The following is a 240,121-nucleotide window of genomic DNA, read 5'->3' as shown; positions in this document are numbered from 1 at the left end:
AAGAGTGCAGAGTTGGCCGTGGCTGGGGACACTCTGCCTCCACCTGTCCCCTTGGGGCCACTCCCACACAATTTCAGCACCCCTTGCCAGGGTCTCTCCACGGACGCCTCCTCCAGGCTGAGATGTGTGCAGGCCTCGCCGGCCCCACATCCAGGGGGCAGCAACCCTGGGCTTGTCCCCAAAGGCAGTGAGTGTGAGTCTGCGCCCTCTGCAGGGACATCGTCAGGGCTCTGGGAGCACAGCTGCTCTGTCCCTGGCACCAAGATGTGCTGGGTGCTCGCTGCCCCTGCTCATCATGGCACAGGCTTTCATGGGGGTTCATGGGTGCGGTTGGGCATGTGGTTTCTCTTTGCCTTAGTCTCCCCATCTGTAAAATGAGGGAAGCGGAAACCAGGGACTGCACCTCCCTTTTCGCAGATGGGGAAACAGAGGCACAGAGAGATAGCAGGTGACTGCTGGCCCTCATTGCTCTTTCTTGCCCTGTCCTGTGCAAGGGGGACCTCGATGTCCCCAGCGTCTATGAGCCAACACCAGCTGGGTTGGGACTCTCACGTGCCAGGGCCCAGCTTGAGGAGGTGAAGGAGAGGCATGCTGAGTCCACCATCCCGAGGACCATTTGGGGCTTTGGGTTGGGGGTTCCTGGCTCCCACAGGTTCAGACTGGAGCCCAGGGGCCCCTTCGGAGTCCAGCTGTGCCCCCTGTGGCCTCCACTTACGCCCTGCCAGAGACGACCTGCTCCATCATGGATCTGCCCCCGTGTTTCCACACCCCTCCTGGGACCTTGTGGGGCAGAGCCCACAGCCCGGCCTTGAACCCCCAGCCAGGGCTGTCCTGGGCCAGCCCCTTGTACCGTAAAGGGGACATAGCCATGCTGGATAGAACCCAGGACTTCTTTCCAGAGATCGGAGTTGCTGGGTTTATTGAGCGTAATCCTCAGGAAGAATTGTGAATCCGCAGCACCTGAGTTATGGTTTCGTGGCCGAGGAGAGGGTGTGGGAGGGGTGAGAGGCACAGGAGCCGCCGCTGCCCCCAGCCGCCCCCCGGGGCAGGCCGGCACGGGCATGAAGGCCCCTGCCGCTGGCTGTGCAGATTTGGGGTGGGAGACAATACATTAACTCAGGTTTTTCCTCCCGGTTCAAATGTGCTTCCTTGACCGGCTTCAGCCAAACCCCAGGGTGGACGCTGGTGTCCCAAAGCCAAGATGCCCACACAGCCACCGGCCAGCAAACGCCAGCCACAGGTTTGGATTTCAGGAATAGTATTTTCAAAAATCAATCTCTCCTGCTTTTGCTGTGTCAGCTTGTGAGAACAAGGGTGTTTTCCTTGGGTATGTGGCGGGGTAGTCCTGTGGGAGAGCCGTGCCCGGGGCCCCGCAGGCTCAGCCCGGCAGAGGCTCGCCGGGCTGCAGCTACAGACGTAACAAGCCCCAGAAATGAGATGAGAGGAGGCTTGCTCACTGCCTCTCTGGCATCAAAATGCCTATGAGTTTTATTTCAGTAATTCTGGATTCCGACGCCATATCAAATGCGTAATGCTCTGCTCGCGGCCGGCACCAGCTCACCTGCACAAACTGCCGCCTCGGGGGTTCATTAGAGTCTGCCAGTTTTTCTGTTTGCGTTGGGACCAAGTTCTCTTTTATTTAGCAGCCTTTGGCATTCACACAAACCTCGCAAGAAACAACATACGCCACTCTCAAATGTGCGTGGTTCTGTGCTGGGCAGAGACACGGGGCTCACTACTTTCAGGAAGCACGGGGGGCCATCGGGCTCCGGACTTAGGACTTGGCCAGCTCCGTCCGTGAGTGAATATGCCCATTGTTCTGCTCCCCACTTCCCTATTTGGAAATCGGGTATTAAATACACAGAAAAATAACAATGGGTCTGGCTGCAGCCCACCCCCTGCCCTCGTCCCCACACTGCTTTCATTTGATACCCATGGGAACCCCATGCGCAGATTGGCCTGACGTCCACCAACTACACCTCCTAATCCCTAATCCCATTTTAAAGCAAAGAAGCTGAAGCCTTCCGCGACTCCCCACAAATCACAGGCCTGCAGAGCCAGGGCCCCCTCTGCAGCCCCGCACACGGATGTTCTCCCTCAGAGGCAGCTCGTGTGGAGAGAGAGCCTGGGGGAGGCCTGCCCTTACCACTGGCCGGCTGTGTGGCCTCTGGGGGCTTCCTGAACCTCTCTGTGCCTCATCTGTCAGACACAGTGACGGCACTCAGCCTGCTGGCTGCATGTGAGTGTCCAGCGTCCAGGATGAGTGAATGTGCAGATGCGGGCGACTGTCCGTCTGGACAGAGGCCGCTGCGACGGTCCCGGTGAAGCCACTGCCCGGCGGCGGTGAGGTGAGAGCAGAGCTTGGCCACAGTGAATTTCCCCGCACTGAATGCTCAGCTGGTTGGCAGCCGAGGGTGGCTGGTTTAGTCCAAGGAGAGTGACGGTGCCAACAGTATCCTGGCTGGCTAGCTTGCCCAGACGGCCCTGGTAGTGGGCGTTCTGCAAGCGGGCGGCATGCACCACCTCACCCCTTCTCTGGGGCACCACGCCTGCAGGCCCCAACTCAACAGCACTGCTGCACCAGGGGCGTCCTCGTTTCCAAAACCTGGAGCCCCGATGGGAGAAGCAAAGGCCTAAGAGGGCTGGCTTGGGGAGGCAGCAGTGGGGGGCCCAAGAACCCCAAAGGGTCCCTGACCAGCAGCTAGAGCCCATCACGCAGCAGGTTTCTGGAGACAGAGAACAAGAGCCGGACGATGCTCAGCCTTACCCTTGCCCCTGTCTGTGGACGGTTAGCTCTGGATGCCCCAGGACTCCCATGGCACAGAGTGCCCCAAGCTCCCTCCCCCTGCTCCTAGAGGTGCGTGGGTAGGGGATTGGCTTCACTGGGGGAGAGGGCCTCCTGACTTGGTACCAACGGTGGGCTGGCCACCTTATTATTTACATGTCTGTTGACATCAACAGTTGCTTTTTGTGGATGCCATGATGTCCCAGAGGTGCAGTCTGACGCGGGTGATGGTTCTGCTTGGCTAGAAAATGCGCACTTGCAGGTTTTCTCCTGGGGTCTTTCTCCAGGGCTTTCCTCACACCCAGCTCCCACCACCCCCACCGCCCCCATGCCAGGCCCCAAACGTGCCTGCAGAGTCTGTGCTCTCCACCTGCTGGAGCCCAAGAGACAAAGGCAGGCAGGGTGGGGGACCGACTCACTAAGCACATTTGTCTGGAAAACTGTCCTTGCGACTGGGACCAGATGTCTGAAACAAAGCTGGTGCATCTGTGCGCCCCGAGCCTGGGGACGTGGAGCTCTGTGCCTCTGCGTCTTTGGGCAGGGCCCTTGGCTGGGGCTTCAGCCGTGGAGTAGTCCACACGAACTGCTCTCTGATAGACTTGTGTGTTCACAGGTCACTTTCCACCTTTCCTTCCTGTATCAGCTCATCTGCGGGGGGCTGGGCCCAGAGGCTTGCGAGAGCTCCGCCTGCCGCCAGGAGGGACGAGGGTGGAGCTGTGGCCTTGAGGCAGCAGAGGACTCCTGGCTTTGGCTCAGAGTGACTGTGCGATGGAGTGACAGAGGGGGAGGGCGGGGCTGGGGAGAGAGGCCCCTGAATGATTCCTCTCCCACTTACTTGGAAGGCTGGGGCCCCACCTGCCATGCCCTACCCCACCCTGGCCGAATGATTCTGGGGAAGAGCAGGTATCAGCACTGAGTCACCACCCCTGCTTCCCGCTGACAGCCAGGCCCATAAACGGGAAGCATGCCACATTCCCCGAACTTGGGACAGGCTGGGAGGTAAGCCCTCTTTATGACACATCCTATTGTCTCCTCAAACCCCAAATGCTTGTGCCATGTTAACCTGTTTGCAGGAAGGGAATCTTCTGTACCCACTCACTCACTCCCTGACCTTGCCTCCCAGGATGGCTGTCTGTGAGCCCAGAGGGAAAAGCACACGGAGATGGGAAAGCCTGGGCTCCTGTGGTCACCTGTGTGGACAAGGCCCTCCTCAAGGCTGCAGCCTGCGGTAGATGCAAATACAAAATAGTACGAAAAAATCACCCCCGAAACTGTCAATAGGGCCGTGTGCTGAGATGGTGTCCCAGGGAGCCGGACAAGGGGGGGTGCTGGCATGAGAGGAGCCCCAGGGCCTGGGCAGCACTGGGGGGGCTCCCACCCTGACCCTGACACCGTTCACAATGAGAGAGGCTCTTACCAGTGTTTCCCTCCTGCTTCTAGTTAAATCCTTATCAAACAATAGCCCTGGTGCTGGTGAGATCCCCACGGGGTGCAGAATTACGTATGAACCTCTGCTAATTCTGTGGCAGTTTAGGGCAGAGGGTGCCTTGGACCACCCTTCCCAGCCGCTGTGGCAACTTCTGTGCAGAGGCAGCCGCGAGGCATGCCAGACTCAGGCCCCAGGGCTGGACCGGCCAGGGCAGCCTCAACCCCTGGGCCCGCGGGCTGGCTGCGCCCTCCGCTCCGCTGCCCATCTGAGCCCCCACCCCCCCGTTAGACATTTGTTCCAGACACTTCTTGGGCCTCCCTTCTGAGAGCAGCAGGGGCAGTTGGGGAGCCCTCTGTGGACCTGTCTTTGCTCGCTGCCCCAAAGGTCCATCTCCCCTCCAGCCCATGTCTGGGCTCTGGGTCCTCCCTCTGTGTCCCTCCCTTCCTCCTTCCATGCAGGGTCTCCAGAGCCCAGCCCTGGCTTCTGTGTTTCCCAAAGTCTCCTTGGCCTTCTGCTCCTGAACCAACTTTGCCAGGGCCCCCTCCTCTCTCCTGCCTCCCTCATTATTTTGAAGTCATCCCAGACACGCTGTCATTTCATCCACGGTAATGACAATTATCCTAACAACAGCGGTGACCAGACAGGGGTGGTGAGCAGTGGGCCGAAGCGTCCCAAGAGCATCTCATCCGGAAAAGAGTTGACCCTCGGCCTCTGCAGGGGCGCCAGCCTCGCTGTGGGGAGGGTCCGCTCAGAGGAGCACTCTGTTCCTAGATGGCTGTCCCAAGCGGTGTCGAGGCCAGGGGCACCCCGAGCTTGGGGAACGTGCCCACTGCGGAACGGACGGCTCTGGAGGCTGTGTGGGGAGCCTGGGAGGACCTGAGGAGTAAGGGACATTGTGCGGAACAAAAGCAGGGCAAAGGCACCCAGCGGTGACCCAGAACCTGGCGTGCCTCCTGCGTCAGCAGAAACCTTCTGTGTGGTGGGGCTTGCGGGGCTTGCAGGAGGAGGTCAGGTAAGGAGGCTTGCTGGGGCTGGAGGGCCATAGAGGAAGGGGTAGGGTGCTGGGGAGGGGGCGGCGGTGAGGGGGCCTCTAGGGGTTAGGGTAGGAGCAAATGGGGGATTGGCAGTTAGGGGAGGGGAGCTGGGGAGGGAACGGCAGGAAAGGTGGGGGCTGGAGGAGGGTCTGGTTGGAGGGTGTCCCTGACTGGGAATCATCTCAAGTCTGAGACAGGAGAGCATCTGGAGCACCCCTATCACAAGCAGGGTGTCCAGGGTGGGTTTCAGGGCTGGCAGGTTGGGGTGCACAGACGCCCTTAAACTGTGCCAGGCACTGACTCGCACGCCCCATCCAGCTTCTGACCCCAGCAGGACATTTCACTGCCTCTTGGCCCTTTGTCCTTCATCCTTCTGTCCAGCCAGAACAGGTTTCCAGGCCTCTCTCCAGGTCTTAGCGCCCTGCTCCCCCTCCAACTCCTCCTCTCCATTAGAGCCCACAGCGGGGCGGGGTGGGGGTGGGGCGAGAGCCCATGAGGGTGGAGCCTGTGAAGACCTTGGGGCGGAGCTTGTGAGGGCCAGTGAGGGCGGGGCCTGTGAGGGCCTTGGGGATGGGGCTAGGGAAAATGAGGCCTTGGGGGCGGGGCCAGGGGTTAGGTGGCTTTGGGGGCTTTGGGGGCGGAGTCTGGGCCAAGCCTGTCAGGCACAGGATCGGAGACATTGGGGTAAATTGCACGTGATCATGATGCATTCTTCTGTCTCACTGCATGGGCGGAGTCCATGCGGCCACGTTTTATTTGAGGTTCCCAGTGAAAGGGGCAGCAGGGGCTTCAGTGTGGGTCTAGGACACCAGCCCTGGTATCACTCGGGTTGCGGGAGGTGCGCGGCCAAGACTGACCCCAAGATTCCAAGAGGAGGCGGGTTGCTAGTGCATGTCACCTCCGGGAAACTTAAATCTGTCCATCCTTCTCCAGACTGGATGCCCCAGGCCAGGTCCCCGAAGACAGGTCCCAGCAGGTGCAGCGCAGGCTAGGTCGGCGCCCACCGGGCTGTGATCTCCCACAACAACTAAGCGGAGGCTGTCCTTGAAATGTCAATATTAGTCTCACCATGGACAGGCCTCTTGGGTCCCCGCCTAGGAGCACCACCTCCCTCCAGCAGGCCTGCACTCCTGCCTCAGTGACCCTCCTGCCTGCCGCAGGTTCTCCTGGGAGGTGGGGCCAGGTGGTGTGGGCTCCAGCCAGGGTCCTATTGAGGTTTGCTGTGGCTGGTGGACCTGAGACCTGGGTCACCTTCCCTGGGGATAGTAACGGGCTTTCCAATAAGGAAGTTAGAAACCTGGTGGTCTCAGGCCTAAGGCTGGAGTGCCTCCAGACCCCCCAAGGCACATTCAGCTCCTCAGGACGCTGCAGCTAGGGTAGGCCAGAGGGAATGGCTGTGCCCAAGAGCCCTGCCCGCAACGCTGCTGCAGATGCTATTGGGGAGACTGACCCTTGTTCCAGACACAGGCCCCACTCCAGCCCAAGACCTCCCCCTGCAGTGTCGGGCTCATCTGCTGACCCTGTGCAGGGCAGGAGGATCCAAGGCATGTTTGACCTCAAAGCAGAATTTGTATTCATTCCCTGAGAAATCCCTGCTAGGAATGTTCAGATGGATTCGATTTCCTGAGTCCACGCTCTGCAGGGGAGTGGCAAGTGTGCTGCAGGCCTGGGCGGGGGGGTGGGGGGCATAGGTATTAACGCCCAAGTGTGCAATCTATTTATGGGTTGGGGTAAACTAATTCTAAAGTTTATATGGAGAGGCAAAAGACCCAGAACAGCCAACACAGCATCGAAGGAGAACCAAGTCCAGGACTCACATTTCCCGACCTCAAGACTTGTGATCGAGTCAGCGTGGTGTTGGTGACAGAACAGACGAATAGAGGAGTGCGACAGAACAGAGTGTGCAGAAACAGACCCACAGAAGTACAGTCACTGATCTTCGACAAAGGAGCGAAGACCCTCTCTTCCACAAGGGGCGCTGGAACAGCTGCGCGTGCACATGCAGAAAATGGATCTAGACACAGACCATACAGCCTTCACGATAACGCACTCAACATGCATCACAGACCTCATCGTAAAATGCAAAGCTAGAAATCTCCTAGAAGATAGAGTAAGGGGAAACCTGGGTGACCCGGGTTTGGTGGTGACGTGTTAGATGCTCCACCAAAGGCACGATCCGTGAAAGAAGGAACAGAGAAATGGACCTCGCTAAACATGAAACCTTCTGCTCTCTGAAAGACAGTGACAGGAGAACGAGAAGACAAGCCACAAACTGAGAGAAAATATTTGCACAAGACACGTATGATGAAAGACTATTATCAAAACATGTAAAGAACTCTTAAGACTCAACAATAAGAACACAACACTATTAAAAAATGGACCAAAGACCTTAGCAGACGCTTCACCAAGAAGATGTACAGATGGCAGATAATCATACGAGAAGATGCAGCAGTCGTGTTTCCTGTATTTCCCCCAACGGAGTCCACACAAAAACCCGCACACAGGTGTTTGCAGCAGCTTTATTTATAGTTGCCCAAACTTGGAAGCAACCAAGATGCCCTTCAGTAGGTGAAAGTTCAAGAGAACTGGGGTCCATCCGGACGATGCGATGTCACCCGGCACTAAACTGAAGAGAGCTATCACCCCATGAAGACATGGAGGACTTAGATGCATGTTACCAGCAGAAGCCCGTCTCAACAGGCTACCTACGGAGGATTCCAAGGCTATGACATTCTGGAAAAGGCAAAACTATGGAGATGGTCGCAAGACCCGTGGTTGCCGGGTTGGGGCAGATGAACAGGAGGAGCAGGAAGGCCTTTAGGGCAGGGGAAGGACTCTGATACCCTAACGGCAGACACATGTCACTGTACGTCTGCCCAAACCCACAGAATGCCCACCAGCAAGAGTGAGCCTAATGTAACTACGGACTCTGGGTGATTATGATGCGTTCATGCAGGCTCATCAATGACAACTAAGGCACCACTCTGGCGGGGGATGTTGACAATGGGGATGGCTGTGCATTTTAGGGGCACAGGAGGTATATGGGAAATCCTTGTACCTTCCTCGAAATTTTGGGTGAAACTAAAACTGCTCTAGAAAAATTAAGTCTTGAAAAAAATAGGAAAGGACAAGAAAAAGTGTGTCTGGATGGGATAATAGAGTTTAGTTGATCCCCAAGGAGGAGTAGAACTTGGCTATGGGTGTTAGGCCATCCGAGAGCGTGGCCATCGGAAGAAGACAGGCAGGAACATGATACTCAGTTGTCCCTGCTTCCGGGCCACCTCCCTGGCCCGGTCCAGGCTCTTTGTGCCCTTGGGAGGCCGAGTGGCCCTCTTAAAGGTGGCTGGGCACCAGCCTCCTGTTGCTGACCCCCTGGAGACCTGGCCCTGCACCCCTGCCTCTGACTCCACTCTGGCCTCTGGGGGAGCCAGCCTCCCTCCAAGCCTGTCCCAGTGACCTCCACCCATGGAGATGGCGCCCCCCAACCACACCTGCCTCACGGGTGTGACACCTGTTCTCCTTCTGTTTGTGTACCTTCTGTCTCCCTGCTCACTGGGGGCTCTGTGGGACAGGGTTTCTCTGTGTGGTTCAGTGCTGATCCCCTGGTGCCTGGAAGGGTCCCTGCATGCTGCGGGACAACAAGCAAGGAAGAAAGAATGGTGCACAGGGGTCCCCAGTAGACCGGGGCGCCAGGGCCGCAGTGTGCCAGGAAGGCGTAGCTCCAGGCCCCACACTGCTAATCAGTCTGCACTGTGGTTCTCCTTTGCCATAAAGTTATGGAAGTAATATTTAGGGATGCTTCAGTTTTTGTTTATTAGGAAGACTCAACACTAGCCACTCAGATAACACAGGGTGGAGACGGTCTTTGTGGTTTCTGGAGGCTCAGTCTTGACAGGGTGCTGGGTGCAAGGTGGAGGCAGGGGCCCCAGGGGGGACAGAGAAGCCAGGTGGGCCCTCCGCGGGAGCAGAGAATCCAGGGCTTCTCTAGGACTGTCTGGGCCACCTTCTTGGGGCCGGTCATTCACCGCCAACCCAGCCCCCCATCCCATCCTCCAGGGGCCCCACACGCCCCACAGGCAGGGCCGTGCTCAGGTCCTCGGCTCACCCGGACCGCTGACCACACTCAGCCTGCCATCTGATGGTAGCAAGGACCAGTGCACGCCCACAGAGAAGGGCACAAGGCCTGGGGAGCAAAGCCCCCCACCCAGGACCCAGAGCAGGTCCAGTAGTGGGCCTCCTGTGGCTTACCCCATCCTAATCAGCAAAGGAAAGGAATGTGTCAAGAACAATTAACGGAACTGTGGTGACATTTGAACAAAAAAAAGCGGCCATGGCGGGAACTCGTCGACGAGCAGGACTGTCTCACCATCAGGGCTCCTGCCACGGACCCCAGGACCCAAAATCACTTTCTGATCACATCACCTTCAGCCAGCCTGGCTCTTGGGAAGGCAAAGGGCTGGTGTGGGGAAGGAAGCACAGAGAGCCGAGCCGGGGCCGGGCCTCCGTGACTTGCGCTTCCCTACCGGCTTAGTTTTATGTGCTAAGTGTGTGAGTGGAGCATCGGGGGCAGGTGGCGCCAGCCCGGCCATGATCAGATACTGGGGCTCCAGAATGCAGAGTCTGGCGCACCCACCCCCTGGAAAGTGAGCAAACAGTGGCCCTTTCCCTGCGGACAGGAGCCGTGGGCAGCACGTGGGCCGCCCCTCAGGAAGACTGGGGCTAGCTGTGGCCACCCAAGGGTGCCTCCCCGGTGCTCGCAGGGCCCGTCCGGCCTGGCGTGAGCCTGGGGAGTGCAGCACCCCAGCAGGCTTGATCAGCCCGGGCGGGGGCATCCCTCAGGGGCCACCACTGGAGGGCCCCGAGCTGGAGGCAGACAGCGGTGCTCGCCACCTGGCGCCCTTCTCTTGCCCCTGCTCCGGAGCAAAGAGATTCCCCGCACACTTCCCCGAGCTTCTCTGCTGGCCAAATTCTCCAAACCCATTAGCAAGGAATGCATAGGGCTTGTCTTTGTAAGAGCAGCCTCCGCCCCTGGTAGCCCGCCTTATAGTCAGTCACAACCACAGAAGGAGGTCTTGCTAGGTTCTGAGTGTGAGCAGGTGATCTGCTGAGGACTAGTGGGGAGTACTAACTAGTACTTGGACTTTCCCACCCAAACCTCATTGTTAGAAACCCCTTCCCACTGGGTGCTGCTGGACCGCCGTGTGACTGGACACGTGGGTGGACAGAGCCTGGGGGTCATACACTGCAGGCTGTGGGCAACCTCAGGCGGTGTGGGTGCCCCAGGCCCACTGGTGAGAGCCCGGTGTGTGACCGCTGGGGCGTGCAGGCCACCCTGGGTGTGGGTGGTTGCTGTGGCCACAGACCCAGCTCTGTGCACTACGCCCAGGCAGGGGCAGAGGTTAGCTTTTTGCTGAAACAGCTCTCTCTCCTCCTTGCCTCCCTAGCAGGGAGGGGCTCCCAGGAGCCAGGAGCCAGGCATCTGGACGTGTGTGCAAGCGAGCTGCACCTGGGGTGCTTCTCGAGAACCTGCTGCCTGGGGGCGCTTGGGTGGCTCCGTCAGTGAAGCGTCTGCCTTCGACTCAGGCCATGATCTCAGGGTCCTGGGATCGAGTCCTGCGTCAGCTCCTTGCTCAGTGGGGAGCCTGCCTCTCCCTCTGCCGCTCCCCCTGCTTGTGCTCATTCTCTCTCTCTGTATCAAATAAATAAATAAAATCTTTAAAAGAAAAAAAAAAGAACCTGTTGTCTCCAGCAGACCCTGTTCAAGATGTGTCGGTGATCCTCTGCAAGGTGCTCTTGCATCCCCTCTTCCCAGCACTGGGACTGGCCTGTCTGCCTCGTTCTAGCGTATTACTGCCCACCCTTCACCTTGTCTCGGTCCTGAAGAGCCCAAGGCTCCACGGGGACGGGGGGCCCTCGGGTGCTGCTGCCTCCCCACCCCTCTCGAGCCTGTGAGAATACCTGTCCAGCAGAATTGGGCCTGGACCCTGAGAATGCAAGGTCAGGACGTTTCCACAACCCCGTAGTTTACTCCTCTGGTTCCCAGCAGGCTCAGCCTCCACTCAGCTTCGGGAAGGTACCTGGAAAGAGGTGGAGGAAAGTGACTTTGTCTGTCCTGGCCAAGACCTGCAGCAGTTGCCAGGGGCTTATCAGGAGGAAATTGCACCTCTTGGTTGAGCCCTGTCATTGTGTGACCTCAAAACACTGACACTGGGGTTTTGTGTGGCCATGGGGCTACCCAGCAATGAGCTAGCCTTCCCAGGCTGTGGCCCCAGCACCAGCAGCCCCTGCCTCTCGGGGCCTGGCCTCCTTCCACTGTCCTCCGGAGGCCGAGCTTGGGGGTCTCGTGCCCCGAACTGCCTTGCTCTGGGCTGAGACACCACTTACTTGGTGCCCAAACCGCCTTTAGAATAGGGGGAAGCGGGACAGGGAGATGACTCCTCCTGCCAATAAAGTTCACAGAGTTACAGGCTTGGACTTTGTGACATCTGATTATTGCTGCCGCTCAGACCTGCCGAGCTGACTTCCTTCTTCCTGATAACCAAAGCAAGAGAGGTGTCTCCATAGCTCAGCACTGGCCTTGGGGGCTCCCACCCACGGCCTCCTGCCCACTCAGGTTGAAAGCTCATGGGCCCATCCTGGAGGGGCAAGGGGCCCCTGAAGGCCCAGGAACCCCAGGCAGAGGGAGAATTAAGGGCAGGGCCTCCAAGGAGCCATGAGAACCTCACCAGATGAGGGGTCTCCCTCCAGCCGGCTCAGGTCCTGGAAGAGTGGGCAGCCTGGAGATGGAGTGCGGTTAGTACCATGGGCCACTGCTCCCTGGGGCCCACCCCATCCCAGGCCCCCAGGACCTGCCAAGCCAGGGGAGAGGAAGCTGCACCTTTAAATGGAGTTTTGAATGTCTCACGGGTCAGACATTAGAACTACTGGAGAGGGACCCTCTGTATGGAAAACAGCAGAAGCAGGAACCCCTCTTTCTCATCAGTACCCTTTGTGGCCTTGGTGGTCACGGGGTGCTGGCCAGACCATCCAGTCCAGCATCTCACACAGCTGTTGGTCTGGAAAGGGATCAGGCTCTTACTCTGGGTGCAGTCAGGGGTTCAGGGCCAAGGCTGCTCAAACCTGGCATCATCGGCAAAGGCGGCAACACTGGGCTGCTGGGCGTCCAGCCAAGTGGTCCTGAGTGTCAGACCTACCTCGAAACAGCCGCTGCAGCCCCGAGGCCAAGTGCAGCCCACAGGGGTCTGAATCCAGAAACACTGGTGGTCAGTGGCTTGTGGAAGGGGCCTGGCTAGGAGAAGGGCTGGCGAGGCAGGCAAGGGCAGCCCTGGGCCCGCCCTGCCTCCAGACCTCCGCGGGAGCCTGCGGGCTGTGGGTTGTCCCGGGACGCCTGGGGCGCCCGCAGTGCTGTACCCCTGCTGTGAGGCGGGCTTGGCAGCGTCCCCACGGCCCCTCCCACAGGCAGCTTGGCCCAGGGCAGCCTGGCTCGCAGTGCGGTCAGGCTGGTGCTTGCCCGGCCGGCCTGCCTCTGCCCTCGGGACCACCTGCCTGCACGGCGCTGCTGGCGCAGGAGAAACCGTTCTTTCTTTGCTCGCCTGAGGCTCAGCCAGCAGGTGGAGGAAGCCCCTAGCTCTGCCCATACCTGCTCTGGGGGCCAGGCACTGGCCCCTCAGCCGCTGTGCTCGGTAGATCTGGGCCAGGTCTGCCCAGGCAGGCAGGTGAGCCCAGCTCTCTGCCCCAACGGGCCTCATGTCACCGGGCCTGCTGTGCATGGTGGCCTCTCCTGATTCTGTGCCAACTCACAGGGGCCTTAACAGCAAGTGCACGTGAATCGTTTTGCATTTCCCCGAAGAATTAATATCCCTTTTATGCCAACTTTAGTGCCGCTACAGGATAACCTTGTCTTTGGGGCATAGTTTCTACGAGACAGTGTTAGAGTTAGGACTCCCTCTAACAGTTCTAGTGAGCTCAGATCTGGCTACCCGGACCCAGCAAACAGCCTTGAATCACTAATGCCACTTTGAGCAGCCCTGGGAACTACGGGACCCGTCACTTTGTCTAGAGGTGGTCCATCCACTATCTGCGTTCGGGAGACAACGTGGGGCTCCTGCACCCTGACCGTCACGACGTGGGATTGCACATGTGCACACACTTTTCTTTTTATGTGAAGCCTTGTGCTCCTTTAATCCAGGCATGTCACTTTTAGGGACAGGCCCAGAGGAAACTATGAATTGTGAAGACTAACTTCGGTCCTTAAAATGCATTTTACAAGCAAAATCATGGAAATTACGTGAACAAAGGGACTCATTACATAAATTACTGTGTATTCACATAATGGGTGCTGTGTTTTCTCTAAAATGTCAAAGAACTCTAACGACGTGAGAAAATGTTCACTATGTGACGTTAGGAGAAAAAGATTGGGACCCACGTGTGTTCACTGCGCTTGTAATTACCAAAGAGGGGACTGTCACACACGGACATGCACAGAGGAAGTACCGGCAGGGTGGGGGGGACATAGGTCTTAACAGTGCTCCAGTGAGTGGGATTCAGGATGGGTTTTAGTTTATTAACTTACTTTTCTATAACTTTCAATGTTTTCTGTAGTGAACATGCAAGGCTTACAAATGTTATTTTTAAAAGTGGGTTGACTTCCCTACCAGTGAAGGTGGGATAACTGGGACCAGATTTACCACCTGCCTAAAACAAACAAAAACACAGAAATAATATATGAAACAAAGATTTTCAAGACACTGGACATCAGACAACATAAAAGAGTGATCTCTGAGATATGGGAAACAAATTAACAATGTATCACAGGATTTATAACGCGTTGAACTAAATGTATCTTAGAAGTAGCACATAGAAGTATGCTGTTGTAAGGTCTTACTTGACATAATATCACTTGAAGACAGGGTGTGATAAAGATGTATATCATAAACCCTAAAGCAACCATGGAACACAACAATGAACAACAGCCAAAAACCCTACAAAGGACATTAAATGCAAACAAACAAACAAACAAACAATAACACAATCTTAAAGAAAACAGGAAAAAAGGAACAAAAAATAGAGGGGACAAGTAGAAAAATGGTAAATGTACCAAGCTTTATCACTAATCACATTAAATATAAATGGTCTAAATACCCCAATTAAAAAGCAAACATGGTCAGAGTGGAAAAAAAGAAAAAAAAGAAAAACCGAGACCTCACTAACTATATGCTCCCTATAGGAAAGCCATTTTATTTTTTTAATAAAGATTTTATTTATTTATTTGAGAGAGAGAGAGAGTGCACAAATGGGGGGGGAGGGAGAGGAAAAATCAGACTCCCCACAAGCAGGGAGCCCGATGCAGGGCTTGATCCCAGGACCCTGAGATCATGACCTGAGCTGAAGGCAGACGCTTCACTGACTGAGCCACCCGGGCGCCCCAGGAAACCCACTTTAAATGTAAAGACAAGTATGCTAAAAATTAAAGACTAGAAAGCTTCCAGAATGCCGACCCTAACCAAAGAAGGCTGGAGTGACTAAATTAATACCGAAGTAGAAATAATTCAGATGTGCATGGACGGTAGTGGATACAGCTTTGTGGTAAATCCCTACAGAGGGACACTCCCCAACTGTGAAAGGAAGTGAAATCTTGCCACACATAAACATAGGTGAATCTCAACATAACTATTCGGAGTGAAATAAGCCAGACCGAAAAAGTAAATACTGTATTAGTATATTTCTATGAAAGTTGTAGAAAATGCCTACTTATCAGTGTGAAAGAAAGCAAGTCGGAGGCTGCCTGGAGCCCGAGGGGATGCGGATAGGGAGGTGTGGGAGAGAGAGAACACAAAGGGGCACGAGGAATCTTTGGGGTGACAGAGGCGTTCCTTATCTTGTTTGTGGTGGTGGTATCACGAGTGTAGACACATGCCAAATGCATCAAGTGGACACTGTACAGTTTATTCCATGTCAGTTGTACCTCAAGAAAGCTGCTAAATAAAGAGTGGATGAGTGAGAAATTGTACTTTGTTCTTATAAAAATTACCTCTAAATTCAGGTGATGCTCAGTTCTGGGTGGTCTCCAGCCAGTTGCCTCAGCATAGTACATGATTGTTCCTGGTCTGGAGCAAAGTGCAGACATCTTTAATCTTCCTCATGACAAGTGGCAGCGGGACCCAGGTGTGAGCATGGGGCGAGGGCTGCCGGGGTGGGGTGTGGGGAGGTGCTGGGCTCCCCCAGAAAGCAGTGCAGGGGCCCTACCTTCAGGGGCAGAGAAACTTGGAGGGTGTGTGAGAAATGCTTCTGATCACAGGTGCCTGAGAACAGGGAAAGCTCCGTGTGCAGCCCCATCTTTCCCAACAGGCATCTTTTTCTGGTGAGAGCTTCCTTGCTCAACCCCTTTACCAGGCACTGCTTTACAGACTGAGCTCTGCCTACCGGCCACACACATCCAAATGGGGGAGTGACGTCTAGTTCTGTTATTTCTAGCAGTTCCTTCCCTAGCGCGGAGTCTTGTGTGCAAATCGCTCAGCATTCCCTTGCAGGAACGCCCTGAAGTCAGTGCGGAGAACCCAGCAGGCGCCTCAGCGCAAAGCCGCCCCTCGTCAAGTTCGCACTCAGCACTCTCACGGGACGTTTATGGCGACGGAAATAAACCAGCCATTACCTTTCACCAAACCACTCCGACTTATTTATTTAGGGTATACACCCCTATCTGCTTCCCAAAGGAATTTCGGGCAGCTTATAAGATTATGCTGAACACGGAATAAGACTACCATAAATAGAAAACAAACACAGAGCGCGAGCCTGAGGTTGCGGGCGCCTGGGACGGTCCTGCAGATAAGCGCGGACTGGAGCTCAGAGGTTACACAGCTTCCTCCTCGTGTGGCCGGGCGGCCCGGCGGGGGTTGCTGAGCTTGCGTGAAGTTCAGCTTTCTCCCACAGCTGCCGGAGGGCTGCCTTCCTCACGAGGCTGTCCTGTGAAGAGCCCGTGTGAGCTCTAGTGCCGGTGGGTGCTGCACGGAGGGGCGGCTGCCCACATGCCCTCCCCAGAAGCACCACAGCCCCCACTCCCCAGCTGACCCTTCCCAGATGAGGCCCCCGAGGAAGCGCCCCTGCCTTGAGGAGAGCAACCTGCATCCTCTGACCTCGGTGGTGGGGCGGCGGGCCCTGTGCCTCCGCGGAGCCACGTGGGGACCTTCAGGGCTCCCCTAGCCTGGTGCCCTCCCCGGTGTCCCCGCTGGCTCCCAGGGGCCACCCTCTCTCGGGTGTTCTCTCAGCTCTGCTCCCTGGATTAGAGTACCCCTAATTCTGATTAAGTAAAAAAAAGAAGAGACGCTTTGAGAATAAACAAAATGAGTGTACACATTTCCAAGATAAACAAAAGTGATCAGGTCAGCAAGGTCCTTTCAGTGCTGTGGAGCTGAAAATGAGCAGAGAAGGAGCAGGCAAAGGAGGGGCCTCTGCGGCTGGTGGCCCCGCGAGGGAACGGCTGGCCTGCCACCTGCTGGAGAACCACAGCTTCCCTGAGCCTCAGCTGGCCATGGTCAAGGCGGGCAGGAGGAGCGGTGGGTTTCTGGGTGATTCCCAGTGCTTATGGCCTGGCTGAGATGCTAAGGTATTGAGACCATGCTCCACTGAACACCAGAGGAAAGGGACATTGATGTCTCTATGGTCAGCTTCACCTTGGCCCCACTGCCGGTACCATCCACCCTGCCAGGCCACCCCCCTGCATGGACCTCCCACACTGGAAGACCTCCCTCCCTGCACAGATCTCCCTCCCTGCACAGACCTCCCTCCCTGCAAGATCTCCCTCCCTGCACAGACCTCCATCCCTGCACAGATCTCCCTCCCTGCACAGATCTCCCTCCCTGCACAGACCTCCCTCCCTGCACAGACCTCCCTCCCTGCACAGACCTCCCTCCCTGCAAGATCTCCCTCCCTGCACAGACCTCCCTGCCGGCAAAGATCTCCCTCCCTGCACAGACCTCCCTCCCTGCACAGACCACCCTCCCTGCACAGACCACCCTCCCTGCACAGACCTCCCTCCCTGCACAGATCTCCCTCCCTGCACAGACCTCCCTCCCTGCACAGATCTCCCTCCCTGCACAGACCTCCCTCCCTGCACAGACCTCCCTCCCTGCACAGATCTCCCTCCCTGCACAGACCTCCCTCCATGCAGAGACCACCCTCACTGCACAGATCTCCCTCACTGCACAGACCTCCCTCCCTGCACAGACCACCCTCACTGCACAGACCTCCCTCCCTGCACAGACCACCCTCACTGCACAGACCTCCCTCCCTGCACAGACCACCCTCCCTGCACAGACCTCCCTCCCTTCACTGACCTCCCTCCCTGCACAGACCTCCCTCCCTGCACAGACCACCCTCCCTGCACAGACCTCCTTCCCTGCATAGACCTCCCTCCCTGCACAGACCTCCCTCCCTGCACAGACCACCCTCACTGCACAGACCACCCTCATTGCAAAGACCTCCCTTCCTGCACAGACCTCCCTCCCTGCACAGATCTCCCTCACTGCACAGACCTCCCTCCCTGCACAGACCACCCTCACTGAACAGACCTCCCTCCCTGCACAGATCTCCCTCCCTGCACAGATCTCCCTCCCTGCACAGACCTCCCTCCCTGCACAGATCTCCCTCACTGCACAGACCTCCCTCCCTGCACAGACCTCCCTCCCTGCACAGATCTCCCTCCCTGCACAGACCTCCCTCCCTGCACAGATCTCCCTCACTGCACAGACCTCCCTCCCTGCACAGACCACCCTCACTGCACAGACCTCCCTCCCTGCACAGACCACCCTCACTGCACAGACCACCCTCACTGCACAGACCTCCCTCACTGCACAGACCTCCCTCCCTGCACAGACCTCCCTCACTGCACAGACCTCCCTCCCTGCACAGACCACCCTCACTGCACAGACCTCCCTCCCTTCACTGACCTCCCTCCCTGCACAGACTTCCCTCCCTGCACAGACCACCCTCCCTGCACAGACCTCCTTCCCTGCACAGACCTCCCTCCCTGCACAGACCACCCTCACTGCACAGACCACCCTCACTGCAAAGACCTCCCTCCCTGCACAGACCTCCCTCCCTGCACAGATCTCCCTCACTGCACAGACCTCCCTCCCTGCACAGACCACCCTCCCTGCACAGACCTCCCTCCCTGCACAGACCTCCCTCCCTGCACAGATCTCCCTCCCTGCACAGATCTCCCTCACTGCACAGACCTCCCTCCCTGCACAGACCACCCTCACTGCACAGACCTCCCTCCCTGCACAGACCTCCCTCCCTGCACAGATCTCCCTCCCTGCACAGACCTCCCTCCCTGCACAGAGCACCCTCACTGCACAGACCTCCCTCCCTGCACAGATCTCCCTCCCTGCACAGACCACCTTCACTGCAAAGACCACCCTCACTGCAAAGACCTCCCTCCCTGCACAGACCTCCCTCCCTGCACAGATCTCCCTCACTGCACAGACCTCCCTCCCTGCACAGACCTCCCTCCCTGCACAAACACCCTCCCTGCACAGACCTCCCTCCCTGCACAGAGCACCCTCACTGCACAGACCTCCCTCCCTGCACAGATCTCCCTCACTGCACAGTCCTCCCTCCCTGCACAGACCTCCCTCCCTGCACAGACCACCCTCACTGCACAGACCACCCTCACTGCAAAGACCTCCCTCCCTGCACAGACCTCCCTCCCTGCACAGATCTCCCTCACTGCACAGACCTCCCTCCCTGCACAGACCTCCCTCCCTGCACAAACACCCTCCCTGCACAAACCTCCCACACTGCACAAACCACACACATTGCTCAGGGTGTCCCTGCATCTTCCTCTTAGGGAAATAACAATGACAGCCAACACTGTAGGGAGGGTATCGCATGCCAGGCATGGTTCTAAGCAGGGTATATGTGCTCATCTTCATCACACCCAATGAAGTAGGTGATATTATCATGCTGTTTTATAGGCAGGGAATCAGCACTGTGCCACCTGTCTGACGGAGCAGGTTTTCCCGAATGGGTGGACGTGGTGTGATACTGGGAGCATCTTCTCTGTCCCTGATACAATTAAGGAGAGACAAGGCACAAAGCTCCTGCTGTGTAGACACCCCCTGAGTCTGGGGCAGAGCTGGGCCAGGGGCATCCTAAGTAACGAGATGACCCCACCTCAAGATGAGAGCATTGCTTGCAACCCACAATTTTGAGGGTTGCAAATGATACTACACTGAGCTAGCACCCAACTGGCTCCCGCCTGGGGCTCCCAAGGCACGGGGCTTGCGAAGAAGGTGGCTGGTCTGGCCAGCCAGGGGTCCCGCCACCCATGTGCTTCCCAGAAGAGGTGGAGGGCCCCTGGGGACTCAAGCTGCCCTGACGCCTGCTGCACCAGGGCCTGAGCTCGTGCCCTCCGTTGGCGCAGTGTGTGCCCTGAGCCTGCATGCTGCCGGGGCTGTGGTCGGCGGGCGGAAGCTCCTGGAGGTGGGAAGCCCTTGTGAAGATTCCTGGGTGTCACCCCTGCACCCCAGCCCTGTCCCTGGAACGACAGGCTCGCTGCCTTCCCCGCCTGCCCTCGGGGCCTCACCTCCTCCGTGCCTGGACTTCCAGGACCAGCCCTGGCCGTGCTTGAGTTCCGTCTGTGCCCAGCCGCCCTCACTTCACACCCTGCATGCCCCTGCTCGGCTCGCCTCCTCCCCTCTGGAGTCCTGTTCTCTTCTGCTGCCCCTGGACCCTTCTTGCCTGCCCATCATACAGCATCTTCCTTTGCCAGGCCACACCCGCTTTGCTGGGATTTTAGCTCCTGGCTCCAATCTCCATTAGACCCCTGCCTGGATTTTGTTGGCTCCTTCTTGACCTCTTCCCCATGGGGGTCCTGTCCTCCGCCCACCTCCCTCCCATGCTGACCCCAGACCTTGTCCTACCCACCCCTGCACAAGCCCCACTGCTGGCTTCCCCCTCCCTTACTGCCTCGAGCAGGGCCTCTAGGCCACTGACCCTTGGCCCTCACTGTCCCCGATGCCCTCATCTCTCTGTACCAGGCCCACCTGTGCTTCCTCCCATTTCTCTGCATCATCAACTCAGTCCCCCTTGGCAAACGACTGCTGTGCGTAAACGGACCCTGTGCCCTGGTGCTGCCTACTTCCTTCTTCCTGCCACCCATGGGCTGCACCTGCCTGCACAGCGTCACCCAGCTCGGGCCCTGGGCCAACGCCCTTCCTCCTCTGTGCTTGATGATCCCTATCAGCACACAGACGGGCTCTGTATCCCTCCTACCCTAGAAGGAAAACTTCCCTTTGGCCAGACCCCACACCAGGCACATCCCGTGCCCCCTCCAAGGCCTGCCTTGTGGTTCCCCCACAGCACACGGAAGGCGAGTGCCCTGGCTGGCCTGTGTCGCTGAGTCAGGGCAGCTTCCCAGGCCTGTCCCCCTCAGCCGTCCCGGAAGACCCCCAGCCTGGCCTCTGCTGGGTCACAGTGCCCTGCCTGGAGTCCACTCTCCCGTCAGCTGCTGACAGTTCCCACCAGGGCCTCGGGCTGGTGGCAGTGCCTCTCCCGTCTGGTCTGCTCCCGTGTGTAGGTCCACGCTGGTGGCCACGCCTCAGCACCGGCCCGCCCAGGCTGAGCCACGGGCAGCCGGGGCCGGAGCCCCAGCCCCATTGCTCCCCTAGCAGCTGTGGGGAGCCTGGTTGTCTAGACTTCCTAGGCCCCCTGCCTCCATGGGCCTCCTCATCCCCTTTGATGTCCCCCAGCCTGTTTCATGGGCTTCTCTGAGCTCCCGGGAGTTTGCCGGTTCACACCGCAAGAGGAGGAAAAATCTGCCCCACCCAAATATATCCTCAGATGTCAAAACCTGAGTTTTGCTACCTTAGGGAATTCTGGGGAGCCCACCGTGGAGAGCTCCAGAGCTCAGGCATAGCCTCGTGCTTCTCTAAAACCCCAGAGCCACCCATGAAACTGCATTTGCATTTAAGTGGTTAAACTCCTCAACTACAAGGGGGAGTTCCCTCTGCTGCTCAACCACTGAATCTTTCTGAAGGATGCTGAGAAACCCCATTAATTCAGAGTTCACTGCTTCGGAACACGAAACCATATGCACTCTTCCTTGTGTGACGCCCTTGGGGCAGATGGTTTTGGGATGCAGACCTCTTCAGGTCTTAGAAATTGAGTATGGTGCAAATACTGCCCATATGTTAGCTGATACCCCAGTGGGCTCTGGACAGCACCCCAAAATCAAACACACTGGTGGATGCTCACAGTAAGTGAGAAACAAAGACTAGATATAGTTCAAGCCAGATTTTGCACCAAACTTGAGAAAAACTTGGGGTATTCAAGGCTGTCTGGATTTCATAAAGGCTGGTAAGGGGCTGTGGATGAAATGACCCCATGCGCATGAGCACACGGCCAGCGTTGGACGGAGATGCCGGGTGTCCTGGGCTGCGCCCCCTGCTGAGTCTGCATTCAGCACGTAAACCTAGGCTCCCCCAGTCCCTGGCCTCACAACTCTTGACCTTTCCAGGCTTTCACTGAAATCCCAGGGATCAGGCTACTTCTGCCACAGCAGAGGGATGTTGCTCATGTGCATGCTTACATGGGGGTTTTCTGTCACCGGGGAACTGGCTGCACCCCAAGCCAGGTGGGGATGACCTTTGGTCTGTCGACAGACCCTGTGAGCTTGGAACCTTCATTTTCTGGCTGGCCCGTGCATTCGGGGGGACACTACCTGAGGGGCAGCCAGTTCTACCGCTTAGGAAGGAGACGTGGTCGTCAGTGGCCGGGCAGGGCTGGGACCAGAGCCTCGCACACGGCACACGCTTGTGGCCTGCCAGTCCTAAGTGCAGACAGAGGTGTCCTTGGGAATTTTCTGGCCAAATCAATTTTCTTTGTAAAGAGGTCATTGGAATCAGGCATAACTGAATACACTCTATGTCTTTCTTAATCCGATCACATGCTGGATGGTCAGTTTTTAATTTAATTTGATACCATATTCCCAAAATTCAATTTGCCATTAGAGCTGAATTATTTGCTCCGTGCAATTTTACCGAGAGGCTACATGCTTTCTAAGCAATAAACACTCACAAATTCAGACTCTGCCAATTTGAAATGTGTGAAAACATGGGGCATTTGATGTTAATCTTTTCATACTCAATATGAAACAAGCAAAATGAATGTACCAAGAGTTGCAAGGGGACAGCTGAGCCACAACCCTCTCTGCACATTTGTGCACAAACACACAGGGCCAGCCATGTGGGCATCAGCACAAGGGGCTCCCTCAGGCAGAGAGCCCTGACCAGCATAGTGTCTCTGTGTGCTCAGATGGGCCATTTCACCACAAGCGGGCCTTTAAAAGCCCAGCAGACTCCAGGCCTTGGCCTCCCTCCTCCTTGTCCCACGGGCCAGGTACGGGGTGAGAGGGCATCAGTCTCGGAGCACGTGGCGGGGGACGCTGAGTGACCAGTGCTTAGCAGCAGTTCACCAGGGGTCTTGGAGGCTGTTTGCTATTCTCGAAGAAGAGTGCCCTCTCGAGAAAATTTCCAAGGCTCGAAGAATCACAAAACAAAGCCAGAAAAACTCTGTTGATGGAACCAGAGCACATGCTTCTGGAGGCTGGTTTTAAGAACCCTCCACCGACACGGCGTGCTTGCCCAGGAGGGATGAAGAGGCCACGAGGGTCCACAGGGTGCCGAGGACGGGACCCCAGCTGGCCGCGGGAATCCCAGGGCTGTTCCGGGGGGCAGGGGGCTCCGGTCCCCGGCCCCAGCTGATGCGTGTCCAAGAATGGACGGTGCCCATGAGCCAGGCCACCAGTACAAAGGCACATGGGCCAGACCCCTGTGCCCACATGCCGGGTGTGGGATGCCAGGCACCTAACAGGCTCCGATTATCCACTGTGGGTTTCCCAACCTGCGGTGACCTTGTCAATGCAGCGAACCGCCCCTCTGGTCTCAGGTGCTGCTGGCCCCACCTCCCTCCGGCTGCCTTGTCCCAAAGCTGAGCCTGCTCTGCCCACAACCTCCCCACTGCCTTCCCTTTGCTGATCACAAGCCCAGCCTTGTCCTGGGCAGCCCGTGACCCCTGTCATCCATCTCCAGATAAGCTGCGAGTTCCTTCCTTCCTTTGATTCTGGCCAGCAGGCCTTCCTTGCAGCTGACTCTCTCCCCGCCAGAGTTCAAAGTCTTTGCTGGGAAGGGGTTGTCCATTTCTCTGTGCTGGGAAGGTAAGGGGCCTTCCTGTCCCTTCATGAGATTAGGTTCTGCTTGTCACATAAAATAAAAGCAGATGAAGAAACACAGTTTAATTGGTTCTTTATCAGGTGTTTCGGTCTTTGTTTGGAATGCGGCCATGGGATGGGGAAAGCACACCCAGTAATGTTACCTGCAAATCCCAGCATCAGCAAAGTTTCCATTGCGGGGTCTGCAACAGGATGTGCACCTCACAGAGCCCCCTCCACCTCCTTGGGCGTCAGAGTGGCCCCTGGGCCTCTGCCCTTGCCAGATCCCTTTTCTTCCCACTTACCTGTGTCCCAGGTGTTCTTGCCCCTGCAGGTGAAGACCCCTTAACCTCAGATTGGAGGCTGAGGTGTAGGGGTGAGGTGTCCCTGATGGGGGTGGAGACAATGGGCTTCCTGGCCCAAGCAGGGTGAGAGGCATCCACACGGGGTGACCTGTCAGAGCCCAAGCAAGACGAAGAGAGTGTCCTGGGGGTGAGGGGCAGGGGAGGCGGTAAATAGGACACCAGTTACCTAAGACGGGATGGATCAAATATGTAAGTCTATTGAGGATGACAGAAGCTGAGTTTCTTAATGTCAAAAAAAGGGAGTTACAGATTTTGGACAGAGAGAAAACCAGATCCAAGTCAGGATTGGAACTGACCATGTCTATGTGAACGGATCATTTTCAGGATACATTGTACAGATGTGAATGAGTGTGTGTGGCCTGGACGGGACGGGATGGGGTGGGGAGCGGCATCACCCTCACAGCAGGGATCCCACCCAGCGCCAGGCCTGGGTTTCCAAGTCTGTTCTCCCCCAGGGGGAAGCTGGAGTCCTTGGGAAGCTGAGCCAGGAACCGTGTCAGAGAGCGTCAGAAAGGAAGAACTATGTCGAGAACGACGAGGCCGTGTGAAGGGAGCACAAACCAGCTGAAGCGGGACAATCTGGTCATGGAAACAGTAATAGTGCTGGATTACAACCCAGTGAATAAAGCTGGGGCCCAGGGGTCCGTACTTACACAAGTTAATACATGGAAAACTAAGGGGGGATGTGATGTTTACATTCTCAAGAACCTGTCCACAAAACGCTCATTAACGACATGATGGAGAAAGTAACTTTACAGCGAAGATGTCGGAAAACATGGCCTCCACCAAAGGTCAGAGTGAACACACTGACGGCTTGTTCCGGTTGCTGGGTAAAAATACTTCCAACATCTTAGTCAAGCAGAAGTCAAATGTATATTCTTATATAAACTTTATTTGTAGATTTTTTAAAGTAATATATTTTTAAATTTTTAATTTTGACAGAATTATTGCAAGAATAGTATGAGAACCTTTTTTTGCATTTGAGCACTGGAGAATAGCTGCCAAGGAGAGGCATCCCCCCGCGGAGCTATAAATTCATCGTTTGTGAGAACCGTCAGCACTAAGGAGCAAGGGGCCCCTCGTGGGGGCAAGGGGGCCGATCTTGTCCAGCACAGTGGGGGTGCGGTGGGAAGGGCAGGACGATCGTCACAGGACCGAAAGCCCTTGTAAATGGAGCCCCAACTCAGGAGAGGATAAGGAATTGGCAGGAGAGAGACTCGAGAAATTGAAGCCCACGAATCTCTCAAAATCAACAAATGATGTGAAGCCCGTGAATGCCGGTGAGGCCCTAGCAGGAGGCATCCATAAGGACCCTCACACCCAGCGAGCTCACAGCCAAGTCCTGAAAACCAATGTCAAGAGAAAAATCTCAAAAGCAACCAAAGAAAAAAGATGCATTATCCTGGGGAGTAATGACTGGACCGCTAGCCACCTTTGCAAAGGAGCAGGGCCTTCCACGGAGCTGGCCACAAAACCCACAAGCAAAGAAACGAAACCTGCAAGCCCAGAATTTTATACATAGCAGAAACATCCTCAACAAACGGAGGGCATATAAAAATGGCAACAAGACGGGACCGACTCTGCCATATTAAGACAGGTTGTAAAGCTGAGACGCCCAAGCAAGTTCCTTACGTGAACCAGCCAAGCGCGGAGCAGGGAGTGCAGCTCACGGCCCCCCCGGGAGGAAGCGGGTTGCGACAGCAGCATCTTTCTCGCCGGGGGAGTACCTGCACGCTCCCTGAAGGAGGCCAGGGGGGACGGATGGGGCAGCATGGAGACGTCTGGGGGCAGAGCAGCCAACCCAGCCATTGTTCTGGAGCGAGGGCCGGCAGGCTGGGGCCTCGCGCTTCCAGGAACCCTTTTTGTCCATTTTGAATTTTCCATCACATACATGTGTTTCCTGTTAAAAAAAAAAATACAATTTCAAAATGTGCTATGGTGCCCATGGCCTCACCCCTTGGAAGGGATGGAGGGAGAGTGGGACCCAGACCCTTGGTGGCACCACTGACAGCAGAGCTGGCCCCACAGAGAGCCCCGTCCGCTGGGATGGCGCTGGGCCGCGGCTGATCCACTCTGTCTCCGGCTCTCCGGGACCTGCCTATTCCGATGCTGCCTGGAAAGCAAGCCACGCGTCTGTGGTCCTCCGTGGTGGGCTGTCCCATGGAACAGTGTGTCGCCGGGGATCCTCCACACTCCGGGGGTGCCAGGGTGCCGTCTGTCTTTACTGCCAAGCCGTGCTCCTCTGTGTGGATCCCCGCGGTTCCCACACCGCCTGTCAGTTTGTGGTCATTGGGGTGTTCCTACTTTTTGGCTAGTAAAATAATTTTGGTGTGAACACTTACGCATCTTGTATGGATATGTGCTTTGATTTCTCATGGGTATATACCTAGGAGTGGACAGTACAAGGTCTGTTTGTACTTTTATTCCTCCAAACTAGATTTATTCTCCTTAACCACTCTTCGTTACAATTTTTCTCTTGTGGTAAAATGCATAACATAAAGTTTTCCATCTAAACCATTTTTAAGTGTGCGGTTCCGTGTACTGAGCTCATTCACACACTCGTGCAGCCGCCACCACCATCCCCTCGCTGGACCTCTGTCCCATGAAATACCCCGTTCCCGCCCCCCAGCTCCCGGCCCCCACCGTCCCACGTCCCGTCTCTGTGAGTTTGATGGCTCCAGGTACCCCGTATCAGTGGAATCATGCAGTATTTGCCTTTTTGTAACGGCTGATTTCACTCAGCATAACGTTTGCCAGGTGCATCGATGCTGTAGCAGGTTTCGTAATTCCTTTCCTTTTTATTGATATATTTACTTACTTTTAAGATTTTACTTATTTATTTGAGAGAGAGAGCATGTGAGAGAGCACACACACAGGCAGGGGGAGTGGCAGAGAGAGAGAAGCAGACTCCCCGCAGGGCAGGGAGCCTGATGCGGGGCTCAATCCCAGGACCCTGGGATCATGACCTGAGCCGAAGGCAGACGCTTAATGACTGAGCCACACAGGCGCCCCATTTCCTTTTTAAAGCTGACTAATTTCCCACCGTATGTTGTTTTGTGTTGGTGCTATGGACTAAAATGCCGGGGGCGCTCACCTGGGCTCATACTCCCTATGGCGGATCTCCACGACCGTTTCCCTGACCAGAGCCAGTGTTGGGGCTGGACTCGCCCTGGCGGTTCTTTTTTTTTTTTTTTTTTTAAGATTTTATTTATTTATTTGAGAGAGAGAATGAGAGACAGAGAGCATGAGAGGGAGGACGGTCAGAGGGAGAAGCAGGCTCCCTGCCGAGCAGGGAGCCCGAGGCGGGACTCGATCCCGGGACTCCAGGATCATGACCTGAGCCGAAGGCAGTCGCTTAACCAACTGAGCCACCCAGGCGCCCCTGCCCTGGCGGTTCTTACTATGACTGCGAGACGCACCTCGGCCACAACCACCAAGAAGTGTTGAGGAAACCGGCTTGTGACTCACATGGCCTGGGGGTATACGGCGCATCTGGGGCCATACAGCGAGGCCGAGGTGGGAGAGAGAGACACACAGAGAAAGCACAGGCCTGGGGTTCTGCCTTTACTGGGGTCCAGGGTGGACTGCCTAGGGTTTTGTGGGTTCACTGTTTGTTGGCGAATTTAAAATATAAGAGTGGGAATTAAAGTGAGGTCACTCACACAGTCAACTCCCTAGGTCATCCAGAGCTTTCTGGAAAGGGAACTTCAGGGTGGGGCAGCCTGGCTCTTTATCTAGTAGTGTAGTCAGAACTTTGTGTTTATTTGAGATGGATGTCTTTGAAGAGAATGCTTCGGCCGCCAAAAGCTCAATGCCAGGCACTTACCTAACAGTGTAGAGAGCACATTGTGTTCATCTGTTCATCTGTCGATGGACACTGGTTCGTGGTGTGCAATCCTTTTAATAGGATGCTAAATTACGTTTGCTACTGTCTTGCTGAGGGACTTTGCATTGTGTGCATAAGGGAGATGAGCATGCAGTGTTCTGATCTTCTCTTGTCTTTGGCTTGGTATCAGGTAAATGCTGTCCTCAGAGTGAGTTAGGAATATGCCCAGCTTTTTAATTTGGGGGGAAAGTTTGAGAAAGATTGTTATTCGTTCTTCTTTAAATGTTTGGTAGAATTCACCAGGGAAGCTATCAGGTCCTGGACTTCGCTTTGCCAGGTTTTGCTCACCGATTCCTTCTCCTTACAAGTTATAGGTCTATTCAGATTATCTACTTTTCATAATTTAGTAGGTTTTGTGTTTTTAGAAATTTGCTACTTCATCTAGGTCATCCAATTTATTGGTGTACAATTGTTCATAGTATTCTCATGATCTGTTTTATTTCTGTAGAATCAGTAGTATTTTACCCACTTTCATTTCTGATTTTCATATTTGAGTCTTCCCTTTTTTCTTAGTTCCTTTAGCTAAAATTTTGTCAATTTTGTTGATCCTTTTGAAGAACCAACTTTTCGTTTCATTGGTTCTCTCCATTTTCTATTCTCTATTTTATATATCTCTGCTCTGATCTTTATTATTTCCTGTCTTCTGCTAGCTTTGGGTTTAGTTTGTTCTTCTTCTAGTTCCTTTTTTTAAATTTAAATTCAATTAATTAAAATATAGTGTATTATTAGTTTCAGAGGTAGAATTCAGTGATTTATCAGTTGCATATAACACGCAGTGCTCATCATCACATTATGTGCCCTCCTTCATGCCCATTCCCCAGTTACCCCATCCCCCCACCCCCCTCCCTTCTGTAAGCCTCAGTTTGTTTCCTGGAATCCAGAGTCTCTCATGGTTTGTCTCCCTCTCTGATGTCTTCCCATTCGGTTTTCCTTCCCTTCCTCTATGGTCCTCCATGCTATGCCTTATGTTCCACATATGAGTGAAACCATATGATAATTGTCTTTCTCTGCTTGACTTATTTCACTTAAGCATAATACCCTCCGTTCCACCCATGTCAATGCAAATGGCAGATATTCATCCTTTCTGATGGCTGAGTAATATTCCATTGTATATATATACCACCTCTTCTTTCTCCATTCATCTGTTGAAGGGCATCTCAGCTCCTTCCACAGTTTGGCTATTGCAGACATTGCTGCTAATGAACATTGGGGTGCAGGTGTCCCTTCAGATCACTACATTTGTATCCTTGGGGTAAATACTTAGTAGTGCAATTGCTGGGTCATAGGGTAGCTCTATTTTTAACTTTTTGAGGAACCTCCATACTGTTTTCCAGAGTGGCTGTACCAACTTGCATTCCCACCAGCAGTGTAGGAGAGTTCCCCTTTCTCCGTGTCCTTACCAGTTCCTTAAGTTGTAAAGTTAGGTTGTTGATTTTGAGATCTTTTTTAATGTAAGCATTTATAGTTATAAATTTCCCCCTTAGCACCACTCTGTGTCCCATAAGTTTTGGTGTGTTGTGTTTTTGTTTTCATTTGTCTTGAAATATTTTACCCATTGATTTCTTCTTTGATCTATTGGTTGTTTAGACATGTGTTGTTTAATTTCCACAATTTTGAAAATTTTCCAATTTTTTTCTGTTACAAATTTCTAACTTCATCCCATCCTCGTTGGAGAAGATACTTTGTATAATATTTATCTTTCAGAATCTATTAAGATTTAATTTTTGGTCTAACATAAGGTCTATCCTGGAAAATGTGCTCTTGGGAAGAACATATGTGTGGCTGCTGGGTGGAGTGTTCTGTATGTGTCTGTTAGATGTAGTTGGTTGTGTTGTTTAGGTCCTCTACGTCTTTCCTTATCTCCTGACTGGTTGTCCTGTCCACTACCGTGAGTGACATCGAAGTCTCCCAGTTATTACTAGAGAACTGTCTATTTTCCAGTTTTGTGAATTTCTGCTTTGTATATTCTGATGGTCTCTCATTAGGTGTGTAATTGTTTATAATTTTATCTTCTCACTGTAGAGAGCCTTTTATTAACATATAATGCCTTCTTTATCTCTTGTAAACTTGATTTCAAGTCTATTTTGTCTGGTATTAGTAGGACCACCTGCTCTATTTGGGTCACTATTTACATGGAATGTCTTCTCCTACCCTTTCATTTCAACCTGTCTGTGTCTTTGGATCACAAGTGGGTCTCTTATGGGTAGCATATGGCTGGATCTTGTGTTTTTATCCTTTCTACCAGTCTCTGTCTTTTAATTGGAGAGTTTAATCCATTTACATTTAAAGAAATTACTGAAAATGGGTGACTTATTTCAGTCATTTTGCTATTTGATTTCTATGTGCCTTACAGCCTTTTTATCCCTCATTTCCTGCATTCCTGTCTTCTTTTGGGTTTAGTTGATTTTTTTGTGGTGAAATGTTTTAATTCCTTTTTCATTTCCTTTTTGTGTATATACCACACCTATGAAGGGGAGGAAGGACCCTAGCCCTTTAAATCTGTTAAGTCCCTTCAACTGCAGGGGAAGGATCTTGTTACAGTGGGGTGGGGGTGAGGGGAAGGTGCAACAATACTCCCCTCTGTGTCTACACTATGGTGCTCAGAAGCTGCAATTAGTCATTAAAGCACAGATCCCCAGTGTTTGGGGGGCATGGTCCTCTTTGCTCACCCAGGTTCCCTCAAGCTGTGTGCAGGCTGCTTCGGGAATGCGTGGCGGGCCAGGCTGGGGCTGGTGCTGGGAAGGTGCTCCTGTGCTAAGAGCTGAAATTGACCAGAATTAACCACAGTTTACTGCCAGGCCATCTCCTGGAATTTGCCAGCCTTCTGCAGACTCCACAGTTCCAAAATAGTTATTCAGACGGATTCTGCCAGTGCAGTTGCTGTCTGGTGTGGAGACAGATTCCTGGTAATCTCTCTGCCATCTTCCCAGGGTCCTCTCACAACCATTTTTAAAAGAAAAGTTCCCTCTTTTCATAACATTTTCTTCATTCTAAAGGGTGGTAGTAGTACCAGGGCACCTGGGTGGCTCAGTCGGTGAAGTATCTGCCTTCCTCTCAGGTCATGGTCCCAGGGTCCAGGGATTGAGCCCCGCACCGGGCTTCCTGCTCCGTGGGGAACCTGCTTCTCCCTCTCCCACTGCCCCTCCCCCCCACTCATGCTCTCTCTATCACTCTCTCTCTCTGAAATAAATAAATAACATCCTTAAAAAATAAAAATAAAAAACTAAAGGGTTCTAGTACTAACCCAGCCTTAGATTTCCTTTGTTTCCCCTTCAAGATGAGCAGTTGCTCCATTTCAGTTGGAAAATGGTGACCAGAAATATTAGGGTGACTGTATTTTACATAAGATATTTTTGGTCTTATGAAGAGGTAGGGCATGTCCCTAACCGACCTCATTCATTTGCTTATGGCACTGGAAAAGGGAGACCAAACCCCAGGGTCTCCCGGGTTTGTATGGCCTGGATTTGGGGGAATCTGTATGACTTAGCTTCATGGGCCCAGAAAGGCACCACCTGTCTCCTTCGCTGTCTAATAGCACCTTTACCACTTATATTTCAAAGGAAAACAAGAAAAACCAGCTCTTCAGTGTCGCAAGTGAAGAAAGAGAGCGATACCTGGATGCCCCAAGGTCCCTAAAGGAAGATGATGAGAGTGGCTGGAACACTTTTCCCAGTTGTTGCCCTAGGGCTTGACTCCAGGCTGTGGGAATACTCCTCTGTGCCTATCCACCCCCTGCTGGCGGGCCACCTCACTCAGGACCAGAACTGTTCAGTCCATTAAGATCTGACCCTTGACAGAAGCAGGAGAATGGGTGGGAGCTTGTGAACATTGCTCAGCATTGTCTTGGACAGAGTTTTAGGGACAATGAGCTTTTGTTGTCTCTCTCAGGGCCTGACACTTCTGTCTCATCCCCCTGAAAGTACTCCAAAATAGATCTAATGTAGGTTGAAATGACATCCTTCATTGTGCCATGCCCCAGAACACTGCAATCTGTTTTCTTTGATTTTTTTTTTTTTTTTTATAACTTAGAAGGTATAATCTTCTTTACTGCCAGGAGTATATACGTGAGTAACTCTTTCCAGGATGTGTGATATGGATGCATCTCAGATACCTGGGTATTTAAGAATGGCAAAGGCTGAGGTGAAGCACGTAGTTCAGGTCCAGAAGGCAGGTGGGGCTGAAAGAATTTGGAGGTATGTAGCATGTGTCCAACATGCCCACAAAGGGAAGGCAATCAGACTGACCACGGCATCCCATCCGCAGCAATAAATGCCGGGAAACAATGGAACAATAGCTTTATTGTGTGAAGGGTAAGTAACTATCAGCACTAAATTATCAGTTAAGCTATCTCTCCAGCATGAGGATAAAATAAGGCACCTTGGACCTTTAAAGACCAGAAAGAGCATGTAAAACTTAGAAACTTTTCTAAGTATAGTTTGTCAGGAAGTAATCACTAAGTATAGTTTGTCAGGAAGGAAGGAGTGGGTTGAAAGAAGCAAAAGCAAAGACATTGGTAAATCCTATTACTAAAGGTAAATGGTGTCAGTTATTTTAAAATTAAAACTTGAGAAAAAAATTCAGTTAAATTAAAACTTGAGGGAGATATAAAAACTATGTAGGAGTTTCGCTTTGTAAATGGCAGAGTAGCTTGTGTCAGAGTAATTTTAGATAATAATTACATGTTCCGTAAAAAACTAAAAGCACTAGAGATATTGGAGAGCAACTAAAGAAGGTACAAACTTGAATACCGACAGCCCTGGAAGGAACAGAACTGCAGCAGGTGACTCGCAGGGAAACGGCATTTGGCTGAGGACACAGCTGGCAGAGGTAGAAGTGGTGGGTAAAGCCCCCACGAGGAAGCTACCATGAGGCCAGTAAATCTGTGTATAAACTCCATGCAAATCCTGGTCGGGCTCCCAAGCTGCATGCATGGGGGAGACGCCAAAGGCCTCGGAGAAGAAACGCAACAGCTGAAGCCTGAAAGGCCTGAGCAGACACAGCAGCGGCTTCCATCAGAGGGAAGCCAGATGTGCTGTTTGCAGCCAAGCAACCTGCTAGGACAGAAATGAACACTCTTCCAAGGAACATAATACAATCCAGAGTTGCTACAACATCCTGACAACAATGGTGGGGACACAATAGTTTACAATAAAAAGTTACTAGACATGTAAAGACACAGGAAAATGTGACCTATCAAGAAAAAGCGGTCAGTAGAAACCTACCTCAAGATAATGAAAGATGGTGAAATTAGAAGACAAGGGCTTTAATATATTCAGGAAATCCAAGGAAAATATGGTCATAAAGAATAAACAGATGGGGGGGCGCCTGGGTGGCTCAGTTGGTTAAGCAACTGCCTTTGGCTCAGGTCATGGTCCTGGAGTCCCTGGATCGAGTCCTGCATTGGGCTCCCTGCTCAGCGGGGAGTCTGCTTCTCCCTCTGACCCTCCTCCCTCTCATGCTCTCTGTCTCTCATTCTCTCTCTCTCAAATAAATAAATAAAATCTTAAAAAAAAAAAAAAAGAATAAATGGATGGGGACTCTCAGAGAATTAGAAATTATTTTTTTAGAGAACCAAATGGAAATTCTGGAACTCAACATTACTATAGATCATATGCTGGGTCATAAAGTAAGTCTCAGATATTTCCAATAATTGAAATCTGGGAAAGAATATTCTTTGATTACAATGGAGTTGAATTAGAAATTAATAATAATTATACATCTGGGGAAACACAAATCTTTGCAAATTAAAGAACACACTTTTAGATAATCAAGGGGTCAAAATCACAAAGGAAATTAGAAAATATTTCAAACTGAGTGACAATGAATATATAACAAATAAAATCTGAAAGATAAGGTGAAAGTGAGCTTAGAGGGAAAATTATAACTAAAAATTATATAAATGTTGGGGTGCCTGGGTGGCTTATTCAGTTAAGTGTCTGCCTTTGGCTCAGATCGTGATCTCGGGGTCCTGGGATCCAGCCCTGTGTTGGGCTCCCTACTCAGCGGGGAGTCTGCTTTTCCCTCTGCCTCACTCTCCCCTCCTGTGCTCTCTCTCTCTCTCTCTCTCAAATAAGTAAATAAAATCTTTTAAAAAATTATATAAGTGCACATTAAAAAAATTCAAACAAATGATCTAACATTCCACCTTAAGAAGTTTGAAAAATGAGCAAAATAAATCCAAATTAAGTAGCAGGAAGTAGAAGAAAAAGTTATAAAGGTGAGAAATTAATAACAATTAACTGACAGAGAAATTGACAGAGAAGTCAATAAAGGCAAAAGTTGTTTTTTGAAAAGATTAATAAAAGTGATAAAGCCCTAGCAAGACTGATCAAAGGAAAAACAATCATAAGTTACCAATACCAGAAATGTATGAGAAGATATCACTACAAACTCTACATATTTTAATAGCATAATATTACAACATTATGAATAATTTTATACTGATAAATTTGACTTGTGTAATACATGCTTTTAACACAACTTACTAAAATTGACACAAGGTAAAATAGAAAATTTGAATAGCCCTATTTTTTTAGGAGAGAACTTTAATGGACTAAACACTATTATTGACAGCCCTATGTCTAGTAAAGAAATTAAATTTGTTATCAAAGGCCTTCCCATAAAGACCACACCTGAGCTAGAGCACTTCAAAGGTAAATTCTATCAAATAGTTAATGAAGATATGATGCCAATATTTCACAAAATACTTCAAAAACTAGGGAGAAGAGAACTCTTCCCCACTTGTTTTATGAGGCCAGCTTAATTCTGATGTCAAAACCTGGCAAAGACATTATAAGGTATGAAAAATTACAGAGAAACATCCTTCATGAAAACAGATGCAAAAAATGTGAACAAAATACTAGCAAGTTGAACCTAGTAATATATAAAAAAAAAAGTAATACATCATGACAAAATAGGGTTTTTCTGGGAATGCAGGGTTAGGTTAGTATCTGAAAGTCAAATCAATGGAATTCACCATATTGACAAAATAAAGGAGAGAACTACGCGAATATCGCAATAGGAACAGAAAGAGCATTCACCAAAATTCCAACTCCATGCAAGAGAAAGGCTCTCAGCAATCAAGATCATCAGATTAAAACCTACAACCATCTCAGGTCCAAAGAACAAGGAACACAAGAGTCAACTGAGCGTATGAGCAAATACTTTGACCTTTTGTTGTAATCCTTATGTTGGTGGGCAGTTTCTTCCTTTGATAAACTCTGCCCTGTTTTGAATTTCAGCCAGTCTCATTATGTGTTTAAAGGTTTCTTTACATTTGCTCTGCCTTGTTAGGGCGTTCATGTGACACCACACGTATAGTGCTCCCTTCTTTGCTCTTAATTCTTTCATTTCTGCTGAGACTTAATATTTCCAATTCCTGAACCTTCACACGGGTATTATGCTCTTGTTTGCTACAGAATTAAAAAGCAGGAAGAGGATAAATACAGCGATGTCTTTCATGAGGTAAGCTCTAGTGCACAAGGTGTGAAACCTCTGGGCATTTTGGAAAACATGGTGGAGGAGCTGAGTGAACAGGTGAACGGTTGGGATTTGAGGAAAGTCATATATGTACGCCATTTATAATTGTACTTTTTTAGCAGATTGTCAACCCAAGGTCTCTGTGTGACTTAATAACATTGTGTATTACCTCTTGGAATGATGTGTTCATTTTTTAAAATTTTTTAAAAGTATTTTAAATTTTTTAAAAAATATTTATTTATTTATTTGAGAAAGAGAGAGACAGAGAGAGTGCTAGGGTGGGGAGAGGGAGAGAAAATCTCAGGCAGACTTGGGCTTGATCTCATGACCCCGAGATCATGACCTGAGCCGAAACCAAAGAGTCGACGCTTAACTGACGGCCACCCAGGCACCCTGATGTGTTTGTTTTTTTTAAGGTAAATTTTCAAGCTGCTGACAGAACTTACTTTGACACTCTGTTGTGGAAGCCATGGGTGGAAACCCAGGACTGCTTCCTCTGCCACTTTGGTTTGCGAGGAAAGCCAGCTGCAGAGGTAAGTGTGGTGCTGTTTGGTGTGGAAGGAGGAGAAAACACACACACAGATGTGTGAGTCTTGCACACATGCATTCTGGAGGGCGGATGACAAGATCTGCTCTGTGGGGCTGGCCTTGCAAGAGGGCTGGTGCGCGCCAGAGAGTGTCATGTCACTCCTCCGTGGTTTGATCTCCTCATCTAACACACTGATCACTTTTATTACTTTCCAAAAATAAAAATAGGAGTTTCTGGACAGGGAGATCATGGTCTGCTCTTATTTTCTTCTTGTGTTTCTCTGGATAAAAGTAAATGAACCACCATCTCCACAAATGGCAAATGCACTACATGCCTGATAGTAGAAGCCACGCCTTGATTGGATAGTAGATAATAGTTCCTGGGACAACTGGCAGATGTGGACATGGACTAGATGCTGGATGACCTGAGGGATTGTATTTATTTGGTTGAGTATGACCACGGTGCTGGGTTCCACGGGGAGCTCTGTGGTGGAGGTTGACCGCGGTGCTGGGTTCCACAGGAAACTGGCTTAATTCTTTAGAAATGCCTGTTGAAGTACTGAGGGGTAAAATGCCAAGATCTCTGTCAGTTGACTAAAATCCTTTGACCAAAATAGTAAATGAAGCAAAAATAACAAAATGTTAAATTGTTAAATTAAGGTGTTAAGTGTCTGGGTATCTGTGATACTCTTCTCTCTACCTTTGTGTATGTTAAAAACTTTCATAATTAAACTTGTTTATTTTAGAAAGTGTTCCAGGCACACTGCCCCTTCCAGGGTTCAGGGGCGTGACCTGGACAGAAAGGTTGTCCTTGGTGGTGCTGCTCAGTGGTGGCGAGGCCCTGAGGGGATTGCACAGAACTCTTTCCGCTTCTCCAGGTCATCTTGGAAGAGCGTCATTCCAGGAAGTGACATCTGTCTTAACCATTGGACTCAATCTCACAGTTCCCAATTTCCCCCCAGGGGGTAAAGAGTGGGGAGACCCCCCACGGGAGAGAACCTGACACTCCCCACTTCCTGGCCACTGCCAGCCCACCCACCCCTTGGCCACTTTTCACCCTCAGGCTTATCCCCTGGTTCTTTCTAGTATTTTCCTTTCACCTTCATCTCCTCTCAGATTTCTCTTTCAATCTTATAATTCTCTGATGACTAAGGTATTTTCCCAAGTCTGTGCAGGAGCGTTTGCTGCCCAGTGATGGCAGGGATGCTGTTTCTGTAGAGACCCGGGCCCATGAAGGTGCTTGGGCATCACCCAGACGAGGTGGTGAAACATGGGGTGGGCTCCGCCCGCCATTCTGAGGAGGAACGCCAGCTCAAGAAGGGGAGGAAGCGTTATCTTACAGCAAACAGGCCAGTGATGATCTCACGTACCCTCAGGTCTTTAGAGAGTGGGCTTACACGGTGTGTGGACATTATATGTTTGGGTAATTTGCCCATGATCAGAGTTGGGGTGCAGCCAGGCTCAAGTCCTGGTGTTAGGGCTCCCCCACTACCTCCTAGAAAATGCCTCTTGTGGACTCATTGTTTTGTCAGCCCCTAAAATTGCTATGTTTTCGTGGGAGCATGACTCACATGAGTCTCCAGGCGTGTCATCACACAGAAAACCTTCAGGGACATGGCACTGCGCTCTGCAAGGTATCAGAGCGCTATGGCAGGATACCCTCCATCACCGCGGCGCTGAGCACAGTTCAGCCCCGCACGCGCCCACAGACACAGGGTGCTCCACATCTGTCCAGGGCCCGGACACAGGTGCTCAGGAATTCTGGCCCTAACAGAAAGTAGGATGGCTGCATGTGACACAGGGAGGCCTTGGGTGTGGTGGGCGGTGTCTGCAAGTGCGTTTCAGAGTTTGTATTTGGGTATTCTATGTTAAATATCAGACATTTTCTATTCTCAAAGCACAAACACCTGCACACACAGATACACGTGTGTGTGTGGCGACCTTGTCCTGCTTGCAAGTCTGTTCCTGTCTGGGACAGACCTGCTCTGATACCTTTTCCTGTCCTTCTTTTTTTTTTTTTTTTTTTTAAAGATTTTATTTATTTGAGAGAGAGAATGAGAAAGAGAGAGCACATGAGAGGGGGGAGGGTCAGAAGGAGAAGCAGACTCCCTGCTGAGCAGGGAGCCCGATGCGGGACTCGATCCTGAGACTCCAGGATCATGACCTGAGCCGAAGGCAGTCACTTAACCAACTGAGCCACCCAGGCGCCCTTCCTGTCCTTCTTTAACGTGCTTTCTGGAGATCGTCCTCAGGTTCACGGTGCTGTTGTTTGGTGTGTGGTGACCACCAGCTGCTTCGGTCAGTTGCACAGTGAATAGGTAAAGAAGGAAGGTGTGATTTCCGGGGGGAACCAAGGGCACACCTTGCTATGCCCTGGAGGTGCATGTCACCCCATGGACATGAATGTGGGACATGCATAGCCATGCTTGCACCCTGGCACGAGGCTGTGCTAACCTCTGTGTTGTCTCAATTCTAGTGTGTGTGTGCTTAATTATCATTTTTGGAAAGGAGGTAAATTGGAGAAAAGTTTAAAGAAATACACACGATAGCTAACATATTGCTAAGGCACTGTTTCAAGAGCTGGACACGTGTTAGCTCAATTACTCCTCACAAAACTCCACAAAGTACAAAGTCACATGAGACACGCTACTGCGGGGCAGATAGCCCAGCTGTGGTGTGGGACACCGAAGCCGTCCTCCCTGAGGGTGCCACCAGAGCTGACCAGCGGGTCTGCCTCTACCCCAAAGCCTTGGACCTTGCAACTCACCCAGGATGGTAACTGGGAGCTGAAACCTTCTGCATAACCTGAGGTCCCAACAAGCCTTGATGTCCTCTGCTCTCCAAGAGTAAAAGTTGAAAGAAAATGACAAAGTTGAGATGACCCCTCGTCAGCTGCCTGAAACCCAGACTCTTCTTCCTGTTGGGGAAGAAGACTTCCCTATCTCTGCTTTTATTTTTTTCCCACCAACGGAAACTATTTCAAGCTTCTCTCTCTACCTTAGTTAGATGTCAGGAAAAACATGGGCACAGAATCATTTCCATGGCAACCATTCCACATAGTAATTGTTCTCAATTATTTCTTCTCTGGAGTGAGTGGTCTTGGGCATTAGCTATGTGTGGACTGAGCAGGGTGAGGCAAGTCTCTGCTGCAGAGCTCCCTGGGTGTGTGCGGTGCATCTTTCCAGAAGGAGCCTTGTTTCCCAAACTCCACTGACCACAGACCCTCCCCACCTGCCTCTTGTCCTGCAGGACCCCCACTGTCATCCTTATTGTACTGCTGCTCTGTGACCTATTTACTTCAGAAATGCTGCAAAATGTTTGTAGAGAGTCGATTTAAAAATAATGATACTTTCAGCCGTACCCTGCAGTGAAAGTGAGACACCACACCCATTCCAGGCCCCCCCTACCCCCACCCCAGTGCACAAAACATCACCTGCAACTTGCCCAGGGGGAGCTGGGCTGAGCAACCTGTGACTCACTCTGCAGCCAATGCCCATGGGAACAGCAGGGACCCACATCCCTCCTGGTCGGAACGCCAAGGGAATGCGTTGGTCTTGGCGCCCACCTCCCCACAGCAGTCAACATGCTGGGGTTTATCTTGTGATTCACCAGTGTGAAGATTTCCACCTTCAGGAGGAGAGAGTATGGTTCCATGGTGTCTGGTCCAAGCCTTCGGGAAGCATCTTCAGAAACGTCAGGCTCAGCAGGATTTTACTCTCTGTGCCCCTCCTTGAGATGCCGGGGTCTTACATCCTCGTCATGCAGTCATGCCATTGCTCTGCTGAGTCATGAATAATGCAGTTAGGAACAGTGTTTTGGTTCTGAAGAAAGACAACTCCTAAGTCATCACTCACACCCAAGACAGGACAAGAGCTACTGTTCACAGAACTCAAACCACTGTCTCAGCTCCACCCACATCATCCTGCCCAGAAGAGTAGTGCTAGTCTGTTGCTGCATAACCAGTCAGCCTAAAACCTAGCAGCCTGAAACAGCAAACATCTCACAGTGTCTGTGGTTGAGAATGGGGGCAGTCCAGCTGGGTGGTCTGGATGCTCAGGGCTCCTGTGGGGTGGCCACCCAGCTCTTGGTTGCAACTGTGACCTCATCTCCGCTGGGGGCTGGGAGGTCCACTTCCAAGCTCACTTGCTTGAATTTGACAGGAGGCACCAGCTCCTTTCCAGATGCCACTGGAGCATCTCCCAGAGTCCGAGAGAGGGCACCGGGGGTGGAAACATGGTCTCATCAACCCTGCTCAGAGGTGACACCCCTTCACGGCTGCTGGCCACACGGTCGGACCCGTGTGATGAAAACGCAGCCACATGGGGCAAGAAACCAGGAGTGGGACCATGTGGGGCCATCAGGAGGCGGCCACCAGCAAAGGAGGCACAGTGAGGTGAATTTTCTTCACTGTCAATAAACATTTACTTGCCGCCTGCTGTGTTTCTTAGGTTGTAGCAAGAAGTCATATACTGGGCAAGTCATCTATCTAAGCAAGACCTTAATAATTACCCTGCTTAATTTCCATCTTTTGCCTCACAAGGAACTGGCCTTCCAGAGAGGGGCAGAAGCTTGTCCAGATATAAAGACACAATGATGGCGATAGGGCTGGGATCAGAATGTGTGTCTCCAATTCATGTCTGACCTGCATAGTTTCCAAGAAAAAAGCACAACCTTTGTCTGTAAGGAGAAACTGAAAAATTTCTTGGGAAGATAAATGCTGTCTTAAAGAATGAATGAAGAATCATGGTCTCAGTATTTTCCATAAACTGTAGAGGAGGTTTTTGTCCCACAGTGAAGGTAAGAGAAGAGCAGTGGCAATCTTAGCATATGAGCAAAACGTTTGCAATAATCAATAAAGGAAGCCTATCCAGAAGCAGGAGAGATTTCCAAGCATCTATTGCATGTCTGCCTCAGCCTGGATGGAGCTCTGCTTCCCGCCGTGTCCAGGAGGTGACAGGTGGCAGGGGTTCAATAGAACGTTTGTGAGAGAAGAGAGTTTATTTAAATTACTTAATTTAACTAATTAAATGACACATCCCCATGGGGAACGATAATTCAAACAAGGTGGATTTCTCATCAGACAGCATGGAGACTAGAACATATGGAAGAACATGTTTAAAACATGAAACCAGGAGAGCCACCAAGTCAGAGTTGTATGTCCAGCAGGAGCATCCTTCAGAAATTAGGGAAAGACAGACACTCTCAGGAGGAGAAGCACTCTTAGCACGTGTTGCAACATGCTTGCTCTGAAGGACGTAGGAGGGGCCCTTCAGGCAGAAAGAGACGGTGCCGGAGGGAAAGTCAAACGTCCAGGAGGAAGAACAAGAGAAGCAGTAGATCTCTGAATGAGTGCAGTGGGCTATTTCTCCTCTTCACGCCTGCTGATTTTCGCGGCTCTGATGTCTGTTCTAACGTTAGTAGGGTTTTCAATGCATATGGGTGTAATACACACGGCGACCACACATGAAGAGTAAATTTAGAGGGATCCATGTGGTGATGAGACTTCATGTCATCTGAAAATAGTGACAGTTTTACTTCTTCCTCACCAATTTGGGTGTCTTTTATTCATTTTTCTTGTCTGATTGCTGTGGCTAGGACTTCCAGTACTATGTTGAATAACAGTGGTGAGACTGCACATCCCTGTCTTGTTCCTGACTTTAGGGGAAAAGCTCTCAGTTTTTCTCCATTGAGGATGATGTTTGCTGTGGGTTTTTCAAAGATGGCCTTTATTATGTTGAGGTATGTTCCCTCTAAACCTACTTTTTTGAGGGTTTTTTTTATCATGACTGGATGTTGTACTTTGTCAAATTCTTTTTCTACATCTACTGAAAGGATCATATGATTTTTATCTTTTCTCTTGATGTGATGTAGCACATCGATTGATTTGTGAATATTGAACCACCCTTGCATCCCACAAATAAATCCCACTTGATCATGATAAGTTAATTTTTTGATGTATTGTTGGATTCAGTTTGCTAGTACTTTGTTGAGAATTTTTGCATCCATGTTCATCAGGGATATTGGCCTGCAGTTCTCTTTTTTAGTGGTATCTTTATCTGATTTTGGTATCAGGGTAATGCTGGCCTCACAGAATGGATTTGGAAGCTTTCCTTCCTCTTCTATTTTTGGGAATAGTTTGAGAAAAATAGGTATGAACTCTTCTTAAAATGCCTGGTACAATTCACCTCTGAGACCATCTGGTCCTGGATTTTTGTTTGTTGGGAGATTTTTTATTACTGATTTAATGTCTTTGCTGGTTATCAGTCTGTTCAGATTTTCTATTTCTTCCTGTGGTGATGGGGTCTAACATCCCACTTGAGGTGGTAAAATATTAATTCTAAGTAGATTGAATAGTGGAGTGAGAAGTTAATATCTATATTGTAATTGCTAGAGTAACCACTAAAGAAGCTCTGCAAAGACATAGAGTAAAACAAAAAAAAATAGGTAAATCAAAACAAAATACTAAAAAATATTCTAGTAATGCAAAAGAAGGCAAGAAAGGGAAGAAAAGGAGAAAAACAAAGGATATAAATAGAGAACATACAATGGAACGCATAAGTGGTAGATCTAAATTCAAATGTATCAATAATTAAGATAGGTGTAAATCATCTAAGCATACCAATTAAAACAGAAATTGTTAGACTGGATAAAAGCAACACAGCCTACCTACATGCATGTACAACAAATATAAAAATATAGGTAGATGAAAAATAAAAGAATAAAAAAAGATATGCCAAGCAAGCAGCCATTTAAAAAACTGAAGTTACAAAGTGGACTTTAGAGTAATAAGGAGAAACATCACCTAGTGATAATGCGGTCAGTTCACCAAGACACAGTGGCCCTAAACTGGTATGCCCTACTAACAGAGCAGTAAAATACAGGAAACAGGCTGATAGGCTGGGAAGGGGAAGCAGGCAAGACCCTGCCCCAACTTGTCCACTCAGGAAGCTGCACCGGAGACCACAGGCCAGGAGGCTTGCACGATGTTTTCTCTCTCACGGTCCTGGAGGCTGGAAGTCTGAGGTCAAGGTAAGAGTGCCGTCCTTGGCTTGCAGTCAGCCTCCTTCTCACTGTGTCCTCTCAGGGGCCCTTCCTCTGGGCTTGCGTGGAGATATAGGGATGCAGAGAGGTATCTGATGTCTGTTCCTTCAGTTATAAACACATCAGTCCCTCAGGTTAGGACCCTACCTCCTGACCTATTTTAACCTTAATTACCTCCTCGGAGGCCCATCTCTTAATACAGCCACACTGGAGGCTCGGATTTCAACATATAAATTCGGGGGGGCGGTAGGGAGACACAATTCAGGACTAACAAGACCTTTCTCAGTAACTGATAAGAAAGTTGACAGAAAACAAGTAAGGCCGTGGAAGGACTGACAATACCAGGAGCAAAGAGGGCCCAGCTGACATTTGTAGAACGCTATACTGAACCACATCAAAGTGCACGTCCTTCTTGAGCGCTAATGGGCACTCACTGAGGCAGACCAGACCTTGGGTCATAAAACACACCTTAACAAATTTAAAACAAAAACAAAAAACTCACAATGGAATTAAACTAGAAAACAATAACAAAAATATTCCCAAATATGTGGAAACTAAGCAGGACACATCTAGATAACCCACACATCCTGGATGATATCTTGGAAAAATTAGAAACTATTTAAACTGAATGAAAATAGAAATACAACATATCAAAACTTAGTAGTGTTCAGAGGAAAACATATTATGTTGGCATTTAATTAGAAAGAAGAAATAAATGCTTATATTTGAAACAGAGGAAAGTTAGAGATCAACAATCTAAGCTTCCACCTTAAGAAATTAGAAAAAGAAGAGCAATGTAAACTGAGAGCAAGCAGAAGGAAAGAAATAATAAACATAAGAGAAATCCATGGAATTAAAACCAGAAAGACCATAAAGAAAAAAATCCGTGAAACTAAAAACTGTTTTTGAAAAGACCAATAAAATTGATAGACCTTTAACCAGACTGATGAGAGAGAGAGAAGGTTAAGTGACCAATTCTGGTAATGGAGGAAGGAGACATCATGACTGTCCCCACAGACACTAAAAAGACAGTAGGAGATGTTACAGACCGCTCTGTGTGCATGCACTCGACAACTTAGATGAAACAGACCAATTATTTGAAAGCCACAAGCTACCAAAATTCATCCAAGAAGAAACAGAGAACCTGAACAATCCTTGTTGTCTTAAAGTAATTGGCTTCATGGTGAAAATCCTGAGAATGAGAATTCCAGATAAGACAGTTTCCTTGGTGAATTTTGTGAATATTTAAAGAAGAAATACTACCAATGCTACACAATCTTTTTCAGAAAATAGAGGAGGAGAAATGCTTCCCAACTGACATCATGATGCAGCTTTACCCTGACAGCAAAACCAGGCACCTAACAACATAAAAAATAAAACAACATACAAATATCCCTCACAAACCCAGATGCAAAAACACTCAACAATATACTAGCAAATCAAGTAAACAACGCATACAAGCAATAATGCATCGTGATGAAGTGGGGTGCAAAGCTGGTTAAACATTTGAAATTCAGTCAACTCAATCCACCATATTAATATATGAAAGAGGAAAAACTCCATGATCATTTCAAATAATACCAAAAAAGTGACAAAATTCAAGATTCATTCCTGACAAGAACTCTCAGCAAACCAGAAGAAGGGAACTTCCTTAGTTTGATAAAGGACATCTATTCAAAGACCTATATAGCTAGGTCTTTAATCATCATACTTAATGGCAAAGAACTGAACATTTCCTCCCTAAGATCTGGAATAAGAAGAGGACTCTGCTTTTCCCACTCCTTTCTTTTTTTTTTTTTTTAAGAGTTTATTTATTTGAGAGAAAGAGAGAGAGAGCACATGAGAGGGGGAAGGGTCAGAGGGAGAAGCAGACTCCCCGCTGAGCAGGGAGCCCAACGTGGGACTCGATCCTGGGACTCCAGGATCATGACCTGAGCCGAAGGCTGTTGCTTAACCAACTGAGCCACCCAGGCGCCCTTCCCACTCCTTTCTAACATCATGCTGGAAGTCCTAGCTAGTGTGCAAAAGCAAGATAAGACATAAAGGCATACAGATGGGGAAGGAAGGAATAAGACCATCTCTATTTGCAAATGTTACAACTGTTTGGGTAGAAAACCCAAGGAATTTACAAAACAAAACAAGACACCCAGAGCTAGTAAACAAATTCAGCAAGGTCACAGAATACAAGATCAACACTCGGAAATCACACTTTTGTACACTAACAGTGGGCATGTGGAGACCAAGATTTACAACTCAGTGCCATCCACAACCGCTCCACAGAAAATGAAATACATATACACTTAACAAAACATGAACAGGATCTTTATGCTGAAAATACAATATGCTGATGAAAGCAATCAACAAAGACTTAAACAAATGAAGAGCTATAACATGCTCATTGATTGGAAAACTTAACACAGTAAAAAGGTCAGTTATCCCCCAAATTGATCTATAGGTATAATGCAATTCCAATAAAAATCACAGAAAGGGTTAATAGATAAAAAGGAGCATGTCCTAAAACTTATATGGAAAGACAAAAGACTAGATCTAAATCATTTTGAAAAAGAAGAGCAAGTTTGGAAGACTCACATTATCTGATTTTAAGACTTACTGTGAAGGTAATAAAGACAGTGTGGTATTGACAAAAAGACAGACACATAAATCACTGGGAAGAAATAGAGGTTCAAGAAACAGACCCACACAAATATGGCCCATTGTTTTTTACAGTGGATGCAAAGGGAATTCAGTGGAGGAGGGATCGTCTTTTCAACAAATGGTGTTGAAACAACTGGACATCCACATGTAAGAAGATAAACATTGATACACACATTTGCACTGATCAAGAAAAATTAACTCAAAATGGATCACGAATCTAAATGCAAAATATAAAACTATAAAAGTTTTAGGAGAAAACATTTTTTACTTTGGGTTAGAAATTGAATTCTTAGACATGACACCAAAAGCACACATCATCAAAGAGAAAATGGATAAATTGGACTTCATGAGAATCAAACCTTTTGCTTTGCAAAATACACTATTAAGAGGGTGAAAAGACAAGATACAGGCTAAAGGGAAATATCTGTGAGCCAGCATCTGACAAAGGATTTGTATCTGGAATATATAAAGAACTCCCAAACACCTAATAAACAAAAGCAAAAGATTTGAACAGATACCTCACTAGAGAATTTTGGACGGCAAATAATCACACACAAAGTTGCACAACATTGTTAGTCAAGGGCAATGTAAATGAACAACACAATGTGGTTTCTCTCTGTGTCCATCAGAATAGCACAACAGGAAAAAGAAAAGAAAGGGAGGGAAGAAAAGGAAACGCTGGACAATATCAAGCTCAGGTGAGAGTGCTGAGCATCTGGAACTCTCTTCCATTGTTGTGGGAACAGAAAGATGGTACAGCTACTTGGGAAAAGTGGGTTTCTTTGAAAGGTAAACATTCACTTACCATATGATTCAGCAATCCAGTCCCTAGACATTTACCCTAGAGAAATGAAAACTTATCTCAAGGAAAATCTATATGCAACTATTTATAACAGCTTTATTTATAATCACCCAAAAATGGAAACAACTGAATATCTCTCAACAGGTGAACGGACAAAGCTGCACATCCACACAATGGGATACTACTGAGTAACAAAAGGAACTAACTATCCATACGGGTAAAAACTTGGATGAAGCCAAAGACACTGCACACCCGCTGAGCGAAAGGGGCCAGTCCAGAAAGGTTCGTTGTATGTGACATTTCACGAAAGACAGAACTTTAGAGACAGAGGAGTTTGGGGTGGCAGACGGGTTTGACCCCACAAGGGAAGCCCGAAGGAAGTTTCTGGAGTGATGAAACTGTTTTGTGTCCTGATCGTTTCTTTTTATTAGGAAAAAAGTAAACTTTATGGTATGTATGTAAAAAGGAAAGAGTATAACTTAGAAGTTTCAGAAATGTTGCTAATACTGGCAACTAACAGCTCATCCTATACTTTTTTTTTTTTTTTAAGATTTTATTCATTTATTTTTGACAGAGTGAAAGAGAACACAAGTGGGGGGAGGGACAGAGGGAGAGAAGCAGACTCCTCGCTGAGCAGGGAGCCTGATGAGGGGCTCGATCCCAGGACCCCGGGATCATGACCTGAGCCAAAGGCAGACACTTAACCAACTGAGCCACCCAGGTGTCCCCAGTTTTTATATTTTAAATGGTTAAGTAAGCATTTTATAATATCTTCAATGTGCCTCTTGACCCATAGAGCTTAAGATAGTTACATCTTGCCCTTAAGGCAACATTGGCTGACCACCTGCAGGGAGTCCCTGAGTTCTGAGGGGTTTGGTGTGGACCTTAGTTCAGTTTGGCGGGATAGAAAGTCCCTGGCCTATAATGCTCTTTCCTTGATTATCTTAAATATGTCACTCCACTATCTTCCGGCAAAAAAAAGAGGATACTCTGATTTTATTTCCTTTAAAAGTGACTTGGTCTTTTTGTCTTATGACCAAATCACTTCTCTTTTTCTGTGAAGTTCACCTGTTTTGTTAAATGCCTCAGTGCCAGTCACTCTGGGTTGTGTTTCCAGTGCTTGATGCCCTCTTTCAATGTGGACCTTCAAGTGAAGTCTCTTCTCCAGGAGAGTCTTCTGGAAGTGCACTTTGTGCTCTGGCTCGCTGGTCGAGCTGCCGCGGCTCTGCCAGGGTTGGGTGTGCGCAAGGTCCTGCTGGCCCTGACGTGTGGCGGCTCCATCAGGGACGGGTGTGCACGGGTCGGGTGTGCATGGGGTCAGGTGTGTGTGAGGTCCTGCTTGCCCCACTGTTCTACCACTGCCTTCCCCACATTTTCAATCATGTCTCCGAAGGAAGCATCTGCTGTGACTTCTCCTGTTTGTGCTTCTTCCTTGTCAGGTTCTCTAAAGTGGAAGAATATTTTAAATTCTTTCCTGAGTTCAGTCATCTGACTTCCCAAATATTCATCTTCTGCATGCCTTCCCTTCTCATTGTTCTGATTCTAAACTGTGTTGTTCTTTCATAGCTTCTACCATTTTGTTTCTTTTTGGCTCCTTTTGAAATATTAGACTGTGGTTTCATCTGTTTTCTGGCATGGTCTTCTGATGTGCTAACTGAATTTAATGACACACACCCTTCAGTGTAGGTTAGAAATTACCCCATGAACCAGTTCCAATTTTACTTCAAGAATTAGAAAGTGAACCAGTTGGATCCAATTAATATTAACAAAGATAATGGATCAACCGATGAATGTGCAAACAACTAAATAGAGAGCTACTAAACTGTCTGCTTACATATTGGGGTTCGACTCAGATCTTTATTTATTCTTCCAATACCTACAGTTATTTCTATGCAAGGGTATTAAACTTACCAGTTGACTATTTAAATAACTTATATGAGGGGCACCTGGGTGGCTCAGTTGGTTGAGCGACTGCCTTCGGCTCAGGTCATGATCCTGGAGTCCCAGGATCGAGTCCCGCATCGGGCTCCCTGCTCGGCGGGGAGTCTGCTTCTCCCTCTGACCCTCCTCCCTCTCATGCTCTCTGTCTCTCATTCTCTCTCTCTCAAATAAATGAATAAAAAATCTTAAAAAAAATAAAAAATAAAATTCTTAAAAAAATAAATAACTGATGTGACATTTATTTAAGAAAACTAAATTAAATACATTCTTGTGTAAAACCCACCATTGGTTTGGTATCCTGTGGGTCCACACAAAAATGAAGAAAGACCAAATGTACCAGAAGATTAAGTGGGGAAGTGGATTTAATGGAGGTCAGCAGAAGAATAATTCCAGGTAAGAAGTCAGTGGTAGAAAGGATAAGGATGAATTCTCATCTGGTGCTTTGGTTCCAGGAGGTGCTGATGCTGGTCAACAGGGGCCGGGTCCGTGAGGGAGAGACTGCATGCACCAGCCCCGTCTGGCTGGCCCACGTGCCACCCAACTGACCCTGGAGCACCTGCATCAGGACCTCACCCAGCTCTTCCCTATGCTTGGACCCTGTTCTGCAGAGCCTCCGTGTGCACAGCTAACCCTGGTGTGGATGGGTCTTTGCACAAACACTGCCTTCTGGATCAAGTCTATTCTGCGTATTGAAAACCGCAACATGCCCAGCACCCATGTTCCCATCCTGTTCCCCTCTCTTGTTTCCATAGCGAGGTCCACCTTGCGGCATACTGCAGCATTCCTGATGCCCAGCACCTAGAACAGGACGTGGAGTAAGGAGGCACTCAACAAACATCTGTCGAATGGGTGAACGAAGGCTTCGTCCACAGAAGGAAGTCTTGGCCTCGCTCAGCTCTCTTCCATGGGTCCCAGCAGCCATGGAATAAAGAGAGGTGTCACGAAGCAAGGTGAGTCCGGGCTGGCTGGAACAGGCTGGGACTGCCAGGAAGGGTTCCAGGGCAGACCTTTCCTGGGGCTCCTGTCCACTCATTTCCCCGTCGGGCACTTTCCCCGGCAGGGCACATCGCGCTGCATAGCTGTCCTTGGTGTTCCAAGAAGAGGCTTGTGCCAGCAGATCACAAGCCAATTTCCAAACAACCGAGAAATGGGTGAGAATTCAGGTGTGTCTCTGTGGGACGGGCCAGGCCCCACCCGTGGGCCAGGTGTAGCAGCCTCACGGCGACTTCAAAGTTCCAGGGAGGAAAGGGGCTACAGAGCTGCAAACAGGTGACTCAACCTCATTGTTCTGTGTATCTGAAAAATCAATCGGGTCCAAAGTAAAAATATTTATTTAATGAGCAAAAATGTGTGCCTAATTGGTTTTTAAAAGCATATTGCTTCCTGCTTCTTGAGACTGAAAAGGGACCTTTGAAAAAATCTTTACAGGGATTGAGTTCTGAAACTGGTTTTTGGAGGTTAAATGAGTACAGAAAACGGTGTATAAGCCATGGGAGACGACTCAGCCTTTTCCCTGGGGGTCCTGAGGAAGGTGGACGCCCTTGGAGTGAGGCAGCTCCAACAGGACCCTTGCCGCCCTCCAGGGGTCTCTCCGTGCATTGCAGACTTGTGCCTCTGGGAGGTAGTCTCCATTAGCAGCGAAGAGCTGAGGTCTGGAGGCAGAAATGGGTGTGGGTCTTGGCAAGTTTCACGGCTGCTTTGAGACTCGGTTCATTCACCTGTAAAATGGGTGTGGGAGAGCGGGCTCTTCTGCCCTATGGGATCCTCGTGGCTACTGACCAAGACAACACATACAACCGCCTGACGTGGCCCAGCACCGTGGAATCTGGCCCCTGACAGGGCCTGCTTCTCAGCGATGTGGATGAGGCCCTCTTCTGAGGATGGCACTGCCCCGTCCCAAGGTTGGCCCTGCTGCCCCGTGTCCTGGGATGCCCGTCCGAGTGTGTGGTGTCCCCATCCTGCCCAGGCTCTCCTGACGTGCGAGGGAATGCAGCACCCTGGGGAAGCGTCTTAGCAACTCGCCTGGACAAGAGCTCCGCAGAGCAGTGTCCTCGAAAGTAAAGACAACTGGCCCTCTGGGGAACCTGGGTAAATATTTCATGTCTGTGAACGTCAATTTTCTGCGTAGGAGGGGGCTGATCCAGGTGATTTCTAAGGTCGTTTTGTGTTTCGACTTGCTACTGAGTTTAGAACGTGTGTCTGAGTTTCCTGTGGCCGCTGTGAAGGATCAGCACCCACTGAGTGGCTTAAAACAACACACATCTCTCACGCTCTGGGCCTGAAGTCTGAGGGCAAGTCACTGGCAGGGCTGAGCCCCTCTGAAGGCGCCGGGAGCGTCCTTCCTGCCTCTCCCAGCTGCTGGGGCTCCAGGCGTCCCTCCGACCTCTGCCTCCCTCATCATGTGGGGTCCAGAGAGTGTGGGTGTGGGTCTCTCTGTGTGTCTTCTCTTCTGTCTTTTGTGTGATTGCATTTAGGGCCCCCTGGATAATCCAGGAGAAATTCCTCTCAAGAGCCTTAAATTAATCTCATCATTTGCCATAGAAGGCATTGAGGTTCCAGGGATGTTACATGGATTTTGTCGGGGGCAGGGAGAGAGGAGTACTTCTAGTTCCATCAAAGTTTTCCCCCAAATAGCCCTTTCAGGTGCACACTATGAGGTAAACGGTAAGCTTTTTGAAGGCAAGGGCTTGCACTTCTGTTGTATTTTCTGGACAGTACTTATCACAGTAAGTGTAGGCTTTGTCCTTGATGTTTACCTTTACTATTGATTACTACGCATGAGGAAGGGCAGGAGGCCTGGCTGTTGGAATCTCACTCATTTTGTAGCTGGGAAACCAGTCAATCAAGTTCCAGGTTTCTGTTTGTACTTCACCCTCATCTGCTCCATCATCTACACAAACTGCCCGGATGTGGCCAGGCTGGACCTGCGCTCGACCCGCGCTGGACCCACCGGCGGAGGGAGGGACTGCCCAGCCATCAGGCCCTTCCTCTCTGACTGAGCCTTGGGACTCAGGAGGTCTTCCCACTCCCCACTCCTCTGCTGGCAATGCCCACCTCCACACCCCCTCCGCCCTGCCCTGGGACCCTGTCCCTCCCCCAGGCAGGAAGGGAGCACCAGGCGGCATTCCTGACTGCGCACTTCCGTGCTCCCAGCGGCACAGCCTGCGCCCCACCCGGGTCCTCTGCGGCACCGGGTGGGCATGCACTGGGCGGCAGCAAGTCACTGTGCACCAGGTTTCTCCTTAGCCAGGAGGCTAGAGCCTAGGCTGGACATCTCTGCAATGCCATTTTCCCCCCTCATTGTCCCAAAATAACTTCTGCCAACTCCAGGCATCACAACTGTGTTCAAGGCAAGGAGAAGGGAACATGGCATGTGCCACCCACATTTACTCTTTTTTCCAGAAAAATCAAAACTTTACCTCAAAATGCCACCACAGCCTCATGCTTACTTCTCGGCAGCCGGAGGGGTCCTGCCAAAGCTGTAAGAGGTGAAGAGAGCCTCTCTGTCATCTGTGATGGAAATAGGCAAAATTGAAGAGGCAGGGAACCACTCAAAACCCTGCTGATTATTTTAGAGCTGGGGATATCTGGGGTTCAGAGAGCAGCTTGCCCTGGCCACACAAGCTCGTGGGCCTGCCACGGCACCTGCTGGTTCACAGGCTGGCTGGCTGGCTGCTCAGCAAGGGAGACAGTCCCTGCCCCCAGCCCTACTCAGCAAGAACGCCTGTCTCTCACACCAGTGTTCCTGTTCTCCATGCTGCCCACGCCACAGCGGACGTGATCCACGAGCCACAAAAGGTGGCAGCACCTGACCTTTCTCCTTGTGCTTGCCAAGCTCTGCCGTGTGATGGCTCTGAACCCAACAGGGAACTGCGCCCTGCAGTGGGCAGGGTGATGCAGGGATCTGTGGGGCCAGTGCAGGCTGGGGGGCCGCTCTCTGGAGCAGTTAGGGCCTACTGACCTCGGCTCCTGGGCAAAGGACCAGGATGGGGGAGCTGCTCTGTGTGGCCAACACTCCGCCTGGTCCAAAGGGACCCTGAGCCCCGTGCTCACTAGAGCCTCGGGGCGGGGAGCAGGCTGCAGGTCCCCAGACCTGATGGAGGCAGGGTTACACCTGAGGTCCGTCCCTCACTCGGCCCTGCGTGTCTTCCTGGTGGTTAAGCAGGTGAGTAGGTAGTGGGAGGGGAGGCAGGGGCTGGGCACAGGGGCAGCTCCCACTTGGAAGATGCTGGGGTGCGGCAAGACAAAGGCATGGTGGTTACGGGGTGCAGCGTGCTGGGAGTGGACCTGGCTGTCCCAGATGGGGGGTAAGGCCCCTGACCTCCGGGTGAAGGTCATGGCTCAGAGGCCTCAGGGGTTGGCGGGTCTTCCCTGTGGGGTGACCGCTGCTTTGCCCCCACACTCCTGCCCTGCACGTAGGCCTACTTCCCCAAGGAACTGGAAGTGCCCCTCTTCCTGAGAAATCTTGGTTTTTAGGTGTTGGGAACTGCAGGAAACGGAGGCCCCTATCCTCTCTCCACGGCTGCAGCCTTGACTGGTGCAGGGCTGGCTCAGGGACATGGGGCGCCCACCCCATGGACAGAGATGCTTGGGCTGGGGGATGCTCCCTGGGCTCCGTGGGTGGGGAGTGGAAGCAGGGGTCTCCAGCTGGACACGGACAGGAACGAATCCTGCCCAGACTCGTGGGAGCTGAGCTGCAGCCGAGCGTCAGGACAGAGGTTTGGTTGCTGACCAGTGATGCTGAGCTCGCCGGGCCTCAGGGGTTCTGGTTGGGTTTCCTTCGGCCTTGCATCTTATCTGACACTGAACTAGATAAAGTGTTCACCGACACTCACGCACTCACGGGTGAAATGAAGCCCTGCCCCCACGCTCCCCAGGGTGGGCCCCTTACCCCTTCTGGCTTCCTTTACCTTTCGTACAGACGCTGGTGCCCTGGCCCCAGGGTCTGGAGATTCCCACTGTACTGATAACCCACGAGGGGCGGTCCCCAGGCTGAGTGCCATCGGAGACTCCTGCCACAGGGACCAGGACCCCGCGCCCCCAGGAGACGTCCCCTAGAGCTGCAGATCCCGCCAGCAGAGGCCTGGCACCACCCATTCTGAAATCTCACCCTCCCAGAAATGAGGGGCAGAATCACATGCAGTGAGGGCTTACCAAAGACACGCGGAGTCCACACAGCGGGACTTGCTCCTGGCCTGACCTGCTAGCCTGCCTGGAGAACCCCCACCTCCTCGTCCACACCACCGGCTACACTGCACCGGACGGAGAAGACACAGCACCACCCCACTCTCTGTGTGGACATTTGCCAGGGACGAGGTTAGGATGCTCCCATGAGCTCCCCAAAACCACCCTTGGCAACCACGACTGTTTACCTTAAAGCAGTGCAGACGGGCCTCAGGCCCCATCTCATTTCACACCGAGGGCACCGTCGTGGCTGGTGGGTGTGCCGACGACCCGCAGATGGCAGTGCCACCCCTCTGCTGGAAGCTGCCCAGGGCTCGGGCTCTTGGTTCACCGCTGAGGATGCACCAGCGGTGGCCCTCCACCAGGTGCTTCTCCAGGAGGAAGAGCTGGCGGGAGGTGCGGAGGGCCCTGCCCCACCGGGCTGTGTGCCCCTCCCTCCCTCCGTCCTAACGGGGCCCTAAACAAGCACCTGGAACAACAGGAGCCTGCAGGCCTGCTCTGCAAAGTCTTTGAATGAGATGTGCTTGTGGGGCATCCGCTTCACCGGGGGGGCTCCCCAACCCAGCTGGGGAAGGCTGTGTGTGGGAGGGTGTGTGACTGTGAGCATTTGCACACGTGCGAGCGTGGGGGGAGCTGTCGTGGACTTGGCAGAGACTGGCACGTGGGCTCATCTTCCTTCCACAAGAGCCCCTGCGTGTGGTGGGCCTGGTGCAGAAGCGTGAGTGTGAGTCTGTGCTCTAGTCTGGCTTTGATTTCCAGTCACACTGCACCCAGTTGGTCACGCCATCTGTTTCCTCGCCAGTGAAGTTACGTGGCGCTGGCTCACATCACAGGATGGAGAGGGAATACCCCATAAGAGCTTACAGAACACCCCAGGAGCACACAGTGAGCACCCCTCAGCCACTCCGGTTCCCAGGGCTGGGGTGAGCTCCCCTCTCAGGAAAAATGGGAAAATGCCCTATTTTCCTTTTGAGCACATTGCAGGTCTTCTTAGGTCCCCGCCCCTTCCCCGGCAAGGACCATCATAGTTTAGGAAAAGTCCAGACGTCTAAGGTTACCAGCACCCTATAGGACCCCTCAAGTTGCCCAGCCCACTGGACATGGGCCCATCCTAAGTTTACTCTGTCTCCTTCTCTGGCCTCGTCTCTAGGGATGAATGACCCTGCGGTTGCTGTGAACAGTTTGGGGATTGAGGCTGAGAGGCCTGGAAGCTTCTCTGGAATGTTCTAGAAAGCTGTGGAGGGCTGCATGCAGTGGGGAGCTCGGTGCACAGGGGGCCCTCTACTGCTGTGTCCAGTGCATGGCCACCTGGGTTCCCCCAAAGCTTCTCCATGCAACCCCCTGCCCTAGCCACAAGCACCTCTCCAGGTTTTAAGCTCCCTGGGTGGTTGGGACCACATGAGGAGTTGGATAAAGGCACCCCCAGGGTTGAAAGGCAGTACCCTGGGGTCATCTGGATGGGCAGGTGCTGAGCTGGGACGGGGTGTGTTCCCTCAGTGGGTCTCACATACCCGTCGAAGACCCAGTCCAATGCAGTCAGGTGTGGCAGGACCCAGGAGAGGATGCCATGGAGCTTCAGGCTGTCCTGTCGGGGGTGGGGGGGTGGGGGCCACCTGAGCCAGGGGTTGAGGCCCTGCCCTGATCCCTGCTCCCCTTCACAGCATGCTTCCTGCTCAGTGGTTGCATGGTGGCCGCTCCCGGCTCCAGCACTCCAGCACTCCGGCTCCTCCGAAGCACTTCAAAAGGAACTTAAGATAATACCCCCCAGGGGTGCCTGGGTGGCTCAGTCGTTAAGCGTCTGCCTTCCGCTCAGGTCATGATCCCAGGGTCCTGGGATCGAGTCCCGCATGGGGGTCCCTCCTCGGCGGGAAGCCTGCTCTCCCTCTCCCACTCCCGCTGCTTGTGTTCCTGCTCTCGCTATCTCTGTCTCTGTCAAATAAATAAATAAAATCTTCAAAAAAAAAAAAAAAAGATAATACCCCCCAGATTTATCGCCATGAACAAGTGAAGGCAGGTGGAAGGTTTCCAGAAGATGGGTCAAATAAACCTGGGCTTAATTCATGATCTAATGTGACCATTAACAATGATGTTCAATAAATGATGTTGAAGAATAGTGACATAAAGAGTTCATACAGAGTAAAAACTACATATATATCTGTATATGAGAGTGGTCAGCACAATCTCATTATCGTTAAATATATACAGGCTTGGAAAACACACTTGAGGGAAACATGTTAAAATGTTAACATTGGTCATCTCAGTGTGGTGGAATATTTAGCCTTTGTTCTCCGGTATTTTGCATCTTTTCTGCAATGAATATGCAATACGTTAGGAAGCAGAAAACACGATTTTTGAGGTTTTATTGGTACTTCCATTGCAACGTAAACACTGACTCTGTGTGGCGCTGTCCCACAGGACAAGGGCAGAGCTTCCCCGTCCCCCTCCCCACCCCCCCCCCTCCCCGAAGTGACCACCGGCGCAGGAGGAAGCAGGGGGTGTTTGGAGGGTGGGCTGTGCCTACCAGCTACCTCCCTCTGGTGGGGGCCAACAGAAGCCTTTTGTTTGCCTTTGTTTGCTTCTGAAGCCAGGCTATTTGTTCAGTTTCTAAGTCTCTGGCCTGCACAAACTTCCACTCAGCAGACCTGGTGCGGTGACCAGGCGTGGGGCCTGGGACGTGCCTGAATCCGTAGAAAGGGAAACACAAGCAGGGACAATCTTAAAGCATGTCTGCCAGTCTCGATAAGTGACTCAGCAGCACAAGGGCCCAGGGAGGCCAGGTTTGAAGCTCCACACTGCTTAGCGGACACGGGGTACCCTGCACCCCGTCATGCTGTGTGCACCCCCATATCCCCCCACCTCCTGCCTCTAACCCCCTAAGTATGCCTCCTGTCCCTACACACCCCCTCCATACTTGCTTCCCCTAAACCCCCATACCTCCGCCCCTACACCCCCTATGCTACCACCCAGACAGCGACATGCCAGGTGACTTTGCCAACAGGCTGGTCACATCTGGGGTGAGGGGTAGCAGGGGCGTCCCCAGACACCAGGAGATGGGGGAGACAGGGGGTGACTCCACGGTTCTGGCTGGTTGGGGCACATTCGGACATGGAACAGGGTCTTCCCTGAACCCTGCAGATCTCAAGTGCTCCTCACAACGCTCCATAAAGGTTCTAGAGGGACGGACACGCCACTAACCTCTCGGTCACCGGACGAGCCACGAGCTCGGACCCCAGACGTCACTGGCCGCCTCCGAGTGACCCCGGGTGGGGCAGGGACCCCATGGGCTGCCGGGCTTTCCCGAGGAGGGCACCGTTCCCGCCGAGAGCAGGAGACCGCCTGAGCCCGGCTGGTCCTCGCGGAGGCAGGCGCGGGCTTCGACCCGCCCCGCCCACCGGCCCGGGCCCCGCCCCTTGGCCCCGGGCCCCGCCCCTCGAGGCCCCGCCCCTCGAGGCTCCGCCGCGGCCCCACTACGCAGGCGCAGGCGCAGGTGCGTGTCGTTTGAAAGTATGGCGCCTGCGGGCCCGCGGCTGGTGCTGTGTGAGGAGAAGATCCGGGAGAAGAGCGGCCTGGCGCCTCACCAGGATCTGGGTGCGCGGCGGTGGCGGCGGGTCGGCTGAGGGTGCGAGCTTCCCGCCGCGGCGTCCACAGCCGGGGTCGGACCGGAGGCGCGCTATCCTGACCGCGCTCTTCCCGAACCGTCGAAGGCGGGGGGGAAAGGAAGGGGGGGGACGCGGGGCGGGGTCCGGGGCCCGAGTGGTGGGGGGGCCGCGTGGGGGCAGGGTACCCGAGTGGGGCCGGGGACGCGGGGGACAGGAGGTCTGAGTAGGGCCGGGGTCGCGGGGGGGCGGGCAGGGGGCCCGAGGGGGGCGGGGGCAGGAGGTCTGAGTAGGGCCGGGGTCGCGGGAGGGTGGGCAGGGGGTGAGTGTGGCGGGGGATGCGGGGGACAGGAGGTCTGAGTAGGGCCGGGGTCGCGGGAGGGTGGGCAGGGGGCCCGAGGGGGGCGGGGGCAGGAGGTCTGAGTAGGGCCGGGGTCGCGGGAGGGTGGGCAGGGGGCCCGAGGGGGGCGGGGGCAGGAGGTCTGAGTAGGGCCGGGGTCGCGGGAGGGTGGGCAGGGGGTGAGTGTGGCGGGGGATGCGGGGGACAGGAGGTCTGAGTAGGGCCGGGGTCGCGGGGGGGCGGGCAGGGGGTGAGTGTGGCGGGGGATGCGGGGGACAGGAGGTCTGAGTAGGGCCGGGGTCGCGGGAGGGTGGGCAGGGGGCCCGAGGGGGGCGGGGGCAGGAGGTCTGAGTAGGGCCGGGGTCGCGGGAGGGTGGGCAGGGGGCCCGAGGGGGGCGGGGGCAGGAGGTCTGAGTAGGGCCGGGGTCGCGGGAGGGCGGGCAGGGGGTGAGTGTGGCGGGGGATGCGGGGGACAGGAGATCTGAGTAGGGCCGGGGTCGCGGGAGGGCGGGCAGGGGGTGAGTGTGGCGGGGGATGCGGGGGACAGGAGGTCTGAGTAGGGCCGGGGTCGCGGGAGGGCGGGCAGGGGGCCCGAGGGGGGCGGGGGCAGGAGGTCTGAGTAGGGCCGGGGTCGCGGGAGGGTGGGCAGGGGGCCCGAGGGGGGCGGGGGCAGGAGGTCTGAGTAGGGCCGGGGTCGCGGGAGGGCGGGCAGGGGGTGAGTGTGGCGGGGGATGCGGGGGACAGGAGGTCTGAGTAGGGCCGGGGTCGCGGGAGGGTGGGCAGGGGGCCCGAGGGGGGCGGGGGCAGGAGGTCTGAGTAGGGCCGGGGTCGCGGGAGGGCGGGCAGGGGGTGAGTGTGGCGGGGGATGCGGGGGACAGGAGATCTGAGTAGGGCCGGGGTCGCGGGAGGGCGGGCAGGGGGTGAGTGTGGCGGGGGATGCGGGGGACAGGAGGTCTGAGTAGGGCCGGGGTCGCGGGAGGGCGGGCAGGGGGCCCGAGGGGGGCGGGGGCAGGAGGTCTGAGTAGGGGCGGGGTCGCGGGGGGGGGCGGGCAGGGGGCCTGAGGGGGGCGGGGGATGCGGGGGCAGGAGGTCTGAGTAGGGCCGGGGGCGGGGGGGCGGGCAGGGGGTGAGTGTGGCGGGGGATGCGGGGGACAGGAGGTCTGAGTAGGGCCGGGGTCGCGGGAGGGCGGGCAGGGGGCCCGAGGGGGGCGGGGGCAGGAGGTCTGAGTAGGGCCGGGGTCGCGGGAGGGCGGGCAGGGGGCCCGAGGGGGGCGGGGGCAGGAGGTCTGAGTAGGGCCGGGGTCGCGGGAGGGCGGGCAGGGGGTGAGTGTGGCGGGGGATGCGGGGGACAGGAGATCTGAGTAGGGCCGGGGTCGCGGGGGGGGGCGGGCAGGGGGCCCTAGTGGTGGGGGGACGCGGGGGCGGGGCCCGGAGTGGGGCCGGGGTCGCGAGGGGGGGCGGGGGCTCCTAGTCGTGGTGGGGCGCTGGGGCGGGCCGAGCGGGTCAATGGTTTTCTTTAAACAAAAAAATTTTTTAAAGATTTTTTTATTTATTTGAGAGAGCTTTAGTGGGGGAGAGGCAGAGGGAGAGGGGGTGTGCTCACTGAGCCGTTGGGGGTGTGTGCCCTAATTGCGATCATGACCTGAGCAGAAATCGAGAACCCTGCACTGAACTGGCTTAGCCAGTTTTCTTTTACCTCTAAATAAGGTGGTATAGGTTGGCTTTTTCTTTTTTAAGATTATTTATTTCTTTGACAGAGAGAGACACAGCGAGAGAGGGAACACAAGCAGGGGGAGTGGGAGAGGGAGAAGCAGGCTTCCCGCCGAGCAGGGAGCCCGATGCGGGGCTGGATCCCAGGACCCTGGGACCGTGACCTGAGCCGAAGGCAGGCGCCGAACGACTGAGCCACCCAGCGCCCCTAGGTTGGCTTTTTAAAAAGAATCTTGACCCAGCAGCCTTCGTTCCTGGCAAAGCGGGCCCTCCCCTCCTGTTGCACAGTTGCTCTGGACTCTGCTCTTTCTGTGCTGGGGAATTTGTTCATGGAGGATATTGGTCGCTAGTTTTCTTTTTGTCCTGTTTTTCTCTGGTTTTGGCATCAGGGTAAAGCTGAGTCCCTGAAATAAGTTGGGAAGTGTTTCCTCTTCTGTTTTCTAGAAGAGGTTGTGTGGAATTGGGGCTGATTCTTCCTTGATGGAATTTTCACTGAAACCATATGGGCCTGGAAAGTTCTGTATTTGAAGCTTTTAAATTACAAATTTAGTTTATCTAAGACTATTCTTAGTGTCAATTTCTTCTTGGATGAGTGAGTTATGGTTGGGGTTTGTAAAATGGATTCTTTGCATATAAGTTGTTGAATGTATGTGTACAGAGTTGTTTATAGTACTCCCTTATTAGCCCGTTCATGTCCTGGGGTCCGTCCAGATACCCTTCTTCCATTCTCAGTATTGGTCATTTCTGTCTTTTTTAGACTTGGTAGAGCTTTGTGAACTGTTACTAGTTTTTTCAGTGAGTCACCTTTTGGTTTAATGGGGTTTTCTCCATTGTGTTCTTAGATTCAAATTTTATTGATTCTGTTCTTTAATGTTTTCTTCTTTCTGCTCACTTTGCATTTATTTTACTCTTCTTTTGTAGGTTTTTTTTTTTTTTTTTTTTTTTTTTTTTTTTTTTGAGAGAGAGGGAGAGAGAGAGACACACACACAGAGAGAGGCAGGGAGGGGGACCAGAAAGAATCTTAAGCAGGCTACATGCCCAGTGCAGAGCCTGACTTGGGGCTCGATCCCGCCATCCTGAGATCATGACCTGAGCCGAAACCAAGAGTCTGATGCTCAACGGACTGAGCCACCCAGGTGCTCCTTTTGTAGATTCTTGAGGTGAGAGTTTAGATTATTGATTTGAGACTTTTTAATTTTCTATTATATTTAGTGCCATAAATTTTCCTCTAAGCACAACTTTAGCTGCATTCACAAATTTTTTTATATTTTCATTAAGTTCAATGTCTTTTTAGATTTTTCCTTGAGACTTCCTCTTTGACCTATGGATTACTTGGGAGTGTGTTTTCTCATTGTGTGTTTGGAGATTTTCTTTTTTCTTTTTTTTCTTGTTAACTGATTCTAGTGTGATTCTGTTATGGTCAGAGTCCATACTCTGTATGGTTTTAGTTCTTTTACATTTGTTAAGGTTTGTTTTTGGTTCAAGATCTGGTCTGTATTGGTGAATGTTCCAGGTGCAATTAAAAAGAATGTGTACTCCGTTGTTGCGTGGAGTTTTATGTAAATATCAATTAGATCCTATTGGCTGATAACGATGTTCAATTCTTCTGTGTCCTTGTTGATTTTCTGCCTAGCGATTGTATTAATTACTGGGAGGGGAGTGTTGAAACCCCTAACCCGAATTGTGAATTTGTTTCTCTTCTCACTACTTCATATATTTTGAAGCTGTGCATATATACTTAGGATTTGGAGTGACCCTTGTAACACGTGGTGTTCCTCTTTGTCCCTGGTAATTTTCTTTTTGGGAACATCTCCTAGTGTAGCTACTCCAGCTTTCTTTTGATTCATGTTTTCAGGGCACATCTTTCCCCATCTATTTACTATTTAATCTAAACTTAATCCATATCATTGTATTTAAAATGAGGTTCTTGTAGACAGTGTGTAGTTGGTTCATTTTTATTTACTCTGCCAATCTCAGTTTTTTATAGTGTATTTATACCATTTACATTAAATGTAATTGTTAATATGGGAGAGCTGAAGCATGCCATTGTATTATTTGTTTTCTATTCATTATCTTTTTCTTCTTTTGTTTCCCATTTTTGCCTTCCTGTGGTTTGGGTATTTTCTTGGTGTTCCATTTTGAGTTATCTCTTTTTGAGCATATCTCTTTGTATAGTGTTTTTAGTGTTGCCTCATAAATTACAGTGTATTTATATAATTTAAAACAGTCTACTTGTGTGGACATTTTACCCCTTGAAGCAAAATGTAGAAACCTTATAACCAATGTTTCCTTTGTTTTTTTATCCTTTATAATTTAGTTGTCTTAAATATTTTCTCTGTATACCTTGAGAACCTCATTAATCATTTTTTTTCCTTTACAGTCATCCAAAATTTTAAATAACTCAGGAGGAAACATTTTTACCTACATGTTTACCTGTTCCATTATTCTTTCTTCATTTCTGATGCTCCAGGTTTTCTTCTTTTATCCTTCCTTTATGTTTGAAGGGTTTTCTGTAGCAGTTGCCTTAGGGCAGGTGTGCTGCTGAAACATTCTCTCGGTGTTTCTTCATTTGAAAATACCTTATTTCACCTCAGTCCCTAAGACTGTTTGGTGGACAGAGTTCTGGGTTGAAAGTTCTTTTCTTTCAGCACTTAGGAAATGTGGTGCTCCTCCTTCAGGCCTCCTTGGTTCTGAAGGGTAATCCCCTGCCCTGTGAGTTGTTTTTTCTCCCTGGGTAACGTCTTTTTAAGATTCTTTCACTGTTCTTAGTTTTTAGAAGTTTATTTCTGATATATCTGGGCATGGCATTTCTTTTTTTTTTTTTTGTCTTTATCCTGTTTGGGGTTTTCTCAACTTCTTGAATATGTAGCTGTATGTCTTTTGCCAAATTTGATAAGCTTTCAGCCATTATTTCTTTAATTGTTAAAAGTTTTTCTTCTTAGTCATACTGTCTTTCTCTTCTTGGAACTCTAATTGGAACTGCGTTGGGACCCGTGACAGGAACGTTAGATCTTTTTCCATGGACCCTTGAGGCTCTGCTCTTTTAATTTTTTTAAGTCTGTTTTCTCTCTGCTGCTCAAATAGGACAATTTTGGTCAATATGTTTTTGCATTTACTCTGAATTTTTTCTTCTGTCATCTCCATTCTGTTACTGAGCAGCTTCTGTGGGGGTATTTTTGATTCAGTTATTGCATTTTACATTTCTGAAATTCCTGTTTGTTTCTTCTTTATGTCTTCTGTTTTTTGGCCAAGACGTTCTATTTATCATTTGTTTCAAGAGTGTTGATAATTGTTCATTGAACTATTGCTTTAAAATTCTTGTTAAGTAATTCTGACTTCTGTCATCTCCGTGTTGGTGTCTGTTCATTGTTTATCCTCGTTCAAAGTAAGATTTTTTTTTTCAGTTTTTGGTCATTTTTTGTTGTGTCATAGACAGTTTGGATATCAAGAGGCTATTTCTTATTTAAATCTCATTACACAGTATTGGCACTGAGTGGGTGCTGCCTCATTGCTGAGGTGGTGGCCAGCCTCCTTCACACACACAATCTGTAGATGTCGTGGGCCACCTCCTGGCAGCCCGGCGGGGTAGGAGTCAGGGTCTGCTCACGCAGTCTCAGTGCCGTCCACGGTGCAAGGCAGGTGTATGGGGCATTGTTTTTACTGGGTGTTGAGCTGGTGTGGGGCTGGTGTCGGGAGCATGTGCTGTAAGGCGCCCAGGCCCCAGTCCTTCTACCATGGCCCACAGGCTTACCCTTCTGTGTTAGAGTCCACTGGTGGTTCTGGGTTGCCAGCTTCATTGGCACTCAGATTGGGATGTATGGAAGACAAAATAGGTGGCCCTGAGACCAACGCAGGGCCCTCTCTGCTTGACGGTTTTTTTGAGGTCCCTAGACAGTTGGCCTCCCGTTCCCCACCCTCCAGAGTTGTCTGGTGCTTGTTTCATACCTTGCTTTCCAGGGAGTTAGGCATAATACATGAGTAGGAGTAGGGTAAAATGGGTCTATTCTATCTTGTCTGGAACTGGAGGCCACAAACCAATTTTAAATTTAATTGAGATGTGTTTTAAAACATAAATATTCCTGGGAAAGTACTGGTGTGCCCATACCCAAACTGTTTTTTTGGTTACAGAAACTTAATTTTGTAGCAACGTTTACTTAATGGCCCATTGTTGAGTATGCCACACAGTGGCATGTGGTACATGGAGGATGACTGTGCCCTCGAGTGTAACTGGCATGGGCTAGGCAGGTTAACTAGCCAGTGGGCTTACAGTTGTGATCCCTGAGTGGAGGCTCTGCAGGCGATGGAGTTGAGCAGCCAGGAGTCAAAGTAAGAGCCCAGAGAGGAGGGTATTGCTGGTGGGAGAGGGTTTGAGGGGAGAAGCAGAGGAGGTGGGGAGCAGGGCAAGGGCTCGGAGACATTTTGGAGGTAAACAAACTTGAAACCTTAAATGCAATTCTTCTTTAATGCCACTATTCAAACTTTGAATGAGTTGCATTATTTTTGTGAGTTTTTCAGATTCTGAGGTTGCTACAGCTCATTTTTATTACAATACTTTATTTCCAGTAAAAAATAAGGTTGAAGTCTCATAATTTTCTATTCTTAGCTGAACTTCAGTCATTATCTATTCATGGAACTTACCAAGAAAAGATTACTCACCTGGGAACTTCTTTGATGAATTTAACAGGTCTAAAATCTTTAGACCTCTCACGCAACTCCTTGGTGAGTCTAGAGGTAAGTTTTAAGTTTGTTTCTTAAAAGAAAATTTATTGCTCTCAGTGGCAATGGGAAGTACATTTATAGTAAAAAATGCCATCTGTTTTATACCTATGCTTACATGTAGGCTGTACACTTGACCCTGGTTACAAGTGTTGTATTGTTTTTCTTGCGCATCTCATTACATCTTTAAACTGCTTTGACAACCAAAAGTCCTGTCTCTGATGAAGACGGTTATATCTTTAAGGGAACTGAAATAAGGCCCCGAAGACTAGTGTGTGTCCTGGTCACTGTCCATCCCTGTCTCAGCTGTGTTTTTCTTCATCCACATTCTGTACTTCACATCTGTTTGTAGTCTGAGTCCTGGTGGCCTCAGGCCCTTGAGTAGCAGAGCCACGAGTGCAGGGCTTCCTGCAGCGCTCCTGACGTGGCGGGTGCTTGGTCCTGGTAAGCAAGGAAGAAATCACCCAGGTGATGGCAGCTGGGAAAGTTGTGTAAACGCTGCTCATGACTTCATGGAGAAGAGGTTCCTGCCTCCCTTTATTGAGAGAGCCCCTGGCACGGGCCTGGGAGCCTGCTCAGAGTCCCCTGCAAGTCTCAGTCCAACCTCCACCCAGTGCCGGCTGACCTCTCGGCCTCTGTACAGGGGAGCAGTAACAGCTCTACTGTCGGGTTGTGTGCAGACTGAATGAAATGGTGAGAACTCGGTAGATACGGGCTGTCCTCAGTGATGTTAGGACTGCTGCAAACGTGACATTTCACACCTGCACGGCCATCTGTGTGCGAGACACGGATCCTCCTACCTAGAACACATCTATCCTTGTGCTCTTCCTGTGGCTGTTGCAAGTGCATTTGTGAAGTTGGTGTTGGTTCGTACTGACGGCCCGTTTCACTGTTTGTAGAGGTGTGAACTAATCCTGCCTTTGGTCCTGTTGACAGGGCATTCAGTACCTGACCGCACTGGAAAGTCTCAATCTCTACTACAACAGCATCTCCTCCTTAGCGGAAGTGCTTCGGCTCCACTGCTTGACGGAACTCACGGATGTGGACTTCCGGCTGAACCCTGTGGTGAAGAATGAATCTGATTACCGCCTTTTTGTTGTGCACATGCTCCCGAAGCTCAGGCAGCTGGGTAAGCGCCACAGCTGTGCTCACATCCTTGCTCACAGGAGCACTAGTTGGTGTTTTGTGCTCTCTACTCCTCTGGTTGAATCCCTGTGTCTCATAGGAGGAGACTGCTGGGGAGGAGGGCAGGGAGCTGTGGCCATAGACAACTGCCGAGGAAGGCCACGAGCACAGGTATGGGCCAGGCTGCTCTGTCCCTTTCTGGCCCTCCACTTTCTAGCTGATTGGCTTGGACACCTTGCTGCACGAGTATGTGCTGGCTTACCTCCCCGTGCCCCCTCCCACCTCTGCACTGGTGGACCGTAGGCTCTGGGAAGCCTGGCTGCTCTGCTGGGCCCCACCTGCCTGGGCCTGGGGATAGGGGTGGGCTGTGGGTATCAGTGACCAACCCCCCATTGCTACACTGATTAGTTTCAAGCCTACTTAGAATTTCCGTGTTTAATTTTAGATGTTTAGGAGGGGTAAGGACTGGTGTTCTTACTTGACTGTTTAAGTTATCAACACTTGAATTGGGCTCTTTTTCAGAAGCATTATAGTCCATATGGGAAAATTTTGCCATCTTCAGTCTTAAATCATTACTTTCCCTTTATTATAAAACTTTTAGATTCAGAATCTTATAGTGTGGAGAAGGGACATAAGAAAGAGGAGCAGAGGGAGAGGGAGAAGCAGGCTCCCTACTGAGCGGAGAGCCCAATGCGGGGCTTTATCCCACTACCCCAGGATGATGACCTGAGCCAAAGGCAGACACTTAACCAGCTGAGCCACCCAGGTGCCTCCAAAGCATTGACTTTTGATGTTGAGAACCATCTTAACCCTCAGATATTCTGAGGGAAGACCCAGAAATGAGAACTGATTACAGGCCTTCTGGGGCCCCAGGCACACATGTGGGGACAGTTGAAACTTCAGATCTGAGGGTACAAACCCTAAGCCCAAACACACGGCCACGACATCCTCTCTTTAGCATGTTCAGGGTTCTTATCCACAGAGACATCTCAGATGTGCTCAATGTGGTTCAAGAACCTCATGGGGCGCCCAGAATGTGCATTAAAAGAGGGCAGTGCTGAGAAGGAAGTGCCCGTGTGTGAATTGCATGTGTATTTCTTTTCCCAGGGGCAGCAGGGTGCCCCAAAGTAGCATCTGAAGAGTAGCTTTCTGTGACCCGGCCAGCCCTCTTGCAATCCATACTTGGCATCTCTGGGAAACCCAAGTGTAGCCACCATGGCCCAGCACTCCTTTCCTGGGTCTGCCCTGTGCTTACGGGGGACTCCTGTGGCAGTGCCAGTCCTGGGGGATCTAGAAGGTCCCTGAAAAGTGGTGGCAGTCCTGGTCATGTGCAGTTGGCTGCAGGGTGGGTGATGGGGGCACTTTCATTCCCATGGGGAAGGTGCTATGCTTCAAGGGTGCTAGGAGGTGCCCCTGTGGGGCTTGGTCACTGGGGGCCTGTCACCTGTTTCATGATGGCATTTGCTAATTTCTCTGGCATTTTCTCCCTAGATGACCGTCCTGTGAGAGAGAGCGAGCGGAAAGCATCCCGGCTGCATTTTGCATCAGAGGAATCACTCGCCTCAAAGCAGAGCTTCCCAGCTGTTTTCAGAGTCGGAAGGTATGAGCAGAAGTGGTCTTTGAACATTGAGAGGAGCTGTTCAGACTTGCCTGTTGATAGAAGGTTTACCTAAAAGATACACACTTCTCTGTGTGCTGATGGCCACTTGGAGGGGAGCCGTGCAGAAGAGGAAAAGGGATGCTCAGATGCCAGTGGGGGCTCTCCCCCTGTTGTCCATGTTCTCCATAGTTATTTTTTAATATTAAAATGTTTATTAAAGTAACACATGTAAAATCAAATAGCGTGAGAGGCTTGTGATGAGAAATCACAGCCCCTTATCTCCTCCTCAGCCCAGTCCTCAGAGGCAGCCCCCCTCACTTCTGTAGTTGTCCCTGTCTTCAGGTTCTGTTTGAGTTCCTTCCTCATCTCCAGACAAGACAAACATCACCTTTAGTGGGTGTGAGCACTTTCAGCAGTAGCTGACTGCTGCCACAGGCCCTTCCTCCCCGACCCCAGTAGGACAGTCCATGGAATATGATCCTTCCTGTGTTCTCTGCTCAGTGTCCTGTGGCCGGTGCTGCCTATGTAATTGGGCTGTGGCAGTGGGATCTTTTGCCTGCCTGTATCCCACTTCCATGCTACCTCCCAGCTCTTGTCAGCTGCGTTGTTATATTTGACTGTGCACTGTGAAGGTTGATAGTATTTAAATGTGTTCTGAAACCATAAAGTGTATTCAAGGTTTGCAGGTTGATTTTAAACGGCAATGTTTACATTGCTTGTACTGTGCTAGGACTCTATATTTTGGTACACCATTTTGTTTTGTCTGAAGCCTTTACTGGTTTTCTTCTTGCATTATATGCCTTAGCTCATCTTTAAATTCCTCTAATGTAGGGGTTGACCAATTCTTTTTTGAAGAGGGCTGGAGAGTGAATATTTTTGGTTCTGTGGACCATATGATCTCTTTCTCAACTTTTGAACTCTGCCTTTGTAGCGTGAAAGCAACCATAGGTGATACTTAAACAAATGACTGTGTTCCGATAAAACTTTATTTACAAAAATAGGCAGTGGGCTAGATTTGACCTTTGGCCATACTTTGCCAGTTTCTGTTCTGATATCTCAGGATCAATTCCAAATCCTTGGGGTCTCCTGTTCCCTCAGATCCCCTTTAGCTCCCCTTCCCTTTACTTCCCCATTTCAGACTAGTTTAATTACTGTGTAGACAGCTATTCCCAGTATCCTGTGCAATGGTCTGGATGTTTGTGGCCCCCCAAATTCATATGTTGAATCCTAACTCCCTAGGTGATGGTGTTAGGAGGTGGGGCCTCTGGGAGGTGATTAAGTCATAAAGGTGGAGCCTCATGAATGGGCTTGGTGGCTCTTAGAAAGACAAACCCCACAGAGTTTCCTAGCCCCTTCCTCCATGTGAGATGAGTCGGGTAGTGTCAGACCTCTGACTTTGTTCTTCTTCAGTATTTTGTTGGCTCTTCTGGGTTTTTTGCCTCTCTATATAAACTATCAGTTTGTTGATATCTGTAAAATACCTTGCTGGGATTTTGACTGGGATTGCAACGAATCTTACAGATCGAGTTGGGAAGAACTGACACCTTGACAATATTGAGTCTTTGTCTCTATGAGCATAGAATATCTGTCCATTTATTTAGTTCTTCTTTGATTTCACTTATCAGAGGTTTATACTTTTCCTCAAACAGATCTTGTACATGTGTTGTTAGATTATACCTAATATGTCATTTTTTGGATGCTAGTGTAAAGGGTACTGTCCTATTTCATTTCAAATGCCATACATTATTGGTATGTAGGAAGAGGTTGACTTTTGTATATTAACCTTGTGTATTTGTTTCCTAGAGCTGATGTAACAAAGTACCACAGACTGGGTGGCTTAAAATAACAGAAATTTGTTGTCTCACAGTTGTTAAGGGTAGAAGTCTGAAATCAAGATGTTGGGGAGTTATTCTTTGTGGAGGCTGTGAGGGAGAATCCATTCCATGACTCTTCTGGTGGTTTGCTGGAGATCTTTGGTGTTCTTGGCTTGCAGATGTATCTCACCAGTGCTCTGTCTTCTCGTGGCTGTCTTCTTTCTCCCCGTGTCTTTTCACAGAATCTCTCTTTTTGCATGCTTGTTTCTGTATCCCAGTTTCCCAGAAAAATAGCAGTCAGGTTGAATTAGGGGCCCAGCCTAATCTCATATTAACTTGATTACCTCTGTGAAGACCCCATTTCCAAATAAGGTCATGTTCTGAGGTACAGGGTGTTGGGACTTCATATCTTTTGGGGGGGACACAATGCGACTCGTAACTCCTTGTATTTTGCAGCCCTATTTTGCAGGAGTTTGGGTTTTTTTTGCCTTGTCTTTGGTTGATTCTTGGGGATTTTCTACATAGATAATCATGTATCTGTGACAAAGGCAACTTTATTTCTTCCTTCCCAGTCTGTATACCTTTTATTTCCTTTTCTTGTCTTATTGAATTAGCTGGGACTTCCAGTATGATGTTTAGAAGAAGGAATGAGAGAGGACACAAGATCAGCCTTGTCCTGATCTTAGCAAGGAAGTGGCTAGTTTCCCACCACTAAGTGGGATGTTAGTTACAGGTTTTCATAGATGTTCTAGTTGAGGAGTTGCCCTCTATTCCTAGTTTGCTGATCATTGTTATCATGAATAGATGTTGGATTTTGTCAAATGCTTTTTCTGTCCATTGATATGAGCATATGAATTTTCTTCTTTAGTCTTTTGATGTGATGATTGTATTGATTGATTTTCAAATGTTGAGTCAGCCTTGCATACCTGGAATAAATCCCACTTGGTTGTGGTTTGTAATTCTTTTTATACATGGTTGGATACAATTTGCTAATATTTTGTTGAGGATTTTTGCATCTGTGTTCATGAGAGCTATTGGTCTGTAGTTTTCTTGCGTGTTAAAATAAGGCTGGCCACATAGAATGAGTTAGGAAGTACTCTCTCTGCTTCTATCTTCTGGAAGAGATTATAGAGAATTGGTATAATTTTTTTCTTTAAATGTTTGCTGGAATTCACCAGTGAACCTATCTGGACTTGGTATTTTAGAGGGTTATTAATTACTGTTTCAGTGTCTTTAATGTATATAAGTCTGTTCAGATTATCCATATCTCCTTGTGTGAATTTTGATAGAATGTGTGTTTCCAGGAACGGGTCTGTTTCATTAGATTATCAAATTTGTGGGCATAGTGTTATTCATAGTATTTCTTTATTATCCTTTTAATGTTCATGGATCTGTCATCACAATCCCTCTTTCACTTCTGATACTAGTAATATGTGTCTTTCTTTTCTTAATTAACCTGGCATAGAGGTTTTTCCATTTTATTTTTAAAGAACTAGCTTTTGGTTTTGTTCATTTTTCTCTGTTGATTTCCTGTTTTCGTTTCATTGATTGCTGCTCCAGTTTTTATTATTTCTTTTCTTCTGCTTACTTTGGATTTAATTTGCTCTTCTTTTTCTAATTTCCTAAGGTGGAAGCTTGGATTATTGATTGTAGATATTACTATTTTCCTAATATACGCATTCAGTGCTATGAATTACATTTTAAGTAGTGATTTCACTGCATCCCACAAATGTTGATAAGGTGGGTTTTCATTTTCATTTAATTCAAAATATTTTTAAATTTCTCTGGAGATTTCTTTGACTCATGCCATGTGTTATCTAGGAATTTGCTCTTTAATCTCCAAGTATTTGGGCTTTTCCAGTTCTCTTTCTGTTATTGATTAGTAGTTTAATTCCACTGTGGTCTGAGAGCAGATATTCTATGAATTCTCCTCTTTTAAGTTTGTTAAGATGTGTTTTATGGCTCACAGTGTGACTTGTAAGCTCAAGAAGAATGTGTAATCTGCTACTGTTGGATGAAGTGATCTACAGATGTCAGTACATCCATTTGATTGATGATGCTCTTGAGTTCAGCGGTTCTTACTGATCTTCTGGCAGCTGGGTCTGTCCATTTCTGGTATAGAGGTGCTGAGTCTCCAGTGCACTCACCTGTTTCTCCTTGTAGTTCTGTCAGTTTTTGCCTCGTGTATCTTGGTGCTCTGCTGTTGAGTGCATACAGGTTAAGGATGTTACTGTCTTCTGGGAGAATTGATCCCCTATCTTTATGTAATGCTTCTCTTGTTCCTGGTAACTTTCCTTGCCTTGAAGTCTGCTCCACCTGAAATTAATGTAGCTGTTCCTGCTTTCTTTTGAACAGTGTCAGCATGATACATACATATTTTTTACTTATTTTTTTTTAAAGATTTTCTTTATTTGAGAGAGAGAGCATGAGTGAGAGAGCACAAGCAGGGGGAGCAGCAGAGGGAGAGGAAGAAGCAAGCAGACTTCCATCTGAGCAGGGAGCCCGATGTGGGGCTTGATCTCAGGACCCCAAGATCATGACCTGAGTGGAAGGCAGCCGCTTAACTGGCTGAGCCACCCAGGTGCCCCTAACCCTTTACTTTTTATCCATTATATGTCTTTATATTTAAAATGGGTTTCTTATAGACAGCATGTAGGTGGATCTTGTTTTTTGATCCATGTTGAATCTCTTTTAATTGGAACGGTTAGCCCACTGATGTTCAAAGTGGTTATTGATAGGGTTGGATTTATATCTACCATGTTCGTTTCTGTTTTCTTTGTTCCTATTCTTGTCTTCTGCTCTGTTTCTTCCTTTTGTGGTTCTAAATGAGCGTGTTACACCATTCCATTTTCTCTCCTTTGTTAGCATATGTTATATTTTTACCTTTTTTAATGGTTGTCCTAGAGTATGAAGCAGACCTTTACAACTAATCCAAGTCCACTTTCTTTTTTTTTTTTTTTTTTAAGATTTTATTTATTTGAGAGAGAGAGAATGAGAGACAGAGAGCATGAGAGGGAGGAGGGTCAGAGGGAGAAGCAGACTCCCTGCTGAGCAGGGAGCCCGATGCGGGACTCGATCCCGGGACCCTGGGATCATGACCTGAACCGAAGGCAGACGCTTAACGACTGAGCCACCCAGGCGCCCCTAAGATTTTATTTTATTTTTATTTTATTTTTTTATTTTTTTTAAGATTTTTATTTATTTGAGAGAGAGAGAATGAGAGACAGAGAGCATGAGAGGGAGGAGGGTCAGAGGGAGAAGCAGACACCCCGCCTAGCAGGGAGCCCGATGCGGGACTCGATCCCGGGACTCCAGGATCACGACCTGAGCTGAAGGCAGTCGCTCAACCGACTGAGTCCCCCAGGCGCCCCCAAGTCCACTTTCAAATACCATTGCACTGTCTCCCGAGTAGTGGCAATACCTCCTACTACAAAACATTCCTAACTCCACCCTCCTGTCCCTGAATTACAGGTGCTTCGTTCATTTCACTGACGCATAAGTTATAATCATGCAGGTAATATGTGGGTACCCATAATCAAATACATTGTTGCTGTCATCTGTTAGGTCAATTAAGAATAAGATAAAATAAAAATTTTTATTTTATTCCTTCTCCAATGCTCTTCCTTTCTATATAGATTTGAGTTTCTGACCTATATCATTGTTCTCTCTAAAGGACTTCTTTTAACATTTCTTACAAGGCAGGTCTACTGGCAACACATTCTAATTTCTGTTTATCTGAGAAAGTCTTTATTTTTCCACTTTTTCTTTTTTTTTTTTTTTAAGATTTTACTTATGTATTTGACAGAGGGAATGAGAGAGCAAGCACAAGCAGGGGGAGCAGCAGAGGGAGAGGGAGAAGCAGACTAACCCCCCACCCCGCCCCTGATCAGGGAGCCTGACTCGGGGCTCGATCCCAGGACCCCAGGATCATGACCTGAGCTGAAGGCAGACACTTAACTGACTGAGCCACCCAGGTGCCCTCTCCACTTTTGAAGGATAATCTTGCAGGATACCAAATTCTAGGGTGGTAGTTTTTTCTCTCAGCAATTTAAATACTTTCCTCTTGTGTTGCTTGCATGGTTTCTGAGGGGGAGTCAGATGTAATTCTTGTATTTGTTCCTCTACACATAAAGTATTTTTTCCCTTTGGCTTATTTCAGCATTTCTTTTCTTTTTCTTTGGTTTTCTCCGGTTTGATTATGAAATTCCTTGATGTAAATTTGGGGTGTTTATTCTGCCGGTGTTCTCTGAGCCTCCTGGATCTGTGATTTGGTGTCTGACGATGAGGAAATTTTCAGACTTTAAATATTTTTTATGTTTCTTTTTCTCTTTCTGATGTTCTCATTAAGCATGTGTTATACTGTGTGGTTGTCCCTCAATTCTTGGGTATTCTGCTGTGGGTTTTTTCAGTCTTTTTCTCTGTTTTTCAGTTTTGGAGGATCATATTGAGCTCTCCTCGGGCTCAGAGATTCTTCCTTCGGCTGTGTCCAGGCTACTGATGAGCCCATCAGAGACTTGCTTCATTTCTCTTACAGTGCATTTGATCCCTGGCATTTCTTTTTAAGTCTTTCTTAGAATTTCCATCTCTCTGCTTAAATTTCCCATGTGTTCTTTTTTTTTTTTTTAAAGATTTTATTTATTTGACAGAGAGAGACAGTGAGAGAGGGAACACAAGCAGGGGGAGTGGGAGAGAGAGAAGCAGGCTTCCCCGCGGAGCAGGGAGCCCGATGCGGGGCTTGATCCCAGGACCCTGGGATCATGACCTGAGCCGAAGGCAGACGCTTAACGACTGAGCCACCCAGGTGCCCCTCCCATGTGTTCTTATATGTTGTTGCTTTTTCATTAGATCTGTTGGCATTATTACTTAGAGTTGTTTTAAATCGTAGTTTGATAATGCCAGCATTTCTGCCATATCTGAGTTCTAATACTTGCTCTTCTTTTTCAAGATTGTTTGGCTATTTGGAGTCCCTTGAGATGCATTTTAGGATGTGTTTTTCTATTTCTGCAAAAGATGTCATTGAGATTTTGATAGGTATTGCACTGATTCTGTAGGTTGCTTTAGGGAGTACTGACATTTTGACAGTGTTAAGTCTTCCAGTCCATGAAGATGGGATGTGTTTCTATTTATTTATTTCTGTTTATTTAGTTTACTTGTCCTTAACAGTCTCAAGACTGAACTGTCACAGAGTTTAGAACTCAGAGAGCCCACTCATAACCTGGTGCAGCCTCATGATCCAGAGGTGACTTGGAGACCCATGAGACAGAAACGTGTCAGGTGTCAGGTTTCTGTGGGCAGACCTAGAAAGAGAACCCAAGTCCCCTTCCCTCTGCGGTGAGTTGGAAAACTGTTAGAAGTAGAAAATGATGAATAGTATCCATTTCTTAGAGTATGATCAGATATCGTAAAACCAGCACTCATAGTATGTGATTGAGTATTATCTTGAAGAGATTCCAGGGGCGCCTGGGTGGCTCAGTCATCAAGTGTCTGCCTTCGGCTCAGGTCATGATCCCAGGGTCCTGGGATCGAGCCCCGCATCGGGCTCCCTGCTCAGCAGGAAGCCTGCTTCTCCCTCTCCCACTCCCCCTGCTTGTGTTCCCTCTCTCGCTGTCAAATAAATAAATAAAATCTTTAAAAAAAAGAAAGAGATTTTGTAAGCTGCCTGTGTTGGAAATGAACTCCCCTTTGTGTGTGTTCACCTTCCTATGGAGGGTCGCCATTGGTAGGGATGTTGTATCGTAAAACACCTCATATTCAGTCAATATGGAGAGATTTTCACTTAATGTAAAGATAGAAACTTGGAACACCATGTCCTTTAACTTTCTTGACACCCGTCACGTTGTGGATATGCTAGGAAGAGAACTCGCTAGGGGATGTCAGAACAGGAGCTTTCTGGAACTTTCTTTCTTGAATGGACCCTACTGGGGTTTTGGACCCTGTTCGGATGGCATGGTGACATCACATGACCTTCTTTTCATCAGCACTTGTCCTGGGGATGTCCTGCATCGACTTCTTTAGTAAAGGCACTGGGAGCCATTTTCTGCCGTGCACCACCTTCTCCTCCCTGGAGACCGTGTGGCCGTGCCGGCAGGGCCCTCGTCTTCCTTCACGGGGTCTGCGTGAGCTGGTGCGGGATGCTGGCTTAAGCGACAGCACTGAGTTTGCTTTTCCTTGCAGACCATGCCACTCTAGGGCCCTGTGCACTGACCCCTCGGCCAAGAAGTGCTTGGTCATGGATGCAGATGATGAGGCGGTCCTGAACCTCATTGCTGAGTGCGAGTGGGACTTGAGCAACCCTCCTGGGAGCGCAAGTTCCAGCCAGAGGGAGCGAGAGGCCGACCTCCACAGTTCCCAAGGTAGGCTGCTACCTGGCCACAAAGGCCCAGTGGGCCCAGCCTGTGCTGGGGTGCTGGTAATCTCTGGCCTCCTGACACACAGCGCTTTCCAGAAAACTCACCTTTACCTACAGAATCCTCGTGACGTCTCTGTGAAATTGTAAATACTAGTAGTTTGGATTATAGAATTGTGACAGATAGTGTTAGCGTAATTGAGTATATAGTTCTGCATGGTTGTTCAAACTGTGTCCTTCCTCAGATCAACTGCAGTTTTACTTACAGGGGAGATCCAAAAGGTCAGAGTAGACAGGTAAAGTGTCCCTTGGCTGGTGACACTGGTTTCCGTCCGCCACGGGGGGATATTCACTTAGCTTAGGAGACGCTAAGCGCTCAGCCTGCCAGGTTTGAACTTTAGACCGGATGCGGACGTTGGGAAGTCTTTGCAGCGCGTGGATTTCTTCACGGGCTTTGCTCGGGGCCTCTGTGTTCCACCAGGACTTGTGTATGTGCTACAGCTCCATTTCTTCTTCTGTTTTGAGTTTCTGAGACATTTTCCTGAAGACAACAACAGGTTGAGGCATACATTTGGGCTGAAATCCCAGGATTCACCTGCTGGCACGAGGACATCTGCCCTGTGGGTGTCCTTGCCAGCTCAGCGTGGTCAGTCTTTTCAGGTCTGGCTCCTCTGGGAGCGCGGTAGGAGTTGCTCCTGGTTCTCGTGCACACTTCCCTGAGGACCAGTGATGAGACATTTCTGTTCAGGTCTGTTCCCCTCCTATTTTTCTCTCCTTGGTACTGGGTCACAAGAGTTCTTTCTCTGCGGTTTTCTTCATACAAGCCCTTTCTCAGATGTAAGTGCTGCAGACTCTCCCATTCTCTGGCTTGCCTTTTGTGTGCTAACCGTGCTTCGAGGAGCAAAGGCTCTCGATGAAGTCCCAGGTCGTCAGTTCTACTCTTTATATGGTTTGTGCTTTCTGGTGTTTTAACGGATAGATGTGCCACAGTTCTCTTTGTTTACAAGAAATCTTTGCCCCACGCTTGTGAAGAGACTGTCTTCTCATTCGGTAGCTGTGGCACATCTGTCTGTTACTGCAGTTGACTTGAATCTCTCTCTGGATTCCGGATGGTGTTTTGTCGCTTGTCGGGTCTATGCCAGCCCCATGCCGTCCTCCTTCTGCGCAGTCAGTGTGAAGCCGGTGGGGCTGGGCCTGCGCGCAGCGCCGTCTGCAGCCGTGGCTGGTGTGAGTCAGCCTGCACAGTCACCTTTTTCTTACTTAGTCATGTCCTTGATAGCTGTCATTCACTATCAGAAGGTTAAGATGGAATTTCTGATGAAATAAAACTTTCTAAAATATTTTTTAATAAAACAGAATCCAGACATCTGTTGAGTCCTCAGTCAGTGCAGCACCAGTGTGGGGATTCCATAAGGAAGGGCCATGAGAAGAGGAAAGGCAGCTCTCGAGGGTGCGGTCCAGAAAAGAGGCTTCAGAACCAGTACTGTGGGGAGCTGCCCCCACAGTGTGGACAGCACGTGCGCTTTACCCCACACCCAGGTAAGCAGTCTCATGCTTACAGTCCCTTACAATCTCCTATAATCCTTTGTAATTCCCAAATTCTCGGTTTTTACTCACTTCTCTTTGTTGTACGTGATTTTGTCAAGGATACGGGAATTGGTTGATTCGTTTGTGAAGGGTATTAGCTCAGTTTTACCGCTTCGGGGTGGATTTTCCGTGTGTGTGCGCACGTATGCATGCACACACTTGGGCACACACGCGCGTGCGTGCACACCTTTTTAAATGCCAGTATTGGTCACTGCGGCCGAAGAACTTGGTCTGCTGAGGGCTGTGTTCCGCCCTCCCTTACAGATTCCACAGACATTGAGGACTCGGCCCTTTCTCAGAAGTCAAGCTTGTCAGCACAAAGGGTGTTAAATCCATTGCCTGCTCCTGAAAAGTACAGGAAGCGAAGAATGCCTGGCGGGAGATTCCAGGCACCTGCAGACCAGGAGTGTCTGAGACGCCTGGAGAGGCCCAACGTATCCTTGAGCCCCGAGGAGACTCTGAGCAGGGAGAGTGGCTCGGAGGGCAGGAGCGAAAGGACCCTGTCTCGCTCCGAGGCGTCGGAGCCTGAGGAGGAGGGGCCCCACAGCAGGAGTGGCACCGGAGAGGTGAGTGGGAGAGCCGAGCAGGACTGGGTGGTGAGGCAGGGCGCTGCTGAGTGCTGCTGAGCTCCCTCTCCCACCCCTGTGCTCGCCGGCCCCCAGCTGGAGAAGCTTCTACCCGGGTTCCTCCGCAGCACTCGCACCCTTTTGTCTGTCGGAAGTGTGCTCCCGGGCTCCACGCCCCTTCCTGCCACGCTCCGCGCTTTGAGGCAAGAGTGTAGGCACAGGCACAGCCGTGCCATGCTTGTCTCGGAGCTGGAACCCATCACCTTGGCCGGGGAGCCATCAGGGGTCCTGTTGTGAGGGTGTCCTGCACACACATCCTGTGGTTTTCCAAAGGCCTCATCTTGGGTAGGGACTGAGAGTCCTCCCATCCTCTGAGTGACCCAGAGCCACATGGGTGATGACTCTGTTGCCTTTGTCTCTGGCTTTGTTGGAGGTGGAGGCACAGTGGTGGGAATTGGGGCAGAGCTCGGGTGGGCACAGGCAGAGCAGGCTGTGGCAAGGGGCCCCGCCCCATCGCTGGTTTGGCAGACATGAGGCACTGGCCTCCCATGTGGTTGGTTAGGGGAGTGATTTTGCTTCCTGTGGTCGGTCCTGAGTTGCAAACAGGGAGAAAAATTAGGGCAGCTGTCACTTAACTGATCAAGTTCTGGCTACGGGACCAATTGTTACAGGGGTCATGGTTTGACCTCCTGGCTGGTTGCTGTGGGTTGTGGGTCAGAAGGCTGCTTTTATAGAGGGTCTGGTCATTGTCTGTTTGTATGGTCAATCTCTCACTGTCTGGATTGAGGGAAAGAAGAAAAATGAGGATATGTTTGAGATAGGAACGTGCCCGGGCCTTTCCTGTGCCCTGGAGGCCTGGCTTCCCTCACCAAGGATGGACATCGCTGGGTGCAGAGCCTCGCCCGGAGAACTCGTATCCTCGCTGTGGGGCTGGGACTTGGCAGGAGGGGAGGCTGCCTCAGCTTGGGGCTGTGGCCTCATGGTGATCATCCTCTTGCAGTGGGCACTGCCCTTTGCTCCTCAGGGGGGAGGCAGAAGCTGGAGTGAGCACACTGAGGACCCTGGCTCTGTCACCTGTGCCTGAGGACAAGTGTCCAGATACAGCTTCTGATGGAGGTGTTGGTACCAGGTGCTCACTCGGATGCCCTCAGCCTTAGCTTGTTGGGGCGAGCAGCCAGGCCTTAGTGTTTTCATGCTGCCCCACGCACACTGTGACCTTGGGCAGAGTGGTGCTCGCTTGCTGGGCCTGCTCCTGGGGAGCCTGGGGTGGGCGGTGGTGACAGGAGGTGAGGAGCTGTCCCCGCTGAAGTGGCTTCACCTGCCTTGCCTCGTTCCAGGGTCTCTGGCTCTTCAGAAGTTCCTTAGTAGAAAAGTCCTCTGGAGGTTAGCTAACTGCAGAGCACTAGGCGGGGCTCTCCCCCGCCTCCTGCTTGGAGCTGCTTCCTGGGGACCTGGGACTAGCCCATGTCCCAGCTCTGCTGATCGGCCCGGAGACAGGTGTGGGCTTCTGCGCCCTCCCTCGCCAAATCCCGACGCTTGGAAAGTGGGCAGGAGAGCAGAGGCCATCCCCCTTTCTTTGATAGTTTTTTAAAACTGGGAATTTCTGAAAGGAGGGAAAGAGCACGACGCTGATGTGCATGCTGACGTAGCTCTGGTGTGGCGGGCCCTCGGTAGGGCCCCGGGTAGGGCCCTGCTGGTCTGCCTGGCAGCCCTTTGGCCCATGTCGTCCTGGCCCGTCCACCACCTGGTCCAGCGTGTGACTTCATTACGTTCAGGGCTTTCTGGGTACCAGTGACCATTCAGGCCAAGACTGGCTCTGACGGGTCTCCAGCCTCCAGGAGTCCTTGTGGACTGGCTCAGGAGGGCCCAGGATGGGCCACTGTGGGAGGTGCCACAGCCTTAGAGCTGAAACTGTGATGCGAGTTTCATGACTGTCCCACTTGGTGTGACGCCTTCTCGTGCATCCTTCAGCTGTTCCCCCGGGTACAGGGATGTCACCCATGCTTGTGCCACCCCTGAGCCTTGTGGAATCTGGATGGACAAGGGCATCAGCATGATGCGCAGAGGGTGCCACGTAGGCCTGTGTCAGAGGCTCCGCATCAGGCAGTGACTCCCAGTCTCCGTGTCACCGCCTGTCTCCATTGCAGGTAGCTCCCACGCTGTACGCGGCTGTGTCGCCTGTGAGGAAGGCTGAGCTGCAGGTGGCGCTTCTGGAGGCGCTCCTCGACCTGGTGGACCGGTACTGGAGCGGCTGCAAGTCCCTGCACGGCAACGAGGTGTTCTGCGGTGAGTCAGGAAGGATGGCCACTTAGACCCGCACTGGGGCCACCCTCCAGGCAGCATTCCATTTGCACATGCTGTTCTGCTGCTGAGTTCTGTCTGGGTCCTGCACTTCGCTGGCTCCGCCCCATTGGCCGTCACCGTCCCCACTGCACTGCATGGAGCATCCTGGTGGCCTTCCGCAAAGCAGCTGGTGTGAGGTGGGGTGTGAGACATGAGGGGCGTCATGCAGGCCTGTGGCTGTTGGTTTTCCCACCTGCTGGCACTCTGGCGTTATGGAGATGCCTGGTCACCTGGTTTTGGTGGAGATGCTGTTGACAGATGTTTGATTCCTGTTGCTCTGTTTTATGGGAAGGTCTGGAAAGATGGCAGAGCTGCCACGATCTCCTTCACACCCTCTGAACATGTGATCATGTCCAGGGCCCTGGATTTGCTGAGTTTTCACTGGGAATGAGGCCCAGGAGGGTGGTCCCTCCCCAGGGAGGATGTGGCTTTGCTTCTGCCCGAGCCTGGGTGCAGGAGCACACCGTGTATCCTTCCAGGGGTCAGCCTTCAGTGTCCCAGTGGGAGCAGGAGCTCGCTGGTCCTTCCTTCCTGCAGACCGTGGGCTGCCCAGAGCTGAGCTGTTTGCTCAGTGTTGTGGCCCTGCAGCTGTAGCCCCTGGATCCTGATCCCGTAAATCTTAGCCTCCTGCTCCCAGTTGCGGAGCTACCAGACTGTGTTTGGGGTCCAGGCCAAGAGCAGGAGCTGGCAGTGCCGTGGAAGAGAGCGCGGCCGGCCACTAGGTCATCCAGCCAAACTGTCCCGTCATGGCCTTCTCTTCAGAGACACCTTTGCTCTAGAATAAAACGATTTTCCTGTCTGTCCACCTTCTATCCTTGGTTGGATGGATGTACAGAAACCTGAGTGAGGTGATTTCAGTGCTGTGCCTGTCCCTTTGCCAGTCTCCGTGCTGGTCAGTGTTTTTTGAGGCATGTAGTTTGTGTACTCAAAATATATGAACAAATTTTGTTTGTACTTCATCCTTTTAACATAAATGCCGTAATAATATTTGGTTTTGACTCCTAGCTCAGGCAAGACATATTTTGTCCTCTGTGCAAGAATTTACAGCAACTCAGGATAGTTCAACAAGTGTGAGTGAAGAAATTAGCTACCTTACTCTGGAAAATAAATCTCTGCAGAAGCACCTTGCTGAACAGCAGCAGCAGTACCGTGTGAAGATGAGTGAGGCGGTGTCGGAACTCAGCGATGTGCGGAAGGAGATGGTGAGCATGCCTTCGTGTTATTTCTGTTTGTGCACACATGGGATAGGGGCGTGGTTTTGACTTCACAGAGAAGGGGAATGCTGTTGTCTCTTCTGTGAGAGGCTGAGTGGGGGAGAGAGCACAGATGAAGTTCGGCTTGAGGTGGACTTTTTGTGGCCCCAGTGCTCGCTGGCCCAGGCTGCCTAGACCACTGGTGAGAGAGGCTCCAGTCAGCTGGGTGATCCTGGGGTCCCTGCTGCTGTCCTGCCTGCACCAGCCAGCAGAGGCCCATGATGTGCTATTGGCCCGGAGGGACTTCCTCCACCAGGTGGTGCCCAAGGGCAGCCAGAACCAGCACAGCTTGGACCCGGCCCCTGAGCCAAGACTCCTGGCTGGGCAAGGCTGTCCTCCTCCTTCCTAACCTCACGATAAAACCATTACATGTAAATGCCTATGTTAAAAAAACAGAACGATCTCAAACAACTAATTTTACACCTCAGGGAACTAGAAAAAGAAGAGCCAGCCAAATCCAAAGTTAGCAGGAGGTAGGAAGGAAGTTGTAAACATCAGAGCAGACATAAATCAAATAGAGAATTAGAAAAATAATGGGGAAAAAAAAAACCCAAAACTGAGTTGGGTTTTTGAAAAAAATATACAAAATCCACAAACCCTTAGTTAGACTAAGAAAAAAAGAGAAGACTCAAAATCACAAATGAAAGAGGAGACATCGCAGTGGATGCCTCAGAAATGAAAAAGATCATAAGGGAGTGTTACGAATGCTTATAAGTGACCACACTGGACAACCTTGAAGAAATGGGTAAATTCCTAGAAGCATACATCCTGCCAAGACCGTATCAAGAAGAAATAAAGGGCACACTTGGGTGGCTCAGTTGGTTAAGTGTCCAACTCTTGATTTCAGCTCAGGTCATGACCTCAGGGTCATGAGATCAAGCCCCATGTTGGGCTCCATTCTGGGCATGGAGTCTGCTTGGGATTCTCCCTCTCCCTCTGCTCCTTCCCACTGCTCATGTGTGTGCACCCCGCCCCCCCTTTCTCCCTCTCTCTCAGAAATAAAGCCTGAACAGACCAATAACTAATAAGGAAATTGAGCAATAATCAAAAACCTCCCAACAAAGAAAAGCCCAGAACCAGGTGGCTTCATGGCTTAATGCTACTGCACATTCAAGGAAGATTTAGTACTCCTAAACTCTTCCGGAAAATAGACGTAGAGGGAACACTTCCATACCATTTATGAAGCCAGCATCACCCTGATAGCAGAAAAGCAAAAACACCACAAGAAAACTAGAGGCTTATTTCTCTGGTGAACATAATTTAAAAATTCACAATAAAATACTAGGAAATCAAATTTAAGAACACATCCAAAAAAGTATACACTATCACCAAGTGGGATTTCCCCCTGGAATGCAAGGTCGGTTCAACAAATGCTAATTAATACACCACATAAACAGACTGAAAGATCAAACCCACACAATCATCTCAATAGATGGAGAAAAGCATTTGACAAAACTCAACACTCTATCCATCATAAAAAGTCAACAAAATAGGTAAATAGGAAAGTTTCCTCAACACCCTAAAGTTTAGCCACTTAGGACAAGGCCACAGCTGACATGTGATCGGTGGAAGAAAACCAAACCTTGCTTTCTGAGCCAGGAGCCACGAGCAGACACAGACATGCAGTCCTGTGAGGTCTGCTCAGCGCAGCACTGGGAATGGTAGCAAGAGCACGCAGGAAAAGGAGACATCCAGGTCGGGAAGGAAGAAATAAGATCATCTGTTTGCAGAGGACAGCATTGCATGTGTGAAACAATCTTAAAGACTCACAACAACAACAACAACAACAACAAAAATGCATTAGAACTGATAAATTCAGTGAAGTTGCAGGACACAAATCACCATAATAGAAATCAGTTGTGTTTTTTTACACCAACAGTTTATCTGGAGAGGAAACAATCCCATTTATGATAGCATCAGAAAGAATAAAATACTTAGTAATACATTTAACTAAAGAGGTTAAAGATTTGAACACTGAGAACTGTAAGATGTGGGTGAAAGAAATCAGAGATATGAATGGAAGGGTATCCCATGTTCATGGATTGGAAAATTAATGGTGTTCAAAGGCCACACTCCTGAAGGCAGTCTACAGATTCAGTGCAATCCCTGTAAAGATTCCAATGGCATTTTTCACAGAAATTTTAAAAAATTGTAAAATTTGTATAACTATTTTTCTTAAAATTTATATTCTCCTTTTTCTGGTTTCACGAAAGATCCCCAATAGCCAAACCTGTCTTGGAAAAAAAACAAAGTTGGAGGCATCACACTCCCTGATTTCAAATTCTATTATGAAGGAAGCTATAGTAATCAAACAGTATGGTATTGACATAAAAACAGATATATAGATCAATGGAACAGAATAGAGACCCCAGAAATAACCCCACACATAAATGGCCATTGTGTACCAAGAATGCACAATGAGGAAAGGACAGTCTCTTTGATAAAGATGCTGGGAAGACCGGACCCTTAACACCATACATAGAAGTCAACTCAAAATGGATTAAAGATTTTTGAATGTTAAGACTTGAAACTGTAGAACTTCTAGAAAAAAAACAGAAAATCCTCCTTGATAGAGTCTTGGTGATGATTTTTTTAATTTGACACCAAAAGTGCAGGTAACAAAAGCAAAAATGTTTGAACCAAGTGGGACGACATCAAACTAAGAAGTTTCTGCACAGCAGTGGAAGCCGCAACCTAAATGAAAAGGCAGCCTGTGGGTTGGGAGAAAGTGGTTGCCAGGGGCGGGGAGGTGTTGGTAAGGGGGCCATGCCGTGGCTGTGGAGGACGGACTAGGTCCAGGAACCATAGCTGCCCATGCTGTAGTGGGTCTGCGAGTTTGCTGTGAAAGTAGCTTCGTTCTCCTCACCAAGAGAGAACTCTCGCTCTGTGCGAGAAGGGACGTCCATCCGCTTGACTGTGCTGAGGTTCACTGTGTCTGCACGCCATCCGGCGCTCACCTCATCCATAACCGCTTTCCTTTACGGTGTCTGTCGTGCCTTCAGCCAGTGGAAGTTTTGTTTACCTTGCTGATCATCATGGTTGAGTTTTAGTGTGTGGAATCTGTTCAGGGGCTCCTCTTTTAAAAAGTCAGTACTGACTGCTGTGTCCCATGGGCTGGGACATCGCATTCGGCTCGGTCTGAGCAAGCCATGTAAGCCTCGGGGTGCATGTGCGTGTGCTGTCCAGCACGTTACCCCGGAGTGCAGCCCCTTCACCAGCAGCACGTATACCCACAGCTTGTGTGGGTCGGGAGTCCCAGTGCAGCTGAGCTGTGCATCTGACTCAGGGTCTTGCTGTCATGTTGCCGAGGGGGCCCTGGTCCCCTTTGGAGGCTTGATGGAGGTGGGCATCCCCTCGCACGCAGGCAGGCTTGGCTCTGCGCATGTGGGCCTCTCTTTAGGCTGCCAGCTGCTGGTCAGAGCCAGAGAGTGCCCGAGTAGAAGGCCGTCCTTCGTTCCCTGCTCTTGAGAGGGACGTGTCATTGCTTGTGCATGGTATGTTAGGATCCAGTCAGCAGGCCCACCCACGTGAGGGGAGGACACCACGTGACGGCAGGAGCACCCTTGGGCCATCTCGGGAGCTGCCTGCCCCAGCCTCTCTATCGGCCGTGTTATTTGTAAGGTGGGAATGCGAGTAGCCACAGGATTGCTGCAAGACGGATCTCTGGACCATCTGAGATCGTATTTTATGAGAACCTGCCATCTCAGAGATGCCCTGCAAAGCTTTGCTTTTACAGAAAAAGATGAAAAATAAAAATAATGAAATGATATTGGCAGCCTCTTCTGGTCTTGAGATACACCATAGACATGCATGCACACAAGTGGTGGGTACATCCGGAAAGAGTTGGAGCCCCGTGAGCCTGCACCATAATCACTGTGCAGAACGTCATTTTTGTGGGACAGTGTTGACCCCATGGGACACAGCATGGCCTGTTAACCATGAAAACAGAGGACCACGGCTTTGGGGTTTGGTGCAGATGTGTGGGTTACCCCCCGTTTCCCTACGCTGCTGAGTTTGGGACCAGTGGAATCCAGGCAGACAGGCCCCAGGTGTCTCTGAGTGATGCAGTCTGACATGGAAGGCGTGCGCAGAGGTGTCGCTCCTTCGCCTCTGACGACGGGCTGACTGACCCTGTCCTACAGGCCCTGCCTGGATGAGTGATCCAGAACCCTTGGGCTGCCCCAGAGCCCTGCTCAGTGCCCTTCTGAGATCCACTCCAGTGACGCCGTCAGGAGCTACTTCTCACAGAAGGAGTCCCTTGTTTCTGAAGGGTCCATTGCCGATCCTGCTTTCCTCCCCGTTGTGAAGACGCCGGTTCTACGGTCGTGTCTCCTCAGGTCCTGATGCCCAGGAAACTGGCCTTAGCAGAGGCCCTGCTCCCAAGCCTTTGCAGCGTGGCTCCCAGCAGCGGTGCCGTGCACGTTGGCGCGTGATCGGTCCACTGCTCCTGCTCCAGCCTCCGCTGAGACCTTCATCAGGACCGGGGCCCAGCCCCTGCCCTCTCGGAACTCACCACGTTTTGGGGAGACAGACCGTCAGGCTCAGCTCGCCATGCAGCAGTTTCTGCACTGCCTAGAGTGTGTGTGCACACAGAGGGGTCGGTGCACTGGGTGGGCTGTCAGCAGGGAGAATGAACTAGCAGTTTCCTGAAAGCAAGGGCCCCTGTCACCTTGAGACTGAGATGCTCACTCCCCTAGTGGGGATGCGCCTGCTGGTTTCTATGCAGGCAGGGAGGCCCCCTGCTCTGGGCAGCCGTGGCTTTTTTTTTTTTTTTTTTAAGATTTTATTTATTTATTTGAGAGAGAGAATGAGAGACAGAGAGCACGAGAGGGAGGAGGGTCAGAGGGAGAAGCAGACTCCCCGCTGAGCAGGGAGCCCGATGCGGGACTCGATCCAGGGACTCCAGGATCATGACCTGAGCCGAAGGCAGTCGCTTAACCAACTGAGCCACCCAGGCGCCCCAGCCGTGGCTTTAATGGCCCAGGTGCCACCAGCTTTCACAGTGGTCTCCGTGCCCTTCCCTCCCCTTCAATGTCTCATGGCGTGCTGGGTTTTGCCGCCATCTTGGAGGGTGGAACAGGAGCCTACTTTGTCTGCAGCTCCCGCCTGTGATGGGGATGGCAGGTATAAGCCCATGTGCTTACACACTGAGGACAAGAACAGGATGGGGCTCCTGCAGGGAGGGGCCTGCCTCGGGGAGCACAAAGCCCTGGGATCTGCCTGTGCTTTTGCCCAAGAAGTGAGCCTAGAAGGACCACGTGGGGCTGGCATGCTGCCCGGCTCTTGTTCCTGCTCCTTGAGAAGGGATGGGCAGCCAGGCTGTGGTGACCACGGGGCCTTCCTGTAGGAGGCAGGTCTCCAGCAGCCAGCACATCTCCCTCAACAGGGACGCTGGGCACACAGTGTGACCCCATGTGACCTGTGCCGCCCCTTTGTCTGTCAGGACACTGTGCTACTCAGCCGGGGGCAACTGATTTCTCTTGTTCACGTTGTGATTTCTCGGTTATGATACATAAAGGAGAACTGATGTCTGGTGATCTCGAGAGATTTCGCTTAATTTTGTATATACATTTTACTGAATTTGACTCATCTGTTTTAAGTGTGTTGTTCTGTGTCTGTAGGATGACTTGAGGCAACATTTAGACAAATCTTTGGAGGAGAATAGTAGCTTAAAGGCTCTTTTGTTCAGCATGAAAAAAGAAGCAAAAAATGCAGACACTGCAGCTACGTTAAATGTGCAGATCACTGGTGAGTTATTTGGTGACGTGTGAGTTTTCAAACCCTTGTTTGTAGACTTCATTCTAAGTTACAGGATTCAGAATTCAGGTCCAGTACACACTGTAAAGGGCTGTGACGTCATCGTGGCTCATGAGAGCCGCTCCCGCAGGCTCCCAGCAGAGGTTCCCCAGAGCCTCTGGGGTCGGCCATGCTGGTGGTGGCACGGCGGACGTGGGGCACCCCACCTGCCTCTCGGAGCATGCAGATGGCCACATCTCTGCTGCGTCGGCTCTCCGGAGCAGGGCAGTGCTTTGTCTCTGTTGTCACTGTTTCTTCCAGGTCCGGCTCGCTTTCATCTCCCTCTCTTCACTGTCTTTACTTCTGTTTTGACGTTTTTACCAGGGTGCACTTGGTATCTCAGATTCCAGGGTTTTGAGTGAGGAGCTGGTGGTGGTGTATGTCTTCTGTGAGCTTCGTCTGGGTGTGAACTGCAAGGTCCCTTGGAGGCTTTAACTCCCCTGAGGACTGGCCCGCCGAGTGTCGTGTGGGTCTTACCTCCCAGGGGTCTGAAAACTGTTCATAAAGGGCCTCAGAGCAGGTCTCTCCACGCACTCCCGGTGGGCTTGGCCGCGGGAGCACAGCCACAGAGACCGTCACCCTGGTCGGTCGTCTTTGTGACACGACCTGCTCAGGTCTCTTCCGTTGTGTTTTTTGGGTTGTTTTGTTAAGCACTGAGTTCTTGGTAGTCTTTTCTTTAACTTCCATGTAAAAAACTTTTCCCCTTTTCACCTGCGTCTTGAGATGTCATCATCCTCTTCACTTGCTTTTGGGCTCCTTCTTGCTCAGCCTTCATTTCCCGTGAAGCTTTCCTCTGCTGCGAGCTCGGGCCTGAGTTTGGCCACCTCCTCTCTGACATTCTCAGGTCTGACTCGTTCCTCCATTTCTTGTATCATTTCTTTTTGATCTTTAGCTCATTCTGAAATATTTGGTCCTGGTTTTGATGTCCTGGGTGTGGCTTCTGATGTCCGAGGGCAGCACCTTTGTGTGGGGTCTGCCCTCAGCACTCCTGTGCTGTTCACCTGCACGTGGAATTCGTCCTCCACATTTCCGGGGCGGGTCAGGCAGTGCTCCAAACTTCCCACCCAGGCCCTGTTCACTCCCCCACTTCTCTCTGGTGTCCTGTCCTGCCCGAGCGGGGCCCTCACAAACAGGCCTCTGTAGTACAACCCTCTTCTGGGGGCGGGGGCTGGACAGGTCAGCCTCAAGGGGCCAGGGTTGCTGCAGTCCCTTCAGACCTCCCAGGGGCCCCCTGGTCTGACCTCATGGAGGAGGCTGAGCCTCTCTTGTGTCAGCCGTGGGTCCTTAGTTGCCCAGCAGGGGCTTCCTGTGAAAATGGGGGACACCTAGTGGCTGCCCGGCTGCTGACCACTGCTTCCCTCCCACAGAGGTGGCTACCACGCAGGGCTTGTGGCTCTCTCGTGTCTGGGTCTCGAGGCTTCCACACCCCTAGGGGCTGTAATGTTGTCTGCGGGGCTCTGGTTTTGTCATCTAGTCACTCTTGCTGTTGGACTGGGGGGGTTCTGGGGGATGCCGAAACCATGCCATCACTGCCCTCTTCACAGAATCCCCTTCGCCAGCCCTGCAGTGGCGGCATAGGGGGTACAGATGCTGAGTAGTGTGGCCTCATCGTAGCACTTTTAGGGCCCTCTGCCTCTGCTCTTGGAGCCTGCTGTCCGTGTCCTTGCCGTCCCTCTGCCCGCACCTCCCACTCTGGCTCTCCTGTTGTCTCTCGTATTGTGTAGTTTTATGTGGATTTATTTGGGTCCTGGTTTTGGGTTTCAGAGCCAATAAATGATGTATTTCTTTCCCTGTCGAGTTGGAAACCCAGAGACAGGAGTCGTGTGGATGGAATCCAGACACGCTGTGTCACTGATGGACATGGGACCAGAGGACACAGCAGAGACATGTCTTGTCGCTTGTCCCCAAAGCTGCAGGCCCTCCCCTCAGGCAGAGCCCACTGCCTGGTGGAAGAGAGGCGTTGAACGCCCTTCCCTGCCAGCAGCAGGTCCAGTGAGTGGCAGGAGCCTCCGGCTGGTGCCACACCCACCTCTGTCCCTACTCTGCCCTCCATGTGGAGACTTGTTCCTCAGGTATCTGGAGGGCAGAGGCCCGAGGCTATCTTTGGCTAACACAAATGGACCTTTTCCAAACTATATTGTTTTTCTCGTATCCCTGATCCAGCTTAAACTCTTGAACTGTTGTAGTTTTTAAAACCTGTGGGTGAATTTCACTCAATGATGTTATGGTTTTTCTCTTTCAGGACTTCAAACCAGTGTGAAGAGGCTCTCTGGTGAGATTGTGGAATTAAAGCAGCATCTGGAGCACTATGACAAGATCCAGGAGCTCACCCAGATGCTGCAGGAGAGCCACAGGTGCTTGCTCGGGAGGCGTGGGTGGAGCAGGGCCAGCCCTGGTCACATCATGGGGCACAGAGGGGCCCGGTAGTGTCATGGCAGGTGGGGTTCTGGGCCGCGTGTGTCTCTGCATTGACTTGGAACTTCCCTGAGCTTCCCTTTCTTAAGGAAAAGCAAGTCCCTTCTTGCTGCAGGATTCTGTGAGGTGTGACCTGAGGGTGTGACTGTGAGGTGTGGCCGGGAGAGGTGAGGGGCACATGAGAGATGTCAGTGAGATGGTGAGGGCAGTTTGCAGACGGCCGAGTGGACGAGCACAGCAGCGATTCCTTCCTAAGGTGCTTGTCGCGGTAGAAGTAGCCGACAGCATCACGAGACCAAGACTCTGAATTACACTGTCACTACGTCAGCATCAGTAAGGGGCCCCTTTGCATTTGACCAGGAGCTAGAAACACGCCAGACTGGGGATCGTCTCTGGAGTTAGGACGTAGTTTGCTGGCTTTCCGGACCAGGACGGTTTTCTGACAAACAGCCGTGGCTGGAGTGGCGGGGCGGCTGAGGGCCCGGGTCAGGCCCGGCACTGCCCCGGCGGGAGGCGAGGGCCGGACGGCAGGAGCCCATGGGAGGCAGGAGGGCGCTGGCTGTGGGGACCGGGCCTGGCCAGGTGAGGGAGGACGCTGCTGGACAGGAGGCGGCAGCCTGGACCTGGGAGGGGCTCAGGTGTCGCCCTCCTGTGCTCTCCTCCAGCTCCCTGGTGAGCACCAACGAGCATCTCCTGCAGGAGCTGAGCCAGGTGCGGGCGCAGCACAAGGCCGAGGTGGAGCAGCTAAACTGGAGCTATAAGGAGCTCAAGAAGACGCTGGCCCTGTTCCCGCACAGCAGCGCCAGCCTCGGCGGCTGCTAGTCCCCCCCCCCCACCTGTGCACCCACACCTGGCCTCCAGGTGCCGTGGCTGGAGCATTTGTATTTGTTTTGCCAAGCCTAGTAAAACGTGGGAGTTCTTTTCTACCTAGCGTGTTTGTTGGCAAGAGCTGGGTCTTCTGTCCGTAACTATCCTAAGTGTTTTGCAATGTATTCAGGGCCTGTAGCTTGGTTTTCTAAAACGTCCTAAGAAAGACAGGATTGATCTGTCTCTGAGTGAGTCTGGGAGTAAGGATGTGCATGGTGTGGTATTTGCAGAGAGCGGGCAACCAGGATTATTATTCTTTCGGACTCCGGCATGCTGCTCATGTTTCCTGAAATACAACTGAGATTTTACCCAAAAAAAGGATTAATCTAAGCCCTTCACGTGTTTTGAGACAAGAAACATTGATATATTTTGAGACCAACATTATTAATTTTTCGTAAAATACCTTGAGATAAAGAAAATGCAGTATTTTTTTCCTTGATGTAAAAGAGAATGGTGTCTGATCACTAAGTGATTTTGTGTGACACTCAGTCCTTGTTTAATAAACTAACAGATTGTTTTAAAAAGTGGCTTTTTATAAATTATAACTGAATTTTTCTCATTAAATTCTTTTATAAAACAAGCTATGCACCAAGTGAGCAGGGACAAATATGTTCCTAGACTGAATAACAGTAACACTTAGAGTTTGGGGAAACATTACAAATACTGTTTCACGATACTAACACCCCACACTGAGAGTATCTGTATCCACTCCCCCCCACCCCCCGCTGCTCTCTTGCTTGCAGTGCATTTCTGAAAATTAGAGCATAACAGGGCAAAATATTAGATTTTTAGTTTGGAAGCTTCATATCTTATGCAAATACTTGCTTTCTTTGGTAAAGCAAAGTAATTTTTTAAAACAGTACTTAGTTGATTTAGGAAGAAGAGCGGGCAGGCCTAGAAGTACATGCTCGGTGGTGGCGGCGTGTGCGTCAGGCTCTGCGGCTGGGGGTCAGGGATCCCCGCCTGTCCCTCGGGAGGTGGTTTCCCCAGTCCCCTCCCTGTATGGTCGTCGCTGTGTCCTTCAGCGCTGGTTTCTGTAACTCAGCAGGAAAACATGGCACACCAAATGTGCTTTGTGTGTGGGTGGGGTTTCTTTCATCGTCAGATCATTTTTTTATTTATTTAAAAGATTTTAGCAGTAATCCATTTTAAGCTTATTAGAAAGGATCACCATGCTATTACTTTATGTTTCTCTTGCCTGGGTTTCATTGAGCTTAGACCTGGGAGTTTATCATTTTCTTCAAATATGGAGAAGTTTTGGCCACCATTTCTCCAAAATTGTTACTTGACCCGGCCTCCCTCCCTCCTGGGACTCCAGTGACACTCAGCCAGACCACTTGTGGAGTCCCCACACATCCCCAAACTCGGGTCTTTTCCCCCATCTTTTGTTCGTGGCTTCAGTTTGGGTCGTTCCTACTGCCCTGATCTGCCTCTATGTATAGTGGATTTCTAATTTCAGAGATTACGTATGTTTTTAGTTCTAAAATTCCATTTGGTTCTTTCTTATTAACTTTCTGTGTCCTGTTATATTCACGTCTCATGTAAGTCCTGAGCCATGTTCTTCCTGCCCTCACTGTAGGTGACCTCAGATTGCCCCCGAGGTGGTTACACTGATGCTCCGCGCCGTTAGAAGCGTGTTATGTCTGTTGGTCTGTGTTCTCAGCACCTTCGTGTCCTCGTTCTCGAGGGTGTGTGATCTGTCGTGCTTTTGTACATGGCCTTTACCAGGTGAAAGCAGCTCCTTCTATTGCTAATCTAAGATGTTTTTATCGTGAATGGATGAATTTTATCAGACACTTTTTTCTGCAGCCATTAGGATGACTGGGTGATTTTTCTCCTTTATTCTGCTGGTGTGGTTAACTACTGTAATTTGCAAACGTAAAAAGAACCTTACACGTCTGGGTTAAGCGCAACGTAGTAATGATGAGTTTTCCCTTGCAAACCTACTGTTGGATTTGGTTAATATTTTGTGTAGGATTTTATGTTGTGGGTACACCACTCAGGGTCTAACTTTTCCATTATTTAAAATCTCTGGGTCTCCACTTCCTCATTTGTAGAGCCTGTGCTCAGGGTGTTGTGAGGAGTACAGGGTGATTGCAGTCAGGTCCGAGGACTGGCCTGGCACAGTGAGCACAGTGCGGCTGTGGGCCCTAGCAGCAGTAACTAGTTCTGCCTCCCTGCGGATTTCCCTTTCTGCTGCCGTCGTCCTGCGGGTCTGAGCCACTACACTGTCCCCAGGAGAAGAGTTCGGTTGTGCATCCTTCCCTGCTGTCTAGGAGAATCTAGGACAGGTTGTAATTATCTCTTCCCTGAGTGTTTAGTGGAACTTGCTAAGGAAGTCAGCTGTGCCTGAAATTTTCTTTGTGGGAGATCCTTGACCATTGGTTCGATTTGATTTATGATTAAAGGGTGCAGCAGAGCCTGTTCTCCCAGAGCACCCATCCGCTCCCTCTGTTGGCCAGCGCCCCGCCCCCCAAGCTGGTCTGGGGCCATGTGACTCATCTGAATGGGACAGAGAAGAGCTGCCGGGCCACTGGGGGGGCCTCCCTCCCCTCGGTGGCCTTGCCGGCGGCATCACAAACCAGCAGGTCTGTTTCTCTCTTGTTGGAGGAGATCCCTCCTTGACCCTGGCCAGACTCCATCTGAGTAAGAAAGAAATCTCACTGTGTCCAGCCACCGAGGTTTTGGGGGTTTTCTACTTAGTAGTCGCTCACCTAAGTCATAGGACAGTGCAGGCTTTCCATTTCTTCTTGAGTTTTCATAAGATCTCTATCTCTAGGATTTTGTTCTTATTGCCTAACTTTCAAATTTTTGGTATAACAGTCTTTCCATGGCATTTTAATGGCTTCGGCATTTGGGACTGTGTCCTTGCGGGGCAGTTGTCCATTAGGCAAGACCTTGCCATTCAAGGGAAAGGGATGCAGGCGACAGACGGCTCTGCCTCAGCTCTTGAGCCAGGGACACACCAGGGCGGCCCTAGCCGGGGACAGCACAGGTGGGACACGAGGGCCACTGTAGGGTTCCTGTGGCGCGGGTGAGGCTCGGTGTGCGTCCTGCTCCAGCATCCTCCCCACTTCCTAGAGGCTGCCCTGTCCCCCTGGCCAGTGTCCCTGTTGCTCATTCTCGTGTTCTCCTCACTCCCTTTCCTGCACTGCAGCTTCTGTCCCTTTGCATCTTCAGCTGAAATTGTGGACACATTTGGCTTTAAAACATTGCTTTTTTTCCACCATGCTCACCTCCGTGGATCTGGAAGCCATGCGCTCTTTCTGGTGCATTATCACAGCGTGCGGGTGCCCATCGGGTCAGGACCTCTGCTCTCCCCCAGTGGCGCCCAGGAGCACGTAGCTCCCTGGGCACCCCTTCTGGCTTACATGGGGTGGTCTTCCAGTGTTCCAATGAAATCTTTATTCCACAGAAAGCACTTACTTACACTGTTTATCTGTATTTACTGTTTATTCTTTGTGCCACTTCCCTCCAGACATTCCATCTGTAGTCATGTTCCTTCTGCACTTAGAATTTCTTTTAACGTCTACTGGTGGAAATTCCCGTTATGGTCTTAGAATGCCTTTATCTTCCTTTTTGAGAACTATTTCACTGGCCTAGGGTTTCAGGTCGGAACTCATGGAGGACCTCATTCCTACCTACCTCTGTGGCTGCTGCAGGTGTGCGTAATTACTCTGCGTCCAGCCTCCTGGGCCCGGGCCCCTCCCTGGGGCTGCAGCGGTGCTGGAGTAGACCCCTCCCCGGGCCTGTGTTAAATGGCAGGGCCCCGTGGGTGACTGCACCTTGAGGGCAACAGAGATCCACATTTCAACACCTTTATTTATCACTTTACCAATTTGACACACAATGTTAACAACAGCGAACAAAGGAGGAGAGATATGCAGACAGACATGAGCTGTTTCACTAAAGGTTTGCAAGCCAGGCCTTGACAGCAGCTCTGACAGGTCTGGGGAGGGCCACCCCGATCCCATAGACGTTCCTGGTGAGTGCGGCTCTTCGATGCCTGCAGATGTGCCTTTCTGAGTCAGAACACCCAAGACGCCGACACGACTTTACCAATACGCTGATAAAGTGATACACTCAGAACTCCCTAATGGTAACAAAACAGTGTAAAAATATATTGCATATATATATAAATTTATTTCCCTTTCCTGAAAAAAACTTAGTACAAACTAGTAGTATACGATCCCTTTCAAGTTTCTTTTAAGTTGTGCGGGTTTCCTTTGTTGTTTGGCTTGGTTTGGTTTTTCAAGAGTCTAAAGGGAGAAAGCATCTCAAAGGTCAGGGTGCCCACTGCCCAGCCCCACCTGGGGCCATGCACTCCCACACGCCCGGACAAGGGCCGCACCCTGAACCGCCCAGTTCCACCAAGTGTTCAGTAGTAAATCAGTGGTGGGGAGCTACTCGGGGTCAGTGTTTTAAGGACATTCTAGCCTATTGGTAACTTCACAGTACAGCTGAATTGTCAACCTGGCCTGCACGGGACAGGTGACAACAGGGGGTCGTGTGGCTTGGGCCGCAGGACAGGGCCAGCACACGCCTTCCCCACCAAGGGCCAGACGGTGAAAATGTTGGGCTTCCTCCCCACCACTTGATGGGGTGCAGAAGCAGCCACAGTCGGTGCCTGAGCACAGCGGGGTGGCTGGGGGCTATGAAACCATTCCCAGAAGCCGCCTGGGCTGGGGGCACGAGCCTCTGCCCACTGCCACAGCCCCTGTCCACCGCGCAGTCAGAGGGACGCCCGTGGCCTGTGCTGAGCTCCGACCGTGGGGACGCGGAGACGGAGCAGTACAGACGGGACGTGGTGTCAGCGAGCTGGCTCTGCGTCCCTGTCACCCGGCTTCTTGCACCTGATGCGATTTCCATCTGCCTCAAACTTAGGACTGAGGATATTAGAGGTGTAAAAATACTCCAGTATAAATATATACCTTTTGCTACAACGTTCTAAACTTACGTGATTTGAACTTCATTTTGGTAAAGCTAACTGTGTTACTGACCACTGCCTCGTTGCCTGTCCTATCCTGTTAAATAGAAATAAATAAGTATTCTGCTGTGATCAGCGTTGAACACCCTCCTCCAGTTGCCTCCTGATGCTCAGACGCCGTCAGCCCTGCCCTCCCTGACGGAACGTGTCCTGTCTCCTGCATGCTGTGCAGTTTCGTTTATTCACAGATAGACGTTGGGTTTCTAGTGAACCGTGGTTAGTAGAAGCATAAAAACATGCGGCAACGACACACACCCTGCCTGTGTGTTCTCACTACCCAGACCCTGGCGGAGGAGCATGCGTGTGTGCGCGTCTACGCGTGTGTGCGCAGCGCGGCCCAAGCACGTGTTCTGTGTGCAAGGACGGACTGAGCAGATGATTTCAAGCCGGCAGAATGGCGACCGCTGAAGCCTCGTGACTTTGCTACCTCTCCCTCCTTCCTGATAGAGGGGAGGCTCTGACGGGGCGGATGCCGTCTGAGGAGGCCTCAGGGTCAGGACGGGCAGGGGGACGGGTGGAGACCACAGCGCCTGTGTGGCCAACCAGACCTCTGTGCTGTGGGATGGGGTGGCCACCAAGGGGGGCCAGCTCTGTGCGCTTGGTTCTCACTCAAGCCCAAAGGGAAGGTGCAGTTAGAAGAGTCAGGAACGCATTTGGGAACGTTCGTCAGAAGTGAGCCGTTGGTTTCCTGTCGAGACGCTGGGCTCCGTAGGCCATGGTGCTGGTTTCTTGTGTAAAACGGGGGCTCCCGCTGTGGGGAGGGTGCTGTGGCAGGGTCCCAGGGTGGGGGCAGCTGTGTGGTTTCCCATGTTTTAGACCCCAGTCTCCCAGGGTGTTGTGCCTGGAGACCCCGCTCTGGGACAGGAGACAGACTCCTGGGGGTGAGGGGGGCTGAGAAGGGCCAGGGGGACATTCATTCCGTCTACAGGCAGTGGCATGGGGACCCCCATCCCTTTGCTCACCGCCAGGCCTGCGTACTGTGGGGGCCGAGGTCCTGCTGGATTCCAGCATCCATACTTCGTCATCAGCCGTGACAGTGGGGACCCAGCTGTTAATGGGCAGGAGGAGTAGCCCCGCGCCTCTGGTGGTTGGTGCTCCCCAGCACGGTGCCTCACAGGGTCCGGCGGGGAGGCCTGTTCTGTGACCACTAAGGAAAAACTCTTTGGCTTTGGACACAGAGTTTTCTGGTTTGTGATCTGCTTGTTGTCGAGAAACACACGTTGCGTTCAGAGTCGCCTTCAGACGCATTTCCCACGCTCTCCTCTTGCCTCTGGGTCGTCACAAGGGTCCAGCCTGGGGGAGGGCGGGGGTCCGTGTCCTGCCTGCTTCTCCCTCCCCCAGCACTCAGTCCTCTATTTTCCTGCCTTCGCCGCCTGGGGTGAAGGCCCGGCCAGGCAGCTCAGGATCCCCAAGGTAGAAAGTGGGGACAGCGGTGAGACTGTGTCCTACAAGTGACTCAAAGCCTGCAGTCCATCATTTCCCCCACTTGAATGCACCGGCAAGTCCCAGATCCTCGGAAGCAAACTGCTGGCGAGGCCACCGCCAGCCACGCGGGTGGGTTGTGAGGGGAAGCCCATGAGTGAGGAGCCTGGTGGAGACACTGTCCCTTCACAGGGGCCGTGCTGGATGGGAGCGAGGGTCCCAAATTCCTCTGCATGGGGGGCATCCCCAGCTCCAGCGGTGACCATCGTGCCCTTTGGGTTCAGGAAGGCAGGTGTCTGTGCTGCCACGGTGCTCGTCTTGATTTCAGCCAGCTGCGCTGGACACACGGCGGCGGCCGGGTGGACGGGCTCTAGGAGGCGTCTTCCTGAGGCTGCCGCGGGCTTTTCCCAGGACCAGTGCCAGGACCGCATAGCCCCACCAGTCACTCGCCAGGCTTGGCTGCACTTACGCAAAGGGACATGTCCCCGTGGGGCCCCCGTGACAGGAGCCCCGGGCCTCTGCCCCGTCCAGCCTCACGGAGAAACCAAATGCCGGCAAATGCTACGGGCCTCACGGCCCTCCACTGGCCTGGCTGTTGTGTGGTTTTCTGCACTCACAGGGATTGGCAGAGGTTGGGGAGAACTCACTGTGGAGACTGAACCACCAAGGTTTGCGCCGTGTGCTAGCGAAGAGGGAGCAGCCACGTGGACCCACAGCCCTGAGGCCCCAAGGGCGGGGCAAAGCCCCCGGGGAGAAGACGCCCGGTCCTGCCAGCAAAGCACCTGCATGGGAAGCCTCAGCCAGCAGGGTGTCCTGACCCGGAGACACGGACGGCAGGAGAGAAAGGGGCAGAAACAGGGTATTCTCAATCTTCCCTGACCCATTCTAAGAATAAACACGTTTCTTATTTCTTCTTAGGAAAGCACAGTGAAATGAACTGTCCTGTTTCCATTTTGACACTCTTGGGCTTCGCACTTCAAACCATGTTCCTTTGGTCCACGGAGGAGCCTTTCACTGGCTCACCTTCCTCCCTTGCTCGCCAGCCTCTGGTTCCGCAACATGTGTACGTGTGTGTGTGTGTGTGAGCATGTGTGTGCAAGCATGTGCGTGAGCGTTTGCAAGCGTGTGTGCGTGTGCGCACGTGTCCCGCCTCCCCACACCTGCACGGTGTCCTGTTCAGGGCTCACTTCGTTTTCGTGGTGCTGCTGTTAGTGAGTTAGCGCTCGTTGCCTTCGAGGCTCCTGGGAGGGGTCTGTAGGTCAGGAGGTCGGCACACCTCTGACGGGGTCTGTCCCACTCGCCCCCGTGGCCCACCGGCTCCTGTACAATGGCCCTTTGGCCTGTAAGCCAGGTGGCTAGTGTGGTCTGGTCCCGGGAGACACTTTGGAAAAGGCCATTTGTTGACGGCCAGCACTGGACGAGGCAGGTGTGTTACAAAAGGTCAGTGAGTTCAGGGGCCCCACCTGGGGGTCAGAGAGAAGCGCGCTGGCCCCGGGGCAGGAGGAGGCCTGGGTGTCACCCCCACAGCCACCCGGGCCCCAGAGTCTTGAGTTCTGACCGGGGAGCACAGGAATGTAATGAAGTGTGAGGTGGACAGGCCTTGGCAGGGCTGGCTACTTGCCCCCCTGCACCTTCTGGTCGTAGGTGCCTGCGTGTTTGTAGCCTGGCACGTAGCCCGACTCGTCCACCAGGTCCACACGGCCTGCCTTCCCCTTGCCCCGGCCTGATGGGTCGAAGCGTTCCTTGTGGGAGCCCGTGAACTTGGTCGTGTCCGTGAGCCGAGATACGGTGGGCGACGAGATGGCTTTCTGCAAGGGGAGAGAGCGGGGCGTGCCCGTGTGAACCCCAGGGGCCAAGGCCGTGGGCAGCTGCATCAGCCCGCCCCTGGGGATGAACACCTCTGCCGTCGGACCCCAGACCCCGTGGGCTGTGCTCCCCCAGGGAGTCCCTCCCAGCCATGCTCACCGTAACCCCCGAGATGATGGGGGCCTTGCCCTCGATGAGCCTGTGCACCTCGCGGACAGCCTCCTCGCTGCTCTTGTCTCTGAATCTTTTCTTGGAGAGTTCTTCAAGTGCCTCCTTGAACTGCTCGAATGTGATGGTCCGGCAGGACTTCCCTCTGAGGGAGAGAGCACTCAGGGCCGGCCAGGGCCGCTCCCCTCCACGGGGCACAGCCCTGCCGAGCAGTGCCCCGGGAACCTGCTGACCTCAGGGGACCCCTGCCCCTGCCCAGGGACCCAGTGACATCGGGGGACCCCCTATCCATGGATCCGGTGACATCGGGGGACCCCCTATCCAGGGACCCGGTGACATCAGGGGACCCCCCATTCAGGGACCCGGTGATATTGGGGGACCCCCATCCAGGGACCCAGTGACATCGGGGGACCCCCAGGGACACACTGACATGGGGGGACCCTGCCTCTCTCCCACGGTGGAAATCGAGTGTAACGTTAAAATACAGAATGTGCCCCTCCCCCGCCCTGGTGTGCACTGTTTATGCCCAACAGTCGGTCGCCATGGGCAACAGCAGCAAATATAAATTGCCTTGGAAAAAAGCTTAAAGGAACCACATCCTTTATGAACAACTGGACATTGTAACAAAGCTGTTGTCTGGCTCTAAAATGGGTTGTGTGTGTGGCGTCCACTTGGAGCATGAGGGAAAGTCAGGGCAAGAAGCGAGTTTCGGCTGAACCCCAGGGAGGCCGAGTCCTGCCTGGAAGCGCCACAGCCCGACGTCCCCCTTATCACGCAGGGACGGGGGCCGCCTCCCCAGCACGCCCAGCAGCGTGGGCCCAGGGCCTGCCCCCCGCCTCCTGGGACCCCCACTGCCGCTGCCTGGAAGCCACTTGGGGCCAGGCCAGGGCCGCCCACCTGAGGGGCACCGGGGGCCGGGTGCAGCCCTGTTCATTCCCCGCCGCGGGCCATTCACAAGATTTCAGAAGGGTTCTGGACTGGCTCTGCATCTTGTATAGTCTTAGCTCAAATCCATTTTTGCCACTCTGACTGGCTCTGCCCTGCTCATCCATCCAGCAAGCTGTCAGTGTGTTTCACAACAAGAGGTCCTGTGGAGGCGGCTGCCTGCGGCTAGGAGCGCGGGATCCTGAGTGGGGCGGCCCCACGTTACCCGGCAGGTGGCTCTGTAGACGTCCGTCCACAAGCAGAGGGCCTGGAACGGCCAAGAACGGGCTGAGGGGCTGAGAGCCGCAGGGACACAGGGACACACCCACACAAGGACTTCCTCAAAGGAGCAAAGGGGTCCAGCAGAGAGAGATCGCTGACCACCCAGCTCCGAGCCGTGCCTTGCAGCGTGCACACAAACTCCTAGTCCTGGGCTCATCATAAATCCTAAAACTGTACACTTCTGGAAGAATACCTAAGAGAAAATCTTTGTGACCTTGGGTGAGGCAAAGATTTCTTAGAAATACCACCATAATAGTCCATAAAAGAAAAAAATAAGGCATTGGAATTCACCCAAATTTTAAAAACTCACGTCTTTCATTCCAAGACAAGCCAGAGACTGGGAGGAAACACATACATACCTGAAAAGGACAACCCTTCAAACTCAGCAACAGAGAAAACCCAGGATGAAGCCCGTGAGCAAAAGCTCTGACCCAGACACTTCGTCCAGGGAGACTGTGGGCGGCAAACACCGAGCCCGCGAAGAGCCACCTCACGTCGTGGGCCAGACGCAGATGAGACCCCTGTGAGGCCTGCGGTGACTGACGGGGCGACCGCATCAGCATTGGGAGGATGTGGGCAGCTGGGCGCTCAGACGCCGCTGCTGGGCCTGCGACGGGGCGTCCACCCTGGCAGTTTGGCACTTCCAGCTCCCACCCCCCACGCCTGGGCTCCACGCGGGACAAACCAGCCGGAGCCCCACGTGAACTGCGGAGCCAGGTGTCCTTCAGCAGCGCAGGCCCGGACAGCACGCACGGGGGCTCGCGGGCACTTGACACGGGACACGCTGCCCACGGTCAGGAAGGGCACGGCCCCGCGTCCGTCCTGAGGCATTGGTCCCAGCCATGACCGCGCAGCAGGGGCTGGGGACCTGGCCGACACAGGGCTTCCTCAGGTCCAGCGGTGGGCACTGGGTTCTGCTCCCGAAGCAGTCAGCCTCCGAGCAAACCAGGCTGGACGGCAAGGTCCCCACAGCAGCTGCCCCGCACGGAGGACCCCGTGTGCCCTGCCACCCGGCCGAGGCCCTGTTTGTTTGTCCTGGGCCATCCAAGGCCCTCCTGTCTCCTAGTCACGCCCTGCCCGGGTAGCATGTGGGTGCCAGGCCTGACGGCCAGCCCGGTGACTGGCACCAGGCGCCACCAGTGTGAGTCACTGGGGCTGGGGGTGGGGGGATGGCCTACAGGGGCTCCGGTCAGAGGCCACATTCAGATCTGGTGGACGTGCAGGCCTATGGCTGACTTGCCCGCTCCACCTGGCTGGGCTGGGTGTCCCCAACTGTCCCCACCATGACTGCCCAGCAGGGAGTTCTCCCCAGGGGACCCGGCGCCCTGCTACAGAGAGCTGTCCCCAGCAAGTTCTAGAATGACAATGCCTGTCTCTTCCCCAGAGACACTGATCATATTACATGGCTCTCTGGACACAGAGTGAGCCTGTTCTCCAGAGTTCACAGAACTAGAGGGTGTCCCCACAATGAACCCCCCTCTGCTCCCGGCTCCAGCCCTGCTGGAAAGCCAGCCCAGTCATAGTGGGGTCACTGGTCACACACAAGGCCCTGTGAGCTGGGGCTTCACTTTGCTTCCCAAGCCCTGTGTCGCCCAGGCCTCCAGACCTAACTCTGGGCGAGCAGGGGGCTGGACCCTGTCAGTGCCAGAGGTCACCCAGGGACATCAGGGGCATCTGGGGGACCAGTGCAGCCCTCCAAAGACAGATGTATGTGTGTGCCACCCGGGCCAACACCAGGAAGGCTCCCGAGCTCTGGGTTGAAATGCTGTAGGATCGAGCATGGGGCCACCACCTCCTCCCCAGCACCTCCGTGAACCAGGATCGAGGGCACGCCCAGGGGCACCTCTCTGAGTGGTGGCAGCCAGCGTGCTGGGTCATCACAGATAACTTGCCATCTGGGGGTGGGAGAAAGCTGCTGGCTCTCCTTGCTGCCCCTGACCAGCAAAGCCAGGGCCCTGGATGACCTGTCCAGGCAGCCGCCTCGCTGCCAGGATACCAGTGGGAATCCACCTAAGGCCCTGAGGAGGCTCAGTGGGAAGGGGCCTCTGGGATATTCCCAGCAGGGGTGGGGGGGGCCCCTGGGGGAGCTTCGCCGTGCATTTGACCTGGAGCAGCTCCCGGGCCAGGTGCTCGAGGAGGACCACCGATTGCCGTCAGACCCTCCTGGCGCACAGTGGGCCCCCCCGCTCCTGCCCAGGGCTCCCCACTGCCTCTGACCACCGTGATGCTGGTGGTCTGTAGGGGTGTGTGCAGGCCCTGACCTGCCTGGAGGGGCAGCTGCGGCCCGAACTCTGAGTTACTTCCCCCCAATAGGAAAAAGCCACCCTAGTGTCCCCCTAACTTCGTGCATACTTTGTGCAGGGCTGGGGGGCCCCCCCACCCCGTCCACTCCTAATTGCCCTCCTGGTGGTGGCGGCGGGGGCTGGGCTGTGGGGACAGATGCACTGAGGTCACTGAAACCATTTCTGGGTGTTTGGGGAAGGTCCTCCTCTTTTTTTTTTTTTTTTTTTTTTAAGATTTTATTTATTTGAGAGAGAGAATGAGATAGAGAGCATGAGAGGGGAGAGGGTCAGAGGGAGAAGCAGACGCCCTGCCGAGCAGGGAGCCCGACGCGGGACTCGATCCCGGGACTCCAGGATCATGACCTGAGCCGAAGGCAGTCGCTTAACCAACTGAGCCACCCAGGCGCCCCTAGGGAAAGTCCTCCTCTTAAAAGGCCGTCGTGCACCGGGACCCCGCGCCCACATCAACCTGGTGAGGAGCCATCGGGCCAGGAACTCCCCGATTCCTATTCTGTGCGGCCTTGACCCCTGGCCGAAGAGGCGCCAGGCTGCCCACTGCAGGCGCTCCATGAGAGCCCCACAGAGAAGGACTGGGCCACATCGCCACTGTGACACCCCTCTGACCCTGGATGCCCCCCAGCGTGGGGGGAGGAGCCCGGGGCAGACCCGGCTGGCCGGCACCTCTGGGACGTCCCAGCTCCCCCCGCCCCTCCTGTGGGCACCCCCACCCCACCATCGTGCTGTCCTGGGGGATCTCTCCTGCGGGTGCTGGGCGGCGGGGGAGTGTCTATGCTCAGGCTGAAGGCCCAGGTCTGCTATTCCAGCTCCCTGCCCGAGACCGTTCCCACGTGTCCTGGCCGGGGCCGGGGCGGGTGCGGCAAGAAGGGAGAGGTGGGTGGGTGGCCCTCAGGCCCCAGGGAGCCCCGCCAGCATGCTGCTTCCTAACCTGTTCAGACGCCGGCAGCGGGCTGCAGGAAACGTGGCCCGTCTGCGGACACGCAGCACCCAGAAAACAGGTGTGTGGGGGGCCGAAGACCCCGCCGCGCTCTGCCCCCTCGGGCCTGGCCCCGAGCACACAGGCAGGCTGGAAGGGGACGTGGCCGTGGGGACACGTCTGTCAGGGTGGCATTCCTGCCATGCACACCGAGTCTGGATTGACTGATCGTTGAGACCGACCCTGTCTGCTCCCCGGGGGGGGGCAGAAGCCTTGGTCTGGGTAACAATAGCGTTCGGTCAAGGCCTGGTGTGGAGCTGCAAGAAATTTGTTTGAAATTTAACACATAGTAACATCAAAACAAACAAGCGCTGCCGTGGCAACAGGCCCTAAACAAAGCCCGCAGATACCCCGGCAGGCGCCGCCGCCCGCGCAGCCATGGCAACCGCCCGCAAACACAGAGCGGGCGCCTCTCCACCGGGCGGCCACTTGACGGGCCCACGTCCGCGGCTCCCACGCCGCGAAGGCGCTTCTGCCGCGGCTGCCGAGAAACTGTCCGGAGACCCCATGGACCCGGACGTGCACATCCCCGCCCCGCACCACCCTCCTCACAGGGCCAAACCATAACGCTTCCCACAGCTCCTTGGGCCTCCTGGCCTCCAGCCCATCCCTGGGGACCCCACGGTCTCCCCTTCAGGGACGAGGGCATGGGCCCCCCGCCGCACCCTCCAGGGTGGCCAGCAAGCCTGTCCGGGCCAGGGCCCTGCACCCGCTCCCCGGCAGGGGCCCCTGTGGCCGCCGCAGCTCGGTGACCCCTTGCTGGGCTGGGGCCACCACTGCCCACTCTCCAGACAGCTCCCCCCTACATGAGCTGAGGCAGAGACGCCGGGGGTCCCACACAGCCCTGCGCCCCGCAGGAGGGAGCCCGCCGCGCCCAGGAGCCAGGGGCCAAGGCTCAGCCCCCAGTGTCTGAGCAGCTGATGCCCTGCCTCCCCGGACAGGGGCAGCAACCAGATGGGGCTCCCTTCCTGGTGCTCCCACGAGCGGCGCCAGCGCCCTGCGGGTGGGCAGAAGGCCCCTGGCCCTCTGCCTGGGTGGTGGGCTGCCCGCACACAGGGTCTTGGGGCCTGTCCAGGGCACCCGTCCTCAGAACGAGCCACCTCCCCACCACCAAGGGCGTGGAGAGCCTGAGTTCTACCTGTGAGTGCGTGTGCACGCAGCAGTGCACACGTGTGTGGGCTCTGAGCGCGTGTGTGCATACGTGTGCAAATGCCTGCCCTCAGCAGCCTGGAGGAAGGAGTGAAAGCCACCACCTGTCCCCGGCAGTTCGACGTGCAGGCCAGTGCCAAGGGTGGGGTGACCCCACCCCTGGACGTGCCACTTCCTGCCTCCTTCCCAACCCTTCTGGAACCTTCCCTGATGGACACGGCTCGCTCCTGGGCCTGTCCGTGTCTCCTGGATGCACGGGATTTCCCAAGGCCAGCGCTCAAGGCCTGGAGGACACGCCCAGGAAGGGGAGTGGGGAGACCCTGCGGGGCGTCTTCGGAGCTCCTGCTGCCCCCCGCCCCCGCCCCGGAGTGTGAGCCCCTCTGCCCCACCCGCCGATGCCCTCCTCCCCTGTCCTGGCTGCTGTGCGAGACCCCTCCCAGCGCAGCCCCAGGCCCTGGTCAGGCCCTCGGGGTCGGCCAGCAGCAGCACCACCAGGGGCTGCCGGACCGTCCACGGGGAAGCCCACACAGAGCCGGCTCTCATTTTTTAGCAAGGACAGCAGGCCAGCTGCCCCGGCAAGCCTCTGAAGCCGCTCGGCTGAGGACTCGGGCCGGACGGAGCCCGGTCCCTGCCGCCGAGAGCAGCTCCACAGATACCAGACCCCTTGGTCACAAGCCCAGGGCCACAGGGACAGCAAATGTGGAGACCCCCAGGTGGGGCCACAGAGAGCTGGTCCCTGCAGCCTGCCAGACCGGCCCCCTGTGGGGGATGGGGAGAGGCAGGCTCCGTGGGGCTCCCTGGTCCCCAAAGATCCCGAAGCCCCCCACTCGGAGACACGGGGAAGGACAAGATGCAGCCTCCACCTGGCCCCCGCCCCTCCTGGGAATGTCCTTGACCACGAGGCCACACCCCACCAGGGACTCCCAGGGTCTGGACCCTCAGCTCCCATGTCCAGTGGCCCCTGCTCTGTGGGGGTGACCCTGGGGGTCAGGCTGACCCAGCTGAGCGGTACACAGCTCTTCATCTCCAGGGGCAGCCTGTAGCTGAGGAGGGACTAGCAGGGGCCCCAGAGGCGTGGCAAGAGAGGTTAGGAACCCATGTCCCCGGTGTGTGGGTTCCAGGTGGGCTGGGCATCTGTGAGAAGGGGGGACAGCATAAATCAGGGTCCAGCAGGGCTGTGAGCAGGGCTGGGACGGGCAGGGGTCAGCCCAGAGGCGAAGCTCCACACAGCTGAACCCCACATGGAAACTGAAGCCCAGGACACACGGAGGAGGGTGAGACGTGAGTGCCCCGCCGGGGACAGATGGGGGCTGATTTGTCCACACTCACCCCTCCATGGCTGTGTCCTCAGCCTCCACAGGTGGGCGTGGGGGGGGGACACACTGACTGGACACTCGGGCCCAGACAACATCATGTGAACGCCTAATCAGAGGAGTGGTCCCTCCGTTGGAGAGCCGTCTAGATTCGGGGACCGCTTCCCCTCTGCACAGACCAGGTTGCTGAAGAGGGACCCCAGAGGTCTGGAGAGCCCACCTGCCCTTTGCATGGGCCCTGCCCCGTGGACACGGCACAAGTCAGCAGACGGAGGGGCAGGGACAGCCAGGGCGGCACTGTCGGCCGAACACCTTCCCCTGGGCTCCCGGGGCCTCAGCCTGGCCCCCCTCAGTGATGAAGCCTCTACCTCGGGCCCCATACCCGAGGCTGGCTGACCACAGAGCTTCTCCTCCCCCCAACTGTCACCCGCCTTTACCTCCTTCTCCCCGCACCTGCACCCCACCTTCACCTCCTCCCCAACCTGCACCCAACCTTCATTTCCTCCCAAAGCTGCACCCCAATTCACCTCTTCCCCCACCTGTACCCCACCTTCACCTCCTCTTCCCCCTACCTGCACCCCACCTTTCCCTTCTCCTGCCCATCTGCACCCCGCCTTCACCACCCCCCCACCTACACCCCACCTTTCCCTTCCCCTCTGACCCTGGGTCTCAGGAATGGAGGGTTCACTAGAATCCCCAATCCACAGCTATGGTGTCCTTGGGGACCCTGCTTGGACTGTAAATTCTGACTGGTTCTACCTCTTCCCCTGGGGCCAGAAAGACCAAGTCCCCTCTGCCTGGTGAGTGCCCTGCACTGCTGGGTTCTAAGAGTTGACTTTTCGGAGCTGCCCATGGGGCTACTCCACCCCAGCTCTGAGGGAGAGCCGACGTGCGGCTGGTTCCACAGTGCCCCATGGTGACGGCTGTCCCCTCAGCCTCGGGTCGGCCTGGGAAGTCAGGGACACCTCCCTGGGATGGAGACACACTGGTGTCCGGTGACATGGAGTCACAGCCGCTGGGGACGCAGAGGGAGGAAGCCATCCACCGCTGAGTGCACGGAGGAGCCCAGCCGTTAACGGGGAGGGCAGGGGCGTCACGTGGTGACCGCGACACAGGACCAAGATGGACACGCGCCAGAAATATGCTGACAGCTATTTTCTGCGACAGGTGACGGAAAGCAGCAGACGCCAAGTAGCCTGGGGGGCACTGTTCCTTTTTTCAGGTGGGGTCATGAAGTTTGCAGGGCTGGAGGTGCCCAGCGAGATGGGGGGGATAACGAAGCCTGATGTGCTCCCCAGTGTCCAGGACGAAGGACGTGCACACACGCACACTGCTCACAGTCACCGAGGCCACGGCTGGAGACACTGACCCCGACGCTCTGTCCTCCACGCTCAAGCGTGACCGTCCCCCAGAGCCCAGGGCGAGGTGCCCGCCCCTCCCTGCCTCACACTCAGCCCCCGAGCAGCCCCCGCGGGTGGGAGCTCTGTGGCCAGTGCAGTGCCCCCGACCTGGGCACCCCGGCAAGCTCTGTGGCCAGTGCAGTGCCCCCGACCTGGGCACCCCGGCATCTTACATCTTATCCTGAGAAGGGAGGGGTCTCGAGCACCTACCTCCTCATTGCCCGCTTGCCACAAAGCCCACGTGGCGGCGGCGGGGGGGGGTCTTGAGCACGAGGCCTGGGCGGCACTTACTTGATTTTGCTGAAGACGATGTCCACGTCTGTGACGGTCACGTTCTTCCCATCGATGACCTGGCAATCCTTACACAGCTTCGACCAGTTCTTGCCGTGCATCTCCTTCCCAGTGGCCCTGGTGTCTCCGTGCACCGCGAACCGCCGGAAGGCCTCCTCCAGGGCGCTGAGCTCCGGGGCCGCGGCAGCCGCCCCCTCAGCAGCCCCTTCTGTCTCTAGCGACAGCCTCTTGGCTGCCCGGTCCTTTGCAGGGTCCCCCGGGGACTTGGGGGGTGTCTTGTTGGCAGCCTTGGCAGACTTGGCCTTGCTGTCAGCCATGTTGCTAGAGGAGGAGGAAGGGGAGAAAGGAGTTACCACGCGTCTGCCCGGCCGCACACAGGGCAGGATGGGCACCCAGGACGTGGCAGGGGCCCTCCTGAGGGGGCGGAGCCACAGCCAGGAGGCCTCTACAGGGCTCTGGACACAGCATTGCCCCTGCCGGCTGCCCCGTTGTTGGGTCAAGGGCTGTCCCCAAATAGTCCAGGCCCTCCATGACAGCCCGGCCCCCTGTGGGGCTTAGGCCCCCTCCTGTCACTCCCCTGCCAGCCACCATGACACTGAGTCATCCCTGGAATGACATGCTTCCTAGGGCACCCACCGCAGGATGGGGAGGGGGACCCAGAACCGGTCGCCGCCACCTCAGTGCTGACCTAGTGCCCGGGATGCCCAGGGTGGGGACTGCACAAACAAGGGAGGCCACCCGAGAGACCCCCCCCACCACCGGGACCTTAGTGGAGCCTGCCCTGACCTGTCTATGAGTCTCTGCCTTCATGGGGCACCTGATCCCCCAAGCCGGGTGGGTCCCTGTGGACCACACGGGCTGTGCTGCCCCTTCCCTGTGTCACAGCTGGTGGCCCGGACAGCAGCCTGTGATGCCCAAGCCCCGCAAGGGTGTGCAGCTGAGTCCCCAGAAGCCGCTTCCCAGAGGAGCTGTGGGTGGCCGTCCATGCTTCAGGGGCCTCAGCAAGAGGGGACAAGCCCCTGGGCACATGCAGAATCCAGGACGGACAGCAGCGCCCAGGACAGCAAGCATGTGCCCGAGTCCGCAGTTCACGGGGGCCACCCCGCCCAGCCCCTCACCGCTCCAAACCTGAGTTCTAAGCACCAGCTTGCCCAGAGGGACTGGGACTGGCACCAAGGGCTGGGGGTGGCCATGCGGACGGTGATCACACAGACTCCCACCGTCAGCAAAGCCCATGCAGCTACTGGACCGAATATTCTCAAGGGCCCCCCGCGGCCCCATCTGCCCCCACTCCTCCATGGTAGCGCAAAAGTCCAACCCCCGGTGAGAAAACCAGGACCCGTGTGGACAGGGCACGGCCAGCGTGAGGAGACTGGCTCCCACACACATGCCCGTCCGCTGGGACCCTCCCAGGGACCTGGGACAAAGGCCGGGTGACGCCAGCCCTCTCCAGTGTTGTCACTGACACCATTTCTTTGTCTGAAACAGGAGCTTCTTGGGGCTGAGGTGGGAGGGCTCCCATCCTGTGAGTTCTTTTCTATCCTTTGATAAATCCGTGTGCTATTTCTAAAATGAGGTAATAATGATAAAATTAGTTTTAAAAAACCTGAGGGCTCCAGCTCCTGGACAGGAATACGGAGCTGTCCAGGGAGGCCCTCCTGAACCCGGGACAGCAGTCTGTACCCAGGAAGGCCTTCCCCGCAGGAACGGGCCTCCCTGTCACCCCTATACCCCCTGCCTGACTTTCCCTTGCCCTGCACCCCAGGAGAGCCAAATCAGCATACAGTGGGAGTGGAGGCCCATCAGGTGGGACCAGGTGCGACCAGGTGTGACCAGGGATCATTCTGGCTGGCCACAGACCGGGCAGTCCGAATGCCCTGCCCTCTCCCTCAATGGGAGGATTTCCAGCAGCTCGGGGAAAACCCCAGGAGTTCCTACGCCCACAACCCCCACTCCCTGTGAATCCCTGGAGTCTCTCTCCTTGGTCTCACCCACCTGCTTTCCTGGGATGTGTATGAATTTGGGGGGATGGAGAGGGAGGAGGATGTGAGCACAGAGCTGGGATCCGTGGTGTGTAGATGCAGCCAGATGCCAAGGGAGGCACCTGTAAAGTGCCCCTCACATCGTCGGCATCAGGCCCACAAGAGGCCAGCTCAGGGGTCCCAGGCAGCAGGGTGGGGGTAGCAGTAAGGGGAGGGGGGGCCTGGAGAAGAGCAGGAGAAGGGCAGGAGGGGAAGGGAACCAGGGCAGGCGCACTGTGGGGCTTGTATGAGCCCTCCGCCCTCAGCCAGAGGGGTCAGGAGCAGAACTAGGTGTGGGGACAGACTGTGTTACTGCATTTGCATTTTCAAAGAAGGGCTTGGAGAGGCCCTGCCAGGCTGGAATTACAGAGCAGTGGGAGGAGGAGCCAGAGGGGCCCCTGCGGACTGGAGAGGCCTGACACCGCCCCGCCCCCCCCCGCCCCCGCGTGTCCCCCAGACTTAGGGACTATTCCCCACCCCCACCCCCCACCCCCCGCCAGGCAAACCTATTTCTCAGACACCATGGGCTCTCCCTGGCCCTAAAATCCTCCAGAGCCATCTATGCTCCAAAGAAGCACTAAGCCACGGACTCTATTTCCAAAATGAATTGGGTTCCATTTCAGAATGATTTTCCCTGGCAACCTCCTTAAACCTTGACCACCACCTGACGCTAAACTTACAGAAAAGGTGACACAGGACAGACCATGACAAACCACTATCAGCCACCATGTGGACATCAGCACACAGGGCCCTGACCAGGAGCATTGGAAATCCCTGTTAGTGATGTGCCTGCAGAAGGACCCGGTGTGTGTGTGAGCAGGGCCAGGTCTGTGTGTGTGAGCAGGGCCTGGTGTGTGTGTGGGCAGGACCTGGTGTGTGTGTGAGCAGGGCCAGGTGTGTATATGAGCAGGATCAGGTGTGTATGTGAGCAAGGCCAGGTGTGTATGTGAGCAGGGCCTGGTGTGTGTGTGAGCAAGACCTGGTGTGTATGCGAGCAGGGCCAGGTGTGTATATGAGCAGGATCAGGTGTGTATGTGAGCAAGGCCAGGTGTGTATGTGAGCAAGGCCAGGTGTGTGTGTGAGCAGGGCCAGGTGTGTGTGTGAGCAGGACCTGGTGTGTGTGTGAGCAGGGCCAGGTGTGTGTGTGAGCAGGGCCTGGTGTGTGTGGGGGCAGGACCTGGTGTGTGTGTGAGCAGGACCAGGTGTGTGTGTGAGCAGGGCCAGGTGTGTGTGTGAGCAGGGCCTGGTGTGTGTGTGGGCAGGACCTGGTGTGTGTGTGAGCAGGGCCAGGTGTGTGTGTGAGCAGAGCCTGGTGTGTGTGACCAAGACCTGGTGTGTATGTAAGCAGGGCCAGGTGTGTATATGAGCAGGATCAGGTGTTATGTGAGCAGGGCCAGGTGTGCATGTGAGCAAGGCCAGGTGTGTGTATGAGCAGGGCCAGGTGTGTGTATGAGCAAGGCCTGGTGTGTGTGTGAGCAAGACCTGGTGTGTATGCGAGCAGGACCAGGTGCGTGTGTGAGCAAGACCTGGTGTGTGTGTGAGCAGGGCCTGGTGTGTGTTGTTGCAGGGCCTGGTGTGTGTGTGAGCAGGGCCAGGTGTGTGTGTGAGCAGGGCCTGGTGTGTGTGTGGGCAGGGCCTGGTGTGTGTGTGAGCAGGGCCAGGTGTGTGTGTGAGCAGGACCTGGTGTGTGTGTGAGCAGGGCCAGGTGTGTATATGAGCAGGATCAGGTATTATGTGAGCAGGGCCAGGTGTGTGTGTGAGCAGGGCCTGGTGTGTGTGTGAGCAGGACCTGGTGTGTGTGTGAGCAAGACCTGGTGTGTGTGTGAGCAGGGCCTGGTGTGTGTGTGGGCAGGACCTGGTGTGTGTGTGAGCAGGGCCAGGTGTGTGTGTGAGCAGGACCTGGTGTGTGTGTGAGCAGGGCCAGGTGTGTATATGAGCAGGATCAGGTGTTATGTGAGCAGGGCCAGGTGTGCATGTGAGCAAGGCCAGGTGTGTGTATGAGCAGGGCCAGGTGTGTGTATGAGCAAGGCCTGGTGTGTGTGTGAGCAAGACCTGGTGTGTGTGTGAGCAGGGCCTGGTGTGTGTTGTTGCAGGGCCTGGTGTGTGTGTGAGCAGGGCCAGGTGTGTGTGTGAGCAGGGCCTGGTGTGTGTGTGGGCAGGGCCTGGTGTGTGTGTGAGCAGGGCCAGGTGTGTGTGTGAGCAGGACCTGGTGTGTGTGTGAGCAGGGCCAGGTGTGTGTGTGAGCAGGATCAGGTGTTATGTGAGCAGGGCCAGGTGTGTGTGTGAGCAGGGCCTGGTGTGTGTTGTTGCAGGGCCTGGTGTGTGTGTGAGCAGGGCCAGGTGTGTGTGTGAGCAGGGCCTGGTGTGTGTGTGGGCAGGACCTGGTGTGTGTGTGAGCAGGGCCAGGTGTGTGTGTGAGCAGGACCTGGTGTGTGTGTGAGCAGGGCCAGGTGTGTATATGAGCAGGATCAGGTGTTATGTGAGCAGGGCCAGGTGTGCATGTGAGCAAGGCCAGGTGTGTGTATGAGCAGGGCCAGGTGTGTGTATGAGCAAGGCCTGGTGTGTGTGTGAGCAAGGCCTGGTATGTGTGTGAGCAAGACCTGGTGTGTATGCGAGCAGGGCCAGGTGTGTATATGAGCAGGATCAGGTGTGTATGTGAGCAAGGCCAGGTGTGTGTGTGAGCAAGGCCAGGTGTGTGTGTGAGCAGGGCCAGGTGTGTGTGTGGGCAGGACCAGGTGCGTGTGTGAGCAAGACCTGGTGTGTGTGTGAGCAGGGCCAGGTGTGTGTGTGAGCAGGGCCTGGTGTGTGTGAGCAGGGCCAGGTGTGTGTGTGGGCAAGCCTGGTGTGTGTTTGAGCAGGGCCAGGTGTGTGTGTGAGCAGGGCCAGGTGTGTGTGTGGGCAAGCCTGGTGTGTGTTTGAGCAGGGCCAGGTGTGTGTGTGAGCAGGGCCTGGTGTGTGTGAGCAGGGCCAGGTGTGTGTGTGGGCAAGCCTGGTGTGTGTTTGAGCAGGGCCTGGTGTGTGTGAGCAGGGCCAGGTGTGTGTGTGGGCAAGCCTGGTGTGTGTTTGAGCAGGGCCAGGTGTGTGTGTGAGCAGGGCCTGGTGTGTGTGTGAGCAGGACCTGGTGTGTGTGTGAGCAAGGCCTGGTGTGTGTGTGAGCAGGGTCAGGTGTGTATATGAGCAGGATCAGGTGTTATGTGAGCAGGGCCAGGTATGCATGTGAGCAAGGCCAGGTGGGTGTGTGAGCACGGCCAGGTATGTGTGTGGGCAGGGCCTGGTGTGTGTGTGAGCAAGACCTGGTGTGTTTGTGAGCAGGACCTGGTGTGTGTGTGCAGGACCAGGTGTGTGTATGAGCAGGGCCTGGTGTGTGTGTGAGCAGGGCCAGATGTGTGTGTGAGCAGGGCCAGGTGTGTGTGTGAGCAGGGCCAGGTGTGTGTGTGGGCAAGCCTGGTGTGTGTTTGAGCAGGGCCAGGTGTGTGTGTGAGCAAGGCCAGGTGCGTGTGTGAGCTGGGCCAGGTGTGTATGTGAGCAAGGCCAGGTGTGTGTGTGAGCAGGACCAGGTGTGTGTGTGGGCAGAGCCTGGTGTGTGTGTGAGCAGGGCCAGGTGTGTGTATGAGCAGGGCCTGGTGTGTGTGTGCAGGACCAGGTGTGTATGTCAGCAAGACCTGGTGTGTATGTGAGCAGGGCCAGGTGTGTATATGAGCAGGATCAGGTGTTATGTGAGCAGGGCCAGGTGTGTATGTGAGCAAGGCCAGGTGTGTGTGTGAGCAGGGCCTGGTGTGTGTGTGAGCAAGACCTGATGTGTATGTGAGCAGGGCCAGGTGTGTATATGAGCAGGATCAGGTGTTATGTGAGCAGGGCCAGGTGTGTATGTGAGCAAGACCTGGTGTGTGTGTGAGCAGGGCCTGGTGTGTGTGTGTGAGCAAGGCCTTGTGTGTGTGTGAGCAGGGCCTGGTGTGTGTGTGGGCAGAGCCTGGTGTGTGTGTGAGCAGGGCCAGGTGTGTGTATGAGCAGGGCCTGGTGTGTGTGTGCAGGACCAGGTGTGTATGTCAGCAAGACCTGGTGTGTATGTGAGCAGGGCCAGGTGTGTATATGAGCAGGATCAGGTGTTATGTGAGCAGGTCCAGGTGTGTGTGTGAGCAGGGCCTGGTGTGTGTGTGAGCAGGACCTGGTGTGTGTGTGCAGGACCAGGTGTGTATGTGAGCAAGACCTAGTGTGTGTGTGAGCAGGGCCTGGTGTGTGTGTGAGCAGGACCTGGTGTGTGTGTGCAGGACCAGGTGTGTATGTCAGCAAGACCTGGTGTGTATGTGAGCAGGGCCAGGTGTGTATATGAGCAGGATCAGGTGTTATGTGAGCAGGGCCAGGTGTGTGTGTGAGCAGGGCCTGGTGTGTGTGTGAGCAGGACCTGGTGTGTGTGTGCAGGACCAGGTGTGTATGTGAGCAAGACCTGGTGTGTGTGTGAGCAGGGCCTGGTATGTGTGAGCAGGACCTGGTGTGTGTGTGAGCAGGTTGCGGATACCCGGCACTTACACCGGGATGGGGGCCCAGGGATGGTGGCCGACTGGGGCCGGGTCGGGGCCAGCAGGATGCATGTGTCTGGGAACCCGGACAGGCCACAGGGAAACACAGAACTCCCCTAGGACCCCCTTGGCCCGCGCCCGCCATACACCGCTGGCTCTCATCACCCTCCCTGGGCGCTGCATGAGCCCTCCTCTGCCCCCCTCCCTGGGAACCTCTGATGTGGCGGTGGGCGCAGCAGTCGACCAGCCTCCCAGGGACCCTCTGGGGAAATGCGGGGCCCTCCTCCCTGCCTACCTGCCCCTGGCCCTGCTTCGAGGCCCCCGAGGCCACGGGCACATTCCCGGGCTCCATCCTGGCTCTGCAACTCTAGGCCTCCGGAAACTCAGTGCCCGCATCCTTGAAGCGGGCCAGCCCTGCCCCCGTCACACCGCAGCGGCTCGTGCTGTCGGCAGGCGGGACGAGCCCAGGCCGTGGAGACAGTGGGCGCGGAAGAGAGCCAGTCTCCCCAGGAAACATCCTGCAACCATAGCACCTGGATTCCGCCAGGAACCCCGAAGAGGCCAAACATTCTTTCTACCCAGGCTGGGGGTCCTTGGAGCAGTTCCCCGGAGAATTCCCGATGCGACCAGGGGACGGCGATTCAGAGGCCTGTGGGCCTGGGTGGGAGCCCCCTCCGAGCTCTGCTGCTCTGCGCTCCCTGGCAGCCCCCCAGCCCCAGCAGCTGGAAGGTTAACCTCGTCCGCTACAGGCAAAGTGCCACCCCTCTGGGTGTGCGGGACCCTGTGCATGGGACACACTGTGTTGCGAGCTGCATTAAGAAACAGGCTCCGGGCTCCAATGGACACCACAGGCCCCGCAGGGGGAAAGGGCTCCTGGGGGTGGGAGCATCAGAGGGAAGCTTCTGGATGTCACTCGGGCTCTCCCTGGGCTACTGCTCAGCGTCCCTGGTCTTCACTCCCATGGGGACCCCCCCACATCCCCCGAATCTTTACGCCGGGGCCTGGTCCAGGGGAAGTGGTGGGTGCTGAAGCCCCCAGACTATCCCTGGGCCCACTGACGGGACCGGGGAGGCCCGGGGTCCTGGCTGAGATCCCATGTACAAGAAACCTCGAGGGCCCCGGAAACACAAGCATTCCTGCGGATCTGATAAAGCTGGCTCGGCTCAGAGCTCACGGGCACAGAAGCGTGCCTGGTGACCGGCTGAGCACAGGGCACCCGAGAGGAGGCCCTGGCTGCGGGCGGCCCCTTACTGGGTGCCGCCAGGCTCTCCGTGAGCACCCAGAGGCTGTGAACAGTGTGCAGAAGGAAGAGAAAGAGAACCGACGGGGAGGAGTGTGTCCCTCCCTGCCCCCTGAGGCTTCCCTGGCAGGCTGTGTGGGAGGCAGGACGCCAGGCTCCTGGGACGGCCCTCTCCAGAAGGCTCCCCGTGGCTCGCCTCCCTGCTCCACGGCCTCCGCCAGCGCCCAGGCCCCGGCGACAGGGTCCAGAGCTGCTTCACCCTCGGGCTGCCCCGGAGGGGAACGAAGGCCACCGGGAGCCCGCAGACCCCGCGGGGCGCCCGGGACCATCCCCACGCCTGCGTCCTCAGCTCTCTCTCTCTCAGTGCACTTGAGCACAACACGGCCCTTTGGCAATTGTTCACACTTTTTATCCTGACGTGGCTGCCCACTCCGTTGCTGCCTCGGACACTCGATGTGAATGACCACTCGTCCCAGCTGAGAGCCGTTCCAGGCGGTGAGAGCCTTCCAGGGGCGGACAAAGCGGCCTTTTGAGCTGCGGGCTCCCGCGAGACACCGGGACAGGCAGGAATCCCACTGCAGAGAAAGCGGCCCGAGACCCCTGGCACGGCCCCTCACAGTCCCAGCCCAAGGTCTGGTGCCACCCGGGGCCGTGCGAGCAGGACACACTCGGGCCCCAGGCCACGGGCCCAGACAGACCGTGAAGCCGGGCACCCCGGAGAGCCCCAGGCCGTGGCTGTCCCAAGGAGCTGCCCGAGGAGGAGTAAAGCCGACCCCCCCCGCTGCTCCCGGTCCGAAGATCAAACGGGAGTTCAGAGCAGCAAGCCCAGGATCGGGGGCCAGGGGCCCGTCCTGGCTGTCCTGGACAGTGACCTGACCACAGCGAGGTCACTGTGGGAGCCCCCGCCTTGGACCTGGGGAGCTGCTGTCCAGCTGGCGAGGGGGAGCAGGCCGTGGGGCGCCCAGCACAGGGGGCCAGGCAGCCAGGATGGGGGCCCAGGACGGGCTGTGCACTCTTCAAAAGACAGCCTCATGGGGCAGCTGTCTTTCCAGTAAGGGAAACTGAGGAAGGCTGGGGCTATGGCAGGGTGAGGGCACCTTCAGGCCCACGAGGGCCCCTGGGGAGCCCTCCCCTTCCCCATGATAGCAGGACATTCTCTGGCCACCGTGACGTCAGGGAGAGCCCCTGTTTCCCTCAGCAAGTTTCACAGGGAATCCCAGAACACCAGTGGCCAGGAGTGTGGAGCGGAGCATGTCTGCATGTGGGTCTAAGAAAACGAAGGGTGTGGGGGCCAAAAGAGAGCCCCCCGGGAGACACGGCTGGAGGGGCACCACGGCACACCCCCGTTCCTGAGAGAGGGCCTCAGAACCAAGGACAGGAGAGCGGCATGGGAGGGCGGCCCCCAGACTGCTGCCCAGACCGTACGAGAATTGACTCGAATCCCCATGGCTCACCGTCCGGGCCGCGCTTTCTCTAAAAGCTCTCCCAAGATGCTCCCACAACAGGGCACTTGGCACAAGTCCACGCCGGAGCTGAGGACACAGGGCGCACGCTACCCACGCTTTACACTCTGATCTTGGCGCGTGGGTTGAACCTGCGGGAGATGCCCTACGGGCTGGGTGAGGACACTCCTGGCTGCTGAGCCCTCCGTCCCCCAGCACACTGCCTGGCCAGCGCCTGAGGGACCTGGATGCCAGGTATGCTCCTGATGCGGGGGGCAAGCGTAGTGGGGTGAACGGTGACCCTGAGAAAGGCGTGTCCACACCCTGGCACCTAGAGCCTGTGAATGTGACCTTGCTTGCAGATGTCATGAAGCTAAAGATCTCAAGGTGAGGTCTGGACTCCCTGGGGGGCCCTGAATCCAACGACACATGCTCTTGGAAGAGGAGAGATAGACACGAGGCCACATGATGGTGGGGCCACAAGCCCAGGGACCTCTGGAACCCTGGGAGCTGGAAGAGGAGGGACGGACCCTCCCCTGGGTCCTCTGGGTGGAGCATGGCCCTGCCCACCTGGATCCCAGGCTTCTGGCCCCAGAGCTGAGGCAGGATAAGTCTCTGTGTTACAGCCGGCCCAGAGCAGCCGTGGACGACAGGAGCCAGGTGGTGGCACAGAGAGCCCGGGGGGCAGGCAGGGCCGGATTCCGGGGGCCCCAGAGGATGGGCTCCCAGGGAGGCAGCTCTGCCCACACAGAGACCCGACCTGGCCGCATGGTGGAGGCAGCTGGAGGAGGGGTGTGGCACACAAGCCTGTTGATTCGAGGGAGGCTTACAGCACGAGGAGCAGCCCTGCCGTAGGGGCGAGGCAGCCGTGGCCGGAGGGGCTGCGGCACATGGGCCCCGACCCCGGTGCAGACCCGAGTCCACTCACATGCACAGGCTGACCTGCGAAGCTGGCCACAGACATTAAAGCTTTTCTTCAAAATCCTGAACAAAATATTAGTCAACAGAATCCACTCGTAGATAAAAAGGATCAACACTTTGCAATCAAGTTGGGGCCGTGCTGGGAATGCAAGACTAGTCTCACATGAGGACGCGTCCGTGCAGTCCCTCGTGCTGACGGAGAGTAAATATCGCGTCAGCATCTTGTAAATGCAGGCAGAGCCTTGGATGGAATTCAGCATCTATTCATCATACAAATTCTTAGCAAATCGGAAGAAGAGGGCAAAACCCTTAATATGAGAAAAAGGGTTGCCTGCAAAAAACTAAAAAAGTCATCACACTTAAAATGAAATACTGAAAGCTTTTCAAGTCGGAGCAAGTATTCTATTCACCATGTCAGTATAATGAGACAAGAAAAGGAAATAAAGATGTAGAAATGGTGAGAGAAGAAAAACCTCATGATCTGCAGTTTCTAGGGTCGGGCACACACCAGAACTGAAGGAAGTCCTTCGGTTATTAGAATCGGGCGAGTGGGTTTAGCGATGTTTCTGGACACACGGTCAGCGCACGGGGGTCTACCTCACTTCCGTGCGGCAGCAAAGACAGATGGTAAAAAGCATTTAGAAATGAACCATTTAAAATATTGTGAAGAAACACAACTCTCATAAAGGACGCACAAGACCATCGACACAGGAAACTCTGTCATTGAAAGAAACAAAGGTCTAAGTAATGACATTATAAACAGGGGTTGGAATCTAAATAAAGACATCCACTGTCCCTAAATTCAACCGCAGTTTTCATTTGACCCAGATACAAATTCCAACAATATTCATGTCTGGGCATCCAGGCGAAGGGCTGTGGACACCGGTGATCTTGAGACAAGAACAAGATGGGCTCCGTGGGCGTCGAGACTGGATGGAAAGCTCCGGAAACGAAGATGACCCCTCCGGCGCAGGGACAGGAAGCCCCCGCGGGACGCCAAGAGCCGACGCGCACGCAGACGGGCCTCCACCCCGCCTCGGGTGCTCACGGAGCGCGGCAGGAAAGGCCGAAGAGCCAGGGCATCGGCCGTCCTCGGCACAGGGAAGGATCTGCACTCAGGGACCCCTGTCCTTGAAGGACAGTTCGTGTTTCGTGAAGGCCGCCAGCTTGAGAGCAAGGACTTCCGTTCGTCAGAAAACATCACCAGGAGAGAGAAACGCGGGGCCAGGGAGGAGACCTGTCACACGTGGCAAACGGCGGCTCGTCTCCCGAGTCTGTGAAGGAGCCTGCAACGGGCAGGGCCTGGCATGGGCACTTCCTGCGGGGGCGCCTCCGAGAGGCACGGCCTCAGAGCAGGCGGATGCAGGGGCAGCTGACAAGCCGCGGTGAGTCAGAACCAGGGTGGCCGAGGGGGCCGTCTCCCCACGGAGGCAGGCCCTGCCGCCTGCAGACAGCAGGCCAGCGAGGGGCGGGCAGACGCCGACCCCAGGGGCCGGCCGCAGCAACATCCACGGCCCAGGGGCGTAGGGCCGGGGCACAGGGACTGCACCCCTGGTTCTCAGAAGCACCAAGAAATCATCTCCCACCCGCAAGCTCCCTGCCTTGAGCCAGGGCACGTCCCTAGCGGCCTGCACCCCAGGACACAGCCACGCGATGGAGAGATGTGGCTTCCCTGCTTCTCTTGGGACAGGTGAACCTTCTGGAGAGGCCCTGCACAGAGAGGAGCCTCGTGCTGGCCACAAGGGTGGCCTCGGGTGGTCCTGCCCGGCCAGCAGACCCCCCAGCCGCGGTCAGGGAACGGAGACCGCCGTCCACACCAAGCTCTGCAGGGTGGCAGATCTGTAAGCAAAGCAAACACGGGCCCTGTCTTAACCCCCTGGTTTGGGGGCAGTCTGTTGTCCAGCATTAAAGGGCCAGAGCGGGGCTGAGGGTCAGCGAGAACCGCGAAGCACACACAGTCTGTAGCTCAGCGTGCGTACCTGGACTGGTAAGAGGGCGTGAACGGGCTTTTGATGGACAGCTTGAGACCCAGGGCCGCAGGGTCAGACTCGAGGGGCACCTGCGTTAACATCGGCTCAGGGGCCACACTCACACCCCACGCCCCACAACCTGCCCGCCTGGCTGACCCCTCCCAGGTGCAGATGGGACGGTGGGGCGGGTGAGGCCTACACGGGGTCACCGGAGGACGCTGGCCGCTGTGTGGCCCCCCCACTGCAGAGAGAGCTTCCGAAGTGGAGGCTGCGTCTGCTCCCCTAACAACTGCCGAGTGCTGGGTAGGCAGGCGGTCACACGGGTGTGACAGGATGGGATCTGGGGAAACGTGGCTCAGGGCAGGAGGTCACACAGAGCCCACAGGGGGCACTGCACTATGCTAAGAAACTTAGAGACACAGGCACGCTGGGGACATGCGGGGACATGCTGGGACACACGGGGACACGCTGGAGACATGCTGGAACACATGGGGACATGCTGGGACACGGGACACGCTGGGACACGCTGGGGACACACTGGGACACACTGGGACACGTGTGGCGGCGTGGGCGTGCTCCTTGGAGGACAGGCCCGCAGGTCCCTCTGCTAAGGAGAGGAGCGCAGGCTCTGGGAGAGGGCGGGGAAGACGAGTCAGAAACTGTCACTTCCTGACACTGTGGAAGACTTGACTGTTCAGCAAAGAAGGTCCTGCGTTTGGACGTTAACTTACAACTCACAAGGGAGCCGCCATAGTGTGCCCTCGCCCGAGGTGGGGATGGCGCCTGCGGCCAGACTGACTCCCACGTCGGAGGAGACCTGGAGACGGCAGCCAGGCTCCTGTGGGGAGCTGCCCTTCCCCAGGGGCCGTCCCTGGAGGCGCCCTCCCTGAGGCCCCCAGGGCCAATCAAAGCCATTCCGGGCACTAACTTTCAGAGGCAGTGGGGGCTCCCCCTCTGAAGGGGGCTGCTGAGCACAGACCGTACTGTGCATTGTGACACCAGGGTTGTGCCCCCCACACACGGGGCAGCTGGAGACCACGTCCCAGCCCCACCCCCTCCTTCCCAGTGTACCTGCTGGTCAGCAGCAGGCGCTGAGTGTGGGTCGATCCTGCCCAGGGACTGTGGCCCAGGTGGACTCGGCCCTCAGGTCCAGACGGTGGCGTCAGGCGGGGCCCAAGGAAGACCTGATACTTCAAGGTGCAGCGGGGCCCCTTGCCCCATGGTCCCAAGATCCCCAGATGGCATCTTGTACGTGCTCCTCCCGCCTCACCAGCAACATCACCAGCTATAAATAGGCCTGGCTCGGAGGCAGTGCGGCCTCTCCCAGAGGAAGCTTTTAATTCTCAGCCTCTCCTGCCGGGAGCGCTCTGCCGCCCCAGGACGGTGTGGCTGCTAAAAGCCTTCTCGTAAATCTCAAGCAGTAATGAATGATTTAAATTTCTTTATGAAATTCTCCTGTGATTTGCTCGTTTTCCACCATGAGAATTTATAACCTTGCATATGGTTACAACAGTTATTTACTGCAACTTCAAAGCATTCAGGGAGATGAGCCAAACAACGCCAGGAAGATAAGAATACAGCCAACACAGCTGCCTCTGATGTCCATCAGCCCGTTCTTCTGCACGCGTGGACAGGCATTTTACATCACGGCACCTTCCTGAGTCAGGGAGCCGTCTGGAAATCACGAGAGCCGTACAGCCTTTCCCCAGGAGAGCGCACATACCCTCTTGCGGCAGCTTTCTGCAAACACTCCAGGAAATTCAGCAGCACCCCTCCCCCCATCACCCCTCACGGAGCCCTGTGATTTGGACCATGTGATGGGAGCAGCGGCTGGTACCAGAGACGGGGTCATGGAATCCAGTTTAAGGCACCCATCAAAGCCAGCTTCTCACTGCCCCACCCCCACTGCCTGCCTGTTCCAAGCTCTCTCTCCCCACCACTCCATCCCCCTGGGGTCCCAGTGCACTCAGGACTCAGGTCAGCCTTGACCAATCACCTCCCAGGAGCCCAGGGCTGACCCCCCACCCCACCCCTGGTGGGTCCTCCCTGAGAGTTTGGCGGTGGGGAGTGCAGGGAGGCCTGCTGAGTGCTGGGTCCTGTTTCCAGCGTCCCCCAGAGACCCTGCCAGCATGCAGTAAATGTCAGGTGAATTAACCAATGAACACGCAGATGGATGACAGCATAGCCAGCCAAAAAGGCGTCTGATGATCAGAGACGCAAAACGCCTATCAAAATGTCCATGAACAGGGCAGCAGGAATGGATTTTCTTGCCCCCTCATTTCGGGGCTACGTTTATGTAACTGAAACCCCAGAATAAAGGCTCCTCCTCGGGTCTTCCTTCAGAGGCAGGGCCCTGCTCCCCAGAGGTGTGCGGGAGAGAATCTATCAGTCGTGCCAGCCGGCTGTTAGATGGGAGAACACAACACCCCTCCGGGAAGCTTCTGGATTTGCATACTGTAGGTCCCACACTCTCACCTGGGGTGAGGATGGTGACGCAAACACTGCGGCGGGTGGGGGGGGGACCGGGACCCCGAGGGGGCGACGAGGAGTCTCTGCCAAAGCATCAGGCTCATTCCGGCCCTTGGTGTGGCCCTGGGTCTCCCAGAATTCGCGCTGCAGGACAGTGACTCCCTTTCACACCCTCTAAGCCCTGATCCCCGCCCTTTCGCGGGCGGCAGCCATCCCGGGCCTGGGCATCGGCAAACAGGGTCCGCGCAGCTGGACCTGGACAGGCCCAGGCGTGCGGTCTGGGCGCGCGGAGCGCGTGCGACGGGGAAAGGGGCTGCAAGGGTCGTCTTTGTCGCGTGAAGCACTGACGCCGGGAAAGGCCACAGCGCCTCACCGGGGCCCATGTATGAGCCCACCTGTCTGCAGCGCGGTCGCCGCTGCCCGCGCCCTCTGCGCCCCCAGACTCACGCCCCCGACGCAGCCCCCGGGGGCACGAGCGCGCAGAGCCCACCGCCGGGAAGCCCAGGGCCGGGGTCGCACGGACGCACGGGGACCGCAGCCGGGAGGGGGCTCGGCGGGCGCAGGTGGCAGGCGCGGCGGGTCGTGGTGGCGGGGGTCCTGCGCCCGGCGCCCCGGACCGAGCCCCGCGGACGCTTACCTCGGAGATGCGGCGACTGCAGCGGGCGCCTCCGCGACTCGGCCGCGCGCGACCCGGTGTCCGGCGTGCGCCCGCGCCCCCGCCGCCCCGGGCCCGTCGGCCCCGCCCCGCCCGCCCCGCGCGCTCGTTGGCCCGCCCCCAGCCCGGCCCGCCCCGCGCGCTCATTGGCCCGCCCCGCCGGCCCCCGCCCCGCCCCGCCCCGCGCACTCGTTGGCCCGCCCCCAGCCCGGCCCGCCCCGCGCGCTCATTGGCCCGCCCCGGGCCCCTCGGGCCCCCGCCCCGCCCAGCCCCTCCCGTCCCGGGGAGCGCGCGGAGGGCCCGGAGGCCGGTTTGAGCGCCGCCTCTGCCTTACAAGGCCGGCGCGGCGCAGGGGCGTGGGAAACCCGCGGGGGAGGCGAGCTGGGGGCGGTGGGCCGGGGACGGCCGCACCTGGCCCTCCGGGACCCCCGGGGGCCGGGCCGCACCCCCGCGGCCCGCAGCACGCGCGCGGACGGGCGTGCGGGTGCAGCGGCCGGGCGCTGGCCTCTCCGGCCCACCGGGCGGCCCAGGGGGGCGGGGCGGGCGGGGGAGGGGTGCTGGGACCTCACAGAGGGGGCTCAGGTCAGCGCGGGGAATGGGCCGCGCCCCGGAGTTTGGGGGCAGCGGGAACGTGCGGCCCGCGCCTCGGTGGGGTCGGGACGTGCCGGGCACCAGGCACCACCGACTGCGTCCCCAGCCCAGCCTTGAGGCCCTCGTTCTTCCTCCGTTCGAGGTGGGCCCCCCCTGGCTACCTGTGAAGGCAGCAACCAGTTTCTCTTTCTCTTTCCTGGGTGACACCAGCCGCTCCTTCCCTGCCAGGCTGGCTGCGCCTAGTGACAGCAGGTACCGCACCTGCGACCTGGCGCGCAGGGGTCTCCCTCTCTACCCCCCAGGGCCCCCTCCAGTGGAGAAGCCCAGCCTGGGGGTGGGGGCTGGCCTTTAGGTCACTCCAGCTTCATTGCTGAGGTTCCCTCCGACCTATTCAAGGTCTACCCCAGCTTCTGCCCTCTCCTCCTGACCACAGACCCGACGCTCGCGCCCACTCCAGGCTCTGTCCTTATTCTCCCGGCTACAGAGACCCCTCTGCACTCCACACGCGCACAACCCCTGCAGGCCCTGCCCCGCTCTCAGGGGCCGTGGGACTCAGCGGGTAGGAGTGCAGCTCCGGGTTTCACCTCCTGTTCCAGCCAGGTCACAGCGCCTGCGAAGGCTGAGCAAACTGAACCAGAGAGGGGGTGCGGGGCTGCAGAGGGGGTGCCGGGGCTGAACCAGAGAGAGGGCACTGGGGCTGCAGAGAGGGGGTGCCGGGGCTGCGGAGAAGGGGTGCCAGGGCTGAACCAGAGAGAGGGCACCGGGGCTGCAGAGAGGGGGTGCCGGGGCTGCGGAGAAGGGGTGCCGGGGCTGAACCAGAGAGAGGGCACCGGGGCTGCAGAGAGGGGGTGCCGGGGCTGCGGAGAAGGGGTGCCGGGGCTGAACCAGAGAGAGGGCACCGGGGCTGCAGAGAGGGGGTGCTGGGGCTGCGGAGAAGGGGTGCCGGGGCTGAACCAGAGAGAGGGCACCGGGGCTGCAGAGAGGGGGTGCTGGGGCTGCGGAGAAGGGGTGCCGGGGCTGAACCAGAGAGAGGGCACCGGGGCTGCAGAGAGGGGGTGCTGGGGCTGCGGAGAAGGGGTGCCGGGGCTGAACCAGAGAGAGGGCACCGGGGCTGCAGAGAGGGGGTGCTGGGGCTGCGGAGAAGGGGTGCCGGGGCTGAACCAGAGAGAGGGCACTGGGGCTGCAGAGAGGGGGTGCCGGGGCTGAACCAGAGAGAGGGCACTGGGGCTGCAGAGAGGGGGTGCTGGGGCTGCGGAGAAGGGGTGCCGGGGCTGAACCAGAGAGAGGGCACTGGGGCTGCAGAGAGGGGGTGCCGGGGCTGAACCAGAGAGAGGGCACCGGGGCTGCAGAGAGGGGGTGCTGGGGCTGCGGAGAAGGGGTGCCGGGGCTGAACCAGAGAGAGGGCACCGGGGCTGCAGAGAGGGGGTGCTGGGGCTGCGGAGAAGGGGTGCCGGGGCTGAACCAGAGAGAGGGCACCGGGGCTGCAGAGAGGGGGTGCTGGGGCTGCGGAGAAGGGGTGCCAGGGCTGAACCAGAGAGAGGGCACTGGGGCTGCAGAGAGGGGGTGCCGGGGCTGAACCAGAGAGAGGGCACTGGGGCTGCAGAGAGGGGGTGCTGGGGCTGCGGAGAAGGGGTGCCAGGGCTGAACCAGAGAGAGGGCACTGGGGCTGCAGAGAGGGGCTGCTGGGGCTGCGGAGAAGGGGTGCCAGGGCTGAACCAGAGAGAGGGCACTGGGGCTGCAGAGAGGGGGTGCTGGGGCTGCGGAGAAGGGGTGCCGGGGCTGAACCAGAGAGAGGGCACCGGGGCTGCAGAGAGGGGGTGCTGGGGCTGCGGAGAAGGGGTGCCGGGGCTGAACCAGAGAGAGGGCACCGGGGCTGCAGAGAGGGGGTGCTGGGGCTGCGGAGAAGGGGTGCCGGGGCTGAACCAGAGAGAGGGCACCGGGGCTGCAGAGAGGGGGTGCTGGGGCTGCGGAGAAGGGGTGCCGGGGCTGAACCAGAGAGAGGGCACCGGGGCTGCAGAGAGGGGGTGCCGGGGCTGCGGAGAAGGGGTGCCGGGGCTGAACCAGAGAGAGGGCACCGGGGCTGCAGAGAGGGGGTGCCGGGGCTGCGGAGAAGGGGTGCCGGGGCTGAACCAGAGAGAGGGCACCGGGGCTGCAGAGAGGGGGTGCCGGGGCTGCGGAGAAGGGGTGCCGGGGCTGAACCAGAGAGAGGGCACTGGGGCTGCAGAGAGGGGGTGCCGGGGCTGCGGAGAAGGGGTGCCGGGGCTGAACCAGAGAGAGGGCACCGGGGCTGCAGAGAGGGGGTGCTGGGGCTGCGGAGAAGGGGTGCCAGGGCTGAACCAGAGAGAGGGCACTGGGGCTGCAGAGAGGGGGTGCCGGGGCTGAACCAGAGAGAGGGCACTGGGGCTGCAGAGAGGGGGTGCTGGGGCTGCGGAGAAGGGGTGCCAGGGCTGAACCAGAGAGAGGGCACTGGGGCTGCAGAGAGGGGCTGCTGGGGCTGCGGAGAAGGGGTGCCAGGGCTGAACCAGAGAGAGGGCACTGGGGCTGCAGAGAGGGGGTGCTGGGGCTGCGGAGAAGGGGTGCCGGGGCTGAACCAGAGAGAGGGCACTGGGGCTGCAGAGAGGGGGTGCCGGGGCTGAACCAGGAGAGGGTACTGGGCCTACAGAGAAGGGGTGTCGGGGCTGGCTCTCCAGCAGACCACTAGCCCGTGCGGGGGTGGGGGGAACTTTGGGAGCCAGGGACAGGCAGCCCTTGGTGGCTCAGCCCCAGCCCATCCCCACAAAGGTCCTGGGTCCCACATGCCTCCTCTCAGCCCCTCTGGTTTCAACTGCTCCAAACTGGTGGAAGATGGGCATCTGTCCAGAGGTCTGCTTGCCGAGACTCAGGGCTGTCTGTTCAGGTTGGAGCTCGCTGCACCTCTGCTTCCCACTCGGCCCTCAGCGCCACCTCCTCCTGGCTGTTAGTACTCACCGTGCAAGTGAAGTAGCGAAAAACACCACATTCCCGTGATCATCATGTTATCTAATGGTGCCCGTTCAGTCCCTTTTGCCAACTCGGCCCCCCTGCGCACACAGTGCAATTTGCCAAAGGAGGTGAGCATCAGGCTTCAGGAGCAAAAATGTTGAAGGATGATGTTCTTTGGGAGGGAGAGGCGAGGGTGCCGGGGAACCCCCAGGACTGGCCGGGCAGAGCCACAGCCTATGGGGGCCCTGCCCCCACGTTACAGGCTGGCCTGGCGCCCTGCTTCTGGACCAGTCAGTGGCCGGGGCTGGGCTTGGGGTCTGTCCCGTTCACGGACTATTACTGGCCGTCCACAGATGAAATTGCTTTGAGTTCATAGGTGTGCTGCTTGACTGAATCAGTGCGGTCCGCGCTTACAAAGTCACCTGAAGGAGCGGCAGAGGGTCTTAGCATCATAAGGATCGCACCCTGGTCTGGGGGTCACGGGGCCCCTCCCCCAGCTGTGGCAGCTGGGCTAGTGCGCCCTTCGTGGGGATGCTCCTGCACCCCGGGTTCTGGCCTACCAATGACCTGGACGGCCTCCGACTGCCCTCCAGCTACTAAACGCAACTCAGAGTTGGCAGGAATGCATTCACGCATCCACAGGGACCTACACAGGTGTAGGGCGGAGGCCGGACTTGTCTGCATTTGTGGGATACTGTGCTTGTCTCCAGGGGCTGCTGGAACAAAGGGCCACACACTGGCAGCCTAAATCCTCTCCATTCTGGGCCAGGGGTCCCAAGTCAAGGCGTGGGCAGAGCCGTACCTCCTGCCAAAGGTCTGCGGGCAAGACTGTCCCGCTTCCTGCGGCTTCTGGGGCTCCCAGGCTCCCATCTCTGCCCCCATCTCTGCCTCCCATCTCTGCCCCCATCTCTGCCCCCATTTCAGCCCCATCTCTGCCCCCATCTCTGCCTCCCATCTCTGCCCCCATCTCTGCCCCCATCTCTGCCTCCCATCTCTGCCTCCCATCTCTGCCTCCCATCTCTGCCCCATCTCTGCCTCCCATCTCTGCCCCCATCTCTGCCCCCATCTCTGCCCCATCTCTGCCCCCATCTCTGCCCCATCTCTGCCTCCCCATCTCTGCCTCCCATCTCTGCCCCATCTCTGCCCCCATCTCTGCCTCCCATCTCTGCCCCATCTCTGCCCCCATCTCTGCCCCATCTCTGCCTCCCCATCTCTGCCTCCCATCTCTGCCCCATCTCTGCCCCCATCTCTGCCTCCCATCTCTGCCCCATCTCTGCCCCCATCTCTGCCCCCATCTCTGCCTCCCCATCTCTGCCCCATCTCTGCCCCCATCTCTGCCTCCCATCTCTGCCTCCCATCTCTGCCCCATCTCTGCCTCCCATCTCTGCCCCCATCTCTGCCTCCCATCTCTGCCTCCCCATCTCTGCCCCATCTCTGCCCCCATCTCTGCCTCCCATCTCTGCCTCCCCATCTCTGCCCCATCTCTGCCCCCATCTCTGCCTCCCTATCTCTGCCCCATCTCTGCCCCCATCTCTACCTCCCATCTCTGCCTCCCATCTCTGCCCCATCTCTGCCTCCCATCTCTGCCCCCATCTCTGCCCCCATCTCTGCCTCCCATCTCTGCCTCCCCATCTCTGCCCCATCTCTGCCCCCATCTCTGCCTCCCCATCTCTGCCCCATCTCTGCCCCCATCTCTGCCTCCCATCTCTGCCTCCCCATCTCTGCCCCATCTCTGCCCCCATCTCTGCCTCCCATCTCTGCCTCCCCATCTCTGCCCCATCTCTGCCCCCATCTCTGCCTCCCTATCTCTGCCCCATCTCTGCCCCCATCTCTACCTCCCATCTCTGCCTCCCATCTCTGCCCCCATCTCTGCCCCCATCTCTGCCTCCCATCTCTGCCTCCCATCTCTGCCCCATCTCTGCCTCCCATCTCTGCCCCCATCTCTGCCTCCCATCTCTGCCTCCCCATCTCTGCCCCATCTCTGCCCCCATCTCTGCCTCCCATCTCTGCCTCCCCATCTCTGCCCCATCTCTGCCCCCATCTCTGCCTCCCTATCTCTGCCCCATCTCTGCCCCCATCTCTACCTCCCATCTCTGCCTCCCATCTCTGCCCCATCTCTGCCTCCCATCTCTGCCCCCATCTCTGCCCCCATCTCTGCCTCCCATCTCTGCCTCCCATCTCTGCCCCCATCTCTGCCCCCATCTCTGCCTCCCATCTCTGCCTCCCATCTCTGCCCCATCTCTGCCTCCCATCTCTGCCCCCATCTCTGCCCCCATCTCTGCCTCCCATCTCTGCCTCCCCATCTCTGCCCCATCTCTGCCCCCATCTCTGCCTCCCATCTCTGCCCCATCTCTGCCTCCCATCTCTGCCCCCATCTCTGCCTCCCATCTCTGCCTCCCCATCTCTGCCCCATCTCTGCCCCCATCTCTGCCTCCCTATCTCTGCCCCATCTCTGCCCCCATCTCTACCTCCCATCTCTGCCTCCCATCTCTGCCCCATCTCTGCCTCCCATCTCTGCCCCCATCTCTGCCCCCATCTCTGCCTCCCATCTCTGCCTCCCCATCTCTGCCCCATCTCTGCCCCCATCTCTGCCTCCCCATCTCTGCCCCATCTCTGCCCCCATCTCTGCCTCCCATCTCTGCCTCCCCATCTCTGCCCCATCTCTGCCCCCATCTCTGCCTCCCATCTCTGCCTCCCCATCTCTGCCCCATCTCTGCCCCCATCTCTGCCTCCCTATCTCTGCCCCATCTCTGCCCCCATCTCTACCTCCCATCTCTGCCTCCCATCTCTGCCCCCATCTCTGCCCCCATCTCTGCCTCCCATCTCTGCCTCCCATCTCTGCCCCATCTCTGCCTCCCATCTCTGCCCCCATCTCTGCCCCCATCTCTGCCTCCCATCTCTGCCTCCCCATCTCTGCCCCATCTCTGCCCCCATCTCTGCCTCCCTATCTCTGCCCCATCTCTGCCCCCATCTCTGCCTCCCATCTCTGCCCCCATCTCTGCCCCCGTCTCTGCCTCCCATCTCTGCCTCCCATCTCTGCCCCCATCTCTGCCTCCCCATCTCTGCCCCATCTCTGCCCCCATCTCTGCCTCCCCATCTCTGCCCCATCTCTGCCCCATCTCTGCCCCCATCTCTGCCTCCCATCTCTGCCCCCATCTCTGCCTCCCCATCTCTGCCCCATCTCTGCCCCCATCTCTGCCCCCATCTCTGCCTCCCATCTCTGCCTCCCATCTCTGCCCCATCTCTGCCTCCCATCTCTGCCCCCATCTCTGCCCCCATCTCTGCCTCCCCATCTCTGCCCCATCTCTGCCTCATCTCTGCCCCCATCTCTGCCTCCCATCTCTGCCTCCCATCTCTGCCTCCCCATCTCTGGTCTCATGTCCAGGTCCCTAATTATAGCTGCAGAGGCCCTTCTTTTCTCCGAATGAAATCACATTCTAAGTTCCAAGGGGACGTGATTTGCAGGGCGCCATCACCCCAGTGCAGAGGCTTTTCCTGGCCCTCCCAGGAGTGGTCCAGCAGCCACAGCAGTTCAGGAGACTAGCTGCCCTATCCTGGGCAGGTTTCATGTTGTGCAGTTGGGAGCATGAAGGACGGGACAGGTGCCCCACGTGGGCTGGCCAGGCTGGCACGGACCCTGCTGGACCTGCCTGGCTGTCTCAGGCTCTGGATCCTGGGTCTCTGGCCTGAGGCATCCCTGAAGGAGGCAGAGGGCCACTGTGTGCAGGGAGAGGGTCTCGACCTGCACCTGACTCCACTGCACATCAAACTGTTCCTTATTTCCGAAACCCGAGCACACCCTCTCGGTTAAAATGCATCCTCGACCACACACTTTCCGAGTCCGTCCCAGTGGTTTCCCTGTTGTGGGAAGTTTGTGCGTCATGTGCAGCACTCAGGTAGCAAAGGGGGAAACTCATGGACACAAAACCGCGGCTCCGAGGCCGTGCGGCCCCACCATCCCGCAGGCCGCCTAGAGCTGTGGGGACTCACTCTTGGTGCCGGCTTCCCCCTGTCCCTGCTTGGAGAGCGTGCATTCTTGCTGTAGGGAGGCCTTACCTGGGCTTCTTGCTCATGCTCCTCAACAATGGGGAGATTGCCCTTCATCGAAATGAGATCCAAATGGAGCTGAAACGACCCGGCGTGGCCCATGTGGAGGAGGGGGGACGGCCTCTCGGGCTGCCCTGTCCTTGCTGCCCAGTGGGCCCTGCTTGGGCGTGAGTGGTGCCTTCCGTGGGTGGACAAGCCCTCTGGCTTTGGCTGGAGACCGGCATCCCGATCGGGGTCCTCTGGGGTCCTGCGCGCACACCCTGATGGCCGTCCTGCTGTCAGGCAACTCTCGGGACTCGGAGAGGTTGAGTGGTTCACCCAAGGATGCACAGTGACGTAGGGGCAGGGCTGTGCCACAGCCATGTGGGAGGCTTACCTCAGAAACTTGCTTTTTTGGCTTATGAATTTATCCTTGAGATCATAAAACTGGGCATAAAGTCTTAACTTATTCCCTAATTTTTTTCAAATAAGATGATTTTTTTCAAATATGATTTTCAGGACCTGAGGTCTGTTACTGATTTTGCTGATAAGGAAACTCCGGAGGCACCAGCCCACCAAGCAGGGGTGAAGGCACGCCACGTCCCCGTGGGCTGGGGATCCTCATGTCGGCATGTCCCTCCCGCCTCTGGACCAACCTACAGCACTAACCCCAGCGACTGGGCCACAGGGGCGGTGACGGACGCTGGGGTCTCAGGCGGCCGTGAGCTGTCCTCTGTGCGTCCACCCAAGGCCGCCTTCTCCTTTCTGCCAGTCCTGCGTGGTGCTCAGGACGTGCTTGCAGTGCTGAGTGCTCCAGGCTCGTGGCGGGGAGACCGCTGTAGGACAATCCTGCACACCCAAGTCACGACGAGGCATGGCTGCAAAGCGTGCCCGCGAGGTGGCTGTGTGAACGAGGCAGCTTTCTGTCCGGCCCCTCTGGGAGGAGGTGGGGGTGCACGAACACGGGAGGAAAACAGACCCTTCGCCACCACTGAGGTCAGAGCCCTTTGAGGAGCTCCTTGCACGCGTGTGTGCAAACCCGTCAGAACACACCGGTGGCAGCAGGTGGTCACTTACAGGGATTCCAGGACCGAGCGCTGCCCCAGCCTCCCAGGAAGCTGGCGTCGGGGGGCAGCTCCCATGTGGTAATAGGACCTGTCCCTTGGTACGGTCCCGATCTTTCCCAAGTCACTCGACACGAGTGTTCTGTGCACACGGGGATCCCGGCGCATGGCTCCCAGTCCACGTGACAGTGGTTACTGTGCCCTCGGCTCTGAACACAGCCCCCCCTTGAGAACTGTCATCGCCTTCCTGCCACTTGCGGGGTGGGGTCATTACGGTGCTTTTCCACCGCTGAAGGTCCAGTCGCCTCGGCTCCCATGATGGCGTTTTCTGACTTTGCAGATGAAAATGGGCCTTTGTGCAGTGATGTCTAAGCTGTCAGATTGTCACAGATCAGATTTTTGTGTCAGGCTTAGATGTGCCCTCTCACACAGAGCAAGGTTTGCAGCAAAGCACAGGACCCTGAGGGGCAGGATCCCCACTAATCGCCCGGGTAGTGTCCGAGCGCCGCGCAGGGAGGGGACCCAGGCAGAGCCTGACAGTCACCCTGGGTGAGTGAACAAAGTTGAGAGACTGGGAGCCCAGGGGAGATAGAACTCACGAAACAGAGTCCAAAAGAAGACAGAACCCAGAGATCTGCAGAAGCCCTGCGAGTATGCAGCAGAGTCCGGGCAGTGCGTGCGGGTGAGGCGAGCAGTGAGCCTGGACGGGGGCCATGCCCCTGCCCCAGGAGCAGCACCGGATGCTCCCCTGGTCACACAGCGTGCCGGTGGCAGCCGAGGAGAAGGCTCAGCATCCAGGGGGCACTGGGTGAGGTCACAGGGGAGGCAGGTGGGCTCAGGGTGGGTCATTAGCCCCAGCCAAGGCACAAAGATCAAACTTCTAAAATAACTGCATCTCTGAATATATTTCAAGAATATTGGTAAGAATATAGAAATATCCAGCATCCCAAAAGCTAAATGTAATGATTCCTGACATCCACTTAGAACTCTCAGGGTGCCAAGAAGCAGGAAAATAAGACGCATGTGACAAGCAATCAGTCATCTGGGACTGACCCAGGTCTGACTCGAGGGCTTCAGCACAGCATCATAACTGCATCCCAGGGGGTCTGAAAGTTAGGTCGAGCCATGGGAGTCACAGTAGTACCCCAGACTGAATTTGCAGGGTTGTAAACCACAGTGTGTGAGATGGAAAATATGCTGAATGGGTCAACGGCAGATTAGATATGGAACAGGGAGAGCAACAGAAACCGTCCAAAGCGAAACAGGGAACAGAGAATGATCCAGATCATCAGTGTCTTTGGGACAGATTCAAGCAGCCTAATGTATGTTTAATTGGAGACCCCCCAAAGAGGAGAAGATATCGGGGGCAGGGGTTCAGAAAAAGTGTTAGAAAAATAATGGCTAAAATATTTCCAAATTTGATGTAAACTCTAACCCACAGATGCAAGAGGCTCGATGAGCCCAAAGCACAAGGACCACGTGGAAAACAGGGCGGGCAATGAGCGGGAAGCGACAGAAGCAGCTGGGGGATGGGCACAGCATGGAAGGGCGGGGAACAGGGGGGCGCACGGCAGGATCCCACTGGGCTTCGGGAAGCGGTCCGTGTGCCCGAGGAGACCATGCACTTCCAGTGAGCCCAGGGCCCCACAGACGTCCCATGAATCAGGCTTGTTACTTGTGTCTGAATCTACGTTTTCACTGTTTAACCTGGTGGCCTCCCAGGAAGGATGGGCAGGTGAGGGTGCATTTCACACTGCTCCCCGGGGCTTCTGTCCAAACGCTTCACACACACTTCCCTTCTTTCTCTTCCAAAGTCACATTACTGTAGGGCTGGTGGTGTAAGCCCAGCTTTTGTCACCTAAAAATGCGGGTTTTGCTCTTTTTCCTACATATAGCATTGCTGGGTATGTGAGTCTAGGTTGACAACTGTCTGTTTCACCCCCTCTGTCCTTACCGCTGGGAAGTCTGCTGTCCGTCTGCTATTCCTGTCCATGGTCTTTCTTTCTGGCTGTGTTTAAGGGCAGATTGTATTGGGTGCTCTGTCTTTTCCCTTCAGGATGTTCAGGTGCCGGTTTCTTTCCCTGAACAGCTCATCGTAAATGAAGCTTCTGGTCCCTCTGTGTTCATGCCTCTTGTGAGCTCTGGGCAGTCATGGTACTAGAGCACGTTCCTTCTCATGTTTTTTGTCCCCCTGACTCCAGCTGGACGTGTCTGAGGCCCATCTGTCCTCCCTCCATTGTGGCCAGCTCGCCCTCCACAACACCCTCACGGCTGCATCAGCATTCGGATAATTTCCTCAAATTACTTTCCGGTTTGGGAATTCTCTCTTCAGCTAGGTTTAATCTGGTGTTTAATTTATCCAAGTTTTTAACAAGTGTATTTTTTACTTCTAGAAATTCTATTCAGGCCTTTTACATATCTTCCTGATCATTTAGAAAATCCTCTCCTTATTCTTGTCACTCTGTCTCACATTTAAATATTTTGTGCATCCTACTTAATATCCTGAATTTCTAATTCCTGAGGTTTCTGGGGGGTCTGAGTCCTCTCTTTACTGTTTGTTGACACTCACACATGATGGTCTGTGGTCTTCGGTTGTGAGTTTAACTTGACTGATCGTAAACTCTGAAAAGCCTAGCTTCCTAACTTGGGCTAGTTTAGCTCAGCTGATTTCTGCCAGACACTGGATTCGTCTTGGATCCTTGCCCCCAGCTCTGCCCTTTGCTTCTGGCTCAAGGCCTGGTTTCAGAGAAGCCCAAACCTTTGACCACTTACCTCTCAGTTCACTTTTTTTCTCAAAAGTTTCTTGGGGATTTTCTCACCTTCTATAAATCCAGGATGCAATGAAATTACATTTTTAGGAAAGCAGTAATTGTTTTGTGGTGAAAACTTCACCATAAAGCCAGAACCCTCTCCTTTGCATCATACCCCTGGTACTGACTCCACGGTCGGGACTCAGGTGGCCCCCCAGGCTGTGTCCACAGCGCTCAGCTCCCGGGCATCCTTGTCAAAACCTTGCAAGGTTTGCAGGTGGTTAGCTTCTGAACGTGCTCTCTGTTGGAGAATCTTCTGGTTTATGAGTTTGGGTGGGAGGCAGAGACAACCTCCCCTCCAGAAGGTAGAGGATCATCTTCTCTGAAGGTTGAGGTTGGGTCGCGCAAGTGCTGGGTTCCACAGTCCCATGAGCCTGTGTGGACTTGGAGGCTCTCAGGACACAAGGTCAGGGCAACTGCCCTGTGGGGGCCAAGACCCAGTTTCAAGTAATCAGGGGGAGCAGGTCTCCGGAGGCTTAGAGGCAGGGCAGGGAGATAAAGAAGCAGGGAAGGGGGTTCCTTCAGGAGGGGCTGGCCCACCTGGAGGGGGTCTCCCGGGGGCCCTCCAAGGGCAAACATGGCCTATCAGGAGGGAAGGGTAGAAATGATGACTGCAGGATGGGGTGGGAGGTCAGCAGGTGAGGGCGTGCATGATGGGGGGGCGCAGGCGGGGGGGCTTCCTGCGTGTCAGCTGACACAGCACGTGACCGCCCGAGGCGAGACCACACAGGTGGGCAGGCTGACTTATCACAGGGTGCCTGTCGGAGGAACCGAGGCATGGAAGGTAAAGGAGCCCACGCCAGAGCACACCTCCTCCAGGAAGCCTGCCCGTGGTGGTGCAGCATGGGGCCCACGGGTTCAGACTGGAGCCACAGCAAAGCGCTCAGAGAAACAGGTGGCCACCACTGGGCCCACGGAGGGTCACTGCCCACAGCAGGCCTAACTCAGGCTAGCGCCCCGCAAGCCTGGGAGCTGGGGGTGGCGGGGGTGGGCTGGGGCTTCTCCCACCTGGGGGCAGGCTTGGGAGCCGGTTCTGCAGGCCCAGACCCGGGCCTCATTCACACTGGACTTGAGGGCCCAGCGCCAGATGGCTCAGGTTGGGGGGGCAGAGGGGCTCGGCCACGAATCCTCACCAGCCCCCCAAAAGACCACCTGAAGCCCAAGAATGTAAAATTCACCAAGACTGATTTAAAGTTTATTGCCAATAAAATTAATTTCTATTATTTCCTGCAATACAGCTTCCTAAGAAATTCTGAAGAATTTCCTTAAAAGCTGCTTAAGTCCCTAGCAGTTACCATTGCTAATCGACACACGTGAAAACAGCACCCTGGGCCCTGAGTCCTGGCACAACGTGTGGGCGTGTTCGGGAAACTCCGTGCATTACAACACGGCTTCCACGCTGAGCGAGATGCAGGTTCCAGGGAAGGCTTCCGCGTGGCCGGGATCCGAGGAGGCGCTCAGTTCCCTTCCTCGGCCCGACTTTCCGCAGCCAGAGCCCGGGCTGCCCTCCACAGGAACAGGCCACCGGGCACCCCTGGTGTCTGTGCAGGAGGAGGGACAGCCGGGGACCCTCGAGGACGCGCTGCCCTCTGAGCACAGCGGTGAGCCCCCCAGGCCATCAGGCGTCGGGATCACGGGCTTCCCCGGGGAGACACAGGCGGACCCCGGTCTCTCCCCGCGCCGCGGGCGGGCCCTCAGCCTGGCCGAACGGAGCGACGCTGGCCTGAGCCACCTCCGGTGTCGCCCCTGGAGGCTGGCCGTCCTGGAGATGGCACGAGCCCTGGACGGCCTGCTCCCCTCGTGGCTCATGGCTGGAGGTGGCGGGCGCCCCAGCCGGGCTCTGCTGGCCCCCGCAGCGGGCGCCCTCCCTGGACAGCACATTCTGGTGGCTGCATGGCAGCCGATACAGGGGCATGAGGTTCTCCAGGTCTGACTCCTGAGACGGGATCCTGAAGGAGGGCGGCTCAGGTGTGGGCGCCTTGGCTCCTGCAGAGCAGAGGATAAGCCACCATGAACGCCGCCGCAGCAGGCAAGCAGAGGGCCCGCCCGGCCCTTGGTGCAGGGGTGCAGGGTCGGCCCCTCGCCAGGAAGGCCAAGGCGGGGTTCCTGGAGCCGGAGTCCTGACCTTTGGCCGGGAGGGCGGCCGGCCCTGCACAGGACACCTGCACACAGAGCCCCACAGAGCGGGGCGGCAAGAACCCTCCTCCCCGGCGAGGCTCCCTCCACTCACCCCTGCCCTGCGGTGAGCGGCTGCCGGAGCTGAGAAGGGGATGCGAATGCCCACACACGGTCTTTTCCATGAGCGATATCCCACCTGCAGGAGGGTGGGGAGCACACGGATGTACGTTCACAGGAATGATGAGATGAGGACCCCCAGGGCCAGGAGCTCCTGTGTGTCCCGGGACCCTCAGTTCCCACAGGTGCTGGGTGCTCCCCTGACACGTGCCTGCATTCGTCCCATTGCTGCCTCGTGGGGGCGTCCCCGGGGTGGGGGGCCTCCCGTGCTGGGCATCTCAGCGGCCCAGCAATGCTCTGGACTCCCAGTGCCGCGGGCAGGCCTTTTTCCAGACCTGCGCCCAGAACGGGGCTATGGGGGCTCCCACGGCTGTGCTCTGCAGGGCACCGTGCTGGGCCAGCCCACCCGCCGCATGCACGTCCGGGCCCACCCTCGCCAGTCCCTGCTCCCGTGACAGAACATCTCGCCACCTCGCGCGGCTTTCAGTTGCATTTCCCTGATGACCGGGACAGCTGAGCACTTTTCCTGTTTGCCGGCTTCCGGGTCCCCTCTTCTGTGAAGTGCCCATTCGTCGCTGGTCATTTGTTTTCTTATGGGGTCATAGTTCTTTATATATTCTGCATACTAGTCCTTTGTCAGTTTTGGACATAACTTACAAACACGTTTCCAGTTTTGGGTGTGACTCTTCCCTTTCTGATGGCACCCTCTCTGATGTATCCAGAAGTCCTTCATTTTGGCGTGGCCTAATTTACGTCTACCTTCCTATGTGGCTAGTGCCTTTAAGAAAATCCTACTGACCAAATCCTCAGATACCAGGAGGACACAAAGATATTACCCAGTAGTACCTTCCAGTTTTTACAGCTTCACACATACGTCTTTAGTCCACGTGAGATTAATTTGTGCGAATAGTGTGAGGTAGGGCTCTAATTTCATTAGTGTTTTTCCCGCGTGGCCCCGAACTTCCCAGCAGCATTTATCAAAACCTACGCACCCCCGCTCGTCAGCCAGCTTCTGCCAGGAACTTAGTGTTCCTGTGCGCGTGGACGTGCTCACGGCATCAGAAGCCTCCACGGCGGCTCCGCAGTGATCTCCACACAGGTGCCATGCTGTCTTTAACCAGCAAGCTTTAGAGAAGCGGCATGGCTAGCCATCCTGAACTGCCCTTCTTCTTCGGGTTCTTGGCTATCCTTGACGCTTTGCAATCCCATACGCATTTCAGAAGCAGCGTCTGCTGCTGGAGTCTGGCACTGGCCTACCTGGGAGCCTGGCGTCTCGGCACCACAGTGCCCGCTCTGCAAGTGGGGTCTGTCTGCATTCCTTAGGGTTCCTCAGAGTGTTCTAAGTTTTATCCTTTTCTCTGCAAGTCTTGCATGTCTTTTGTTCGATTTATTCCTAGGGACCTCACTTTTAAAAACGCTCTTGAAAATGGCCTATTTTCATTCCCCAGGATTCCTTACTGATGTAGAAATGCCTGCTTCGCCTTCAGCCTAAGATGTACATCAGCCAAGAAGAGAGCCCTGGGCTGGGTGCCCCACCATACTGAAGGCTTCCGTTAGGATGAGTGAAGGTAATCAGTATTCCCTGGAAGGGACTCTGTCTTGTATCACCAGGTATTTAAAAATACGCATTTTCTTTGTCTCTCTCTGGTGGTTGCTGGTTGACTTACGACGTATCTAGAATCTTATTTGCCATTCCTGGACTCATCAGACTCCGAGAATCTGTAGGGTTCTCAGGCTCATCTCTGCAAACACCTCCCCCTCCTCTTCCCGGGACCCCAGTCACACCGCACACCCCAGCCCCACCTTGCTCACGGTCCTCCACATTCTGCACCTGCCTTCATGTGCCAGGTGACTCCCCAGCTCTGATTTCAAGCTCACAGGTTCCAACTGACCGACAACATGCTGCTAAACCCATCAGTGGACTGTTGGGCCTCCGTGACGTTTTCTGCAGCCCTAAGTTTTATTTGGTTCTTTTTCAGATACGCTCATAAATTAAACAACAGTTTTCTGTTCTCTTCAGATGTTTTTCACTTTGCCTTTTGTTTCTCAAAACAATAAGCCCAGTTACTTTGCGTTTGGCCTGAGAGCCGGATGCCCTCGTGTGTCTGTCTCTGCCGTGGCCTTGGCTTTCCTGAGGGCACAGCCGTGTGGGATGAGAATGGCTCAGTTCTTCCTCGCTCCTCCTGGCACCTGTGATGACCAGTCCAGAATCGCTCCAAGTTAATCCTCAGCCTGAGGAGTTTGGGGATAGTCTGTCCTTCCAAGCTGTTGGCAGAGATTTTCTCGGCCCTTTCACCATGAACACCCGAGGCAGGCAAGCAGAGCCCCTCGATGCAGGGGTACAGAGTGGGCCCTTCACCAGGTTTGAGATGGGGCTGATTTTTCTTGCGTCCGGTGGGAGTGGACAACGGTTTGCCACCACAATGCGGGTATAGCCATCTGGGGTCCCAGTTTTATGGGACAAGTTCTTGGCCTCCCATTCTGGCTGTGCTCTGAGCTTGGTCCTCTCTCTCCCTCCTGGAAAGTGTGAAAATCGAGTTCACCAGGGGAAGCCATGCCCACGGGGTTTTCTTTGGGTTTGTCTTTGCCTCTGTCCCTGGCCTGAGGATCCCCAGCTTCTCAGCAATCCATGAGCACCCACGGCATGCACACACACACCCCCGTGGTGTCAGCCCATCTGGGAGCCAAGCTGCCATGTGACTGGACCTGAGGCTCAGACCCCCCGTCACTTACAACAGTTGTTTTTAGTTTATGATCCTTAAAATCCAACTTGAGTCCTCTCTGGAATCACACAGAAATCAAACTCACCCTTCTCAGCCTCCTTTTCTAGAAATAGGAGCCACTGATTCCTCACCAAGGGCATGTTGAAAAGGTGAACATACTCAGGCGCTGCATGCTCTGAAGGGAGGCATTACTGTGGTGAAAGTTTTCTTAGATGAGAGGACACCACGTCAGAAGCACCCTGCAAGGATCCCGCGTGCGAACAACGCCATCACTGGGCAGACAGCGCACGGGAGGCTGAGTCTGAGCTCCTACAAAGCACGTCAGGCTCTGGTCATTACTCAGACTCAGCGTGGCCCTTGCTCTGTGCCCCCGTTAGTAAGTCAGCCACCACTGCTCTTCGGGGCCCACGGCTCAGACTGGTGGCCACACAGAAGGATGCCAGCTCTTTGCAGACGCTCTGCCAGCTGATGTATCCGCTAGGTGTCTGGCCCCACCTCGCGGACCTGCTGCCTTGTGGCACATACAGCAGGGGGCGGGCAAGCATGGAGACACCAGGCGCCGTCTGCAGATGCTCTACGTGAGCTCAAGCTTGTCCTCTGTGCCACTGGGAACACAGTGTCCCAGCCCTTGACCCTCCATTGGTGATTTCTCCCTCTTTTTTTTTTTTCTTCTGTAGAAAATATTTAGCTCTAGAGAATCAAGCTTGGGTAGACCTCAACACCCAGACTGTGAGACACCGTACCGTCTCCTCTCATAGGTTGCCTTGTTTCTTGCTGTTGATCCTTTGAAACCTGCAGAGAGAGAAGTAGCAGGGAATATGGATGCAAGATTTGTTGCCCTGCCAAAGGGGGCACACAAACCCGGCTCTGCCCCCACGAGCTGGACGCAGGCAATCACCCACCGCCTGAGTTCAGAGCACTCACTTCTGTGTGGGGCTGCTAACAGGAGTGCACTGGGGAGGGGGTTGGCTTCTCCCTCTGCACGCGCATCACGATGGAGCCAAGTAGTGCTTTGCCTAATGAGTGGGAGCGTCTCACAGGGGCCGAGGGGCCCATTTGGACCCCCAGCATGAGGAAGGGGCAACAAGGACAGCATAGGACACCCCTCGCTGGGCGCCTTCACTGCACAACTCTGCTTGCTGGGGGTAAGTCCTGGCTACCCAGGAGCCCCGAGTGTCTTCACTCCACCTCCGGAAAGCAGGAGGCTTATTTTGCCCTGGTGCTGCCAGGCCAGCCAACAGGTGACTTATTATCCCATCCACGTGGGCTGGCCAAAGGGCCAGGGATGACGCTTATTCTAACTCGGGGCTGCGTGCAGCAGGGACCAGACACTGTGGCTGTGCACAATTTTCCCTTGAAGGTTTTGAAAGACCTCCAAGTACAAGTGCTTCTGAGAGACTTCTAAATCTGGAGTGTGCCTCCCCGAGCCAGCCCTTGAGAATTACAGTCAAGATACAAACTGATGCATGAATGAGTAAAGATATAACTTTATAAGAAACAAAAGGCAAGCCCTTGTTGATGAGGGACGACCATCCCCTGAAGAAGAGGAAGCAAATGGCAACAGGCTACAGAAAGCCGAGGTTTGAGGAGCATGCTGTCGGGATGGGGAGGCCCCCAGGGGATCCCTCAGAGAGGATGGTGCTGCTGACGTGCGGGCAGGGCTCTGGTGGGTACCTGGGGGCGCCACAGGCCGAGCAGCCAGACGGGCGACCGCTGCCGTCAAACTTCCCGGCCCACGGGTGACAGCAGGGCGTCCACCAAAGGTGGCCACAGAGTGGGCAGCAATCCCAGTAGAGGAGGGGATGGGGCTCAGGAAGCAAAGGTGATCAAGGTATTACCGAAAATACAGGGAGGCACACTACTGGTTTAGAATGAAAGCAAAAGCAACACAGAGCTTGGCAGCGGAGTGGTGGAGGGCTGTGGGGTAGAGATTTGTGGGGACGGTGGTGACGACTGTGCCAGTGTGTGCATCAGCATCCTTCACCTGAGAACAAAGTGCTGGAGCAGGAAGCATGAGAGACCAGTCCTCCTCGAAGGAGCCACTATGCTGAGGAGAGCCACCGGGGTCGACTGTTCCAAATTCTGGAACTGGACCAGACACAGTGACAATGTGCAGCACCAGGGAAGGGATGCTACCTGTCCCTCCTGAGCGAGCCATGCGTGCAAGCCAGTGACCACCCACCCTCAGTCCTGTGGCTGCTGGAGAACAGCCAGCCCTCATTCCTGGAGCAGCTAACGCTTGGGCAGGCAGCGGGAACTCTGTACTCCAAAACGTGGGCGTTGTGCCTTTTGGTTGGGTCTGGTCATGCCCTGAGGGGCCGGCACGGCTGCTCTCTTGTCTTGGCCACCATGGCAGCAGTAGCTCCTTCAGGGCCATCGATCGGAACATTTATTCCTCTTATTTGCAGCCAGACATTTAAGGATATTACTGGCTGACCACACAGATAGTCAGAGAATCTTCACAACAGGAAATACATACTTTGCAAAAGCAGTTTGGAAGAGTCACAATCTGATAGTTCAAAAACCTACAATCCCTGAGCAGTGGGAGAATCTGATGTCCAGACTTCCACATTATAATACTCAGAATACCCAGTTCTCAACAAAAAATTATAAAACATACAAAGAAATAAGACAATGTGGCCCATTCAAAGGAGAAAAAGAATTTGACAGAATTTCCCAGAAGTCCAGACATTTAAGACATTAAATCAGCTGTCTTAAATATGCTCAATGAGCCAAGGTGAAGAACTAAAGGAAATCAGGAAAATACTGAATAAACATAAAGAATATCAAGAAAGAGATAGGAATTACAAAAAGGAACCACACAGAAATTCTACCACTGAAAACTGTGAAATTAAACATTCACTAGTAGAGCTCACCACATTTGAGCAGGAGAAGAAAGGATCAGTGAGCTCGAAGACAACTGAAATTATCCAGTCTGGGGACCAGGGAGAAAATGGAATGAAGGAACATGAACAGCACCTGGTGGACCTGAGGCCCAGAAGGAGAAGAGAGGGGCAGAGAGAAAAATAACTGAAGAAACACTGGCTGCATGCTTCCCAAATGTGATGGAAGGTATGGATCTACACATCCAAGATGCTCAACTGACTCCAAGCAAGATAAATGCATACGTCCACAGCGAGCAGCCACAGCACTGCTAGATTTTTCAAAACCCCAGAAAGGATTCTGAAAGCAGCAAAAGAGAAGTGGTTAATCCTTTTTTTTTTTTTTTTAAGATTTTATTTATTTATTTGAGACAGAGAGAATGAGAGACAGAGAGCATGAGAGGGAGGAGGGTCAGAGGGAGAAGCAGACTCCCTGCTGAGCAGGGAGCCCAATGCGGGACTCGATCCAGGGACTCCAGGATCATGACCTGAGCCGAAGGCAGTCGCTTAACCAACTGAGCCATTCAGGCGCCCGAGAAGTGGTTAATCCTATATAAGGAGCCTCAGTAAGATCAACAGCTGATTTCTCATCAGAAATCATGGAAGCCTGAGGGCACATTTAATGTCCTGTAAGGAAAATAAAATCTGCCAACCAAGAATTCTAAATCCAACAAAACTGTCTTTTGAGGATACAGGAGAAATTAAGACATTCTTAGGTAAACAAAAGCTGAGAGAATTCATGACCAACAGACCTTTCCTATAAGAAATACTAAAGGGAGCTTTTTGGGCTAAAATGGAGGCTTTATGCAGTAGAAGAAATAAAGAACTGGTAAAGATAACCGCACGGGTTAATATATAAGCCAAGGTTGTTATACTTGGGGTTTGTAGGTCCTCTTCTTCTCCATGCAATTTAAAAGACTTATTCATAAGACAATAATTATAAGTCTTTCCTAATAGGCACACAATGTGTAAAGATGTAATCTGTGACATTAAGAGTATAAAAGAAGAGGGATGGAGATGTATAGGAGCAGAATATTGTAGGGTATTGAAATGAAGTTGGTATTATTCAACATAGACTCTTATAAGTTAAAGATGTTAATTATAATCCCCAAGGTAACCAGTAAGAAGGTAACTAAAAAATATAAGAAGGAAAGAAGAAGGGAATAAAAACGGCACAGTATGCAAATTCAGCTAAATACAAAAAAAGCAGTAGTGAAAGTATTGTGGAATAAAAAACATATGAGGCATACAGAAAACAGATCAGTGGGGAAAAGAGGGTCCATTTGGTGTTTTGTGACTGCAGCTGGAACAACAGAAACCCACAGGGGAGGGATGACGCTGGATCGGTACCTCACACCAAACCCGCCAGTGAACCACACAGAACTCAACTCTCAAAATTCAGTGTTGAAAACTTGTAGTAGAAAGTACAGATGACTCTCTTTTAGATGCTTGGGTTAAAGATGAATTGAGACCAAGAAGGATTATCGTAAAATATGTGTAAGTGTGAGTATATTGAAAGGTACGGCTCAGGCTCATCAAACGTCAGGTTAAACGGAGCATGGAGTCAAGCTGCTCTGTGACACCCTATCTGTAATTCACCCAACTAACGAGTGGTTTGTATCAAGAATATATAAAGAATTCAAATAAATCTGTAAGAAAAGTAGAAAGAGGGACACCTGGGTGGCTCAGTTGGTTAGGCGACTGCCTTCGGCTCGGGTCATGATCCTGGAGTCCCGGGATCGAGTCCCGCATCAGGCTCCCTGCTCGGCAGGGAGTCTGCTTCTCCCTCTGACCCTCCCCTCTCTCATGTGCACTCTCTCTCACTCATTCTCTCTCTCTCAAATAAATAAAATCTTTAAAAAAAAAAAAAAAAAAGAAAAGCAGAAAGAGCATGACAGGAAAATGGACCAAGGACAAGAGCAAGCATGTCCCATAGGAGGAAACTTACATGGTTAATGCACGTCCAGCATCGTCAGTCATGGGGGTAATTCTGGGAGGGACGGGAAGCCACCATCCCGCACCACTGGGTTTGGGCCCCAGGTGTTGGGGAGGATATGGACCAACAGGGTTTCATATACACTTCTGTGGGAGTGCAGACTGCGCACCCCCTTTAGAAAAGAGTCTGGCCTTATCTTGCGGAGTCGCTGCTCATTACAGAGACCATACAGGGGTGTCCATTCTGCGCGCCCACAGCAGAGGGGCCGAGTGAGTGTGGGGCGGGAAGAAAGAGTCACAGAAGGAAGGCAAAGGGACTCAGCAGCACGAGACAGGGCACAGCCAACTTGACCATTAAGTAGTGAGTGAAAAGGTGATTCCCCCAAATTCCAAACATCACATATACACTGTGTCCTTTCTGTGAAATAAAGAGTAACCAATGAATTGCATGTATGTATTTTTTAGGAATAGGTATGATCTGAAACACGGAAGTAAAAGGAAAACACAAGAACAAAGAGAGTGACTGGGGCCGCATATGCAGATGTAGACCTCATCAGGACCCTGCCTTTTCTTGGGTTGTTGGTGCTTCCTCTGACACCAAAAATAAAGGAAATATGGAGTAAATTTAGAAAGCAGGGTTTGCATAGATCAATGATGAGTCTGTGTCCCAGACAAGGATTATGCTTAATGTGCACCAAGGTCTAAAACAGGGTGTTGGGGCGGGGGGCTAGCATTTACTGAGCACCAGTCTGAGCCTGACGCTGGCAGAAGTGCTCACAACCTCTCACTGAGTCCTCGCACATCCTGCTCTGGGAAGTGACAGCCCTACGCCCTAACCTCCTCTGAAACACCACCCCTGGGAGTCTACCGCAGCGAGTGTCCTCGTGGAGACCCAGGGACTCAGTGGGGTTTAAGAAACTTCCTCTGGGGTGTGGGACCAGTAACATCTCCACACCAGAATGGACCCAAAGTCCAAGTGCCCCTTATGGGGCCCATTCTTTTCTAACCCTTGGCTGAGAGCTACAGGCATTGGGGTCACCCACAGAGAGGTGGGCCTGGCGGGAAGCCGGGCGCACAGGGAATCAGGATCACTTGCGGGTTCTGGACGGAGCCTACAGTGGGGAGGAGGCCCCAGGCTGGTCTGGGGTGTGGGCTCAGTGACCGTGCATGGCCATCTGAGGGCTGGGGTCTGAGTCTCCTTAGTTGGGAGGGGGCTCTCCAAGCTCAAAGCCAAGGGCTCAAGAGCATTGTCCTGAGCCTTGGGCCCCACTGGCTGGGGGTGGTGGCAGTCCCATGGGTCACTCTGGAAGGGAGCACCTGGGGAGCCGTGTTCCCAGCAGCCCTGCCCCGCCAGGGTCTGTACTCACCTGCTGGCAGGGCCAGCACCACGCGGCGCCTCCCTGACCTGCTGCCGCACCATGCAGGCCGCCCACACCCAGTCCTAGGGCCGCCAGCCCTTCTTAGCAGGCTTCCTCACTCCAGCCCACATGTGGCTCCCACACATGCTCACACGCTCTGGTGACCATCAGTTACACACACCCCCTCTTCACTCCCCTTCTGCTTCCTGCAGAGCTATTCCCCAGCATGGGCTACGACAAGCTCAAACACACAGAAAGTTGAAAGGATCACACAAAGCACACCTCTGAAACACCACCCCTGGGAGTCTACCGCAGCGAGCGTCCGGCCCTATATCCTCTATCGTACCAGCATGCGTCCCCCGAGCGCGCATACGAGGCTTGGCTTAGGGGCACCGCGTGGGGACTCCATCTGCCTCTATCCCGCACGCATGGGCCCCACGTCAGGAGCGTGATCTGCCCTTCACGTTTCCTCCTACTCCACACACACCTTTGCTGCCCTTTGAGCAGCACCCCTGGCGCCCAAGAAGCACTGAGCACGAGTGCAACGAGCATCCAGAATACGATGCCGACCCCAACTTTGGGGGGACCCAGGGTCTCACCCCTGCATCTGAGCTCGGTCGTCAGCAATCCTGGGCTCACCTGCAGCGACAGGGCGCTCTCTGGGCTGGCGGTGGTGGTGGACCTCAGGCTTGAGGACTCGGATCGCGACAGGAGCACCTTCCTCCTGGGTCTGCTAGAGCGGGATGGGAAGGAGAAAGACGTTACCAAGGAGGCCCTCACTGTGTCGGTGAGTACACGGGGACCCTGCAGGACGTCTCCCTGCTGGGGTCCCCTCTTGTCTGCGGCAGCGGAACAGGCAGTGGCTGGGAGCTGTTTGAGTGCCTGGGGCAAGTCCTGCAGAAGAGACAAGCAGGGGGCTCCTGTGGGAAGGACCCTGCGCCTCCACCACAGCAGAAAATTAAAACAAACCACCTGGTGGACTTCGGCCGCGTGAGACACCTTTAAAGCCAGACAGAAGTAGCTTCATCTGTGGGATAGATCCTCCTTATTCATATATTCATTCTGTCTGGCTGATTTCTATACAGTCAGCGAACTGAACATCCCCAACAGATAAACAGACCAGTTAAGTCTGTCTGACCATCAGGAAGAGACGCTGCATGAAGTTCTACCAAGTTCCCCACTAACACGTGCCCGTGATGAGCACCCACCGAGGCCCTGGGTGGGTGTGTTCTCCCCTGGCCTGGCTCCAGGCCTGAGACTCCACCTGCTCCTGCAGGTGAGGCCCAGGGAGCAGGGGGTAGGGGGGTGTCTAAAGTGCCAACTGGTCACCTGGATCCAAACTGTTAGGTTACCACGGAAATATTTTCTGCAACAAAAAAGGACTAATAGCGTTTTCGTTGCCCCGTGACCCAGGGCTGCTGGGTTGGAACGAAGGAAGCCAGCTCAGTGCAGGATGACGCCAGGGATCCTGACCAGTCCGGAGGTCTCAGGGACACCCAGCGGAACATGGACCAGTTCACACAAGCACCATGTGTGGGTGTCTCTCCGGAGCAAGAGAACAGCCTCCTTCCCATCCCCTCCAATAACCTGTCCTCATCCCTGTCCGCATCCCCAGCATGGCCATCTGACTCCACCATCAGCACCATCACCTTCATGGTCCCAGCAGAGGCCCCCCCAGGAGCCTGGGCCAGGGCCGTGGCCGCCAAGGGGTGTGGAAGAGCAGAGGGGGGGGCAGGGTGCTTCCCTGGGGGGCCGGAGCAGCCTGTCCCACACCCTGCTCAGCAGGTGGGGGCCAGGCAGGGAGGGGGCGAGGGCCAGAGAGGGGCCTATGTGTCTGTGTGTTTGGTGGGTGAGATTCAAGTAAATGCCTTGTCCTTTTTAATTTTATTTTTAAATTACATTCAATGGCACTGGAAGAAGGACACAATATCTACAAACCACCTAGGAAAATGTTTCACAGAATTGTCCTCTTAAGGACGAAGGGAGCCCGTGCTCAGTGTGCTTGGGTGAATGGTGCCGAAGAGACCCAGAGCTTGTTAACGCTGGCGCCGTGAATCTCTCCTGCTACTCAGTATTGCAGGAGAAGGTGGCCTGTCGAGGCTGTGCAGGTTTGTCATGGGGACAGAAGTCCGTACGTTCCCCTGCACCTGATCTTACTCTTCAAAACGTGTGCTTGAAACCAGGCCACGGTCTGTCCGGGGCCACTTTCTGGCCCCACGGCAGGGAGGGTGGAAAGGCCGTGTGTTCCTGGGGGGGGCCTGTGTGCGCGGCTGCGGGCAGAGCGGGCGCCATAGGGGCGCCGACTGCAGCCCCAGGACGACTGAGGGCAAGAGGGCGAGCCTGACTCAGCCCAACGCTGCTGCACCCACGAGCGCTCACGGGAGGAGGATGAATGAGCACCACTCACACTTGGCATGAGCTCACATCCCTGGGGACGACGCCCAGAAGCGTTACTCTGACTTCCCAAGGAACGCCAGTGTGATGAGCCACGGCAGAGGCCACCCTGTCTGTGATGTCAGGGAAACCGTTCCGTCTTCCGACCCATGGCCACAGCACTGTGAGATACTCCATCCCACCCCTTCCCTCAGGAATGGCAGTCGGACGAGGCCACGGCTATTTTTCAGACAGAGGAAACAGTCCGGGACACTCGCAAACTTACCCCGGTGCAGATGACGTCAGTTTGCTGCCTGTGTCCTGCGAGGGTATAAATGATAATTTATAGCATGAGAACCGAAGGGGTGGTTGACATGCTTAAAACCCAAGTCCATTATTAGCTCATGTTGGGTCCAGGGCAGGAGAGCACCTCCCTCCCTGCCCTGCGCCCCTGCCTCTCTCTGTGCCCTCCTGCTTCACGGCTGGCGCCCCGACCCCCGGGGCACCCCGAGTGTGCCTGCATTGGCCATGAGGGCCATACAGAGGGTGCATGTCAAGTGAGGCCACCAGGTGGCCCTGACCTTGGTGACGGGTCTGTGTGCGGGGCGGCAGTGGGGACGGAGGTGCACAGAGGAAGGGCCATGCAAGGACGTGGGGGGTTGAGGAGAATCCAACCTTGACAACACCTGGATCTCAGGCGTCCAGCCTCCAGATCGGGAGATCCTGGGTTTGTCACTTAAGCCACAGTCTGTGCCCGCGGCGACGGACGCGACTCTGTTGATGAGTACTGAGCAGCCCTGACAGCACCTCCGCTGGGTCGCCCCCATTCTAGTGGACGGCAGGACCCTCGTCTTGTGGCTGCAACTTGCTTTCCCACATCTTGAACGATGCTGAGCATCATTTCACATAGGTTTGTTCAAATCTAACCCTAAATTTTGATGAAGTCCAATGCACCATTTTTTCTTTTCCTTCTTTTTAAATATTAAAATAATTTTAAATATTATTTCATATATTTTTACTCTAAGAATCATGTGAATATGCTTAACACTTTGGAAAACAGAGAAAAGAAAACTAAAACTTACCCAGAGTTCCTTCATCCTAATGTATTTCCCAGCATTTCCCATCAGTCTTTATTTCCCCATTTATAGAATTTGTTTTTGTTTTATACAACTGCTAATTTGCCATAAATGTAATTTTATATTGCTTTTCCCCACTCATTATATCGTAAGAATTTTTAAAAAATGTTATTATAGGGTGCCTGGGTGGCTCAGTTGGTTAAGCGACTGCCTTCAGCTTGGGTCAGGATCCTGGGGTCCTGAGATTCATTCCCACATCGGGCTCCCTGCTTGGTGGGGAGTCTGCTTCTCCCTCTGACCCGCCCCCCTCTCATGCTCTCTGTCTCTCATTCTCTCTCTCTCAAATAAATAAATAAAAAATCTTAAAAAAAACAATAAAAAATAAAATTCTTAAAAAAAATAAATAACTGATGTGACATTTATTTAAGAAAAGCTTATTGGAGAGCTCTTTAGCTGCTTCTTGCAAAGTTTTTTGCTTTGTTTTGTTTTTATTTTTGTTTTAGAACCATGTTGTCTGTGATCAATACAGTTTAACTTTCTATTCTTTATTCCTTTTTCTTGTTTTATTTCACTGGCTAGAACTTTAGTACAATGTTAAATAAAAGTAGTGAGCATGGACATCCTTACCTTGTTCCTAGTCATAAGAAGGATAGCATTCAGTCTTCCACCAGGAAGTCTGTTGTATTTCGTAGGTGCTCATTGTCAGAATGAAGATCTTTTCAATTCATTCCTAATTTGTTGAGAATATTATTTTTTTATCATAAATGAGAGTTTCTTACTGGCAACTCCTTTTTCTGAATTGATATCATTATATTATTACTGTCCCTCACTGTTAATATTTTGTATAAGGCCAATACATAGTCATGGCATTTAATCCTGTGTGTTGCTAGATTTGGTTTGCGAATGCTTAGTCAGTGGTTTCTGTCTGCACTTTCTCGAAGGCTCTTGCTTCGTGGTATCTTTTGCGATGACATTGTCTGGCTTTGGTATCAGGTTGAAACTGGCTTCCCAGAACGGTTTCCTCTCCTCTGTTTTCTGAGAGAGCTTGTGTACAGCTGTTATTATTATTTTTTAATTCAGTAGAATTCAACAGTGTAGCCACCAGGGGGTTGGGGATTTTCTATTTTTTTTATTTATTTAGGTCTGCTAATTTGTATAATTTGACTGGAAAGGTAACTACCCTTTTTTTTTTTAAGATTTTATTTATTTATTAGACAGAGAGAGATACAGCGAGAGAGAGGAAACACAAGCAGGGAGGGTGGGAGAAGAGAAGCAGGCTTCCCGCCCACCAGGGAGCCCGATGCGGGGCTCGATCCCAGGATCCTGGGATCATGACCTGAGCAGAAAGCAGCTGCTTTCTTATTTATTTATTTATTTAAAAGATTTTATTTATTTATCTGACAGAGAGAGACACAGTGAGAGAGGGAACACAAGCAGGGGGAGTGGGAGAGGGAGAAGCAGTCTTCCCGCCGAGCAGGGAGCCCGATGCGGGGCTCGATCCCAGGACCCTGGGATCATGACCTGGGCCGAAGGCAGACGCTTAACGACGGAGCCACCCAGGCGCCCGGTAACTACCTTTCTTAAGTGAGAATGCATTTTTCAACATTGGAAGATTTAGAATTAAGGATATAAATGTTTAAGAAACCCAAACTCATGCTATTTCTACTGTTGCATTAGAAAGCCCTATGTGCATATTTGGTATTTACCGTTTTGAATGCAGAAGAGAATGTGTCCTCCTGGGCGAGAGGTGGGGAGGGTTTGAGCCATTGAGATCTCAAAGCTCTGCCCACACTTAGGAGGTGAGCCCAGCCTTATCTAATCTTAGCCATCAAAGTGGGATGATGATCTGTCTCAGATAATCCACAGAGGGATTAAATGTGATGATGGATGACAAGTGTCCAGCAGAGTGTCACTGAATGGTCACAGCTGACTTGATTCCTGAGACAGGATGGGAATGAGGTGGCCCTGAGACTGCTCTACCACACATTCTAGAGGTGAGCTCAAGAGCCACATTCACCAGAGAAGAGGCCTTGAGCACATTCCCCTGGACACGCTACAGCCAGGTGGGACCCATGGTCAACACCTGTCCTGTCATCATGACTTTGCTGCTTGAGCACCGTCCTTCCTGTCGCTCAGAAGAAGTCCTGTGGTACCCACCACCCAAGAAGGGATGGCAGGGGTGGGGTGCCAATGGGATGGAACGAGCACCACCCTGGTCTCCAGGTATGGCAGGAGGCTGGATGGGAGTGAGTGGCAGGGAGGGTTTGTGCCATATGGTGTTGGCCATGGTTTAAACTGTGACTTGGCCAGTCACACCCCGTCCTCACTGAAGACCAGCCTCCAGCATCTCCAACATGGAACTCTGAGTCCAGGCTGCATAATGAACAGAGTGGGCTGGGTAGGTCCCTCCTCCCTGTTGATCTGGGAGATGAGCAGGAGAGCCCTTCCGCTGGGACAGTAAGTGGATTGCTGAGACCCTGGGGGACAGGCCAGGATCCTGCCAGGAGCTTCCTGGAGTGCTGGCTGAAGACATCCACACACATCACCCAAGCACACATGTGATGCTTCCGTCCGTCACACCCATTTTTCTATCATGCTTCTCTGCTCACACGCATGCCCCACAGTTTAGAATGTTTGTGTTACCCACCTTATTTCTCTCGTATTCCCCTCCCACCATTGTCCCTGTTTGAGCTGCATCCCTGGGAACATTATAAATGCTTTAAACCAGCTAAACCTGCCCTCCCCTGGGTTCCTGGGGGAGGCTTAGATCCCGCACTGGCTCTCACCCCTGTATCTGAGGCTCATGCATGGCCACCCTCACCTACCGTTAGCCACGAATTCTCTGGGTACATGGTAGCGGACAACTGAAAGGAGGGCATATCCGGCAGCAGGAGCTCCTTGGACGTCACTCTGGAGGGATGGGGCAGGAGGAAGGGGAGAGACACGTCAGCAAGAACAGGAATGCAGACAGCTGCTGAAAGCCGCAGGCCACAGCATCCCACGGGCTCCTTACTGTGGCCTTCCCTTCTTCTGCAGCCCCTCAGGTCTGCTGCCCCCTGGGAGACCCCCGTGAGGGCAGGGGAGAAGCACCTGAGGGGAGGGGCTGCAGAAGCAGCAGGGACTTTTAAACAAGGAGGGGCGGTGGGTGGTGCTGTGGGCCCTGGACCTCAACTGCCACAGTGGGATGACACGGAATTACCCAGGAGGGCCCGCTGAGGAAGGAGGATGCGAAGAGATTCAGCCCTCCATTGCTGCCTTGCAGGCTGGAGGTGACAGCGTGTGAGAAGACACAAATGCTGTCATTCTTCTCCAGCACCTCCCGAAATGAACGCAACCCCGGCCACACACTGACTGCTGTCCTGCGAGATGCAGGGGCCCAGTTCACTGCGTGGAGCCCGTGAGATGGGGAAGGCGTTCGGAGCCCCTGCTTGGGCTCATCTGCTGTGCGGCTACAGAGGATGGGCCCGGCGAGGGCTGGCGGGGTGGAGCTCCCGCACAGTTCCTGAAGCTTCAGGTGTGCGGCCCCTTCCCCTCTCTAGTCCACCCTATCTGGTAATTTCTGCAGAGCCGCCCGTGGAATGTTCTCCGACAGGCACGCAGTCGAAAAGGAATTGTGCCAAAGAGACGGTCCGATGGCTACCCCCAGACGGCGATGCTTTGGCAAGCCCGACTCCGAGTTTCCTCTAAAATAAGCCTGTGATTAACATCATCTGACGCCGTGAGCACCTACACCTTCTTACACACTGTTGTGTCAAGAGGTGTAGACAAGCCCTGGTCTCCAGACGCCGAGCCTGGTCGGCTAGGCAGGTGTGACCTGAGAGCTGCGGGCACGTCCAGGCCCCCCATCAGCCCCGCTGGGCACAAACTCCTCGTTACCCTAGAAAGGCTTCCTGCCACAGAGAACGGCTGCCCGTCTGTTATCGGCTGCCACACCCAGAGGGTTTGTAAGCTGACACATTCGTGCTCCCTTCCCACAAGTCAAGTTTCCCTGCTTTCTCGTCAGAAAGGCGAGACTGTGTCGAAAATGAGAAGATCCCCACAATGAGAAACAGGATATACCTTCAAAATGGAACAGTGAATTCATGCTTCCTTCTTTTAACAGAACAAACTCCACAATACATGGAGTTTTAAAAGCAGGCTCCCAAAAACGTGCACAATGAGATCATAATTTCATAAAAGAAAATGTTATATACATGATGCACATGGAAATATTACTGTGGGAGACTTGAAAGATACCAGTCAAAATGCCAGGAGCGGACACTGGCGGGTGGAGGGAAGGAAAGACTTTCATCTGTACACGGGGAATATTTGTAAGTTCCAAATTTTCTATAACGAATACTCATTGATGTGGCAATCTGAAAAAAAATTTGAGATGGAAATATACGATCCTGGTGCATTGATTTTCGATTATTCTTGCCAGAAAGGGACAAAATAGGAAATGTGAGGAGGCGTAAGGAGAAAACCTCTATCTACAAGCCAAGGAGAGAGGCTGACAAGGCCCCACGACCCTGCCGACACCTTGATCTCAGGCTCCAGCCTCCAGAACAGTGAGACCACACACTTCTGTTGTTTTGTGGCCCTTTGTGACAGCAGCCCTGGTGGACTAAGACACCTACCATAGTGTGAGCGTATTTCTTGTCCCTCGACGACTTTTCACAGCTGCAGTTTCAATGTGCGCGTTTTAAAGTGGGTGCCTAGCCTGGGTCGTGACCTTCACGACGGGCCACTTTCTGCCTCTGATTTCGCGGGGAAACTCGTGTGTGCCTGTGTGTGTGCGAGCCGCGCTCCGGGGCCCCCGGGAGCAACGCGAAACCAGGTGTTATGAGACGTCCTAAGGAGGAGGTTCGGACTCAGCTCTCCACATGTTCTCTGATTGACACAATCAGTGAGCACTGACCTTCGCATATCGGTTCAGGTATCAGCGGTTACAGACGGAGTGGAGAACTATTGCAGTTTTCGCAAGTAAGGTAAGCCAAAAAGATGGTGGATATGTGTTAATGTTAAGTGAAACGATGTTACACATTGTTTTAAAATATCCCATCAGAGATGGATTACTTTCCAAAGTAATTTGAGTTACAAAGAGCAGGCAGCCTACTTTCAGACAGATCCAACAACTCTAGCAAGCATACAACCTACCTCTGTGCGGATGAGCTCTGGTCGCCATCTGTTCGCTGCGTAAATGAAAATGAAGAAAAAGGAGAAATTGTTGATACTCAGGTTATTCTTTCAGAAAACCCAGTCCGTTATTAGTCAGCATCAAGTAAGCGTGTCTCAGACACGTCCCTGGAAGGGGTCTCGCGGAGGGACAGCTCCCCTCCTCCCCCACCCACCCTGCGAGCACTGGTGTCCTCGTCCCTCTTTAGTAAGAGCCGGGCAGTGGGATTTCTGCGTCAAATGGTAAGAATATATTCAAGTTTTTAAGAGCCTGCCAAACTGCTTCCCAAAGTGGCATCATTTTCAAATTCCCTTGTTACTTTGAACTGCGGACACGCGGGGCTTCGGTTTCTCTGCATCAGCCCAGCACTGGGCATTGTTCGCGTTTTCGAGCGAGCCATGCTAACTGGGTATGAAGTGCTATCTTCCTGTGGTTTTCATTTGCATTTCCCGAATGGTGAGTGGTGCCAAACACCTTTTCAGGTGTTTATTTGCCATCCATATATCCTGTTTGTCGAAGTTTATTAAAATCTCTTCCCCATTTTAAATTGGGGCTGTTTTTCCTTATTAAGTTTTGAGAGTTCTTTATATATTCTGGATATAAGTACATGGTTTGCAGATATTTATTCCAGCTTGTGACTTATAGTTTCTATTTTTGTAATGGTGACTTTTGAAGACCAAATGCTTTATTTCTTATGGAGTCCAATTTTTCATTTTTTTCCCTTAATGGTGTTTTGGGATCATGTTAAAGAAAACTTTGCCTAACTCAAGGTCACAAAGATCTTATTCTGTTTTCTTCCTAAAGTGTTATATTTTAACTCTTAAATTCAGGTCTATGATTGATTTTGAGTTATTTTTTTTGTGTATGGTGTGAAGTAGGGTATTAAGTTCTTTTTTTGGATATAGTTATCCAATTGTTTCAGCACCTTTATTAAAAATACTCTCATTTCTCTCCCCGTTGAATTGTCCTGTGCACCTCCGTTTAACATCCGCTGCTCAGGTTTTATTTCTGGAGTTTCTACTCTGTTCCACTGATCTGTATGGTCTATCTTCTTCCAGTCCCACACTGCCCTGATTACTGTAGCTTGATCATAAATTTTTAAGGCAGGTTGTGTAAGTCCTCCAATTTGCTGCTTCTTTTTCTAAATTATTTTGGTCGCTCTAGGTCCTCTGAATTTCTATATATATTTTAGGATTGGCTTGTTATTTCCTTAAAAAAAAAAAAAAGCTTGCTGGAAATTCAGTACAGATCATGGTAAGTCTATAGATCAATTTAGGGGAAATCTGCTATCATGACAATATTTTGTGCTCCAGTCCATGAGTATTCCAAATCTTTCCATTTATTTAGATTGCATTTAATCTCTCTCAATACTTCATAGATTTAAGTATACAGATTTGGCACTTGTTTTATTATTTTATTATTTTCAAAGCTATTGCAAATGGAATAGTTTTCTTAATATCATTTTCAGATTCTTCTTTGCCAGTATACAGAAATATAATTGAGGTTTTTATATTGATTTTGTATCCTACCACCTTATTGAGCTGTCTTATTATTTCTACCAGATTTTTTTTACAGATTTGTTAGAAGCATGTTTCCTGCAAATAAATACAGTTTCATTTTCAAATCTATATCTTTAATTTATATTTCTTGCTGTGTTGCACTGGCTGGAACTTGAGTGAAATGTCAAATAGAAGTTTGAAGTGGACATTCTTGCTTTTGTCCCAATCTTAGGGGAAAGTATTCAGAATGAATTAAGTGTGAATTAGTGGTAAGTCTCATTAGGTGCTCCTTATCAGATTGAGGGTGTTCCCCATGCCCCAGGATGTGCAATTGTTTTTGTCATATATAGATGTATTATCACGTCAAATGGTTTTTTCTGTTTGACTAATGTGCTCATAGGTTTAATGTTCTTTGTTTTATTAATTTGGTGATTACATTAATTTATTTCCAGATGTTAAACCAATCTTGCATTCCTGTAATAAACCTCACTCAATCATGGTGTAATAATACTGTTTCTCTGTAATTACATTTGGTCTGCTAATATTTTGTTAATGATATTTGCCTCTGTATTCATGAATGATATCAGCTCATGTATTCCTCAGGTAGAATTTATCAATGAAACCATCAATTCACAAAGATCACCTGGGATCTTTGTGAGAAATTTAATTAGTGGTTGTCTTTGTTTGTTGTATGTCTATTCAAACTTTCGATTTCTTTTGTAATCAGTTTTGGTAATTCATGTCAGCTAAGTAGAATGATCACCCCCTTTCTTAAAAAAGCATGTTTCAACCCTGGAACGTTTTAAGTATAGAAAATTTTAAGAGACCCAAGCCTGTAATGTTACTGCTTTTGCATTAAAAATCATTGTGCATATTTGGTATTCTATGTTCTTGAATACTGACAAGAATTTGTCCTGCTAGGTGTGGGACAGAACAAAGTATCTTCTCTCAGAGTCTTAAATATCTATGTTCATTTAGGAGGTGAGCTTGGCCTGATTCCACCCTGGTGGACACCAAACAGAAACTATAAAGCTGTGTCTGGGAGCATCCTTAGCAGGATTTAACATAATGGTCAAAGACAAGTGTCTGTCAAAGACAAGTGTCTGTCACAGTGGCAGGCACATGGACAGGGCTGGTAGCAGGTGTCACATGGGACTGTCCCAGGCAAATTGGGACATAGGGTCACCCTGGTTTTAATGGCAGCAAAGAAAAGTCTGTGGCCATCTGCTCATGGCTTGGAGTGAGGGTCGCCTTTTAGTGGCTGAGTCTGGGGTAGGGAGAGGTTGGAGGCATGATGGTTTCCACTAAATGTGTCTCCAAACTTCCAAGTTGCAAGCAAGGAAAATGATTTTGCTGACAATATCACTGTTACTAAAGGTGGGTACCAACCACTTCCTACTTCTAAATTATTGCAAGGAGCCCTCCCTCTGATGCCCTGCAGGGACTTTGGTGAGATGGAACTCCTCCCACAGAGAATATAAAGTCACCTGCGATCTTCAAAAGTCAGCATAGTCACAAGCCCTGCTTTAAAATAACCCACCAGAAACTCCCAGACAGCTGCAGAAAGTGGGTCCAAAAGGAGGCAGCCCTGAGGCTCACTCCATGTCTGTTTCTTACAGTGAGTCCCTAACACTTTTTTAATGAAGAATTTCAAACATCCAGAAAAGTTGAAAGGATTGTACAAGAAAGCCTAAACTCGACACCTAGATTCTATCATTGTTAAAGTTTGGCAGTATTTTTTTTTTTTTACCATATGATTATCCACCTATCATTTTATTTTCTGGTGCACCTCAAAGCCTGTTGAGTGCAGACGTAAGTATCTTTCATTAAAGCACACATATATCGCTCAGTTTTAGTAAGCCCATTTTTCTACTGCATCTCTCTCTCTCTCTCTCTTTCTCTCACACACACACATACAATACAAGCCCCACAGTTAAGAATATTTTCCGTCCCTCACCTTTTCTTCTACTCCCCTCCCCCGCTTTGCTCCCATATGAGTAGCACCCCTGAGGACCAAGTAAATGCTTCAGATCAGTCAAACAAGCCATTCCAAGCATTTTCTGTCCTCGTTCCTGGGGGAGCCTGAGAACCTCCATTTGGCTCTCATCCTAGATTCAGCACACATGCCCTGTGGCTCTGAGCTCACCACTAGCATCAAGGAGCTCTCTGGGTGGACGGCCGTGGTGGAACAGAGACTTGGGCACTTCCGGAGTGGCTGGGGCTCCTTGTGCTTCTCTCTGCAGGGATGCAGCAAAAGGAAGGAAAGACTCCTATCAGCAAAGAAGGGCCCTGCATTGGGCAGTAAGCTCAGAGAGCCCTGCTGATGGCTGCCAAGCGCCATTCACTCGCCATTACTGTGATGCCCTCGCCTGCAGAACCTCAGAGCCAACAGCTCCTGGGATGTTGTCTGTGTGCTCCTGGGTTGACTGCACAATGTGAGACACGCTGCAGGAGCTCCTCCGGGAAAGGTCTACACCCGCTTGCCAGTGGGAGGCCACAGAGGCGCTCCTCCTGCTGTGGCACCCCACCATGGACCCCCACCTTCACGAGCCTGTGGGGGCAGCAGGCTTGGTTACAAGTGGACAAAGTCATGGGCCTCGGAGCCCAAGGCATTCCGTGCTCATTTCTTGCAGCAGCTGTAGGAAATGAATGCAGGATTGTCCTTGATTATCCAAGTAGGTCCAATGCAACCACACGAACCTTTAAAATTTGAGAAATGAGGAAGAGGAGGAGGTCCAAGAGATCTGAAGTATGAGAAGACTAGACCCACAGTGACCGACTTAGAGACCGAGGGGCAATGTGGCAAGTGTGGGAAAGCAACAATTCTATCAGCATTCTGAATCAGCCTAGAAGCAGATTCTTCCCCATTACCTCTGGAAAGGAAAGCTGACCTGGTGAACCGTGACTGTGCCTTGAGAGGCACCGGGAAGGGACCCAGCTGTACTTGCCCAGGCATGTGACCCATGCACACTTTCAGATAATGAGTCTTGTTTCAAGACACTAAATTTGTGGGAATTGCCCTGTAGCAACAGAAAATTGATACAAACCACTTGATGGACATTAACTGAGTGGAACACCTGTGAAATTAGGCAAGAGAAATCTTTATACATATGATCCTACCTCCATAGCAGTTAAACGGTCCAGAAGAAATACTCCCAATAAACTGGTCTGATAACTACTGTTAGAGAGAAGCACTTGAGAAAGTCCTTCACAAAGTTCTCCCCTAAAATATACTGGTGATTAACATCATCTCACTCCAGGGGCACTTAACTGAGTGAAGGTTTCTTCTTTGGATTGATATCCTGTCAAGTGATTTAAACATATTCCTTGATCTCTAGGAATTGAGACCCTGACATGCTATAGCAGGCTTTGCCTGAAATATAAGGCTGTGAGTGTCCAGGCAGTGGACTCTCCGGCTATCAGGTTCCCCTAGGGACACTTGTGCAATAAAGAAAGGCCACTGTTCCCTACTGCCCAGCGCACCCAGAGGTTTGTACTACACTTCAACAACGGGCCCTTCAACAGTGAAAGTTAGTTCATTTTCCTGTTGGAGAAGACAACACTAAATTGAAAATAAATATTCCAGAAATGAGGAATATGGTTCCTCCCAACGACAGAATAGCTTCTATTCACAAAAATCATGTTTCTTTTTCTTTTAACAATGTGGAAGGTATATGGAATTTTTTAAAAGGGCTTTTAAAGAGTTGCACAATATGATAATTTTATAAAAAACAAGGCAGTGTGTGTATAACTCACAAAAGAATATTAAAAATGGAACTTGGAAGACACTGCTCAGAGCGCCAGAAGTGGCTGCAGCGCGAGGTGCTGCGAGTGACCGCAGGTCCCCAGCCTTGTCTGGCTTGCACGCCTGCACTTCTTCAGGTCCCCAGCCCTGTGCTGCGTCGCACCGGACTTCTGCGTCTCCCGCCCCTGGGACGCGCGCGTCCACCCCGGGACCTCTGCGGGGCCCCGGGCCCCTGCGCGGCGCGCGCACCCCGACTTCTGCGGGTCCCCAGGCCGTGCGCTGCGTCTGCACCGACCGTCCGAAACCGGGTTGAGTCTCGGCTCTTTCCGCAGGCGGCTCGCACCCAGCTGGACAGGGCGAGGGAATGCGCTCAGGTTGTCCGTGAAGGACCCCAGCGAGGCGATGCTTCCAGTGAAACCCCAAAGGACCCGCGTTTTCACAGCAGCATCGCTACCCGGCGTCGAAGGAAGCAGCGGGGGATGTGGAGCGAACGCTCCTTCCCCGCAGACAGCCGGTCGCGCGAGCGGGCGCGGTCCGTTCGCCCCGCCCCGCCCCGCCCCGCCTCGCCCCGCCCCGCCCGAAGGCGACAGCCGCGCCGCCCAGCTTTCCGCGCAGGCCCAGCTCCGCGCGCCCCTCGGAGCGAGCGGCGGCACTTCCGGCCCGCTCCCCGGGGGAGACCGACTTCCGGGGCGGTTCGGGCGGGGGGCTGGGACCCGCGGCCTCGCTCCCTCCCCTGTCAGGGGAACGTCTAATGCAACTCCACTGCGAGCGCTGCGTGTCTGGGAACCGCACGAGAGGATTTTAGAGCTTACGTGGAAAGATAAAAACGTGAAAGAATTGTCAAGAGCAATGAAAAATTTAAAAATGCCAAGGCGGGTGTTTCACCTGCCGGACGTTCAGGGCGGGCGCGCCCGGAAGAGGGTCTCCCAGGGGAGCAGGGCGCACCCTGCCCTGGGAGCTGGCTACGGTAATTAAGCCCTTCTTCGTGAACGCAAAACAATTCAGGATAGCTTGGAAACCAAAATACAAAGAACGTGAATAAAAACGATGAAAATATTAGCGAGGAATATGGAGGATATCTGTATAACCTTGGAGTAAAGAAGACTTTTTAAAGCAAAACTCTTAAGGGCGTAGAGTATTTTTCAAACAGATAAAACAACTCCAGTAAGCTTACAAACTTACCTGTGTACAGATGAACTCTGGTCATCACCTGCTTGCTGTGGGCGATAAAAATTCATAAAGTGAAAAAACTGTTGACAGTGAACTTATTATACAAAATTCAAGTCAGTTATTAATTTTGAGTAATGGTACCTCAGAGTCTCCTGGGTCCTGGGAAATGATCTCACTGGGGGATAGCACCCTTGTTACAGGAATACCCGTGTTTTCACTTCTATTAGGTAAGAAACTGGGAGTGGGATTGCCCACTTAAATGGCCAGTATAGATTTTACTTTTTAAAAAAGGTTTTATTTATTTATTTGACAGAGAGAGAGCACAAGCAGGGGGAGTGACAGAGGGAGAGGGAGAAGCAGGCTCCCCTACGAGCAGGAAGCCTGATGAGGAGCTCCATCCCAGGACCCTGGGATTGTGACCTGAGCCGAAGGCCACTGCTTAACCGACTGAGCCACCCGGGCATCCCTAGATTTTACTTTCTAAGAAAATGCCAAACTTCTTATCAAAGTGATCTAATTGGATCTCCCCAATAGCAACGTATGAGACTTCTATCTCTACAGCTTCACCAACACTTGTTACTGTTCATCCTTCTGATTACAGGCATTCCAGTGGGTGTGTAATGGTATCTTACTGTGGTTTTGTGTTTTCTTAATGGTAAATGACGTTGACCATCTTTTGTGTGCTTATTTGCCACCCGCAGACCCTCCTTGGAGAATAGTTGGTTCAAATCTTTTGCCCATTTAAAAAATTAAAGCACTTTGGGGCACCTGGGTGGCTCAGTCGTTAAGTGTCTGCCTTCGGCTCAGGTCATGGTCCCAGGGTCCTGGGATCGAGCCCCGCATCGGGCTCCCTGCTCCACGGGAAGCCTGCTTCTCCCTCTCCCTCTCCTCCTGCTTGTGTTCCCTCTCTCACTGTATCTCTCTCTCTGTCAAATAAATAAAATCTTAAAAAAAAAAAAAATTAAAGCACTGGGTCATTTTCTTATAATTGAATTTTGAAAGTTCTTTATATTTTCTGGACACAAGTGTATGATTTATTTCATTTATGCCTGTGGCTTATATTTTCATTTTCTTAATGGTGACCTTTTGAAAAGCAAATGTTTTTAATTTTGATGAGAAGCAGCTGTGGAAATATGTGGGCCTAAAAGGAGTCAGCCCCGCTGGCTTGATTTTATAGATAGTGAATGTAGAAATGATATAACACACATGCACAGCACACAACAAACACACACATGCACTGCATTGTACACACCACGCAATGCACATACTGCATCACACACAACACATATACACATACTGCATCACACACATATGCACACACAACCACACACACATGCACTGAATCACACACATCATGCACACTCATACAGTCACACACACAAGCATGCACTGCATCATTCCAAACACACATACACACACAACCACACATGCACTGCATCTCACACCATGCAGACTCACATATACACACAGACACAGACTCAGAGGACTGTGCCAACATAGAAACAAAGGATTGTGGTTGAGAAGTCCCAGATGCAAGGTGACCCTGGGCATTGTCCCAGGCCTAGATAATATGAATGGTGAAGCAGAGGGACACCTGGTACCTGTGGGAATTCTATTTGGAAGGACAGCTCTTCCTTTTCTGCTGAAGCTTTTGGAGTCTGTTGCTGGCGGCCCTGTGTCATGTAATCAAATGTGCTCAACTTCTTGGCCACTAGACAGGAGAGAGGAGGAAACAATCAATTACGCAAGCAGAGCGGCCTGCGTGCCACAACCCGGCCTTCCAGAGCTCCCCTCAGGGTGCTGGGAGCTGCTTCCTAACCTGGAGCACTGGGGCGCTGCTGATGGCCACACCAGAGCCCATCTGGCCTGTGGGTAGCAGACAGCAGCTCCTCACACCCCCAAGGCCTGAGGCCCCCCACCCCTGCCTGCCTCCCAGGCCTGCAAAGTCAACATGGACCTACACTGAAGGCTGTGCCCAGCTCAGCTGGGCTGAGCCACTGGCTCCAGCATCGTGGTAGCAGCACCCCAGGTCACTGAAAGAGCATCTGAGACCTCTCAGTGGACAGCACTATTCATGAAATGGGTTCTGTGCCTGTTTCAGCCATGTGCTTCAGTGGAGGCGCCCAACTTCCCATTTCTCTTTTCCTAAAACTAACAAACATGAGGACAGATGGCTTCTAATTATTTCTGGAAAGTGAGAAGGCCACCCACAGAAGCCTATTTGCAGTTCGAGGAGCAGACGGAGGGGGGGGGGGCACTCCACACACCCCCGTGGAGCCCTCAGAGGCTTCTTCCCAGGTGGAGTGAGCTCCTGCAGAACGCAGCCCATCCCCTTCCCTGGGTGGTTTGTACAAGCGCTTTTGTTTTTGTTTGCTTTGGCTTCTCTTTCTCAATTAACTCCACCTGGTTCTTACTGCATTCTTCACACTCCCTCAGAATCTGTATCTGTTGGAGGGTATAAACTTGCACTTGGTTACATGCTAGTGAAAACACTCACTCTTTTGCATGGATTTGCACAGCTACCGTTACCATCAGACGGTAAGCAAACTGTGCGTTTCCCAGAGCTCACACTCATCATCTGACGGTAACAAGAGGAGATGCGGTTGAGCCAGAGCACAGTGTGCACTGAGGGAGGGTCCACCGTGTTCCCTCCAGCCTTAGCAGCTCTAACACAGGAGCTCGGGGCCACTGCCCTTTGGGATGTTCTCTCTCCCGCTTGTGTGAAGGTGGCTTTCCCCACACCCCTGCTGCTGGCACTCCCACATCTGCATGTCTTCCCGGGAGATCTGGCGCTCACCAACGTTCCCACTCCTACTCATGTGCTGCAGACTCGTCTGGGTGTCCTTTTCCCAAGCTTCGGAATGAAGCATCCAGTGGCTGGCAGTTTCTGATGTGTCCCCCAGCAGTCCCCCCACGTCAGGGCATTCATGTAGTCCCATCCCCTAGAGAGCAGGCTGACCCCAGTGCCTTGCAGAAGAGGTGATGGGGCATCACTTCCATGACTGGGTTACAAAAGGCTGGCTCTGTCTTGCTCCCTCTCTTGCCTCTCTCTTGTCTGCTCAGCTGAAGCCAGCTGCCCCATTGAAAGATGCTAAGATGCTCTGTGTTGGAGCATCCGCATGACAAGGAGCGGCAGGAGACACTGGCCACCAACTCACAAGGAACTGAGGTCAGGAACTGACCTGCCACTGCTCTGGTGATGAGCCTAGAAGTGGATCCTCCCCTATCGGATGAGACGGCGGCCCCTCCTGGCACCTGATGGAAGAGCAGGGCCGGGGGACCCACAGAAACTGCAAGGCACTAACTCTGTTGTTTCAAGCAGCTACATTTTAGGGGAATTTTACTCTAACTAACAAGAGCTAATATCCCAACTTTGTTCTAGAAGTCTGTTCTTTGATGTCCAAATCCCCTATAAGCGACACCTTGAGCCCTAAGCTCGGTGTGCTTCTCCCTTCCAGGGGTCTCCTGTGCATATCCCCACAGTGACCATGGCACCACTACCCTCCCGGGTGCCTGAGTTGGGGCCCTTTGGTCCCTCTCCTCAGATCTCCAGGTAGCCGTGAGTCCCGTGGACTTGTTCTCCAGTCTTGCATCCGACCATCCTGAGTGGCTGCAGCAGGCTTCTGGACCTGCCCAACTTGCCACCTGCTGGCTATCATGAATGCTGTGACTGGGACACTGTCCCCAAATGTAGCCCTGTCCCCCTCGGCCAGTGTGCAGAAGCTTTAGGAAGGGCCTGGGCCGATCTGGCCCTGGCTCCACAGAGGACATGAGGACACTGCCTGCACAGACCAGCCCAGCAGCCACATAGAGCCCACTAGTGCTGCCCTCTCCCACACAGAGGCCACATGGAGTAAGGTACATTCAAGGAAGGGCTTCATGGGGTGCTGAAGTCCTGCCCTCACCCCCCGTGCCAGGGAGCAGTGGAGCCTGCAACGCCACTGCTGTGTGGACACCAGAAAACCAGGCTCCCTGCGGTGAGTGTGGTTAGCAGATACCCTGCCACTGGTTGACTGTTTCTCATTGTTAGGATGTGGTGCTTTTCCAAATCCCCTGTTCTTTTTGCAAGGTGCCCTGTTCCTGCCTCAGATTCTGCTCCTTTATCTCTGAACATTCTAACTTGCTCTGAAAACCCCTCTCATGGTCTCTGCAGGCCTCAGAACAGAACGAGCCCTGCTGTCCCTCAAGGAGTGTCTCTTCCCATCCTGTGATTTGTCTTTTGTGCTCACTCTGGCAGGGGCCAGCTGAGCAGTCTTCTGCCTTGGGACACATGTGAACTCAAGGGGCTGGGACACATACTTAGGTAGAGGTGGAAGATAAGCAGGTGCCCAAGCAGCAGGAGGCTGACGATGTCCAACAGCAGCACGAACACCCCAATGCCCAGGACCACTAGGGTCTTTGCCTTTACAGGGAAAAGGGGGAGGAAGAGCATCCAAGTGTTCTTGTTGGAGACCTCTGTGGAAGCAAGGGAGACATGCACCATGTCCAGCACCTGGGGCATGGCTGCACCTCTCCTCGGGAGACAGAGCTCGGTGGTGGGAGAAGGAAACCAGCCCAAGGGAGCTCTTCTTCCTTGCCCAGGTGTGTGCCCTGCCCTACCTAAGTGCCCTTGCAGCCCCCTGACAATCCCACTTTATGGGGCTGGAGGAAGTTAACTAAGTGTCCAGGTCCCAGAGCCTGGACCCCTGCCTGGCCCCAACACCCACCCTGCCCGTCAGCCAGGTCCTCGCTGGTCCTTGCTGGACCTTCCCCATTCTCAACCAGCCACTGTCACAGAGGACCAGAAGGCTGTAGCCAGTGCCTCGGGGCAATTCCAGAACATGGTCCTCTGTGCCCCAAACTTAAGTGTAAGAAGAGCACTGATGAATCTGCAGGCAGGCCCATGAGGTAGAATTCCGTCTGAAATGCCCTGACTCCAGTCCCTTATGTGACGCCCCGAACGGTGGCTGCCGGGCCCACTGTGTTGTGTGGCCGCGTGTGTGCGTGGGGCTGGCTGGATCGCACGCTTGTCCCTTTAGCTGGTGATGCTTCAATGAGTTCCCACCAATGACAGCAAAGTGTCCCAGGGAGTTGTGGTTAAGCAGCCCCGTGGAATTTTCTGGAACAGCAAACCCAGGATATTGCCTCAGTCTTCAGGCATTCACATATAGCTGGTCCCACTGTGGTTCCAGAGCCTGCAAGTCCCAGAGAGAGGCCAGGGTCACCCTGCCCCATGTCCTCACAGCACACAGCAGTGCCGGCCCAGCTAACGCCCGTGTCGGGAGGCCATCAGGAAACGCGCAGAGGTGCTGCTCTGGGCACTGGGGTGTGCTGAGGTCGCCGCTCACCAGATGCAGTGTGTAGGGGCATTGAGAAGCCACGTGGTGGGGCGGGCCTACACGTGGAAGCCCCAGTGCCCACCTTGACTGTGCTGGAGGCTCCGGCTCCGGCTAGCCCTCTGGCTCAGGCTGCATGTGGAGACTGTCAGGAGGGGTGGCAGGCAGAGGCCTCCAGCTGGCTGTGTGCACATCCTCTGAGTGGGGCCTGGCCTCAACGAGACCCCTGTTGTTCCCTTTTACCGTAGAAATAACCCAATGCATTTCGGAGCAGATGCAGGTCAGAAAGTCCATGCCACAACGTGCTGTGCGGGCCTCGGGGTGAAGGTGCACAGGGCACAGCCCCCCCAGGAAGAGGCTGCAAGGCAGCGGGACCCCTCCAATGGTGCAGGCTCCGGAGAAGGGAGGCGTGGGGGCTTGGTCCCACCAGCAGATCATCACTGGCTCTGCGGGCTGCTCACTTTCCTGGGAGGAGGGCACTGTCCATACCCGCTTTGGAGCCCGATGCTGGGCCTTACAGCGATGTTGGAGCCTGGGCCGAGTGCGGGTCCCTGGAACATTCTGAGCTGAGCGACAAGGTCCTCTGTTTTCCTGCTCTATGATGTGCTCTGGAGAGAGGCCTGGGCTGAGAAAGGCAGCCTTGCTCTGCACCCTAAGGGCTGAGGTCCCTGGGCACTCAGGACAGACAAAGGAGGCGGTCCCCGGGAGTCCTCCTTGCATCAGTGTCTGGGGCTGCTGTGACCGATGGCCACAGACTGGGCAGTTTAAACAACAGACATGGAGACTGGAAGTCAGGGTGTAGCAGGGCCAGCTCCCTCCACGGCTGTAGGGGAGGATCTGTCCTCAATCTTCCAGCTCCTGGGCCTCCAGGCACCCCTGGGCTGTGGCCGTGTCCCTCCAGTCTCTTATACAGATATTCTCAACGGACCCAGCACCCCTCCACACACACTCCCGGGTAACCTATGATCATTTCAGGATCCTTAATCACATCTGTAAAGACCCTTTCCCCAAATAAGGTCACAGTCCCAGGTCCAAGGGTGAGATCATGGACATAACTTTGAGGCCCCATCCAATCCCACATCTGTTCCCAAGGCCAGGCTCCAGCACCACTTAGCAGAGACCTGCAGCCACACATCAGCCAGAACCCGCCCCCAGGCAGCCCTGTCCTCCCACCCGTCCCTGTTCCCCACCCAGACCAGCTGCAGGGTGATGGGGCGGAGGGCCCCCTCCAACGCCTGGCACTACCTGGGAGCACGGTCTCTGAGCAGCCAGCACCCGCGGGCCCTGAACCTGCTGCTGCCCAGCCACGCCGCTCGCCCAGCCGGGGGCAGGCCAGGCTGGCGCCCCCCAGAAGGAAGGCTTGACCGCCGAGGTGGCTGGAAGGACAGGCTAACACCTGCGAGCGACCCAAGGGGAAACAAGGCCACAGAGGAGCCACATGTACTTTCGTAGTAGGGGTGCGTGCGGAGCTCCTCCTGGTCGATGAAGAACTGGATGAAGATGTAGAGCAGGATGATGATCAGGCAGAGCAGGCCGGCCGAGGCGGAGGCCACGGAGAGGAAGAAGTACCTGCGGGAGAGGCAGAGATAAGCGGGGCTCAGGGCCGGCTGACCCACAGCCCCGAAGTGCGGCAACCCGCGCAGGGTGTCCCCGGCCCCGAACCCAAGACCCAGCCTTCTTCCGTCTCCTGTCCCTCGAGGCTCTCTGGAGCACTCCAGGGGACGCTGCTGGTTTGCGGCCGTCCTGACGGCACCTCCGTCTTCTGTGCCTCATGGCTTACAGACGTGCTCCCCTTCAACCCCCACAAGGAGTGAGGAGGGGTCACCTGGCTCACAGGGAGGGACGCAGAGGCTCTGGGCCACGTGGGGCGGGCGGGCACGGATCCCCCACATACTGGCCGCTGCTCACCGGGGGCTCCCGCCCGGTCACAGAATTGGATGGTTTTGTTTTTTTTTAATTAATTTCACTCTTTCTATTGTTCTGTTTGTATCCTAACTATGGCGTAACGGATTTGCTACTTCAAAAGCTGGGAGAGCAAGTAACCCCAGTATTATCTGCAGATCGTTTGAGGTACTTTTTACGCTTGAAAGCATTTTCTTGTATTCTACCGTTTGCTCTGAGTGGCCAAGGAAAACACGTTTGTCTCCTCATTCAGGAAAACTTCAGGGTGTGCGTGCAGCAGTGTAGACAGGATGGAGAGCAGGCAAGACAGTTCCAGCTCAAAGCCTAGTCCCTCTGGAAGAGCACTTGGCGGTTCCTCCTCGTGGTGGGGGTCCTGGTGCTGTCCCTGCATCAAGGGCACTGGAGCCAGGTTGGGTCGGGGAGGCCAGGGGGCACCATGACAGGTGCCTGGCCGGGTACAGCTCACAGTGGGCCATCTCCACACACCCTCCCTGGGGCCAGGCACACTTTTGGGCACAATTGACATCTTGTGCTTTGGCATTAGACCAAAATCACTCCTGCCCCCTTGCCTGGCTCAGAAGACCCAGAGAATGATCCATCCATCCAGAAAATAAACTGTGGTCGGCAATTCTTGGAATATGCTCCCACGGCATGGTCTTCCTCCAGGCTTTCTGCTGTTGTGACGTTGAAGGAAGCCACTCCTTCAACAGTTTCAATCTCAACGTGTTTTCTTCGGCTGGAATTCAGTTGATTCCATGATGCTTTTCCAGAACTTCCTGAGGGTTCTTTACACACATCTTTAGGTGGAGAGCTAAAACGTGAGCATTCCCAAAGGGTCGGGTGCATGTGGAGCATGGCCCTGGGGTCCTGGGGAGCTGCTGGCTCGAGGGCCGTTGCATCGTGGCCCCTCACTAAGCCCCCCGAGGTGCGTCTCCTGCGCAATCCTACACAGGCCCAGCCTCCTGTGTGTCCCCAAGCTGCAGGGGGCACAGGCCTGGCCCCACACCTAGCTCTGGTCCCCAGGGAGCCCCTCCAGGCTGGAAGCCCCTCGGCCGTCCTGTCCTGCTGTCACCTGGCAAGAGGCAGCGTTCCCAATGGGGTGGGGGCCAAAGCCTGTCCAACCGACGTTCAGGACATGAAGCATTGCTTCCTTCCCTGATTCCTGCATCTGGGGCACCTCAGCACCTAATCCAGCTCTTTCTCTGTGAAGACCTGGCTCGCTGGCTTGTCAGGCTTTGCCCACTTTTTTGGACAAACCGTCTTTTAAAGGCAGTCACTCCCTCTTGCTTTTTCTGCTGGATGGTCGAAGGGACAAGAGGGAATCTGGGGCAGATGCACACAGACGGCGGCCCTGTGCTCACCCTGACCCCTGCCTCACCTCTGCGTGCTCCTTTTGAGGAACACAGCCCCCACCTTGCTGTGTGCCAGGCTCCTGCTCCCTCCTGCTGACCCTGCACAGTGGCTGCCAGGACGGCTGCTGGGGCTCACCCGCGGTCGAGGGGCTTCTCGCCCTGCTGGGAACCCCCTCAGCCTGCTGTGCCTGGAGCCCCGTCAGGCCCTCTGAGTTCCACCCTGCGTGCCCCGTGGGGCCTGGCCCACTCAGTCCTGCAGGGCCTCCCCTGTCCCCCGACGGCTGACTGGGCCTCAAGGTGACCAGCTCGCAGCAGCAAGGCCTTGAGGAGGTGCGTCCAGAGGAGAAGAGAGCCCTGCTAGTGTGAGGAGGCGGCCCGCCCCACCCTCGCTAGCCCAGGGCTTCTCTTCTGTAGGGAGGAGGTGGGACGGGGGCTCCCAGGCACCCCCAGTCCCCCAGTGCTGATTGGGTTTTTCTAATCATGAGAGCTTTGTATTTCCTTCTGCTCAAAGCAGCGATCCTCTTCAGGCCTGAGCCAGCCGCGCATTTCTCACGTGGTCTTCCAGCTCCAGGACTGGGTGCACGTGGCACGTCTGCCACGGGATGGTGGGGAAGCAGGGGAGCCCCTTGGCGGCCATGTCACCAGCCAGCGCGGGCCAGTGCGAATGAGTGCAGGGAGCTCTGCTGCCCCTCCCGGCCACTCAGAGCCCAGGCCCCAGCCCGTGGGGTCCTGGCGATGCTCAGGGGCCCTGCACCTGAGTCCGTCCAGGCCTGGACGCTCGCTCCCAGTGCAGCCTGGGCCCCCATCCTCTGAGCTCGGACAGCCTCACTGGGAGAATGTGGCCGGGCCCAGGCCAGCGGGTCAAGGACGAGGCAGCTCAGCCCGTGCCCCTTCCCACGGGTTGGACCTCACACATCCAGGGGTGACTCCAGACCACACGAGGACAGAGGACAGCACATGACCCCCCACTGCCATGGCCCTCACCCCCTCACCCATGAGGCCCCCAGCCTGCAGAAGCCCTCTCTTGGGGCCCTGGACTCCTCACCCTGCCCCCACACCTGGCTCTCCCCTCCCCCCCAGCTTCCCCCTCACCAGTAATTCCTGCTCCCACACCTGGCTCTCCCCTCCCCCACAGCTGGGTCTCCCCTCCCCCCAGCTCCCTCCTGCCCCCCTCACCAATAATTCCTGCTCCCCACACAGTTGTTGAGCCATTTGCAGTGGTGGTCAAAGCCAGAGACACACTTGTTGCAGGCGCTACAGTGTTTGGCCTTCGAGCTCCTGGAAGGGAAGGGAGAGTTGAGGACCACCAGCCTGTTGGCAGCGTGTGCAGGAGGACGACAGGGTCGAAGCCCCCGCCCGCCTGTGGGGGGGAGGCGGGCAGCCGGGAGGACCAGGCCCTAGGTGGGGTGGCCTCCCTGGCCATGCCTGCCACATGATGCCAAGGATCGAGCTGGGAAGCTGGGCTCAGATCCTACCCTGAGCCACGGGCCTCCCTCCCAGGCCGCCCACAGAAGCCGCGACCAGCCTGGGCAGAGGTCTGATAGGGGCGTGTGGAGCGGGGGGGCCCCGTGCGTCTGAGGCCCACGGCTCCTTATCCAAGGAGCGCAGTGCCAGCCAGCCGACGGGAGGCCAAGGTACCGCCTGCCCGCACACCCGGGCACTCACACAGTGACCTCACACAGGTGGCAATACTGGTTCTGGATCACGTGTGCATGTCTGGACCGGTCGAAGGTCGGCAACGGCTTGGAGTAGTTCTTCTTGAGCCTCACGTTGGCTTCAGCCGGGTCGATGGAAACTGCAATCAAGTGGACTAGGAAGTGGAGAAAGAAGAGCCCGCCGTTCACCTGGGAAAGGGGCGTCAAGGAACATGCAGCCGGGCATCGACAATACAGCGAGGGTGCCCACTCAGGGGGCCACGGGAGCGGCGCCTGGCCAAGGGCCGAGTCCCAGGACGGTCCGCTCACACCCCTGTGGCCGACAGAGCGTGCCCCCCGTCCTTCCTCCACGAAAGACGACGCTCGCTCCCACCGGAGATAGGCTTTCCCGCTGGAAGCAGGGCCCTGGAGGTGCCTGCAGGGGGCCTGAGGGTCAGCAGGGGGTGGGCACCATGCTGGGTGCCGAAGGAGGTGTGGGGGTTCTTCGGGCAACTCCAAGAGCAGGTGTGGGGTTAGGAGGCAGGCGTGTCATCAAGAAACGAAGGTGGGGAGGAAGGGCCCACACGCAGTCTCTATGGGGCGCCTCCGTCTCGTCTTGTCTTCCCCGCCCCCGGCCCCTCCGGCTCTCCAGCACCCACGCCCTCCATGGCATCCAGGGTAAAACCAGGCCCTGCGATCTCACCCTCTCCTCCTCCTCCACCTCGGGACCAACACACCGTCCCCATGGAAACCAAACAGAAGAGGTGGAGGCCGCCTCCCTGTCAGCCCTGCCCTGCTTCCCCAGACTGGCTCCGAGCAGGAGGGCTCAGGGTTACAGGCCGGGCTCCAGGGTGTGGTGGGGGAAATGACCGGCCATGTGCACAACGCTCTGCCGTGATTTTAGGGGGTTGCAGGCTCTGAGCAGGGGCTGGGGTCATAGCTCCATTCTGCGGGCAGCCCCCGTGGGGTCCTTCTCAAGCTCCACCACTGTTGTGGTCCAGGGTCTGTCGCCCACCAGGCAACAGCGCTCGGCCTCCACATGGGCCTGCCTCCGTGAAGGCCACTGCACAACAAGCCTGAGTGCTTCTGGCCAGACCTGCTCATGGCCCCTCATCCTCTAGCCTCCAGGCACCAGTATAGACGCAGGGCTCTGGGTGCCAGACGTGGGCACAGAGGCGACAGGAGCCAGCCCTGCTGGGGGAGCGTGGCTGTCAGGAGGGTGGGCAAGAGTGAGCTGAGGGCCAAGACAGACCGGGAGGCTGGTGCCCAGGCCAGGGGCAGCTGGAGGGGCAGCTGAGAACAAGCCAGGCCCTGGGAGACCTGCAGGAGGAAGGGACTGACCAGATCCCTCAGGGCCATGGAGGGGGTGCAGAGATACCAAGGCCCTGCGTGTGGCCACCAGACCCTGCAGGGCTGGCTAGGGCGTGAGCCTCCCCTACTCCACTGCTGAGCAGACCATGGCCCTGTTCCATGCATGGTGTGGGCAGCTGGCGGGTGGTCAGGGGCTGGGCCGGGCTTCACGGTCACAGCTGGAGACACCGGCATGGTGCTGGCTTGCCCGTCCCTCTGCACCTGCTCCCTAGAGCTGTGTTTGTGTGGTTACCGGGGCAACAGGAGCCCGTCCTGAGCCGCAGGACAGACGATGCAGCAGGAAGTCCGCTGTGGCCCAGGTGCGGCCCCTTCCTCTGCCTGCCTCAGAAATGGGCGGGCAAGGTGCCCAGGAGGGAGCACGGGACGGCAGCAGGTAAGGCCCGGGCTGGGATGTGTGCTCAAAGCCCTCTGCCCCCATGGCTACACTCGGCTCGCACGAGACCACCGCCCGGGACACAGTGTGGGGACAGCTCGGCCCACACTCTGACCCTCAAAGTGCAGGCGCCTGAGGCACCTGACCTGAGCCGCTGGGCCAGCCACACAGAGCTGCCTGCCGCCGATCCCTCCGGATGTCTGAGCCCTGCAGGTGCCCTCGCCAGGCCGCCCCCAGAACCTGTCCCCCAGGAACAAAGGGGTGTGGCTTCCAGCGCCCCCATGCTGTAGGTCAAGTCCCCCGACAGTCTCCTCGAGCATGAAGCTGCCCAAGCAAGAACACAGCCCACCCGCTTGTCTGACCTAACGCCGCCCAGCACTCAAGAAGGTGACCCCAGGTCACCCACAGGAATGATATGGACCAGCAAAAGGCGCCCCATTCTGCCTGGCCATTACTGGGTCAGCCCCACGTTCTAGATGTCAGTGAGCATGGGCTGAGCCCCGAAAGTGTCACAGGGTGGGTGGGTTCCCGCTCTCACTTTCAAGTGCCATCTTCTCATAAGAGTGTCTCAGTTTCCCGTGAATAACAAAAAGCAAAAGGAAGGGGGTAGGAGGTCTCCCTCAGTAAGCAGGAGGCCCTGCCCCAGAGGCCACGGTCCCCTAGCAACAATCTGTGTTTGGTAAACAGGCGCGGGCTCAGCCCAGGACACAGGCCCTCCCGTCCTTCCGGTTCTGCAGCAGGAAGAGGTGAGGCGCCCCCAGAGCCCCCACTGCCCCAGGCACGTCTGCCTCACGCCAGAGCTGGGGTCAGAGCCGGAGGTCAGCAGCAGGGTCCCGGCAGCTCCCCGGGGGCTTCTCGGCCCAGCCACACCACCGGCCCTCAGACTAAGTCACGTCCCATCAGACGCCAGCCCCTCTGCACCGTGGACCCTACGGAACAGGGACCGAGCTGCTTCCCTTTGCAGGATGGCGGGGGAAGCTCAGACCCAGAGGGTCAGCCAAGAACCCGAGGGTCTGCCTCCCCTGCTGAGGCTTCCAGAGGCTGCAACCCGGCCCAGCCCACCTCCTTGGGGCCCCAGCCCACCCCTGCAGGCACCGAAGGACACCGGCGCCCCCCAGCGGCCAGAGCACAGCGCCCAGGCGGCTGCAGGGGCCTGAGGGACGTCGCCTGCCCCATGGGGTGCTGGGCAGAGAGAGACCCTGTCCCAGGGCAGCCTGAGTCCTGGACGCCTGTCAAGCAGGCCAGAATCCCTCACTGGGGGCTGGCGCCGGGGGCAGCGCAGACTGGGCCCCAGGCCCAAGCCCCCTCTGGGCCCGAAAGCAGGTGAGTCCCCCGGGGGCCCCCTGGACAAAGAACACGGGCAGCTCAAAAAGGCCCCAAACAGGCTGAGCTATGGTCAAGGGACAATGAAGATGAGGATTTTTGGTCAAGGGACAATGAAGATGAGGATTTTAACCCAGCAGGTGAGCAAACCCACAGTCAGGATCAGGATACAGATGAGGAGGGGCAGCGGGAGGCAGGAGAGCCCGGCCACACCTGTGGGCGTCCGGGGCTCCGTTCCCTCCGCCGCTAGCTTGCGGGCGGTGGGTCTCCTGCACGAGAGCGTGAGCTGAGCTCGCGGTCGGAGTGACACTGTTTCACAAGCCCCAGCGAGAGGGTGACTCCGACGGGGAGGGCCAGGCCCAGCTGCAGGCTGCCCCAGCCGTGGGGAGGGCGCCCACCCGCGGGGCAGGGCGCCGGTGCACGCTGTGCGGGGCCCGAGACAGGAGACCCATCACCGCATGTCCAGTGTGAACTGTGACTGGATTCTGGGTTAAAAACCCCTGGCGAAGCATGTTTTGAGGACCCCTGGAGAAATTTTAAGATGAGCTGGCTGTGAGATGGTACGGTCTCTGCCCATCTTGCTGGTTGTGAAAGACACAAATACCTGGGCCCCACCTCACGCCCCCCCCACACCGGAGGCCTGGAGGTGGGGTGGCCGTGCCCAGGGCACACGGGACCCACGTTCCCCGGCGCCGCTCCTGTGGACCAGGCACTCTGCGGGCCCCGCAGGGGCAGGCCAGCCAGGTCGGGGCCGCGTGGTGCTGGGGAGGAGGCGGGCTTGCACGTCAGGCCACGGTGGATGCCGAGGCTCACTGGTGGAGTCCACCAGCGTGGCCCCTAGACAAGGGTGCACCGGTGGAACTGGATCTGCCACCCACAGGGTAAGGCGTGAGGAAGGACCAAGGCGGGCGATGCCCGTGTGGCGGGGGGCGGGGCCCAGCACCGTGGAGCCTGCGTGACAGCCCCATGTGCATCCACGTCCCCAGCGTCTGCCCACCTGGAGCTACTCTTCAGGGGTCCTAGCGGCTGGCAGGCTCGTGCTCTCTGCCAGGTCCGGCCACCACCCACCCTATGTCGCAAGAGGGACCAAACAAGAAAGCGCGGGGACAAGCGGCTGAAGACGGGCCACTGTTATAATTAGTGTCTCCCTCTAAACACACCCCCTTGGATCCTGGTGTGGCTCCCCCACCCCGGCCAGCTGGATCCAGCCCACTGTGGACCTGCGGACAGACCCTGAGATGAAACACCATGCACGGCCCTGGGACACACCCTTCAGCCTCTGAGCCAGACGGGCTGCTCAAATGCGAGGAAGAAACCCTTCTTCCCAAGCATCTGCATGTGCGACCACACGTGTGGCCGTGGCGGGGCTGTGTCCGTTTGTCTGCATGTCCGCCCTGGCCGTGTGACTCCTTCCTGTCCTCAGGGCTCTCCGCCCCACCCCAGGGTCCCTCTGCCCCTCGCCACCAGGAGCATTCTCCCAGAACTGATGGCGAGCAAGTCCGTGCTTTTAGCTAGGACCCCGAGCCAGTGAGCCACACAGGAACACATGTAGGATATCGATGAGGTGCTGTGGCCACGGTGGGTGTTTGGGGTGAAGAGGAGGAGGGGGGTCAGAGGGCAAGGGGCTGCACCTGTGGGTGACTTGGTGCAGGGGACAGAGTGGCAAGGGGGACGGGCCAGCTCTGGGGGCCTCCCTCGGACAGGAGGCCCTGCTCCCACAGTAAAGGATACACTGTAGGCAATGTACTTCCAGTTACGCGGCAGGAAGGGAATGAAGATGCCGAAGGTGGCAATGGCCATGATGAGGAGCGTGACCCAGGCCACCGCCTGGAAGGAGTGCAGGGGCCTCGACCAGCCATTCACTCGGGACAGGCGGGGGGGCGAGGCCCACTTGCCCCCAGCTTCTGGGACGACCCGTCTCCAGCTTCTGCTGCACAAATCCATCTGCAAGATGGGAGGGGGCGGACAGGCTGTGTGTGGACCCCTCCTGCAGCCTGCATGGCAAGGGGACCCCAGGGCTGCCCAGCTCTGGAGGCGGATGGCGGGGGGGACCCTCCAGGGTCCAGGGGAGTCCTGCATCTGCCCAGGCCACAGCAGCGATGCAACACTCTTGGAGGGTGTGAGGCCCACAGGGCCGAGGACCCAGGAGAGGCACCGCCAGGACCCCAGCACAGGCATGGCCGTGACCACCTCAGTTGAGTGCGGGCTTCGTTTACAAATGGGCACTGACTCATCAGAAAACCTGTCACATGCAGGAGGAAGACCCCCATCAGGATGAGGGAAAGTTGGCAGGAAAAGCAGACCCACGCTGTGTGACCACGCTCTTCTGTGCCTTAAATCCTCAGAGAATCTTCCTACAATCTTCCCTTAAGGACAGAACTGATGCCACATTCCCAGAGAGTTGTGCTGTTCTTGCTATGGGATGAAGACCTGTGGGCTGTGGGGCTTCTGGGGTCACCGGTGTTGAAGTGAGGGGCTGGGAGGGAGCCACGGCCACTTCTGGCCAGGTGGCGGGCTGAGGGAATGGGTGAGCGACACATCACAGCCACGGCGGGTGAAGGCCTGAGGGTCCTGGGGACTTTGCCACGAGGGCAGATTTCGGCTGCTCTCTGCGGGCTGGCCGCTCCATTCTCGGGATGCGGGGCTAGGCAGGGCTTCCCTGGTCAGTGAGGCTCCTGGGGGCCCACAGAGAGCATCCCCCATGGACAGCAAGGCCAGCGCAGCGGGGACTGGGGCAGGGAAAGCACCCTGCATTACAACGTGATTCCCGAGCAAAAGCAACATTCTGATGGAAGCGTGAACCAACAGGAAGGACGCTGCCAAGAATCAAACCCCCAGGAAGGTCGGATCGGGGGCACATGCGGACCTCAGGGCGGGAGGCAAAGCAGTGACCCTGAGGAAGAAATCCTGAGTGACGGGACAACAGAGGGAGAGACCACTTATCTTGTGGAGGAGCAAGACGTGAGGACGTGGGTCAGCCCCAGGGCCGCCCGTGCCGGCAAGGATAGGGGCGTGGCACCCCATCCTGCAGGGGTTCCCAGGACGGAGAGGTCACCGTGATCATGTGTGGAAACCCCAAAGTTCAACCGGCATCGGAGTTTGTAAAATTTAAAGGAGCGATTCTTCAGGTTCTGAGAGTAGTTGGAAGCTAAACAGCCCCGGTGTCACGAGCGCGCGGGGGCCGAGGGCGAGGCCTGCGGGGACACCGAGTCCCTGCTCCTCTGGGGGCTCCGGGAAGCTCCCCCGCGTCGCACCTGCAAGTGGCCCTGAGAAGTCGGGAGGCACCAAGGGCAGAACTCCATGGTGGGCAAGCGCGTCCTACTTACCGCAGGGGCCGCGTTTGCTCAGGCATGAGGACGGCACGTGGGTCACCCCCCAGGCCCGTGGTCCGAGCGGCAGTGGGAGGCGCACTTACCCACAGCACGGGCAGCAGCGGGGCGGGCGCGGCGGAAGTCCGTCCCTGCGGGCTCCGCGGCTGCGCGGGCCCTGGCGGATGAGGGGTCCTGGAGGGAGCACATGTGGGTGGCAGTGGGGCAGCCTCGTCCGGGCCGCCCCCCACGGCAGGCGCTTGGCTCCCACACCTCCACTCACCAAAACCACGTGTTCCCCTCACCTGGTCTGAAGTTCGGCCGGAGGGCAAGCGCGTACCTTCTGGCTCGATCCTTAGCCCTTGGGGGATCCCATCAGTTCAAAACCCGCACCCAAACACTAGGCTCCCAACAAATGTGGTGCTTCCTGTCTCCTCCTGGGGCGAAATGGGCACAGTTAATGCGCGCTCCGCGTGTGGACGAGACACCGTGGAGACACCACCTTCCCCAGACACGCACACCCCACACGCAACACACATATAACACACCACACACACCACACGATGCACATCCCAGGCACACAGGGTTTCTGGACTCATTTCTCATTCTCGACCTTTCTTGGGCTATTTCCTTGGCCTGGAACCGCGTCCCCCCACCCCCACTAACAGCCATCTTGCCCCTCGAGCCTGTCCTCGTGTCATCTCTCTGGATGACCTCCCTGACAGCCCTGTGCAGTCTGGGCTGGGCCCTCATTTACTCCTTCTGTAACTGCTGAAACTGGTCCTCTGGACTGTCTGCGGGACGGGAGCATCGTCATCCCCTACTGGGCAGACGAGGCAGTGGGCTCGGGGGATCAGCCCTGGTGGGGCCCGGGGCCCCTTTGAGCCCAAGTTCGGTCCCTGACGTTTGTGTTCTGTCATCCCTGAGGGTTCTAGCCCTTGTTTCAGTGCAAGGTGAGCTGGTGCTGTGATGCTGCCTTGAGCCGTTGTCACCTCCGCGTCCCCAACACAAGCATGGCCAACTGGCAGGAGCTTCGTGCAGGGGCCATCTGGGCCCCGCGCAGCTGTAGACGGTCCCTCCTCCTCCTGCCTGTCCCACCGTGCTCCCAAGAGCCCGGAGTCCTGGGCACCCCCACCTGCATACCTAGGACACAACTGCGCACACGTGACCAGAACCCCGTCGCCCGACACAGGTCCTCACAGCTTCTGAATCACCGTTTTGCGCTCTGTCCCACTTGGGATGCGCGGAGGTTACGCCTGTGAGTTCCCTGGTCGCAGCAGAAGCAGAAGGCACCCACCTCCCCGGGAGCCAGCGCCTGCTCCGTCTGCCCCACCCGATCACCGGTCCAGGCTAGACAGAAAGGCATGGGCCTCTCTCTGGACCCAGACCCAAGTGAGGACCCCTGGTCGCCATGGCAGTGACAGAACCCAAGGACGTGCCTCATAAAGCCAGGGCTGGCCCCCCTGAGCCCCCACTGCCTGCTGGGGGGAGGGGGGTGCAGAGAAGGCACAGGGGTCCCAGACAGGCCGGGCTGGTGGGCAGCACCCCCAGGCCGGAGTCCATCTACACGGTCCCGAGTTCCGACTACACCACCTCCCACGGCAGCCCCTCGGCAAACCAGCAGAAGGCTCCTGGCCCCCAACCTCTGCTTCAGCGGCCAGGGCATCGATCTCAAGGTTCCTCGTGACACTTGACCTGTTGGCCAAGTCTGCTCCGGGGACCCAGGCTCGCGTGCTCCGTCCAGGTCGGGTGGGACAGCAGTGTCCCGAGTCTGCCCTTCAGGAGCCGCAGAAGGGCCAGGGCAGGAGAAGAGGCGGGGGTGAAGCGCATGTGGACAGTGTGCCGGGAAGGGGTCTCTCCTGAGGATGGCTCAGCAGCCCCTTTCCCTGCCTCTCCCCTCCCCTCAGGGTCTCAACTGTCAAGTGCAGGACATTTCCGGGGCCCATGTGGGTCCAAGGACCCCCACATGGCCTTCTCAGATCCCGACCCCTCCTTGGTGGGGGACACACGCCTCCCTGGGGAAGCCACCCAAGCCGGGTGGGCTGTGTATGGCCCCTGCGGTGGCCAGGGGGTCTGCCTCCGACCAGGCAGCTGGGCCAGGCCCAGGATGAAGAGAAACCAGTGGGCAGGGGCCAGGGGTCAGTGTGGAGCAGCCAAGAGAGCCCTCCTGGGGAGCCTGGGGACCTCTCTGCTGGGCAGGGAGCTGGGCCACGTGGCTGGTGCCGAGGCCGTCTTCATGTCTGGGTCAGTCCTGCTCCACCCAGCCTGTTGTCCCTCCAGCCCAACATGTCCTAGGAGATCTCAAGGAGCAAAACATCCATGGGGATGATGGGGACGCTGATCCTGGCAGCCTGGTCTGACCACAGGTAGGCAGGAGGAGACAGGGCCCCAGATGAGGGGCCCCAAGGAGTGAGGGGGCTGGGGGCCGGGGAGCCAGGCAGTGGGGAGAGTGGCCACCTCCTGTGGACCCTGCACACCAGCACCTGCACGTGGGCAGGACTGGGCTGGCGCCGGCGGACCACAGGGCGCTGACCTTCACCCGGAACCGTGTCCCTGTGAGGTAGGAGCCACAGACTCTGCAGCTGGGCCGCCGGCCACCACCGTCCACTGTCCGCCAGGCCAATGCGCCACCAGAGAGACCCAGGGCAGACAACCAGGCTGCCTGACCACGGTCTCAGGGCCCCAAGAACCCAGCCACGGGTACAGCAGAGGCTGTGGACGGCGGGGGCTGAACATAAAGGCAGGGGCGCGCTCACCTTCGAAAGGCCTTGTCTCGGACAACATGTGCGAGCGTTGGCAACAAGGCCATGGTCCCTGTTCGCAGCGATGCCTCGCTCGAGACGCTGGAAGGTGTCTTCACAGACCTTCAAAGTGATGAGCAACGTCTCCGCCTCCTGCACAGAACATGCTTGTCCAGATACACCTGCGCGCAGGCTGCCTCATGGGGGGGCCTGTGAGCTCAACAGTAGACCCTGGAGGAGGCCGCCGAGGAGTGGGGCCGGCAAGGCACTACCCCAGGGCACCCCAAATCTGCAGACGGCGGACCCAGAGCCACAACCACCTGAGCCTCTCATGCCTTTGAGAAATGACCTTCCCTCAGAGACACCTCCGCTCCACGAAAATAACTTTAGAAGCTACAAACATCAGGGCCTATTAAGAAACAGACATAAAACCAGAGCATGCATAAGCCCCCTGCCCGGGGCAACCAGAACCTTCCCCACGCACAACTGCGTGCCCAGAAAGTCAAACGGGAAAGCGTGCAATCGGCCCCCACGTCGCAACCCACTCTTGTTCCCTCAGCAGCCGCGCCAACAGTTTTTATGGAGCGCGGAGCACCCCCCAGGACGATTATCACCCTGCCTGACAGCGAGGTCAGTCACGAACTTCATCACGGGCGGTGCTTCTCTGAGCCTGCCCGCAATCCCCCCGTGCACCCAGCTGAGCTGCCCACCCCCGCAAGGTCGACACCGCGGGGCAGGTGGGGGAACGAGGCGGAGTGCAGGACAGGCAGGGCGCAGGCCCTCACACGCACACATCTACACACAGGTACTGACACGAACATGCACGCACATGTGCCCGGGCTTAAACGTGCATGCTCGCGCTCACAGGCGCGCCACGTGCGTGAACACAAACGCACATAGGAGCCCACACGTGCACACACGCTGACGTGCGTGGACTCCCGAGCGCTGGTCTTGCTCCGAGTGTAGCTTCCAGCAGGAAGAGAGCAGGAAGATGAATCCCCCTCATCCAGCACTGTCGGCCCAGACAGCCCCTCTCCCTGGCATGTCCTGCTGACATGGTGGCCGAGGCGCCATGGTCCTGCTGTGCGGTCTGTGGCCAATGCCTGGCTCGCGTGGCTCTGAGGGACACCCCTACCTTGGGCACCTGCTCAGTTATCTGACCGCCGAGAGCATCTGTGGGTTCTGACCGGGATCCTGCCGGCCTCCTCGAGCAGAGGGCCCAGTGAGGTAACCCAAGCCCCAGGACCCGCTTCATGGCTGTGACATACCCAGGAGCAGCCTGAGCCCAGACGGGGTCTGTGGCAAGGGGAGGGGGTCTCTGGGCCCAAACTGACACATCAACACTGTGCTGAGGGAAGGGAGCCAAACACAGAAGGCCACGTAGCGTAAGACTCCACTAGAACAGGAAGATCCATGGATGCCAAAAGCAGAGTGGTCACCAGGGGCTCCAGGAGGGACTGAAGGGCGCTGCTAATGGGGACAGGGTTTCCTTTCGGGGTGATGGAAATATTCCGGAGCTCAACAGAAGTGTTGGTTGCACAAAACTGTGAATGCACCAATTGCCACTCAGTTGCACACTTTAAAGCAGTCAGTGGTTAATTTCAGATCATGTGACCTTCACTGAAATAAAAAGATCGGTCGGAGGGCCCTCCTGTCCTCAGACGCCCCCCTGGTCTTCCCTTCCGCCGGGCGTGTGGCCTTCTGAGTAGCAGCCCCTGGCTCTGCAGAGGCCGTGCCCAGAGCAGGGTCTCCAAGCTGCCCAGCCCGATCTGCCCGTCTGCAGTACAGGCTTGTGAGGAGCGGCACCTCCAGCTGCCGGCACATCTGTGGGGCCCTCGAGCTGGAGACTACTCCCTTGGGGTGGGTCTGGGGCTCCACGGCTCATACGGTCTCAGCAGGTCCTGCAAACATGTGCCACGTCCCTGTCACGGAGGCATGGTTGTGAACTCCGGCTGAGGGCCAGGGAGAAACGGGGGCTCAGCAAGGCCACTTCAGCACCAGAACCCAGGGCCACACCCTGCCCAGAACCTCACCTTCGGAGCCCTGGGCGGGGCAGAGCGCACCCCCACGCCACGGTGGGAAAGAGAGACCTGGGGCGCTGGGGGCAGGTCTGCAGCCTGACCGTGGGCTTCACCCTCCCAGGGGACTTGCTCCTCTGCCGGCACTCTGCCTTCACGGCCTTGCTTGTGCAACGTTGGGCGACCTCTTACTGACGTCCGCGAGGGGCCCTGCTCACCCGGCAGGCAGTGGCCTCGTGGGCTGGGGCACGTCGCGCTGCCCACTGCCTCACGTCCACACTCTCTCCCAGGACTGACTCCACCCCAGGACGTAACAGCCCCTAATTTTGTTTTCTAAAAAAGGAACACAAGCAGAACTTGTGTGGGGTGAGTCAAGTCGGACATCATTGCAGGGGGAGACCTGGGCCAGACGCAGAGGAGAGGGGAGATGGCGAGCATCACGAACGGACGCCGTCGACCTCTCCTGACAAAGGTTTTCACTAAAAGGTCACTAACTGGATACTTACGGCGCTACTAACAATTACACGCAATCACTCTGTGTTTTTATTGAGATCTCTGTTTCGCAAATGTAAACAGGCATCCAGTAAACACATTGGGACAGAAAGGTCTCCAGACACAGCACGTGGCCGTGGCTGGGAGGCAATGTGGTCTTCCAGCAGAAGGCAGGCCTTGACCAGCACAGGAAACAGGAGCACGGAGCCTGTCCCGGGCCAGGAGGGTGCAGCCCCCCATGACCTCCCTCGGAGACGCAGGGGCGTGGGGGGCAGGCAGGGCAGAGAACAGGCAGGAACCCTGCCATGGGTACGTCTGCTTCCCAAGGGGCTCTCAGGAAGGGCGCTGGGGCAGGAAGGTGTGTCCAGGCCAGCCGCGCGGATGGGCTTTACAGACAGCGCAAAGCTCAGACACACACCGGCTCGACCGCATCGGCCACACACCATTCTGTGTGATCTCCACTATTCAGGATTCACAGGGCTGTGCACAGAAACGCTGGATCTGAGCACGGCCGACATGATATCAGACACAACTCACCACCTCCCCGGGGCTGCTTCCCGCTCGCCAAAGGGGACAAAAGGAAAGTCTTTGTCTCAAGACAAAAACTCTGTACGTGCAGATAAAAAAATTTAAAAAATAATGGAAGACTACAAGGCTAGCTCTTCGTAGAAGCTGCAGGCTCTGGAGACTGAAGGAATTCGTACGGGTCATGGGTCACCTCCGGCTGCTCCCCAACACTGAGGCGAGGACTTCCTGCAAGTGCGGGAAAGATGGGGCGTTCACACGACGGGTCTGCACACACGCTGTGCTTCAGCCCCGGCTGGAAACACGTCCTTGTGACTCATTCTCCTGGGGCCCAGGCCACCCCCTCACCTCCCCGGGCTGGGACTCAAACGTCTATAGCTGTTAAGCGTCCCCCAACTGCCCAAGGTCAGGAGGTGCCCTGCAGAGTCACTGCTGGGATCAGGGACTGGAAGAACGGCATGGGGAGCTCACTGAGCAGATTCCAGAGGCCAGGGAGCAGTATCTCGTTCCCCTCCTGGACGGGCCGAAATCCTGGTGGGGTCCATGCACCTACCCACCCTGTCACTCATTAAAGAGAGAAGGCCCCAGGCCAAGGAAGGTCACCTGCTCTCCCCAAATCAGGGTCCTGGTAGAACAAAGCACTTCTCAACACCCTGTTTCAGGACTAAAAACGGGAACAGCAGGAAGAAACAAACATCCCCAAAGGTGAATTCAACATGCCTGTCAGCATCTGGGGCCTCGTTCTGCCCAGTCCAAGGGCCTTGGGATGTGGCTCCTGACACGGGGAAGGCCAGCACCTTACAGATAAGACCCACAATGCCTAACACGGAGTAAATTCCACTCAAACACTTCACCCCCATGCAGCTGCCTGACGAGGGAGTGGTTATTCGGAACCCCAGGGGGCAGGGGGCGTCCTGGAGAGGAAGCAGGGCCCTCGGAGTCCTGGAGGCTGGACACGCAGCCTGCATCAGCTCCGACGTGCCAGGACTGCCGGCGCTCCTGCCCTTTACCCAGATGCCACCCAGCACCTGCACAGTAAGACAGATGCTGGGGACCAGGGCCACCTTACCCAGGTGGTGCTGGTCCCTGTCAGAGGGGGAGGTATTGGACAGAGAGCTGAGGTTAGAGGACGGCCGGGAGCCCCCACGCTCTGCCTGTGCCTCGTGCAGATCCTGCAGGAGCTTCGCTGTCTCATCCAAGTTCAAGTGGCTGTCGTCAGCATCCAGCTCCTTCTTCACTTTCCCTGTGCAAACAGGGCGAACGGACATCAGGCATCCGGCTGCCTGGGCCAGCACAGCATGCCGGTCTCTCCCTCACTTCTGTGCACGCTTGGGATGGGAGGCAACGTGCGCGAAGCTGGGCGGGGCGGGGCCGGGCCGCCGGGGTGGACAAGAATGCAGGTGCCACGTCAAATCTGAGCCATTTCACACAGAGCTGCTGCCCCCCACCCCCACTGGCATAAACAAGTAAGAAGCAGGACAGTGTGTGCTAGAGACCTGCAGACCCCGGGACAGGGCCCAGGCCAGAGCCAGGGGAGCCCTGGGCAGTGGGCAGGCTGAGGGCTGGTGAAGATGGGCGGCCTGGAGAGCTCCCACGTCTGGGCCCAGAGGGACCTGTGTGTGCATGAGAGGACACAGCCCCACCAGGGAGTTCACACATGTCTGCAATAATCTGTGGCCCCATGGTGGGACTATGTCCCGCCTACACTAAATGTGGCTTGGGGCCACCCTAAGAACATCTCAAAGCAAAACGCGGACAGGGTCCGATGGCTACAAGTCGCTGATGGCCTGTCAGACAAGACCCAACACAGCACCCGACAGCGGAGCCGCAGTCTGGCCTGTGATGAACGGCTACCGGAGAGCGGAGGGCAGGGAAACGGCCCCACCAAACAAGGGAGGAAGGGCATGAACAAGACGGGCGTGACATCAGGGACCGGGCACTGGCTCCTCAAAAGGCAGAGGAAAACAACGGCAAGGGCAGAAGGGGAGACGCTGGAAAAACCGATGGAGCCCCTGGACAGGGAGAGAAGGGTGTCCTTAGCGACCTGCACCCCACCCTGGGACGGGCCACGGCAAGCCAGCCACAGCGGAAGGGACGGCCACACCCGAAGCAGAGGAGACTTCGCGACAAACGGCAGAACCGGGGCCCAGGTGACTGCTGCAATTATGGCTCAACTTCCCAGAGTTGATGAACTCTACAAACCCCCGGGGCCAACAAACTGAACCGAACCTGGGAAGATCAATCTCAACAAAAGCACACCCAAGCAAGTCATAACCAAACTACTAAAACCCAGTAAAAAGGAGAAAGTCTTAAACACAAAGAGTAGCTGGCAGAGTGTTAATTCTGCAGTCTCAGACCACCAGCCCACAAGGCAGAGCTGGCCCCTGGCTGGTGAACTTGGATCGCAAAGGGTCCCTACCACTGCAGTGACAGAGGAGCTCCCTGCACCTCAACTGTCCATGCAATCGATGTGGTTTCCACTGAACACCTGCTTTGCTTCCAGGAGCCTGGGATCTGCAGACGTGCCAAGCAGAGAGGGCTCTGGAAGTGCCACCTGGTCCCCCCCCCAGAATCATCCCGTGCACCCTGTCCCTCTGTGGATCCCGGTTTGTCCCCCTGCTCTAACAAACCAGAGCCGCAAATCCCAGGAGTCCTAGGGAACCAGCAAACGGGGAAGTAGGCGGGGGACCCACAAACAATTGGGAAAATCACCAGTAGCAAGACATTAGACCTGAACTGGATAGGGTTACTGCACTAAATACAGTCTAAAAACACTCTAACCAAAGGCAGAGCCTGCTAAGCTGGGTAACAAAGCAAGACCTGCCCTCACACACTCTGCAGGTCTGACGACACCCACTTCTGACGTAGGCAGGGTTTCTCATCCTCGGCAGCAGTGACCCCTGGGGCTGGGTCGTTCTTGGGGGGCTGCTCCCTGTGCTTCAGAATGTTTAGCAGCATATCTGGCCCCCACCCCTCAATGTCAGAAGCGCTACACCCCAAGTGTGACAGCCAAAGATGTCTCCAGACACTGTCACACGCAATGGTGGGGGGGGGGCTGCTCTCAGGTGAGAAGCCCCACAGTAAAGCTCAGGTGTGTCCAAAGTAAGGGAGAGGAGGAGGAGCACCACGAGAACCACTGGTCATCAGGGAGGTGGGTGGCCAGGGACACTCCAAAAGCCCGAGTGCCATGCAGAGCACAGAGGATGTCTCGCGTGGTGGGGGCCGTGGGGACGCACGTGCACACACCAACGCACGAACAGCAAGTCGAAGCAGGCAGCCCATCCCTGCATGAACCACCAGGCTGAGGGACCCCGGCAATCCTTCACATGGAGCCTGACATCCGAAAGGCCACTGGGGCAACCCCGCTTTGGGACCATCTGGGAGGGAGTCCCGAGGACGGCGGCCAGACTCCTGGAAGCAAGGACAGGCCTCAGTGCACCAGCCTGTGCCCCTGGGGACCGCCCAGCAGACTAATGCAACACCAGAGACAAGAGCAGGTCCACTTCTTCCAGCGGAGCCTGATGATGTGAGCATGCCCAGCACAACCTACCCAGAGAGCCGAGCATGGAGATGTCCAAAGAGGCGTCAGAGTAGGACTTCATCGACATGAAGTCCAGGACGGAGCTGCCGTCGCCCAGCGAGTCCCCAGCCTGCGGGAGACAGGTAGAGACCAGGCAGAGAAGGAGAGATGTCACTGGTGGGCAGTTAACACCAGCTACTGAACTCAAGGGAGCGACAGGGGCATCCGTGCCCTGCAGCCACAGGTGGGACAGGCCCGCTCTCCCCGGGAAGCAGGCGAGACCACACTGTGTCCAGTCCACACTGCAACCCACCACCACCGGGGTGAGCTCAGGAGTGGGTGCCGCTGAGGGCACGTGGGACAGGTCCCTGCAGCAGGCAGACACACGGGATCTGAAGTGCTCACGGCTACTTCTCAGGGACCACACTTAACAGCATGGCAGACTCCAAGCCAGCATGTTCTCTTTCCTTCTGCGGCTGCCCCAGGACCCCCTGCACCTCTCCTGTGTCAAGCTCCTGCTCTGCATCGTTACAGAAACAATGCCATGCTGCCCGAGACCTACGCCCCGCCACGCACAAACTGTCCATGCCCATTTGTTGCTTAAAGATACTAAGACATAATAGCTAATGTATGGCTATTTTTTTTTTTATTAAAGATTTGTATTTATTTATTGAGAGAGATAGTGACAGAGAGCGAGCATGAGACGGGGAGAGTCAGAGGGAGAAGCAGGCTTCCCGCCGAGCAGGGAGCCCGATGCGGGACTCAATCCCGGGACTCCAGGATCATGACCTGAGCCGAAGGCAGTCGCTCAACCAACTGAGCCACCCAGGCGCCCTGGTTGCAACATTCTTTTTATTTATTTATTTATTTATTTGAGAGAGAGAATGAGATAGAGCATGAGATGGGGGAGGGTCAGAGGGAGAAGCAGGCTTCCCGCCGAGCAGGGAGCCCGATGCGGGACTCGATCCCGGGACTCCAGGATCATGACCTGAGCCGAAGGCAGTCGCTCAACCAACTGAGCCACCCAGGCGCCCAATGTATGGCTATTTTTAAAATAAACATAGAAGAGCCATCTCTGGTATTTTAAGGGAGATCTACCACCTAAGACACCAAGGCCCTCAAATTCTGCCAAGACATACTCTCACCTTGGTGCTGGATCCTAAGTCACTGAGGGGAAGTTACTGCCCACTAACAGTGCCCTCCTGACACATGCCCTGGAGGAACAGTTCACCAAATAGTTAAACAAGAGTCCGTATCACGGCAGATGCAGAGTCTGTGGGCCTGGCTTGCGCAGGGGCATTTCACATGGCCCCACTCCACCCTCTGCCCTCCCCGGAGCATGAGCTCATGCAGGATCCCCACCAGCCTGGACAGCACGGACAGGTGTCCACCTCCACCCAGCGACTCACAGCAACCTGGAAGAGGAAGCTGAAGCTCCTGCTACTGAGCAAGGGGGCACCAGGCCTGTGAGCCCTCTCCCGTCAGCTGTCCTCTCTGGGTGTGAGCCCTCTCCCGTCAGACAGTCTCCTCTGGGTGTGAGCCCTCTCCCGTCAGTCTGTCTGGACCTGGGTGTGAGCCCTCTCCCGTCAGTCTGTCTGGACCTGGGTGTGAGCCCTCTCCCGTCAGTCTCCTCTGGGTGTGAGCCCTCTCCCGTCAGTCTGTCTGGACCTGGGTGTGAGCCCTCTCCCGTCAGTCTCCTCTGGGTGTGAGCCCTCTCCCGTCAGTCTGTCTGGACCTGGGTGTGAGCCCTCTCCCGTCAGTCTGTCTGGACCTGGGTGTGAGCCCTCTCCCGTCAGTCTCCTCTGGGTGTGAGCCCTCTCCCGTCAGTCTGTCTGGACCTGGGTGTGAGCCCTCTCCCGTCAGTCTCCTCTGGGTGTGAGCCCTCTCCCGTCAGTCTGTCTGGACCTGGGTGTGAGCCCTCTCCCGTCAGTCTGTCTGGACCTGGGTGTGAGCCCTCTCCCGTCAGTCTCCTCTGGGTGTGAGCCCTCTCCCGTCAGTCTGTCTGGACCTGGGTGTGAGCCCTCTCCCGTCAGTCTCCTCTGGGTGTGAGCCCTCTCCCGTCAGTCTGTCTGGACCTGGGTGTGAGCCCTCTCCCGTCAGTCTCCTCTGGGTGTGAGCCCTCTCCCGTCAGTCTGTCTGGACCTGGGTGTGAGCCCTCTCCCGTCAGTCTGTCTGGACCTGGGTGTGAGCCCTCTCCCGTCAGTCTCCTCTGGGTGTGAGCCCTCTCCCGTCAGTCTGTCTGGACCTGGGTGTGAGCCCTCTCCCGTCAGTCTGTCTGGACCTGGGTGTGAGCCCTCTCCCGTCAGTCTCCTCTGGGTGTGAGCCCTCTCCCGTCAGTCTGTCTGGACCTGGGTGTGAGCCCTCTCCCGTCAGTCTCCTCTGGGTGTGAGCCCTCTCCCGTCAGTCTGTCTGGACCTGGGTGTGAGCCCTCTCCCGTCAGTCTCCTCTGGGTGTGAGCCCTCTCCCGTCAGTCTGTCTGGACCTGGGTGTGAGCCCTCTCCCGTCAGTCTCCTCTGGGTGTGAGCCCTCTCCCGTCAGTCTGTCTGGACCTGGGTGTGAGCCCTCTCCCGTCAGTCTGTCTGGACCTGGGTGTGAGCCCTCTCCCGTCAGTCTCCTCTGGGTGTGAGCCCTCTCCCGTCAGTCTGTCTGGACCTGGGTGTGAGCCCTCTCCCGTCAGTCTCCTCTGGGTGTGAGCCCTCTCCCGTCAGTCTGTCTGGACCTGGGTGTGAGCCCTCTCCCGTCAGTCTCCTCTGGGTGTGAGCCCTCTCCCGTCAGTCTGTCTGGACCTGGGTGTGAGCCCTCTCCCGTCAGTCTGTCTGGACCTGGGTGTGAGCCCTCTCCCGTCAGTCTGTCTGGACCTGGGTGTGAGCCCTCTCCCGTCAGACAGTCTCCTCTGGGTGTGAGCCCTCTCCCGTCAGTCTGTCTGGACCTGGGTGTGAGCCCTCTCCCGTCAGTCTGTCTGGACCTGGGTGTGAGCCCTCTCCCGTCAGTCTCCTCTGGGTGTGAGCCCTCTCCCGTCAGTCTGTCTGGACCTGGGTGTGAGCCCTCTCCCGTCAGTCTCCTCTGGGTGTGAGCCCTCTCCCGTCAGTCTGTCTGGACCTGGGTGTGAGCCCTCTCCCGTCAGTCTCCTCTGGGTGTGAGCCCTCTCCCGTCAGTCTGTCTGGACCTGGGTGTGAGCCCTCTCCCGTCAGTCTGTCTGGACCTGGGTGTGAGCCCTCTCCCGTCAGTCTCCTCTGGGTGTGAGCCCTCTCCCGTCAGTCTGTCTGGACCTGGGTGTGAGCCCTCTCCCGTCAGTCTCCTCTGGGTGTGAGCCCTCTCCTGTCAGACTATCTGGGCCGGGGTGTGAGCCCTCTCCCACTGGGCTGTCTCATCTGGGTGTGAACCCCATTCTGTTGGACTGTCTTGTTGGGGTGATCCGAGAATTTGCTTGTTCTGACTTTCATAAAAGTCACTTCTGTCTACACTCTGATAAATAACTTCTCTCAAGAGGATCTGTTACAGTGATGACTTTGGGCCATCAACACACCAGGCAGAGCTCACATTTACAGAGTATAGCAGTAGCCATACACCAGCAGTGAGCACTGCCAGAGTCTTACAACCACCCCCGCATTACCACCCTGCTCCGCAACCAGAGACTGAGGCTTGGCACTGTTATCCTGCCCAGGGCCCCACACAAGGCCCTTATTCCTTACATGCCTGGGACAATCATCCCACAGCTACGGCTTTCAAGGTTTCATAGGTTTACCTGATGACCCTACAACACGAGGCAACGTGGAGCCTGTAAAAACAATTTAAAAAAGCTGGCTTGCTCACAATTTCTTTCCCTAGAAACCACACAGAGCCACAGTCCCCCCACACACCCCAAGAAGCATCCCGGGGGCGAGAGCCCTGTGGCTCCCCTACAGGAAACTACGCTGATGCCCACCTTCCCATCAGCCGGTTCTGCGTACTTGTTAAGCACGGAGATCTACGCTCCAAGGCAGCGTTGGAAAGGATGTTGTCTGATATCAGAGTCTGTGCCTTTGGGGGTGCTGAAACTTAAGTCTAAAGAAAAACACGACTGCCACATCTGCAGCGATGTCCAGGAGCCCCAAGTGGTGCCGGCAGCACGTGCCACAGATGTCGTGAGGGGTGCGAGCACCAACGAAATGAAGGGAGACGAGGAGAGGCCGGCGCCTCCTCGCCAATGACAGGCCGCACCCTGCCTGCCAACGGGAAAGACACGCAACAGCTGCTTGCCGCCACAGGCTTGAGGAGGACGGTGGGGAAGCGGGGCTTGGTGCTCCTGGCACTGCAGGAGGCCCCTTCGGAAAGCTCCCGGGGCTGCCCTGGGCTGTCTGCGTGCAGGCGCTGGTGGTAGGACCGAGGGGGTGCTGGGCTCCCAGCTCAAGACAGCCGACAGCACAGACACCCTGTGGGACTTGTGCTCCATGCCACGGCACATCCGCGTCACCAAGAGACCCCGAGCAGAGCCCTGCCTGCATCTCAAATCTGGCCACACCAAGGCACACCCCTCAGGGGAGACATCCATGCCACCCTCCCCATTCTGTCACTCGATGAGCCCCACCTGATGGGCACCTGACGTGTCTCCGGAGCGGGCCCTCCGTCCACCGAGGCCAGGTAACACCTGTGACCCAGGCCCCCACGGCCTGCTCAGAGGCCTGGTGCCTCTGCTCCAACACGGGGGCTGTGGTCAAAGTTTGTTATCAACATGCACGCTCCAAGTTACTCCCAAGGGACGAGAAAAATGGGGAAACCGAGGCCAGACCACGATGAAGTTTCCTCATATGCAAACAGTCTACTTTGGGTGCTGGGAATGCCCTGAGGACATGGATCTGTCAAGCTGGCCTCACTCACAAGGATGCAGTGCATATGGCCCTGGCTGGCAGCACACAGTACGTCCTGGGAGGGCCGGAAGAACCCACCGCACCAGAAACCAAGCTTGCTCCTCACTCCACAGGCCCCAGCAGGCCCACCCCTCCCGGGCCCCTGTGAAGACAGAGCCCCCCGCGTGGCCACTGCTCCACAGCTGCTGCGTGTGGGCTGGAGGGGAAGTACCGTGGCTTTCCATCCCTCGCTCCAGTCATTAAAAATCACGGCGGAGGAGACGACCACTTCATCAGTTTCTCAATAAAACACCACACGCACCTCTCCTCAGCCACCCCGTATCAGAGGCTGAACATGACCGTTCCCCACAGGAACGCTAATAATTGGGTTTTTACTTACATGACTGTACAACTCACCTTCACTTCGTCTGGAGGCTTCACTGGAACATTTCTCCTCTGCAAATCAAAACAGGTTTGAGAAGCCAGTTTTTCCAAAACAGTTTTATACAGAACATTTCACTCACGTCATGTACACAAGTGTGAATTAAAAACAGTTTATTCACTATTGCTGGGGTTGTCCCCATGATGTTCATACCATATTGTAAGTCAGAGCTGGGCCTTGTCTGCTTCCATGGAGATGGCAGAGATTGAGCGAGACAGCCAACTAGACCCACGGAGGGCCCAACTCACGTAGCCCCAGCCAAGATCCCCGGTGGGCCGAGCGCCCTGGGAGCACCCTGGACAGGATGAAGAGGAAGTGGGAGAGCACCCAACCTGTTCTTGCAGCGCTGGACAGCTTAAAACACAAAGTAAAAGTCCGACACTGTGCCCGGTGTCTCAGGGAAAAATACCAGGCCTGGCGGTTTCACCTGCTGGATGAAGAGGCACCAGGGCCCTCAGGTGGCCTGGGCTACGGGCCCACGTACCCTTCTCCTCAGGCTGCACAAAGCCTACAAGAGGCTCACACTTAACTACTGTGCGACCACAACCTGAGTGGGACCCAAAGTCACCCGGAACCACTATCACGTGACCACATTCCGTAGGGACCCCAGCCACATGTGGCCACGTGTGCAGATCAGAAGCCTAAACCTAACTGCCTTACAATTTGGCAGGAACATCACCTTCAAAATACCCTAGTTGTGTGCATGTACCTAAAAACAATCATTGAGGTTGCAAACTTCTGCACCTAAAATCTTTTGTTTGTGATAATGTTCTGGAAATTCCCTTGTGCTGCAATTTTTATAAACTTGAGTAGAAATATCACCACTATTTTAATGTCCTGCTATAAGCACCACACAGCATAAAGACACGGCTCAGGCACTGTGCCCAGGGGCAGCCCCAGGAGTAAACTTTCAGGCCACAGAACAGAAAACAGCACCTGGAGCACTGTGGCCAAGCACGCGAAGAAGTGAGAGTTCACTGGCTGGCGGCTGGTGGGCAAAGTCTGAAGAGGAAGACACAGCTCCCAGCAGGAGCTCCACAAATCCGGGAGGGACCCGTCCAGCGGACAGTAACCTGTGCACGCACAGATGGGACACTGCGGGGCCAGGCACGCATGGGGACACACACCCGTACTCCACCCGGCCAGAGCTAGTCCTCACTGAAACTTGGCGACCACAGGAGACCCCAGGAGGGCCATTCCTTAGTATCAGGGCCAAACTCACCCAACGTAAAGGCCACCTAAACCCGCCCTAAGAAAGCTTAAAAGCAAACCCCAAGAAATCAGGTGACTCACAAGGACTCTGCCAAAAAGAACATCAATGTTCTTTAAAGGAACACAGTAAGCCAGACCAGCCTTGCCCAGCAGTAATATATAACGTGGGCATACACCGAACTTTAATTTTCTACTAGCCGACGAAAATTAATGTTAACGTTCAACTACAGTAACATATTTTACTTAATCTAACGTACTGAAAACATTCTTTAACGTATAATCCAAATAAACCAATGAAATATTTTTACATTTCATTTTCTGTACTGGCCTCTGAAATTCTGGTTTGTAGTTCACATTTTCATCGTATCTAAATGGAGACAAGCCACAGTAAAACTTCCACCAGCCACTAGTGGCCGCTGGCTCTGTATCAGCATGGTCTAGACAAGGGAGACTCAACACTGTGACACCCAGGATCCAATCAAACAAAAAAGCAGCAAATCGTGGCCTATAAACAGAAGAAAATCTGCCAAGAGGCAAATCCAGAAGTGACAGAGATGACAGAATTAGTGGATAAGGACTTTAAAAGCAGCCGTACTAGATACTACAAATAGGTCCAAATTTAAAGGAAAGCATGAACATAACGTGAAGGAAAGGCAGATGAACACAGCAGCTGAAGTGAAGTTCAGTGGCTGGGATTAACAGCAGATGTCGACGCAGCACTAAACCAGATCACTCCACTGGAGCCGCGGCAACAGAAACCAAACGCGAAGACGGAAAAAAGACTAAAAAGGAACAGAGCATTAACAGCATGCAGAACAGGTCAAGATCTCTAACACCTGTGTCAAAGTCCTAGAAAAATGATAGAAGTGGGGTGTGGGCAGAAATGGTATTTGAAGAAATAATGGATGAAAATCTTCCATTTGAAGAAAACTATAAACTGATAGGTCCACGAAACTCGACAACTGGTAAGTGGAATAAACATGAAGAACACTACGACACAACAATGACCCACTGAAAACCAGTTACAAGGGCTCAGATTTAAAAGCATCTAGAGCAGCGGCGCCTGGATGGCTCAGTTGCTAAGCGTCTGCCTTCGGCTCGGGTCATGGTCCCGGCGTCCTGGGATCAAGCCCCACATCGGGCTCCCGGCTCCGCGGGAAGCCTGCTTCTCCCTCTCCCACTCCCCCTGCTTGTGTTCCCTCTCTCGCTGTATCTCTCTCTGTCAAATAAATAAATAAAATCTTAAAAAAAGAAAAAAAGAAAAAGAAAATTAAAAAATAAAAATATCTAGAGCAGCATTCAGTAACCTTTCTCCAAAGGACTGAAGAGCAAATCCTTGAGGCTTTGTGGGCCACATAAGGTCTGTAGCACACTTTTTTTTTACAGCCTTTAAGAAGGTAAAAGAACATTCGTAGCTCATGGGCCCACATCTGCCAATCCTTGATGCAACCAGACGACAGGTGACAGGAGGAAAACACAGATGAAAACGACCACAAACACTCTGGAAACAATGCAGTCAGGCATCTTTTAAAGTAGACAGGAAAACAACAGCCTGTAATTCCACACCCAGGGAAGATGAATTTCAAAAATAAAGGTAAAATAAAAACGTTTTTCAGACAAAGAAAAAAAAGGCTGAGTAAATTCACTGTCAGCAAGTCTATACCACAAGAAATATTAAAGAAGGTTCTTCAGGATGAAGGAAAATGACAGTAGATGAAAGAAATTCGGGTACATAAAAAGTTACAAAGAGGGGCACCTGGGTCGCTCAGTCAGTTAGGCGTCTGCCTTCAGCTCAGGTCATGATCCCAGGGTCCTGGGATCGAGCCCTGCGTCCGGCTCCCTGCTCATCGGGGAGCCTGCTTCTCCCTCTCCCTCTGCCTGCTGTTCGGCCTACTTGTGCTCTCTATCTCTCTGTCAAATAAATAAAATCTTTAAAAAAAAAAATGTTATCAAGAGTGCCAGAAATGGTGAATATGTGGTCAATAGAGACAACTATTTTTAAGTTCCTGAGAGAAAATTAACCGTTTATGGGAAAAAAAGGAAAATAAAAAAAGAATAAGGGAAGAACAGCTAGCCAGAACCACGTCAGTCTGGATGGGCTCTCCAACAGCAGTGACCCAATGGCAGGAGCCCAGGGCCGTGGGCGCCCGCAAGGGGGCCAGCACGGCGCACCCACCTGCCTTAGCTGGAAGAGCATTCGTGAGTGGTCCCCACCGGTGATCTGGTCCAGGAGGTCATCCACCATTTTCTTGCTGTAGCTCCCAGCATCCTTCACAAACTCCTGCAGGCTGGAAGGGCCACGAGGGAACATGATCAGACAGGCAGCACACCCTCTAGTCGTCCAGATTCTTCCACCAGCGCCGGTGGTCCTGATCTCAGGAGCCCGCCCTGTCAGCCCACCTCCTCAGATGTTCCTCCACAAGAGAGGGTCTTACTGGGCGCACCAAACCTCCCAGATATAGTTTTGGGGGGGGAATCAGGAGTCTTCATCAGATCTTCAAAGTGGCCCGCGACCCAAAAAGGTTAAAAACATCTCAAGAGAAAATTATTTTTAAAAAAAGTGAACAACAGTCTATATGTATTCAGTTGACCCTTGAGCAACGCAGGATCAGGGGCACTGAACCCCACAGCTGAAAATCTGCATATTAACTTCTGACTCTCCCAAAACTTAACCAACAGTCTACTGTTGACCAGAAGCCTTTCTGATGACAGAATACACTGATTAATACAGATTTTATAAATTACATGTATTATGCACCATATTCTCACAATAAAGCAAACTAAAGAAAAACACGTTACAAGGAAAATGATCAGAGAGAAAATACGTTTACAATACTGTACTATGTTCAATGAAAAAAAGCCGCATGTAAATGGACTTGCACAATTGAAAGCCGTGTTGCTCAAGGGTCAACCAGATATCTTACACTAACTTCTGTAAAAGAAGAATAATTTTATCTTTTTTTTTTATTGGATTTAAAAACATAAGTAGATTGAGGAGGATGCTCCGCAATGGGGAGGGGACGGATCAATACGGAAGCATGTCTCTCTGCATACGCCCTAGAGGGTGATTTTGATTTTTGGATCACAGGAATGCTAAAAAATAAATAAATACATAAAACCAAAGTATTTCAAAAAGAAGCAGAGACCAAAAGCCCAAGTCCTAGCATCGAAGGCTGGGCAGAGGCTGAGAAGGGCTGGTCTGGAAGTGAAACCGTGACAACACACACAAGTCGGCACCAGGCGCATTTTAGGAGAAACCACCAAACTGAGGTGCGAAGGGGCAGGGAGCAGTCGCAACACTCAGGGTGTGGTCTGGAAGTGCCTTGGAACAGAGCACGTGGGGAGGCGACGTGGGGATGCCAGGGAGGAGCGCTGTCTGCCCGCCCGCCTCCGTGTGCTGCCCACACGCCTGGGATTCTCGCTGTCTGGCACCCAGAGTCCGTCTGTGCTTCGGGAGCGGGCGCTGGACAAGGCCACCTGAACCAAAGGTGGCTGCTGACCCTGGAGGGCTGTGACAGGGCAGTGGGGTAAAGGAGAGGGTCACCACTTGTGACACTGTCCTCGCCCACAACAAATTGCCTCCTTGGTTTTCCACTTCTACTTCTTTGGTTTCACAAAAACCTGGATACGTACTCACTTCCTGTAGTAAGGACTAACTGATTTCTTACTGTTCATTTTTAAAATGTACCCTGTATTCGGTTTCGAATTAAACAGAGATCTAATGTGGAAAAAACCCATTTCTTAGAGGTTGACAAAATTTTACTTTCCTCCTGGAAAATTACTAAACTTCTGTAAGAGTGACCCACTTCTACTTGGCACACAAAGCAAAAAAATACACACAAAAACAGTTCTACAAAAACACAGTACTGCATCTATGATTTTAAGACCACATCTTCATCACTGTCAGGGACTCGACTATGGCCCATAATTCTTACATTGAGCTCTAACCCCAGGACCTCAGAATGTGGACTGTATTTGGAGACAGGGCCTTTAAGAGGTAATTAGGCTAGGACGAGGTCTTCAAGGTGGGCCCTAATCCATTACGATTGGTGTCTTTAAAGGAAGCGGAGGTCAGGACGCCCACGTGAGGACACAGGGAGACCACGGCGTCTGCAAGCCAAGAAGCCTCAGGAGAAGCCAGCCCTGCATGCGCCTGGATCTCAGACCAACAGCCCCCAGGACCACCAGAAGATAAATGCCTACCACTGAAGCCATCTGGCCCGCGGTGCTCTGTTTTGGTGGCCCAAGCAGTCTAGCACAGCCACGAGGCCACATTTCAATAAAGTCACGAGACAAACTCAACGTGCACGGCGCGGGTTACGCACACACACATTCCCTTCCCAACTACAACCCGGATCATCACCCGCTCACACTACCAGCTGAGTTACCTGAGCTTCGACGTCGACCTGCGGTCGACGGGAAGTAACGTGGAAACTTCTGCTTCCCCACACACACACAGGCGGGGCCGGGGACACGTTCCCGCCGCAGAGCGGGCAGGAAGCCGGTCCGCGTTTCCGCCAACCCTGCTCACCTCAGTGCGCACTGCACACCCGTCTCGTCTCCGTAGGCAGAATACAGCAGCTCCGTTTCGTCCGGTTTCAAGTCGCCAAATACGGAATTGTTGTGCATTGACAGGGCGGTGGTGGCGCTGGAGAGAAACGTCACTAAGAGCACGAGAGGGGAGCACGAGGGCATGAGACGCGCGCCGGCGTTCCGCAGGCCGGGCCCCCGCACCGGGCCCCCACCAGCCCCCACCGTCACACGCTCTCTTCTGCATGCAAATGCCGCCCCTCAGCACACCCCAAGAGTAGCAGCATTCGGGGCCTAGCCAGAACTGCCTCAATGCCTCGTTTTACGTCCGAGCCATGACCACAGAGAAGCGAGTGCATTCTGCAGGGGCCTGAGCGCCAGCGTCCCCAGAGCGCAGTCCCCAGACAGCGCTGCGGACTGAGCCTGCGGGGAGGGCAGGTCAAGGGACTCAGAGGCTCCGTGCCCTGAAGGAGGCATCGCTGCACCTCCACACGAAGTCAGGGCTCGAGAGGAATGGTGTGGGGGAGCACTCCAGGCCTCTCCCCGCTCGACGCCAGTAGGACCACGGTGTGACCAGAAAATGTCCCCTGGGAACAAAACTGCTGCTCGCCCGGACACACCCCAAAACCAGCAAGCCGGCCACGAACGTCTGCCTGCTCGAGCACAGGAGCAGCCGACACACCGGTCAGTCCCCTCCCTCCCTCCCCCACCGTGCCCACCCTTGCCCACCATCGTCCTCCAGACACCTTTGTGCACCCCTACCCAGCGTCAGCACGGAGCTCAGACCCACCCACTGGCAAGAGCAGACAGCAGGAGCCTGCCCACTCATTTTTATTCCCCTCACTTCAAATGACCGGAATTTCACTGCTATTTCAGAGCCAGCGTGGGGATACGGTACTAAAAACAGGTAAGCCAGGAAGATCTTGGGGGAGGACTCCGGGTCCACACCTCTGCTGTGACCCCCTGCCCCTACCTGCCCGCCTCACTCACCTTTGCCCCTTCTCTCGTCTTTGAAGCCCAGCGTGGTGAAGCCCGGGAGCAGCTTGCTGGAGAGCGAGCTCAGGTCCACGGGGTGGGTCTCCTCCTCTGTAAGGGGACCAGGCTGTGAGCAGGTGGCTCGGGGAGCTCCCAGCCCCCACACTGCCTCACCTGGGCACATAGGGAGGCTCAGGGGCTCTCTACAAAGACCAGCTAAGATCAACTTTACAGAAGCCACTACAATTCTCGAACCTTCACTATCTCTTTCTAAGCTGGGAGTTATCAGCTCTTGTGTTCTCTTACGAAGAATGTTACCACTCATTTCAGCCAGAGTATTCAGCCAGGGTCCACCCGGGGTACCTGTCAGAGAACACTAAGCCCCTATCTAGGGCCACATTAAAGAACACTGCCAAGAGCCCCAGGCGGTGGGAGCGGCCCCACACCCATGCGGGCGAGAACAATGGAGAATATTTTATTTTCCTTTGCGTGTGAGAGAATGTATTGCAAGTCCAAGTGAGCTTTGCTCTTCCTCAAAGGCAAACCTTCGAAGCACTTTTCAGAGACGAAGAAGTACATAAACGCTTCTTAGAACCCACAGAAAAGACTGCACAGATCCAGCATCTGTGTCTCCACCAAGATCTTCCTTAACACGATGATCAAACAGGGTATTTCTTCTAAAGCTCACGTCTGGGCCTCTTTCGAGCTTGGCGAATGGGAGACTGAGCACTCTGGTTTCTCACAGGGAGCCCTTACTGGTGATGGGACCAGGAAGTCAGGCCACGAGGGCTTCTAGAACCACAGCTCTGTGGGAGTGCAGCTCCAGTCCTTCTGCCTGTGCTGGGGACTGTCGGGCACAAGAGGTCTGACCAGGACCTCCGCCCCCGCAGGACGACTGCCCTCTGTCCATTTATCACACACGGGTCGTGTCAAGGGGGACGTACAGGAGCATGAAACCAGACGGGGGGGACTCTTCTCTATGCTTTACCACTGGTGCCATGCTCTGCAGGGGAAATGCTGATCTCAAACAGGTTACGAAGTTTTAAAATCCTTGGCGGTGCAGAGACTAACAAAGCAGTGTGTGGGGCTCGGAGAAGCCCAGCCCTGCAAGGGGCCACGCACCGTCGGCGTCCGGCTCAGCCGTGTTGACCACGCTGTAGAGCAGGCTGCCGTCCCCGTTCTTCTTCAGATAGCCCATCTGCAAGAAAGCACACCTGAATGCCCGTCCCCTGAACAGAATCCTGCGGTTGCAGTTTCTACTGACACGCCAACAAAATAGAGGCCTCCCAGTATGACCTAACTGGGATGAACCCCAGAAGGCCAAGAGGTTCTTGGTTTCCCTGTGGAAAAGGCTACAGAGGCCCCTCTCATACCTTCCCGAATTTAATTTCAGACCTGTGTGCACTGGAAGAACTCAGGTTCCTTGTGACCCTTCTGAAAGAGCTTTTGAAACAGGAGGCTTTACCCAGAAACAACCATTTCACAGGATGTCAGAACCTGAACCAGATGAGCTAGAACAAGACTCTGGTCACCAAGGGCCATGTCTGTGAATGGCCTAGAGGCTCCATATCTAAACCACAAGGGACTCACTTCCACTTAAAGACCAACCACCAAACAAAACCACTCCTCTTCTGAAGGCCACCAGGAAGGTCCAGGAAGAGAGACACCTGCATGTCGGTGTGGGGAACGGGAGGAGGGTGGCCTTCGGGCCTGCACCCTGGAGCCTGTGGAGCCTGAGGGCAGGGCTGGGCGGGGAGGGGAAGCGAGGACAGGGGATCCATCGCCACTGACCAAGTAACTGCAGTCAGGTTTCTCGCTGTGGAATTCCAACACCCGAAAGGGAGACAAGTGAAGCGGGCACGGTGCCGGGAGCAATGGGGGTTTGGGTGCGGACGCACGCTTCGAGTACACACAGGTCAGCACTGGGTCTTTCTGAGCCCCGCCCAAGGCGGGCCGCACCCAGAGCCTGGGCTCCCTGGAGACCCCAGGGCCGGAGCACTACAGGGGTGCAGACCAGCGGGTCCAGCAGCACAACACCACGAGCCACACAGGCAACTTCAAACTTTCCACCAGGAGGGCTTAAAGACGTACAAAGACACCGACCTCAGTATCTCACATAACCCAGCACGTCTAGAACATTATCATTCAAAATTCTTTACCTACCACTCAACATGCATCTTAAAGCCTTCGTGTGGGAAAAAGGACATGCAGTTCTAACGGTTTCTTATAGAGCACAAGCTAACGTTAAGACCGGATATACCAGGTCAAGTAAGAGGCACCAGGATTAATTTCATCTCTGTTTTCGTTACCAGGCTTAAAACTGTACACAGGACCCTCGCGGTTTCTACTGGACATGCTGGTCTATTCTTATGGCGAGGTGTTCAAAGGATGGTGGGGCCTTTTCCTAAGGATGAGCAGCTGCTGGGGCAGCTCCCACGGGCCATGCCTGGGTCACATGGAACCCCCGGGCACTGCAGAGGGGTACAGAGACGCAAGCACACCGGGACAAGGTTCCAGCTGCAGAAGCCTGGTGGGCCCAGCCTTCCAGCAACAGCGACCAACATCCCACCAAAGGGTGAGCCTGTCCACGGGCATCCACACACTACACACAGCTTCTGTGAGGGTCTTGCCTTCAAGGTGCCCCTGGAGGCCCCCTCCCACCCAGGAGATGAGGCCGGTGACAGGAGCCAACACGACCCTGCAGTGACCAATGCATCAACCAGGCGCAGCCCTGCCCAGCCCTCCTGCCGCTACCTTGCCCCCTGGGAGGAGCCGGCTGATCCTGTCCCGAGCCTCGTCGGCTGCGTGCTCCACCAAGGCCAGGACATGCTCCTCCGCCGTGCTGTCCGTCAGGCTGCAAGCATTTCCTTCTGGCTCAAACATGCAGCTACGAAGCGGGAACAGCACACAGGTCACCAGGAGGCTGGGGAACACGCCCCTCCCACCTCCCCTGGGGCCAGCCCCTAACACTCCTGGAGGTCACCAGGGGCTGGTAGCAGGAAGCACACCTTAATCCTGTCCTTTTAGCTGTAACCACAGCAACACAAAACACTTCCACCAAGAGTAAGGGTAACCCAAACGGCCACTAGACGTTCCTCACGTGTCAGTCATCTAAGAGCTGCCCGAAGAGAACCTTACCACATGCCGGGAGGCTCACAAACCTAGTGTCATTCAAGGCGCCATTAGAAAAAGGGGCAGATGGGCGCCTGGGCGGCTCAGTCGGTTGAGCGACTGCCTTCGGCTCAGGTCGTGATCCCGGAGTCCCGGGATCGAGTCCCGCATCGGGCTCCCTGCTCGGCGGGGGGTCTGCTTCTCCCTCTGACCCTCCCCCCTCTCATGTGCTCTCTCTCTCTCATTCTCTCTCTGTCAAATAATAAATAAAATCTTTATAAAAAAATAATAAAGTTTCATTGGGCGCCTGGGTGGCTCAGTTGGTTAAGCGACCGCCCTCGGCTCAGGTCATGATCCCGGAGTCCCGGGATCGAGTCCCGCATCGGGCTCCCTGCTCGGCGGGGGGTCTGCTTCTCCCTCTGACCCTCCCACCTCTCATGTGCTCTCTCTCTCTCATTCTCTCTGTCAAATAATAAAAAATAAAATCTTTAAAAAAAAAAAAAAAGAAAAAGGGGCAGAACTCCGTGGAGGGCTGAAGCACCCACAACAAATGTGAGCTAGGAACACAAGGCCGTGAGTCCCCAGGGGCATCCCAAGCCTCCCGCAGGTGGCCAGAAGCCCCATGTGAAGGAGTTCCTTCCTTAAACTGAGTCAAGAGTCGCTGGGTGCAGCACCCAAGGGAGGTGGCCTCTCCTGTGGAAGGGTCTAGAAACAAATGGGTAGATCCCTTCTAAGGAGCTGTGGGAGCAAACCCTGCCTGCGGACCCCAAGCCTACAAAAAGGCCCTTGCTCTGGCTCAGGGGGTACGATGAGAAAGAAGCCCCCACTCCTAAGCATGCAGCCTGCCCAACGCAGCACAGTTATGTCCCCTGAGCCGGGGACAGCCAAGCCAGGCCACTAGCATGCGTTCTGCATGGGAGGGAACCTCTTGGGAATGAAGGGCCAACAATTATTCACAAACGACACACATGTGGGAACAGCGGTGGCCAGATGGGCTCCGGAGCCCGAGTGTGGCGGCAGGGGCTGTCCCGCCTTCGGCACCTTATGTCCATCAGCGTGACAGTGGCTTTCCTGCAGGACAAGTCCTAGCTGGTCCAGGTTGCTTGCCGGCTGCCTGGGAACACCTAAGGCTAGAGCGTGGACCCAGGCCCCTGGGGACTGTGCTCCCCCCACCTCGCACAAGCAGCCGTCTGTGAGCTCCTCCAAGGCCGTGGGCACCAGCACAGGATGCCCCCTCACCCGCCTTCCCGAGGTGTGTGTCCCACGCAACAGGCACACGCACTTCTCTTTACCTGATGACTTCTCTACTCGGCCTTTTGGATTTCTTGGCAGTTTCTGCTTGTACGGGTACCACTTCAGGAACAGGTTCCTCGACGGCTGTATCTTCATTGCCCAGAAGAGCTGCCTGCTGAGAAAAATCCATGTCCTGCATAAACGACATGCTGCGCTTCAAAGCTAACAGCCGCTCCTAGAATCAAAAAGGACAGAGCAGCAGGGCTTTACCTCTGCCTCACAGCCAGGGTGCCATGACGATGGGTGGGATGGGGATGGCCACAGCCTCACCTGGCCTAACAGCTGACCTCCACGGCGCTACCGTGGGAGGTGGTGGTGGGAGTCAGCACCAAAGGTGCGGCCAACTGGCCGGGAGCACCCAGGGCTGGCCGAGGGGACAGGCCAAGGGCACAGGAGCCACACCTCACCTACAGGCTGATCAGGCACAAGGCACTGGTCCTAGATGCATGACACATGCAACCTGGCTCATGGGACAGATCTGGGAAGCCACGCCGGATGGCCAAGATGTCCCATCTGGATTCAGTGGGCAGCCATGTAAAACAAATCACAGGCTGGCTGCAATCCAGTGAGACAAGACACCCAGGCTCAGATCAACAGATCCAGAACTTTCCACCAACCCTAAGGAGACATTACAGCTGGATCATGAGCAGGAGCACAGAGAGAAAGAGAGAGAGAGAGCGCCTGGAGGGGAGGGTGGCCTGGGACGTCTACCCTAGAGCAGAGGGATCCACACCGCGGCCAGTGACGGATGGATGGAAGCATGTCATTCACTGGGGTGAGGTTCTGTTTAGGCATAAAAACACAGAGGAGAATTCTTGTTTCTGTGGCTCCTCGCTGCCAAAGGGCTTCTTACTTTGCTCATCATCTTAAAGCCCGCGTGAAGGATCTTCTTGGCTAGCTTGTAGTACACAGTGTCCGGCCTGTTGTAGGTCATGGCATTATCGCACATCAGCTTAAAATCTGCCTGAAAAGGGAAAAAAAATAGTATCCACCCCATGTGAAATGCCACCAAGACAACAGCATAAACTAGATTCCTGTCAAGAGACTCAAAGTGAGTGGGAAACAACTAGATTAGGCTCTTCACTTTAACATATGGTTTTCAGACCTTCAGAAAAATGTTCCTAATTGTTCACTGGTCTTTCCCTGCACACAGTGAGAAGCCTGCCAAGCCCCAAACTTCCTCCTGAGTGTGACACACGCATGTGGTAAGAACACGGCAGCCCTCTCTTCTGTCTCTAGCTCTCCCACTTTGGGAGGAACTCAGACATAAACAGGAACAAGAACGACAACCAGGTTTTTTTCATTAGAGCCAAGGGATGAGCGGAAACCCGGGCACATTAGTGTTCTCTATCTCTGGGATTTTTCCACAGAATTCAGAATTTTGTCTACGAGTAATTACAAGCATCAGAGCAAACCCTTCCGCTAACACAAGGAGACTCTTACTGAACAACTTATATTAAAAATCAACTATTGGAAACCTCAGTATTTTGTCACCCTAACCAAATTACATGCGGCACACACCTATCACAGGTGAGTCAGCCATCAGGATGCACAAGGACAGCTAAAGCCAGCCAAGCAACACAGTGCAAACCACCCCGGCTCTTCCCGAGCCCCAGCACGGCCCCACGCCAAGGTCCCCAAGGCTGGGCCTGAGGCTGTGAAGCCCCCGTCCTTCGCTGGCCCCAAGGTACCAGTCTTGAGAACGTAGGGGAAAGGGGACGCTGCTCACATCCACGACGGTCACTGGGCAGCAGACCAAACTGGGATCCAAGTTAGGAAGGTGAAGGACTTGCAGGCTGCCACTAGCCATCCACCCCTGGGGCAGTGCCCGACCCTCCAGAGGAAATGCCCACTCTATGCAATACCCTTTCGCGTGGCACTGCTTCCACAGCTCGGCAAACTCTGTCACATCACCAGGAAACGAAAGTAAAGAAGCCAAGCCTTCCAAATTTAACCAAAACTAAGAAAGAAAACTGATGCCCTTTCATAAATGACAAGATTGCCAAAGCTGTGAAGCACTCATTTTGATCCCCCCCGGGTTTCAAAGCCGAGATCAATTTCTACCACCTCGTAGGTGGTAGAAAGAAACAGATTTAAGAGCTATGTACTCAGGTGTTATTAAGAATTTATTATTCAAATCGGAGGGGGAGACGAACCATGAGAGACGATGGACTCTGAAAAACAAACTGAGGGTTCTAGAGGGGAGGGGGGCGGGAGGATGGGTTAGCCTGGTGGTGGGTATTGAGGAGGGCACGTTCTGCATGGAGCACTGGGTGTTATGCACAAACAATGAATCATGGAACACTACATCTAAAACTAACGATGTAATGTAGTGATTAACGTAAGAATAAAAAATAAAAAATTTATTATTCAAAAAAAATTAAATTCTCAGTTCCTATAAATCTAAAAATTAGGAAAACTGCATTTCTAGATACACCCACTCTGGAGCCAGACCAAATCGACACACTCCTGCGCGACCCGATTTGTTCCTACGGCTTGCAACATATGGTCGGGCTTCCACACAAAAATACAGAGGACATTTCAGCCAACCCATTACCCCCGATGCTGTGTTTGGGTGACCTCAACCCAAACACTCAAATGCCCATGGAAATTTGCAACTGGGAACAAGCTAAGGTGGACGGAGTGTTCACGGGACATAAACACACAGAGCCTCATAGCAGTGATTTCAGGAACTGAAACCAGGTTACCTTAAATTCTGTGACAGACTTGTATTCATTGGCTACAATCTTGTCTTTCATGGTGCCAAAATCCATAGGATGTTTTATTATCATTGAGTATCCAGGAGCAATTGCATCCGTGACAGGAAAAGCGAAAAACCCATGAGGATCTTTTCTGAAAACAAAAACATCTTTATTTAAACTGGGAAAACCACAAATCTAGGTTTTCAAGTGATACAAAACCCCTCATGATAAATATGTAATACAACTCACCAAGTTTTAAGTTACTATTACTATCTTAAAAATAAAACCCATGCTCTTTAGAATTGCGGTAGGTACTTTGATGACTAAAAGTTCCCAAACTGCCGTCCCAGCTCCAGCCATGACATCTGCATCATGGCGGCCCTGACCGGCCTGCAAGGACTCGGCAGACGGAGCTCTCCCTGCACGCTGCTCCCGCACGCGCCTGACCACCCCCCACCAGACTAGGCAAGGGTCTGCTCCACAGGTGGTAGAGCTGGGGGAAGAACACCTCACAAGGGAAGACACCCCGAATGTTTCCAAGCTCAAGCTCTTGAGAATCTGTTTACCTCTGGAGCTGGCGGAGAAAGTGCTCTAACAGTTGCTGAATAGGTGTGCTCTCGTTCTCAGCTGATGAGTCAAAAAATAAAAAAATAAAGATGAGTCGAGAGATTTTGGTATTTGGAGAGCTCCAACTCCCCAGTGTGTACTTAGCCATTTCATGTTTCACAGCGTTTTAGGTTCCCACCGGAACTGCGAACCAGGATAAACCAGACCAGTCCTGGCCCCCAAGAAGCTCAGCTGCGTGGGCAAGGACTTCCATCACAGCAGCAGTCCCAAAAACCCCTCAGGGTGCCAACACCCTTAGCACAACAACAGGGAACTGTCCCTCATCAGTCTATGACCATCCAGGGCACTACCGGGCCCGGTACATTCCAGATACAGTACAAAGAAGAGGACAGAGGCTTTGGACACAGAGGTGGAGCTTCACCAATTATTGTTTTGGGAGCCTAAACCTCTGGTCATGCCCCTGTTCCTCACCTGTGAAAAAGGCACAAATACACACCGCACCGGGGTTCTTGCGAGAGCTGCCGTTAACTGCGTCTCTGGGCCCACTGTGTGAAATCGTGGATTTTGGTGAATGTGAACACAGAAGCCAGCGCAGCTTTTGTTCTCTCAGCTGTGAGTACGCATGTGATCTATCCTCGTGCCACCCACTGAGGGCCACACCCAGCACCCAGACCTCGGTTTCTGAATGCCATGCTGCGCAAAGGAACCAGGGCTCCCTGGGGAGATGGCTGGTTCCAGGGTTGAAGCACAACAGGAGTGCAGACCTCAAGTGGGTCCTCAATAGAGACAGAGACCGGGGCAGGTGTGAAGGGCAGCTCTTCAGGCACACGGGAGGGAAGCACTGCACACGTGACCTCAAGCGAGCAGCTATTCAGACTAAGCTCACGGTGACCAGAGACTGTCCAAACTCCGCAGACTTCACGCCTGACCTTCTCTGTGCCCCACCGTGCCTAGCAGCCCCAAGTCCACCATGGCACTAACCTGCACAGGGGACGGGGACTGCGGGAACGCAGCCCCCCACAATGCCTGCAGTACAACACCCCCTCCTCCCTCCCAAATCGTAGGCAGTCAAACCCAAAGTCCAGAAAAGAAACGCCTAAGACCGCGTCCCTCAGTGCCTCCTGACTACGTGAAAGCCTGTGGGAAGTGACCGCACACAGATCACAGACTCTCCAGCATTTCGGAGCCTCTCCTTTGGTGAGGCAGGCACAGCCCCCGTGGTTTCTGACAGCCTCAGTGACTGACCCGAGTACTAGTTTCCTCCCATCCACGATGAGCTCAGGAGTTTAACGAGGAGCGGGACTCAGGAGCAGTCGCTGGCCAAGCCCTGCTCTAGAAGCTCAGGGGGACAGTAAGACCTCAGGCCCAGCTATGCTTCATGTTGGGAAAACAGCATTCCCTCTGTCCCGTGCTCCTCCCAAGGGGCTGACGGGAGCACCAGCCGTGAGGTCAGAGATGAGCCATGAAGCTCCAAGAAAGCCTCTGCAGCGCTCCACTCGCCTGGCTGTGTCCGGCACGCGCGCATGGGCCTATCAGGGGGCGGCTCCACATCCACCTTCTTCCCAGGATCAAAGTCGTCGGCCTCTCCCTCCGTGTCGCCATGCTCCTTTTCCCGTTTCCGCTTCTTCTCTTCCTGTGAGGCAGAGTCAGGGCAGCGAGAGCAAGGCAAGCAGTTTTAAACAGATCTCCTGTAACTGAGGGGAAACACGAAGCTGAGAGACAAAACCCCCCTCCACGTGGAGGCACTTCTCGCTTCAGATTCCCACCCTAGACGACCACCCCTACGGCTTGGCTCAGAAACGATGCACAAAGAGCCAGAAACAAAGCGAAGGACCTTCCCGATTTGTGTTTTGCTACAAACAGAACGACCCTTTCCTGAGGCCCCGCAGCACTTACAGCCTGCCCTCCGGAGGGCTTGGGGCCACCACATGCCAACTGCGACTGTGTCTTACCTTCCTTTTCCTTCTTTCTTCATCATCGAGGTGCTTCTCCTTCTCCGATTTCTTTTTCTTCTTCTTCTTTTTTTCTTTGTGTCGCTCGCGCTCGTGGTCTGACCTGTCATCGTAGTAACTGGAGTCGTGCCCAGACCCTGAGAGCTCAGTCACTTCGCTTCCTCCAACCTTGAGGACCAGCTTCAGGGGCTTCTCCAGGGGCTTGTCTGTGTAATCTGTAAACAGAGACAGCGGGCTTCACTGGGTGCCTGCGACGTGTACAGGCAGGAGCTACCACCCAGCTTCGTGGCAGGGCTGGCCCAACGCGCAGGTGTGACCAGGAGGGGTGGGATTGGCCATGCTAAGGCAGCAGGCAGGGGGACTGCAGAACCATCAAGGGAAGTCAGTGAGGCAAACCCCAGCGCAGCTGGGTCTTCTTTCCCCTTCCTGCTGCATTATCGTCAGGGAGGCCTCGAGGAAAGCAGTTTGCCTCACTGTCGGGGGGAAGGAACAAAGCAGGAATGGGACCCAGCAGCCTGATGCCCCGCCGCTAAGCTCCTGGCTGGTGTTCACCCCCTCTGTCCTGCAGCAGCCACCGGTGTGGCCTCACAGCTCCTGCAGGAACCCCCAGGCAGGAGGCGGCACGAGAGACAGTTACCAAGTTCTCCAAGACCACAAGAGCCAACGCAGGTGCTTGGCTCCTTCCTTTCGGATACAGGAGACGAACCAGGTACCTGGGAGCCCTGGACTCCCGACTCGGACCCCAGCTAGTGATCCCAGAACCCTGGCGCCTGGGACCCCGCCCGCGAGCCCGGGACCCTCCCCGGGGCCCTCCCCGGGGACCCCCGCCCGCGAGCCCGGGGCCCTCCCCGGGGACCCCCGCCCGCGAGCCCGGGGCCCTCCCCGGGGACCCCCGCCCGGGAGCCCGGGACCCTCCCCGGGGCCCTCCCCGGGACCCCCGCCCGCGAGCCCGGCCCCCTCCCGGGGACCCCCGCCCGCGAGCCCGGCCCCCTCCCCGGGACCCCCGCCCGCGAGCCCGGGACCCTCCCGGGGACCCCCGCCCGCGAGCCCGGGACCCTCCCGGGGACCCCCGCCCGCGAGCCCGGGACCCTCCCGGGGACCCCCGCCCGCGAGCCCGGGACCCTCCCGGGGACCCCCGCCCGCGAGCCCGGGACCCTCCCGGGGACCCCCGCCCGCGAGCCCGGGGCCCTCCCCGGGACCCCCGCCCGCGAGCCCGGGGCCCTCCCCGGGACCCCCGCCCGCGAGCCCGGGGCCCTCCCCGGGACCCCCGCCCGCGAGCCCGGCCCCCTCCCCGGGACCCCCGCCCGCGAGCCCGGCCCCCTCCCCGGGACCCCCGCCCGCGAGCCCGGCCCCCTCCCCGGGACCCCCGCCCGCCGCGAACGCCCGCCCGCCCGCCCGCCCGGCGTCACAAAGCGCGCCCGCCGCCGCACCCTCGTAGGACGAGCGCCACTCGGTCTTGTGCTTCTTGTGCTTCTTGCCCATGGCGGCGCGCGGCCGGGGCGCGGGGCCGAGGGCAGCAGCGGGCCGGGCCGGAGCGTGGCCGCCGCCCCCGCGGCCCTGGCTCGCCGCCCGCCTCGCCCCGCGGAGGTCGCCGGGCCGCGCCGGAAGCAGGCGCCGCGGCCGGAAGTCGGCCCGCCCCGCCGGGCCCAGCGCTTCCGGGTCAGGGGGCGGCCGCCGCGCGCGGCACTTTCGAGCGCGGGCGGGCGGGCGGGCGGGAGCCGGGAGCGGCCCGGCGGCGGCGGCGGCGGTGGCGGTGGCGGCGGCGGCGCGGGGCGCGAGGCGGCGGCGGCCACGCTCCGGCCGGGTCCCCGCCGCTCCCGGCGGCGGCGGCGGCGGCGCCATGGACGAGGCCGTGGGCGACCTGAAGCAGGCGCTGCCCTGCGTGGCCGAGGCGCCGACCGTGCACGTGGAGGTGCACCAGCGCGGCGGCAGGTGAGCCCCGGGGCGCTCGCGCGGGCCGGCCCGAAGGGGCGCCGTCCGCGGACCGTGCGAGCCTCGCGGGCCGCCCCGGGGCCGGCCGTGGAGACGGGGGGCCTGGGCGCGGCCTGCGCGCGGCGGGGGCGGACCGCCCAGAGCTGCCTGCGCCCGAGGGACGCCCCCGGGGCGCCGAGGGTCGCAGCGTGGAGGGCGCCGAGGGCGCAGAGCCAGCCGGGGCCCTGGGAGGGGCCCTGGAAGCCGCCCGTGCCGCAGCGAGCGCCTCGCGTTTGCTCAGGTGGACCACACGCCTGGGGCTCCTGCCACGACGCGTCCCGGGCGCCGGGAGGCTTGTTGGTTCGCTCGTAGCGCCAGCGGTTTCCTGAGCGCCGGGTGTGCGGGTCCGGCCGGGCACCGTGGGTGTGCTGACCCACCTTCGCCAGCCTGGTCCCGGGCACCCCGGGTGTGCTGACCCACCTTCGCCAGCCTGGTCCCGGGCACCGTGGGTGTGCTGACCCACCTCTGGTCAGCTGGTATAGCAGGAACCATTACTGCTGCCCCCTTCTCTGAGGGAGAAGCGGGGCGCCCCGGGCAAGCCCACTGCTGCTCCTTCCTGGAGCGGTCTGATTCGGACACGGACTGTTACAGTGTTGCTCTCAGCTGAGCTCTCCTTCCTGTCTCCTTTGTTTCCCCAGCACTGCAAAAAAAGAAGACATAAAGCAGAGTGTTAGAAAGCTACTCAACAGACATAATATTGTGTTTGGGGACTACACGTGGACTGAATTCGATGAGCCTTTTCTGACCAGAAACGTGCAATCCGTGTCTATTGTTGACACGGAGTTAAAGGTGAAAGACCCACAGGTACCTAATTCACTGTGAGGAGGAGTCATTAATTCTTACCTGAATACAGAGTCCGTGTCATGAGGGTGCCTGGCTGGCTCAGTCTGTGGAGTGTGCGATCTTGATCTTGGGCTCATGAGTTCTAGCCCCACATTGGGGGTAGTGTTTACTTTTAAGAAAGCAAAAAAACAAAGAAGTATCATGAATATGTGCTTGCTTCTTTGCTGGTCTGTTGTCAGAAACTGCCTGATTTACCTTTTGGTTTGTTAGATGGGCACCAGCTCTGTGAAGAGCCAGGTGGTGGGAGTAGATGTGACCCCGCTGTCCGGATGCTCACAGCACAGTAGGGGGACAGATGGGAAACCAGAGGCAGGATGCAGCGCAGTGGGGTGGTGGGCTACGCTGACGAGACCCCCCTGCCCGTTCCCTGTTCTTGAGGCCAGTGTAGGACCATAGGAGACATGGGGACTACAGCTGCAGAGAGGAGATGGGCTTTCCTTCTAGACAGTCTTCATCTAGTCCATCGTGTGGACTGTCTCACCCACCACCTTTGTGTGAAAGGGTGGATGCGTTGGGGCATTTCTGTCGGTATAAAAACAGCCCGAAGTGTCTGCCTCAGGAAGACGTATCATCTGTATCTGTGTGGTTCACGTTTCATAAAGAATCAATTTGGAAGAATTGGCTTGGCAATTTTGCTTGCAAGGTGGACCTCTCCATTCGTGTGCTGGGACTGACCCTTGCGGCTTGTCAGTTTTATCCATCCTACTTGATTTTGGCCAGCCTGAAGGAAACAGAAGAGCTTTCCACACTACTGAGGAAGGACAGATTAAAGGACGGATTTTAACGTTCTCATCTTTGAGTTGGCACATTCACCTAGAGGAATTTGTCTTAACAATTATGTGATTTTATAAAGATACGTGAACTATATATATGTTTTGTTAATGATGGCTAATGATTTGAAATATCTTAATTATCTATTAGAGGTTGGCTAAGGAAATGATACATCCACACCTAATGTGGTATAGTTGTGAAAAAGCACACGCTGATTCTTATCTACTGACAGAAAATGTTTCCAAGCTCTACTGAGAGGGGAAGGCGCAGTTAGAAAACTATGCAGCTGAATCCATGTTCAGTCAAGTATGTGTGGTGCGTCATAGACCAAAACATGGGTGAGGTTGGATGTGGGGGGCTTTGGCATTCTTCCTTCTGTGTTTTTTTGTATTTTTTCAACAAGCATGTAACTTTTATGATTACAAAGAACAGTAAAGTCCTTTCTTGAATAAAGGCAGGGGAAAGTATTTAAAAAAGAGCTAATACTAAACCTGAACATGGTAGCTTTTCTACCTAATCTAAGAACTGGTTTCTGACATGTTCGATCTTTGTTTTTGGATGTTACCATCTAACTTCGATGACTAGAATTAGGAAGTGAGTTATTTTTCCGTTTGTGTGGATTTGTTTGGTTTCCCTTCTCACCACAGCCCATTGATCTGGGTGCCTGCACAATTGCACTTCACGTCTTCCAGCTGAACGAGGGAGGCCCCAGCAGTGAGACTCTGGAAGAGGAGACTGAGAACATCACTGCAGCAAGTCACTGGGTCCTGCCTGCAGGTGCGTGACAGTGACAGCAGGCGGGCCACACTTGAGACACAAGGTCAGACGTCAGCACGTGGCCTGGGCTCTCCAAGTCAGTTAGCTGAGGAGTTTGCATTCATCCATTTGTTTTGTACGCTTTCAGCATGTCTTATTTCTTGTGAAATGGAGAGCATATCATAAAAGAGGAAAGTAGAGATCTTCGCTGTAAGACTGTGTTCCTTCAGGCAGGTCCCTCTAAGATGGTGCTAATTGAGAATCTGAAGGTGTTCTTCTTTTCCTGCCCAATTGCTCACCTGCGTGACTCCTTCCTCCTGCCTTCTCTTTGCTTCTCTGAGGACTTTGCCATGGTTCTAGCAGGTGGAGTCGGGGGGTAGCTCAGTCCTTGGGGCTTATGTCTGAGGTCCTGACAGCTGGACTAGACCTGCTGCTGCCTTGCCCAAGTGCTGGCTGGCAGGGAGAGTGGTGGGTCAGGGACGTGTTCATGGCAGAGTGCAGGTCCACAAAAGACAATTGTGTGGAGTAACATGATGCGAAAGTGACTCTGTACTCCATTTAATTATCTGTCAAAAGTTATGTGACTGGCAGTTACTTAGCATCTTTAATATTAAGAAGAATTCAAATATTGAGAAAAAGTTCAAAAAGTTAACTTCCCTATAATGAGAATCTTAGCCGGCCACTCATGGGGCAGTGGAGAGCATCAGAGCAAACCTCAGTGGTCAGTGTAATAGCCTGCTTTCCTAAAATTAGGTTTTTGTTTTATTCTCTCCCAGCTGAATTCCATGGGCTTTGGGACAGCCTGGTATATGATGTGGAAGTCAAATCTCATGTGAGTTTTTTGTGCTATTTTCCAAGAAGGCCGGTTATTTGAAGTGGGATCAGTACTGTGTTGTTCTCCAGCATCTTGGAGCCCTTTGACTCAAAAAGGCTTTGGGAACTCAGGCCCACCAGCAGCCCGTGTCCTGCATATCTGTCCTCCGGGGTTGCCCCCCAGCAGAGTGGTCTCGGGAGAGAAAGGGGAGGGTGCCCATTGTGAAGACAACTTTGATTGGATTGTGCTCTTAAGAACCCACTGGGACTGAGGAGGCAGGGCCAAAGGTCAGACAGAGCAGGTGGGCAGGCCTGAGCAAGCACCAGCTCGTCTGAACCCTTCAAGGGGAAGGGCCCTTCTGCATGCTGTGGGGGACTCTGGAGGTTCACCCCACGTCCCCCCAGGCTGCGAGAACACAGTCCTGGCTGCTGTCTCGGGCACATGTGCTGCCGCTTGCCCACTGCCCCGTTGTCCCCGAGGTCGGAGACGCTTGTCACGTGATCAGTCTCGTCCCTTTGTGCGATCTTGGCATCTTTAGTGAAAGTGACCCTCGTGTTTGTCCTTTACGCTTACACTGTAACAGCCAGCCTGTCCTCGTGTGGCATCTCTGGTGGCGCGGTGGCAGCTTCCGAGGGGCAGCCCAGGGCCTGTCCCCACTCCCCGGGCGTAAGCTCCAGCAGCACATCTGGTGGGAACCTCCACTGCAACGGCACCTTTGACTGCATTTTACCTTTCTTCACGCAGCTCCTTGACTACGTGATGACGACTTTGCTGTTCTCAGACAAGAACGTTGACAGCAATCTCATCGCCTGGAACCGGGTGGTGCTGTTGCATGGTAAAGCATGTGGGCTTTTACTTATTTAACAAGATAAACTGTGTGAAATCGGGCTTCTTTACTCATCCCGTTGACCTTTGAGGAGTTCCCACTCTGTTTTCTGATGCAGCCAGAGTTGCCTTAGAATGTCCCTTCCCTGACAAGCCGATCTAGCTCATGTTACTCTGGGCATCTGCTACTTGACCTGCCATTTGGCAGCCACCTGATCACTGCCTTGTGACTTTTCTACATTATTATCAAACTTTTCAGGGTGCCTGGGTGGCTGAGTTGGTTAAGCGACTGCCTTCGGCTCAGGTCATGATCCTGGAGTCCCGGGATCGAGTCCCGCATCGGGCTCCCTGCTCGGCAGGGAGTCTCCTTCTCCCTCTGACCCTCCTCCCTCTCATGCTCTCTGTCTATCATTCTCTCTGTCTCAAATAAATAAATAAAATCTTAAAAAAAAAAAAACAACTTTTCAAGTAACTGTCTAATCCCCCAAGTGATCATATGATTCTTAGGGCAGTAATTGCCTCACGTTTCTTTGTAGTGTCCTTAGAACTTCATTTTATGACTGTAAAACATGACAGCCATACTCTCCTGAAATTCTGTCTGAATCTTCTCCGAGGAAAACATTGGGTTTTTCGGGGCGCCTGGGTGGCTCAGTCATTGGGCGTCTGCCTTGGGCTCAGGTCATGATCCCAGGGTCCTGGGATCGGGTCCCACGTTGGGCTCCCTGCGCAGCAGGGAACCTGCTTCTCCCTCTCCCTCTGCTTGTATGCTCTGTCTCTCTCTCTCTTTGTCTGTCTGTCAAGTAAATAAATAAAATCTTTAAAAAAAGCATTGGGTTTTTTTTGATGTCACTGGTTAGAAAGGAATCGAGAGAACACCCAAGTGAAATGGGGGTGCAAAGTCATTAGCTTCTTACATCAGTTAAGGTTATAGGTTGCTCTGTAGTCCTAAAAAGTGTCTATTAAGCAGCAAATATGCTCAGCACATTGTCCTGATACTAGGTTTTGAGTAGGCGATCAATAGATACTTTAATTAGTGAAATAGCTAATATTCTCTTTAGAATTGGTATTTTTTTTTTAATTGTTGAGAATGTGTGCAGAAAATCAGAGTTGAAGGTGCCTGTCCTCTGACAGATGCATTTGTCCTTCACATTGGTCTCAGAGCTGCTACAGGGCTCTGCGCTAAGTGGCCCACGGGGAAGAAGCTGTATGAGCGGGGCCCTCACCTGGCTGCCATTCTGGTTTAGTGTGGGCCCCGGTGAAATGAGTGTCATGAGAGGTGTTTGACCTTTCGCCAGGTGTCTTTGTGGATTGTATAGAAGACACATGGGGACAAGGAGGGTGTCAGTGAAGACGTCAACCAGGAAACGTAGCCCTCTTGGGATACTGAGGGGAGTTGCGTGCCAGGAGGCAGTGCTCTGTTGGGGGCGTGGGAGCTAAGACCAGAAACACGAGCTGAGTTCAAACTAGGAGGAAAAGGGAAAGACTCGTTAAGCGTGTTGGTGATATTTTACGGCACTCACGCTGCTGGCGGACTTCTTTGTGAGTTAGCAAGCAGTGCTTGGGGGAATAACATTCATAGCATTGAGTTCTCCCTATTTTGTATGCTGTGCATAATGCACCCACTTGTTAAATGCTGGCTTAACATTTGCTTGGGTTTTGTTGCAGGTCCTCCGGGAACTGGAAAAACATCCCTGTGTAAAGCGTTAGCCCAGAAACTGACCATTAGACTTTCAAGCAGGTAACTTCTGGTAATTTGAGAAAGGAGAGCAGCAGGACGGGATTGCTTGCTTCTCGTTTGTGGCACAGAGGTGTTTTTATTTTTTAATCATTTCCCTTGACTCTGTATGTAGTCCCTCTCTTTCAAAGCAGGTTAATTAATTCCTCAGTACTCAGCGGTGCCAAGTTAGGGTCTCAGTCTTTTTAAATTGGTGGCACTTGCTTTACAGTCAGCACGTGGTCTTTCTGGTGACTTCCTGTACGCATCAGAACGTGTTTCTGCTTTCGGGGGTGGGATGCTTGGGTGACGGCCCAGGATGCTTGCTGCTCTTGCTGATGGTCACTGTTCCGTCACCTGGGAGAGGAGTGGCCAAGTCTCTCAGGCTGGGTCTGTTTCTTCTTGAGCTCTGGCAGCTTCATCACGTTTAGACTCTACGTGGCCATTGTTTCAGGTACCCCCGCCCCCATTTTCTGTTGATTTGCAGGTTCAGTGACCTGATATCGTCCCACGGGCCACTGATGTGCTTTTTGGTCTTTTCAGGTTTTTAGAATTTTCTGTGTTCCATTTTGGGCCATTTTTCAAAATATCTAATATGCTTTTAATTCCATTCGGCGACATCTTCATTTCTGATAGCGTATATTTCTTTTCGGGAGGTTCCGCTTGTTTCCTTTCATAACTTCTCAGCTCTCTGATGCTGTGCTCTTGCTGAAATGCTCGAGCAAGTGTACCGTCACAGTTTCACTTTCTTCTCTGCTAATTGCATCGCACTTGTCAGTTCTGAGTCTCACTGTTGCTGGGTGGTTCTCCTGCTTCGGGGTCAGTTTCTGCTTGTCCTGCCAGCCAAGCTTTGATTGAATGCAGACCTTGTTTTTGTTGGATTTTGTTCTGGTGGGCATTTCCGTTACTTGTGATTTAACGTGATCCTCTTGAGGTTTGTTCTTAAGCTTTGTTGGAGTGGGGTCTAGACTGAATGCTGAAGTGAGGCCCTTCGGGGGTCTCAGGGGAGCCCCCTGAGTCAGAGTGGGTACTGTCCACTTGGGCCATTGGGAACGTGAACGTCCCAGCTGTGAACACCAGGAACCGTACAGCTCAGGGCTCTCCAGCCTCATGGGATTTCCCTTTTCTCATATCCCTGAGTGTTCAGCAAAGACCCAGAGGGACCCTGTGATGATTCCTGGAGCTTTATTCCTACGTATCTGCGTCCCCTCTGGAACTCTGCTCGGTTGCCTCCAGCTGCCTCAGGTTCCTAGAACTCAGGCCTCTGTGTCCAGGTCGGCCCGGTGGCTGCACACTTCTTGGGTCCCCTCCAGGGCTGTGGCTGGAAGGTGCTGCAGGCAGAGAGACAGAGCACTTTAGGGCCCCCTCAGGTCCCGTGTGGGGTGACAGTCCTCCATGCCTGCCACCCAGTCCCGTTACAGCTGCCGTTGTGATTTTGTCTCATTTTCTGGTTGATTAATTCGGAGGGTTAATCTGATACTCATTACTCAGTGTGACTTTAGATGAGGGAATCCTATGAGGTATACTTTGATCTATTCTTCTTTTCAAAAATGTCCTGTAGGTATTTTTATGTTGGGAAACTGCTCTTTATCTACCCTCTATTTTATGTTTGGCGACTTGGTTTTTGTCTTGACATACTGAAACACATCTGTGTTTTAAAGATCTCTTGGGGTGATTTCCTAAAACACAGGAGACTGAAGATGTTACTATAAGAAATACAACTCTCTGAAGTACAACATCTGGAAATATGCATTTATTTTTTGGCTTTGAAGTTGTAAAAAGAAACCTTAGAGAGCCTTTGTTGCTCATCTTATCAAAACGCTTAGAATTAAATAGTAATATTCAACCCAATCTTTATTTCGTTAGGTTGTCTCTCCCCTTCCCTCTTTTGTAAACAGAATTAGTAAACGGAAAGCCAATTAGAATTTTTTGAAAGTGACTGTTTTTCTTGTTTGGACTTTCCAGGTGCAGAGGACCTGGCTCGGCTTCCCTTCTGTCTCAGTCTCGCTCCCTGTCTGCTTTTAGTTAGAAATAAGCGTGTTCAGGTTTCAGCCGCCTCCTGTGCGTGCAGAGCGTCAGTGGTAGATTTCAGTCAGTATGTGCTGAGGTTCACTTTGGGGCATCTGGGCAGCCCCGGGCTCGGGAAGTAATTTTGTGCTGCGAAACAGGTTGTCACACTCATTTCAGTTTTAGGGAAGGAAGAAAGCATGTTCAGCTCCAGCCAGAAAGCTCCTGATGGTTATGTTTTGTTTTGCCTGCCAGGTTACTACTGGTAATACTTCTTACAGCGCTGGAGATGTGAATTATGCGTAGATTAGAAGTGAGGGAGATTTTACTCTCGCTTTGATTCAAATGAAGATATTATTCAATTCAAAACACTTTGTTTGCTTTAATCAGAACCACTGACTGCATGTCATTAGGTTTTCATAATTATTTGAGCCCTTATTGGTATTACCCTGTAATTCGTGATTGCCTCGAGCCCTGGTTAGTAACTGGTGATTTAACCAGTTAGTGGGCAGTGCTAAAGAAGGAGTGGTTGCCACTGGGGGTACCTGATTTGTAAACCAGTCGTCTTAACTCTGTTTTATCCTCCCAGGTACCGGTATGGCCAATTAATTGAAATAAACAGCCACAGTCTCTTTTCTAAGTGGTTTTCGGAAGTAAGTATTAGCATCACTTCTACTTCTCAGGATTGCCAACCTTGTAGTTGAAAAGGTGTCCCATGTAGTAAGCAAACCTTCTCCAAGAACATGAGAAATCGGCAACACGTGACTGTGTGGCTGACTTCAGGGTCAGAGGGAAGTTCCAGAGCTAAGCAGTAACTTGGAAGTAGTGTGAGGCCTGAGAGGACCCTCTGCTTGTCACATCCATACCTTTGGGTGGGACAGACACTCACCTTTCTCTTAGGGAGAGCACCCTCATTCTAGCGAGCGCCGCATCCTCAGCTGAGCATGCCCCCAGGGCCCTGAGCCTCGTTCCTCTATCGGAATTGCAGGGCTCAGCCAAGGTGACGTTGTAAGTGCCCCTCAGCACAGGGGAATGCCGCCCAGGCACCTGTGTCTGTAGGTCCCTCTGGTGGGTGGTGGGCCAGGACAGGGAGCACTTGGAAGGCATGCACCTACCAGCTTGCCTGTTTGCATCCGTGGCCCATCTTGTTCCTAGTCATGGGGATGGCAGGGAAAGGGAAGGAGGAAGTGCACAGGGTGTGAGGCGCCCATGCCGGGCAGCCCGGAGCTGAGCCGGTGTGGGTTCAGGCTCACTGTCCTGGCGCGTGGAATAGGGCAAGGCAGCGTGTGGTCCGCCTCCTTCCATGTGGCCCTGGCTTCTTGGATTTAGGGATTTCTCCAAGGGGCCGTCAGGAGACAGTGGGCTTCTCGGGCCCCTTGGGCTCAGACCGAGGCTGGGTGGGGACCATGGGTACATGTCTACACCAGGCAGCGTGAAGAATGCAAGTCGACACTAAAGGAGTATTTTGGTTCCAGAGTGGCAAGCTGGTAACTAAGATGTTCCAGAAGATTCAGGACTTGATTGATGACAAAGATGCTCTGGTGTTTGTGCTGATTGATGAGGTATGCACATCTGGACATCACACCCGTGACTGAAGCAAATCCAACCCCTGGCTGAGCCCGGCCTCCATCCAGCCCTCCGGTCATGCAGCCCACTCCTCCTCAGTATCCCGCATGTCCAGCTTCTGGCAGAGTGGGCTCAGCACACCCCTTCACTTGTTCCCCACTTGCTCTGTTGCTGCATCCCATGGCTGCCTGTGGGGCCAGGCGCTATCCTTTTCCACCTTTTGTCCCATCCCCACAGGTGGAGAGCCTCACAGCCGCCCGTAATGCTTGCAGGGCAGGCGCTGAGCCTTCGGATGCCATACGCGTGGTCAATGCCGTCTTGACCCAGATCGATCAGATTAAGAGGTAATGCTGACGTGGTGGCCTCACGTGAGAAGCCATGGGCAGGGTGTGAGGTGCCCGCACACCCCTAGACCTTACTTCCAGCTCCTCTGACTGGAAACAGCGGCTGCTGCTAAGTATCAGCTCTGTCTTTGCCCGTCTGAGGCAGTATGTATACTAAACGCAATAATTAAGAATTAAGTACTTGTACTAAACTGCTAAAAACGTAACATAAAACTTGAGTGTGGTGAAAACTCACATGATGCAGAGAAGCACATGACACGGAGTGAAACACGCCACGTTCAAGCACTGGTGCCAACGCCGCCCAGTGTTTGTTAGCCTTGAAGGGCTAGCAGTGGGCAGGTGAGTGTCACCTGCGTGCCCTTCATGGGGCCAGATTTCGTCTCTCCGCAGTCCGGCCTTGCAGGTCCAGAGCCTGTGGTCAGTGTGCCCCACGCTGATCCAGCTTTAGGGAGTGACTCCTACTAACTTGACTCACAAGGAAGTGATGTCCAAACCAGAGCCCCTGTGTGCTCCCCACAGTGTTTCACCGCCCCCTCTGCTGATCACAGCTCTCACAGTGAGTCCTGGGAGTGCTGTCCTCCACTGAGGGTGCCAGACTCCAGAGCACCGCCTGGAAGCTAGCTTACTGCATGTGGACTCACAGGGAACTGAATTGTGCTAAGGGCTGTTTCCTCCAGGCCTTCAGGGTAGTTTTACCACAGAGGCTCTGATTTCCTGAGATGCGGCTCTTGGGGTAGACTGCAGGGGCCGCTTGCTTCCACCCTGCCACAGGCCAGCCACGTGCGAGGTGCAGCCCCTCCTCACCTCTGCTTCCTTCCCCGCCCCTGCTCCTCAGTCTGGTTTCTACCCCTGTGCCTCCTTCACCTGAGGGCCTTTGCTCTCCCTGGAGTTTTCTACAGCATCTGACTCCTGGCAACCCCTCCCCAGCCTCCACTCTCCAGACCACCTCAGTTTCTGCCACTGGCCTCTCATCTCTTCAGGCAGCCTGGGCAGCCCATGCCTGGCCTTCTCCCCTCTTCTGTTGCTCACCCCTTAGAGGCCTGCGGGACCACCTGGACCAGGTATCAGGCACACTCCCAGGGCAGCCATTCAGCTCTGAAACCCCATTTCCAGGGTTCCCACTGAGCCCCAACGCCCCTCCTGTCACCAGCAGGTGTGGGCTCAGGCGGGAATAGAGACACGTGGGCCTCTGGTTTCCCTCGTACCTTCTTGTCCCCTTTTACTTCACGCTCCCTGTTCAGGCCCCTCAAGGTGACCCTTCCAGACCTTCTTTTGTGTGTATCTGACTCTCTGGGCTCCTAGGACCCCTGCACTCCCTGTCCCTACCCTCACTGGCTCACCCCTGCTCACCCTGTGCTATGCACCTGTTGCTAGATACTAGGTAAAGCTGGCCATTCACCTTCCTGCAGCCTGTATGCCAACCACGGGCCCCAGGGGAGCATGCTCCCCAGGGTGCCTTGGGCCTTCTCTGTGCTGGCCCATGTCAGTGAACAGACTGGGCAACAGTGCTCTCTTTGCAGAGCTTAGAAGCTAAAGGGGGAAAGCAGCTGGTAAACAGGATAAATAGTTCAGCTTCGCAACGTGTGGGGGTCATGAGAACCATGTGGAGAGCAGTCACCCGGGCATGCCCAGCAGTTGATGGGGCAGTCAGGACTGCACACAAGTGAGAGCTTCACCACACCATGGTTGAGGGAAGAGAGGAAATAGTGAAGTGGGAGTCTAGGAGAACTTTCCAGAAGGCAGAGGAGCAGAGGGTCTGTTTGGTGCACTGTGTTGCGGCCAGGAGAGCCTAGTGGGGAGTTAGGAGTCCCACAGGCACTCAGGCCTGTGTTGGGACTTGGAGTACAGTGGCTAGGATGCTGGCTGAACACCGGAACTTTCATGGGCGGAGGGTGTGAGGGAGTCACTGAGGCACCTGGTGACTGGCGCGCACTCCTCTACCTTCAGGCACTGCAACGTGGTGATTCTGACCACTTCCAACATCACAGAGAGGATTGACGTGGCCTTCGTGGACAGGGCTGACATCAGGCAGTACATTGGACCGCCATCTGCAGCAGCCATCTTCAAAATCTACCTCTCGTGCTTGGAAGAACTGATGAAGGTGCTGGGTGTCTTTTCACTCTTCTAGCAGCGGATTTCTCGTGTTTTTCCATTCCCTGACATAGCTCAAAATAGCTAATTCCAATATGGAGTGAGTTACCTGAATGCGGCATTAACGGTCTTAAAAAGTTGAAAACTGCAGCTGTGTCTGGCAGCTTGAGCTGTTAGTTGAAATTGTGGCCACTGACTCAATATTTTTGTTCTTTTGGCACAAAATGATGATCACGACTATTTGATCTACTGATCTGCAGGGGATGAGTGAGTGGGGGGGGGATGGCTGTGGTAGCCTACCGGCACGTCCTGGTCCACAGGGAGACCTCCTGGCTGGAGGTCATAACTCACAGGGAGGTCAATCTGACTGGAGGTCATAGCTCACAGGGAGGTCAGTCTGACTGGAGGTCATAGTTCACAGGGAGGTCAGTCTGACTGGAGGTCATAGCTCACAGGGACGCCATCCTGACTGGAAGTCATAGCTCACAGGGAGGTCATCCTGGCTGGAGGTCATAGCTCACAGGGAGGTCAGTCTGACTGGAGGTCATAGCTCACAGGGAGGTCATCCTGGCTGGAGGTCATAGCTCACAGGGAGGTCAGTCTGACTGGAGGTCATAGTTCACAGGGAGGTCATCCTGGCTGGAGGTCATAGCTCACAGGGAGGTCAGTCTGACTGGAGGTCATAGCTCACAGGGAGGTCATCCTGGCTGGAGGTCATAGCTCACAGGGAGGTCATCCTGGCTGGAGGTCATAGCTCACAGGGAGGTCAGTCTGACTGGAGGTCATAGCTCACAGGGAGGTCAGTCTGACTGGAGGTCATAGCTCACAGGGAGGTCATCCTGGCTGGAGGCATAGCTCACAGGGAGGTCATCCTGGCTGGAGGTCATAGCTCACAGGGAGGTCAGTCTGACTGGAGGTCATAGTTCACAGGGAGGTCATCCTGGCTGGAGGTCATAACTCACAGGGAGACCTCCTGACGTCATAGCTCACAGGGAGGTCATCCTGGCTGGAGGTCATAGCTCACAGGGAGGTCAATCTGACTGGAAGTCATAGTTCACAGGCAGGTCATCCTGACTAGGTCCTAGTTCACAGGGAGACCTCCTGACTGGAGCTCATAGTGCCGGGAAGGTCATCCTAAAGAGGTTGTCATTTACAGGCTGTCATTGGCTGCAGTGTTAATGTCCCTTTGGTCCTGTTTTCTAACAGCAGCCGTGAGCAAGACAATGCTCATAGTCGATCTCGTGTGAATTACTTTAACAGGGACCTGTCTTGCACCTGGGTGCTGGGAGTTCTGGCACTGGGCACAGCAGGCCCGAGGCACGCAGTACCTGCTCCAACAGCAGCGTTCCTCGAACCTTTGCATCTGGGAAATGTGCAGTAACCAAGTCAGGCAAAAGACACGGAGTTACGTGGTATCACTATAACCAGGTGGTGGGGCTGGGATTGACCGTGATGCCCTCAGCAGGGATGACACAGACTATGACGGGGATGGGAGAGCTGGTGGTCGCGGCATGTGCATCCCGTCCTGCTTCTCGGTGGCATGGAGAAAGGGAGGGGCCTCGTGGCGCTTTGACTTGCGGTCCCAGGTGAACTCCAGAAAGCGTAGCTGCCGAGAAGTCAGCGTGATGGGACCCTGCTCGCAGTCACACTCGCACTTGGGCCATGCATCCAGGAGATGTTCTAAGGTTTAGCCAATGTACAGATGTTCTACGGTTTAGTCAGATAGTTTACAGGAAATTAGGATGTTCCGATGATGTAGTGGAGATCTGGCCAGTCCTGAAGGCTGTTGCATGTGACTGGCCCACTCTGTCAGGAGCCAGCAGTTCTCACGTGCACCTGGATGGCCCGTGTTGCTGGGAGGGGCCGCGGGGGGCAGTCCCGGGGAGGCTGCAGGGGTCTGAGGGAGTGTCACTTAGAAAGCTGAGAACATTCCCACACAAACCCTGTCTTTTAAATTTACCCACAGCCTTCACCATACCTCCAAAATGTACGGAGAAAGCCATTTGTTCTTTGTTTTCTCTCCTGGTTTCTTAGTCAAAAGAGTTCATGTTAGAAGTCATTCGGTAGTGGTCGCTGAGCGCCCTGACCTGGCAAGGAGTGTCCCACGGGCAGACACCTGGCCTATGAGGGAACTCGGGGGCCCGGATCCAGGGTCAGGCAGTGCCTTTGCGCTACACAACAGTCTGATCTTAAAAACAACAAGTGGAGACTGTCCTCGAAAGGCAGGCCAAACCCTGGCTCCTGGACCCCGCTCTGCTCCGCTGGGTTGTGGTATACCATTGAACCCATTACCAGGCTGGCCTCAGCCCCTCCAAGTCCCTGCCTGCCGTGACATGTGGTCAAGACGCATCTTGACTAAAAGCACAGAAGAGCCTGGGTTGCTGCCGGTCTCTTGAGACGTGTTTTGTCGTATTTTCACCTGTGTTTGAAGGAGCAGGGGCGTGTGTGTGCGAGAGGGAGCCGCCTGAGTGCTGGTGTGTCTGCTTGCGTTTCTGTGAGAGGGGACGTGGTTGCCTGCTCTCTGGGGGCTGTCCCCGTGGCTGATGGCCTGCACTCCGCCCTGCGGACCCTGCCCTAACGCCCCGTCTCTGTCTCCAGTGTCAGATCATATACCCTCGCCAGCAGCTGCTGACCCTCCGGGAGCTGGAGATGATTGGCTTCATTGAAAACAACGTGTCAAAGTTGAGCCTCCTTTTGAGTGAAATTTCAAGGTGTGAATTGACTTCATTTTTGTAGCCAAGAGAAGTGCGTCTGTTGTGGTAATGGGCGGTTGTAGCCGACTGCCGCAGCCTGGGCTGGTGGTGTGGGGTCAGAGGACAGGGAGTAGAATCCCGAGACATTTGTCGCTATGTGCCGGGGGAGCTTCGAGAGCCCTCAACCACCCTGGCCCCGGGTTCCTGGGCCAGAGGGTAGAGGTCGGCTGCCCTCCCACAGGCGGCTTTAGAAAACAGAAAACAGTGCTGTGCTTCTTTCTGAAAAGATAGATGGTCACATTTAGGCTCTCTTCACACACTGATTTCTCAAATGGTATTTGTTCAATTTGTACAAACTGACAAGAAGAAAAAGGTGGAAGCTTCTGTTTGAGTGAGCAGAGCGAACACCTGCAGAGTACTACGCTCGGTGCTTTGGGAAGTAAAGGGAAGTGCACGGCCCGGCTGCCCTGGGCGCCAGGGGGGCGGCACTCCGTACCCGAGCACTGACGGGACAGCTGCATGTGTGCTGGGGGCCCCAGCCGACAGCGCTGTCACCTCTCAGAGGGCTTTGGTGATCAGGGGCGTGAGGAGAGAGGGTGGGGAGATGGAGCAGAGCCTTGAAGGACAGAGTTTGGATAAGTTGGAGAGAAGCGGGATCTCCGCAGGTGCCATGTGTGCAGGGGACCTCAGGTGGGTCCCACTACAGAGACGCGTTCTGACCAGCGAGTTTGAACCTCATTCTGAAGCCGTGACGCTTATGGAAGGTTTTGAACAAAGGGATAGCCTGAAGAACAGATTATTTTTTGGATACCCTGTTGAAGAGATTTAAACCGGTTGAGATGGGGCAGGGAGGGCAGTTCAGACACTTCACAGAAATCGGCGTGGACCAGCCTGGTTTCTGAGGAGCTGTGCCCCACGCGCCCACTGTGTTGTGCACACGCTCCTAGGCAGGTGGCGCATTAGGGCAGCAAGGACCCTGTCCTGCCTGGGGCAGTAGCTGAGGGCTGGGGAAGACCAGCCGAAGGGGAGGGGACTTTCAGAGATGAGGGAAACAGGCCTGAGCCTGTCCCCAGACGTGGTTCTGTTCACAGGAAGAGCGAGGGCCTCAGCGGCCGTGTCCTAAGGAAACTCCCTTTTCTGGCTCACGCACTGTACATCCAGGTGAGTCACCCGCAGCCTTCCCCGCCTCCGGCACTCTGCTGTCCCCACCACTGCTGTGTGTGGCAGGGCGTGGCCTTGCCGGGAGTTGCACGGGACCCTGATTTAGCTCTGTGTCTGAGTGCTGGGCTCCTGGGTAGGGGGACGAGTGCGCCGCGCTGCCCCTGTGGTGAGGAGGTGGCCTGCTGGCACCTCACAGCGCTGTGGCTCGCAGACAGCCCACGCTGGGCCCTCCCTGGCCCCCACAGGGGTGCTTGCGCGGAACAGCACCTTGGTTCCCCCCGCTTGCCCTGTGCTGTGGCTGCACCCCTGCTGCCGTCAGTTGGGGGGGCCTGCCAGTGGCCCCCGCGCAGGCAGGAGCAGCCCCCATGCCTGTGTCTCCTTCCAGGCCCCCACCGTCACCATCGAGGGCTTCCTGCAGGCCCTGTCTCTGGCAGTGGACAAGCAGTTTGAAGAGAGGAAGAAGCTCTCGTCTTGCATTTGATATGAGCTCCCTGCCTGTGGGTTTTGCAAGTGACATCACTGCTCACGGCAGCAGCTGCCCAGAAGTCTCCGAACACTCGGCGCACGTCTCTAGGCCAGAAGCTCACGAGGCTAAGCAGTGTTCAAAGAAGTGTGTTGTATTTACATGGTTTTAAGACAACCAGCCTGTCAGTTTCACTGTTTTGAAAGCTATTAATTCACGTTCTGCTGTCCTGTAAAGAACTGTGCTCGTTCCGTCCTGCGTCTGGTGGATCGGACGGACACAAAATGCTGACAAATGTTTGAAGAGGCAGTCGCCATAGGTTTTAAGAAACAAAAGAGAAACTATGTCACCTTGAATAATAAAGTAATCACAACATTAAAAACGTTGCCCTCACTGAAGATAGAAGGCAGCTTTCTGACCTGAGCTTGTTTTATTGAGTGCACACATTTCAGAGACTTAATAAAGCCTATTCCTGTGTTGTAGAAATGGAGGAAAAAACTCCACGTAGAGCATTCTTCATGAGAATCAGTCACGGTGCTGTTTGTGGGCAAGTGCAGCCTCGGCGTTCGGGTTGGCCCGGGCCGCACAGCCTGCCACCCACCACAGGCAGTGTCACGTGGTACTTCGGCCTGTCATTTCGTTCCTTCCGTCACGTTCCTGCGGCTCAAGTGCAGATTCACATCAACAATGTAAAGTAAACTGGCGAATCGGCGTGTCTCACGGAATGTTGTGTTGTGCTCTTTCTGATGCTAAAATTTCATGTTTGTGTTTTATATACATTATTGAGGAACATGTTATCTTTTGTTACAGAACTTTTTAAGTATTAAAACTTTTCCCCAGAATTTTCTCATTTTGATCCTCATCACTCCCCAGTGCTCTGAGTTTTTTTGAAACATTATTCACATGATTGTTTAGCTTTTAGCCAGTTTTATGCTTTGAGGTGTAAGAAGGGACTGTGCCTGTTATGGGAATGGTACCAAGAGCCAGATTCAGAACCTGGACCCACTCCTGCTTAGGGACCAGAGCCTGATTCTGTGGTTTCCTTAAAACCCTGAATCGGGGGTGAAAGTGCGGTCCTTGGGGACTAGGGTCAGGAGAAGAAGGGTATGCCATGCTCCAGGATTGGGGGAGCCTGAGACAACTTCATCTCGCGAGTTTGCTACTGAAATGCCTGATACCCAGGTGCCCAGATGGAAGGAAGGGGCCAGGTACCAGGCTGGTGCAGACAGGTGGAAAAACGGTGAGGGAGACAGGCATGGGGAAGAGAAGCCTAGAGGGACAGACTAGGTGGGGCTGGGGCCCTAGAGCCAGACCCTGCGGGCAGAGGACGAGAGATCTAAGGGTGGGTGAGTCCACCAGACCAAGACCCATTTCCCAGAAGGTGGGCTCCAGAGGTTCTGGGGGTGCCTCTGATGGATCTGCCTGTGGCCGCTAGAGGGTGGCACTGCCCTGTACAGTGGGGCAGGAGGGGGTTCCAGAGCTCAGCGGGGGCCCCAGGGCGAACAGAGTGCTTAGCAGAGGCCGCCAACCCTGCCAGGCTCTGCCCCCACCCCCCCATGGGCATGTCTGCCTCGGGTTGTGCATGCGAATGGACTTATGTGCAGGGGAGGGGGCGGCAGGGGCCAGGGGAGCACAAGGGCCTCCTCAGGACCTAGTTCACCAGGCACGTGTAAGGAGAAGGGATGTGGGCCATCCCACCCACTTGGCCATCCTGAGAGGCCTGCTGCAGGTGGGTGGGCCAAAGTGTGAGGAGGGGGTCACACCTGGGCCCCCAGACAGAGGACACAGGTCCTGGCTCCTCCCCTGGCACAGGCTGTCGTGGGCACTTTGTGGGTGGTGGCCAAACCCCCCCAGATGCTCATCGCTGAGCACGGCTAGGTGCTCCCATGGGCTTGGGGCCAGGCTGGGGAAGGGGCTGTCCTGGCCACGAGGGGCAGGTGGAGCTATGTTCCTCTGGTGGACAGCCCACTCCTCACTGGTGAAACAGGCCAGAGTGCTGTCTCCAGAAGCCCACAGGGGCCATGAGATTGAACCGTGGGAGAGAGCACCACACAGGCCCCTCCAAATCAGGGGCCTGAGCCATGGACTTCTGTGCAGGGGAGGGGGCGGCAGGGGCCATGGGAGCCCCGTGGACCACTGTAGCCACGAGGCCATGCCTGGCACGGAAGTGTGGGGACCAGGGCCGGGGGGGGCCACCACTTAGCCAAGCCTGAGGGAGTCTACGGTCATCACAGGGTTCTGGCCTCAAAAGGACCAGGCAGCGAGTGAACAGATGGGATGGGCGCACCCCCTCCCCCTTCCCTACCACGTGCTGTTGGTTTTGGTAAACTTGTCGTAGGGGTTCAGTTCCATTTTCCCCAGCTCTCCTCACCAAGCAGGGACCCAATGTTGAGCATGTTTCATTCCCAACAACACGCACAGCTGGAAGATGCAGCTCCTGTGAGCCTTCCCCCCTCGGCTGCCCGGCCCCTCCTCGCACAGGCCTGGGGCCCGCCCTCCCCTTCCTTGGCTGCCATGGCTCCACGTGACCACGTTCGGCTTCTCCAGGCCTCTAAGGGCTCCTGCACGGTGGGTTGGCTCATCCCTTGGGTCTTTGCTGGGGGATCCAAGCCCGTGTCCCGAGAAAACACCTGAAGTCCTGAATTCTCACAGACCTGTCTTTCCCTCCAGCTCCCTCAGTGACACCCCGAGTCTGGCCCAGGTGCTCCTCGGCAGTGCGCTGTCTTCCCTCCGCTGGGGGTCGGGCAGGTCCCCAGCTGGGTTGTGCTACTTCGCCCTCGTTCTGGGGCCACTAATGCAGGCTCAGAAGGTCTGACGAGTCTGGGAGTTAGATTCGGGCCCATTGACGCAGATGCCCCGTCCCTGGGTCATGGTCTGGGATTCCCCAGGGCCCCTAAACGTTGGTGTTTCAACGGAGCAGTCGATCGTCTTGAGTCCAGCTCCTTGACCCCAGAATTCTCTGCTTTTCTGCCACATGAGCTGTGCTTCCCTGAGTGTCTGGAGACTCCCTGGCCCTCACGCTCCTTCACAGTGGTTGTCTGATGCTCTCAGCTTTTCCTTTCCTGCATGCAGGACGCCCTCACACCTTAGTAGTGACCACCCAGTGCCACTGTCCTTGCATTTGTCATTCCTCCAAGCGCTTCACATACCCCTCTGGCCGGTGCATCCCCACGGCTCGAGTGTAGGTGACCCTTAGCCTCCTCTGTCCCTGCTGGCTGAGCACCTTCCCCACCAGGCAGTGGGCACCCCAACCAGGCAGGAAGCGGGATTGCGCGTGGGAGGCTTCAGACTGCCAAGCAAACCCAATGGTTTGGACTTTGTTAGCCTGTTGGTGGAGTTCCCTGTCAGGAGAAAGGCCTGGTCCCTTGAACCACTCTGGGGTCAGTCAAGAGCAAAGACGTTTCATGGATGCTGGCGGGAAACTTAAGCCTCCCGGGTGGGAGAGGGGGTCTTCATCTCTCACGGCACAGCAAGCAGTCTGAGTGCCGTGCTCCCTTGTCCCTCTTGTCCCTGCACCCGACAGGGCCAAGCCCTAGAACGACTTGTCACAGAGGTAACCTCCATCCTGTGAGTTCTCACTGAGCACCAGAAACCCTTCCCTATCAGAGGAGTTATAATCAGAAACCTGTTTTCTCTGTCATATGAGTCCCCATTGTTCGGCCAGGGTTCTTCCGCCTCGCCCACGAGTCGTCGGTAAGTGGACAGCTTTCCTGCCTGTCGCCCGTGACAGCAGACCTGCTCCTGGCTCCTAAGTTCGTTGGTGCCCGGACTTTGCCGCCGCGACGGGAAACCATGGCCAGTCACGTGAGCTGTCAGTTCCCAAGCAGCCCTTCTTCACTCTCCTCTGAGCTCCCATTTATGACTGGAGAACTCTCCGTGACCTTAGTTGTCATTCTCCAGCGGAATTCTATCTCCTGATTATCGTTTATGATCAAACTCCCTTGCCGTTTATGACTGGATCCTTCTCTATCTCCTAAGTTGTAGTTTCTGACTGAAACCCTTCTCTCCCATCCCCATTTATAACTGCAACATTTACTTGCCTATCAACTTACTGAATATTTATTTCTGGAAACTTTTTTTTCTCTTTTTCCGAGTTGTCATTTTTGGCTGAATATGTTCCCTCGGGGTTACCGGAGTTATAATCCAATGACTGGCTACTTTCTGTCTTTACCACCTGACTTATCCTTCATGGTCTGCCTTCCTTCCTCTGTGATTTCTCATTTATGCCTGGAAACCATCCTTCTCTGTCACCTGAATGCTGTTGCGTATCTGCCAAGTCTACAGCCAAGGCTGACAACCCCCTTCTTACCCACACGAGTTATCACTTTCAACGAGGTCTGCTTTCCTCCATCACCCAGCTTGTGAATGGTCACTGGAAACCTTTCTGCATCACCCGAGCTATCACGGGCACCTGGGGTCCTTCTTCCCGTGTCACGGGAGTCTCATTTACGCCTGGGAGCCTTGCGTGCCCCATCATCTGCATTATCATTTGTACTAGCGGTCTCTTTCCTCACAGGAGTCATACTTGATGATCGGAGGCCATCTTTGTATCCACAGTTATTATTTCATACGAGAAGCCATCCTGTTCCGGCATCTGAGGTATCGGTTATGACGGGAGACTTTCTCATCAGCTCACACTTACTGCTTGAAACCTCCCCTGTCGTGTGGGTCACAGCTTATGACGGGATCTTCTGTGCTGTCCCTTGTGTTCTCATCTTTGTGGCTCGATCACCTCTCCTCATTTATCTACCTTGGTCATGTACCCCTGGAAATACGCTTCTGTGAGCATCTGGGCGTAACTTGGGGCTGGAAACCTCTGTCTGCCTCACCAGAGTTCATAGGACTGAAATCATTCTTTCTCTGTCAAAACTGAATTCTCCTTTCGGACCAGAACCTTCTCTCCCTGTTGGCTGAGTCACCGCTGATGATCACAATAGTGTTTTTCTATCTAGTGCTATTACCTATGAGTGGAGACTGTTTCTACCCCAAGCTATCGTTAATGACTAGAGGTCTTTCTCTATCCACTGACTCACCACGTGCCATGGGAGCCGTTCTCTCTCTGCCCCCTGGGTCACCATTTACGACCAGGGAGTCCTTCGTGGCCATCTGAGTAATTTGCAACCAGAAATGTTCCTTCCTCGTCTGCCCAGTTGCCATTTGTAGCCAGCAACCTTGTGTTTCGTCTCCTAATTTTTCAGGCACGTCAGGAACTGTTCTTCCCCATCTCCTGACTGGCATGCGTGGAAGAAAATACTCCTTCTGCATCCCCTGACTTGTCCCTGATGGTTGGAGCCCTTTGCCTCCCCTCGAGCTCTCCTCTGTGGATGCCTGTGTTCCCAGGGCCTCTGGATCGCACACCTGTTAGACTCTTAGTGCTTTTCTTGTCTTCACCCAGTGGTGTTTTCCTGGAGAAAGAAAACGCATTGAATGGCAGCTGTGGATCCGTGTGTCCTGACTACTCTGTTGTTAGTTTGGGGCATAGACTTGTCTTCCCCGCTTTGTTTTTCCTTGCAGTCACCTGGGAAGGAGCCCACCGGGAGCATTTCTTCCCTGATTGAGCCGGCCGAGCTCTCTACAAGGCCAGGTCGCTCCGTTGTGCTGTGGAGTCTGCTCGTCCCCGGGGCGTTTGCTCCGCTTCCTGAGACCATGAAGAAAAGGAGGCCCTCTCCCAACCACTTGGGTCGGGGTTAGCAATTGCCCTAACATCGGTTTGTGTTTTGTCTTCTTGAGTTTTTCAGAAAATAAGGGCCGTTTGCTGCGCTTGTCAGTTTGCCGAGTCACAGTGCTGACAGCTGGCTCCCGCTGACCCAGCTGGCCTGGGTCCTGGGCACGTGGGACTCCCCGTGCTCTCCAGGTGCCAGGGGTGGCGGGGACGGGAGCCCAGCATCACGCGGGCCCTGCGGCCGTGCTGCCAGCTCCCAGAGAGGCTGCGTCAGCCCGCAGCTCCTCGTAAAGGCAGACGTGCCATCCTAACTCCATCGACCCCTGGGGGCTAACCTGTTTGCTCCCAGTTGCCTGGAGCTGCTAAGCAGCCCTGTGAATAGCAAGACCAGTCTGCTGGCCCCTTAATGCTGGATTCAGTTCCCTAAGACGGCCGTGGGCTTTGCCCTTCGCCTGGCTGCAGGGTCGCCCATGTGCACAACGGCCGAGGGCCAGGGAGGGCACGCACGTGTGCCCGCGCGCTGCCCCCCGTCTCTGACCTTCACCGCTGCACGGGACACCATGACGAGGAGTGACGAGGGTGAAGGACGTCTGGAGGGGACGCCAACCACTGATCCCGCAGCCATCGGCTCCCTCCCCTGACCTCCCCCCTGGTGCCCACAGAGCCCAGGGAACCTGGGACAGCAGAGCATAGAGCCCCCCTCACTGGTGTGCAGGTGGCGCTGCTGGCTTCTGTCCCTCCCCCACTTCTGTCCCCGCCGTGTCCCCTACCCCGGGTTCCTTTCCTAGGGAGCTGGAAGGGGTTCACTTCTCTTGGGGCTGGGCTGGTTTAGCCAACTTTGGTGAGTCTTTCTAACAGAATGTTATTTTACATTGATTTGTGAGTTTTAAAGACCCGTGCTTAAGACAGGCACCTGCTGTGGACTGTCTTAATTTCTCCTTTTGCTTAACAGCCACCTAGACCATATAATTTATAACCCAAGTAAATAGAACCAGCTGTGTTTGGGACCAAAGAGAGGGGACTGGCTAATGTCAGTGGTGTCCTGGGTCAGCTGTCTGTATGGTGTTTGAGGTGGTGTTTGTTCTGTCCACAGATGTTCACCTTTATTAAGGCTGTCCCTACTTAGTATATGTATGTCATACTTCCTGCAGGTGCCCAGGGAGCTGAACACCATGAACCTTTCCCCTGTGAGCACAGTGAACATAGAAATATATTCACCTGTGAGCATGTTCACCTGTGAGCACATTCACCTGTGAGCACGTTTACCTAGAACTATATTTACCTGTGAGCATGTTTACCTGTGAGCACATTCACCTAGAACTATATTCCCCTGTGAGCACGTTCACCTGTGAGCATGTTCACCTGTGAGCACATTGAACCTAGAACTATATTCACCTGTGAGCATGTTTACCTGTGAGCACGTTCAACCTGTAAGCGCCTTCATCTGTGAGCACCTTCACCCGTGAGCATGTTCACCTGTGGGCATGTTCACCTGTGGGCATGTTCACCTGTGAGCATATTCACCTGTGAGCACCTTCACCTGTGAGCACATTCACCTATGAGCACCTTCATCTGTGAGCATGTTTACCTGTGAGCATGGTCACATAGAACTATATTCACCTATAAGCAGTGCCTTCACCTGTGAGCACGTTCACCTGCAAGCACATTCACCTAGAACTATATTCACCTGTGAGCATGTTTATGAGCATGTTCATCTCTGAGCACAATCACCTCTGAGCTCGTTCATCTGTGAGCATGTTCACCTCTGAGCACCTTCCCCTGTGAGCATGTTCACCTAGAACTATATTCACCTGTGAGCATGTTTACCTAGAACTATATTTACTTGTGAGCACGTTCACCTGTGAGCATGTTCACCTGTGAGCATATTCACCTGTGAGCACCTTCACCTGTGAGCACATTCACCTCTGAGCACATTCACCTATAAGCACCTTCATCTGTGAGCATGTTTACCTGTGAGCATGGTCACAAAGAACTATATTCACCTATAAGCACCTTCTCCTGTGAGCACGTTCACCTGTAAGCACATTCACCTAGAACTATATTCACCTGTGAGCATGTTTACCTATGAGCATGTTCACCTCTGAGCATAATCACCTCTGAGCACATTCACCTATGAGCACGTTCACCTATGAGCATGTTTACCCATGAGCACGTTCACCTGTGAGCACCTTCCCCTGTGAGCACGTTTACCTGTGAGCACATTCACCTAGAACTGTATTCACCTGTGAGCACCTTCCCCCGTGAGCACGTTCACCTATAAGCACATTCACCTAGAACTATATTCACCTGTGAGCATGTTTACCTATGAGCATGTTCACCTCTGAGCACAATCACCTCTGAGCACGTTCACCTGTGAGCATGTTCACCTAGAGCTGTATTCACCTGGGAGCACCTTCCCCCTGTGAGCATGTTCACCTGTAAGCACATTCACCTAGAACTATATTCACCTATGAGCATGTTTACCTATGAGCATGTTCACCTCTGAGCACAATCACCTATGAGCACATTCACCTATGAGCACGTTCACCCATGAACACGTTCACCTGTGAGCATGTTTACCCGTGAGCACGTTCACCTGTGAGCACTTTCCCCCTGTGAGCACGTTCACCTGTGAGCACATTCACCTAGAACTGTATTCACCTGTGAGCACGTTCACCTGTGACGGGGGAAGGAACACAGTTTTAAGTTGTTAAAGCAAAGTGAGCTGAAGCAGAGCACCTGGCAGGCTTAGTTTATTTTACTCTGTGCTTTGGGGACTCGCTGTTAACACTTGGGTAAATCAGGGAACGGGTGGTGATCGAGTGGAACGGCCCCCCTTCCTGGGTGTGCTGGGCAGAGCTGACTGCTGACGGGAGGGCCACGAAGACCAAGTGCCCTCCAGGTCAGGAAGGCAGGAGCCACTCAGGGGTGGGGTCCGGCCACCCACCGTCTATAGCAGGGTTATTGTATTTTCTGCTGACACACAGCTTCTTTTATTTCCCTTTTGGAAAACGATTAGCAAGTGATCTGGCTACTTCTTATTCAGCTTAGCTTTTGGAACAAAAGGGAAGGACGCCCTGTTGCTTAAGTTGGATGCACAGATGGGGAGACTCTGCCCGCAACCTGATGGAAAAGACAGACTTTTAGCAGGAACAGTGATGCAGGACAACGGGTCTGCCCCTCTCCTTGTTCTGAAATCAAGCTGGAGTTAGTGAATGTTCCGGTTTCCTCCTCTGGGGCACCAATGGCTGCATGTTTACTTAGTGAAGTATGGTAACTGACACTTCAACTTCCAGCCAGCAGGTGACGAGCTGTCGGTTTAAAATGGTCAAAGGCTTTGATCTCAGGATGGGTGTAGGTAACCACCAAGCAGACCCTGGTCTCGTCTCCATGAGAAATTGGAGTTGACGCCCCATTTGTTCAGCACAAGCCCGTTAGTCGTCAAGACCCTTAAGCAGCCGGGGCTCCCAGACCCTCAAAGACAGACGAGGGGTCCTGGGATCGGCACACATCCCAACAGGTGACCCCCGTCTGACCCCGTCTGACCCCCCTCTGACCTCTGTCTGGCCCCCGTCTCCCTGGCGCGGCAAGTCTGTTCCTTTGGCTCCGCCCAGGCGCCTCATCCAAACGAGGGGACAGTGGCCTCGAGGGCTGTCACAATGGGATATTTCAGAAAGCACATCCTCCTATGCCTGAGCCCCTTGCCCATCGCGTCTTATCTTTGTGTCTGCTTATTCCCCGTATAAACCCCACTGGCACACCTCTGTGCCATCACCTGCCTCCCATTAGTGAGTGACAGACTCAGAGCCACCCAACCAGGGTCGCAGGCCAGCATGGGGGCCCAGGGCCCCACAGGAGCAGCGTACGGAGCGGGGCATCCGCGGCCCCAGCCAGCCACCCTCCGTCCGGCCTGCAAGACCTCCCGTTCCTAGCCAGCCTTGCCGGTGTTCCTTGTCTTGAGGGGTTTTGAGCAACGGTGGAATGACTTTGGGGCAGAAGTGGCTAAAACCACCCCCCGTGGCAGTTTGCTACCATGTGCGTGTCCTCCAACTCTGTGTCTCCTCTGCCTTCCACTTCCACACATGCACCTGTCTCCCTCCCCTTGTCTTAGCGCCGTCCCCTGCCGAGACCGGGTATCCTTGGCTGTTGGAAAGTTCCGGGTCTGTCCTTTGTTGCCCTGACTCTTCCTGCCGACTCCCTGAACTCGTCGCGGCCCGTGCCCCCTCCCACCACAAGCTTCTGTCCCCCCGGCCTGGACCCCACATGTCCTGCAGCCCAGGGCCCCACATGGGACAGACATGGGCTGACTTAGGTGTGGCTGGGCTTGAATGTGATGTGACAAGTCTGGGCCTGTGGGGCACCTGAAACCCACCCTCCACAGCACAGAGAAAGGAATGCAGAGCATCTCAGCAACAACTTTACATCGTGGTTAAATTTTGTCCAAAATTATAATATTTGGGGTACATTGGGTTAAATAATGTGTTATCAAAGTTAATGACATCTGTTTCTTTTTGTTTTTTGGGTTTTGGTTTTTTTTTTTTTTTAACGTGGCTATTAGAAAACCTAATTTTACATATAGGCTTGCAGTGTATTCTCCTGGATGGGCTGGTCCAGACAAGCATCTGGGCGATAAATCTTTGTGCCTCTGATTTACGGATAAAGGTTTTGGAGGAAGGAAGTACAAAGGGTTTTGCTAATTTTGTGGTTCTGCCTGGAAAGGCTTACAGTCCTCGTTCCCTAAAATGTAAACATTACGTAGTCTGACGTAAGAAGCTGCTCATGGAGGCAACCCGGGCCCACAGGGTGGACAGACCCACGGCTCCCGAGTCCAGGTGCAGGTAGAGAAGCAGAGGGTCCTGACCGCAGAGCCGACCCCACGGCTGCACTCGCCATGCCGTGGGTGGGGGAGCAGGCGAGCAGACCCACTGGAGAGTCTTCTCCATGGCTCTGGGAAGACAGAGGCTGGAGAGGCTGGGGCCTGTTGTCTCAAGCACACCGCTATTCCCCGTCCACACCGTCCACACTGCTGCACGGGGGCTGCAGGCCGAGGTCAGCAGCCACTTCGTACTCTAACGGTTGCGGGGGGGCGGTGGGGGAGGGGAGGGCGCACCCTGAAGCAGCCCGGGCTCCCTGGCCCGCCAAGCTGTGGCCGCCCCCGCTCCCCAGGAGCACCGGAGGACCCGGGGCCACTCTGGCATCCCCCACCCCTGACAGCCGCCTCCCTGAGACTTGCCGCAGTTAACAGCTTTATTGAGTAAAGTGCACAATTGGCCAAGTTTAGGCAGATGCATGCACCTGAGAAACCAGCACCGCGGTCAAGGTGAGGAGCAGACCAGCTTCCCGGAGTCGCGGGCGCCACTCTGCGGGCTTCGGGGGACGTGCGGCTGACCTCCCTGCATCCTCCCCCCTGACGGGCCTTCGCGTCTCTTACCCGTGTTTCCTTGGAGTTGTCTGTTTTCTTCCCGGGTTTTGTGTCCATCGTAGATTCTGACCTCGGCTCCTTCCCAGGACATGAGACCACAGGCCGTCTGCCGCTGAGCCACCTCCTTCACAGCTCGTCCTCCCATCCTGAGTCCGGTTTGTGTTTTCTCCTCCAGGGACGGGCTTTCCGCAGCACGCCTCACCCTGGGCCGGACAGGCCTCCTCCTGCCTCTGTCTCTGCCAAGTGTTACTCTTTAACCTCGATCTTCCATCCACTTTCAGTAAAGTTTTGCACAAAGTTGTTTTGTGCCCAGGTCTTGCCGGATGGGGTGGCTGTGCCTGCGTGGAGGAACCAGTGTCCTTGAAAGAAGACTTCCCGAGAGGGCCACACGGGGAGCCCTTGTCCTGCCCGGGAGGAAAGCACCAGCCCTCACAGGGTTCCTGCAACGCGGGGCTGGGCAGGGCCAGCGAGCGCGACTCGCGCGACTCGCGTGGGCCGTCTCCAGCTGCCTGGCTCCTGGGTGCTTCAGGGCAGGGGAAACACCGAGTGGTTGTGTGGGGGAGGTTGGTTTGCACAGCAAAGGCTCACTCCCTGCCCTTTGCCACCTCCAGGAAGGGGGCAGTCTCTCCCTGGTCAGCAAGGATTTTAAGCTGTCAAAACATCACAAGACACAGAAAATTGAACAAACCATGATTAATACAAAAGTGTGAGTTTTAGGACAATTTTTGTGGGGGTGAGGCTTGCCCATGCAAGTGTTCAGTACTTCTGATGAACACACTGTCCTTTCCCCATCAACTTTGGCCGCATCCGAGTATGTGTCCTTCTGGACTCTGTGCTGTGGGATTGTGTGTACCTCTTGGCCAACACCACACTGTCTCGATCACCGTAGCTCTGTAGTAAGCCTTTAAAATCAAGTAGTAGTCTTCACTTTAAAAGCTGTTTGGCTATTTTAATTCCTTTACTTTTCCATATCAGTTTTAGAATGAGGTTTTATTTATCTGTAGAAAGATCTTCTGGGATTCTCTTGGAACCTACCTTAAACCGGTGGCTCATGTAGGGAGCGCAGACCCTTTTACCCGTCTGAGTCCCAGTCCATAAACATGGGACGTCCCTCCACTTACTTAGGTCTCTCTCATTTCTTTCATCAGCATTTTGTTGTTTCCCGCATGCAGATCCAGTATGTGTTTTGTTAGATTTATATATATGCATTTACTTTTTTGAGCTTTTATAAATTGTATTATTTTTAAAAATTCTGTTTTCCAGTAGTTCATAGCTAGTATATAGAAATACTCCAATTTTTGTTCATTAAACGTGTATCCTGTGATCTTGTTAAACTCACTTTTTAGTTCTAGTCGCCTTTTTTTAGATTCCATCAAATTTCCTACATTGCAGGTCCAGTTGTCTGCAAGTAAAGCTATTTTAACTTCTCTGCTTCCCAGCTGGCTGGCTTTACTTCCTTTTCCTTCCTGTCGGCTCACACCTGCAGCACGGCCATGTTACAGGTGGGGAGGGCAGAGTCCTCAGCTAGTTTCAGATCTGAGGGGAAAGCATCCAGGCTTATTACGGAGACTGCTTGAGATTCTCTCTTCCTCTCTCTCTGCCCCTTCCCTGCCCGTGCACACCTGCTCTCTCTCTCTCTCTGTCTCTCTCAAATAAATTTTTAAAATCTTTAAAGAAAATAGTGCATTATGCTGATTAATTTTCAAATATTGAACCAGCCTTGCATTTCCAAAATCCCACATGGCCATGGTACAAATTTCTGGAGTTCACTTGTCAATATTTTATTGAGAATTTTTGTATCTCTATTAATAAGGGACTGTAGTTTTCTTTTCTTGTAAAGTTATGTCTTGATAGTATTGGTTAAATATCATGATCGGCAAGGTTTTCCCTATTCTTCAGTTTCCTGTAAAAGCTTGGGTAAAGCTGATCTAAATTTTTCCCTAAAGGTAAACTAGAATTCACCAATGGAACCATCTGTACCCAGGGATTTAGTTTTTAGAAGGTTTTTAATTATAAATTCTATTTCTTTAATAGTCATACTACTGTTCAGGGTTTTCACCTAGGGTGAGTTTTGGGGGATTGTGGCTTTTTGAGAAATTGCCTTGTTTCAGCTAAGCAGCCAAGCTTCTGTGCAGAGGGCTGTTCGCAGGGTTTCCGTTTGTCCTTCCGGGTCTGTGAGGACCTCCTCTGTCGGTCCAGGTAGTGGCCGTTTATATCTTCTTCCCCTTTTTTGGTCAGTCTTGACTGGTGTTAATTCATTTTATTGATCTTTTAAATAACTTTTATTTCACTAATTTTTTCTACTTTTTCTTTTTCACTCTCCACTCTTTACTATTTCCCTTCCTGCCACTCGTGTTTATTTCCTCCTTTTCCCCCACTAGGTTCTTCGGGAAGAAGTTTAGATTTTTGTGTTCTTCTCACTGCGTGCCATAAGCATTTAATTCCATAAATTCCCCTCAGCACTGGCTTAGTTGTGCCACACAAACTTGGATTTATGTTCACTGCACTTCATTCTAAATTTCCTTTGAGGTGTCCTCTTTGGCTCCGTCGATTATTTGGTGAAGTGTTGTTTCACCTCTGGGTGCTTGGAGCTTTCCTGTTCCCGGGCCCTGGTCTCCAGCAGCCGTGGTCAGAGCACTTACGGCCCAGGGTGTGTCCGATCCTGGGGAACGTTCACGGGGGCTGCGACATGGGTCACACCCTGCTGCCAAGCTCCGTGTCACAGAAACGGCAGCTCGCTCCAGTTGGTTGATGTTCTTCCATTATTTATATCTTTGCTGGTTTTCTTTTTACCGCTTCTATCAGTTTTTGAGCGAGGAGCACTGAAGTCTCCAAGCGTAACCGCGGTTGGTCTCTTTCTGCTGCCAGATGCACCTTTGTCTCCTGGTCCTGTGCCCCAGGTCTCACTTGTTACACCTTCTTGGTGAACTCGCTTCTCTTTTCTCTGCAGTCACTCTGCAATGTCTCCGCTTTCTCAGTGGTTTCCTTGTTCTGACCTTAACAGCCACTTCAGCATTTGCTCGATTAGTTTGCAGTGCATGTCTCTTAAATTCTTTATTTTAAACCTACCTGTATCGTGACATTTCCAGTATTTTGGAGACCGCATCTGTTTGAGTGATTTACGGATCCACTGTGAACACCTGTGTGGTTAGTTGGTCTGTGGAGACTGCTTACATCTAACACTCATTTACTGGGATCTGGGGCACACTTTATTATTCAGGTTTGCGTTTTCCTCCTCATTCCTCTGCTTCCTGTTTCCTGCCCTCTTGAGTGACTGGGTCATTTTACAGCCTCCATGCGGCCGAGCTGCTCCCACCGCCGGGCGCAGGCTCCAGAGTTCCTGGTGCCGGTCGCTGTTCTGTCCCCAGGAGCCCGGCGGTCACGACGCACCGTGTCTGCGTCTGAAGGCGCGTCACATCTGTGCCCTGTTGCGTCCCCTCTCCACTCGCCCCGTCCCTGCTCGCAGTCACGGTACCCGGGTCACCTGCAGAGCTGCTCTGAAGCCTCGCCCTCGCCTTGTGGTGCTGGCGGGGCGGACCCCCGAGTGTTTGCAGCCGTACAGCGCCCCCGCCCTCACCCCTGCAGAGCTGCTGGGCCGCATGTGGCACGCCGGGCTCCATTTCCTCCCCGGGAGCGGCTCTAAAACCTGGCTCTGCTGTTTCCTAGCAGAGACCTGCTGTTGGGACATTTATGCCAATCGTACGTCTTTCTCTGTAAATACATTTGGAAGTTTTAATTTCTTTGCTTCAATGTCCAAAGGCAACTTCTCCCTAGTCTCTAGAGGCTGACGGCGTACTGGGGTGGACGTCGGAGCTGGCTGCCGAGGGCTGATTTTCCCGTGCTCCACGTCCCTCTCTAGCGTACGGATCGCAGTCATTCCCACGCCCGCAAAGTTTTCCTGAATCACGAGTCCCAAGGTCGTGTCCTCTTCCACCGCCCATCTTTTCTTTTTCGAAAAGGCTTGTCCTCTCGGGGGCCCTGGTGCCCTCCTGCTCTGCCCACGGCTGGAAACAGCCCGTCTGGCCCCAGAAGGCCCAAGAACAATGAAGGCGTGAGCCCACCGGCTCCCTGAGGAAGCCCGGGCTGTGCGGTGGGTCAGAGGGGCAGGGTAGAGACCATATGTCTGCCACGCGGCCAAGGCAGCGCTGTAAGGGAGACCCCGGGCTCGACGCTAAACCCACGCAAACACCATCTGTTCGCCAGACCCCTGGCCTGCCCCCGGACCCAGCGTGCACTGACCACAGCCCAGCGGAAATGTGATCCACCA

At 54.4% G+C, this 240,121-nt stretch overlaps 5 protein-coding genes and 1 long non-coding RNA gene across 30 annotated transcripts; 2 read left to right on the top strand and 4 right to left on the bottom strand.

The window, feature by feature from the left end:
* Positions 1–36,764: 36,764 nt before the first annotated feature.
* Positions 36,765–56,706, bottom strand: LOC123835087 (uncharacterized). Of its 5 annotated transcripts, none has more exons than XR_010413381.1 (4): positions 56,533–56,706; positions 53,526–54,922; positions 51,573–51,663; positions 36,765–39,492 (listed from the first exon to the last, which is right to left on the bottom strand). It is a non-coding gene; the product is annotated as an uncharacterized LOC123835087 (long non-coding RNA). The 5 variants fall into 5 exon arrangements; XR_010413382.1 differs by having other exon boundaries at positions 36,765–39,495; positions 54,849–54,922; XR_006788646.3 differs by having other exon boundaries at positions 54,849–54,922.
* Positions 56,707–56,814: 108 nt separating this feature from the next.
* On the top strand, positions 56,815–93,069 carry CEP72 (centrosomal protein 72). Of its 6 annotated transcripts, none has more exons than XM_064596911.1 (13): positions 56,838–56,925; positions 59,031–59,195; positions 63,587–63,702; positions 64,636–64,828; positions 66,316–66,424; positions 74,413–74,591; positions 75,941–76,123; positions 76,436–76,737; positions 78,885–79,023; positions 80,086–80,282; positions 85,955–86,081; positions 88,372–88,483; positions 89,210–93,069. In XM_064596911.1, the coding sequence occupies exons 3-13, from the start codon at positions 63,655–63,657 to the stop codon at positions 89,364–89,366; spliced, it is 1,746 nt and encodes a 581-aa protein (XP_064452981.1). In that variant the 5' UTR covers positions 56,838–56,925; positions 59,031–59,195; positions 63,587–63,654; the 3' UTR covers positions 89,367–93,069. The 6 variants fall into 6 exon arrangements, with proteins under 6 accessions (XP_064452977.1, XP_064452976.1, XP_064452981.1 ...); XM_064596908.1 differs by having other exon boundaries at positions 63,587–63,714; XM_064596907.1 differs by lacking the exon at positions 59,031–59,195 and having other exon boundaries at positions 56,815–56,925.
* Positions 93,070–93,215: 146 nt separating this feature from the next.
* On the bottom strand, positions 93,216–121,730 carry TPPP (tubulin polymerization promoting protein). The gene is made up of 4 exons (XM_064596913.1): positions 121,647–121,730; positions 106,430–106,750; positions 97,786–97,939; positions 93,216–97,628 (listed from the first exon to the last, which is right to left on the bottom strand). Exons 2-4 carry the CDS (start codon positions 106,744–106,746, stop codon positions 97,434–97,436), a joined length of 666 nt encoding a protein of 221 aa, XP_064452983.1. The 5' UTR covers positions 106,747–106,750; positions 121,647–121,730; the 3' UTR covers positions 93,216–97,433.
* A 12,536-nt stretch (positions 121,731–134,266) lies between these two features.
* Positions 134,267–181,000, bottom strand: LOC123835007 (palmitoyltransferase ZDHHC11-like). 6 transcript variants are annotated; one of them, XM_054505017.2, is made up of 17 exons: positions 176,151–181,000; positions 175,953–176,040; positions 174,269–174,481; positions 169,502–169,680; positions 169,013–169,114; positions 166,027–166,151; positions 163,567–163,722; positions 160,869–160,978; positions 159,280–159,314; positions 156,499–156,589; positions 152,835–152,869; positions 150,524–150,608; positions 146,909–146,943; positions 144,889–144,982; positions 138,818–138,866; positions 135,347–135,430; positions 134,267–135,102 (listed from the first exon to the last, which is right to left on the bottom strand). In XM_054505017.2, exons 3-17 carry the CDS (start codon positions 174,479–174,481, stop codon positions 134,735–134,737), a joined length of 1,761 nt encoding a protein of 586 aa, XP_054360992.1. In that variant the 5' UTR covers positions 175,953–176,040; positions 176,151–181,000; the 3' UTR covers positions 134,267–134,734. The 6 variants fall into 6 exon arrangements, with proteins under 6 accessions (XP_054360992.1, XP_064452968.1, XP_054360987.1 ...); XM_064596898.1 differs by having other exon boundaries at positions 174,269–176,040; positions 176,151–176,282; positions 178,602–181,000; XM_054505012.2 differs by having other exon boundaries at positions 174,269–176,040.
* A 134-nt stretch (positions 181,001–181,134) lies between these two features.
* Positions 181,135–208,364, bottom strand: BRD9 (bromodomain containing 9). Of its 10 annotated transcripts, none has more exons than XM_045863936.3 (16): positions 208,182–208,364; positions 206,752–206,966; positions 206,300–206,432; positions 204,799–204,859; positions 204,239–204,383; positions 202,384–202,494; positions 201,530–201,705; positions 199,881–200,013; positions 198,249–198,324; positions 197,142–197,237; positions 196,153–196,285; positions 193,798–193,909; positions 190,385–190,423; positions 185,172–185,271; positions 182,691–182,864; positions 181,135–181,849 (listed from the first exon to the last, which is right to left on the bottom strand). In XM_045863936.3, the coding sequence occupies exons 1-16, from the start codon at positions 208,231–208,233 to the stop codon at positions 181,752–181,754; spliced, it is 1,854 nt and encodes a 617-aa protein (XP_045719892.1). In that variant the 5' UTR covers positions 208,234–208,364; the 3' UTR covers positions 181,135–181,751. The 10 variants fall into 10 exon arrangements, with proteins under 10 accessions (XP_045719892.1, XP_045719894.1, XP_045719895.1 ...); XM_045863938.3 differs by having other exon boundaries at positions 201,530–201,645; XM_045863939.3 differs by having other exon boundaries at positions 201,530–201,642.
* Positions 208,365–208,495: 131 nt separating this feature from the next.
* Positions 208,496–225,612, top strand: TRIP13 (thyroid hormone receptor interactor 13). Of its 2 annotated transcripts, none has more exons than XM_045863934.2 (13): positions 208,496–208,683; positions 209,361–209,526; positions 210,984–211,113; positions 211,869–211,924; positions 212,651–212,741; positions 214,397–214,469; positions 217,042–217,105; positions 217,928–218,014; positions 218,256–218,362; positions 220,310–220,463; positions 223,052–223,164; positions 224,238–224,307; positions 224,693–225,612. In XM_045863934.2, the coding sequence occupies exons 1-13, from the start codon at positions 208,592–208,594 to the stop codon at positions 224,786–224,788; spliced, it is 1,299 nt and encodes a 432-aa protein (XP_045719890.1). In that variant the 5' UTR covers positions 208,496–208,591; the 3' UTR covers positions 224,789–225,612. The 2 variants fall into 2 exon arrangements, with proteins under 2 accessions (XP_045719890.1, XP_045719891.1); XM_045863935.3 differs by having other exon boundaries at positions 208,507–208,683; positions 209,361–209,511.
* Positions 225,613–240,121: the final 14,509 nt, after the last annotated feature.

This window comes from Mirounga angustirostris, unplaced genomic scaffold (assembly GCF_029215605.1).
Source record: "Mirounga angustirostris isolate CCGP_5_RB_7025 unplaced genomic scaffold, mMirAng1.0.hap1 SCAF_7, whole genome shotgun sequence".
NCBI lineage: Eukaryota > Metazoa > Chordata > Mammalia > Carnivora > Phocidae > Mirounga > Mirounga angustirostris.
The sequence above is the reverse complement of the archived record's forward strand: the minus strand, read 5'-3'. Positions and strand labels throughout refer to the sequence as shown.

What these genes read in the sequence shown, in the direction of transcription:
- CEP72 (XM_064596906.1), top strand. Translation starts at nt 56,844, where the DNA reads ATGGCGCCTGCGGGCCCGCGGCTGGTGCTGTGTGAGGAGAAGATCCGG. An exon ending in CCCGAAGCTCAGGCAGCTGG is followed by an intron (nt 64,829 to 66,315) that starts GTAAGCGCCACA and finishes TTTTCTCCCTAG; the next exon opens with ATGACCGTCCTGTGAGAGAG. An exon ending in GCAGGAGTGGCACCGGAGAG is followed by an intron (nt 76,738 to 78,884) that starts GTGAGTGGGAGA and finishes TCTCCATTGCAG; the next exon opens with GTAGCTCCCACGCTGTACGC.
- TPPP (XM_064596913.1), bottom strand. Translation starts at nt 106,746, where the DNA reads ATGGCTGACAGCAAGGCCAAGTCTGCCAAGGCTGCCAACAAGACACCC. An exon ending in ATCGTCTTCAGCAAAATCAA is followed by an intron (nt 97,940 to 106,429) that starts GTAAGTGCCGCC and finishes TCTCTCCCTCAG; the next exon opens with AGGGAAGTCCTGCCGGACCA. An exon ending in CCATCATCTCGGGGGTTACG is followed by an intron (nt 97,629 to 97,785) that starts GTGAGCATGGCT and finishes CTCCCCTTGCAG; the next exon opens with AAAGCCATCTCGTCGCCCAC.
- LOC123835007 (XM_054505012.2), bottom strand. Translation starts at nt 174,715, where the DNA reads ATGCCTGTGCTGGGGTCCTGGCGGTGCCTCTCCTGGGTCCTCGGCCCT. An exon ending in GTGGGGAGCAGGAATTATTG is followed by an intron (nt 166,152 to 169,012) that starts GTGAGGGGGGCA and finishes CCTCTCCCGCAG; the next exon opens with GTACTTCTTCCTCTCCGTGG. An exon ending in CTGACGTCATCTGCACCGGG is followed by an intron (nt 144,983 to 146,908) that starts GTAAGTTTGCGA and finishes ATCCCGCTCTAG; the next exon opens with CAGACCCAGGAGGAAGGTGC.
- BRD9 (XM_045863936.3), bottom strand. Translation starts at nt 208,233, where the DNA reads ATGGGCAAGAAGCACAAGAAGCACAAGACCGAGTGGCGCTCGTCCTAC. An exon ending in GGTGTGCAGTGCGCACTGAG is followed by an intron (nt 193,910 to 196,152) that starts GTGAGCAGGGTT and finishes TGGCCCTTCCAG; the next exon opens with CCTGCAGGAGTTTGTGAAGG. An exon ending in CAGGGACCAGCACCACCTGG is followed by an intron (nt 181,850 to 182,690) that starts GTAAGGTGGCCC and finishes CCGCACTTGCAG; the next exon opens with GAAGTCCTCGCCTCAGTGTT.
- TRIP13 (XM_045863934.2), top strand. Translation starts at nt 208,592, where the DNA reads ATGGACGAGGCCGTGGGCGACCTGAAGCAGGCGCTGCCCTGCGTGGCC. An exon ending in TGTTTGTGCTGATTGATGAG is followed by an intron (nt 218,015 to 218,255) that starts GTATGCACATCT and finishes CCATCCCCACAG; the next exon opens with GTGGAGAGCCTCACAGCCGC. An exon ending in CTCACGCACTGTACATCCAG is followed by an intron (nt 224,308 to 224,692) that starts GTGAGTCACCCG and finishes GTCTCCTTCCAG; the next exon opens with GCCCCCACCGTCACCATCGA.